Genomic DNA, 261,853 nt, shown 5'->3' on the forward strand with positions numbered 1-261,853 from the left:
GTTCCCCCCCCTCTCATGTTTCTTAGCAGTGAGGTTCAAATACTCAACAAACTTTTGTTTTGTACTTGTCCCCTATAGCCTAGTGGTCTAAGCTTTGACTTTTAACATTTTTTGAATTTTGACGACCAGAGTTTCAAGTCCCGGTCATCGTTTTTTTTTTTTTTTTTTTTTTTCATACTGTCCTATCATGTTTAAAAGGAAAACAATATTCTTTAAACTGATGGCAGTTAAGCTCCATCCACACAAAAATTGAAACAGCCTTTTTTTAAGCCACTTCATCAAAACCTCTCATAATGAGGGTGGGGGAACGGATTCCGACAGCTGGTTTTTTGCCGTCGGATTCCGTTCCCCCCCCCCACACGTTTCTTAGCAGTGAGGTTCAAATACTCAACAAACTGTTGATTTTTACTTGTCCCCTATAGCCTAGTGGTCTAAGCTTTGACTTTTTAACATTTTTTGAATTTTGACGACCAGAGTTCAAGTCCCGGGTCATCGTTTTTTTTTTTTTTTTTTTTTTTTTCATACTCTCCTATCATGATTAAAAGGCAAAAAATATTCTTTAAACTGATGGCGGTTAAGCTCCATCCACACTGTAAGAGTGGAAATCTTTCAGGGGTTCAGACTGCAAGACTGCCGAGCGACTAAAGAAACGTTATTAGCAAGATGGTTTAAAGCATGTACATTTCTTGTCTGTTCCACTCACTGCCACTTATACCAATGACGGAAAATAAGTACAGTTACAATAGCTTCATACGTGGGAGAGCGTTGCTATAGACTAAAGAGAGTGATAGTATTGTATTGCACTATGTAGCAAAAAAGTTAAGACCAAATCAAACTAGCACACTAGCTGTAATCGAAAGATTTAATGACAAAATATGGTGATGGTTACACTTAAAATAGTTACAAGTAGATTAATGAATTGCTGATAACTTAAACCAAATAATCTTAACCAGCATGTAAATGTTACCTTAGAGATAGAATAGAGAGATAAAGAGAGAGAGAGAGAGAGAGAGAGAGAGAGAGAGAGAGAGAGAGAGAGAGAGAGAGAGAGAGAGATGAAGGAAGAGAGCCCACGAGAAGGTGAGAGCCAGAGCTCCAGAAAAGGAAGAAGGGCGGAACAGCAGTTTCAACCTAATTTATCCTTCTTGACCATGTGACTAAAACCCAAATAGTGAGACATTCCAAACTGACCTATCAGGTATTTACACTTCCCCCGTGCATACACAAACATCTTGGCCTACAGGTCTTGATCGTTATCAGAAACAGCAGGGAACCCCACTGTGTCTTTGGGCAAATGGTCATTGGAGGAGAAGGGGTCAAAAACAGTATTTCAATTTCTCAGTTCATTTGAAATGTCTTGAATTATTTTCAGTCTTACAACACAAAAATTGAATCAGCCTTTTTTAAGCCACTTCATCAAAACCTCTCATAATGAGGGTGGGGGAACGGATTCCGACAGCTGTTTTTTTGCCGTCGGATTCCGTTCCCCCCCCCCCCCCCCCCCCCTCTCATGTTTCTTAGCAGTGAGGTTCAAATACTCAACAAACTGTTATTTAGTACTTGTCCCCTATAGCCTAGTTGTCTAAGCTTTGACTTTTAACATTTTTTGAATTTTGACGACCAGAGTTTCTAGTCCCGGGTCATCGTTTTTTTTTTTTTGTTTTTTTTTTCATACTGTCCTATCATGATTAAAAGGCAAAAAATATTCTTTAAACTGATGGCAGTTAAGCTCCATCCACACAAAAATGAATCAGCCTTTTTTTAAGCCACTTCATCAAAACCTCTCATAATGAGGGAGGGGGAACGGATTCCGACAGCTGGTTTTTTGCCGTCGGATTCCGTTCCCCCCCCTCTCATGTTTCTTAGCAGTGAGGTTCAAATACTCAACAAACTTTTGTTTTGTACTTGTCCCCTATAGCCTAGTGGTCTAAGCTTTGACTTTTAACATTTTTTGAATTTTGACGACCAGAGTTCAAGTCCCGGGTCATCGTTTTTTTTTTTTTTTTTTCATACTGTCCTATCATGATTAAAAGGCAAAAAATATTCTTTAAACTGATGGCAGTTAAGCTCCATCCACACAAAAATTGAATCAGCCTTTTTTTAAGCCACTTCATCAAAACCTCTCATAATGAGGGTGGGGGAACGGATTCCGACAGCTGGTTTTTTGCCGTCGGATTCCGTTCCCCCCCCCCCACATGTTTCTTAGCAGTGAGGTTCAAATACTCAACAAACTGTTGATTTTTACTTGTCCCCTATAGCCTAGTGGTCTAAGCTTTGACTTTTAACATTTTTTGAATTTTGACGACCAGAGTTCAAGTCCCGGGTCATCGTTTTTTTTTTTTTTTTTTTTTTCATACTCTCCTATCATGATTAAAAGGCAAAAAATATTCTTTAAACTGATGGCGGTTAAGCTCCATCCACACTGTAAGAGTGGAAATCTTTCAGGGGTTCAGACTGCAAGACTGCCGAGCGACTAAAGAAACGTTATTAGCAAGATGGTTTAAAGCTGTACATTTCTTGTCTGTTCCACTCACTGCCACTTATACCAATGACGGAAAATAAGTACAGTTACAATAGCTTCATACGTGGGAGAGCGTTGCTATAGACTAAAGAGAGTGATAGTATTGTATTGCACTATGTAGCAAAAAAGTTAAGACCAAATCAAAACTAGCACACTAGCTGTAATCGAAAGATTTAATGACAAAATATGGTGATGGTTACACTTAAAATAGTTACAAAGTAGATTAATGAATTGCTGATAACTTAAACCAAATAATCTTAACCAGCATGTAAATGTTACCTTAGAGATAGAATAGAGAGATAAAGAGAGAGAGAGAGAGAGAGAGAGAGAGAGAGAGAGAGAGAGAGAGAGAGAGAGAGATGAAGGAAGAGAGCCCACGAGAAGGTGAGAGCCAGAGCTCCAGAAAAGGAAGAAGGGCGGAACAGCAGTTTCAACCTAATTTATCCTTCTTGACCATGTGACTAAAACCCAAATAGTGAGACATTCCAAACTGACCTATCAGGTATTTACACTTCCCCCGTGCATACACAAACATCTTGGCCTACAGGTCTTGATCGTTATCAGAAACAGCAGGGAACCCCACTGTGTCTTTGGGCAAATGGTCATTGGAGGAGAAGGGGTCAAAAACAGTATTTCATTTCTCAGTTCATTTGAAATGTCTTGAATTATTTTCAGTCTTACAACACAAAAATTGAATCAGCCTTTTTTTAAGCCACTTCATCAAAACCTCTCATAATGAGGGTGGGGGAACGGATTCCGACAGCTGTTTTTTTGCCGTCGGATTCCGTTCCCCCCCCCCCCCCCCCCTCTCATGTTTCTTAGCAGTGAGGTTCAAATACTCAACAAACTGTTATTTAGTACTTGTCCCCTATAGCCTAGTTGTCTAAGCTTTGACTTTTAACATTTTTTGAATTTTGACGACCAGAGTTCTAGTCCCGGGTCATCGTTTTTTTTTTTTTTTTTTTTTTTTCATACTGTCCTATCATGATTAAAAGGCAAAAAATATTCTTTAAACTGATGGCAGTTAAGCTCCATCCACACAAAAATTGAATCAGCCTTTTTTTAAGCCACTTCATCAAAACCTCTCATAATGAGGGAGGGGGAACGGATTCCGACAGCTGGTTTTTTGCCGTCGGATTCCGTTCCCCCCCCTCTCATGTTTCTTAGCAGTGAGGTTCAAATACTCAACAAACTTTTGTTTTGTACTTGTCCCCTATAGCCTAGTGGTCTAAGCTTTGACTTTTAACATTTTTTGAATTTTGACGACCAGAGTTCAAGTCCCGGGTCATCGTTTTTTTTTTTTTTTTTTTTTTCATACTGTCCTATCATGTTTAAAAGGAAAACAATATTCTTTAAACTGATGGCAGTTAAGCTCCATCCACACAAAAATTGAAACAGCCTTTTTTTAAGCCACTTCATCAAAACCTCTCATAATGAGGGTGGGGGAACGGATTCCGACAGCTGGTTTTTTGCCGTCGGATTCCGTTCCCCCCCCCCCCCACACGTTTCTTAGCAGTGAGGTTCAAATACTCAACAAACTGTTGATTTTTACTTGTCCCCTATAGCCTAGTGGTCTAAGCTTTGACTTTTAACATTTTTTGAATTTTGACGACCAGAGTTCAAGTCCCGGGTCATTGTTTTTTTTTGTTTGTTTTTTTTCATACTGTCCTATCATGATTAAAAGGCAAAAAATATTCTTTAAACTGATGGCAGTTAAGCTCCATCCACACAAAAATTGAATCAGCCTTTTTTTAAGCCACTTCATCAAAACCTCTCATAATGAGGGTGGGGGAACGGATTCCGACAGCTGTTTTTTTGCCGTCGGATTCCGTTCCCCCCCCTCTCATGTTTCTTAGCAGTGAGGTTCAAATACTCAACAAACTTTTATTTTGTACTTGTCCCCTATAGCCTAGTGGTCTAAGCTTTGACTTTTAACATTTTTTGAATTTTGACGACAAGAGTTCAAGTCCCGGGTCATCGTTTTTTTTATTTTTTTTATTTTTCATACTGTCCTATCATGATTAAAAGGCAAAAAATATTCTTTAAACTGATGCCAGTTAAGCTCCATCCACACAAAAATTGAATCAGCCTTTTTTTAAGCCACTTCATCAAAACCTCTCATAATGAGGGTGGGGGAACGGATTCCGACAGCTGTTTTTTTGCCGTCGGATTCCGTTCCCCCCCCCTCTCATGTTTCTTAGCAGTGAGGTTCAAATACTCAACAAACTGCTGTTTTGTACTTGTCCCCTATAGCCTAGTGGTCTAAGCTCTGACATTTAACATTTTTTGAATTTTGACGACCAGAGTTCAAGTCCCGGGTCATCGTTTTTTTTTTTTTTTTAGTTTTTTTTTCTTCCATACTGTCCTATCATGATTAAAAGGCAAAACATATTCTTTAAACTGATGGCAGTTAAGCTCCATCCACACAAAAATTGAATCAGCCTTTTTTTAAGCCACTTCATCAAAACCTCTCATAATGAGGGTGGGGGAAGGGATTCCGACAGCTGTTTTTTTGCCGTCGGATTCCGTTCCCCCCCCTCTCATGTTTCTTAGCAGTGAGGTTCAAATACTCAACAAACTTTTGTTTTGTACTTGTCCCGTATAGCCTAGTGGTCTAAGCTTTGACTTTTAACATTTTTTGAATTTTGACGACCAGAGTTCAAGTCCCGGGTCATCGTTTTTTTTTTTTTTTTTTTTTTCATACTGTCCTATCATGATTAAAAGGCAAAAAATATTCTTTAAACTGATGGCGGTTAAGCTCCATCCACACAAAAATTGAATCAGCCTTTTTTTAAGCCACTTCATCAAAACCTCTCATAATGAGGGTGGGGGAACGGATTCCGACAGCTGTTTTTTTGCCGTCGGATTCCGTTCCCCCCCCCTCTCATGTTTCTGAGCAGTGAGGTTCAAATACTCAACAAACTGTTGTTTTGTACTTGTCCCCTATAGCCTAGTGGTCTAAGCTTTGACTTTTAACATTTTTTGAATTTTGACGACCAGAGTTCAAGTCCCGGGTCATCGTTTTTTTTTTTTTTGTTTTTTCATACTGTCCTATCATGATTAAAAGGCAAAACATATTCTTTAAACTGATGGCAGTTAAGCTCCATCCACACAAAAATTGAATCAGCCTTTTTTTAAGCCACTTCATCAAAACCTCTCATAATGAGGGTGGGGGAACGGATTCCGACAGCTGTTTTTTTGCCGTCGGATTCCGTTCCCCCCCCTCTCATGTTTCTTAGCAGTGAGGTTCAAATACTCAACAAACTTTTATTTTGTACTTGTCCCCTATAGCCTAGTGGTCTAAGCTTTGACTTTTAACATTTTTTGAATTTTGACGACAAGAGTTCAAGTCCCGGGTCATCGTTTTTTTTATTTTTTTTATTTTTCATACTGTCCTATCATGATTAAAAGGCAAAAAATATTCTTTAAACTGATGCCAGTTAAGCTCCATCCACACAAAAATTGAATCAGCCTTTTTTTAAGCCACTTCATCAAAACCTCTCATAATGAGGGTGGGGGAACGGATTCCGACAGCTGTTTTTTTGCCGTCGGATTCCGTTCCCCCCCCCTCTCATGTTTCTTAGCAGTGAGGTTCAAATACTCAACAAACTGCTGTTTTGTACTTGTCCCCTATAGCCTAGTGGTCTAAGCTCTGACATTTAACATTTTTTGAATTTTGACGACCAGAGTTCAAGTCCCGGGTCATCGTTTTTTTTTTTTTTTTAGTTTTTTTTTCTTCCATACTGTCCTATCATGATTAAAAGGCAAAACATATTCTTTAAACTGATGGCAGTTAAGCTCCATCCACACAAAAATTGAATCAGCCTTTTTTTAAGCCACTTCATCAAAACCTCTCATAATGAGGGTGGGGGAAGGGATTCCGACAGCTGTTTTTTTGCCGTCGGATTCCGTTCCCCCCCCTCTCATGTTTCTTAGCAGTGAGGTTCAAATACTCAACAAACTTTTGTTTTGTACTTGTCCCGTATAGCCTAGTGGTCTAAGCTTTGACTTTTAACATTTTTTGAATTTTGACGACCAGAGTTCAAGTCCCGGGTCATCGTTTTTTTTTTTTTTTTTTTTTTCATACTGTCCTATCATGATTAAAAGGCAAAAAATATTCTTTAAACTGATGGCGGTTAAGCTCCATCCACACAAAAATTGAATCAGCCTTTTTTTAAGCCACTTCATCAAAACCTCTCATAATGAGGGTGGGGGAACGGATTCCGACAGCTGTTTTTTTGCCGTCGGATTCCGTTCCCCCCCCCTCTCATGTTTCTGAGCAGTGAGGTTCAAATACTCAACAAACTGTTGTTTTGTACTTGTCCCCTATAGCCTAGTGGTCTAAGCTTTGACTTTTAACATTTTTTGAATTTTGACGACCAGAGTTCAAGTCCCGGGTCATCGTTTTTTTTTTGTTTGTTTTTTCATACTGTCCTATCATGATTAAAAGGCAAAACATATTCTTTAAACTGATGGCAGTTAAGCTCCATCCACACAAAAATTGAATCAGCCTTTTTTTAAGCCACTTCATCAAAACCTCTCATAATGAGGGTGGGGGAACGGATTCCGACAGCTGTTTTTTTGCCGTCGGATTCCGTTCCCCCCCCCCCTCTCATGTTTCTTAGCAGTGAGGTTCAAATACTCAACAAACTGTTATTTAGTACTTGTCCCCTATAGCCTAGTTGTCTAAGCTTTGACTTTTAACATTTTTTGAATTTTGACGACCAGAGTTCACGTCCCGGGTCATCGTTTTTTTTTTTTTTTTTTTTTTTTTTTCATACTGTCCTATCATGATTAAAAGGCAAAAAATATTCTTTAAACTGATGGCAGTTAAGCTCCATCCACACAAAAATTGAATCAGCCTTTTTTTAAGCCACTTCATCAAAACCTCTCATAATGAGGGTGGGGGAACGGATTCCGACAGCTGTTTTTTTGCCGTCGGATTCCGTTCCCCCCCCCTCTCATGTTTCTTAGCATTGAGGTTCAAATAATCAACAAACTGTTGTTTTCCATTTGTCCCCTATAGCCTAGTGGTCTAAGCTCTGACATTTAACATTTTTTTAATTTTGACGACCAGAGTTCAAGTCCCGGGTCATCGTTTTTTTTTTTTTTTAGTTTTTTTTTCTTCCATACTGTCCTATCATGATTAAAAGGCAAAAAATATTCTTTAAACTGATGGCAGTTAAGCTCCATCCACACAAAAATTGAATCAGCCTTTTTTTAAGCCACTTCATCAAAACCTCTCATAATGAGGGAGGGGGAACGGATTCCGACAGCTGTTTTTTTGCCGTCGGATTCCGTTCCCCCCCCCTCTCATGTTTCTTAGCAGTGAGGTTCAAATACTCAACAAACTTTTGTTTTGTACTTGTCCCCTATAGCCTAGTGGTCTAAGCTTTGACTTTTAACATTTTTTGAATTTTGACGACCAGAGTTCAAGTCCCGGGTCATCGTTTTTTTTTTTTTTTTTTTCATACTGTCCTATCATGATTAAAAGGAAAACAATATTCTTTAAACTGATGGCAGTTAAGCTCCATCCACACAAAAATTGAATCAGCCTTTTTTTAAGCCACTTCATCAAAACCTCTCATAATGAGGGTGGGGGAACGGATTCCGACAGCTGGTTTTTTGCCGTCGGATTCCGTTCCCCCCCCTCTCATGTTTCTTAGCAGTGAGGTTCAAATAATCAACAAACTGTTGTTTTCCATTTGTCCCCTATAGCCTAGTGGTCTAAGCTTTGACTTTTAACATTTTTTGAATTTTGACGACCAGAGTTCTAGTCCCGGGTCATCGTTTTTTTTTTTTTTTTTTTTTTTTCATACTGTCCTATCATGATTAAAAGGCAAAAAATATTCTTTAAACTGATGGCAGTTAAGCTCCATCCACACAAAAATTGAATCAGCCTTTTTTTAAGCCACTTCATCAAAACCTCTCATAATGAGGGAGGGGGAACGGATTCCGACAGCTGGTTTTTTGCCGTCGGATTCCGTTCCCCCCCCTCTCATGTTTCTTAGCAGTGAGGTTCAAATACTCAACAAACTTTTGTTTTGTACTTGTCCCCTATAGCCTAGTGGTCTAAGCTTTGACTTTTAACATTTTTTGAATTTTGACGACCAGAGTTCAAGTCCCGGGTCATCGTTTTTTTTTTTTTTTAGGTTTTTTTTTCTTCCATACTGTCCTATCATGATTAAAAGGCAAAAAAATATTCTTTAAACTGATGGCAGTTAAGCTCCATCCACACAAAAATTGAATCAGCCTTTTTTTAAGCCACTTCATCAAAACCTCTCATAATGAGGGTGGGGGAACGGATTCCGACAGCTGTTTTTTTGCCGTCGGATTCCGTTCCCCCCCCCCCTCTCATGTTTCTTAGCAGTGAGGTTCAAATACTCAACAAACTGTTGATTTTTACTTGTCCCCTATAGCCTAGTGGTCTAAGCTTTGACTTTTAACATTTTTTGAATTTTGACGACCAGAGTTCAAGTCCCGGGTCAACGTTTTTTTTTTGTTTTTTTTTCATACTGTCCTATCATGATTAAAAGGCAAAAAATATTCTTTAAACTGATGGCAGTTAAGCTCCATCCACACAAAAATTGAATCAGCCTTTTTTTAAGCCACTTCATCAAAACCTCTCATAATGAGGGTGGGGGAACGGATTCCGACAGCTGTTTTTTTGCCGTCGGATTCCGTTCCCCCCCCTCTCATGTTTCTTAGCAGTGAGGTTCAAATAATCAACAAACTGTTGTTTTCCATTTGTCCCCTATAGCCTAGTGGTCTAAGCTCTGACATTTAACATTTTTTGAATTTTGACGACCAGAGTTCAAGTCCCGGGTCATCGTTTTTTTTTTTTTTTTTTTTTTTTTCATACTGTCCTATCATGATTAAAAGGCAAAAAATATTCTTTAAACTGATGGCAGTTAAGCTCCATCCAGACAAAAATTTAATCAGCCTTTTTTTAAGCCACTTCATCAAAACCTCTCATAATGAGGGTGGGGGAACGGATTCCGACAGCTGTTTTTTTGCCGTCGGATTCCGTTCCCCCCCCCCCCCACATGTTTCTTAGCAGTGAGGTTCAAATACTCAACAAACTTTTGTTTAGCACTCGTCCCCTATAGCCTAGTGGTCTAAGGTCTGACATTTAACATTTTTTGAATTTTGACGACCAGAGTTCAAGTCCCGGGTCATCGTATTTTTTTTTTTTTTTTTTTTTTCATACTGTCCTATCATGATTAAAAGGCAAAAAATATTCTTTAAACTGATGGCAGTTAAGCTCCATCCACACAAAAATTGAATCAGCCTTTTTTTAAGCCACTTCATCAAAACCTCTCATAATGAGGGTGGGGGAACGGATTCCGACAGCTGGTTTTTTGCCGTCGGATTCCGTTCCCCCCCCCCTCTCATGTTTCTTAGCAGTGAGGTTCAAATACTCAACAAACGGTAGTTTTCCATTTGTCCCTAAGCTCTGACATTTAACATTTTTTGAAATTTGACGACCAGAGTTCAAGTCCCGGGTAATGGTAAATGTTCACTCTCCTTACTCAGCCTACAGAAGACTTTTGTTTTTGTGAATTGAAAAATTAAAAATACATAGTTGGATCAACTACATGTTATGACAAGTAATGATATGACCTACTGCAGTTTTAGGCCTATTCACCGTATGTTTTTATATGGAGACTAAGTGAAATATGTTGTTGTGAATTTATATAAAGTTACATTTAGATAACCATATTTAGACCATTAGACATACAGTAGGCTACCGTGTAATCATATGGATCCTCGATTTAATATCTGCTGTACTATTCTCTATTGGTCGTCATACAGCTACAAAACAGTGTCCTACATACGTGGTAAGATAAATTTAAGCCAGATTGTCCTGAACTTTTTGGTAAATTCTGGGCAAGTTTCATCTGCATAAAGACAGACCCATCCAATGGCAAAACCTTTAAACTCAAAGGTTTCTAAAACAAATAATATCCTCTAGTCTGTTGTAAAGAACCTTTAATTTTTTATTGACAAAATGTAATATTGTATTGATATGTGTAGCCTAATTCAATCTCTTTTGATGTCCGTATACCCCCCTTGTTTTTTTTTTTCCTCTTCTCACTGTTAATGTCTGTATCATTTCAATTGCAATACAAAATAAATAAATAAATTAATTAAAAAAAAGATTAAAACATACCTCAATTCGTGTCGCTGTACAGCCTCCCCCTACTGGACGCATCAGGAACAACAGGAGCGTAAAACTGTTTGGGTCCTGTATCTTCCGGCTTCAGGTCTGCAGCCTCCCCATACCCCATAGCGGAGTAACGGTTTGAGGGGAGTGCAAGCGATTAACCAACCCAAGCCGTCAAGCCTATGTCATCAGAAAAAGAACCATTCCAGACCCGGAAGTAACTTTTCAAACTTTGATTAAAGATAACTTCGGCAAACAATTTTTTTCCGTGTATTAACTTGCACGGATTAATTGTTCACCACGAGACTAGTAATATCCGCTAACAAAGTAAATAGGGTCAATTTTGATTTCATGCCGACTTTAAATGACATGTTCATAAGATATAAAACACGACACTATAATCTATTGCTACTATCTGGTTCCATGGTGTAATGGTTAGCACTCTGGACTCTGAATCCAGCGATCCGAGTTCAAATCTCGGTGGAACCTAGCGTTTTCCATTTTACCCACACAACAGTATATTCTCCTCTGCTAATAACAGATATGTTGAGAAAAGCCACTTTTGAATATATTAATATTGGTGAAATAAGCAGAGGTCTAAAAAAAAGACAGTGTTGCTTTATGATTAAAAACGTATCGCTGATTATTAAACTGAGGAACAAGGCGATCTCACTAACTCTCGCGAGAGAGCAGACCATTACCAAACATGGCGGCTGCGATGGATGTGGACACCCCGAGTGGAGCCAACAGTGGAGCCAGTAAGAAGCGTTTTGAAGTGAAAAAGGTAACGGATTGATAAGTAAATGTTAAGGGTTGATGTTAAGTATACATACAGTTAATTATTTTAGTCTTATTAACATTTAAATGCTTCCATAGCGACGTGTTTATAATCCCCGGTTAGCATTAGCTTCTCTGCTCATTTTTTTACATCATCTTCAACCAATGGCTGTTTTTTATGATTAACAAACAGCTTTTAATAATCAAGAGAATATGTAGAATCTGATATCAATCAAACACATGTGGGTGTTCCTTATTCGAATTCTATTAAAGTGTGCAACGTAATCCGACAGATTAACGTTATTAAACCAGGCCACTAGAAATTAAACACAGATGGGAATCACGCAGAAACTAGCGAGCTGCCTAAGTTAACGTTACCTAGATAAAAAAAAATGTGTGGAAATTATGGTCGGGTTCTGAAAGTTTCATCGGAGACTCATTTCGAACGTTCGATTTGATCTTTTTGGACTTCATAGGCGCCTTCCGAAGATTCAGTTCTTCAGATTCAGGCCTTTAGTGATTACAACACTCTCTGAACTTGTATCATAGTATCATGTTGTTTTTAAGTACAATGAAGATGGTAACCATCTAGTACCATGGTATATATGAAAGTATCATGAAATAAAATATATATACCCCACAATAACGTTTTTTTTTTTTTTTCAGAATTGTGAGATGAAAAAGTTGCATTTACCTTTTATTATTCTGTGGTGGAAACAGGCTTCCATTAAAAAAAATATATATATTTTTTAGAAATACATACATAGGTCCACATGTAAACCACTAAAGATAACTGTCACTGACTCACTGGGGCATAAGCAGATCATACGAAACCTTGTGAATGAGAACAAATTAGATTTAAAACTGACTAAATATTTACAAATTTCAACGCAATTGTGTTGAGATCTGATTGGTTGAACTGTTTCTCTTGCAGTGGAATGCGGTGGCTCTGTGGGCTTGGGACATTGTGGTGGACAACTGTGCCATTTGTAGAAATCACATTATGGACCTCTGTAAGTATCAACTCCTATTTGGTCCTTGTGTTCTTTTAATCTGATGGCATTCTTTGTTTTGTTTCTTGTTTAACGCACTGTGAACTGATCTTAAGTCAGTTGTCATGGTCATTTACGTCCAGTTCATTTTTAACACCTGTATTTCCTTCAGGTATAGAGTGTCAGGCCAATCAGGCATCAGCTACATCAGAGGAGTGTACAGTGGCCTGGGGAGTCTGCAATGTGAGACACACACACACACACACACACACACACACACACACACAAACACACTGCTTGATCTCTAGGTTCTAACTGTGTGCTTTTGGTTCTGCAGCACGCGTTTCATTTCCACTGCATCTCTCGCTGGCTGAAGACCAGACAGGTGTGTCCCCTGGACAACAGAGAGTGGGAGTTTCAGAAGTAAGTGATTTTGTTTCTTTATTAAAAGTGGCAGACCGAGGGATGTGTATTAATAGAGAATTCTACTCAACATTACTCAAGGCATAAAATGGAAGTTGCGATAGTCTTTTCTTCCCTATTGACGTATATCCGAGTGAAACGGCTTCTCCAACAAGAAAAATTGTAGGGCGAGACTCTTTTTTTTCACTCTAGAATTGATTGGATGGTTGTGGTTTGCTATTGCTGTGATGTCATGTGAGTGACAGGTTACCCCGCCCTCACGCCAGTAAACACGTCATAAGAGAAGACCTGCAAGAGGGAGGGGAAGTTATTTTGATTAAAGGTTAAAAGGGCATATATAGAAAAATAATGTGAATTTAGCACATATAGATATTAGAAACCATTTACTTATGTTTTCCTCCATTATTAGTGTTTTCTAGATCTTTATCATTGGAAAGTTGCCTTGGTGTTCCTGTCATGTCTTTTGTTATAAAATATATATATAATTCGTTACATTTATATAGTGCTTTTCTGGGTACTCAAGAAAAGTGCTTGTTGGTTATACATGTTCACACTTGTGTTATTGCTGATCTAATGTTGCTCTGTTTTCTAGGTATGGCCATTAGCAGCGTCTGTACGACCCAGTGTTTGTACTTCAGATCCTGGATTTGCTTTTCTTCAGCTGTATTTTTGTTTAGATGACATAATTCTCTCCCTGTTAGAGACCAATTGGTCCACATTGGGATTATTATGCTTGTTTTTTTTATTTCTGTGCTGTGTACAGCATTCAAAGCTGTAAATGATCAATAAAGTTGCTCTAAATACAGCTGTCAGTTGCAATTGCATCCTATTCTTCTAACACATTACTTAGAAAATTCTATGCTGATATTTACATGAGGACTTAAAGGTGCACTTGGTAACTTTTTCAACTTAATAAATCCCTTTAGAAATCATTTGGATGGTTAAATAATCTGTTCTGGTGAGAATGGTTACTTTCCCCGCTCCCCCCAGCGTTCCCAGGCGGAAAACCAGCCTTGCAACATTGGGACTAACGTACCGGTAAGTTGAAAATAGGAAGTCTCGTGAGAAGCGAGAACGAGCGAGAATAGATCGGTAGAAAGGGGGAGGAGTGCGCCGGCGAGCCCCAAGTGACTACGACAGTGATGTGAAAAATATACGCACCGCAGCTGTAGGGGGAGCTCGTTGAGAAAATCAGCAAAGCGGTGCGGTGGCTAGAGTTACCGAGTGCCGCTTTAATCTAAGAGACTTTAAAAGCTTAATTTCTTGAATAACAATGAAAGAATAATGTGATTAAAATTCTAAATATTAAGAATGAAAAATAATCTAAATATAATCTATAAGTGATGGAAGCAGATTCTAGATCAGTGCACAAGTGAAGAGACCCTGATATAATTTTGTAAATATTAATATACAGTACTACATTATATTAGAATTACATTACATCCTGATTTCTAGTACTGGATATTAAAGGCCCGTATACTATAAAGATATAGTTTATAAAAATTATCAAGCGATATTACTGAAATCACTTTCAGAGCGAGTTTTAATAGTTAAAGAAGACTTGTTTGAGCAATTGTCTACAAAAATCTACATTTTTACCATTAGTTCAGTTGTTTAAAAGCTTTATACTTCATGTGAGTGCCTTGGAATTTTTCATCCTCATAATTTGATGAGGATGAAACCTCCAGTTTATACAATAAATTAAATTAGCCACCTGTGTAGCACTCTGCTTCTGTAGTTTTGTAAGATTTTTCCATCTGATAAACGCTAAAAACATTGACCGCCAATTAAAAGCAACAGTGGGCACTTATAACAAACAGAACAATATTGTGCAGTTGGTGTGGATGCTAATAGTTATTTTATTTAACCTTATTAGGTCTTGATTGTCACAGTAGTTATATGAGAGACAATATTTGTGCATCAATCTCACTGAGCGAAAGGAAAATTCACTCAAAATGAAAAATCTGTTTTTTAATCATGTCACTTCAAACCATTGACTTCCGTCATATAAAAAATGTATCTTAAACCAACCATAATTTAACGGCAGTAAATAAACAGACATCTTACACTTGCATCAACCAAAATGTTTATTGAATTAAATCATGAAATTCCATACAAGATGCAAATGTGTCACAATAAGGAAGTTGATCACAATTTAATTAAAAACATTTTTTGGATTGATGAGACAAAGCAATGCCAGGTTACACAGGGTGAGGAGAAGTAATTAAAAAACAAAGAACAGAAACATTAATCAAAAACCTTTGAAAGGAACACCCATGAAATCTTAATAGTAAGTGATTGACTGATTGCTTTGGACAGGAAATAGGAATTTATTTGTACGAGTATAGTCTAGACCCCAAGAATGATATGAAACCAGATCTCCAGTCCGCCACATAAGACCGCAAACAAGCTATCTACCAAACTCAATGAATAAAGGTGATAAGACGACTTAAATCCCTGGAATGATTGGCTGCTGAATGGACACGTTTGTTAAATCCAGTTTGTCTATGCAGCAACTGTCAGCTAGAATAGTCTCTCAAATCCAGAATCCGGGACGATCTGGAGACCAGGATCATAAGCGCTAAATGTGTTAGCCTCAGTGAAGCGCACAAAATAGTTTGTCCCCAACAAAACATTACAAGAATAAACTCAATTCTTACAGTTCATGCTTCACTTAAGCAACCCCCCACCCCCCAAAAAAGCACCCCATCTCTCTGATCTTGTTCCGATACTCTTTCATAGTTTCTTCTGCTGTCATCAGCACAGTCCAGACATACCTAACAAATCAGTAACTTCAGTTCAACAGCTTCTAAGTTAAGTACAGTCTGTAATATATGCCAAGAAACCCAGTGAGAAAAAGCTACAGCAGAGTATTGGAACTGGACATGAACTCTTTCAGCCCTCTTTAGGGCTGTTGGCCACCAAACTTGGAGCTGAGTTTGTTGATCAGGGCCATGATCTTGGGGTTGCCCTGGTACTTGGCGATGTTGGCGGGGTTCTGCGCCACATCCTGGAACGCTGCCATCACGTCTGGGTCCTGGAAATGATGAGAATGCATTAACAATTTACCATCATGTATATATTACAGTCAGCTGAGATGCTCAGGAATGTCATAAGCAGGAGAGGTTATTATGGACACTTAATCCAATACTATATGGTTGCTAACTAGCCCAATTAATCCCAAGTATGAGCAAGTAATCGTGATTAACTACATTCAAATTCCCCAAAGTGTGTTTATATCAGATAAACAACCTAGTATCTTAATATTTACACTGAAGTAATCAATGTATTAAAAGTGACCACAATACAAATTAATAGTTTACTAAACAGTGAAAGAATCAAATTTACAACATCGTTCAAAAGTTTGAACAGTATGGTTTAAAAATAAAATGAAATTGAATGAAATTAAAACTTTAAACAAGGATGTTATTATTAAAACTAATCAAGTGACTTCTACGGTTTTTTTTAAACATGTTTTAATCAAAAACGTATCCAGGAAAGGAAAAAAAAAAACGTCTCCAGATTACCACAAAAATATTAAAGCTACACTGTGTACGAATTACTCCCATCTAGCGGTGAAATTGTATATGACTACCAACTGAATATTACTTTCTAGCCCCTCCCATTCGAGGGCGTTTTAACTCCTACGGTGGCCGTATTATTTAAAATCTGCCGGCAGTCGCGAGTAATCTCCCCCTCGCATTCGTCACGGTGCCACAAATGGCAGATTCTACGCTTACGGAATACTTGATTAGTTGGTAGAAGTAATTATACATTAATGATCACGTATAATTTTGAAAGAACAAAGTGTTTTTTGTTAAGAATCAACTTAAAATTACACAGTGTAGCTTTAAGCAGCACAGCTGTTTTTAACATTGCTAATAAGAAATGTTTTATAAGCATCATATTAGAATGATTTCTGAGGGATCAAATGACACTGAAGACTGGATTAATGCTGCTCAAAATTCAGCTTTGTCATCACAGGAATAAACAATTTTAAAGCATATTTAAATGGAAAAGTTATTTTAAATTGTAATAATATTTCAAAATTTTTCTGTATTTGTGATCTAATAAATTTAGCCTTGTTGATAAGAGACTTAAAAAAAACAAAAAAAAACAGGACAATGTCAGTAACGATTACGGGGACTTTTACCTTCTGTAAAAAGGTCCGGAAAAATTACCTCAGGTAATACTAATCCCAAGCGAATAGACCCGCTGTAAATATGTACATAAATATTTAGTCATTTCCTTTTTTCTCCCAAGTAAAAAAGGTTTTCAAGTGTGGAGACGCTTAAAAGCATTCAGCTGCGTTCTAGAAGCTGGGACAAGTCACTTGTTAGAGGCACAAAAAAAGCGTTTGGTAGGTGCCTATTACCAACATAATCCAATCTGAATTTTATTAATACATCGTTCGACCAAACCTGACTGTTATATATATATATATTGCATTTCCACACATGCTATCAGGAAGCAACGTAATACACATGACGACAGGAGGGTGACAGTGGTGTATAAATCGAGTTACCCCCCCACTTCTGCTAGTTTTACTGAGATTTCTTATCCCGTGCAAATTGGCCATTATTATTACAGACGTCCTGTGGTTAAGTTACATTACTCCATCTACTCTTGTAAAGCTAATCCCATCCAAATAGTGCTTATGCAACCTCACTGTCGTGCTGCTCAGCAATATGTGGTTTATTTTACCTGCATGGCCATGAGAACCTCAGGGTCATTAAATAGCTCATTAAGTCCAGGCATTCCAAACGGAGGAGCTCCACCTGGGAAACCAGCACCTCCTGAAGGATCAGAACAAATGTCAACATCAGAGACCGTTGTGCTCAATTCTGCTTTACATATTACCTTAATCTGTTATATCAACAGTAATCTCTTTTCATTTAGGAATAAATCATTTTAGTAGTGCGCTATTCTGAATAAAACAGGTTTATTATATACATAAATAGTTTAATGGAAGATACCTGGGAATCCTGCATGTGCCCCTCCGGCCTCTTGTCTGGCGTCCTCTTCCTGCACACACAAACACACATTAACAGGACCAACTCTGCAGGAAATGATGATTCAGTGGCCTGATGCGAATCAATTCATTTCTTACCTTCTGTGCCTTCCCATGCTCCTCCCTTGCTTTCTTCACTCGTTCTTGCCGCGTTCTGATCTCCCGTTCCTCTCGCTTGCGTTCATATTTGCGCCGGTGCTCGATGAGTTTGTTGGCCTGTGAGAGAGTGGTGGGATCAAATTAGATTTTTTTAATGAGATGCCATTTTTTTAAAGAAAACAATTACTATTACTTACAGTACATCAATGATTTAAGTAATAGTAATATGCTTTTAAATAAATGAATACTATTGTTTGTGTCTAGATCTATTAATTATTTAAATGTATATAAAAAATATAAAAAATTACAGAAAAATATATATCCAACATGTTGTTGTCATGTGACAAAAGAACATTTTAATTCTGTCATTAATCATTCACCCTCATGTCGTGCTGAACCTGTAAGATTTTTGTTCATCTTCAGAACACAAATGAAGATCTTTTTGATGAAATCTGAGATCTTTCCATTCCTCCATTGACAGCTTATGCAACTACCACTTTTAAGCCCAAGAAAGCAAGAAAAAAAAAGAAAAAAAACATCCATGTGACTCCAGAGGTTTAACCTAACTTTTATTTTGATTGCACAAAAAAAGCACAATTTATTATTCACAAAATATTAATCTCAAATGTGCAAACAAATTCAAATTGAGTTTAAACCACTCGAGTCACATGGATTACTTTCATGATGTCTTTACCACTTTCAAGCCCCAGAAAGGTGGTGGTGGTTGCGTAAGCGGTCAATGGAGGGACAAAAAGCTCTAAGATTTGATCAAAAACATCTTCATTGGTGTTTCGAAGAGTCTTACAGGTTTGGAACAACACGAGGGTCCGCAGGAGTAACTGTCGATGCAAGAGGAAGCTGTCTGAAAGGATTGTCCAGTACTAACCCAGATTGTCTCCAAAACAACATAAAACCACAGCTGCCCAACTCACTGCAGAATTAAATGTGCACCTCGACTCTCCTGTTCCCACCAAAACGGTTTGCCGGGAGCTTCACAGAGTCAATATTCATGGCCGGGCTGCAATAGCCAAACCTTTGGTCACTCGTGCCAATGCCAAACGTCGGTTTCATTGGTGCCAACAGGGCAAATCTTGGACTTGGGCTGTGGACAATGTGAAATAGGGTTGTGCCGATAGACGATAGTATCGACGATAGTCAGAGTTATCGGTGATGGTAGATGCCTTTGACGATATCAATATGATAATTGCCTCATTTTCCCATTAATGTATTAAATTATTATTATTATAAAGCTAGTATTGTTATTAAATAAATATTAGGAAATACAATTAATTTGCCTTGCCTAAATTCAAAACGACATCACCACATAGCCTAACACTTGTGACATCACCGACACGCACACGAGGACTCTTAAGAAAATGTTTTTAAAACAGACTAAAAAACTACATCCCACATCAAAATTAAATTGCAATGTGATCTATTCACAAATTGTCAGGTGCGCTTGTTTTAACAGATGTATCATTCTTATACAGATCCAAGATGAAAAAGGCATCGTTGTTCGTCAGTATTTTGTTTCCATACCACATTAACAAAACATTTAATGACACTAATAACACTAAAAACAATACAATTACAAAATATTAATAATATCACTAAAATGATATAGGCCTAATAACAGCCTTTAGTTCACAAACACAGCACAACTCGGCCGTCTTTGAAAATCAAAAGTAGATTCAAACACTTGTTTAACAAGAAATATTCTTCCAATTTTTTCACTGTCATTAAAGTAGGTCCACAAGAGAAATATTCTCTTAGCCAGTAAATTAGGATAGTTGCTATACCGTTATATGATATCCATCGTCGTCTCTGAGAGAATGTGGCGTTAATGCAACGACAGATGCTGAAAGCTCAGTCCGTTTCTGCTTTCACTTTCAGGGAATGAGCGCGTTTACATGCACGTTCTTAACCTGATTATGCGGAATAAACCGTCAATGCATGTGGTCATGTAAACGCATTAACCCGTTTTCCTTTACCGGAGTCAGATCATAAGTTTAAGCATAAACCGATCGACTCCGCTAGATTTTTGCCCCTTACTCTGATTTCTCCCGGCATTTAAAACACATCAACCCTCGTTCTTTGGGCTTATTGAAGTGCGCATATGTGAAGTGCATCCAAACAGAGAGAGCACTGGTAGGTCATACGTCGCAAACTCCAACTCTTTCTTGACTCAAGAAATTATTCAAACGTGTTCCCATCTCGTGCAGAAGTACAGTAAAAGTGCTGCATCTGTAACGGCATGAGAGGATCTCCGTAAATTTCCCACTGACATGTTGAAATACTCTGAGTCTTTGGAAAATTATGCATCTCACTATACCGGGAAATAACCTGATTTAGCCTATTAATAAACTCTCCACCTTTGCTAGAAAAAATTATCATAAAACAAAGTAATAAAACAAGCAAATTAATAAGTAAATAAGCAAGTTAATAATCAAATAAGTAAGACCCGCCCCCCTCACGATAATATAGCGTTTCGTTGATCTCACAGGCTAACGATAGGACAATATGCAAATGGAGCATAACGCCCAACACTAATGTGAAACATGTATTGTTCAACTTCACTGTCTTTCCCACAATATTGGGAGTTACGGCGTGGAGAAGCCTCACAGAAGCTTAACACCCGGACTGTTGCTGCCCAGAGTGAAGCCCGGGGTGGATCAGGGTCAGTGATGTTTGGGCTGCGATATCATGGCATTCCCTACTGTGCTTAGACACATCACTGCCAAGGACTGCCGAAACATTCTAGAGGACCGTGTGCACCTAATGCTTCAAACACTGTACCCTGAAGGAGGTGCCATGCATCAGCATGGTAATGCACCAATACACACAGCAAGACTTGTGTCAGGTTTGATGTACATGAAAGTGAAGTTGAACATCTTCCTTTCCCTGTACAGATACCAGATCTAAATATTTCTGAGCCACATTGGGGTGTTTTGGAGGAGCAAGTCAGAAAACATTTTCATCCAGCAGCATCACATAGTGAGCTGGCCACTGTCTGGAAGGCTCAAAATCTTTCTGGCCACTGTGAAGGAATTGTATCCGTCATTCTCAAAATTAATTGATGCCAATTAGCCGCAAAAGGAGGCTCTACTACACCATACTAATAAATTATTGTTGTCTAAAACCATTCTTTCTAATTATGTAAAGGTCTAAAATATTTGATCTGGTAGAAATTACGGGTTGGGGGTTAGCCTTCAAATATTGTTGTGGACAATGGGTGGGGCCTAAAAATCAAATGATAGAGGGTTTTCTGGATGGCAGTTACCATAACTTTTCCCCAACAAATAATCACACCAGCTCAGATGTTTTTGAGGAAGAGTCATAAACAAGAGTTCAGCACAGATACCTTTGGTTGGACTTCTTTCAGCATGGCACTGGCCTCGTCATCATAATCCAGTTTACAGGCCATCGCCAGGTCTCGAGCGGCTTCCTCCCAATGGCCAAGCAACCTGTGAGAACGAGCGATCTTCATCAGCAGGAAAACATTGAGCACAACACAAGTGAAGTGTCAAGCCAGAAACGACGTCTCTTCATTTAGTCTGCAGTCTGTTACCTGTGCGCCTTCCCCCTCCATTTATAAGGCTGGGCAGAGTCTGGGTTGATGTCGATGGCTCGGTCACAGTCTCTGATGGCAGCGTTGGGTTTCTGCATCTTCACATAAACACTGCAAGACACAAACAGATTCAGGCAATCAAAACCGTAGCCAATCAGAAAACAGGTCGGTAAAAACCAAAGCAGGGATTGGTTAATACCTGGCTCTTTTGGCATACAAAATGGCCAATTTTGGGTTGAGTTTGATGGCATCTGTGAAGATGTCTAGAGCTTTCTGTAGGTCACCTGAAAAATTGATATGTTTTGTTGAACCCCATGATTTTATCATGAATTATTACCACAACTAAGGAAATGTAAACTATGATTACATTGTTACAATTTTAAGTAAGAGGCAGCTCACCGTCTCCCAACGCTTCAATGGCTTCCATCTTCTTCTCATTGGCCTGGTCCATCATCTCATCTGTGATCTGAGATTAAAGAAAGTGGATCCATCATCCCATTTGTATAATTTCACTTTATACTAAGAGCATGATTTAAGCCTTTAACAAACTTTGATCACAACCAGATACAGTAAATTCTCTGTCGAGAAACTTTGCTGAATATAGAGAAGTGTGCTAGACGCACAGATGCTTGTACGTTCTTCTCATTTGTAAGTCGCTTTGGATGAAAGCGTCTGCTTAATGATTAAATGTACAATGTAACAGATTACAAATGGTTTAAATGATTATTTAATGTTTTTACATTTTGACTTTTTTTATTGTACATTTGACTGTTTGGACTACTTTTACTATCGTTTTTGCAATTTTTACACTTGCATGTCTGTATTCATTCAAAATATTAAAATTGTTTATCTAGTAATACTATTACCTCCTCCCTCAGATTAATTATTTTTTCCGAAAAAAGCAAAAAATGCAAGATGCCACAAATAATTCAGCGATTGCTTGAATTTGCATTCATTGTTGCAATTGCAAGACCGCAAAATTGTGGATTTAAAAAACTTATCTCAAGGGATAATGAAAATTTAGATTTTTCATGACGTATGCCTTTTATTGCTACAAATAAAATGCCCATTTTGCATTCACTGCATTTACCTCCAGGTTCTCGTAATCACCCATCTCCTGAGGATCATCTGTGTCAGGCTCAATCACTCCTTCATTGTCGATTTCTGGAGAAATTAATGTCAGTTCATGTTCACATAACAGCATAATGTAAATATAAGAAACAGTTGTTACAAAATAAGAGCATATCTCCACTCTGAGCAGAGTTTTTAAACATATATGATGCAAGCCCTGATGTTTTGCATGTAAATAGAGCGGTCACTGTAGTAAATTTGAGTTCTAAAACATCACTGTCCTTCCACTGACTACCTTTCGAAACGGTCTTGATAATATCTAAATGACTATAGAGTATGTAAAATCTTTGAATTGACTGCCATGAGCGCATTGGGAGTCAATGCAAACTCCCAATGCACTCATTGCAAAACATCAGGGGCCGTATTCACAAAGAATTTTAAGGCTAAAAGTAGCTCCTAACTGGCGAATTTAGGAGCAACTCCTAAAAATAATGGGCGTGTCACTCCTAACTTTAGGACTCCTCATTTTTTTCACTAAGAGTAATTCACGAAGCATTTTAGCCCTAAAAGTAGCACCTAAGTCTGGGACAGCTTAAAAGAAGTCGAGAGGACTCCTAACTCACTAAGACCTATTCACAAAGGATCTTAAAATCGGCGCGCGACACAGTGTTTTGGAGACACTCAATGACACGGAGTTATTACAAAGATACCGCCTTAACCGTGAGGGAATACTGATTGTTGTGGATCTTGGGAATACTGATTGTTGTGGATCTTGTGAGGGATGCAATAACAGCGCCAACTAATCGCAACTACCCAATCAGTGCCGAATTGAAATGTTTGATAACACTTCGCTACCTGGCAACGGGGAAAATGCAATTGTGTAATGCCGACGATCTAGCGATATCCCAGCCATCGGTAATGCAGATCCATCCACCAAACCATCAATGCACTCCGTAGACCCCATATTATTCGACAGTTCATAAGTTTTCCTTTGGACATCCGCCAACTCCAAAGAAACAGAGCCAGCTTTATGGATATTGCCAGTGTGCCCGGAGTGGTCGGTGCTAGACGGGACACATATTAAAATAATTGCACCACGTCAGGATGAGGACGTGTTTGTGAATAGAAAGAAAACCCACTCCATCAATACCCAGATTGTGTTCGATGCAAACTTCACAATTCTCGATGTTGTATCCCAGTGCCGAATTTCCCTTTTATTATGTTTTTTTTTTCCAGCACCAACTGGGCCAGCAGCAGTGACTGATCCTGCGTCCAGTTGGGCTTTCTTTTCCGTTTTGGCGAGTTCATAATCCACCGTCATTCAACTATTACATTACTTCAATAGGACAACATTTCCTTGCTTTAAGTAGTCTATTTAGGCTAATAGGATGTCAATTAACCAAGCAAGTGTTAATGCAAGTGTTGTTTTTCATTATTAGGCAAGTGGCGGTTTTCATTACGGTATTAGGCTACCTTGATTTAATTTAATTAAATTCACAACTTTTCTCTCTCTCTCGCTCTCTGCCTTTTTAGAATTACACTTCACTGGGGCCTGCACAAACATGTCATTATATTTGCATTTCGATGACATTATTATTATTATTATTATTTTGTGTAGGACACAGACATATTTAGATGTCGTAATTCCATGATTTGGTGCGTCTGCTATGGTTCGCATGATGGCCCTGTCATCTAACAACCAATCACCGTGATCATTGCGAGGAAGCTCGTGCATGAGAATTGACGTCATCCATAGCAACGAAGACTCACTCTTAGTATAGGAGTTGTCATTTTTCCTTACTAAGAGTAGGTCTGAAAGGCGTTGTGAATAACTTTTAAGAGAACACTCCTAGCTAAAATCTTTTAGTGCGATTTAGGAGTACTCCTAGTGGTAAGATAAAATTCTTTGTGAATACGGCCCCTGACCTGTATCGGATTTAGTGCCACATATGGAAGTGGCCCAAATCAGAATTGAAAAGATCAGATTCCATGTGGTTTGTGCTGTTCACACTGTCATGACAAAAACAAATCCGAGTCACATGTGAGCAAAAAAATTATAATTCGATTTTAGGGCACATTTACCTGCAGTCTGAACGTAGCCATAAAGACCGCGACCGCACACGCATTAAATCTACATCAGGTAGACAAAACTATGCACATTGTTCAAATCATACCATATGCCATTTAGACACTTCAATTACCGGTAAAAGAAATTGAAAGTACATAATAGCCAAATATGAGTCTTTACTGCCATATAATATCGGGATATTTTATCAGATTCACTCTGCATTAAAATTTGATTAGGGACTTTAAGCAACAGCTGCTGATGGAACAGCAGCCGGAATTAAACGGTTAACTGCCGTAGCTAAAGAACGCAAAAATCACTAAGCAACAGTAGCCTAAAGAGTACGGCGTAGGGGATCATTTAATCATTTGACAAAATACAAATAAAGAAACTGATTTTAAAAAGTTGAGGGTTGCTTTGGGCATTTAATGATATACATAAACAATTACAATGCCACATAGCATAAAACATAACATTAACTTTCTTAATCTTTCACGTAGAAACGACTACAGCAAATCAGCTGTTCTCCCGTAGTAGACGGTTACAGTAGAACATCGCGAAGTAGCAGTTAAAGTCGCGCATGCGCAATAGACCGCCAGAATGCCGTTCCATCAGCAGCTGTTGCTTAAAGTCCCTATTGTCTTTCCTGAAACTCTGCAGTATACGTGGCCGATGATCCTCTTAGCAGCATGAAATATAAAACTTTTATTAAAAATGCAAATAGATTATATACAGAAAGCCTTTGATGTTCTTTAGACTGCAGAGCGTTTGAAAGCCGCAGCCTATCAATGAGTACCGAATTGAGTCGAGATAGCCTCTCGGCAAGGTCACATGAGACACAGCCATCTTCTAACCGTATACATACTGGGAACTATTTTCTCAGAAGGCGAAGCACTGCTACTTCTGCGGAGTGCTTTGCTCGCAGCACCCGAGAAGCCCCGAGATGAGGAGCAGAGAGTTCGCTCAGAGTGTTGCGCTAATCACTCCGCCCAAGTAGCAGTGCTTCGCCTTCTGAGAATATAGTTCCCAGTATGTACACGGTAAAAAAAAAAAGAAAAGAAAAAAAAAAAGTATGTATACGGTTAGAAGATGGCTGTGTCTCAGTGACCTTGTTATTTGTACACGGTGTGACTATTCAAATCACAACATATAAAAAGGAAAATGTCTGCGTTATTTTGTCACTTATTGGGAGCAGTATGCTAGCTGGAGCCGTTTACCTCCAGCCTTTGTGCTAAGCTAGGCTAGCGGTGGTTGCGTCAGACAGAGTAACGGCACGCATGGAGATCAAAAGGGTATGTATGGATGGACTTATCTAACTCTGGGGGATACGGTGAATAGGGGTGGGTATTGGCAAGGACTTCACGATACGATACGCATCACGATACATGGATCACGATACGATTTCATCACGATAGATCACGATACGATAAATATTGCGATATTCCACACAGTTAACTAAAAATGTAAAACCAAAATAAAATACAAGTTACGGTGTGTGCCATCTGAGTAGTCTTACATCAGATCACATTGATAAATCAGCAGAAGAATTGAGTCAAAGCAATATATTACAAAATTTCCTTTCCAATTAATTTTTTTAGCTGCCATAACAAAATAGACTTGAACTTTTAACAATGGACACATTAAAAACGTTAAAATAAAGTGCATTAGATATTTAAAACTAAATTAAAGTGTAGTGCACAGTTACGGTAAGTTAACTCACTGAGGTTATGTGGGGCTGAGCTTGAATTAAAAAAAAAAACATGGAAATAAAGTGCAGATACTCAGGTACTGTCCATGTAAACAATGAAGTGAAATATGCAGCTTTCACTACCGAAATTGAGAGTGTGTGTGCGCTACTGAGTGAGCGTGCGTTTGTGTGTGTGAGTGAATGTGCGTTTGTGTGAGTGAGTGAGTGCGAGAGAGTGCGTGTGTGAGTGAATGTGCGTTTGTGTGAGTGAGTGAGCGCGAGAGAGTGCGTGTGTGAGTGAATGTGCGTTTGTGTGAGTGAATGTGCGTTTGTGCGAGAGAGTGTGTGTGCGCTACTGAGTGAGCGTGCGTTTGTGTGTGTGAGTGAATGTGCGTTTGTGTGAGTGAGTGAGTGCGAGAGAGTGTGTGTGTGAGTGAATGTGCGTTTGTGTGAGTGAGTGAGCGCGAGAGAGTGCGTGTGTGAGTGAATGTGCGTTTGTGTGAGTGAATGTGCGTTTGTGCGAGAGAGTGTGTGTGCTACTGAGTGAGCGTGCGTTTGTGTGTGTGAGTGAGCGCGAGAGTGTGTGTGTGTGTGCGCGCGCTGTTTGTGTGAGTGAGTGAGCGTTAGAGAGTGCGTGTGTGTGTGAGAGTGTGTGAGCGCTGTTTGTGTGTGTGTGTGTGAGTGAGCGCAAGCGAGTGTGTGTATGTGTGCGAGTGAATGTGTGTGTGTGTGAGACGGCACGCGATGACTGGTCGGAAAGCAACGTGTGTAGTCTGATATGTTTCTTGTCCACGACAACAACATAAAGCCGCCATACTGCGACATCTAACGTTGCAGGAACGGAGGTTGTAGTTCACCAGGTCACACCCCGTTTAAAACGTGATTTAAATTATTATTATTTTTATTTTTTTTAACATCGATTTTTTGAGCTGGAAATCGATGTTGTGTATCATGAATATAAAAATCGCGATGTATCGCTGTATCGATTTTTTAGCACACCCCTAACGGTGAATAAGCTAAAGTCCCAAAAAGTTGGCGTGTACCTTAAAAGGTTCATTTTAATATCAAATTCACATCAAACTCTGTTAGCATCCTTTTCATTGTCTACTAATTGCCCTAGTTTGTATATCAAAAAACGATGCTGCCATAGAGTGAGAAATCGTAAATCGTAAAAAGTTTATAGCCACTACCAAGCCATAGTAAAGGCCAGAGCGATGGCATATCAAGATGGTATATGAGAAGCAAACAAAAGATATTAAAAGGAGATATTAAAGTCAACATACCCACTTCACTCTCTTCAGTCTCAGATGCCGGGGTAGTTTCGAATCCTGGAGCTGCTTTGGGAGCCCCATCACAAGGACAGCTTCCCTACAAGCAAATGAAAACACAAACAAGACAATATTTTAGTAAAATTATTAATTTATTTGAAGGTGGGTAACAATGCCAGTGAATTTTCAATTAATTTCCTCTACCTTGCATGATGAGCTGTCATTCTTTGTTGATAATGGTACGTTTGCTCCCATTCTATAAAATAAACATATTTTCATTTTATAATCGTCATACTGGCTCCATTGAAAATGGATGAAACTGGAACTTTCTGAGAGCCACATGTCATGCATGCAATATATGGGTGTGACTGCTAGCATAAGCACTAAACTTTGGCATGGAAACATACATTATTACACAATATGTTTTCGTATTTTATCCTTAATATAACATTTGGAATCACTGCTAAAAACACACAACTATAAACACACAACTATAAACAACACAAAAACAACTGAGATCCATTATTCACTGACCCCTTCAGCCAGGTCTTAAAGAAGCCCATCTCTGGCAGATGCAGCACAGATGGATTCTCTTTGCACAGCTGCACAAAGGCCTTTAACTCCGACACTTTCTGTGAGTCCATATTCCACAACAGGAATCCAACTCAAGCAGAGAAAACAATGTGCTGGAAAACAAGAAAGCGTGCATTATTATTCCCGTCATATGACCTGACGATCAGCACCCTAGCTTAATAAATGATGCATAATACCGAAGCCAAAACCCCAAAGTAACTGTAATGCAACAGTGCGGTAACCAGAAATTAGTGGTGCACGAGATTAACGCACGCGCTGCATAGAAGCTTCTGGAAATAATGCACGAGGAAGCGCAATTTGTTAAATAAGCGTGGTATTTTGATCGTTCTTTTATTCAACTGTCTCAATACATGTTAATTTAAAAAAAAATAAAAAAAATAAACATTGATGCTGTACGGTACCTGAAAGAGCAAAGTCCCTAAAACGCTCTTCCCCGGCAGCGAATTGATGGTCGCGAGATTGAACTCGCTCTGCACGCGTCGCGCTAGTCAGTGAACGCGAGACTGTGAATTTTGCGCAGGCGCGAATTAAACAACTCGCTACTTATTGGCTTTGCGTTTATTTTGTAGTAAAATAAGAAACATTTTCAAGATTTAATTTGTATTATTATTATTATGATAATATGATGATTATTATAATAATTAAAGTTTTAATATATTTGACTAAACTTTATATACATTTTCTAATCGTAAATCCAACTTCTTTGTTTTACAGACAGTAATTGACAGTATTAGAGAATATTTTAATAAAAACCCATCAACACCCTTTAATTTTGTTTTTTAATGTTTTTCTTCTTTCTCTCTGTCGTTACTTTTATAGTTGTATAATGTTGTTCGTTGGTTAATAAAGCAAATAAAGACATATTGCTCATATGTTTGTCTTCACATCTAAAATATGTCTTTATTCAGAAAAAATACACCCCATAAATATTGAATCACAATTTAGAATTTCCATTTAATATTATAAAAAAATATTATTGTTATAATTATTATTATTATTATTTATACAACAAAATAAAGAACAAAAATGTGACATTTGTAACCATGTTATAACTGGAATGCTATAAAAAAAATATACAGAAACTAGAAGGGTCCTCTTTCATTCAGAGTCGCAGATTTTAACTGTCATAACAGAGTTGTCCAATCAGAGTGCCGTAGCCGCTCGCAATCCACCAATAGTAGCTCAGACTGAGTCTTACATGATGGCACAGTCAGTGACACTGTCACCTTCCACGCGATAATGCTTACATGTGTATATGCGTAAATGTAAAAAGGAGTTAAACTTACATGTGCACTGTTCCTTCAGTATGTTACCTTTAGGTTAAAAATCTGACATATTTTCTGTACATGTATTATTAATACACACAGTTGTGCGAACGTGTTCTACCTCATGGTGGCAGATCAGTGGAGCTGAGCAGGAATCTGTATACAATGCTGTACTCCAGCAGCGGGACTCTGAGAGCCGCCGTCCAGTGCCTTACTCGCTCTCTCTGGAGTCCAGGTAAAGCAATACACTTACACGTACTTTACTGTAGATCTGTCATTCATTACAATGGGATGTTCTAACTCTTAACTGGGTGGTGAAGTCAGCCATTCATTGTGCAGAAGTATTTTTCTGTTTTCTTTCTCCACATTTAAAACCCCGGCTTATTGTCTTAATGTTAACTGGCATAATTGTGAGCAATGTAAATCAGTGCATGTTATTCCACAGAAAACAAAGAGTTTGTAAACCTTTTATAAAAGTATAGTAACTTGCTTGACCTCTGCTATGAAACAACTTTCCTTTTTGGACTGATGTTGATGTTCCTTTGAAGGTCATGCATTTCTTTTATTTTTTTAACACATCTGCTTTCATATAGGGAAATCCCTTCACTATCAAATCTATTCCAAATGGATGAAATCAAGCCCCTCATTTCACTCACATAAATAAATCAAAAGTGACAGTTAGACTAATATGGTTACATGATTTTTATTTATTTCAAATAAATGCTGTTCATTTGAAATTTCATCCAAATCTTAAAGAAAATGTATCAAGGTTTCCACAAAAATATTAAGCAGCGCAACTGTTTTCAACATTGATGTTAATAAGAATTTTCTTTGGAGCATCATATTAGAAGGATTTCTGAAGGATCATGTGACTGAAAACTGGAGTAATGATGCTGAAAATAATACACCTTTAATTACAGGAATTAATTACATTGTAAAATATAATATAGTAAATTAGAAAAGTTATTTTAAATTTAAATAATGCTTAATGTTTTTACTGTGTTTATGATCAAATATATGCAACATTGGTATAAGAGACTTCTTTCAAAAACAAAGTAAATGTACTGACCCCAATATTTTGAACAGTAGCGTACATCAGATTACAGACGTAATGCAAACTGTGTTGTTTTGTTGTACAGGGTACGTGTGGTGTTCATGCAGGAATGTGTCTGTGAAAACAGGGGGATGGAAAACCAAGAAAGTTCCTCAGAGATACCTGGGACAGCCAAGCCCGTACACACACCCTCACCTCATCAAACACGGTGAGAGAGAAACCAAGATTGCTCTCCTTTTCATTTGAAGTCAATATAAAACTGACCCTTATGACTTTCTTAAAGGGTTAGTTCACCCAAAAATGAAAATAATGTCATTAATGACTCACCCTCATGTCGTTCTAAGCCCGTAAGACAGATATTTTAGATTTAGTCCGAGAGCCTTCTGTCCCTCCATTGAAAATGTATATACGGTATAATGTCCATGTCCAGAAATTTAATAAAAACATCATCAAAGTAGTCCATGTGACATCAGTGGGTTAGTTAGAAGTTTTTGAAGCATCGAAAACACTTTTTGGTCCAAAAATAACACAAAATAAGACTTTATTCAGCATTGTATTCTCTCCCGGGTCTGTTGTCAATCCTTCACAGTTACGCTGATGGCGTAAGACGCTGATGACGTGTTATCTGGTGCGCCCGAGCTTCATTTATAGACTGAGGGAAACGCACGCTGTAAAAGTGTCTCATCCGCGACATGCACATTTACGCACCATTAAAAAAATTATATCCACGCAAAGAATGTAGAATAGCTTGAATATAGCGTGCGTCTCCCTCAGACTGTAAACGAAGCTCGGGCGCACCAGATAACACGTCATCAGCGTCTTACGCCATCAGCGTCACTGCGGAGTCCTGAACGCAGATTGACAACAGACCCGGGAGAGAATACAATGCTGAATAAAGTCTTATTATGTGTTATTTTTGGACCAAAAAGTATTTTCGATGCTTCAAAAACTTCTAACTAACCCACTGATGTCACATGGACTACTGTGATGATGTTTTTATTAAATTTCTGGACATGGACAGTATACCGTATATACATTTTCAATGGAGGGACAGAAATCTCTCGGACTAAATCTAAAATATCTTAAACTGTGTTCTGAAGATGAACGGAGGTCTTACGGGCTTAGAACGACATGAGGGTGAGTCATTAATGACATTATTTTCATTTTTGGGTGAACTAACCCTTTAATGTGTGTTCCTGGCCTCATCATGAATGACTATCTTTACACATTATTCCAAAGAAAATGAAAAAATGTCTTTGTAATCTTGCTCCGCCTCTGAAATATTTGGCTGAATCGATTTATAGAGTCTAATAGCTATTTAGCCCTTGTTTATAGGTTGTTTTTAACCCTTTTTTTTATTGTCTAAGTAATACAGCCTTTACAAATCTTGTAATTTAATTTAACATTAATATAATGATATATGTAATGCCCATTTTCACTTTCCAATTAATTCCCAATTAATAAAATACAATTCCCATCAACACATTTTATTTTGTCATTGAATACAGGTGAAACTCGAAAAATTTGAATATCGTGCAAAAGTTAATTTATTTCAGTAATTCAACTTAAAAGGTGAAACTAATATATTCTATAGACTCATTACATGCAAAGTGAGATATTTCAAGCCTTTATTTGTTATAATTTTGATGATTATGGCTTACAGCTTATGAAAACCCCAAATAAAAAATTTGAATATTGTGAAAAGGTTTTCATAACTGCAAGCCATAATCATCAAAATGATAACAAATAAAGGCTTGAAACATCTCACTTTGCATGTAACGAGTCTATAGAATATATTAGTTTCACCTTTTAAGTTGAATTACTGAAATAAATGAACTTTTGCACGATATTCTAATTTTTTGAGTTTCACCTGTATTCTGTTTCACTTAGAAGTACAATACTGTTAAAAAGTTTAGGGTCAGTAAGATTATACTTTTGAAAGAAATCACTTGACCTCATTTGATCACAAGTACAGTAATATTGTGAAATGTTATTGCAGTTTAAAATAACTGTTTTCTGTCCAAATATATTTTAAATGTAATTTATCCCAGTGATGGCTATTATCATCATTAGATGTAAAACGGGATGCTTAATGACCCTGCAAATGTTCCTCTCACAGGTGAGGTGACGCCAGGTCTCACCCAGACGGAGTTTGAGTTCCGTCGGCAGCGCTTGGCGTCTCTGATCGAGATGCAGGCAGAACGACTAACAGGTTCTGGAGCCTCTTCAAACTCCTCCCACATTGTCATCGTCCTATCGCATCCCATTCGCTACATGACCAATGACATCCCTTACCCGTTCCACCAGAACCAGGACTTCCTGTACCTGACGGGAATTATGGAGCCGGACAGCGCACTGGTGATGTACGGATCGGGTAAGCCGGACCAGACCGTGTTGTTCGTGCCACGACGAGACCCGGGGCGAGAGCTTTGGGACGGGCCTCGCTCTGGGAAAGACGGAGCAGCTGCTTTAACAGGTCTAGAGCGGGTGCACAGCACAGAGGAACTGGGCGTAGTGCTAAAAAGCATAAAAGGTAAAAGAAAAACAGGTCTACATTTACATGGATTCAAGGTTTGCATTTGCATCAGTATCTTACTCTTTTCTCCTTCTCTTAGGAGGAACTATATGGTACGACAGCTCTCAGCCTTGCCATCCACGGTTACACCAAACCCATGTGCGCCCCCTATTGGAAGGAGGACAGCTGACGAAGTCTCTCCGACCCCTCACTCATTCCCTCAGAGCCATTAAGAGCCCAGCAGAGGTCGCTCTGATGAAGGAGGCAGGACGGATCACTGCCCAGGTCATAAATCCCTAATAACTGTACCGTATGGTGTGGCAAATTAATAAGAAAAATAAGCTGTTCATGTAAAGATTGATCATTTCAGTTATGAGGGACTTGGTGAAAGTATAAGTTGCCTGAGGAGGCCAAACATGTGCTATAATCAGCCATGCGTTTTTCTTCAGGCATTTAAGAAGACGATGGTCATGTCAAGAGGAGACATTGATGAGGCCGTTCTCTATGCAAAGGTGAGCCGAGGGACTAAATGCATGAGCACACACACAAACAGTCAATGTGGTAAAAAGGTTCTGTGGTTTGCAACCTGTACACTCAGGGTTCCAGACTGAGACCAAAATGGTCGCATATGCAACCATTTTTTGACAATGTGCGAGTTAGAATTTGATGTGGTCGCAACAGAATGTCATTTTATCTGTAACTGCTGCAGTCCTTAACTTTTTGTGTTTCAAAATGAACAGAATTTATATAACGAACGAGTACATCATGAATCCATTTTCCAAACCGTGTTTTTGTCTTATCCTGAAACTAACACTACGGTACGCACGCCTATAATAAGTGTTTATATTCGGACTATGTTAGACCGGGGTCGGCTGCGCTGCGGAGGAGCACAGTGCCTGCGTGACTTGCCATAGACATTAACAGAGAGAAGTAACTCCGGCTACTGTGTTCTTCCGCAAGACTTTATTAACTGCTAGAGAGCAAAAGTACACGCGCATTGATTGCACATTGATGATGAAACGCGTCAATGGACTTTATGCACAGAGCATTCTTTAAAACTTCCATATTAGCCAGCTGGAAAACCTCCGGTGAAATGTCACTTGCTGGTGTGTTGGTATCTTCAATGTCCTGAGGAAGATTTAACAGCATAAATATTTTAATACTTAGTTTATAATCATAATATAGTCACTTAAAGTGGGGGCCGCCAGGGGGCGCCTGGGGGGCCGCAGCAAATTGAAAAAAAAAGAAAAGAAAAACGTAAAAATTATATTATTATGAGAATTGTTATGAAATAGCATTATAATCATTTGTTGCATAGCCTATCTGAACATTATACTTTTAATGCTAATCTTTTAGAGATTAGGCGACCGGCCAATCAGTCTGACATATATGCCAATTTTATGCCAGTCAAATGCACTCGGGCGCCGCATGATTAACATCGCGCAACATCAGCATCACACGTGCACACGGAACGCACATGTAGGAAACCTCGTGAATTCCTACGTGAACATGTAGGAAACGTCCGTTTCACACCGCATGTGTGAGCAGCGCGTATTTTTTCAGCGTGGCGTGCATGTTAATCAATGAGTGCATTCACACCGCGAGCAGGAGCGTCGCGTGAGCAGCAGTGAAGCGCGGGTTTCGTTGCGCTGCTCACGCTCAATTAAAGTGAAAGCACACTGTTGATGGACAGAAATCTGATGATTTTACACAAAAAGTGCCTAAAATGCACATTATTTACATGTCTAGTGTGTTTTAACAAGAACTGAAGTAGGCTATGTCAGAAAAGAAAATGAAGACTCAAAAATATAGATATATTTATGAAATTTACCCATTTAAACTTGTTTTTATTATTCAGTTTGGGTAAAAGTATATGGTGTTTAATAAAAATAGAAAAATAAAATAAATATTTGTGTGTGCTGTAAAAAATGAATGGTTAGAAAAATGAAATCGGAATCGGCTAAAATCTGTATCGGCAGGTCAACTCAATGAAAAATCATAATCAGCCTAGAAAATTGTAATCGGTGCATCTCTATAATCTTTCTGATTGGCTGGTATCAAATGTATGGCGACATAAAAAAAAGACAGACGTGTTCCTCAGCTAAATTCGATCATCATTCACACTTTCGTTTGAAAACGATAAAGATTAGTGAGTACTTTAGTTAAATTTATTGAACAAAACTAGAGTTTTCACAAGTGTGCTGATTCTGAAATCAGTGAGCTTGTGCTGGCTGTACTGACTGACAGTTATTGTTTTTCATGAGACTTTTATGAATACCTGATACTTCACTTTGATTTTCACTTATTTTTAAACCTAGTGATTTTTTAATATTTATTGGTATATATTTATAGTTTTTGGTCGTCATATTAAAAATAACATTTGAAGTGCTGAACATTTTTTGCGTGTCCAATTACAGGCATCGCGTTTCTTATTCCAACATTCACATTAGCTTCAAGTCTTTATTGCAATCAATAAAACTGCTTTATTGGCAAATTAGGTAAGTGTGATAACGGCATTAAAATATAAATACAACATTAAAAAGTCAACCATAATTTATGGTTTTGTGTGGATGTACAGTGAACAGAATGTTCACCGGAAATGCTCGAGCTGGCTTATTGAAAACCAGGAAGTAACTGTGCATAATTCCTAAATTTCCTGAATTCCTAATGGACTATAAGTCATATTAAATTGAAAAGATTGAGACAACTATTCATCAGCATGCATTGATTAATCTATGTTGTAGCAAAAAAAAAAAAAAAGGTGCGACCAAATCATGTGCTGGTGCGAAAAACTTAGAAAGTTGGTAGCGCCAGTGCAACCAGTGAAAAGGTTAGTCTGGAGCCCTGACACTGTTATATTGGTGTTTCATCAACTTCTGGCATTTTCCTGCTCCAGGTAGGCCTGTCACGATCATGAATTTTGTGTTGACAGTTAATTGTCATACAAATAATTGTGATTAACAATTTAATGTTTTGTAACAGTTTTGTTCATGTCACTGATGGCGAAGTGCCACCTGAAAATCATTTTTATCAAGCTTGTATGTTTATGGTCAGTTATTTCACTCTAATGGCAATGAAAATTACCTATTACCTATTTAATTATCATTAAAGTGAAATTACTCAAATTAAATATACAAGCTTGATAAAAATGCTTATTTTAGAAGAAAATTTCAGATGGCACAGAGGCTTTTGCATCTGAAGAATATAATATAATATAATATAATATAATATGCAGTCTAATTAAACCCACAAATCGTTGAATCTCTTTAAACCTTTGACTATCTTTATATACTTTACAACAGTGTTTTTTAATATTCTTTGGAAAATGTGATTGAAATTTAAACTGCACAATTATTGCGGTTATCTCAAATAATTGTGATTAGATTGAATAAACATGATCAGATGATTAATCAGTAATCGTGATTACAGATTTAGTTTTTTACTTTTAAAAAAAATTGCTATTTTAAAGTTTCTTAATTTTGTTTTGGAGGTCTTCTACAACAGGTTCACTACATTGTTCATTGTTTCTAAAACGACTCGATGGATGAATCAGCCTCTCTAAATCCCTCCTTTCCGAAAGCTACTCTGATTGGCCAGACGCGTGTCGGAAGCTATCGCCCATTACATAACTGAACTTCAGCTCATGAGGCTTCCTCAGTCCTCAGCGATTGTACACTGTAAAGACGGTAACTATGACGTCTATTTTACCGTATCAATGCGAGCGCGAGTCCGATGATGAAACATTTGAAGAACTAATTATTCAACCCGAACCTCCATCGCAAGGATGATTTGAGCAGAACGTTTCTCAGTGATACTTTACTCAGTTTGAGGTACAGATGTTAATTCCTCACTATCCGCATTGACAAGTGTATGTCCATCAACAAACCCATATGTGTGTGTATTTCTAATTTATCGCGGTGCACATGCGGGAACTGTATTAATTAACGTATCAATAACGGTGCATATGTTAGCCGAGCTCTGTGAATGACTGATGTAACATTAAAGGGCTCATGGACTGCATTGTTTTATTGTTTTATAATGTTTCCTGGGGCGCACTTATAATGTTGGTATGATTTTTACTTCATAAATTTTCATAATTTAGAAATAAAAGACATTTTTCCTATAGCCTTATTTTAGCCTCTGATTTTAACGCTCTGTTTGAAGGGGCGTGTCTGTGTGAGATTCAGTGTAAACGCCCACTGCTGTGATTGGCTGACAGCTTTGCATATGAAATAACTAGTATTACATGTGGAACTCTCTCAGTCTATTACTGCTCTCAATGTTAACTACTTTTGAAAAGTGATAATTACAATTAGATATATGGCATTATATTTAGATCGTGGCATGAAAGGTTGCAGTGACGAACATAAGGGGCTTTCACACCGGAGGAACCTTTTCATAGTTCCTATAACTATTGGCGGAAGTACCCGGATGTTGGCGTGTTCGCACCGCAGGATCTAGTATTGATTTCAGTTCTAGGAACTCCTTTTGGAGGAACTAATTTAGCTCCTACTTCAGAGTAGGGTCTAAACCAACACTATAGGAACTATCCGTGACGTTAGTGTACGCCGTGAACCACCAGTACCCGCCATTTTTTAAAAAGGCTGTGTAAACACACAGAATAGCCGGCTATAACCAATATATTTACTCCACAAACTAACTCTACGAACATGGAAAACAGTGATAGATGGGCCTCTCTATGCTGAGAAGAAAATCCAATGCAACTTTTGAGGGGACCAAGAGAAACATGATTATTCTGCTCAGCTAGCAACACCGGACATCAACCACACGGCATACACTAATACATTTGCATATACTGTCTTTCTATGTATAACAGTTCTATTCAATAACGTATTAGACAGGACTGTTTACAGATCGTAAACTAATGAACACAGAGAATGCGAGCACTGTGTTTTAAGGCTCTGGCGTTTCTCAGCGCCATCAAAATAAAGGTCCGCTACGCCGTCAAAATAAGTGTCACAACAACAAGTGTGGCTTACTTCACTTCAGAGTTCCTACTGGCGGTGCGAATGCAGGAAAACGTTCCCTAGGGGAACCATTAGTTCCCAGGAAACCATCCTGGTGGCTAGTTCCTAGAATTAAGTTCCTAGAACTATCCGGTGCGAAAGCCCCTATAGCCGATCACAGACATGTAAGCAATGATCTTCATTGCAACTCTATTTCTGCACACTAATGAATGCTTTCATCATAACTAACAGTGCAAACACAATGTAAATAAGAGATTAGTTGATTATTATTTTTCATGTAATGGAGTTTAATCATGTAATGATTCATGTAATAGTTCATGTAATGGGAGTTTAATGGTGCGAGTCCAGAACTCAGTTTGATTGACAGCTACAGATATTGTAAACGGAGCATTCTTTGATCACTTTCTATGTATTACAGATTATTTACACCCTAATAAGAGAAACAATGTGAAGTTGACCGTTTTAGTCACTGGTTTGATTTACTGACAGGACAAAGAACATCGACTGTAGCTACGTGAATCATTAGATCAGAAATCACTGGTCACAGATCTGGCATTAGAATGAACACGGTTGCTTACATGTTGTGGCATTACTGTCGAGTCCATATCGTAAAAAGCCTGCACCGAGTTTGCGGACTGATTTGCCAAAGAATCCAGTGAAATGTACCGAATACGAATAAATAATGTTTCAACTGAGACATTCACATTGTTGAAAATAAATAACCACATTCCCAGCATTAGGATCCTTTGGATGGTAATGTTATTTTTCGTCCAGCGAGTGACCCTGTGCTTCTCTCTTACTCATCTCACGGATGCCAGAAAGTTGATTTTCTTCTGCAGAGGCGGTCTTTCACTACTTTATTACGTCATAAAGTACGAGTCACATTCCAGGACGAGTCGTTCGCTGGGCCTGGTAACAATACAATCTGATTTTGGACTAACAAGGACGTTTTCAGTTCTGAAACTTTCAGTATATTCTTATAGAAATGATGACCTCTTATATGTCAAAACCTCAAGGAACCTCAAATTTGATTTCTCATTTCATGACCCCTTTAAAGTTTTCAAAACAAATCTTGCTCCATCCGACAGACAATCTACATTAATAGACAGTTTTTAGATAATAGTGGCACACAGCTTATTTGCAAGTAGTATTTTAGTAAGTTAGCCGAAAACTTACACAATTTAAAACACGAAAATACGTATTTTGAACACCTGGCAGAAATATATTCTTCAATAATTATTCATACGTACAGCAGGTTGTGATTCTGAGGAGCAAGCTGGTCCAAATAAACTGGGACTGACCTGTCTTTCAAGAGCAAGCGTTTAGAGAATGCCGCGTTGAACTGCTAGATTTGAGAAGCAGTCGTCAATAAAATGGTCAAGTTGTTCGCGGGCGGACAACGTACAACATTATGCAAATGTCTTGTCTAATGAAGTAGAACCGTATAGCAGTGGGATTGGAAACAACAACGACTCGTAAAGGCGGTTCAGAGACGATTCTTTCTTTTGGGAGACAAACTTAAATACTATTAAAAATACTGTAAAAATAGTAATATTGTTTATTATTACAATTATAAAAATCAATTTTCTATTGTAATATATTTTAAAATGTAATTTATTCCTGTGTTGGTAAAGCTGTATTTTCAGCATCATTACTCCAGTCTTCAGTGTCAAGTGATCCTTTAGAAATCATTATAATATGATTTGCTGATCAAGAAACATTTCTTATTATTATCAATGTTGCAAACTATGATGCTTTTTCAGTTTTCTTTGATGAAAGAAAGTTCAAAAACAGATTATTTGAAGAAATCTTTTGGAACATAAAATTATAAAAATTGTTTCTCTCACTTTTGCTCAGTTTAATGCATCATTACTGAATAAAAGTATTCATAAAAAAAAACATCTTACTGACCACAAATTTTTGAACGGTAATCTAATTAGTACAAATTTTTACACCATTACCACCCATCATTTTCACAACACTGAACCATTTTCAATTAAATTAAATTCACATTTATTTGTATAGCGCTTTTCACAATACATATAATTTCAAAGCAGCTTTACAGAGAATACATGTCTACATTACAATTTAGAGTAATCTGTTATCAGGTGACTGTGTCTTAGTTATGCATTTCTGAAATGTACATATACATATCACGCAGTTATTTAAGAATGTATTAATTTAAACAATTTATTAATTTAAGGCAGAAATAATGAGCTCATTGAAATAAAGAATTCATGTTGTTAACAAATGATTAGGATATATAGAAAAATGTAGCATTGGTGCATGTTGATTTTTCCCAAATATATATATTTTTTCCAGAAGTTACAAGGACAGCAGTGTCAGTAAAGAGAATATCGTTTTTAGAATAGATGAACTATGTTACATAAACCAAATAATTTAAATAAATCAAGGTTAATATTTAAAGAGAAGAGAATATTGTGTTTATTTAAGATACATAAGATGCTAGCTACGAAATTAGCTGTAGCAAGACAAAAGTGTTGGGTCATTTTATTCCCAAAATTTCATGTCCACCAAAGAATACCATTAACGGGTGGAGATGCTGGAAATGAGACTGATGGGAATTTTACTTGCTTTCATAAAAAATGTAAGTGGACAACTCAACCTTTAGAGTGTGAACAGTGATCAAACCCATTCGACTACATGAGCATTTACACTACGAAAGCAATCCAGTCGAATGCGTTTTGGACTACCTCTGAAACTGAAAGTGGTCAAAAGTGGACAAGCTCAAAACATTTTAGACCCCATTTACACCTGTATTTAGTTTAGCTTACTGTGCGAAAGTCTCAGGCACATTTAGTATTTTCACCAAAAAAATGGTTTTATGCCAGTTGTTTATATATTTTGCTGTAGTGTGTCAGAAGCAAATATAAGTTTACATTTCCAAACATTAATTTAGCCATTAATTGTAATAATCCAGTGAGATTTCTTTATGCATAAAGAGTCTGATAACAGCCGGTATGATCTGATCTCACCGTCATCGAGTCAGTCTGGGATTGATGAAGAAACAGAAAAAACTGAGACAGACTAAATCCGGAAGTGCGGCAACGTCTCCAAGACGCTTGAAGAAACTGACATGCAGAGATACAGTACTGTGAAAAGTTTTAGGCACTGTAAAGTGAGGAAACTTGAAAAAATTATCTCATAAATTGATTTGATTTATAAATCAAATCAATATTTGGTGTGACCACCCTTTGTGTTTAAAACAGCTTTTGTCCAGTTGCAGATAGTTTTTCAGGGAGCTTTGCAGGTCAGTTTTTCTCAGTTTCTTCATGTAATCCCAGACTGACTCGATGACGGTGAGATCAGATTATATCGGCTGTTGTCAGACTCCTTGTGTATACAAAAACCTCACTGGGTTATTACAATTAAAGACAAAATGAATGTTTGGAAATGCAAACTTATATTTCCTACTGACACACTACAGCAAAAGATATAAATAACTGACGTAAAAACATTTTTCTACTAACATGCCAAAGATTTTGCACAGTACTATATATATATATATATATATATATATATATATGTGTGTGTGTGTGTGTGTGTGTGTGTGTTGCAGAAAGTGCCTGTTATTTATTTTTAAGCCTTTCAGAGGTTTTTGTAGCTCTGAAGTTTTGGGGTGGAATTACTTTGTGAAGTTGCCGTTGTTTGGCCTTTGGGCCGTACAGAGGTAATGGAGCGCCTGAGAACTGAAAATGTACCACAGAAACACAAATGATGTCAGCAAGCTCTTGGAGAGTCATTTTTAGTGCACTCTGTGTCCAGCCCACATGCTGACTAACATCTCTGCCGCCTTTCATCCTTTCTCTTCTGTTGTTCTTTTTGTATTTCCGTCTAGTTTGATTTCGAATGCCGTGCTCATGGCGCAAACTTCCTGGCATATCCTCCTGTGGTTGCTGGTGGAAACCGAGCCAACACACTTCATTACATCAACAACAACCAAATAGTGAAGGTGAAGTACCAAACACGCTTATAATCATTACTGGAGCCTTTTCTAAGAGGCAGAGTCTAGAACAGATTCATAAGATAAACAAGGATGAAACTTGAAGTCTCTCTTTCATGTTTCTCTTGTTCTTAAATGGCATGTGTATGTAAGCTTTGTGTGCATGTTTGGTTTTCACAAGGCAAATGTACGAAATACACAATAAAATAGTATCACAATATTGAACTGACTTTCTTTCTCAGGATGGAGAAATGGTCTTGTTGGATGGGGGCTGTGAATATTTCGGTTATGTGAGCGACATCACACGCACTTGGCCGGTGAATGGAAAGTAAGTCTGTTTTCAACAGAACTCTCATTGTCTCAGACGTAACGTAGCTTTAATTTCACGCTGTTAGCAAGTAATCAATCAGCGCTCCAGAGCTTGCTCCGTGTGCCGTCTCCAGGTTCAGTCCTGCTCAGAGAGAGCTGTATGAGGCCGTGCTGGAGGTGCAGTTGGCCTGTCTGTCTCAGTGCAATCCTGGCGTCAGTCTGGACTATATATACTCCAGCATGCTCGCGCTGTTGGCCCGGCAGCTCCGAGAGCTCGGGATCGTCCCACAAAGCACCAGTGATACAGACACACTGAAGGTACCCTGATTTGTTTTAAAAAGCTGGCTGTTTAAAGGGAAAGTTCACTAATTTTTTTTTTTTTATAATCAATATATACGTATATCAATATATATACTCAAATCAAATATCAGCAAATTCCATTTCAAATCAAATATTAGCAAAAATCACACATTAAATTATGATTAGAAAGTAAGCAGGACTACCTTAGCAACAACTTGGGGGCATGAGGGGCTTTTTTACTGAACAAAGGGTTGTTGTTTTTTGTTTTTATGTAAGTTTTGAGATTTAAAAAACAAAAATGAAATGAATTATTTTTAATAAAGAAATCAATTGACAAAAAGTGAAAAAGACATTTATTGTCTTACAAAAAGTTTTTATTTCAGATAAAGGAATCTTTGTTTTCCACGAAAATATGAATCAGCACAACGGTTTTCAACACTGATAATAATAATAATAATAATAAAGCAGCAAATCATCATATTAGAATGATTTCTGAAGGGTCATTTGACACTGAAGACTGGAGTAATGATGCTGAAAATTCAGTTTTTAAATCACAGGAATAAATTATATTTTTAAATATATTTAAATAGAAAACAGTTATTTTAATTTGTAATAATATTTCACAACTTTACTGTATTACAACATTTCAATTAAATGCAACTTTGGTGAGCATGAGAGACTTCTTTCTTTCAAAAACATTAAAAAGTCTTACTGACCCCAAACTATATTTTCAGTTGCGTGCTTAAGATACAAATTTTTCCTTGCGGAAGGTAAGTCAACATGCTAAAACTTCCAATATTTTGCGTATTTAAATTACATTTTTAAAGAACCAAAGCCATTTTACAGTCATTAAATAAGTTATTTTCTAGCAAACTCGCCCACTTTCAACTATATATTTTAAGAAAATTAATGTGATAATTTTATGCAAAAAAAGATAAGTAATATTTAGCCTGTTTATTTGTTGAATATCTGCATTGAGTCTGCGTATGTGTGATATGAATTTCATCATCAGCAAAGTATGTGCGTACTTTACGATTTTCTCTGTAAGCTCAAACTCGCAAGTGCTTGTTTTGAATGTTTTGCCACTAATTAGAAGTTGAAACACCGGAAGAACAACTATAAAAAACGACTGGAGATGGCAACAATAATAGACACACATTAAGTGCTTATGTGAAAGGATCAAGAGAAACTCGCAACTCTATTTTAAACGAGTTTTTATCTCGAAAAAACTGACATTTTTATCAGTCATAATATTTTGAGAGAAAATAGCACAGACACTGGACAAAGATTAAACTTCCTAGTGTGCATGTTGACCGCATGCGATTTGATTCACGCTTGTCTTATAATCGGTTGTGAATATATATATATTGCAAAATGTACCACAGGCCCCTTACACCAACCTGAGATTCTGGTTCACAGCGCTGACACACCAGGAATTCGTAGCCTTCTTTATTTATTTAATTGAACTTCCTTAAAGCTCTGTATTCAGGAAATGACTATAAGTCTTCCTGCCCAATTTAAATGCCCAAGCACCACTTACAGTGTCTGTAAAGCACCATACTGCTATAAAAGACACCTTTCACTTTAAAGAGTGAGGCCAGCTAACCAACATGTTGGTCAGTTTAGCCCATTGCGACTGCGAGGATGTAGGTGTGCACTTATTTCACTTTCAATCACTTTTCCAGTTCAGAGTTTTGTGATTGATCACATTACACACACTCAGTTGTTTTTCTCAATTCAGTTGTTTTTCTTTTGCCCCTTCCAGGCTGCTCGGCAGTTTTGCCCCCATCACGTGGGTCATTACCTGGGCATGGACGTTCATGACACCCCTGAGCTGTCCCGTTCACAACCGCTGAAGCCGGGCATGGTGATCACAGTAGAGCCAGGTAGAGATCACGTTCATTCAAAAATTAAAAACGTTATGTCACTGCAGCTGCACGCGCATTGTGATATTCACGGAATAAGAGAAAAAATGCCTTGTTGTGACTTTGGATGTCCAAATCGGAATGCAAAAAATATGGTCTTCATTTTTGCAGCATACGGTCGTCAAAGATGACCTTTAAAGCGAAACAGAAGTTTATGGTTGCTAGTCATTAAACGGACAGACTGGACTGATGAAACCTGTGACGATTACCCTACTATTAAAGCACGTACTACTATTAAATCTACATAATATTCACATATGCAGGTCATAGGGGACATAATGTATTTGCCCTACAGTTATGAAATAATATTTAAACCTAAAACATTTTACATAGATAACATTTAAAATATAACACATGACATTTTGATCTCACAATTCTGACTTTTTTCTTGCAATTGCTAGTTTATATGACAATTGGGAGAGAAAAAGTCAGAATTGGTATAAATGCGAAATTCTGAGAGAAAAAGGTAGAAGGCAGTTTAAATCTCGCAAATCAGATTTTTCTTCTCAGAATTGTGAGATAAAATCTGTGAGAAAAAAAAGTCAGAATTGTGAGATATACTGTACACTTGAAATTACCCTTTTATTCTTTTACTCTGTGGCTTCCATAGACTGCTATTGCCACCAGGTAGACTCCGCCCACAAAACACGTCATCGCCGTTTGAAAACACACAAATGGTCTATTATAGGCCCTGTTTACACCTGGCATTAAGATGTGTTTTGGTCGATCGGATCACAAGTGGACGACGCTAAATACAGGTGTAAACAGGGTCTAAAATGTTATGAGCTTGTCCACTTTAGTTTTGACCACTTCCAGAGGTAGTCCAAAACGCATCGCATTGGACCGGATTGCTTTCGTAGTGTCGACGCTCATGTGATCGAATGTGTTCGAACGGTCACAAAAGACGCCTACTGACCTAATGCGTAAACGTTATAGGACGTGCACTAGCCAGATGGGATTTAAACTTTGTCGGCTGGAGACCCCAATTTGGTTTGAAGAGGAAAAACGTACCAAGCACGATGTTCTACGAGTTCTAACATTTGGTCTTGAGGCTGTCAGAGTGGAAACGAAAGCTGCTGCTCTCTGTGTTTTTTTCCGTCATGTCCGGGCGCGTTCAAATGTAAATTGCGCGAGTTTATTTCGTCCATTAGATTGAAAGATCTGAAAAAGCCTATTCATTTACCCGCCTATAGACCCTCCCCTTGTATAAATCAGGACAGAAGGGGTTGAAAGTGGACAGAAGAGACAGATTAAGGCTGCGTTTACACTTGGCATTAACATGCGATCACCATGATCCGATCAAGCAGATCGGATCATTAGCCAATCAGGACACCATGCGTTTACATTTGTTCATATTAAGTAGCCTCTGTATCTGGATAACCGATCGGATTTCTGTTTCCTGCAAAATATTTAAATTAGGTCTGTAGCACGACACCAATAAGAGTAAAGATAATACAAATTAAGCAATGTCCCAATTGCTTTCACTCACGCACTTTCACTTACTTTCCTGTGCAATCTCCATCCTTAAATCAAATTATGTTTTTTGAATGAAGGAATATTTCCAGAGTTGATCATACAAAAATAACCATATAAGTCACATCATCGATCATCGGGGTTTAAGGTTATAGCATGCAATGACTATATTAACAGAAATGGGAGTTTAATAAACATGCTGAAACAATAAAAACATTCAACATTTAAAACATTTAAAAATAAAACGTTTATTGCCATTATTCCTCTGGCAAAGCAGCGCACGCTCTTCACTAAGATCTCATGACTCACATCTGTGATTGTACAGGCGATCGCCTCGTTCAGATAATGTTCAATTAAAATGAAAAATGACACATACAGTATCATGTAAGTCTAAATAAACTGTTTTAAATATTTAATGTTTATTGTAAGGTTAAAATATATATATATATTGTCTAAACTGCGTCTGGCCATTATTTTATGACAGCACGAGGGGAACTGGGCGGGGATTTAAATGACGTCCACCTGTGAATGAAGACACGATGGCTGGATTGCGTTTACATTACACTGAGATCCGATCACAATGCGTCCTCGACTACCTCCGAAACTGGACACGCTGATCGGATAACATTCCGATCAGAAGCGCGTTTACACTTGTCTTTTCAAGTGTATGTGGACAACATCCAGATACAGGTCGCATGTTAATGCCAAGTGTAAACGCAGCCTAAAACACCAGGTGTAAACGGGAATGTGTCTCCCTCGTCTACTTGATCCGATCAACCAAAACGCATCTTAAAGGGATAGTTCACCCAAAAATGAAAATTCTGTCATCATTTACTCACCCTCAAGTTGTTTCAAACCTGTATGAGTTTCTTTCTTCTGTTGAACACAAAAGAAGATATTTTGAAGAATGTTGGTGACCAAACAGTTGATGGACCCCATTGACTTCCATAGTATCTTTTTTTCCTACTATGGAAGTCAAAGGGGTCCATCAACTGTCTGGTCACCCACATTCTTCAAAATGTCTTTTTATTCTTTTCAGGTGTAAACAGGGCCATAATGTTGCATGTCTGTTTCAAATCAAACTTTCAGTTCATCAACGAATGCTTTCTGGAAGTCAGATTATTAAGATAATCGTATGAAGTTTCATCTCATGCTTTCTGTTGCACCTCTTATAGGCGTGATTTTAAGGTGCTTATCGTGGACTTTTCGATCAGATCACCACCTGAGTTCATCCATCAATTCAGCACTACATTCATCCATCCACAATAATGATTTATCATTCAATCTTTGTTCTAAGATTGACCAATTCTACCCTTTTTATTTTACTTGCCTGTGTCAGATGTGGCTTTTTCTTGCATGGAGTAACCTTCATCCCTCAAAACAACGACAGTCTGATAAGTTTCTAGAAAATGCGTTTCTTTTGCCCTTTTTTAAAACCAAAATTGGACTTGAAAGTGATTTGTAATGCAAGTCTACTCAATACTCCAGCAGCCATATTGTTCATTGAGCAGCACCATCATTTTCAACTGTGCTTTCAATAAGTCAAGTTTCAAGTAGCAAATTTAAATATATTAAAAATGATTTCTTAAGAACAAGATCGAGGTAACATTATTTTCAAATAATGGCTTTTGAAATGAGGCTTTGCCATTAAAAATAAAAATAAAATAAAAGAATAATACAAATAGAAAGTAATTCTCTCCAGTGTTGTTGTGTACTAAAACTGTTTTTTATTTAAATAAAGCTGAACTACAATATAAGTATTAGATGAAAAACTTACACTTAAAAAAATTACAAATGTGCAACACTAAATCTCTCAAACAGTAATAATAATATTGCACATTACTGTTTTCGACTGTATTTTAATCCGTTAAAAGCACATTTGTGAACAGAAGCCATTTCGTCTTAATGATTCAAAACTTTGAACATTATTGAATATAACATAAAATTCATAGTAAACAATATTTTATTTCAGCTATACACCGAAAATACAGACTAGCTGTACAGTACAACTAAAACAATCATCTAAGTGCACATTGCAACACGCTGCAAGTGCATTTGAGGTGAAGACAGAGGTGTTGATCATAATTGGAGCAATCTAGTCAATTTAGGATTGAATTGAGGGCATTCATACAGCACCCTGCTAGATAATACCGCTAACCACAGACATGTATCTTGAATGCACTATAATGACTGTTGGACTTTTGCATACTGTTCAAAGTAACACTCAACTCCTTAGCATTTGAGCTTGTGAAAAAAAAGAAAGAAAATGAATTTGTGCATCAAAACAGAAGCTCTAAACTCTCTTCTCTTGCTCCCATAACCCAGGACTGTACATCAGCGAGGACGACCGCTCATGTCCAGAGCGATTCCGGGGTCTTGGGGTGCGAATCGAGGACGACGTGGTGATTCAAGACAATGGGGGACCCCTTATTCTGTCTGCACACACCCCGAAAACCATCGCCGAGGTGGAGAGAGCTTGCGCACAAGGAGAGGACTGAAAGGAAAGAGTAACCGATAGCAAGTCCTTCCAGAACGAGTCTGTTTCTTCCGTCTTGTGTAGAGTAGTTCTTTAATTGTGAACTCATGAGGTCTGGATCTCAGAGAACTCGCTCCAGTTAAGTATTGAGGATTCTGGAAGATTAAGAGCCAGACGTGTCTGGACAGCGTGCGACGTCTCCCTGATGGCAGTTCACTCCTACGCTGGCTAGTTGGTTACGATGGGTTGTGTTCTGTATTTGCACACCTATGATCTAGGATGAGGCTTTATAGGAGACTTTAAATGAGGTCAGATGGAGAAACAAACAGGTGACTGTGATTTAATGAGCATGGTAAACTATTCCTGTTTGTGTGAGAACTGATCTCTTTCACTGTGGGATTCTTCACTTGTGATTATGACTTGAGTTTGTTTGTCTGCTGAGGTTTTTATTGTCATAAATGTGTTTTTTACTGTTGTCAAAATAAATTCCTAGGTCTTGATTGTTGCTGTAGTTTGTAAAGCCACCTTTATTTCTATAAACGGATTGTTTTAAAGCAGCTTCACAGTGATAAACAGTGAAAAAAAATGAAAACTTCATAAAATATGAGACATTTCAAATGTAGCTGTAAAGCAGCTCTAAAAAGACAGCAGTCATTGTTTAGCTTGAGTCAGTTCAATGTTTATTCAGTTCAGTTCAAAAGTAGCGATGTAACACAATTCGTCAATTGTCACACAAACTCCATTCTGCTAGATAAACACATAACTAGTCACTGATCAGATTCTTTGCAAAAATGGTACATTTTGATTCTGTTCATATTTTAAATGCAATTAAAAGTTTTAATGAATCCAAGACGTGTCTGGTGTAGCAAATAGTTTGTTATACTAACATTGCTTGGTTTTAAGGCAGAGTAGTTTAGTCAAAAAGTCAAAAAATTAAAAGTGATGACATTCATGCTGAATGAAGTCTTAAATATGTATAGTGCTTTTCACAATACATATGCATACAAAAATAGTGCCCCCTACCTCAGTAAGTTTCGGATAACAAATCAGAATTCGTTTTGGGCTGCTGTGTATTTGACACAAATATGTATCAAATTTAGTCTCAGGCAAGTGTGAATCAGAAACTAGAGTTACTAACATCACCAAAAAAATGATTGTGACCTACACAGCATATTTTAAATGTATAAGCATGTTCTGATTTAGCTGAGCTTGTTTGAGGTTAGCTCCAATGCCCAAAAGTACTGTCTGTGGGTTTGTGATGCTCTTAAGGAAGTCTATATAAGCAGCTCAATGGGTGTATAGATTTTTGAACAGAAGTGAATTGGAATGATGCTGTCTAAGGCAGGCAGCTCACTGGGTTTGGAGTATTTTTTACTCTTTTAATTTTTTTTAACTAGGCTGACTCAGAACATGTAGATGGCGCCCAAAAAGTAGGTCTATGTAGGCATCGCACTTGGTTTTGAGACACAATTTCTCCGCTAAGATGACTTACAATGCATGTATCCCTAGGTAAGCGACTTAAGGTTTTTGAGTTGAACTGACTTTCAACATGCCAATGAGGCCCAGAAATGCTGTCTCGGTAGGCCACTCAGGCTTTTGAGCTGAATTGACTCTTATAATGCCTGAAAATGCTGGCTACATTGTCAGCTCCTTGTGTTTTGAGCAGAAATGCTGTCTAGTTAAGCAATGTCCGTGAGCTAAGCTGACTATGAAGGTGTTGATGGGATCCAAAAACACGTTTTTTTATTATTTTTTTTAGCTTAGGTCAGTCAGAACGTGCAGAAAGTTCTCAAAATGTATGTCTAGATAGTCAGCTCAATGAGTTGAACTTGTGAGATACAAATCTCAGTGAAATGAGTTTATGCACCAAAATAACGGTCAGTTCCTCTGATTTTGAGACACAATCTCTCAGCTGAGATTACTCGTAATGTGGTCATGCCCAAAAATGCGGTCTTAGGTAATCAATGATTTTAAGCTAAGCTGAATGAATTTATGATATTAAAAATGCTGTCTAGGTTGGAAGCCCACAATAGGCACAACTGAAATGACTCAGGATGATGTCCAGTAACGCTGCTGTCTTGAGACACAAGGTATGTTCCAACACTTGTGCACTATTCTATGTTGTTATGTAGAATGCAGTAGTGTGTTCACACTGAAAATTCAAAAAAGAAAAAAGTGCAATACACAGATGATCCACTTTATTAACTGACAAAAAAATGAAGTGTGGAATGTTGGCCACTTCATGCACTCGACTGTTGCAGCTTTAATTATTACGTAGTGAAGGGGGAGGGGCTAGCAGACTCTAGCTGTGTCCCAAATGACAAACTATACACTATGCACTTATACAGTATGTACTCAACCGTGTAGTGTAACTTTATACGTTTTATTTTTGTCTTTCAACATCGGAGTCTGATAGCCCCTCCCCCTCCGCTACGTAATTAAAGTTGCGACAGTTGAGTGCATGAAGTGTCCGACGTTCCACACTTTTCTTTTTCTTTTTAGAATTTTCAGTGTGAACGCACTACTCGCACTATTTATACTACAAAATGGCATAGAATAGTGCACATCTGCACAAGTACCCGATTTGGGATGCACTTTCTGATGTTGAATTCCAAAATAACCTTATAAAATGCATACACTACACGGTTGAGTACAAAGTGCATACAGTAGTCAACATTTGAAGTGGATCAAAACCTTTAATCAAAGTTATACATGAACTTTGAACAATACCCGTTCTTGTCTTAAGACAACTTTGATGAAGTTTTTTAACCCACTTTAAATGTGGACTACTGTAGTAAGTGCATGCATCATTTAGGACACTACAGTCTCTCAGCTGAGATGATTTGTAATGTGGTCATGTCTAAAACACTGCCTAGTTTATCAACTTTGCATTTATGACATCAAAAACAGTCAAGCTTGAAAGCCCACTAGGCTTTGTCGAAACAGCCCCTGAACTAAGACAACTATGACGCACAGAAATGCTGTCTAGGTAGACAGCTGAATAAGTTTTTTTTTATAAGCTGAATGCACTCTGAACTCGTTTAATAGTGTCTACATAAACGGTTTTGTGTTTGAGCTGAGCTTACTCAGACCATGCCAAGGTGCATCAAATGCTGTGTGAGTAAAAGCAACTCTAAGTTTTTTTAGCTGAACTGACTCTGAACACGATGATGCCAAAAAAAAAATGCTGGCTACATAGTCAGTTCCCTTAGATTTGAGACACAATCCTTAAACTGAGATGATTCATAATGTGGTCATGCCCAAAAAAAGTGGTCTAGTTTTTGAGCTTATAGCTGCTGACTATGAATTTACTTATGATGTCCAAAAAGGTTGGAAGCTTATGCGAAACAGCCTCTGATCTGAGACCACTCAGAAGGATATGACAGCCAAAAATGTCACTGCACGTTCTTGCCTCTTTCTCCACTGCACTTTATAAGGGCACTTGACCCCTGGGCTTCACTGTCCCTCCAGGTAGAAAGCCAAATCGAGTAATATTCTGCTAAACAAGTCACACTTTGGGCATCATTTCTATGAGTGACTCCACCATCTGATGATGATGATTATGATGCTGGACGCCGTCTTGCACCCGCCCAGAACAGTCGCAACTCCGAAACAGTACGGAAACAGCACTGTCCGGGAAATCCCGATCGCCATCTCCCCCTCCACCCCCCTTTACTAATGTTACCGCACCTCCAACCTTCCCTCCCCCCAGCCAGAGGAGTAGAAACAACAAGCCGCCATTTTGTTTGTGCGGAGAGAGTGAAGGAGGCAGGAGCGACCGAAAAAAAGCCACTCGAGCGCCGACCACTGCGACTCTGAGCGCCGCCGGCTCCGTCCTCGAGGATCCAAACCGGATCAAACACACAACCGGGTGGTTAGCGGAGGAAACGGAGCAAGATTAGATTCTCCAGTGTGAAAATAAAAAAGCAGACCGGATTTTCCTTTCTTTTTCTGTTCTTTTTTTTTTTTAAACGGAGCGGAGAGGCGGAAGAGGGCAATACATTTAAACGAAGGGAAGCTCGTCAGGGGAAAAAGGAAAATAACAGCGTCACGAAGTGGGAATATCTGCGAAATCACATCGCCGGTTGCTGGCGGACGACAGCGAAAGTGGGAAAAATTGCAGGAACTGTGCAAAAGAAGGGAGAAATTAAAAAGGGATGAACGCGCAGGGGGGTTCACAGCATCACAAAGCCTATGAAAGGGGTTTGAGGACCCCCAGATTTTGGGGGGTGCAGCTGGCAATATCACCCGGATCGGCAGATGCTTCTGACCCGAAATATTACTGAAGCCCACCTCGGTTCGGTTCATTCTATTTTCGACCCACCGCTGTTCCTCTCGCTCTTTCTTTAATGCTCCGCAAGGCTCTTCGTGCAGTGACAAATTATTCTTATTTGCTCGATGTGACTGACAGTTCATTGAAATGCACGCAAATGCATTGACCAACTTCACTTGATTCCCATTCTTTAGCTCGTGCTCAGCGAACTGCACAACTGCGAGACAACATCTTCTTGCACTTCAGGCGAACGACTTATTTGCATAGCCTACATGTTCTGTCCATTAGACAGCCACTTTTGAAATTATTTTTTCTTTGCATTTTGCATGCGAGAGCTGTGCGCAGTAGTGCAGGGTGGTCTCGTGGAGAGCAATGGTCAGAGATTTTCTGCAAACACTTTTAACTCGTGCAGTGGACACATTCACACAGAGGGCGCACGAGCCATATTCAGATGTGAATGCACAATAAATCATTTGACTTGTCATCACTTTGAGGTGTTTTTGCAAAATACTAAGACATGGACACTGACATATGCAAGTTGTTTGGAATCATCTGAAGTGATATAGCTTGTGCAAGCCATTTCAGTCCTTGGATGCACATTTCTCATGTTATTTATTCTGCAAAGAGTACTGTCTTGAAATGATGAAAGTAAACTTTTACATTCACATGATGGCTTAATTATATTCCTGTTTTCCAAGTATTTATTTGTTCTCTCTACCCATCTTAATTACTTGGGAGGAAATAAAGACATTGACGAAAGAGATTCATACATCCGTGTCAATTTTAAGGAGCTTGATGGACTTTAAATCTTCTAAGTAAAGTGATGCTGGCTGGGAATTGAACATGCTACAACGCAAAGAGAGACATAATTCTAAATCGTTGTGTTTGCTTATAAGCATTGCATGAAAGTCGCACCAGAGTGAGTTCGATATCTCGTACACAACGCCTTAAAAAAAACTCAACACTTCAGCTCGCCGCCGACAATGGCGGAAAAGACGGATGCAAGCAGCGAGGATAAATCTTGGGAAAATTGCTCCGCCGCCGAGGAGGCTACGTGAGTTTGCGGCGAGCTTGCATGACCGTCTGTTCCTCCCTTCACCTCCTCCATTCGGAAACATACTTTGAGGAACTAAAGACTAGTAAATCTTAAAAGGGAGCATTAAAGGTGGACTGAACATTGAATCATTGCATTGCATTGCATTGTATGCATGTATCGTCCCATGAAAGGGAAACGGGAATACGTCCGGAGCTCGTGAACGAGGAGATTTCATTCGCACATCGGCTCGCGACTGCACAGGAAGGGCTATACTACGCGGGATATATGCATTAACACTAAATTGGAGGAAAACTATGGCCGATAATGTGCTGGACCCCGGTCCGCCTTCAGCTAAGAGGCCTAAATTGTCTTCCCCGGCTCTGTCGGTCTCCGCGAGCGATGGAAACGGTAAATAATAATGTTCACGCGCTGCGGTGTGCGGCGAGTCTCGCGCCTGCACACTGTCGCTGTTCGCGTGCATGTATGAAAAAAAAGACACGCGACGTGTGTTTTAAGAGCGTTATTTTGTTGTATTTGTTTGTTTGCATCACCCCCGCTATTTAAATAACTTAGCTGCATTGCTAGCTGGCTAATTTGCTCAATGTTTTCATGTGAAGTTGATGAGGTGCGTTACAATACTGTTGTTGTGTATAGTAGGCAGTGTTTTTCCGGGTGTGCGTTACACAAACTTTTGGCTTTGTACGTCGTTGTGCGATGTCGGGAGACTTTGTTGGTGTCAAAGGTTTATAAGGCGATGCATTTTGAGCTTGTCAGGAAAAGGAAAACTCTAACGTTACATACACGCGTTATAAATCACGTCGCTTTACTGACACACGGTTGGGAACGAAGTCGAGATCTCTTCTTATCAAGTTGGTTTGCATTTAGCGAGTAGACAAACCAGTGTTTGCAAGTTTCTGTTCAACACTGAGCATTAGATGCTACCTCATCTAACTGGTTTTTCTATGTCTTAAACTAGCTTAAGGTGTTTTGCTGGTCTTCCTGTCTGTCCAGAAGAAAAGTGCCCAAGACCCTTCTAAGGCTAGCTAACCATCCTAGACTGGTTTTAAGCAGTTTTTCTCCTTACAGTAACAGCAGAGTTTAATGTCTAGATATCAAAGTCATATTGTCTTATTTGAACTGTAGTGATCCACCATAGTTTTTTTTTTTTTTTTAAATGGATGCTCTTATGCTTTTATATATGGAATACTATCAAATTAGATTAATTTGAATCAACACTTTATTTCTTGCAATATTGATTTAATTAAAAAATAAGTTTGGGGCTTTTGGGGTAAGTTGTGCCACTGTTTATGTTGTCATTTAGGCACTGAGAAATTAGATGTATGTAAAATGAATACTTAGAATTTTATCCCAGAGCTATTTTATTGACCACTACCCACAGGTTCCTCAAGGTACCCATAAACCAGCCATAAATAGGTTATTTTAATAATCTGAATATTTAAGTGAATTGAAACACTTTTCTTTCTTTTTTTTTCTTTTTTTTTTCTTTTTTTACTTTTCTCTTATACAGAAATATAAGGTGACATGACAAATTAAGCCTTTTAGATTAAGGGGGCAACATTTTACCCTACTCTTACCTATCCTATCCTTCAAAAGGGTTGTATGTAGATTTTAAAACAAAATGATAACATTAACAGAAATGTGTTTTTTTCTTTCTACTATAATGACTAATCTCAAAATTCAAATCCAAATATTGTCTAATGTGGAGACTGTGCTCAAAAGTTAGCTTGCTTGCTTGTATTTAGAGTATGTTGCATGTATTAGTTGTTGGTGTGTTGCTGTTATCAGGACTTGCCATTATGTAGGAAAAGGCCCCCATTTTGTCCCACCGCTTGTCCATTGTTATGCCATGCCATGTGTTTTTTATTAGTATGAACCATTAGGATAGGCACACACCGGCTCTACTACATACTGCTCTCCTGAGAGTCGATAATCTCAGCCTTTCTATCTCATCACGAGAGCTGCAATAATCTGTTCCAGTTTTCTAACTATCAGCTGAGATGCGTAAATTTCACTGGTCATTTTGTGTAAATTTCTTGCTTTATAGACTGATATACCGATATATTAAGCAGTCAGACTAACGGACCGATATCTGTGTTTATTGTCATTGTGTAGTATTACTTAAGATCATCAGATTCAATTCAGTCTGCAAAGTGACAACATGGGTAAAATATGATTTCTTTCGCTGTGGCTTTTGCTGGAAACGTCTCATATTTTTGGGCATACTATAATTATTCTCTAATGAATGTAATTATGAGTGATTTTTCTGTGAGCAACAACCTGATTAAAGTCTGTTTTTCTTTGTATTTCAGATTTCGGCTCTCTGTTTGACCTGGAGCATGACCTCCCAGATGAGCTCATTAACTCCTCCGACCTGGGCCTTCCTAACGGGATGGACCCCGGCCAGTTGCACACCAGTCTGGGAGGCGGAGGGATGTCGGGGCCTCTGGGCGGCTCGGGCCAGGACACTGCGGCCAAACACAAGCACCTGTCTGAGCTCCTCCGCCCTGGCGCCCCCTCATCCACCTCCACGGCCACTGGCAACCCGGGTAATGCGTCCTCCCTGGGGATGATGGGAAGTCTGGGTGTCGCCCAGGGACTCGGTGGCCCTCAACAGCAGCAGCCTGGCATGATGCCGCAGCCTGGCATGGTGGCGGGATTGAACCGGGGCATGATGGGCACCCAGAAAGGGAACGGACAGCCGCAGAGCATGATGGGAGGGCAGATGATGAATGGTGCACCCAGAATGAGCTACGTCAATGTGAACATGAATGCAGGCATGGCTGGTAACGGGAACATGCTGCCCGATTCTCTGCAGCAGCAGAACGCAGGACAGCAGATGGCACAGGCAGTGATGAGACCGCAGCAACCAGGAACAGTGAACAAGGTAACCTGTGAACAAATCAGCACGTCGATATAATAGTGTAATAGTGAGACAAGTGATTCTGTGCGCACAAAGTGGTTTAAAACTAACCTGAACTCATTACACTTCTATATGTCATGTTTCTGAATGAAACGACTATATATTTATATATTCTACACTAGCTTTCAAAAGTTTGGGGTCGGTAGAGTTTTTTTTTGTTGTTGAAATTAATCATTTCTATTCATCAAGTATTACATTAACATCTTTTTCAAATTAATTACATTGTAATTCTTTTGAACTTTCTAATCATCAAATATTTAAGTTAAATATTAAAGGATAATTCCGGTATTTAACACCTTGAGTCTATATTGTAGTTTGTTTTGGATGAACAAGAGTGGTGGACAACATTTTTTTGACAATGGTTCCTCTCTCGAGTTTTTGACTATAATAGAATTGGCCATGGACCCATTTAACATTGGAGTCAATGGGCATGTCCGAAAATGTCATTAAAACAGCCAATAATGTTCGTTTACAAAACTGTGCAACTCACCGAGTGATTAGTGGTGTTCGTTGATGTTCCAGAAACAAAAAGTGTTGCGAAATACAGTTTCTGTCGTGTTTTATTCGTCATTTTGTAAAATCCCATTGAATTCTGTTGAAGGACTGAGTGCTCGTTAATATAAATGCGCTACCGGAAACGGAAAGGGGGCTGTTTACATTTGGTCGATGTAGTCTTTTTGCTCACTTCCGTTTCTCATAAGGCTAGCGAGCAGAGCAACTGTGCTCCGGGAGAGTAAGCGAAATAAACAAACAAAACCTTCATTAATTGTTACTTGTAACATGGATTATGAAAAGTGGATTATGGAGGACCCACTCGATTTTGAGTGTCCCGCGAGACATAAACATCGGTTATCGCCATCAAGTGGTCGGGAGTGTGCTAACGCTTCAGATTCAAATATTGAGCGGAAGTTACACGGTTGTGAAGTGTCTGAAAAAATAGTTCCACTATAGCAAAATAAACGGATTGGAATCATATATATCACGATATATTGTTTATAATCAACGAACACCACTAACCACTCTGAGTTTAACAGTTTTGTAAACGAACATTATTGGCTGTTTTAATGACATTTTCGGACATGCCCATTGACTCCAATGTTAAATGGGTCCATGGCCAATTCTATTATAGTCAAAAACTCGAGAGAGGAACCATTGTCAAAAAAAACTAACAAACTAACATCTGTATCTTTGTTACAATCTCAATTATCTGTATCTGTTTTTGGGTAAAACTGTAAGTGTTTGGGCCGGGGTCTAAACCGGAAGTTCGTAAGATTACATGAGGAGTTTGTTTTAATTCTGTTCCCTTCATAGTTTTCATTTAACAAATATGCTTTTTTTATATATTTATATTTATATATTTTTATTACAAATGTACTTTTTCTTTAAATATTTTCTAATTAAAACAATTATTCTAAATGTTATATAAAAGGGGGAAAAAAAACATCCAGATGAACGTTGTGTACAGAGGTATGTCAAGACAATCATCCACAACCTCAAATAAGAGGATTCTATATAAAGTAGCTGATTAGAGAACATGGAAGTTGAAAGAACATATTCAGTGGTTGAAAAATTGCGAATCTGAACAAATTATAAAGAATACATAAATGCTTACTGGCTCTGGGAGAAAGTGAGACGAAGAAACATATCATGTATCACATCGTACAAGATTTAAAACATTTAAATAGACATATGAAATATCAAGTAGTAGAAAATGAAATGTGTGTGATTCAGTATCTTAGTTGATGTTACTCATGTCAAGCTCTTATTTTTTGAGAGACGCACAGAGATGACGGACGTGCTGTGCTCATTTCAGTAGTTTACACTCATTTGTGTATCGTATTGTACAAGGTTCAAAACATTTCAATTAAATAGTAGTAGTATTTTAATGTGTAATATTTCTGGCAGGCTCTGATTTCAGAGAGACTCACAGAGACAGCATTGCGCCGATTTGCGGTCATTGTGCTCATTTGATTTATGTATAATATCATGCTATGATACACTGGCTAAACTGTTAATCAGCAAACACGAGAAGTGTCTGCCGAATATCTTTCCTATTATTAGGTTCAATTCGTAATTTGTTTTGAAGCCATTATCTGTGCCTTTTTGAATAAGGTATTCGTTTTTGTGCACATCCATAGTTTCCACAAATGGCTGCTGAAAATTCAGCTTTTCCATCACAGACAGAAATCACATTTTAAAATATATTACAACAAAAACCAGTGGTTTATAATATTTATATAACAGTTGTTTAATAACAGTTTTTATATTACCGGTAGTACTTTCAACATTACTATTGTATTTTTGACCACACACACACACACACACACACACACACACACACACACACACACACACACACACACACACACACACTTGTTTCTACTTAAAATGTTGATAGATACTATTATTAAATAGAATAAAAATACAATATATTATTTAACAAAAAAAAAATATATATATATTATGCTTTTTTATTATTTTTTTAAATAAAGAAAGTACATTGAGAGCAAAAATGCAATGTGCTGATTCTGTCACACACCTATCAGTTCTCTGGAACTAGACTTTATGGTTTAGTTGCTTTGGAGGTGAAGTTAATATCAAAGGTTAAACAAAAAGAAAATCAGTACTTATGACTTTTAAAGGCCAAGTCTTCTTATTTTCAAACTTTATAACTTGAAGACTCTTGTAATGTTAACTCACTTGAAGACTCAAGTTTTAAAAACTAAATTCGACAATTTCTTGGTTTAATTGTCCGAATACTCAAATCTGATTAGTTATGTTCTTGTGACAGCACTGTATTCCCCTCCATTAAAAAAAACAACCCTTTGTTGTTGTTTTTTGTCCAGTAAGACTTACAAATAAGGTAGTGAAATAGACCAGAATGAATAAAGATCTTGTGGTGTTTCTTTGGTTTGGATAAGACATTCAGTGATGTGATCCTTGAACACATCTAAAACAGACCTCAGTTTGAAAAACCTTCTCTACTCCCTCATACGAGGAACTGCGCACCATTTTGTTGATTCACAGGCGATTGCACAACCTGGACTGCAGGAAATGGGCAGAAAAAAGAGGGAATGACATTTTCTTTTTTGTTTTGCTGGGTCCTTCTAGATTTGTTTATCAACTGTTTGAGGTTTGTTTTACGGAATTGATACCACAGTGTCATTATATGTATGAAGTGAGTAGATAATGTGAACATTAAACATGCTGAATGCATCTACTGATGTTCATTTTCTTGTTTAGCTGTTAACTCCTCATTGATGGTTGACGATTCTGCTTCTTTAATATAATTGAAACCTTTGCAACTGAAATACCAGCAAATTTTCACTCTTGATAAATCTTTTCCTCTTCATCTCTCTCAGATGGGAATGATGGCTGCTCCGGGCCCCTACGGCGGTTCGTATGGTCAGTGTGGAGGACAGTCCCTTGGGCCTCAGCTCCAAAACAAAGCGGGTCAACCCAACAGCATTAACCAGTTCAGCATGGACAAGAAACCTCAGCATGGACAGAATATGAGCAGCATGGTGAGAGACCTATAAAGAAAATGTCAAAGTTGAACCACATCCACACACACTCACTGACCCTCTCTGGGATTATTTCCTGCTCTAACCGCTAAGATTCTTCTGTTATCATGTCCCCTCAGACCTCAGGCTGTGGTTCATCCCACAGAACTCGTTGATCGATTATTTATGGGTAGTTACCAAATCTGCATGGCCAGATTTCTGAAGAATTGAAAGAATGTCATTTGCGAAATTCTACACAGTGCCAACCCCATTTCATTCTATCTATCTATCTATCTATCTATCTATCTATCTATCTATCTATCTATCTATCTATCTATCTATCTATCTATCTATCTATCTATCTATCTATCTATCTATCTATCTATCTATCTATCTATCTATCTATCTATCTATCTATCTATATCAAAACAAAAGGTGTCCATGTATCCATCTATCTATCTCGATCAAAACAAAAGGTGTCCATGTATCCATCTATCTATCTCGATCAAAACAAAAGGTGTCCATGTATCCATCTATCTATCTCGATCAAAACAAAAGGTGTCCATGTAAACGTAGATATTGATGATAACAAGAAATGTTTCTTGAACAGTAAATCAGCATATTTCTAGAAGATCAAGTGACTGAAGAAAAATTCAGCTTTGCTTTGACAGAAATAAATCAAATGTACGGTATTCAAATAGAAAAGTTATTTTAAATTGTAATAATATATCACATTATAACTGTTTTACTGTATTGTTTACCAAATAAATGCAGCCTTGATTAAGACATTACAAATCTTACCTTATATGTGCTGCCATCATTGCTAACGGACACTCCAGTCTTCTTTTTAAAAAAAAGAAACTAATTCCCTGATCCTTAAATCTGTAAATCACTCTGAAGCTGCAGGAACATGAAAACCTGACCCTTGAAACACCTTGTTTCCGTCTGTTTCTAGCAGAGCTCAGGTGTGGTGGGTGGAGTCTCGGGCCCAGGTGGGGTGGTAGCGCCCCCTGCAGCGGACCCGGAGAAGCGTAAACTCATTCAGCAGCAGTTGGTGCTGTTACTACATGCTCACAAGTGCCATCGCAGAGAGCAGGCCAACGGAGAGGTCCGCCAGTGCAATCTGCCCCACTGCAGAACCATGAAGAACGTCCTTAATCACATGACCCACTGTCAGGCCGGCAAATCCTGCCAGGGTGAGCGGAGCCAGCCATTCATAATCTTTTGTTCGTTCATCTTCCCCACTCATAAAAAAGATGACAGCACCTTACTTGCATGCTTGTGTTCCCTGACAGTGGCTCACTGCGCCTCCTCTAGGCAGATCATCTCTCACTGGAAGAACTGCACGCGGCACGACTGTCCTGTCTGCCTGCCGCTAAAGAGCGCTGGGGACAAAAGAAACCAGCAATGTGAGCTAATATGCACAAATGCAACTCATCCTCAAGTCATTATAAATCTGTATGTCTTTCTTACTTTTTTCAGGGGAAGACAAAGAAAATATTTGGAAGAATGTCCATACAGTGAAAGTCAATGGGGTCCAAAACAACACTGGATTCCATTGATTTAAAATATTGTTTAAAATATCTTCTAGTACGCAACATATTTAAAGGGTTTTTCGATCTCCCATCCTTCATCTTTCTCTCTAGCTCTGCTGGTAGGTGCTGGGATGGCCATGGGTGGTCCATTAGGTGGGTCATTACCTGGCGGCCAGCCTTCAACCCCAAACTTAAACCCATCCAGTCAGATTGACCCAAGCTCAATCGAAAGGGCATATGCTGCTCTCGGACTCACCTATCAGGGCAACCAGGCATCCAATCAGAACCAGCAGACCTCTGCAACTGCTCAACCCGGCATGAGGACGCTCAACAACATAGGTTAGAGTTTCCTTAACCTTTAGTATCTGTGCCTGTCCAAATATTGCTGTCCAAATGCTGTCTTGGCCACTTAAAGTCCCTGTAAAGGCAATTCTAAAAAACATTCTATGCACATTACCGTATAAATGTTAGAAATGTATTGCTAAAGCATATTACAAAGACTGTGAACTGTGAAGTACTGAATTGTGGAGTTAGACCGTTTTCACCATTGCTGTGTTCCGGATTTTTTGGGCGGGGGTTTGATGACGCACAGAAGCCCCTCAGCTCCTGGCCCGCCCCTACTTGATGATGCACTTGAGCCACTGACGCTGGCCCCTCCCCTAACAATATAGATATTTACATATATACATTCACATCAGTTAGCCGCTCAATCGCGAGTTACTCTCAGTAATATTAGTCACTAGAGCCTAGTTTGCTAGCCAGCTGTGCCTTTGTCCTTATTTAATGTCCTTATTAATTTTGTGAAGAGCCACCTTGATGGAGAGCTGAGGATCACCGCCAAAACCCGCCTCTTTAGTGATCATTTTACACGGGATAGTTTTATAAACTTAGTCGGAGACAACTGGGATACACTGATAATCCGCTGTTACTGTAGCCTGGGAAAACCCAGACCACTTCCAGCAAATTTAGATTTGCTCTGCAAGTGGGTCTGGCAAAGAGCCCATTGAAACCCATTTCCAATCCGCCGAAATCGCGGCACCAATCAGAAACGTTTTACACGATGACGACAGAGCAGAGACGGTGACGCAGATTTTGTACATTACAGAGATGGATGCCGCCGTGGAACATCACAACATCACTCGTTCGAATCAGCTATCGCGTCTGTTTCAAGCGATTTAAAATGGTCATTTTCGTTAGCACAAACAGAGAATTGCTGAGAGTCTCGAGATGTTTCTCCGTCGCTCTGCATACGTCATGTCATTCATCGCTCTGATTGGTTTTAGATCTTTCCGACGTCCGTTGGTGACGCCCCTGTGGAAATGAATTGTCTATGGAGCTTTGCCAGACCCTTACTCAGTTACAACTGAGAGGGTCTGGGTTTTCCCAGGCTACTGTTACTGGTGAATGTGGCCGAATCGACTATCTCTCGCCTTGGCCTTCATCCTCCCGTCGTGCCGACATCGGCAGTGTGTGGCGTGCCCACCAATGAGTGTAAGTTTCAGCGCAGCCAGCGGACACGCCCCCAGCGTTTGAGAGCAGAGACTACTGCTAATTTTTTCAAGATTTTGATAGCTTATTTTATGTACTTGCCGGCTTTTTTTCTCAATCAAATTTGCCTGGGTGGCTAATAACACATTTTTTCTGTGGTGTGACAAACTCAAACACATTTTGACTTTACAGGGACCTTAAGAGCATGTGTATGCGCCAAGTAAGAGCGCAAGGCCATCCCTTGTCTGAAAACCGCCAAAGTGCACTTAATGCACTCTAAATCCACACTATCACTGATACTGCTTCGGAGCAGTCTTTGAGGCTAAAGACCCGTTCACACCAAGGATGAAATCTATAAAGATAACAATAAAGATATGGTTCTAAAAATCGTTCACAATATTAAAGAATAGCAGAGTCTACACCACAACTATAACGATAACAAGCATTTAAAGCGGCAGACAAACACTAAACACGTTGTTGTTGTTGTTATTATTATCACTAAATAAAAATATACAAATTACTGTTTAAAAACAAATAAGAAATATTACTTTATTGTAAGATTTCAATGTAAAATAAAATTATTTATGGATAGGATAATATAATAATAATTTTATTTTACGTTACATTATTTTACAATTATTACAATACTAATATTTATGGCTGTCTTAATTTCTTCATTTTCAAACCATCAAAGCTCTTAATGCTTCTCTTTTAAGCGCTTCTCATTACAAGAATTATGAGATAGTCGGGGCATGTTGCGTTGCCAAATGCATTAAGCAGATGCAGAGATGGAGTTTGTGTGGAGCAGCATTTACTGTAAACCGAGCTGCTGCAAACTCCGGCAGATAATGAGATTCTCATGCTTATAAACGCACTGAAACATGCAAGCACATACATTTCATTAAATTGAAGCGTTTGCAATTTTTATAAAATCACATTAAAGGCTGATTTACTTCTGCGTCGGACCTACGCCGGAGCCTCTACGCTGTAGACAACGCGTTGGTTTTCGTTTATACTTCTGCGTCGTTGTCCGCGTTGACGCGCAATTACACATGCAGAGGGAGCGTGTGAAACCCGAGAGGGGTTCTAGCAGACCAATCACAGCGCTTGCGTCCGCGTAGAATTGACGCGTTGTTACATTTTTGGAGAGGTGCACGTCAGGGTACGCCGAAGGGTACGCACGCTGCACACAGCCTACGACGTGAGTTCAACGCAGAAGTATAATGAGGCCTTAAGCCATATCGTGATCTTAGTGTACATCCTTACTTACTGCAAAAAAAATATTTTCATACTCATTTTTTTTGGTCTTGTTTTCTAGTACAAGTATCTGATCATTCTTAAATCAAGATGCATATACTCCAGATATTAAGTCTTGTTTGCTGAACAAATATAAAAAAATGAAGGGTACAATATGTAAGATTTTTTGTAATAAAATATCCAAAAATCACTTGCACTGTGTGATACATTTCCTGCAGTTGTGTACTTATAATATCCCAAAAGTTCCCAAAGATTTTTAATTTCAGAGAAATTCTAATTTTAGATAATGGGTTGTCCCTGATCATTGTCGCCTGTCAATGATGTAATATCCGCGTTATCCCTGGTTTCCGCTCGTGCTGCCATAGTAACCATGGCGACAGATGTGGACAACAGCGTTACGTCTAGTGGTACGTAGACGTTTTCGAGACGGCGAGAGCTCCACGTCCGCGACTAGCTTCGACTTCTGTCGACCGCTGAAATCTGTTTCTCATTAGCAATCGCGCCCTGCTTTATACCACAGTCATGATAAAAACATCAATGTATTCACTCATCCATAAACATTATTAGATCCATCAGCATGACAGCAAGTCCCATGATTCTGCTTATAACTGCGTCATCAACCTAACGCCTTTGTTATTGTAAGAGGTTAGCGACCCCTAACGGCAAAAACAAAGACATATTTTAGGTTTAATGGGTTAGTTCACTCAATTTAAATTCTGTCAGTAAGTACTCTCCCTCATGTTGTTCCTAAGACGTTCGTTCATCTTCGAAACAGTAAGATATTTGTAATGAAATCTGAGAGCTTTCTGTCCCTCCATTGACAGCTACGCAACTACCACTTTCAAACCTCAATTTAATGAACTAACCCTTTAGGAAAAAGACACTTGTTTTCACTTTGAATTAAGGTTATTTAGCATGTTTTACCTATGATGTCTTATACGGTGTTCCCCAGCAGGTGGGAACTCAATGGGAGTGAACGGTGGAGCCGGGGCTCCGATGACGAACCAGCATTCGGGAATGCTGCCTGACGGCATGTTGCACAGGAACATGACGGCTCAGAGGTACTGGACATCACTGCGGTTCAGTGAACCGGCACCTGGTTTAAATTGGTTGGTCAATGAAAGTTTAACGTTGATGTTTGATGGTTTGTCTCTCTCTCTTGCAGTCTGATGAATGACGCCTCTGGTGTTGGTAACATGGGTTCTGTAGCGACGGCCATGCCCCCCTCTGCAGCAGGAATGAGGAAGAACTGGCATGAAGACATCACGCAGGATCTCCGGAATCACCTCGTACACAAGCTGTGAGTGATACACACACACACCAACTTAGACCAACTACTGTCATTTTATGCACCCATTATTAGAAATGGACGTCGAAAATGTTTATTAAAAATGATAATATTATGGTAATATTGTGAAATATTATTTACAATTTAAAATAACAGGTTCAATTTGTACATATTTTAAAATGTAATTTATTACTGCGATGATAAAGCTGAATTTTCAGCATCATTCCTCTAGTCTTCAGTGTCACATGATCCTTCAGAATCAGAAATCATTCTAATATGATGATTTGGTGCACACTCTCCATAAAATAATTTAAATCTATTAATCGCACACAACTGGAGAGTCACACATAAGGTGATGTTTAATTGCATGAGCTCGTTCTCAGTCATGTGTGTGTGTGTGTGTGTTTGTGTGTGTGTGAGTAGTGTGCAGGCTATCTTCCCCACTCCAGACCCTGCAGCACTGAAGGATCGGCGGATGGAAAATCTTGTAGCATATGCACGCAAAGTGGAGGGTGACATGTACGAATCTGCCAACAGCAGGGTAAGAAAACGCTTGCACGGTCTCACGTCTGTGGATTATATTTGGAGAATATCTGAATGAATTGACAGAATCACTTGTTTCTTCACTTTCTACCCATGACACAGATGTCACAGTTGGACAGAACACTGAAAAAAACAGCCTAACCAGGCACAAATACGTCCATAAAATGTTTCTGTTTTTGAAAAAGCGCACGAAAAATACTTGAAATGAACTGAATCAGTGTACATGTTTTAAGCCGAATTGTAAGAATGATTGTCTTCATGAATGTTTATCTGTTCCAGGCGGAGTATTACCACTTGTTGGCGGAGAAGATTTACAAGATTCAGAAGGAGCTGGAGGAGAAGAGGAGAACCCGACTGCAGAAGCAGGGTATGATGCCAGCTCAGCCTGGCATGCCCAACAGTGCTCTACCTCAAGCACCAGCTGGCATGAACCAGGCACAGCTGCCTAGTACGTACACATACACACCTGCATACAGGCATGTATGCTACTCGTCAAAATAAAAACTTGATGCATGAAACGGAAGTTGAGATTTCAAACCATGAAATCCCTTCCCTTTTGTGACGTCTATTTGAGTGAAACGGCTTCTCAAACAACAACTAAATTTTGTCCGTAGGGATTTGATTGGATGGTTGTGGTTTGCTATTGCTGTGATGTCATGCGAGTGACAGTTTGCCCCGCCCTCACGCCAGTAAACACGTCATCAGAGAAGAGAAGAGATGACTTTGCAAGAGGAACCGGAAGTCATTTTGATGAATTTACAAGTCTTTACTTTAAAAAAAAAAAATGAATCCGCACGTATAAATCGTTTATAATAAATACGTCAGTATTCCATAAAAGAACAAGAATTGTCCATTTTGATTTCAGGGTGACTTTAACATTTGAAAATTAAGACATAAATATCCGTATTGTAATTTTACAGCAGTACTATAAAAGAAAAAGAAAAAAATAAGATTGGAGTATTACAGTATTATTTTGTTTAATATATTATTTAATAATAATCACAATAAAATCCCAATTAATATTATTTTAAAATAATAAAATAATAATACATTTAATTTTTAGGCGCCTTTCAGACCACCCAAGGTCACCTTACAACAACAAAAATTAAAAGTAATTAAAAACAACTAGCAAAAAAAATGGTTATACTGAATTGTTTAAAAACAGTGGGAATGTGCTGAATGCAATCTCAAGTGGAGAGTTTTATTTTATTTTGAACTCTGCCCACTTTATGGTTTCTGAGAGTTTTGAGTTGGTTCTTGTAAAGTTAACCCATATCTAAACACCCCAAACAATATAAATATATCGTCCAGCTCTGAAAGGATCAAAAGCTCTGGCTCAAAAAAGTCTTCAGGTGTAAAGGCCCATTCAGACCAAGAACAATAACTGTAAAGGTAACTATATTAGCATCCACACCAACGCACGATATTGTTATTTCTTTTTATTATAAGCGCGTGCTGCAGTTTTGTTGTCTGTTGTTTTAAAAATCATTCTAAATGTAAAAGAATAGCAGAGTCCACAACTATAATGGCACAGAGAAACCATATCGTTGGAATCACTTTCATAACAATTTTTTTTTTGTGGATTCTGATTGGCTGTCAATGTTTTTATCGTTCATCAGCTGGAAAAAATCTTTCCACTGTAATCGTTACTCTGTGCCATTATAGTTGCGGTGTAGACTCTGGTATTCTTTTATATATTTAGAATGATTTCTAGAGCTATATCTTAATCGTTGACTTTATAGTTATCGTCGTTGGTGTGGAGGGGCCTTAATAAATAAATTCCCAACTTTTAGATTATTTTTATTTTCCTCTCACCAATAAAATCACCCAACTCATTCTAGATTTTATTATTTAGAAATGTAGCTATTAAAGGGGTCATGACATGGGTTTTTTTATTTTATTATTATGTTCCCTTAGGTGCAAATATAGTATTACTATAGTTTTTTTTACAAAAAACTTTTAAAATGTAGTGATTTATGACCTTTTCCCACCCTGTTTCTCATCCTCTGATTCAAACAGCCTGTTTTGGGGGGGTTTCCCCTTTAAGAGTTCAGTGTTAACGCCCACTGTTATGATTGGCTAACGTCAGTGCCTATGCATCAATTATTAACGCCCCCAGCCAGAACATTTGCGTATTCAGCGTATTTAAAAAGTAGTTTAAAGTTTTAAACACATTACTTACAGTTTGCGTCGTCGTTGTTGAGCCCAGAATAGTCGGCAAGGACTTATCTTTGAGCAACAGTTTTCTGGCAAAGCCAGCATCATTTTGGGATTTGTTCTCAAAACGGTCATCCTTCAAATGTATCTACAAACGCTTAAACTAACACTGCCGTGACTGAGACGTCCGCAAAAAATAAAGTGCATCCATTTTTCCCTGACGACTGGATCTTTCGCAGCGTATTCAAAGATGTTGTTTGTCCACAGCCAGGAACAGCACATCTGTGGCATCGTCATTTCCCTGTACACAGACCCACTCGCGCTGTCCGTCGACTGAACACTTGTGAGGCGCGCGGCGCGCGGGCGCGACAACGATACGAAATGAGCGTAGTTGCCTTGCGCTTAAAGCGTAACTGTCTTGTGCCTGGAGGCGGTCATATGCAAACGCTGGTACGTCACTTCGTACCGTGACGTCACTTCTTACCGTGGATCCAGAACGAGCTGTATTTAGAGCTTGATTAAATAAATGATTCGTTTATAATGGGGAGGACGTCTTAAGCTATGAAACTTGCAGGACGTTTTAATGTTACAAAGACCTCTTATATACCAAAAGATCAAGGGAAATTTGGTTTCTCATGTCATGACCCCTTTAAAGTCATCTAGTGAACATTCCTGTATTATTTCGCAGAAAAAGTAAATATCACATTGTTGCCGCCCGAGCACAATCGGATACTGATTTTTGTTATTTATTGCATTGAATGGTTGTAATGGATGTTCTGATCTCTCCTAGATGGTCCCCATTCAGATCCACCCTTAGTTCAAGCCACTGGACCCAATCCGATGGCCAACCGCATGCAGAATCCTGCTGGTATGGCGCACTCACTAAATGGTCTGTAGTTGAACAGTTCTTTTGAACATCCTTAAATAAATCCATATGTTTGTGTTTGTCTTTTTTTGTGACTTTCATTCTCGCTCACCCATGCAGGTATGAATCAGTTTGCCCAGGTGGGGATGCAGCAGCCAATGGGTCAAAGGGTAACGCCGCCCCTGCCGATGGGAACAAACCTCAATCAGGTAAACTCACTTGTGACCTGAAGGGGGATGACTGATTTAACTTTAAAGGAGAACTCCGGTCAATTTTAACATTGAGCTCAATTTTTTGTAAATTTCGAGTTCTGTCAATACAGAGAACAACGACAAAAATCGGTGTTGCCTACACCGTGTTATCCTATTTTTAAAATTTGCACCCTATTGACTTGAATGGGGCAAATTTTAAACCTGCTTTTATTTCTCTTATCATCCTTGATGTGTCATTACAAGTGCCCAGCCATGTTGAGCGATTCCTTCAGAGTGAACACGGTGAATCTGACTGCAGTAGATGTGAAAGATATTCATAAAAAGCACACAGACCTGTATTTAGTTCCTGTTTTTGGTCGAAGTCCACAGTAGTCGATTGTCGAGTTCACTTGCGTGATCATAGGTAACTAAACCTATGCGCGTGAACTCGACAATCGACTACTTTGGACTTCGACCGAAAACAGGATGTAAATACAGGTATTTGCGCTGGCTGAAATAACATCATTTTTATTCATATCTTTCACATCTACTGCAGTCAGATTCACCGTGTTCACTCTGAAGGAATCGCTCAACATGGCTGGGCACTTGTAATGACACATCAAGGATGATAAGAGAAATAAAAGCAGGTTTAAAATTTGCCCCATTCAAGTCAATAGGGTGCAAATTTTAAAAATAGGATAACACTGTGTAGGCAACACCGATTTTTGTCATTGTTCTCTGTATTGACAGAACTCCAAATTTACAAAAAATTGAGCTCAATGTTAAAATTGACCGGAGGGTTTATTTGGTGTCTTTATTGTGTATTTTTAGATGAGTATGCAGGCAACACCTCGAATGGCTCAACCCAATGTACCCCAGTTACAAAACCAGTACATGCAGAACCAGTTTCCAAGCACGGGTGCCGGACTGGGCCAGGGTGTGGGTGGCCTGAACCAACCTGCAGGGCAGGGAGCCATGCCACAGGTCAGCTATTAAAGCACATTCATATCATATTACTCAGGACAGTTTGATGTCTCTAATGCATATAATACTTTAATATTAATTAAAGTTTAATTTAATGTTACAAAAGATTTCTATTTCAAATAAATTATGTTCTTTTCAACTTTCTATTCATCAAAGAATGCTGAAAATCACAGTTTGCAAAAAAATTAAAGTTAAGCAGCTGTTTTCAATATTAAGAATATTTCACAATATTGCTTTTTTAATTTATTTTTACTGTATTTTTAATTAAATAAATGCAGCCTTGGTGAGCATAAGATAATTTTAGCAACTTCAGGCTGTTTATATAACATATTCAACATATTCGCTAAATTGATTGAAAATATTTAATGCAAAAACTGAAAAAATACTTTAAAAAAAATCTAGTTTAGAATTACAGCATGTTTTTTTTTTACTGATAGGTCTTCATGGCAGAAACTCAGTAATTTGTCCCTATTTATGTTTGTCCAGCTCAGCTCAGCTCAGAGCTGGACGATGACATCACTGTTTTCTCCAGAGCAGCTTTATATATATATATATATATATATATATATATATATCAATTAACTAAATTAATAACTTTTTTACAAAAAAAATTAATCATCAGTAGATCTGCTGTAAATCATAAACAAACTCTGTTGCATTTATTTTCCTGTTATCACTGTAAAGCTGCTTTTAAATCTGAATTGTAAAAAGCGCTTTATAAATAAAGGTGACCTATATTTATTTATATGTTACAATATACATGGTTATACACAAATACACAAACATTTTAATCTAAACAGTCTGTTACAGTAATTTCTATTATCACTGTAAAGCTGCTTTGAAACAATCCATACTGTTAAAAGCACTTTATAAATGAAGGTGACTTGACAATACATGAGGTGACCAAGTGAATTACTGAATCAGTTATTGAACAGATTCATTGTAACTGACAGTTTGAAAGAACTGATTAGAGATTGGTGAAATCAATCTGTGATCACTGCAGTGTTGATGATGTTATATCACCAAAAAACTGTCAGGAATATGTCGTAAATAATAAATGGATCGCCCAGCTCTTGATGTGTATTAACTCTGAATTTTGTTTGTTATCTTTTTCCTCTCTCAGAATCAGATGCCCACTCCTCCATCGCAGGCAGTCAGAAGTCCAGTAGCTCAAACTCAGTCTGCAGTCTCTGGCTCTGGAGCCGCTGTTGGCCCTCAGGGGCCTCCGTCCAACCTCCCCCCACCTGCTCCACAGCCTGGATTGCATGCGCACTGTCCTCCCTTACGCCAAAACTCCCCTTCTCCCGCACGCAGCCGCACCCCTACCCCTGCCCCGCACCAAACGCCCCCGCAGTTGCCGGGTAACCAGACCCCCCAGCCCCACACGCCCACGCCCCACACCCCCACTTCTTCAACCACTATGGCCCCACCTGCAATGCAGCTGCCCTCGATGACACAAGGGGTGGGCTCAGAAAAAGCCAGTCAGCTACAGCAGCAATCACATGGGGGCGGAGCCGCTGGAGGCCCCCAAAAAGGGCTAGCGTCATCTGTGCCTTCCCAGAACACCCAAGGGCTTTGTGCACACCCACGCACTCCTGTGAGTATCAATCGAGAATGTGTTTGTTTAGGGTGTTTTTGCTTGTATCTTCCCATCTTCTCACTTGTATGTCACTGAAGAGCCTCCATTTATCATTTTTGTTTGTATCTGCTATTAATTTAGGGCCCTATGATTTCCGCGATGCGGAAAATGCGGACAAAATTGTGCACCTGGAATTTGGCCAAATTTGGATGAATAGATCAAATATAGGGCTTTACAAAAATCGAATTGCGATATGGGTAGTGTTTGTGAATGTATAACCCTAAAAAGACTGCTATTGAAATATTTATTCTGTGTGTCTGTGTGAATGAATGGCGCAGTTTTGTCTGCTACACACTTACTCAAGCACTCGTGCCGCTCGTGGTGTTTTCAGCGTCTTGTCGTCTCGCTATATGTGGACAGTCCACTTAAACTTCATCTTCAGATACACAAAGAAACTCAAGTCTTCACTACAACTCCGCAAAACAAAGGTTCTTAAAATGTATTACTATTGTACAGTAGAATGTACTTCTCAAAGTAATAACAACAGTAATAAAACAGTTTATTGAAACATTAACTTTTAAATATCACAGAAATATCATGTCCATTATTTTATTTCAACTGTAAACCGTTGTTGTGCAAGATGTTGTTTGCAAAAATAAGAGGAATCGTTCAAATTTCATTTTATTACATTTTAAAAGATTAAGGCCTGTTCCTGTAAGCACAACTATAAAGTAGGGCTGTCAAGCGATTACATTTTTAATCGTATTAAGTACACAATGTGCCAATTAAATAATCCAATTAATCGCACATCAAATTTGGCTAAGAAATTACCCCCAAAAGATCATTTTAAAGTCATTATTGTGTTAAATGAGAAAAGGATCAAAGTTTACAAAAAGTGGTTTTAGAAAGAAATATTTTATTTTATTCAACAGAATTTATTACACAAATTTATAAGCTACAACAACCATGAGCGTGAGTAAATGTAAATAAACAGAATAAAACATTTTTGGCAAACTATCCCCAAAATATGAAATAATTTTTTTAAAGAAATGAATGACCGCAAACCCATTGGAGTTGTGAAGTGTGAAACCAGACCAACACTGCTGGAAGCTGTGGAACAATTGCTCTTAGATTAGATTTTGTTTGCTATTGGCTGTTCTCTTTTACTCGACTGATTTCTATTTGTTATAACATTTGTTTCTCTATTAGCTTCTAAGCTATTGTTGTTGTGTGTTTTTTTGTGTGTTTTTTTTGGGCTGTTCCTACTGACTTTTGTTTGCCATTGACTGTTCTCGGTTTCCTCCTGACTCGCTTCTTATTTTGGCTATTTGCTCTTACTCCTCCTTTGTTTTGTTCACACCCTCAGCTGTCTCAGAAGTCGTCTCTGACTGCAGACGGTCAGGCCTCAACTCCTGCATCGGTCAGCAGCGCTGACCCTAGCTCACAACTGACATCATCCGAGCCCACCGCCCCACTTGACCCCAAAACTGAGGTCAAGCAGGAAGAAGAGGATGAGAATGAGATGGAGGATAAGGCCTCAGGGAAAATGGCCGCCATGCAGACTGAGATTAAGATGGAGAAACCAGAGGTGAGCAGGAAAACACAATTACATCTAAAACAAAAATACACTTTTCATCTGTTAAATCCGAGACATTCGGATGAATGATTAATTCCCTAACCTTATTTCGATTGGTCTGCTAGATAAAGAAGGAGGAACCTGCAGGTGATGAATGCAAGACAGAACCAATGGAAACATCGAACGGGTCGACAGCTGAGGACAAGAAGCCGGAGGTCAAAACCGAACCCAAAGAGGAAGAGCCTGCGGGAACGAACAGCACTCCCACAAACACACAAAGCAAGAAGAAAGGTAAAACAAACTCGTCCACACATTCATAGATACTTTTGTTTTAGGGTCAATCTTTCATCCTTAAAGGTGATGTGGCTTTTCTATGTTAAAATACCTTTGGAAGTGTAATGTTCTGAGAAAACTATATGCAAGCCTTAGGTAGGCTGTAAACGTGGTGCTTTCGAAACATTGTCATTTATATATACCGCTATATATGTGGATGTAATTTTTAAATGAATAGTTCGATTGTCATTCACGGTGCTTCATGGGATTGTAGTTCTTTCCCTCATTAAAACTATCAAATACACTGTGTTGTACCTTTGTCTTTTTGTCTAATTTCCTAATAATTTTACTTTAAATCAAAGTGTGTAATGTTGTGATAGCTGGTTTATTTGATTCATTGCTTGTATCTCTTGAACAATGACTTTTAAAAAGTACATATGGGAAAATACGTCTGGATACAAGGCCTCACTCTATGGTGTGAGTTTTGACTGGGACTTTCTGTTTCTTGACAGAAATCTCATCTGTTATACAGGGGGCTGTTTGGGAAATATATTTGGGAAATGTTTTTTTTATTATTCTGTTTGGTGAAACTAGTGGCACAGGAATCATATGCTTCACTTTTAAGGATCCTAAAGACTTTCTTATATAATTTTCATAAATTCATTAACCAAAGCATCTTACAAAAAGGGAAAACACCACACAAGAATTACTATTGTAATTCATTTTATATGGGGTTAAAACTATGGAAAAACATCAGGTCTCATTGCATGAAATCTACTAATTCTGATCTAGAATCAGCAGGTACTTGTTCATATTCCTTTTTCGCTGTTTAATATGAAGGACAAACACTGCTTTGAAATCAGTACTTATGATTTTCATATGAATATGTACCTGATTCCTGACTCTGCTGCTTCCTTCATTTCCTTCCTCTCCATCAGTCTTTAAGCCCGACGAGCTCCGCCAGGCTTTAATGCCCACTCTGGAAGCTCTGTACAGACAGGACCCAGAGTCGCTGCCCTTCCGGCAGCCGGTGGACCCCCAGTTACTGGGAATACCCGTACGTATTCGAACTAGTAACAAAACTAACCTGGTAAGGGCCTGCGCTGGCACGCATTATGCTACAAACAACCTAGCACTTTTCAGTTCTAGTCTCATTACTTTTTTCTTTTTTTTTTACCTCTACCCCTCTCTTCCTCTTCTGCCTGCTGTTGTGTCTTGTGTGTGTGGATGTGGATGTGAGGGAGACGTTGCAAGCTTGTTTTTGTAGCGTTTCTGTCAGAAAAGAAGAGTGAAAATAAGGCAGCACAGACTATGAACATCTGTCCTTGCGGTCGATGTGTCTTTATCCCGTGAGAAAGACACATCGGGAGGATTTAAAACCTTAAAGCTGATGTTTGTAATTCTTTTCACATTCAAATTTGAGATTAATGTGCTGATGTGACTTAGGCATTTTTTGACCAGTCCAACAGCACAACTTCGATTGAACCAATGGTGTGAGGTTGGGCTGGGACTTAATCCAGTGGTGATGTTAATGCTGCAAATATTACAGACTTAAGCTTTTAATTTTGTTTTATTTAAGCAATTTACTTAAACTGAGGAATGTTATGTAGATATACTGTGAAATGTTACTGTGATATACAGTTCATTCTCACATAAACAGTGAAAATGAACTGCCACTTTGAACTAGTTTGATTTGAATCGTATTGCTCAAATTGGCAATAACAAGTCTTGCTGGTTGTTTGACATCTACGAAATGAAACCGCTCTGAATGATCTCATAACCTGTGCTGCCTTATTGTCTTTGTTCGTTTAGTATAGTTTTTGCTGTCATCTGCTTAAACTCCATGTAGCTCATTATTTTAACCTGAGCTTTAATCCATCACATTTGTTTATTTTGCCACATAAAAGTCTACCATCAGTCCCCCCAGAGTTATGGCCAAATTTTTATTTATTTTTTGGCTATAACCAGTATAGCAGATTAAAAGGTATACACTGATCAAGTACAATTGGCTTTCATTTGTGTTAAATAGCCACAAATGTTTAGTGTCATGTGTTGCATGATGGGATCAGTTGACTGAAAATGAGTTTCCTGCTATTCTGGTTATTTTGCTGCTTTAGCAGTGATTTGATGAAATGATGTACTGGCTCCATTTAAGGTATGACAAGCAAACATTACAGACAAAGAGAGTGATTTAACTTTTTTATTTAAAAATTTAACTTTCGGCACCACCTTGCAGTTAGCCATCCCACCGCTGCCACCAAATACCACCAAAATACAAAGTAAATTTGAACAAAATGTCTATAAAAATCCTCATCCAATTATCACAGACAACTAAAAAAAGTCAGACATTTCTTGGTCAAAAGGTGTGGGAGCCCTGAAGATAAAATAACTCAATAATTTTCATGTGTAACTTCAAAGTGCTTAATGATCCTGGGTTTATTCACTCTCTTCACTGGTATCAGATCAGTGTTTGTTCATGTTTGTTTGAAACACCTGTTTGTCCTGGCATTGGTGTCGCCCCCGTCGCGTCAGTTTGAAGGACTCGTATGGTTGTGTGGGCATAGATCAGGGGCCTCATTTATAAAACTGTGCATAGGATCCTTACTAAAAGTGTACGTGCTCCCGAAAGCCAAAAATGTTGTGCGCCAAAAAAAAATTCAGACTCGTAAAACCGTGCGTACGCCAGAACCTGCGCAGAATTCACTTTATAAATCCCAATCAGCGGAAGATTGTGCGCACATGCGTCTCCTCCCCGAAATAACCATATATGGAGCTTACAACGCCTAGTTTTATCTGCATGTCATTTGCATATGATTATTCATCCACACCACGTGATAACATGTTTAACGGTACAAGACATTAGGAAAATATGAAATACGGATGTGCCGTCACATTACATTAATAAAAATAATTTTGTAGCCTATCCTTGCCTTGTTTTTGAATAAATAAATCAAATTGTGTAAAATACATTTCAGAGAAAGTTTTTCTCAATCTTTTCCACTGACCAAATAGTATTTTTTATTGATTTATATTTTTAATGGAAACAGATAGACTTTGTTGTGCATTATATTTGCACAATCTGCTATTGATAAGCTCATGATAAGCAATTATCTCTGTAGTTAAAACATTAAAACACAGCATGCCAAATGAAAAGTGTTCAAAAGCATTGCATCCACAACAATTATTTATAGGCTATTTATTGAATATATATTAACTCCATTAATGAGAATGGCATATTTAATCTAAATGTTTATATCAGAAGTTAAACAGTTTAAATCATTATTTTATTTAAACTGTTATTGTGAACACGCACTGTATGATTAGGACTCATAATGAAGATTTACGGTATTACTTCATCTGCCGTTAGATATGCGTCAGTTTCACTAAACGGCCCAACGCGTTCGCTGGCGTGGATATTTGCTTAAAGTGATAGGCTTGGTGAGTGAAATTATATTTGTATTATCTTTCTGTACATGTATAATTTTCTTTCGATTTTCGGTCTAAAAGTGACCAAAAAGACATTTAACTCCAGCTCACCACCGGTGTCGACAAACTGCTCCGTCTCCAAAACGTTCGTACGCATGGGTCCGAGTTTGCGTGCAGGAAGCAAATTTTCCCGTCAAGTTTGTTTTTATAAATCATAACTTATGCGTCGGAAGTGGCGTATGCATCTTTCAGGGCCGGTTTTGTGCGTACGCAACGATTATAAATGAGGCCCCAAGTGACTATTGTAAACACTGTAATTTTAATAGATGTTGTCAGATGCTGCTGGTGGTTACAGGAACCCTGCAGAGATCTTTTGATATGAACCAAAACCTCAAAGTAAACTGCTGTAAAACAAGTTTTTATTTGCATCATAAGTATAAAAAAAAAAAATTCCTCTTTGTGGCACACAACCTGAATACTGTGGGGTCGACACCTTGAAGGAATGTATTTTTACTGTGTCTTTGATTTGTGCTGTTGGACTGTAAAGAAGGGAGTCCTGCTGTGCTTTGTCGTGTAAACACTCATAGCTGTGCTAATGTAATTTAATGTGTCTGTGACGATATCACCTCGCTTGTACTCACCTCAGCTTACTGTACCCTAAACGCTAACCCTGCCAACATCACCCCATAGAAAGCCTGTTTGTTTAGCGAAATGGATTCATTTTTCATCCAGGCTGTCCTCCAGATGTGAAATGAATACACCAATCTTGGATTTAAAATTAATAAACTTTTGCTTAAAACTAAAAATGATGACGGAGCAATGAATTACTTTCCTAATGGTTACAGGGTTAATCTCATGAAGAAATGCCCGGATCATATTTCACCCCAAAATCAAAAGAAAAACAATAAGTTATTTAGCATAAAGTAAATAAAGTTTACTTTTGGGACCTATATATATATATTTAGATATATTTAGATTTAGATTTATTTATTTATACTTATAACTTAATTTATTGTGACAATTAAGCACATCTGTCTTCAATTTTTTAAAATCTATATTAATACAAATAATATTTATTGTTATCATAATAATTATTATTTCAAATCATATATGTTTTACTGCAAATTCTTCTATGGTGTATACTTACAATTTAAGTAATATATCATTACCGCTGGGGGAGGTTAATTGTCATTTAATACAATATTAAATTAAATTGTAATGAAAATAAAGAAGTCTTAAAAAATTAGCTTAATTTTATTTACGCAAAATATAATTTTCCAGGCATTTCTTGACATTTTTAATGCGATTCAAACTACTATCTGACCATATTATGTTCAAATATCTTTGCCCACATCAGTTCGTCTGCTATCGCTGGCGCTGGCCCAGATTTGTGTGTGTTTTTCTGTGTGTGTGGGAGAACGGGAGATAAATAGGGTACAGATTTGAGTGAGGCAGTGGGAGTCTGTTACGTTTTTCTCTGTTTGTGCATGTGAACCTCTTCTACAGCGCTCAACATTGTCCCCCTGCACCCTCTTCTCTCCCCCCGATTCTCAACCCGCCGGGCCACCTTCCATCGCTCCGTCTGACTGGAACTTGATCTCATCTTATGATGACAATGATGGCCTTCATTCTTCATGCTGCTTACTGTGGTCTGGACTCCATCCTCCAGGACTACTTTGACATAGTAAAAAACCCGATGGACTTGTCCACTATCAAGCGTAAGCTGGACACGGGTCAGTACCAGGAGCCCTGGCAGTACGTGGACGACGTGTGGCTGATGTTCAATAACGCCTGGCTGTATAACAGGAAGACGTCACGGGTGTATAAATACTGCTCCAAACTGGCCGAGGTGTTTGAACAGGAAATAGACCCCGTTATGCAGGAAATGGGGTACTGCTGTGGAAGGAAGGTGAGCCGTGTGTGTGTGTGTGTGTGTGTGTGTGTGTGTGTGTGTGTGTGTGTGTGCATCACAGTTTTTGTCATTAATGCTAATAATAATAATAAAAAAATATGATTAAAGTAATAATAAGAATACTATACAAACATTATTATATATGTTTGGTACTATACAACTATCAGTAGTAGTATCATTGTTTTATTATTATTATTATTAACAGTAATTCTTCCAGCAAGCAAAATTGCAATGCATTAAATGTATGTTAAATGCTTATTATTATCATTAATAATGTAAGTATATAACAATTACAACAACAATTAAGTATATTGTAATATACTACCATTTAATACAGAAATGTCATAATGAACTTATTACTATGAAATATATGATTCTTCCAGCAAGCAGTAGTTAATATTTGTCTTGAATGTATGTTATATGCATTATTGTGATATATATTTGTGTAAATATGCATTATTATATTATTAAAAATACTTTAATAAAAATGTATTTATATGAATTATAATATACTACCATATTATACCAAACGTATTTAAACAGATAACTAACATTAGTATTATTGTTTTATTATTATTAACAGTAATTCTTCCAGCAAGCAAAATTGCAATGCATTAAATGTATGTTAAATGCTTATTATCATTAACAATGTAATATACTACTATTTAATAATATAACTTATATATATATATATATATATATATATACATACATATACATACATATACATACACACAGTAATTCTTTCAGCAAGCAGTTTAGTTAATACTTACCATAAATGTATGTTAAAAATGCATTATTATATGATTAGAAATATTTACTATTCTTATTAATTAATAAGATTATAATACACATTATAATCATATAATACCAAACTTATTTAATAATAGACCTATTATTATTATTGTTAATTAATATACAATGATTCTTCCAGCAAGAAATTTATGAAATTGGTAAAAAATTTATTATTAAACATTTTTGTTTTTAATATTTGTGTTAAATAGAAATGTGATAAAAGATGACATTTGTTATGTACAAAAGCATTATGCCACTTATTACAGTGTTTTGACCACGGTTAAGTTGTGGTGTTTGGCGCAGCGTGAGGTGGATTGTGGTTTATTGCTTTAATATCATTAGCTGACCTCTCTTTCTCTTTCTTTGAACCCCTTCATCGCTCTTTTTCCATCTCTCAGTTGGAGTTTTCTCCTCAAACTCTATGCTGCTATGGCAAACAGCTGTGCACCATCCCCCGAGACGCTGCGTACTTCAGTTACCAGAACAGGTCAGTTTTATACACTCAATATTCACATTACACGCATACTCACTCACACCCTTTTCTTAATACTATGCAGTATAGCCATTCAAATATTGAGTTATCAATTATATTAGAGTAAGAATAACCACTTGAAAGTTCAAAGTGACTTTAATTGGGTCTATAATTGTACATACAAACTGAAGCAAGTTATTATATTCATAAGAATAGTTATATCATAGTGAATGTGGCCTGATGGGTAATTTACTGACCTCATCAGGCATATCATCACACATTTGCATTTCAGCCTAAAATCTATTTAATGTGAAGCAGCCCAGTGGTAGAAGGAAGTGTTATGAAACCTGTTGGTTTTCTGAACACTTTAATAAACACTTAAAGACACACATATTCAGATTTGATTTGTATGTTAAAAGATTCAGGTGAGTATTTTTAAAGTGGTGTGCTTTGTGAAAATGTAAATGCTGTTCTGCTGTGAGCACATATTTCCCACATCAGGGTGTTGTTGAATTTCAGGCCTCTTGATTTGACTTTCGGTGGCAAAATAGACCACATTTCACATCTCTGCTCTTTTTCTGATTTTAAATGGCCATTTTAAAGAGGGTCTGCATTTGTTCAAGTATTTGTGTTGATAACCTCAGTTGGTAGCTACGAACACAAAAAACAAAGGGCTAATAAGAAGGATGCACTTCCTCTAATGCGTCAGTGAAAATCATTGCCAATTTTCTGACTTGCATCATCTTAGTCTTTGCCAGGCGATTTTGCAGTTAGTATCTTTCACCAGAATTACAGGTTTCGGCGTAAACAAATATTTTACACTTTTGGATTAATTTGGCTACTTTAGAGTTAATATGAAGCTCACTTTCGTTGTATAAAAATGATACTAATGTATGCTAATACTACTATAGTATTTATTTTATTTAAATCAGCATCAAATCAATAATAATTAATAATATTATTTTTGGCTGTATGCAGGTTTTCATGAAATATTTGTTATTTAAAATCCACAAAACAGAACAATGATGATAATAAAATTATTATTAATATTGAAACATTGAAAATAAAAGTTTATATTATAACATTTTTAATGTTGTAGTCTTGATAATAATAATCAAAATAATATCATGTAACATAGCATTAATTTGTTATATATTTTTAGTAAAACATTGAACATTTTATATTATAACCAATTACATTGTGTTATGTTAAACTTTTACTTTTTTATATTTTATAAATAATAAAAATGATGTAATATAACAACATTAATTGTTGTATTATTTTGATAATTAAAATCCTATTAAAAATAAAAGGTTATAACATAAACGGGATAGTGTTATATAATTGTTATTGTATAAAATGTTACTTAATATCAATTACATTGTTATAAGCTTATATTTTTTATATTTTAATAATAATAAAAAAGCTAAATTAACATTAAATTATTACATTTGGATTTGTTATTAAAATGGTGCACAATATTGTTACATTAAAATGAAAAGGCTGTAATGTAACAACACTGTAATTATGTAATTGCATTGTCTTTTATGCTGCATTTAAATAAATACGTTTGTATGATGATCATGTCAAATCTCAACGGTCTTAATGTGAAATATCCTTCTTTATATATATATATATATTATATACACTCGGTAGTGATTTTTAGGGTGTCATGTGACCTGGATTTTTTTTTTAGATTGACAAAGTATAATGTTTCAATTCCTGAAAATTGGCTAGGAGTTCTTTCACGAGTTCATGCTGCCAACTTCAGGGTGTACTAACTGTTCATCTGTCACACATTTTGTTTTGGTAATGAATCTCGGGACCCTCTTTAAAATGCACTGGAAGGATGATGGGTCTCTAATGCTCCTGTTCTCATTCACTCTGTCCATTGTTGTCCCTCACTCCTCTGGGCAACACGGTTGTTTTGGAGCTCAGTGGACGTGAGGGAAGACCGTCTATGCTTTGCCTCGGCTTCCTGCTCTCTCTCTTTTGGTTTCATTTACTTCTTCTACATCTGACCCACCCCTCCACCTGTCCAACACTTAGCTCTTTGTCCCTCATAACGGTTTTGTTTCTCACACTTTTTTAAAATATTCATTCTGCCCCCCTCCTCCCCCCTTTCTCTCCCTCCTTTTTTAACGCTTGTGATGTCTGCATTGGCCTGCTTTGATGTGACCAATCATCCGCTCCGAAATTTACACGCAACCAATCAATCAATCTGCCCACACAAAATCCCTGCTTCATGATTGGCTGCTCCTGGCGACGAACCTGCCTTCTCCTGTGTGTGCCTGTCTCCTGGCCTGCCCTGCCCTGATTGGTGCCTGCTTCCACGTGCCCTCACTGTGATTGGCTGTGCTCTTGGCGAACGGTCTAGTTCACCCAAATATGGGCTTCTTGCTGACAGGTACCACTTCTGTGAGAAGTGTTTCAACGAAATCCAGGGGGAGAATGTATCCCTGGGGGACGATCCAACCCAGCCTCAAACGTGAGTAACCCAACTACAAGTTTGTGTTTTTTCGATCTTCTGCTTCATTGTTATTGCCATGATGCTATTCCTCAGAATCTCATACCGTTGAGCGTTTTTTCAGTGATTCTCATGACCCACTCGATTGGGCGGCCTCCTCTTCTGTCTCTCGTTTTCTCTTCTCAGGTCCATCAATAAAGATCAGTTTCAAAGGAAAAAGAATGACACCCTCGACCCCGAACTGTATGTTTGCTTTTTTACATATTTGCTCGCTCCGAATGCCTCAACTCAAGTTTGTTTGTGGTCACGGCGTGGATTTGTTGTCGTCTTCGTCTGACCTTTGTTTCCGCTCCTCTTCCTCAGACTGATGGAATGTGCCGACTGTGGTCGAAAAATGCATCAGATATGCGTTCTGCACAATGATACAATTTGGCCAGCAGGGTGAGCTACTTTTATTTGACACTTTCTACTTCAAAATAGGGCTAAAAAAAACTCTTAATAAATGGAGTCAACAAATTTCAAAAAAAAAAATTTTTTAACCTTAATATAAAGTCAGCCTTTTTAATTTATGTATAGAGCAAAACATATCAGCATAACAAGAGATCTGACACAGTTTTCTATGTTTTCAAATGTCCCTCTCTCCCTAATCCCATTCATTCAGGTTTGTTTGTGGAGGCTGTCTGAAAAAAGCCAATGCAACAAGGAAGGAGAATAAATACTGTGCAAAGAGTAAGTGGGAGCTTTAGAAATCTGCAATCCCCAAAATTGTTTTTGCTTATGGAATGCAAATCTTGACCAATCAAGTATAGCAAGGAGCCATGTAATAAAAATAATATATTGGCAGATCTTGAGTGTGACTATGCAGTGTTGCACTGTTTTATACCAGATTTTCATGATGTACTATTAGGGCTGGGACGGTATGGATTTTTTCTTACAACAGTTGAAAAGCAAGAAATTCCCGCGGTGTAGCGGTAAACCGCTTTAAATATTTAGCCGTTAAATATCTTTGCTGCATTGGATCAGTCTCCTGTCTAGAAGCCAGGAGCTTTCTAGCCTCGCTGCTCGCGGCGCCTTGCATCGCCCATAGACATTAAAACAATCAGCGGATGGCGGGCGGGTGCGGTTTTGAAAATTGGTCAAAAAACGTTGGTGCGGCTGGATGGTGAACGGATGATGAGTTTTGTGATGCGCTTGCGGATGAAATAATAGCCCATCCGCGCATCTCTACAATGGAATCTATATTATGCGTCATGAAACATTGCGTTCCCCAACCCGCGAAAGGTCGGATTTTCTCCATCGTTTGATAAGTTGTGTTTAGAAAACCTTGACAATGTCATTAGACATAATCCATGTCATTAGAATCAATGAATCCATGTCATTAGACACAACGTGCACACATGTGCAGGCCAATGTTTTTTTTTGCGGTGATGACGGTGACGAGCTCAGACGTAGGCGTCACGTGACTGCGGTAACCGTCCCAGCCCTATGTACTATAAAATGCTATATTTGTATTATTTTAAACTCCCTGCTCTACTTTTTCTTTATCCCAGGGCTTCCTCAGACAAAGCTTGGTAACTACCTGGAGACACGAGTGAACGACTATCTGAAGCGTCATACTCATCCAGAATCTGGTGATGTCACCATCCGTGTGGTCCACGTCTCTGATAAAGTAGTGGAGGTCAAACCTGGCATGAAGTCCAGGTAAGGGACAGTGCAGAGTTTTAAGTTGTTTCTTTTAAGGTTTTGGCATTTTGAATTTGGAACTGTTTGCTTTATTTCATGTGATTTATATTATACTTGTGATTTATTATGAAACCAGACAATGTTCCATAACCTTACATGCAGTAATACACTTGTTCACACAATGATTTTGTCATTGAAGGTCATCAAGTTGCTGTATTGTTGGTTGTAGTAGGTATTTATACTACTGAATGCCCTAACCAGTGTTATTTTAGTATCATTTATGTACTATTATTGTATTTATTAATATTTTGAATTTGCTTTTAGTTTTTCAATTTTAGTTGAGGTTTTAGTCATTTTATTCTTTGCTTTTGTTTTCAGATTATGTAATATTTCTTATTTATTCTTTATTTATTTTCATTTGTTTATTTCAGGCAACATTTATTTTAAGTTGAATTTTTTTTCATTCAATATTTGTTTTATTTCAGCTTTATTTTAATTAACAAAAGTTGTTTTTTAGTGAACAATAACAACTCTTCATCTTTGAACGTTATTGGACTGCAATATCTTTAGAAAATCTAGTCATAGGTGGGGATGCATTGCCTGTAAAAACAAACATACAAAAAAAAATTTGACTGGCAATCAGTTTGAGGGGAAAGTGCTTGTAAAAAAAAAAAAAAAAACACTGCAGCATGGCATCATGAAAAAAAATGAGACTATCAATGCATGAATCAAACTCTTGTAATGCCCACGATTTTCCATACTAAAGCTTAACATCTTTGCTTGCACTCAAATGTCTCAGGAGGCAGGTCACTGTTACACTCTTTTTCTTTTTTTTACTGATTTTAACTTGGACACAACTACCTTGCATTGCCATCATTAAAATTGAATGACTTCAGAATGCTTTGACTTCTTCAAATCACTTCTAAACTAAAGGCCTTTAGGCAGATGAAAAAACATTGCAATACCCAAGTTGTAATAGTATATTAATATAAATAGTATATTGATAGAAAGTGGATTAATGCATGGATCTTTGATTCAGTAACTGTAAAAAGTTATAAATATTCATGTTTGCTTAATTAAAAATTCCAGAGATGGAAATATAGATGGATATTCCTTTATGGTAGTGTCTTTTTCAGAAATTATCTTTTTAATGGTCACCATGAAAAGATCTAATACATGTACTGTCTTTCTATTACAGGTTTGTTGATAGTGGCGAGATGTCAGAGTCGTTCCCGTACAGGACAAAAGCTCTGTTTGCATTTGAGGATATTGACGGAACAGATGTCTGCTTCTTTGGAATGCACGTGCAAGAGTACGGCTCCGACTGCCCTCAGCCCAATCAAAGGTTAATAAAACAGACGCACAGGCACACACCGAATCTTCTCTCATGTGCACATGGATGGCATTACAAAGGGGTCTGAGAAACTCAAGTAACTTTGCGATCGATATCCTCTGTCTTTCTCTCTCTCCATGCAGACGTGTGTACATCTCCTATCTAGACAGTGTGCACTTTTTCCAACCCCGTCACCTGAGAACAGGAGTCTATCATGAGATCCTCATTGGATACTTGGAGTATGTTAAAAAAATGGGGTTTGTCACTGGCCACATCTGGGCTTGCCCACCAAGCGAGGGTGATGACTACATCTTCCACTGCCACCCATCGGATCAGAAGATTCCCAAACCTAAACGCTTACAAGAGTGGTACAAGAAAATGCTTGACAAAGCAGTATCTGAGAGAATTGTACACGACTACAAGGTACTGTAACACCTGTACTTCTGATTGACAATAAAATAAGTTTATACTTGAGTCAGCATACTGGCAGTCTTTTCCTTGGTACTTCTAGTCATTTACTACTTTATTGCATGCTTCTCCTCACCTAGGACATTTTCAAGCAGGCAACAGAGGATCGTCTGACCAGTGCGAAGGAGCTCCCATATTTTGAAGGTGATTTTTGGCCTAATGTGTTGGAGGAAAGTATTAAAGAGCTGGAACAGGAGGAGGAAGAACGGAAGAGAGAGGAGAACAACACCTCTAGTGAAAGCATTGATGTAAGTGATTGACCAAATTTGTAACCTGTACTCAAGTGCCAAAGGAAAATATTTGTTGGGCATAACATTTCTACAATCAACAAACTAAGTAACTTTTAAAGTACAACTGGAGAAACTGAGCAACTGAGCAAATCCTTTGGGGTTTTTAGCCAGCTACTGTCCTCACTTGTTTTTGACAAGATGGTTCATTCTGGTGCAGCTGCTATAACACTTAATATTTATTCTTTAAACTTAACTGTTATAACTTAATGCTTAATATTAATGTCTTTTGACCATCTAGGCAACCAATGGAGACAGCAAGAATGCCAAAAAAAAGAACAGCAAGAAGACTAGCAAAAACAAAGGCAGCTTGAGCCGATCCAATAAAAAGAAACCAGGCATGCCAAATGTCTCTAATGATCTATCCCAAAAACTCTATGCCACAATGGAGAAACACAAAGAGGTATGTAGCTCCCACAAACATTTGAAGCATTTGTCATTACATGTTTGGGCCAAACTCACAAATGTCAACACTCTGCTTAATTTCAAGGTTTTCTTTGTTATTCGTCTCATTGCTGGCCCTTCTGCCAATTCCCTTCCGCCCATTTCGGACCCTGACCCCCTGATGGCCTGTGATCTGATGGACGGACGAGACGCTTTCCTAACAATTGCACGAGACAAGCACCTTGAATTCAGCTCGTTGAGGCGGGGCAAATGGAGCACTATGTGTATGCTAGTAGAACTGCACAATCAGAGCCAGGACCGCTTTGTCTACACGTGCAATGAATGCAAGCACCACGTTGAGACACGCTTCCACTGCACTGTTTGTGAGGTAAGAAATGTCAGATGGGATTGCACTTTGATTGTCAAGTGAAGAGGTTTCAAAAAATACTGCATTAAGGGACTTTGATGTAACTGATAAAACACTGCACATTTTTCAACTATCCTTTTTTCCCCCTTTTATAGGATTATGATCTTTGCATCACTTGCTACAACACCAAGGGCCATGAACATAAGATGGAGAAACTTGGACTGGGTCTTGATGATGAGAGCAACAACCAAGCTGCAGCTTCCACTCAGAACCCTGGTGACTCGCGTCGTCTCAGCATCCAGCGCTGCATCCAGTCACTGGTGCATGCGTGCCAGTGTCGCAATGCTAATTGCTGTCTGCCATCTTGCCAGAAGATGAAGAGAGTGGTGCAACACACTAAGGGCTGCAAGCGCAAGACCAATGGTGGCTGTCCCATCTGTAAGCAACTCATTGCACTATGTTGCTATCATGCCAAGCACTGCCAGGAAAACAAGTGTCCTGTGCCCTTCTGTCTCAACATCAAGCACAAGCTTCGTCAGCAGCAGCTGCAACACAGACTGCAGCAAGCGCAAATGCTGCGTAGGCGTATGGCCACCATGCAGCGAGTAGGGCAGCCACCACCATGTGGAGGTGGGCCGCCTGGAGGTCTTCCATCACCCGGCAACAACGGGGCCACAGGTCCTAGCACACCGACATCGGTCGGTACACAGCCTGCAACGCCTCAGACACCCACACAGCTAACACCGAACCTTACGTCTCTGCCCCAGCCTGGTGTAGGTGGAGTCCCAGCTGGAGCTCCCCAGCATCCTCCTCAGCACCCCATCCACCACCAGTATCAGCAGATGCCAGGTCCAGGCGGAATGATGACCTCACCACAGCACCAAATGGTTCCTCAGCAAACTTTGGGGCAAGTCCCGCATCCACACAATCAATATGGTCCCCATTCCACTGGTCCCTCTCCAAATCCACAGTCCCAGGGTAAACCAGGCCTTGGCCATGCGACTCCTCCACAACTCCCTAGCAACCCAGGCACAGCACCTATGTCCCAGCAACAGCAACCTTCAGGTCCTCCGCCTGCAGCTGTGGAGATAGCCATGAAGATTCAGCAAGTGGCAGATGCACAGCGAAAGATGGCACAGGTTCAGTTGCTACAGAGACAGGCTGCGCAAGCTGGCATGATGCCACAGCACCAACAGCCACAGGGACAAATGGGAGTATCCCACCCTGGTATTGGCATGGTAGGGCCACAAGGGTTAGCCCCGCAGGCACAAACATCAGTAAACAGGGTGCAGATGGAGCAGCAGCCAGGACCTCAGGGAATGATGGTGGGATCTGGGCCCATGCAGCAGCAGCCTCAACAGGCAGGTGTGCAAGGTCAGATGCCCCCACAAATGCATCTACAGCAGCCGAGAATTAACCCACCACTTCAGCCTCAGCAGCAACAGTGGCCAGGGCAGGGTATGCCAACCCAGCAGAGACCTTCCATGATGGCTCAGCCTGGAATGGTTACAATGCAGCCCCAACCACAGCAGCAACAACCACAACAAATGCAACAACAGCAAGCATCCCAAATGCCAAATCGAAATGCCTTGATGAGTATGGTGCAGGCTGGTCTGCAGAGTGGCGTAGCAAGCGGGGCAGCAGCTGGCAATCTACCCCAGGGAGCCCTGCAGGAACTTTTGCGGACCCTGCGATCTCCAAGCTCTCCCCTACAGCAGCAGCAAGTTCTCAACATTCTTCGTTCTAGCCCACAACTAATGGCAGCATTTATCAAGCAACGGGTTCACAAGTATAAAGGAGGTACAGGTGGCCCTGCTGGACCACAGGGAGGACCAGGACCTATGGGAGGTCAACCAGTGGGTGTCCAGGCTGGGGTGGCCCAGCCTGGCATGCACCTTGGACAGGGTGTTAACATGCAGACTCAACTTTCTCAGATCCAACAGCAGCAGCAAATGCAACAGCGCCCGCTATTGCAACAACAGCAGCAGCAGCAAATGCAACAGCGCCCGCTATTGCAACAGCAGCAGCAGCAAATGCAACAACGGCCGCTATTGCAACAGCAGCAGCAAATGCAACAGCGCCCGCTATTGCAACAGCAGCAGCAAGTCACTGCCTTGCAGCAGCAGCAGCAACAACAGCAACAACAACAGCAGCAGCAACAGCAAGGTATGCAGGGTCAGGGGGCTCCAAACATGGCCAACATAAATCCACAGTTCAGAGATCTGGTCATGAGAAGGCAACAGCAACTACAGTTTCAGCAGCAGCAACAACAACAGCAGCAGCAGCAACAACAACAACATCAACAACAACAACAGCAGCAGCATCAAATGAGCAATCATGCCACATTTCAACAGCAGCAAGGGTACATGGGTCAGCAGGGTAACATGCAAGTCCCACCAGGAGGCCAACCACTACAAGGGGTGCAACCTGGCCAGCCACAGAGTTTTCCAGGAAACCCTGCACAACAGCAAGCTGCAGCTGCCTTGCAACAGAGACTTGCACAGCAACACCAGCTACAGATGCAACAGCAGCAGAATGCGGCATCACAGGGTGCCGACATGGGGCCCGGAGGAGGTCCACAGCCCACACAAGGAGGTCCCGGTCTTCAGACATCACAGGTATTATTGCAACAGGCCTTGCATCAGCGTCTGCTTCAGGCGCAGCAACATCATCTCAGTGGCACCTCACCGGCACAACAGAACAACCCCATGAGCCCGCAGCAACAGATGTCTCAGTCGCCCCATTTGCAGGGCCAACAGCTCTCATCCTCCCTCAGCAATCAGGTTTGTTCCCCTCAGCCCTCCCCACGACCCCAGTCCCAGCCACCTCACTCAAGTCCGTCCCCGCGCCTGCAACCACAGCCATCGCCCCACCACATCTCACCTCAGACCCAAACGGGTTCACCGCATCCCAGCCACCTTCAGCAGCATCACTCAGGCATGGTTCCACCTCCCCAACAGCCTCAGCACAACTCTAAAGACCCAGGTGGGTTTGGTGCAGATCAGAATGCCATGCTGTCTCAGCTCAGTGGCATGGCAGGACTCCATGGACCTGGAGCTAATGATATGCTTCCACCTAGTAGCCAGGACCTTGGCATTAACATGAATCTAACCCTTTAGACATCATATAGTTATTATGAAATTTACAAAACCTCACCAGAGACAGTGTTAGCTTTTTTTATACTGCAAAGATACTTGCTTTGAAGATGGACCCTCCTATGAGAGATAGCAAATATTCGACAAATAAGTATGGGGTGTTTTTTTCCTTTGCCGGTTGTGTACAAAGAGAGGATTGTTTCTCAGCCTCAGAGAACAAACCACAAGTAATATTTTCAATGTCACGTCCAGGGGAGTACTTTTCCTTTTTCAAGAGATATTTTTTAAGATTTTAAAAGTGGTATAAAATTAAAGTGCAAATGACTAAGGACTTTTTTTTATATATATATATTTGACCATGTACCAGTCTCTGTTATGTGTTTTACAGTCATATGGAACATTTCAAATGTTGTGATGCCTAAATTGTTATTATAATTATCTCAACATCATGCATATCTTCCTTGTAAATTGAGTTTTGCATTTAATTTATTCTAGCTTTTTCATTTGTTGTCATTATGGATTTTGTTCATGTGTGTTCCCAGAGACTGCTACAGTTCACATAGAATATATTTTTGTTAATACCTATTAAGATGGGGAGCTATTCCTTTACTTTAGCTGGAGATTTAGGTTATTGAGTATAATATAAATTACAGTGTTGGGGGATCGGGTTTGGTGTGCGCTCTGCTGCCCAATGGATCTTATTTCATGCCATATTGGAAATTCCATTGGACATCACTGCTTTGCAACTGGACAAATTCTTGGACGCACAACACCCACCCTCAGAATGTGTGCGCACTCCTTAAAAGACTTACTGGATAATGGAGATGTCTGTACAGGTTGGATGAAAGTTTGTGTGTGTATGTATGTATGTATGAATGTGTGTGTCTGTGTGTATTGGATGTGGTGCTGGAATTCATCTGCTCGCGCCAATGTCAGATTGAGCAGCGTTTCACAAATGAACTGTATGGTGCAGTGAAACGATGACCATGAGCGACAGGCCACTGATTTCACAAATTTCATCCTTCAGTACCACTCCTAATTTTTCTCCACTTCCAGAATTTTCTTTGCTCTGAACTTTGGGAGTTTAATTTGAATATTTTGTACTGTACAAAGGAAACACAAACTGTGGACTTCTTACTTTTTTTTAATAAAATGAAGATACATTTAATTTATTGGTCATTATTTGAAGATTACCATTTTTAACCACTTGCGTTTCTGCTCAAATCTTTCTCTTTATATGGCTCAAACAGATAGCCTGGCAGTGCTCTTGGATTTGGTTTTGTTTTGATAAGCGCTGTTAGCCTGGTCATAGTTGACTCATCAGCCAGCTGTCATTGCTAGTTGGCGTTCAGACCGATGCTAAAGAACCTGTTGCTCCTGCAAATGATGATAAAGGTGATAAAGGATCTAAAGAGATTGCCTGGCAAAACTGTGGCATTAGTGGCTTTCTCTGAGTATTTAATATTAAATAGATTTTATGAAAGCTGCCTCACCATTTAAAAAAAGCAGATTTATGTCTCATTTTTGGGACTATTTCTCGTAATTGTGGACTTTTGCAATTGTAACTTATTTTACCGTAATTGCAATTTTGTTTCTGGACTTGACTGCATATTCTGCAACTGTTTATATATCTCACAATGTGACAATGTTTTACTCAGAAGCAGAAATGGGCTTAAAACACCAACAAGTTTTACACGCAAATGAAATAAAATCACCCACAACTTTTTTTTTTCCATTTATTTGCTGTAAATACAAGCAAAAAACAGTGTAGTTGTCATACGTGAGAGCAACAACAGAGCTGACAAGCCATGTTCAACTATCACGACCAAAACATGTCATTTAGGCTAGGCTTTGATTTCTGCCATGCTAAAAGCACACCTAAAGCACATGTGTTCAAATGAACAGGATCTACCCCTACAAAAGCGCCCACTGTAGCAGTTGTGGATGTAAACCAATACTGTCTCTTTAAAAATGCACAAAGGCCTCTGAACAGAGTGAAGAGAGCTCAGGCGCAGATATGGAAACAAAGCCAAGTGGCCTTTCCTTTTCCCACCTGGTTGGTTACAGGACAAAAGAGGCGATGTAACAGTAGTTATGTCTTCGATTCGGAACTTAAAAACAGTTTCTTCTCATAGTAAGTGCAATGACTGCTGCTGATGGGAAAGTAGTGGTACAGATATAAAGATTTGCTTTACATGCTTAAAGTCTTCGGATACAGCATAACTGAATATAATCAGAAATGTCGTCCATCAACGATTATTTTACCACAACGACACAAGGACAAACTGAAGAGAAAAATGCCTTGTAGGTGTTCTTACCTTGCTTAGACAATATCTGCTTCACTACTGTGAACTGTTATTCACTTGGTCCTGACTACATGTACGGTACATCTATGTAATGTTGTTCTTGGGTTCCATTATCAGTTTAGACCTCGAGCCGACAGCTGCTGAAGAAGCCTTCTGCAGTCACGGCCTCTTTAAAGGTCACGGTCAAGGAATTTATCGTCACCTGAGTCACAGTGACTTTCTCAGGATACACTGTGGTGGTGGAGGAAGCATGCGATTGGTCAACTGGAACCTGTAATGTTGTTGTGCATTCTGCTGTGACGTCAGCATCTATTAATTCCTTTTCTTTGGCCTCTAAAAGATCTACCTCACCTGTTTCTCTTACCTCTTCCTGTCCACATCTAGCGCTCAAATGTACCTCGATAACCGAGGGTCTGTTCTGTACTTTGTCAAACACAACTTTCTCGACTTCTGACTTGGTACTGTTGTGTAGTGATTGGTCAGTGTTTGTTGTGTCATGTGATACCCATACAGAGTCCTCACCCCCTGCAGTGTTTGTGCCTGGCTCGTTCTTTTGTGTGTCGGAGATTGTACTGTCGTCTGTTGCTTCGAAAACTGGAAAGGTGTCCTCGCTTGGCTTCTCAGCATAGTCAAAAATGGAAGAGCAGTTCTCAGTTTCTTGGATGGTAATGACAGAGTCCTGTTCTGTGGAAGAGTTGTACACCTCAGACATCTCTTTACCTGGCAGAAAAACGACAGAAACTCAAGTCGTTAGACATGTCGAAGACATTTGACTCTTTTGGTGTTGCCTCAAGATAAGTCATTCTAGGTTTGATGTCAATGATCTCCACAGACCTGCATATTTAACAGCATGTTTGAATGCTATTGCAGTGGGGAAGATTTTCTATGAATAACAATTAAATTCTACAGTATAACTTCAGATGAATTGGAATATAGTGCACGAGTTGAATGGATTACCTCGTGAAATTTGTTATTTTGTCAAATAAGGGGCAAACTATTTCCGAAAAGCATCGTAAAGCCAAATAGATGTAAGAAACTATTGGCACCAATGGTCTCTACAATCTACTTAGGCGTATGATGTTTTTGGCTCACATATAGACTTGCTGCTTCAAGACGACGCATCCTGTTTTCACATCGATGATTGATCACAAGACACGTTCAACGTGACTGTCAACAAACCTGACGCAACTTTGTGTCTTAAGGTGGCAAGTTGAAATTTACTTGAATGAGTTATGAGGGCTATGATTTTAATAGATGTTCAGCTATTTAAATGAGACGAAAGGTGAAAAGGCTTCAGGAGGTTTTAAATTCACTCCACCACACTGCTTTTACTATACGTTTATGGTTTAACGGCTTATTTATATCTTGCAGGTTTGGAATAGGGATTATACTTTGTCATTTTTGGGTGAACTACTTCACAGTTGAGCATATTCAAGAATATTTCTCAAAATCACATCAAACATGTGTTAGCTAGTTGTCACTGTGATTCAGAAATTCTGGCAATATTTTTCAGAATGGCCCTCATGACCCCTGAATATGTTGCATGCAGAGTATCTTAGCAACAGTTGCTGTATCGATGCCACACAACACCTACCACTTGGAATGTCCTGGTGCACTTCTGTTGTGTTTTCTTCATGTTTCTGCTCATCTTTCTCGTCTCCATTCCACTCTTTCTCCGCAGAGTCTTTTGGAGGAAGTGGATGTCTGATTGGGATAGTTTGCTGGGATAGTTTGAAGTCATCCATGAGTTTGGATCTGCACTGCCTGTTCTTGCGTATTTCTATACGCCGGTAGCCAACACCTTCTCTATAGCGCCGTCCATTCTGGTCTATTTCTGTCCCCATGGAACGGGTGAGTGACAGGCGGATTCTCGGGCTGGGTTTATCTGGAAGCTTGTGCGCACTTCGTAGGTCCATTGGGTAGATGTTCTGTTTGGAGGGTTTGATTATGCACACAAACACAAAATACATATACTCCAGCCGTTCTGGGACACTTAAGCACGTCAGATTTATTTTATTATATGTATCAGATATTGTGCATTATGGTTAAAAAAGATCATAATCACTTAAATTTCATATTAACTGCAACTGAACTTAATAATGAAGCTTACTCGTACCCGCAGGATAACTCGACGTGGTCTCAGGCCTTTCCTCTTATAAGCCAGAGCTCTATCCTTCTCCTCTCTGTTAGAAAGAGAGATATAAGGAATGGGGAGATGGAAAGGAAAGGAAATCCCGTTGCTTCTAGCCTATGCCTTTCCACATCAGTAACTGAAGGTTAGAGTGTGACTTACTTTTCTTCGTAGGCGAGGACCAGACGAGGGTCCAATATGTTGTCCTCTGGTTCCCAGGTGCTGTACCTGACATTCACACAAACAGTTCCAAACAAATCATTGGAGCAGAACATGACTGAGCAGTTTCAAGATGATTTATTTATGATTATTCACAGATTATTTATTTAAAGTTTAAAATCTACAGTAATTTTCGTCTGAAATGTTAATTTGAATAGTTCGGGGGCTACTTTTTAATTGAAAAATGTTCTTGGAAATTAAATTAATTTATTATCATTACTTTAAACACAGCATCCCATTGTCTTCTCTTGTGTGATATCCTCCTGAGAACCAGAAAAAAAAGTTTTGGTGAATTTAGTTTTGTTACACTGTTTAGAGCATAACAAACAAATGGAATAAAAACTTTTTAGAATAAAAAAAAAAATAAAAAAAAAATATATATATATATATATATATATATATATATATATATATATATATATATATATATATTCCTATGTTATGCTGTGTCCTCTGTAGAGGACACCAGGACCCATTTGTTAAAAAAACAAATTAAAAGATATGAATAGGATAAAACTTTTTTTTTTCATTCACCAATCAACTTTTTATCCAAACTTTGTATAAAGATGATTTTCAACTATGTTATGAAAGATGTAACAGAATTATTTGAAATACCATTTTACTTTATGCAATATGCGTGTAAACATGGCCACACATGCCATTCCCATTCTATGCAATGCATCTGTACACTGTATCTAATTTGCATATTAATAGGGTCTTGGGGCAACATGTATTGAAAAAAAGTGGTGTAATAATGGGAATGATAATAAGAATATCTCATAAGAATATTGATACATAATATCTTTCTCTATTCACTTGTTGTGTCTCCTTAAATGCCTGATATGTCATGATGTATGAAATGATAATTACAAAATATAATATATTTCCTAAATATAGACTTTATTATATTTAAATAAAATCCAGTTATTTATTTTTGTTGAAATGATCAGGACATGTTCTTGACAAGTTTCGAGAGATTCAGCCATAAAATATGTCACATGAGAGAAAACAATGTGATGCTGTGTTTTATCCAAAATCTAATTTTCTAATTTTTAATTTAATAACATATAAAGTCAGAATTGCGCGATATAAACTATATTCTGCACACGTTTTTTAATTACGTCGCAATTCCTACATTATAACTCCAAGAAAAAGTCAGAATTGTGAGATACAAAGTTGCAATTATCTATTTTTATTTATTTATTCCATAGTGAAAACAAGCTTCCGTAGAAATGTGACCTTGACATGGTGTTGTGGGATTCACCCACATATTGTGACAGTTCTAGGTAATATGGTGTTTGATAAAATTACTAATATGAGAACTTACTTAGGCGACCATCCCTGCCACTTTAGGAGATATTCCACATTTCCCTGAAATAAGAGAAAGAACGAAAAGGAGTCACTTTCACTTTAAAAGTTCTGAGGGAGACAGACATACGTCACCATTCTATTCTCAACAAATCCATGATACAAACATCCCACAGATTTTGAAAAAGCATGCCTGCTGTGTCTTTAAGATGTCAACACTCAGACTCAGTAGTATTCTGACGTGGAAGATTATGCAGGATGAGAACGGCACTGCACCCGCTACTGTTACGGCGCGGTGATGTCACAGAGGGGTGAGTGAGTTCCATTTAAAAAGAACAGCGAGTTTAGGGAACATTCATGGGATGGAAATAGGTGGGGCCATGGAAACGCGTAAACAACTCGTTCCATGCAACGTGTGGAGCGACGAAGGTCTTTTCCCCGTCATGCTCGCGAGTATAAACTACGAAACGAAACCCGCGTGCACATAGAGCGTTAGTCATCATCCCCATCACTAGCTATTACTGTACATTACAACATCTGGTTGTATACTACACACACATAATAATAAATAAATAACATAAACACCTACCAAATAGATACTTGCTCGTGCGTGCTCTATTATTAATAAACATGACCTATTTTATCACTGTATTTAAATATCTTTAATCTTGTTTATTCTGCATTTGGTCTTAACTGGTCCGATTATTTTGACAACTGCGCGGATGTTACACGTATCATCCTTGACCCTGCACCCGTATAAAAATAAACTGCGTAGCTACAAAACGCGGCGATTTTCCTAGCGAAACGCGCGTTGATGGCGATAATGATGATGATGACACGCGCGCTGTTCTCACACACCCCCTCCATCTATAGCGCTCGCAATTCAAGCGCGAGACGTTATACAAATCCACAAACTTTGGAGAATAATATACAAGTTACCGCACTGTTTTGCACACCAGAAAGTCATGCAACGTAAAAGTTCCGAAATGTTACGCAAGCTTAGGTGTTATTCACTCATGAGTCAATCCAGAACTGGCAATAGAAGAAAACTGTGCGGACTTTGGGGGGTATTAATCATTTCAAAACAGAAAGTAAATCGTGCCTGCAGAAAAAAAATGCATTAAAGCAACTGCACATACATGTATTTTCCCACGCACAGCAACGTCCCTTACCTTTCGTATCCTCTTCTTCGTTATTGACTCCACAGCAAACACTTGCTCTCCTATTGATGACAGCTCCATGTTAATGAGATCATCCAGTGCAGCAAATATAGTTTCTGATCTCTCCCGTTTTTCCTCCTCAGGGGATAAATGTCGCTTAACTCTACTGTTCTGAGAGTCTGAGACTCTGGGAGTGCTTTCTTTAGGATTTAAACCCAGTGGTACTCTTGGTGCACCATCAGGTCTGCCGCTGTTCCAGCTCTTTCTGAGTTTTAAAATCTGCGACACATGTACGCACTGGCTTGGCTTGGCGCGTGCACGCTCTACGCGCTCGCGCCCACCCACTTCTCCGTCTATGGCAAGCAGTGTTAACATTTATTCTTCTAACATGTAACTATTCATTCATTCATTCAAAAATGTACTATAAAGATTAAAAATGTTTTACTGATATACATAATAGTGTCTAATAAAGGTACTAATTCATTTAACTGGGAAACTATCTAAATATGTAGGCTAGATCTACTAATAATAAAGAATACATTTACAGACCCTATAACTAGTTACTAATTCAACAGCACGAGGTACCATCAACAATCGGTATACAAAGTAAATAGTCTGAACCAGATCCCTATAGCATGGATGTGATTGAGCGAGTGAAAAAAAAAACAGGATTTTTGAAGAAGACCCAGTGTGAAGCACTTCTTGTTTTTTAAACACCTGAATCAGCCATTTACTGCATGAACTGTAAAGAGTGACATGAAAATATATTCAACAGCTATATCATTTATTTCTAGTAATACAAAACAGGACGTAACATCTTTGGGGGAAATGTAAGGGCGATAAGTGCTATTCTTCTGTAAATAAAACAACTGTGCTTCCAATACTGATCAATCTCGTTCAGTAAATAAAATTCCACTAAAGCTATAATAGGCTACATAAAAATGTTTTTGTGTTTGGGGAAACTGCACATCATATTCATGGCAACACAGATAAAACATCCTAAGAACCATATGAGTTAATGGTTTTCTGCATTAGAAAATGAAGACTACACATAATATTATCAGCATGATGAATAAATTATATTAACTGAATAAACTGTATACAGAAAGGGAGCAGAGAATGTGATCGATCGAGTTTTGCTTTGCGTTCTCTTTATATGCATGACCTTTTACGTGCATCCATTAAGCACTTTTTAGCGTACATATTATATGCAAGTTTTGCGTGCATATGATACGAAATATACACACTTATACACGCCAATTCTACACAGCGGGGCAGTAGGCTATATTCCAGATGCACGTTTGCATATAAAGAGCATGCCAAATAAAAGCACTGGTGCTATAGATACGCAGTGCCAGGAGGATGCAGGATTTGACAGCTGCAACTCCTTTGTTGCTTCATTAGTTCATCAAGAGATTGTAAAAGTAATCCATATGAATTGAACGATTTAGTCAACATTTTCTGAAGAGACTTGATCACTTTATATGATGAACAGATGAATTTAGGCTTTTATATGTATATAAACATTGATCAGTAAATATGATCAGAAGCTCAATCGTATTTCATTGACGCGTGAGAACAAACCTCACTTGTTCTTTTTGCAGCTCAAACGTGGCCATTTTGGAGGGACTGAACGTAAACAACGCCACTGGACTGAACGGACTGCAAATTTGGCTGATTATAGTTGCTGAAAAATGGTCGAGTTTTGGTCTGTACTAATCGGGAAAAACATTTCAAGTTCTATAGACTGTCAAAAGTTAAAGAGAAGAGTGCAAACTTATGAAAGAAGGCGTTTGTGGTTGAGAGAGGTACAGCATCATTGTAAGTGAAGCGTTGGGCTAAAATGTTGACGTAATTAACTATGGCTACATTCACACTGTCAGTTCAAATCCAATTATACACGCCGTGTATCGCAACTGTTCAGATTTGATTTGTGTGTTCATGCAGCTCTTTGGCAATGACGTTGCGTTGATGGAGGGGTTTGCATTTACAATAGAGATGTTGTCTTATTTAAATTTTACAACATGGAAATGTGTAACGTTAGCCGCCGCGCTGGACTACTGTGTCTTGAGCCTGCGGCAGAACTGTAGGAGGCTGGGATGGACAGCTTTTTTTCCGTGCTCTCTTGTCTGCGCCGGTTCCAAAATAATAATTTTCTGCTCGTCCGGCACTTTGCAACAACACAGCATTGTTTCGGCAGGAACTTTTAGCATGTTCCCTATAACAGAGTCTGACGTTTACATTTTACGTGGTGTGAGTTACATACTGTACCACGCGAAATCCGATCAGACTGAAGCTGATGTCCTGATATGTGATTTGAATAGGATTTCAAACCACATATGGATGTAGCTTGAAACAGATTTCATGTGCTTTTTTGGACTGACAATCTGAACGTAGCCTATGTCAAGATAAGAAGTAGAAGGAAGAATTGCAGTAAGGGCTAGAGAAGCTAGCTCGTTCGGATCTTTACCACATATTAACTTTAGTTTGTCAAAATTTTGCGCTCTTTCCTGCTCACCAAGTCCTTATATGATTTCGCAGCTTCCACGTGTTTTTTTCTGTGGTTTATTAGTGTAACAATGTGTTCAGTCGAACATACACAGTGCAATCCATGCTGTTGTTTACATCCGAGTACCTCCATAATGGCCGCGCATCCGGGTTACCGCCCAGAACGTGACGTTGGTGAAAACCCTCTATAGCGCGAAATGCGGTATTGTCAGCATTTACTTACTTAATTCATTTATTTATATATAAATAAGTGTTACGTTGTGGTCAGTAGTCAAAACGAGGACATAAGTAACCAATAAAACCGAAACTAATCAGAGCGTTGAAACAGGAAGTGAAGTAAACAGAGAATGTCAAAATAATTCTGCTTTTATTTCACCAGTATCAGCATTGCTTGTCTTTGCGGCAGGTTGTCACTCAGCGCAGTTACATTATTACGCCACAAGGTGACGGCAAGGGACTGTCTTTGAGGTGTTAATTATTTTAACTTTGAGCTCCACTTAACAAGGCTCAGCTGACCAGCAATGCGTCGTATGGGCAACACGGAAGCGCTTCACATAGAGATTTGATTGCTGATTGATTCAATGCATTGACGAGCGCTAATAGAAAATGACCTTTAACGTTAAAAAAGGATGACTTGACCTCAAAGACGGGTGGTGATCCACACGCTCAGTCGATCTTTCTCTTTCACTGTCTGTTTAGGCTTTATTAAGTGCAAATCTACGGAGGCTCTGTACAAATCATCATAGTCTTATTATGATTTTCAACTTATTTAACATTCAATAGCCTGCACCTGCATGAAGTGCAAAACAAGAAGGACGACTTATGAAAAAAGAAAACATGAATATCGCGGTTGCTGCGGTTGGCTTTGCGGTATCGCGGTAATACAATATTGCGGTTATTTACCACATCTGATGTGTGTGTGTGTGTGTGTGTTGATGAATGTTTATATGTGAATAAAAGCTTAAATTCAATCTGTTCATCATATAAAGTGATAGTGTCTCTTCAGAGAATTTGCACTAAACCACTCAATTCATATGGATTAGTTTTAAAATCTCTTTATAAAGCGTAAGAGTGGTAACAGTGGACTGTCAATGGAGTGACATGCAGAAATATCTCAGGTTTAATTAAAATATCTTCATTTGTGTTTCGGAAATTAACGAAATGAAGCCTTATAATTTGAAACGACAGGAGGGTCTGTAAATTATGACAGAATTTTCATTTTTGGGTGGACTAACCCTTTAAAGAATATATGTTAACATGGCTTGCCAAACTCCATTCGTCCCTTTAAGCGCTGCACCGAGCGCGAGTCGCCACGAGAGTTCGCGCGCGCTAGGGAGCGCGACTGTTTTTGCCAAGAAATGGAAATGAAAGACGGGAAAAGGTGGTCTCTCTCTGAGCGATAAAGATGTATTAGTACGATGAGTCACTTTTGAGCTATACGAGAATATTGAGTCATTGCAGAGGCTGATGTAAAGCCCTGTAAATGGTAACGTGATCTACACATAGCCTACACCTAGACCAGAACGAAAGTTAAATAATGTTTTCCGAGAAACACGCTGAATAACACTGATAATTAGTCCTTCCCGGAATCTGCGCCAACAGGATTCCACAGAAAGTTCCGCAAATTTCCAGAGAATTCCTGCGCCCCTCATTTACAGTTCTACACACCCCACCCCTTGTGTGCTGCTATCTGTTCTGGTTTATTCGATGTAGCTATTTACCTAATTTAAACCAAAATCGACAGAATTCCGCCGATATTCCCCAAAACCCCAACAATGAAAAATGTGATAAAATGTGATAAAGTGAAACGGTGAAAGTTTAATGATAAATTCAGTATTTAACTTATTGATGTATATGTATGCTATAGACAGGCAAGCAGATGAGCCCAGAATAAAAACGCATCGCCGAAAGTTAAGCATTTTGCCCACAGAAAACCGTTATTAAGACAACGCTATTGAGACATGTGATAACCAAATTCAGTAGCCTATGGCAGAATATTTTGTTGTCGATGAAGCTAATACTGTGTACAGGCAAGCAGATGAGCACATGCAGAATACGAACGTATTGCTCCCTCATATCGTTTCACTGTCTTGGTATATTAAGCATGGCGTGTAACTTTTTTGTGTTGCGTTATTGTATAGCTACCTGCTTGCCCGATTTACAACTAAGTTGTGCACTGAATTTAGTATTGAATTCGAGTAGCACTACCATCGTCTTTTTTTAAAGCCACTAAGCCTTTAAAAAAATATATATATATATATATACACGGTAAAGTAGGCCTAAGCATTTTACAATGTCCCAAACCGAGCGCAAAAATGAGCATCACAATTAAAAATGCTAAATTTACCGTTTGGTTCACACAGGATTTAATTTCAAAAACAAAATTTTATTCTTATTATCTGATAGTTCAACTTTTTAAATTTAAAGATGCTCAGTCAATAAGATGCATCTCCTTCATAAATGGATAGATAGATGGATGGATGGATGGATGGATGGATGGATAGATAGATAGATAGATAGATAGATAGATAGATAGATAGATAGATAGATAGATAGATAGATAGATAGATAGATAGATAGATAGATGGATAGATGGATGGATGGATGGATGGATGGATGGATGGATAGATAGATAAACATATCCTTCTCAATGGCATTTCTATATTTCAAATTAACCATACATTTTTTTTATTTTTTTTTTATCTTTCGTTCTGAGTTCTTTCTGCAGAAAGAAAAGAAAAGAAATCCTCGATGGAGGCTTTGGCTCATCTAATCGATCAGAGAGTAATAGTAGTCAGGAAGAATACGTATAACGAAGCAGTAGCCTATAATTTGTACAAAACTCGACCTATACAAACAATAAGAAGTTGACTGACTTGTCTTCATGAGTCTCATTTTGTAACTCATATGGATGAAGAAATACAGTAGGCTAAGGAAAGAAATGATTTTGATAGAAGTGCCAGTCAATTGACTTTTATAATGGTAAAACCAACACACACACACACACAGAGAAAGAGAGAGAGAGAGAGAGAGAGAGAGAGAGAGAGAGAGAGAGAGAGAGAGAGGGGGGGGGAGGGAGAAATTGCAGTTGATTTTAGTAGTCAGGGGCATGTGGTTATAATGCCGTGAGGTAATCGCTTGCATATACGATAGATGGCGCTGTCGTGCCGTTGAATTAATGCGCTTCATTGGCGACTTGGAAGGACATAGCCTATTTATCTTGGTAGCTATCCCCTTGAATGTATTTTCTACTCAAACCCTCCTAATGCCATCGATTCTCAATAAGTCCGATATAGCTAGAGTATTTCAGAAATTTAAAAACTCAGATATCAGGCTGTCGTGATCATTTGAGAGTCTTAAGGCCGTTATAACGCAGGAGCTGCAGCCAGGATACCGCAGACAGGCTAACAGTTAGTCAGCCGCTTTTAGCCAGCAACATCACGATAAACATGGATCAGCACAACTCGACGTTTGGAGTACAGCTTTTCATTTATGATCTATCGCGGGGAATGGCCAGACAGCTCAGTCCGATAATGTTGGGTGAGTGATGCAGAATATCTTTACCGCTAACGTTACATTGGTGAGGGCCGAGACATTTCCAATCCTACCATGAAGAAGGTTTCACTCATACATATTACTTATATCTCGCTTCGTTGCCTGGTCATCTTCAAATGAGAAATCTTGGCTAATGAATATTAACTTGCTATTATGCTGCTAACATCACTTGTCCGTCCACCGGTGAAGATTTAGTCCCTGATTATTAATGAGGTAATACTGACGTTGCCTTTTTCCCATCCAATGGCGAAGCCTTTGCTTATGAATATTTAAGAGACACCTTCACTGTTCTAGAATGTATAAATGCGCCTTACAACTGATCGATGAAAACACACTTTTTTTAACAAAATCTCTTATTCACATAACCTTACAAACTATTTTCACAGCGAGACCCGTCTATCCGCTTATCTCAGTTATCTTGCATTTTTTTACAAATAACAAAAAGAACAAACTGTTTTAGAACACGATGTTCCTTATGGTAATTAATCGTGTCACATGCTCTAGGTTTTCAATCTTTTAGATGCCAGCCACGGACCCCCAAATATGATCATCCCTGTGTGAGGGTCGGGACCACCATCCTAAAATTTATAAGGCATCTGTCTTTTATAAACACATATTAATATTATTAAGCTACAATTTGTTTCAGTTACATCATTATATTATACTCACTGTAGTAATGTATTGTTATATGTATTATTTATTTATTGTTTATTCATTTAATTTAAATCTAATCTAACATATTTAATAGATTATCAATTAACTAATTATTTTATATTTTAATCACATTATTTTTTTAGTCTGAAAACCCCTTCTAGTTTGTTAAGGTTCATCAGATTGAAAATGATTATTTAAATGGGTCAAACCATAACAGTACAACTATTGTATTTTAATAATATAAATATAATAAAATCTTAACATATCTAATATAACTAATATCTATCATAAAGTATATGATTTCTAAAACATATTCTTTCTTACAGGAAAACAGCTTGATGGGATTTGGTATGTGAATTACCTTTAATTAATATTCTACTTATAACAGATTATGGTTAAAATCCTTTATTTATAAAGTTAAATACATATTTATATAATATCTGTATATATGTTTAAAATGTTTCATGCTTGTGAAGCACTTTGAACTGGATTTCATGTATGAAAAGTTTTATACAAATAAATGTTTATTATTATTATCTGATATGTTTTATAACATGTTTTAACTATATGCATTTTCTGTTACGTTATGTCAACACAGGCACACATCTATAGTGGTCTACGGAGAGGAATTTTTCTATGGTGGTGCTGGGATCTCTAGTTGCCCACCGGTAAAATCACAACCCATTGCAACGCTTCCCGTACTCAAGATAGGACAAGCGCTTAAACATCGCCCCGAAAATACACTCGATCAATGTACTCAATATATTGTGCTGTTTGTGAGCCCTCACTTTACATGTTCATGGTCCATGTGGAGCTTTGAACAGCACATCTTCGCACATTGTTTTTGTCCATTTATTTTTGGGTTGTTGAGATTAAATGGCCTTGGCACATAATATTTCTTAAGAGGTGCATTTGTTCTGGGGCGGCTGCAGTATGTGCCATAGTGTGTGCGTGTGTTTACAGGGCGGGACGATGCTCGGACCTCCAGACACAGTGGTGGAACTGGGAAATTCAGAGGTGACAGAGGAGATCTTTATGGATTATCTGTCCTCACTTGGAGAGACAACATATAGGTGAGTGTGTGAAAACGAGAAATTCCTTTCTTCCAGTTTAAAGTCCTTATAAAGTCTTTTGTGCTGTACAAACGTGCTTTACATGCATTTATATGCCTGTTTTTCTGCTTTGGTGTCTCTCTGCAGTGGTGACAGGTACCGATTGTTTGAACACAACTGTAACACGTTCACTAATGAGGTGGCCCAGTTTCTCACTGGAAATAAAATCCCCTCCTATATCACAGATCTGCCCTCTGAAGTGCTCTCCACGTGAGTATGCTAAACATAAACTCGCTCAGACGTGATTTTCAGGGTTGTTTTTATTTCCACTTGATTGGAAAGTATTTAGTACTACATACAGGGAATAAATAAACATGCTTGAGATCTGTCTTTATTGTCAAAAGGGAAATCAATCAAAAAAGTATCAAAGACACCCTCATGTTGTTCCAAAGATGTATGATTTTTATTCTGTGAAACACAAACAATATTTTGAATAATGTTTTTGTCCATACAATTAAGTCAAAAGAGTCCAAAGCGACAAATCAACACATAATATATATATATATATATATATATATATATATATATATATATATATATATATATATATATATTTACTTACACACATATTACACAGAAGTAAGTTTTGAATCGTGAATGATCAAATGTTTCGGTTTTGGTGTAGTATCCATTTAATGGTCCTATAAATAGGCGTAATTTTCTTCATGCATTTTTTTTCTTTTGATTTTGTAGTGAAATGTGACCTTGACCATGTTTTTGTGAGATTCTCCTATTTGTGATTGTATAACTGTAAAGTTCTCTCATTTTCAACTGTCACATTTCCGATGTTGAAAATTGATGCAAGAAGATCCGTGTTATTTTCACAGTTTTCACAGAACTTCCTGCTCTCTCTTTCTCTCTCAGGCCATTTGGTCAAGTGTTGCGGCCAATCCTGGACTCGATACATATCGCCCCTCCAGGCGGAAACGTGATCAGCAGCCAAAATAATCATAGCTAGATCACATACACACACATGCAATAATTGTCACATAGGCTTGTTTATACACACACATTTGCCCTGTTATAAATGAAGTTGGCTCAAAAATCAACAATTTCTCATCCACATTCACAGTTGCCCACATATTTTGAGAGAGTTTTCCTTAAAGTGTTTTAAGCATAAGGTCTTGGGTCATCCTTCCAGATCACCAATGGTTCATATTTTTCTTGGTTTCTATGGTTTTTATTTCATTATCTATCTTTATGTTTTATTTCTACAACCCACCACATGCAAAGGTCATTTGTTATTTGATGGCAATCCAACTTTTTCCCCTCTTGCTAGTTTTGATTAATTTCACATAATTGCATGCTCTTTCCCGCACTAATATGTCTGTTTATACATATTAATATGGGATAGCCAAAAAGTAAAAAGACGCTTTAATTTTATTTATTTATTTTTGTGTGTAAATTTGTGGCAAAGAAGCACATGTGCTATAATATGCTTGCATTAGTTTTTGCTCTGAACTGAAGATCTTATTGAATGTGACCGAATAGACCATGATGCTTGTGGCTCAGATTCAGAGAAATATATATGTATATGTATCTGTGCCTTTGTCATGGCAGCTCGGGCACAAGTACTGTAATATTTTTAACGTAACTATGTAAAGTACAAATGATTTCTACATGTTTTGTTTAAGGTAGATGTTTGTCCCCTCCATTTATTTACCCAGCTAAATGCTTTTATATGCTTTACGCTTGTTTTATTTCCAAAGTTTGCTGCTGTTGTCAGTGTTATATAGCTAAATGTGTGTCTTTATTGTTGGTATTTATTAACATGTTTCTTTTTTGAAGCGGTTTATTTATTCGGCACAAGTGACGTATGTAACATTCAGAGATGTTTGATGGAAGACTGTACCCATTTTATTTTGTTGTTTTCACGCTGTTCTCATTGTCAAAATGTTGCTGCAAACCCTAAACTGCACTGATAGTTTTGAGCTTTATCCTCATGTTTTAATGGAAGTCATCTCATTAAAGAACCAGCAATGAGTCTACATAAAGTGCCCTTATGTGTGTTCTTATCATATATATATATTTTGCAATCCAAAAATAGACATTGTACAGTACATGAAAAAATGCATATTTTTCCACACATACATTTTAAGCACTACTTAGAAATCAACACATTCACAGTTCTGAATTCATTAAAAGACAGAACTGGAGGTTCACTGACAGATGTTTTGAATATTTGTTTCATTAAAGATGCAGTATGTAAGATACAGCGCACAACCAGCTCATGTTTTTATGGACTTTACTATTGTCTGGAGGAGGACACATCTTTGGATCAGCCCCCGTGTTTGTCCTCTCAGCCAGGATAGCTGAAGTTATTAATGCAAGCTGCCCACACGTCTGCACTCTTTAGCAGGCTGCCCGCCTTGCTCTCTTCGCTATTTTCCCCTGTTCTACGGCTGCCCGCATGTCAGATTATTCGTTTATTTCTTCGATGGCTCTCTCTAAACCCACAATGGCTACCCCCGGAGACAACCAGTCGCGTGCGGCGCCCAAATAGCGGGTAGGGATTCCCATCCTTACTGTGTGGTGTGAATGGGCCTTAGACACGCCAAAGAGTTTCATGGTCCATGGTGACTGACCAGTGGCGGCAAATTAGCACTAGGAACACATGTGACTACCGTAAACAAACAGAAGGTCCATCCATGAAAACTAAAACAAACAGAACATATTGGTGACAACACTGCAACATAAATTTGAACATAGATTCCAGCACAGCTTTACAACATCCATAATGAAATGACCCTTCACAATAGATAATGCCCTACAATGAACTCTGTTATAGAGCTACATATGGAAAATTATCTGTTCAATAAAATACCTCACCTGTTGAGTAATAAAAACACTATCTCTGTGTCGCTTTTACAACATTTCAAGTCCCTCAGTACTCTCATAACCGAAAAACCAAGCCGACGTTTATTCTTGTTTTATAACGAGCTGTCACGTATTCTTTTTGCCAGCAGACTCTCCTCTTTTTTACAGTTTTTCTCGATTGCTTAAACACATTTCTTGAAACTATGCCTCGTATTCTCAAAACATTAAACACAAATCCATTATGTCTCAACCAATTCTCCAAACTTCCTATTTTCAGGTCAAAATGAAGATTTACACTCAAAACCATTCACTCTTGCTGAAAAACCAAACTTTGCCCTCAGACAGGACACACAAGCCATCAAAATCACACACACAACAACATAGTCTTACACACTGGTACAATGAATTCAAAACAACATTTTCAAAACTGGTATATGTTGCTTGTGGTTGCTTGTCTAATAATGTTCCACGTATGGTTGAAATACCATCATTGGCCTAGAAAGATAACATTCTGGGAGTCAAGACTGTAAAGGAGAAAGGATGCTCTCCCTTCACAGTCACACTCTGCAGCCACTCTGTGTGACTGTATGACTGCTGGCCTTTTCTTGCAAGAAAATAAACCTCATCAAAGACAATTGGAAATGTTTGTCTCTTATTCAGTGATAGAATTTTGTTTGCCAGCACACCCTGAAGCTTCTGATGATGGAGGCGACAGTGAAGCGACTCAACTTTGGCCTTACTCGTAGCCCAGACTCCTTCATAGTCATACCATGGACAAGGACATGGTCAACTAAAGTGGCTTGAATTTCATCAGAGACCACTTGTCTTCTTGCCCTTCCCTTTGCCCCTCCTCTTCCTCTCCCTCCTCGACCTCTTTCTTCATGTCTTTCTGGATCCATTGTTCCAAAACTCAATAAACTGATTCTGGCCCTTTTATCTATCTATTGAAGGATCTGATTGATGTGTGTTAAATTTTGACTCTTAGTGTTTTCACCTGGGCAATTGTGTGCTAACTGAGCTGAAGCTGTGCTGACTTGAGTGAACAATATTGAATACTAGTGCTTTCTAAATGACCACATTGTGTAGGCAATGAGAAATGAAGGGATTTGTGTTTAAAGTTTAGTGAAATGGGTGTGCTTTTTGATAAATGGCATTATGGTTTTGAAATTTTAGTTCAAAAGCCTGGTTATAGTGTTTAAGCAATCGAGAAAAACTGTAATTCTTTTTATTCGTTTTTTTCCCCGATTAATAAACCGCATAAACAGTAATGAATAAGTGGAGCATTAACAATAACCAGTTTTTAAAAAAATTATTAAAAGTGAAGAAGAAGAAGAAGAAAAAGGACAGCGTGGTCAAATTCAGAATTACAATATCATCATGGAAGCATTTAAAGATACATGGTGGACTTATAATCAATGCCAAGACATTTCAAAGGAATTGTCCACAACTTCTGAAATTATTTAGATTTACCTTTTAACATATATCCAATCTTTTCCACCAGTATAGTTTATTTAATCAGGATTACCCAGTCCTTAATAAAGGGTGTCTCTTCTTCTTTTTTCTTTCTTTCTCTTTTTTGGTGTGATTTGCTGCAGGTTAGAGATTTAGCAGCTCCAACTAACCTACCGCTGGTTACGAACATAACTGTGGTTCTATGACTAAGTGGAAGACCGCCAGAGGCAGGGCTGAAAGCACTAGTGGAAAACCACTCGCGCCTGACCAAGAATCGAATAACAAAGTTGTCACCAAGTGACTTATGACGTGTCTTCAGCTATAATAACCTCCTAACATGTCAAATCGATCTCTAGATCATTCTCGCGTTTCACGAGAATGATCTAGACATCGATTTTTCGCGATGCTGAGTGACCAGAGACTGGCGGTCCACAGTTACGTTCGTAATAGGAGTGGAACGGTACACAGAAGTCACGGTTTGGTTCAGACATCACGGTTCGGTACGAGTTCGGTACTATGGAGGGAAAAGTGCACGTGCATTTTTTTTATTGTGCATGTCTCAGGCTGTATCACCTAGTGTCATACAGTCTACCATGAGCTAGCTGCAACAGCCTGAAGTGTGTAAAGTAAGATGTAAACAGTAAACAATAAGTCCCTCACATCATCTCCAGACTCCATGTAACTTGTAAACAAAATGTGGATTAAAAAGTGGATTCTTTTATAGTTTGACTGTTATGCTTTGTTAAATGTATCAACATGTATTCTTGCAAACTGTTAAAATTCAATAAATACATGTTTATAAAAAAATACAGCATCTCTTATTTATGAAAGTGCAAATTACATTGTTATTAAATTAAACTGTTTGTGTATCTAAAGGCTGGTTAAGCACTGTAGGGAGGCGAGGTTGGACAGTTTTTTTTTGTCCCGTTCCAGTGATTGGCACATTTTGGTGATGGCGTCGGATATATGTTATCATGTTAGATGTATTTCCACTCACACCCAACAACTGCTGAACAACGCAGACACAGTCCTCGTCGTATCCACCACTCTCTCGCCTGTACTACTGATGCGAAACCCAAGGTTTCCCAAACTTGCGATCTTAAAGAGGCCGGCGGGTACTCTAACTCTAGTGGGTCGCCACCACTCGCCATACTCGTCCTTAGTGCTGCTATCTCTGACTCACTCACTGGACCGTCGACCTGACAAAAAACTGCATACATAGGCGGAGCTCGGCTTAACGTCCATGTTGAGGACAAAGACAATTTGCCCCTTTCAAGAAAGCAACAATCAGCCGGTCAGAAACAAGTGAAGAGTCACTAAACTCTGATCGGTGAGCTGCTAAAGCCGCCACATACACCTTTAATGTAGATGTAGATCGCCCAAGTTCCAAAATATGTTGCAGAAAATCCAAAATGCATCCTACTGAGCAGTGTAATGGGTCAAGATCACGGCTAGAACACCAGTCAGAGAACACCTTCCACTTACAAGCATACAACTTTCACGTTGATGCCGCATGTGCATTCAAAACAATGTCCCTGGCCCTCTCTGAACACTCCAAGAGAGGCCTGGTGGGCCCAATGGCCACACCCACAGTTTCAATCGATCTGGATGTGGGTGCCAAACTCTTCCTTCTAACTGACTCAGGAGGTCTGGTCTGCTGGGCAGATGAAAAGGTGGTCCTATTATCAGTGAAAACAGAGTCTGAAACCATGGCCTCACAGGCCAATAAGGATCCACTAACAGCAGACGGTGGCCGCAGGCGCACACTCGACACAGAGTCCTCCAAATCAGAGGTAACGGGGGGAAAGCATATAGTGTCATGTCTGGCCAGTCGTAGGCTAATGCATCCAGACCCAGAGATCCTGGTTCGTCCATCAGGCAAAACCAACGAGGGCAGTGAGATGTCTGACTGTCCGCGAACACATCTACCGCTTGTCTTCCCGTACATCCTCCATTTCTGGAGTGTAGAGTCCAGTCTCGCTGCAACACCCTGCCACGTGACAGAGCGTCCACGGTCTGTTTGAGTCGGCGTGGTAGATATACTGCTTGGATGGACAGCAGATTAACATGGGCCCGAACAAGCAGGTTGTGAGCTACCTGAAGCGCACTCTGTGACCTTGCGGCTCCCTGATGGTTGATATAAAAAACAGTTACCTTGTTGTCTTTGCGCACCAAAACATGCTTTCCCCTGAGAACAGTTTGAAAGTGAAGAAGGGTAAGAAACACTGCTGTCAACTCTAGGACATTGATGTGAGCTGTGCACAGAGCCCCTCTCCAAGTGCCATTTACTCCCCTCTTGTGCCAGACCCCGACCTTTTGTTGTATTTGTGTCGTATTGGACCATGGATGAGCCATCATGTAAAGGTCTGAGCCACAACAGTCCCAGTGGTACTACTCTTGACACTGCTGTGAGCTTCCCCAAGAGTCTCAGGAGAGTAATGTAGTTCTGAATGCGGCCAACCTGAAGATGCCTTACAGCCCTCATAATTTACCTTATTTTCTCGGGAGTTGGAACAGCCAACATTGAGAACAAGAGTTGAGAACAAGACCTATGACACTGGTCGACTGCATTGGGACAATTCACTGTAATCCCTAAAGCCACAATATGGTGCAACAGATGACGCGCTTGATCCACTGCTTGCTGGGGTGATGCTGCACAGACAAGCCAGTCGTCCAGGTATGGCAACACTCTCATGCCAGACCTCTGGAGTGGTTCCAATGCCGCGTGAACTAACTTTGAGAACACCCTTGGTGCCAGAGCCAGGCCAAACGGAAGAACCCTGAATTGTCAAATCGAAGGAATCGTCTGTGTTTTGCAACATGAAAATAGGCGTTCTTCAAATCTATTGTCACAAACCAATCTTGTGGCATAACGGCCTGTAACACATCGGTTGTGCGTAGCATTCGGAACGGCAAAAACTTTAGAAACCGATTCAGATTTCGTAGATCTAATATCGGTCGAAACCCGCCGTCTTTCGAGGCACAGCGAGCGGCATTATAGAGCATTCTGGGAATGGGTCAGACAATGCCTCCTTAAGATGATCCATACCAAGACACGCAGGGCACTGGTGATGGTCATCCATGATACCCATTATGTTAGGGCACAACAAAATAATAATAACATGAAAATCTAAAAACAAATAATTTAAATGTGTAATGCTATCAAGTAATAAATAAATCCATACTACATGGTAATTGTATTTACTCTTACATTTTTTTTATTTTCTTTACTTTGCACAATCTAAATGACTTTTATCAGAGAACATCTCTTATCACAGGCAGAAAGACAGGTATTTTATTCAGATTATGCAGATGAAACGGATTATCCCTGTCATGTGACAACATCTGAGAACATGAGAAGGGAGGCATTTTTTAAAAGTGTACTACCCTAGAAAAACACAAGATGGAGACATTACACAAAGCAACACTGCTTTCATGCAGCTCTCTGGTACTTTCCTCCAGAATGGAAAAAACAACAACAGAGTGCTGCAGCAGCATGGGACACGTTTCCTCATTTGCTTGTGATCAATAGTGCAATATCCTTTGTGAGACAAGATAAGACCAAGATTTTTTTCCCCATCATATTAGAACTCACTGCGTTTATTTTTAGTTTCATATAACACGTTGCCGTGCTACATTTAAAGAAAGATAGTGAGATTATTCCAGCTTTAAGTCATTTGAGTAGTTGAATGGAGCCCATTTTTAATATATTTTTCTCATAAATTAAGACAAATCACTTCAAGATTTGCTTTTCCTTTCAATAGAGTGACATTAAAAGCCAATCATTTGATTGTTCAAACAACATACATTATAAACACATTTTCTCAAAGAGAATACATGTGATTTTAGAAAGGGAGTCCCTCACAAGAGGGATCATCATATTTGAGGGTCCCTGAGCTGATCACAAAAACACATGTACACTTCCTCAAATGACAGCTTTCTTGTCCATTTCTGTAGCATGTCCATTTGTAGCATTGCGACTGAATGCTTCACTGGAGAAGGGGCGCCTGAAGTCAACCCGGTAACACTCATTCACTGACTCATTCTCTCCAGCTAACACTGTCACTGCGGGAGGTGTGACCTCTGCGGAGACGTCGCCAATACTCTCACAGACTTGCGGTCGCAAGAGTGTGTGTGTGTGTTTGTGTTATGACTGTGACAGACCCTCGATCTGACAACCCAACGTCTTGGTGCACACGTAAACATGACCCAGAAAGGTTCTGAAAGTACATCTCAGAATAGAAATAAGCAGTTTAACAAAAACTTAATCTCCACATAGAGACCTATGATGGATTCTCTTGGTACTCCATCCTGTTCTGTTAAATGCTTTGTCATTTATGTGATATGTCAATGGTGGGGCATTATAATTGAGGAAACACTTCCAGCAAACAGCAACATTAATATATATCAATTCTAATATCATTAGCTATGTTTCCATCCAGAGTTCAGAATTTAACCTTTTTAACTAATTAAACAAAATTGGATTATAGTATAAAACATTTGCAAATAAAGAGGCGTTTTCATCCCATGTGTTCAAGAGAAGAAAATCATCACTTCCTCAGAAATGAGCGCCAGATATCTGCAATAAAAATGAAAGTTGCTGCAATCGGGGAAGAAACTGTGGCTCTTTTTGCCTTGATCATAAATGACTTGTGCCTCAGAGCGAGCAGACAAAGTGCAACAAACGCTGTCATGTTATCTTGCATTCGGAGGCCTGGTGCTTGTGAACGCAATCATGCGAGATGTTTCTGGGAGGGAATTAAACCAAATCATTCTGATCTCAGACTTTGACTCAGGCATTTCAGAATGATCAAACCAACAATTGAGATGCTGTGCAAGGAAATTGGTTGCTGGTTAGATTAGTTATCATATCAAGTCCACTGTTAAGGTAAAGCATGTGAGTTTTTTTGTTGTGCATCGACGGATTTATTCGGTACATGTATTTCCATTGTAGTTTATGCGCATGTATTCTTATTGGATAAAACAATCATATCCACCTCAATTGACCCCTTATGTTTTTATGCGCATTTTCAGAATTTATTAGCATCTTGCCCAGACAGCAACATAGCGTCGGCCCAGATCCGGCCCACATCTGGTACGGCTGAAACTATGTTGCTGCCTGGGTGGCGTTTCCATCCAGCATTTTTTGTGCAATATCCCAAAATTTGCATAAAATAGGTGGATGGAAACAATGCTAGTATAAAAATAAATAAATAAGATCACCTTTTAAAGGAAAAGTTTACCCACAAATTTGAATTATTTCATCATTTACTCACCCTCGTGTTGTTTTATACTTGTATTATAACTTTAAAAAAGTGCAAATGAGATTTGAGAGCTATACTGAAAAATATATATATTTTCAAAGTTGTAAATAAAACAAAGATTATTGGATTTAACGTTTAATTCAATGTTACTTGCCGTTTCTTTTCGCTTTACATTTTCACTCAGAAATGGCTATTTAATTTTACAAATTAAAAAGTAAATCCTACACCAAATTTTGTTCAGAGTACAGCAGAAGGGAATCGTTTTAATGTGCTTTTTTTTGCAGGCTTTTTTGTCTCAAAGGGGTGGTAAAATGCCCTTTTCACAAGATGTAAAATAAGTCTCTGATGTCCCCAGAGTGTGTATGTGAAGTTTTAGCTCAAAATACCCCACAGATATGTTTATATAGCATGTTAAATTGTCCCTTTTTGAAGGTGAGCAAAACCGCACTGTTTTTGTGGCTGTTCCTTTAAATTCAAATGAGCTGCTGCTCCCAGCCCAGGGGGCGGAGCTTCAACAGCTTGTGTCCTTTTACCTCACACACACATGCACTGAAAGTGTCAAAAACATTAAGCCTTTTATGTTCAAATCGGAGTCAGAAAAAGATGGAGAGACTCTAGAAGAAGTGACAACATGTAGAAGCAACAGGACATTTCTGAATGGTTAGTTGATGAATTTATGTAGCTTATGTGTAGTTATCTTCTAGTCATTGATTAGCATATTCTGTCATGATAATCTATAAATCGTGTTCCCGGGGGCGGGGTTTATGTATATTTTAGGGTTGGTGATGTCACTAAGCCACGAGGAATGTCGTAGACCAGCCGTTGGTTGTGGTCCTTAAAAAACGATTTCTTTAAAAGCTAATATCTCCCTTTGCTTTGAACTGTGAGCGTCGTAACTTTGCAGATGTTGTTTATACTCAAACAGCAACATTACACACTAACTAAGGTTAGAAAAGTGAAATCATAATAAACCACCCCTTTAATTGTATGGGAACATGTAGCATGCACATTGTTTGAAAACATCTCATTTTGTGCGCCACAGTAGAAAGTTCACAATCATAGAGGTTTGAATGACATAAGTAAACAAGTGACTTTTCAAATTAGAACTGTCCCTTTAATTTGAGATGGCGATGATGTCATAGAGCCAGTTTTAGCTCCCGCTCAGCCGTTCCCGGAGACTCTTTTGGTGTTTCATCATAATGTCCAGACATGATGTCTCACACTCGCTCTGACTGCATGTGATGTCCCATCTTAAGTGGGTCGACTCACAGACAAAAGCAGAACTAAGCTTCTCCAAGGGTTTAATTCCAGCCTTATCTGGAGATCTCATGTCTGACTGTCGGTTAAAGTATTTCTGAGAACGTTCAAACTCTCTCTGTCTTTCTGCCACTGTCAGAAATGAAGTGAATAAATTGAAACGAGAGCGAGAGTCTCATGCTTGAGTGCATGTACTCGTGTCTCTTCCACTTTGGCTTCTAATATCTCTCCGTCCATTTTTCTCATCTCTTGTCCCTCACAACAATCTCTCATGACTTTTCAGAATCCTAAGTTCTCTGACATACATTTTCACACCATAACAAGCATCTTTTTCAATATATCCTTTCCTTTTTCATTTAAGCCTCTCGCTCTTATCATTTTCTCCCCAGTACAAGAGCATAACTTTTTTAGACAACAACAACAACAAAACAAAACAAAACAAAACACTAACGAGATTGGAATTAGATACACCAAATAAAAATGTGCTGCCTCTCTGAACAAAGCTGTGTATAGTCAACATTTGAAGTGGATCAAAACCTTTCATCAAGTTATACATGAATTCTGAACAAAACCCGTTCTTGTCTTAAGACAACTTTGAAGAACTTTTTTGATCCACTTCAAATGTTGACTGTACAAGCACATTAGTTTAGTATTTCCTGGAATTGACCATGATTTGTCTTGATTTCTAAAAACAGGTGATTACCGAAACTGTTTTATCTGCAGTAAAAAAAAAAAAAAACCCTGCATTTTCTACTAAAAATATTTGTTCAATAACTTTAAAATTAAAATTAGCTCAATTAAATAAAAAAACGCAATTTAAACGCAAATAAAAAAAATTCCACACAATTAATTTAAGATCATAAATCAAACAAGTTCATGCAATCAAACAAAGTGTTTTGTTGCAGAAAGTTAATTGAAGTTAACAACTAACTGGTTAGAACGCATAAAAATTACCCATTTTTCAACTGAACGAAGTATGGTATTATAAAAAGTGATTTGCCACTGACCTACTACAACGTTTGATGGGAAAAACTCGACACCATCTTTTTCAAGTATAGCTGCCCTCAACCTAAACTCAAGCTACATTCTTCTGCTCAATGCTAACCACAAAATCTTCATCATAACTGAAAACTAAACACATTCCCATTACTCAAAAACACATAAAATAAGACTTATTTTCAACATTTACTCTCCCAATCCAGTCTTGTGCACAGCATGCCGGGAACTACAAATCTAACATCGTCAACAAAAAGTATTCATGTAGTCCCAACACAGGATTAATTTAAGTATGAAAAGAATTGTGTTGCTTCAGTTCATTTTAATTACATTTTTGGGAGTTGCAAGTGAATTTAGTATTAGATATAGTTGTAAAAAATTATTGCTATTGAACTAAACTAATTAAACTAATCAAATCTCTTTCGGGTCCAGCAAGCTTTCATTTGTCCTTCTGTCCACTACTTTGTCTTTTAGAAAGTTTTGTGACATTGACCCGAGGGGGACCACTGCAGGGCAGGAACCATATGGGTTTCTCCTGAGATTGGCATGACCCACCACAGTCACGGCCAGCGAGATAAACACACATATGCACACAGAGGACAGAGTTTGTTCACGCATGCGTGACTTTAGTTGAAAAAGTACTGCATGTATATTTGCCTGAAACAGCAGGAACACCGTGACCAATGTTACTTTGATGTCTTCATGAATACAAAATGCATGCACACGTACAATGCATACAAATACACACGGGCTCATTCTCACACATGCAAACATAAAAGTCATACAACACGTGATTTATATGGACATAACAAAAAAACATTAAATGTTTAATTTGATTTTAGCTGTTTTGTGGACAAATGTTCCATACATTTGCATTGAGTTATCATAACACAAAATTATCTTGTCAGCTAAACTCACATACTCTGAAAAAATATTTTAAAAATAAAACAAACATTATAGGAGCAGGTTTTACAAGAACATACTATTTCAATTATTCAACTTCAAAAAATGTATTCAATGTTATTTGCCATTTCTTTGTATTTAAATTTACTAGACATTTCTAAGTGAAAATTGTTTCTACCATTTTCTTGCAGTGTATACATACCTTGTGTTGTGGAAAATAAACTCAGTAACTCCCATTAAAGTTAGAAGTGTTAAATACAAATACACTGTACACTGACTGAACAAACCAATCAACTAAACAATCTACAGGTGATGATGAAAATCAAACAATGAGTAACCAAGTCAAACAAACTACAAACACGGAAACAGAACCAAGCAAAACCCACCCACAATAGAAACTAACACAGATGCCCGTAAAACTATCATTTACGTTTTGTGTACTTTGTAAGAAACATAATAATAAATAAAAAAAGTAGTAACATTTATTTTTCAAAACCCATTTAACCCTGTTACAATCAAAATATGTTTTGTTGTTGAAGGTCAGAGAAAAAAGCATCCTAAGAATCATCTTTTGAAAAAACTCATATTAGTTAACTAATAATATGAATATATTGAATATACCCAATGTCACAGTCTACATAAACAAGTAAACCCCCCCCCCCCCACACCACCTGCAATCAGTGAGTTTTGATTCTGCAAATTGTGAGTAGCGTTTTTCCTACATCTAAGAGCAGATCAATATAAATGCTTTTCACTACAGATGCAGCTGTTATATTCAAATTGTTTTAGATGGCATTCAAAAGTACACACACACACGCACGCACGCACAAACACACACACACACACAAAAAGGTTCTATTATCAGCAATCAAAGCTCTCCAGGTACAGTGCATTTCAAGCGCTCCTCATAACTTACATTCAGTACTGACGTTGCTGATTCCATTTGACTTTAAACAGTGATTCAGAATATGAGGCTTGATATCACAGCGACATACATTGACAGTGAATATTGACTCATCTAAGCAGTTTTTTTCCTGAGGGCAGGACAGACAGTTACTTAGTCCGACACATGGATGCCATGATGTAACTGGACCGAGAAATGCTGGGGTTGTACATTTTACTAGCACGCAGCATCTGGACAACAATACAGAAAAACAAAGTGTTGTGTTTAACTAATGCAGCAGGCACAATAAACACTTTGAAAAATTAACTTTATTGCAGAAAGTGTGATTCATGGACCATTTGGACTTATAGTAAGCCTATGGCTCTAAAGATCATTTCTCACTCACCCATCAATTATTATTTTTTTCTTCTCACAATTTGTATAAATGATAAAGAATCACTGTCATTTATAACAAGAAAAACAAGTTATGAGTATGTAGACAGAGGTAATTACAGTTTTTTCCAACTGCTTACACACAAAATCTTTTCATATCACACGATTTTTGAAATCTCTCACTCAAAGTGCAAAACTACACACCAAATATCTTAAACCATAAGCTATTTTTCAGCCTTTGACTCCGGCTTCAATTGCATTAAACACTGTTCTCTACCTAAAACACAAATCTAACAGGAAGTGACTTGCTTTCCTTTTCTAAACACAACCAATCAAAATGCTACACTTATTCACTAGTGCATGCGTTCCAGTCCAAAATTGTCATGCCCTTCACTCGCTAACTTCCCTCCGTCTCGTTCGCTCGGATGTAAACTCGATCAAAATCGAGGGAACGAGTCCATATAAACTTCCCTCGTCCACTTCCCGAAGTGGAACACACTTCAAAATGGCGGCAGGATTTCCCTGAGGGGAAGTGCTTAGGGAAGTTCGCAAGTGCGTTTCTAAAAGTGGACTGGAACGCAGCATGTCCCACACACACTCCTCACATGTGCAAACACTAATTGCTTTACTGCTCACTAACCAATCACTGCTTTACTGTAGTATAGGCCTATAAATAGGTCAAAGGTCAGATTACCTGTTTTAATCAATGGATGCCATCAATGGACAGAGACCCCACACACACAATTGTGTTCTTTACTGTGTTCTAAGAATATACTTTTGGTTTACATGTGTTTATGGTTTTGTTGTATGCTACTGTACACAACAGTAATGTTTGGCCTAATAAATATTTTCTGTTTCTACATTGCATTGGTGTTTACAGTGTACTTGTTACCCCTCTCAGCAGATTACTTTCACTATAGAACATTGTATTGAAATAGATATAAGCCTATGAAAGACCAAAGAGCTTTAGATTTAGAACAACAGTGTTTACATGGTATATCCAAAAATGTACTATTATGAAAGAAGTGTTTGCCATTTGATGCAAATGCTTCATTCTGACATGATGCGTTTATGGCATTTTGAATGCAGTGTTACATTTTGAAGGAGATGTGAGGCATTTTGCATTTTGTGTGTGCAGTTTTGGGTAATTGTGTGTAAAGTTTTGAAAAAAGGTGACATAGTTTTGAAAACGTGTGTAAGTAAGCAGTTGTAAAAAACTGTAATAATTCTCAGAAAAAGCATTCAACTTTGCTTCTCTGACTTTGAAATTGACTTTGTTTTAAAGTGCATGTTTGATTCCCAATCCCACTTGGTTATGAACTCTATTTAGTGACGTAAAAGAGGAAGCAATATTCCCTCTCCAATATTTGCACGGATGATCAATGTGGGTTTTGTCAATGACTGATTCTTAAAATTTGACCCTCCCTTCAGTATTGATTATTTGGTGTCATACTTGCATCAAGCCACCTGTGGGTCACAGTCACCGACTCCCCTTCAGTGAAGTGATGATCTCTAATCAATAAGCTACATAATGCATGAAACATTTGTTTGCTTCAATATCATGTTGAAATCCTTTTTTTTTTGTTGGTGTCCCAATCCTGTTTCTCATGCTTCTCCCCATAATTTCCTGTATTGTCTTTAATTTTATTATATCGATAAAATGCCAGTATATCTTCCCCCAAATGTAAAGTTTTTTTTTATAGTTTAAAGCTAACAGTAACTCAGTAACTACACCCAATAAAAAGTCTAGCTTAGCAACCCAAAGACAACTCACAACCCCTCAAAACATCTTAGCAACTGCAAAGCAGGATTCCTGCCTCCACCCAAACACTTTAGCAAAGTGATATTGAGTTTTAATCAAACATTAATTTATTTATTTGCAGTTCCGTTTGGTGCCACAAGGGGCACAGAGTAGCCACATGTTCTCCCTTTCTCTCTCACTCTCTGATTCTCCATGTCATTTGTGCATCTCCTTGATTGCACCTTACTTAGCATGCACACACACAAGCATGCATGTCTTCTCAAGCTGAACAATTATCTGGCCTTCAGGTGAAATGTTCACTCAAGTGTGAACTATAAATACTTTGTTTACATCAACCTAAATTAAATATGGGCCTAAGGATGTTTCCTCAACTTCAGGAACTTTTATGTCATATGGGGGATGTAAAAAAAACCAAAAACATCTACAGTTGCAGCGACTTATCTTCAAAGCGACTTCTATAATACAATTAACGTCAAGCAAACGAAACATGCGCAAAGTGCAGACATTTGGATTAGAATAGTATTCTAGTCCTTTAGAACATTTATTTGTATAGCGCATTTCCCACACACTGGTATTTTTTAGTTGTGCTTTAAATTCATTTGTTTAGGCTTGGTGCTTTTGATAAATGTTGTTTGTAATAATGACACTATAATTTGTTTGTTTTATATGTTTCATGTTCTGTTCTGATTCTGAATACCCTTAAATTTAAAGGATTTGTTATGGAGTGAGGGGAACTAAAATACTGTTTACATAATATTTGTAAACATTTCATTTTATTCACCACTATTTTACATTATTTCTGAATATAATAATAAAATGACTTATACACCGGCTTATCTTTTTTGTTTTCTTTTTACTCTTAACAATGCAATTTTGACATGGTGCAACTTGTAGTCATGTGCGAATTGTTCTTGAGTTTATCAAATAAACTAATTAAGGAGTTTGCACAATGTCACAAGGGCTAAAAGTACCCATAAAAATAAAGGTCCCAAAAGGGGGTTTTCACAGCAATATCCCCCAAAGAACCTTTAAGTTAACAGTTCTTCAAAGAACCATTTTGTCTTAGTGTAAAGAACATCAAAATCTAAAAAACCTTTTCCTTTTCTGGAATGTTAAAGGTTCTTCATCATGGAACCATCGATGCCAATAAAGAACCTTTATTTTTAAACACCCATAAAACACTGCGTCAATGCACATGTAGATTTTGGAACCGCGGGACATATCCATAATCAGCATAATTCTCTCTGCCTTCTCTGCTGTTTTCTCCTTTGCTGTTCCCTCCAGATCTACGATAAACTGATGTTTCTTTGCTGATATGCACATTTCCCCAATCACCCCATCTCTAGTCCTTCACACATGCACACGTACACACACACACAATCTGTATCTGGATCCCCCAGAAATTCTCTTGCTTCACGCCGGATGCCGTGTTGCCTCAGTGAATTCTTTGATGTTATAGGCCGTCACGGCGGGGGAGCCGGCTCAGGCTTTGTATGGCGAGGTGGTGACGTCACAGCATGTACACTCAAAACCCAAACATAAACAGGGCTCACTGCAGTGCAGCGCTGCAGGATTATAACACTCCAGTCACGCAGGCCTCTGATGGATATATCAGTGCGAAGATTAAAAGAATGTTCCGGGCTCAATACAAGTTAACATTCCGCATGCGTGGCATCCTGCTGGAAATTTGACTCAGTTTGTAAAATCTTGTATACAGTAGTGTACTTATGCACAGCTGAGCTGCTCGCATGCCCCATAGTAAGTGTCCAAGTGTAAACATGTTTTCTCTTCATTTTTACCAATTGAGGGATTCATCTGAATTATTGTCTGTGGTAACAACACAGATTTTGTCAAGTATAGCTTATATATTATAAAAATATATTATTATAAATACAATTATTTAATGATAAATATAAAACAATTATATGCATTTATAAAATAAATAATTTTTTTATATATTATACTTATATTTACTATAAATATCATTATAAATATACATTTGGATCCGAATGCTAGGGCGGCCCCTTACAGGCGAAAAGTGGACGAGGGCTACCTGCTCAAGGACGGGGCGGGCTGAAGAGGCTAGTCCAAAATCTACGATTTGCAACCCTCAACATTGGCACGCTTACTGGAAGAACCCGCGAATTGGGTGACTCATTGAGAACCCGGCGCGTCGATATCGCCTGCATACAAGAAACAAAATGAAAGGTGAGAGACATTGGAGAAGGGTACAAGCTCTACTACTATGGAGTGACAAATATCCGAAATGGAGTGGCGACCATCGTTAGTGAGAAGCTGCGCAACAATGTCGTTGAGGTCAACCGCATCTCGGATCGCCTCATGTCAATCATGATCGACACTGGGTCGGTGATCCTGAGGGTGGTCTCCTGCTATGCCCCACAGACCGGGAGCACTGAAGCCGAGAAAGAGGAATTCTGCTGTCAGTTCGACGATCACCTTCGATCAATCAACATCGATGAGCATCTCCTGATCGGCGGCGACCTCAATGGCCATGTTGGGGCTGCGCGAGACGGGTACAAGCAGGCACACAGCGAACAAGGCTATGTGACCCGAAATGAAGGATGCGGTCAAATTCTCAATTGCGCAGAGGCCCACAATCTGGTCATTGCCAACACGCTTTTCAAGAAAAGAAAGACGTTGTCGGAGATTGAGCTTTAGGCCGTTAAGCGCTCATGTACTCGCAGAGAAAATCTTCATTTCGGCCAGACCTTCGGGAATTTGCCGCTGGCTCTTATGTAGATATTGGTTAAGCATGAGGTATAATTAATTTTGAGTATATAAAACAGACAATCTTTGGTCTTATTCATCTATTACTTGTTCCAGAGCAAATCGATTTGGCTAGGGGCATAGTTTCATAACTATATATTTTAATTTTTATTGAAATCATCTAGGCTAGGCTCTGACTATAACTAGCTCTGCTTTTGTACTTTTGACTGAACTGTTTGCTTGTTTATTTCCTATTGTACAAACTTCTTATACTTTTATAATGGCTAATATTGTTTATTTAAATGAAATTGATCAATAAGTAATATTTTATTTAAATAACATGCCGTATTTGGTGTTGAGAAAGGGTCCATTTGTGATTGTTATTTTGACTTTAGTGAAAGTTAGCTACATTATTACACCATTAGATGGCAACAAAGACTGTCTTTATGAGCGAGTGGGTAGCAAATACTTTTATATTGAAATGGGCTGATAGAAGCAACTGTTAAACTGTCACTCTGAGATTTTAATCCAAGGAAAGGAAGTAGTTCTACACAAAAGAGGGGTTTTAAAGGGTTTGTTTTAATATATTTAAATATTTTAATATTTAAATGACAGTATGAATTTTTTAATATATAACAATTATTTTTAATCAGCAGCATCAGGCATTGTAAAAGATTTAATTGACCTCGTTAACTGGATCTCTTGAATACTTTCTTTTGGATAACATCATTGACAGCAGACATGCCAGCAGTAAACACAGAAACACATGATGCAATTCCACCTAGGTTATCACTCAGTCTTACAAAAAATAATGTATTCTATCAGGACTTGACTGTGCCAGCACCTCTCTCTCTCTGTGTGTGTGTGTGTGTGTGTGTGTGTGTGTCTGTGTTACCAGAGCAGCCAGGCAGGAACTGAATGAGCTGAAAATAGCTGTGCTCCTGTTAGTGTTAAGAATACCTGCCTGTCTCGCAGATGAGTGTGTGTGTGTGTGTGTGTGTGCATGTTTAAGTAGTGAATTTTCTCTGCTTTCTAATTATCAGTGTACCAAAATTAATTAACAACAAGTAATATATGCAGGAAGGAGCACGTAGCTCAGAAAAGAAGACCTGAGAATTGCAGAATTCTCAGGATGCTGAAATAATGAAGCAAAGACTGAATTTGTGTCAGGAATGTGTGTTCAGTGTGTAAGTGTGGGTGATGTAAACCAGGCCCTTCTGTTCTGGGGTTTAATGGGCGGGAGAGTTTGGGAATTTTCAGAAATCACTGTAGCCAAACCTTCAATGAAATCCAGTGTGTTGTAAACAGTCGCAGTGTTTGTAATGTGGGTCAGTAGCTTTGGAAGGGGTGGCACTTTTGTGGCAACCGCCTGAGAGTCCGCAGTCAAATAATGGCTAATACACACAACTGAATTTATCTGGGTCAGCCCAGTGGTGGAGACAGTGACCTTTAGACAAAGAAATAAAATGAGTTTGACTGCTGTTTAGTTCGTCGAATGTGTGTAAGTTGGTTCCAACTGAGGAAAAAGTGTTTTCCGCATGATTTCACCCATCTACAGGTATTTATTGGTTGACATCCTCTGGTAAAGACTCTGAACACTGTGATAAAAACACAAAATAACAAATATGAGGTAACTAAGAGGAAAGGAAGTCAAATACTAATGTCAAATGCAAGTCACAGAGAGAACTGTATATTTAAATTTTCTAATGTAAGAGGTACTTGCAAACCTTGGGATGGATGGAATGTGGGATGGCTGGATGGACGGATACCTGAAGTCTGAAACAGAATACCTGCTACTGCCAGTATTTTGATTGAGACAAAGGATTCAGATAGAGCTCAGACACAAAGACCATGTCTCTGTCCATCCGTCCGTCGGATGGATGGATGGATGGATGGACGGACGGACGGACGGAAGGATGTGTGGCAGGATGGATGGATAAATGGATGGATGGATGGATGGATGGTTGGACATTCAGACAAAGTGTTGGATGGACAGTCAGACGGATGGATGGATGGATGGAAGGACAGTCAGACAGACGGATGGATGGACGGACAGTCAGAGGGATGGTTGGTTGGATGGATGGATGGACGGACAGTCAGGTGGATGTATGGACAGATGGATGGAGATACAAACGGATAGATGGACGGACGAATGGATGGACGGACAGACAGACGGATGGTTAGATGGATGGACAGTCAGACGGATGGTTAGATGGATGGACAGTCAGACGGATTATTAGATGGATGGACAGTCAGACGGATGATTAGATGGATGGACAGTCAGACGGATGGTTAGATGGACGGACAGTCAGACGGATTATTAGATGGATGGACAGTCAGACGGATGATTAGATGGATGGACAGTCAGACGGATGGTTAGATGGATGGACAGTCAGACGGATGGTTAGATGGACGGACAGTCAGACGGATGGTTAGATGGACGGACAGTCAGACGGATTATTAGATGGATGGACAGTCAGACGGATGATTAGATGGATGGACAGTCAGACGGATGGTTAGATGGATGGATGGACAGTCAGATGGATGGTTGGACGGACAGTCAGATGGATGGTTGGACGGACAGTCAGATGGACGAATGGATGGATGGATGGATGATTGGATGGACGGATAGACAGTCAGACGGTTGGTTAGATGGATGGATGGACAGTCAGACAGATGGTTAGATGGATGGATGGACAGTCAGATGGATGGTTGGATGGATGGACGGACAGTCAGACGGACGGATGGATGATTGGATGGACGGACAGTCAGACAGAGAGATGGATGGTTGGATGGATGGACGACAGACAATCAGACGGATGGATGGATGTACAGAGAGATGGTCTTTGTGTCTGAGCTCTATCTGAATCCTTTGACTCAATCAAAATACTGGCAGTAGCAGGTTTAAACGTCAAACTTAATCTCAAACGACACATTTAACAGGCCTAAAAGAAAGTATGTGCAAGAGAAAGAGACAGAGAGACTGCAAGCAGGCTGAGGTGTATGCTTGTGCGTGTGTAGGCAGGACACAGGGAGCTAGAAGAGAAAATAACAGGATCTGAATGGACACTAAAGAGATCATAGTGAAACCGAATCTTAAATGTGGGGTGTTCGCTCCTCTGCTCGCTTTTGGCAAGTTTTCTGCAGACAGATCCAGCCTAAACCAGACAGACAAGTGAGACTCAAACTGGGCACAAAAATCAGACACTCTTTTCAGCATCGACAAGAAGATTCCAGCTAGAAATCCTTTGTTTGTCCACAATGAAAGTGAAAAAAAAAATATGCAACGTGTAATTTTGGACCCTTAATAATAATAATAATAATATGTTTATTTTCTATAGCGCCTTTCAAGAACCCAAGGTCGCTTCACAATGCAATACAAATAACAAATAAACAGTAAGCAAACAGATACAAAGGCCATCTGCTTATAACAGACAAACAACTGAAATGAATCAAAGTAAGTAGTAAATAGGGCTGAGAAAGTGGAGAACAGAGAAAACAGTGCCGAGGATACTTATTTATTGGGCAAACTTGAAGATATGAGTTTTAAGTTGTTTTTTGAAAGACCGGATGTAGTCGGTCGCACGAAGATTCGGGGGCAGCTTATTCCAAAGCTTAGGGCCAACAACACTAAAAGCCCTACCGCCCACCGTAGAGAGTATGACCCGGGGTACCACGAGTAGGTTTTCAGTGCTGGACCTAAGGACCCGAGTTGGAACATATGGCTGTACCAAATCAACAAGGTATTTGGGTGCCGGGCCATGTAAGGCTTTATACACTAGGACCAACAGTTTGAATTGGATGCGGTTTATGACAGGAAGCCAGTGCAGTTGGTGAAGGATAGTTTTTATTATATGTGAGAGCTCGTGCAGCAGAGTTTTGTACCATTTGAAGGTGGTGTATTGCTTTGGCGGGTAGTCCGCTGTATAATGAATTACAGAAGTCCAATCTGGAAGTGATTAAAGCGTGAATGACAGTTTCCGCATCAATAAAGTTAATAGAGGGGCGAATACGAACAATATTCCGCAGGTGAAAGAAGCATGATTTGACAGTCTGACTAATGTGTGAGTGAAAGCAGAGCGTGGGGTCGAACAAAACTCCCAGATTCCATAGTTTTTTAAACCTAATAGCCTAATCTCAATACCATCTATATCGATAAAAATGTCATGTCTGGGTGAGCTCTGTGATCTAGGGTTAATCAACAGGATTTCTGTTTTATCAGCATTAAGCTGTAGAAAGTTAGAGGACATCGATGTTTTAAGTTCATGGAGGCAGGAGATAACTGAAGGGGGTGAAAAAAATTAGTTGGGATAGATCGTGAAGTAAATTTGAATGTCATCAGCGTAGCTATGAAAATTGAGGCCATGCTGTCTGATGATCTGGCCTAACGGTAGCAAGTAGATTAGAAATAGAAGCGGACCAAGTACAGAGCCTTGGGGCACACCGTGAGAAACAGACACAGAGCGTGAACGATACTTACCTATCTTAACAAATTGTTGTCTATCACATAGATACGAGGTCAACCACTGAAGTGCCGCACCCGTGATGCCTATTGCAGACAATCGTGAGATAAGTGTAGAGTGGCCCACAGTGTCAAATGCTGCACTGAGGTCAAGGAGAACCAGGATACTATGTGCACCAGAATCAGAAGCCAGCAGGAGATCATTTAGTACTTTTAGAAGAGCTGTTTCTGTGCTGTGGTATGTACGGAAACCAGATTGAAGAGGTTCAAAGAGATTATGTCTCTCTAAGTGTGATTGAAGTTGTGCCACAACTACCTTCTCAAGTAGCTTGCCAACGAAAGCGAGGTTTGATATTGGTCTATAATTGCTTTGAATGGCGTTGTCGAGGCCGGGCTTCTTGAGGATTGGAGTAATGGCCGCTACTCTCAGATTATGCGGAACAGTGGCAGTGGCAAGAGACCTGTTAATAAGGTGGGTAATAGGTTGAATGAGTAAAGACAAATGAGTTTTTAGAAGGTATGTTGGAATAGGATCGAGTGTACAGGAGGTAGAATTTGATTTGTTAATCAATTTTTCAACCACAGATGTATTAGTGAGTGAAAAATTGTCTAGCGGACAACCAATGGAGTTGAAGGGGTAGCGGCAGTAGAAGAAAACGACTGATAAATTTTGTACATTTTTTGTAGGAAAAAACACTGAAAACTTTCACTAAGATCAGCAGAACCAGTAAGAGCTACGGTGGACGGTTTGACCAGTTTATTTATTTCTGTGAAAAGAGCTTTAGGTTTGCATTTAGCTTTGTTAATAACAGTAGAAAGATAATTAGGGCATGCAATGTTAAGTGCTTCTTTGTATTTCACTACTGAATCAGAAAAGGCTATGGAATGGACAAGAAGGGAGGATTTGTTGTCTTTCAAGACGCCTACATTGAGTTTTCAGAACTCTATTGAGTTCATTCTGAACCCTTTGAGTTTTCTGAACCCTTAGTGCAATGCAGCAGAAACAGAAACCTAAATTATCAATAAAAAGTCTTTAGTAACATCCTTGGTTTAGGTCACTGTCTTAGACATTCTTAGACACTGTCTAGGTGGTTACCAGGGCATTGCTGTATGGATTGATAGAGAAATGAATAAGCAATCAACATGTCTGTACTAGTAACTTCCGTGTTTAGTTAATGTTTCTTGTTTCATGACCTAAATAAATCGGCTGTAATTCAAGGTTTTATCTTGACGGTTTAAATTGCTCATATGAAATGTCAAATTAAGAAAATAAGCTCTAAGATTCAGTTTTAGACTTTCTAAACTGTAGCTGTCTCTCAGCTGTTCTTGTTCTCACTTGCGTATGACCTCTGCTGAGGTTCAATCACTGAGGTTTTCACAACCACCGGCGTGAAATTATGCTTTAGGAAAGTGAGCTTTGAGCATATTAACACTGGCTAACACGCCTGCAGATAAAAACTGTGCCTCTGTAGGAGCCGGCTGCGTATCGCTTATGACATGCTGCGTAATAGAATTTATGAGGCTGTGAAACTGTTGCAACCCTCTGCTCCAATGTGGTGTTAGGATGCTGCTAGCCACAGAAATAGAGAATTATGCATAACGCAATTTAAAGGGTAGAAGTTGGGTTATTCACAATTAAGGGTTTCATCACATCAATACTATTATGCATATTTGCAAATGTATATTGACAGTAAAAACAAAATGAAACAGTAACCGTAACAGAGTGTGTAGTTAGAATGGGTGTTTGCAGTGTAAGCTAAAATTGTTAAAGGAGAACTCCGGTCAATTTTAACATTGAGCTCAATTTTTAGTAAATTTGGAGTGCTGTCAATACAGAGAACAACGACAAAAATCGGTGTTGCCTACACCGTGTTATCCTATTTTTAAAATTTGCTCCCTGTTGACTTGAATGGGGCAAGTTTCAAACCTGCTTTTATCCTCTTATCATCCTTGATGTGTCATACAAGTGCCCAGCCATGTTGAGTGATACCTTCAGAGTGAACACGAGTGAATCTGACTGCAGTAGATGTGAAAGATATGAATAAAAATGATGTTATATCAGCCAGCGCAAATACCTGTATTTAGTTCCTGTTTTCGGTGGAAGTCCAAAGTAGTCGATTGTCGAGTTCACGCGCGTGATCATAGTAACTAAACCTATGCGCGTGAACTCGACAATTGACTACTTTGGACTTCGACCGAAAACAGGAACTAAATACAGGTCTGTGCGCTGGCTGATATAACATCATTTTTATTCATATCTTTCACATCTACTGAAGTCAGATTCACTCGTGTTCACTCTGAAGGAATCCAGCAACATGACTGGGCATTTGTAATGACACCTCAAGGATGGTAAGACTAAGAACTGGTTAAGTTTAAAACTTGCCCCATTCAAGTCAATAGGGTGTAAATTTTAAAAAGAAGATAACACGGTGTAGGCAACACCGATTTTTGTCGTTGTTCTCTGTATTGACAGCACTCCAAATGTACTAAAAATTTAGCTCAATGTTAAAATTGACCGGAGTTCTCCTTTAACAAACTATTAAGAGCTGACTAAAGCAATATGGTGAATCCTCAAAATACACACAAATATTTCCTAATCATAACGTCACAACAAAGAAAATGCATTTTGCAAAAAGAAAAATTAAGCTTATATTTCGGACCATTAAAACATTTTGCATTGTAACATTATTTTCATAACGATTAGGCATATTTAATGTAATAAAAAAAGCTTATTTTCATTATTTTTAATTATATAAATATAGGAGTTTATATGTAAATTAATCAAGGCAAAATACTTTGAGTTTTTTTTGTGCTGTTTATTTATTAATTTCTATAATATATTATTTAATTAAGTCCAGTAATGAGAATTTGTGGGGGAACATGTGCTTAATTGCCATAAATAATATTACAATGAAAAAATTCCTAATGGTCCTAAAAATAGGCCTTTTCGGCGGTGTGCAAATGTTTTCTGTTATTCTTGAGGTGAAATGTGACCTCAACAAATTTTTATGAGATTCACACAATCAGCTACTAATTAATATAGAATAATTTAGTACATTATATTTAGATTTCAACAAATGTAATCAGCTATTTTACAACTTATCCAATCAATTTTATAATTTCATATTTTTCCACACTTTTGACTGCACTTTGTGCACTGCATGTATAATATACCCCCCACTACATTATGCACACTGAATTGTCAGCACTGGTTTATAAAGGAAGTTTATAAAGGACATCTTTAGTTTCTGTTTTAGCATCATATATTAAAGGTGTTTTTCATTGCTGGCGAAATGGGCTTTCAATAAAACTTGGCTACAGAGTAGAAAGGCAAAAACATTTTTGAAATCTGTGCTACCTGACTAGAGAAAACAGAGGAAAAAAAGGCTGTTGTCCCCTTTTACAAAATAGGAAAACTTCAACGCCCATAATGCACTGAGCATGTTGCTGTCCAAAACCACTCCCACCAGTCTGCTATGGATACGCTTACCAGAGTCAAATATTGCCTTGCTTTAGTAGTAAATACTTCTTAGTAAACTTTGAGCCATATGATGTTGACTTTTTCCTGGGAAGAATTCAAAGAGTAAACGTTTAGCAGGAGTGAGTTACTTTCGGTTTCCAGTGAAGGATCCGGCGGGTTTTTGGCAGTGGCTAAAGGCTAAAAGAATCGTAAATACTGAGAGAAGCCGCAACAGAAAATCTGAAAAACACAGTGCTTGTAGCCAACATTTTAAACTGGATGATCACGAACAGTGTTTTAGGCCAAACGGAGGGGGAAACTGAAAGAAACTGTTGTTCTGTCAGTTCCAGATGAAGCAAACCGCCGTCGCGTACAGGTAACAGATGTTGTCAAAGTATTTTTTACCGTAATGTCAAAGTATTTTCTCAAAGAATTTTCTCCAGGTTACAAGGAGAAAGAGTAAACATTGTTCATTTACATATACTACCGACATTGTAACAATACAAACAATACACTTTAAATAAGACTACCTTTGGCAACAACATTTCTTTTCCCCAGTGTCACTTTTTTCTCTGCTTTACTTTCACTCGAGTCTGTAATTCCAGTACTAACAGTCTTACTTGCCTAACATCAAACCTCAAGGATCTTTTTTTGTTTCTTTCAATCTTCATCAGTCTTCCTCCCTCTCATCCTCTTCTCTCTAATATCTGTGTCTCACACATCTTAGATTGACTGTGGATTTAAATGATCGGATCTAAATATTTAGTCTTGTAAATAAAGCCATGATTGACATTTTTAAATAAGCTTGTGAAAGTCTCTCGAAGCCCATCTTCCTTGCGAGATAAAACATTTAAATCCTAATTCAACATTAAAGACGTGTTGCCATTCCTCAGGCTATGATAAGGTCTCAGCAATTCCCACTGAGATGAGCTGAAAAAAGCTGGGCAACCTCAGTGAAGGCTAAAAACAGATCTTTTGCGAGACGGTAGCTGATCTTCACGCCGAACAGGAAACAGCTATTGTTAACAATTGTGATGATGCAGTGCTCATCTGAAACAAATCCAAAATGGTTTGGCATAATGGATATTTACTTGGGCTGCCATTTAACTGCCAAATCCAATTAATTATAAATAAATAAAAACATGTTTAAATAAAAATAAAGCAATTAATAATGCAAACAATATATTGACTTCTAAAGCCACTTTTTGTAGTATCTTTCAGATGTCTGCGATCGGTCAATGAGCGACGGCTCGAGGTACCATCACAGGGAGCCACAAAATCACTCTCCAGAACATTCTCATTCACGACTCCATGCTGGTGGAATGATCTCCCTACCCTCGTCCGGATTGCAGATTCCCTGACTACATTCAAAAGACAACTGAAAACGTATCTCTTCCGTGAGCACTTGACATAAAAAAAAAAAGATTTTTTTCCTTTAATGCTCCCTTGTTTGGCTTATGCTACTCTGAGCAATGCCTGAACTTTGTATTTTGAGCATTTCTTGTGTTGTTTTTGCCTCTTCACGATGACTCGCTTGCTGTAGTCCTCAGTTGTAAGTCGCTTTGGATAAAAGCGTCTGCTAAATTACTAAATGAAAATGTAAATCTTTCAAAGATTCACTCATCTGCCAATGTGTTGGTATTTGCAAACATCAACAACTGCGCTTGGCAACTACCCAGGTAACAATTTATGGTTCCCAGAACGTTCTGGGAACGTTCGTTTTTGGTTGCGGGAACGTTCGTTTTTGGTTGCGGAACGTTCCCTTAAGGTTAGGTTTTGGTTCCCATGGAAAGTTTTCTTAACGTTCCGGGAACGTTCGTTTTTGGTTACATTGCAACCTTTAAGGAACGTTCCTAGAACGTTCCCCTAACGTTGCAACCTTTAGGGAATGTTCCTAGAACGTTCCCCTAACGTTGCAACCTTTAGGTAACGTTCCTAGAACGTTCCCCTAACATTGCAACCTTTAGGTAACGTTCCTAGAACGTTCCCCTAAGGTTATTTTTTACATTCCACTAACCTTTAAAAATCTAACAATGGTACCAATTTTATTATTACTTTAAACTGTCTGTGCATAAGCAGGAATTAATTATTATACAAGCAGAAATTAATTTATATGTTAGCAGGAATGAATGAACAGGCAAACTTGATGGGATTTAAAACTTTAATATAGACAATATAAAATTACAAAGTACCAAAAATATAAAAGGCCTAAAAAAATACAAGAATAGAATCAGTTTTACAACTATACAAATAAAACAGAAATTTAAGTACAAAGAGTGTGATGAAGAGTGCAAATGTAGTGTGCAAGATGCATATTGGAATGATAATGTAATGTGCATTTGTTGTTGTGCATATGTTGTTGTGTGTATGTATATATGTTGTGTATAAATGCAGCTTTGAGTCCAAGACAAATTTCACATTGAAAAGGGACAATAAAGTGAATGGCCAAAGTGGCAAAAATACAATTGTTTAATAAAAAATAAATAAAAAAAGAGCTCCATTGTCTTGACCGATCAGCACTTCTCAGTCCTTCTCAGCTGGCCTAAAAAATAAACAAAAGTTTGATATGTCATACTGAGAATGAACACGTTGACAAACGCAAGACAAATTGCCTTACTAACAACCCTGTTTTTTTTATTATGACAAATATTGATAGTTTTCCCATTCCTTTGATAATTATGAACATCACATAGAAGTATTCTAATTTACCGTCTGTGTGGGGCAAACTTCAGCACTTGCCCAATCAAGTCCTCTGTCTCTGCTGCAGTCACCGCCGGGAAGTTTTTCTGGAAGGCCGCTAGAGTAAAGTCAAAATGAAGTAAAGTTACAAGTCAAATTAAAACCTCCAAGCTAAGCATAATACTGATGTGAACAATAAAATAACACCTGCCTGTTATAACCCTGCAGATTGTCAGGTCCTGGAAGGCCTTCTTTGCCTTTCTGCCCCGCAGACTAAACTGTTTGATGGACGTCAATAGTTGCCACTCGCCGTAGCATGCGACGGATGGCAGTACCTCTGGTCGAACCTCCAAGAGTTGTCAGGAAAAGTTGCTGTAAAACATAGAAATACAAATTATACATGTAGAACAAAGTGGAGAGCTTGTACAATCTCATTTTGTAAGAGCCGTCAGTTCAGTTATAATGATATTTGAAGTTATGCAATTATATAGTGTTAATCTTAGGGCAGGACTATGGCAACTTAATTACCATTTTTTCCCCTCCTCTCCTGTTGACCGAGACTCCTGTCAAACTCCTCCAGCTCTGTGACTGTCAAGCAGGGCGACAGCAACATATCATCGACAGGAGCAGAGGGATGTGACTGGGACTGGGAGCTCCTTAAGAGCATGAGCACCTCATCCAGCCTCTGCTCCATCTTTTCCATTCGCTGTGCCATACGGGTAATGGATGTCCACATGGCTATGGAAAAATTAATTATGTTAGTTTTAGTTGTTATACATTACTTGAATATGTGAACAACTTAAGGAACACGCCGACTTTTTGGGACTTTAGCTTATTCACCGTATCCCCCAGAGTTAGATAAGTCTATATTCTATATTCTCAGAAGGCGAAGCACTGCTACTTCTGGGGAGTGATTTGCTTGTAGCCCCTGAGAACCCCCGTGGTGAGGAGCAGAGAGTTCGCTCAGAGTTGGAGTAAATCACTCCGCAGAAGTAGCAGTGCTTCGGCCTTCTGAGAATATAGTTCAGAGTATGTATATGATTAGAAGATGGCTGTCTCACATGTGACCTTGTTATTTGTACACGCTGTGACTATACAAATCACAACATGTAAATAGGAAAATGTTGCCATTATTTGTCACTTATAGGGAGCAGTATGCTAGCTGGAACTATTTACTTCCAGTATTTGTGCTAAGCTAGGCTAGTGGTGGGTGCGTCAGACAGAGTTACGGCACGCACAGAGATGAAGAGGGTATGTATGGACTTATCTAACTCTGGGGGATACTGTGAATAAGCTAAAGTCCCAAAAAGTCGGTGTGTTCCTTTAAGTGAGTCTTCTTACCTCTCATTTCCGTCTCCATGGCTGAGCCACCTCCCTCTGTGTGATGAGTTCTGCTGTTTACAACAACAAAAAAGTCAAGTTACTCTCAAGTTCCTTGTCATGAAATAGTATTTAATTGGAAATGGAAAATGCAAAGCCACTGTACCCCCAGCTTGCGTCATAATAGACCCATCCAATTCTGGGCGACCGGCTGGTTTTCTGTGTGGTGTTGACTCATCTAAAAAGAAAGTAGATATGAATTTTGGTCACTTCATTTATGGTAGGTTTCTTGCAAATGGAGGAGGAAGAAAAAAAAACTTACATGCAGGTGGTGGAGGCAGCTGCGGACCTGGAAACAGGCAGGAAGAGACAAACACATCAGAATAGTCACATGATATGCACTAGGTTGAATGTCAGTAGTTCCATGGTAGGAAATATGACTCAGGTTTCTTAAATGTTAACTTACGGACAGGGCTTCCAGACACACACTCCGTTCTCACACTCTCTCATTTGTGGAACAGATTCATCTGAAATAAAAGACCAAAAAATTTGTACAGATTGCTAAAAGAAAATGTTAATTTTGTAAATAATGTCTGTACTTAAGGTTTTACCATCACTTGAAGAATCCGTCATGAACCTCCTTGGGCGTTTACACTGCCTTTTGTGGACACTCGCATCGTCTTCCGTCTCAATGCTGGAAGTGTCCATCAGTCGCCGACATTTTTTCATGGCTTTGTCATAGGAATCTACATTAAGAGAACAAAGTTTTTGTGAGACAGTAGCCGAACAAAGCAGTATTTCCATACAGAGAAAACGTATTTATTTATATATAGTATAGCACCAATAAGTCACCTGTACACAGCCAGATTTTCTAGACGGCTTAAAGTTAAACCCCAAACCCTTGCATTACAACCATGAAACTGTAACGTATTTCACTTACTTTTTGAGAATGTGAAGCTCAATGGTTGCTGTTGTTGGTCGTTGTTGGTTGTTTTTCCAAGACTTCCTGATAGTGAACGGTCTACTGAGTTCTCCATAGACTTATCCATTTCCTCCAGCCAATCAGGAACGTTCGTGTTGCGTCACATGCCTTGACGTCAGCAAACCTGGCCAATCAGCATTTTAGAGGGTAATTTTAAACTAAAATGGAGTGTTGCTATCCCCGACCACGAATATTTGTTATTTCTTTCTTAAACATTAGATATGGAGTTTGTTTTTTTAATGCACTGTTTAAATGTAAAAGTATGCTACAGTGTGTGACATTACACATCCGTATGTGCTCGAGTAAGCAGACAGATACTGCATCATGGTTCGAGCATTACGGACGGACATTACATCCACTATACAGATTATTTTATAATATATACACACAAATTGTGCTACGTTTAGTTGTACAAACATGGTTCAGGCAAACATACGTAAAAACATACACGTACCACAATGATGCTCTAGTCTACATGCATAGAAACACAGAAATGCGAACGGACGGATCCACACATTTCCCAAAATGCGCTTTCTGATGGCGTCGTACGTCGTTGTTTGGTGTGAGAAAAGGTGGAAAAAAGGAGAAAATTATATTGCTCAAGATTAGCATGTAGTGAAATGGCTTTTTTAATTTCACTGTAGGATTATGTAGACTATAGTTGTTATTGTCTGACCAGTTTCTAAAACTGATAGAGGAGCGATCAGACACACAATGCTATAACGTTAGCACATTTAACACGGCATTGGAATGTTTGAAAATTACTGGATAGAGACGCATTGACGCCATTGCCACCTAATCAGAGGCCTTGCTTTGCATACATGCAAATAAGTGAGTGTAAAATGCCAACGGTACAGGAATAAATTAAACATGTTCTGAATGTATTCTAACAGTGATAGCAGAAAAGTATTCTAAAAATATTTTACCGAACTATTATTATTCTACGTGAAAATCACAAACAGTGGGTGCAACGTGTGTATTTCTAAAGAGACGAAAAAACGAACTAGCACTATAACGTTAAGGGCTCCATACCTGTACTCAAACAATTTATCTTGAGCGTCCATTTACACGAAAGCCACTGAAAGAAGACGGATTCCCATGCAAGTTGTGTATCCAGAAGGACTTTGGTGTAAATCGCAGAACACGGAAGTCAGGACACAGGACAGGATTTCAATCGGTCACCTGAAAACAGAGCACTTGCCCCTACTGGCGTGGGGGTGTAACGGTTGAATTTGTACACTGAAAAAAAAACCCTACTTTGTTGGAAGTGAATTTTCTTATTTGTGAAAATCGTTCGATTGATAGATTCTTGTTTTAAGTATTTTCAACTAATACAGTTAAAAAAACGAAATCAGGCACAAAAGTATTGTTTGCTAAATTGATCAGTCTAAAATTAAATATATTCTTTTGATAATCTGTTTATTTTACTTGGATTTCATAAGACCAATCATTTTTGAGTGAATTAAATCAACTGACTGCAAACCTTTTATATGCTACGTCAAAAACTTAAATGGAGCTTGTTTAAATAAACATGACCAAAAACAACCAAAAACAACCAAACGGGAACGTTGTGTGGAGGTACAGTGCAACCACAGGAGAACGTTTTAGTTGGTTGGTTCCCTTAACGTTTAGGGAACGTTATAACCCTGAGGGAACGTTCCCTAAACGTTCGTTTTTGGTTTGGTTCAAACTAACCTTTAGAGAACCATAAACTAACGTTCCCTAACGTTCCCTAAACGTTCTGTGTTAGTGGGGTAGTGTCCATGTGCTACAACACAACCACACCTGGATAAAGCAGCTATACAACAATTAGTAAACCTTTTTACACCTGGTCACTTCATGTCGCAAATTAAGCTGAAAGTTAGTCGTAGACGCACAACACACAGTCATCTGATCTAGCCAGCGCTGATGCCGCTCTCTCTCTCCTTTTGATCTTGAAATTAGCTGATGATAAATAAAATGCAGCTCATATATCAGTTGCTTTCGTTGACGTGAACGCCGTTAAATTTGCATATTGAGCGGGAATTGAAGATTTATATTAGTTTTGCGGAGACACATTTGTGGCCAAGCGTAAATGGAACTGTTTAAACAATCAAGATTGCTAAGAGATCAGTGAAAACACATGAAGAGACCAGGTGTAAAAAGGCCCTCAGACAAAATCAAAGAACTGCACTATGTGTGCAGTCCAAGCAACGTATATTATCAGTGCTGACTGTCCACATTACTCTCTTCCAGAGTATAGTGCTACACTTGATTGACTGCTCTAGGTAGTTTTCTGTTCCTGTGCTGTACTTTTCTCTGTTTCAGCTAATCTTCTAGCTAGTAGTCACTATAAATTATTTTTCTATTACAGGCGAGGTTGGATTTATAAAACCAAGACAACAGTGTTCAAACACCTCAACAGTATGAATGTTCCAAGATATAGTGGTGCAAATAGCACAAATGTGTCCAGTAATCAGCCAACATGACAGCCAACAACATTGCTTATACTCTTTCTGCCTATATAAGTACTGCATGACCTTCTCCTGCCAAACGGACCAGATGCATGACCCACAACAGCCAAGATATGTTGTCATCTGGGACAATGTTCTCCACCAAGCTGCTCTGCTCTTGAACTTGTTCATCGACCACAATTTATGGATTTTTATGTCTATTTTTAATCACGTACAATACATATTTCTATATCTTGACTTGCAGTATTGTATTTGGTTGACAGTTTTTCCTGATTGCTAACACACTTTAACAGATTCATTCAGTTTTTAATACAAGTTTTTGTCTCAATACAACCTAATTTTTGATGTTCTCATTCAGAAGGCACAAGTACAGATTATAAATTACTCAAGCAGTCACAATATAAACTCAAATAACACATTAACACTAAATGAGGCCACAGGTAATTACCGGTACATCTCAACACTGGTGGGAGAGCTGAAAAGTTAAAAGGTGGGAGATAGAGGAAGAGGAAAATAAAATAAATAAATAAATAAAAGGGGAGTGACTCAAAGAACATTTGTTCCTGATGAAATATGAAGCACTATAGTTGATCGTGATCTTGTGCATGAAATGACCATGAGGGAAGGGTTTTATATACTACTTACACAAACAGTATATTTACAGCACAGTACTTTATATGAGAAAACTTTCACTGTAGCACGTTCTACACCCTCAAACTCGTAACTAAACTGTCAAATTGATTTGTGGCAAGTACTACTTGTACTGTATTTTTCGCAAAACAGAGAGGCGACTGCCTTTGGGAAAAAAACATTTTGGTGGACCAATGAACTGCTGTGTGGTCAGTCGTCAATATTGCAATGCATTTCGGCTGAGGGTGCCAAGGATGCTGTGGATGGTGATTTAATACATTTTTTACAGTGTAGTAAATGCAGTATATAGTGTTTTGTGTATTTGTTAGGTTTGTGTATGTCTTCTGAGGCCAGAGTTTGATTTTGACAAAAGAGAATATGTTTTTGACAAAAATATATTAGAGTTCGACGTGGAAGTTTGAGGTTTGCGCAAATGGGTGTGTAGTTACGAGAATGTGATTAGTTGTGAGAAAATGGTGAATTTTTTCATGAATTGTGTGTTAGTCACCAAGAAAATCTGTAAGCCATTTGGAAAATCTGTGATTTAGATAAAACTAATACACCAGGGGGAGCATCCATCCATCCATCTATCTATCTATCTATCTATCTATCTATCTATCTATCTATCTATCTATCTATCTATCTATCTATCTATCTATCTATCTATCTATCTATCTATCTATCTATCTATCTATCTATCTATCTATCTATCTATCTATCGATCTATCTATCTATCTATCGATCTATATATCTATATAAATTTAAATATTTTTCACAACTTAAAACAAGAATTGGTCAAGCCAGCATTCAAGTTTGTCCACTTCTAATTTTTTTCACAAATTTGCTCTTCTAATTAAAAAAAATAAATACTAGAAAGTTATACAGTATATGATTTAATGCACCAGTATACTGATATACAATGACTCAATTATTTTTTTTACTTTCAAATGTAATACTTTTCAATATGTTTATTCTACTTTATAGTATTCAATTCTGCATCCTGTTTGCAACCTCAAATTACAAAATTGAACAGGAATTAAAAAGCATACTCAATTAAAAAATGTTTACTCATGCTTGATAAAGAAAGGTTGACCTTGGTGATTAGCTAGTTAAAAAGCCCAGTGAGGACAAAAGCATCCGATGCGGATTGACTCATGCAATCCAAAGTCCTCATGATCCAGCTTTAAAGTGATGTGACTTAAACCAAACATGTCCAATAATGCACTGGCACTAAAACAAATAACAGCAAGCAACCAGGCACTAAAACAAATCAAAGCCCGCAAATTACAGAGCCCAATCAGAAAGAACAGATCCAGAGGAGAAACACACAGCGTGACACAAGTAGAAAAGAAATAAAAGCTATATTTTGGGAGCTATGTTATTTATATTATAATGAGCAGGAGAGAAAGAGAGAGACGGTCTAATTGCACAATAACAGAAGCTGAAACAGTAAATCTTTGGGGACGTTACCATGACTGTCAAGTCTCTTTGCCGCTTTTCAACCATAATTAATTCAAGCTTCTGTTACTAATTAATTTGGCTCAGCTAATTAAACAAAAGAGGCACCTTGGGTTCCTATCTTTCTTTCCCTCTTTCCCTTTCTCCTCGGTCCTTTTTCGTTGTTCTGCGTTTTTCCTGCAAATTGTCAGAGGGACAATTCAAGCAACAAAGCCTTAAAATTTGCTCTCTTCGTCATACTGATGTTATCATTTCTTGTATTATTTAGTCTAACTTTAATATAAGTAAAATATAAAGTGTAAGTATAATAAATATTTTTAGTTTTTATAGTGCAACATAAAAATGATCAGATATTATTTAAAGGGCAAGCTATATACAGTTGTAATCACAATTATTCAAACCCCATTGCAAAATGTGGACGTTTAGCTGTTCGCAATTAACAAATAAAACCAAAGTAATTGAAATAGCTCAACACAACAAATGTTTCAAGTGGTTTCTACAAATTCAACTGAAAAATGCAACTTTAAATGACTTCTCCAGTCTCAAAATGATTTAACCCCTTCATGGCAAGCATCTTTAGTACTTAGTAGAACACCCTTTTGCTGTTATGACCTGCTGCAAATAAGACGTATAACCAGACACCAGCTTCTGACAGTGTTTCTGATGAATCTTAGCCTATTCCTCATGAGCAATGGCCTCCAGTTCAGTAATATTCTTGGGTTTGTGTGCTTCAACAGTCTTCTTCAAATCCCACCAGAGATTTTCTATGGGGTTCGAGTCAGGTGACTGTGATGGCCACTGTAGAATATTCCAGGACTTCTTCTGCAACCAAGCCTTGGGGAAATTTGAGGTATGCTTGGGATCCTTGTCATGTTGGAAGGTCCAATGTCACCCGAGTTTCAGCTTCCTCACTGACGGCATGAAGTTTTCTCCTAGGACTTCCTGATACTTCAATGAATCCATCTTACCTTCCACCCCCAGAGCATCACCGAGCCCCACCATGCTTAACTGTAGGCAGAGCCAGTTCAGATATTTCATGTGTTCTAGCTCAAGCACACCTGGTGCAACTAATGAAGCCCCTTGATTAGCTCCATCAGGTGTGCTTGAGACAATAACTGTTTGCAGATTTGTGCTGTTATGAGGGATTCTATTTGGGGGGTTGAATAATTTTGAGATTGCAGAAGTCATTCAAAGTTGCATTTTCAGTTGAATTTGGGGAAACCACTTGAGACTTTAGTTTTGTTGAGCTATTCAAATGACTTTTGTTTGATTTGTTTATTGCAAACAGCTGAAAGTCTGTAAATGTTGCCTGATTTACAATGGGGGTTGAATACTTTTGAATACAACTGTATGTATATTCAGTATCATCTTTGGTAATTGCACAACAACAATGATGGTGCATCATGGTAGAAAACACCTTGACCTCAGCTTCAATTATCAGTGGATGATACAAAAGGAGGTTGGCATCCCAATAAGGTGAGCAATGACTCCGGTGACACTTACACGTCTTTCCAGTTGTAACAGGAAGCAAACGAACAGCATCACCCAACCTCCTTCTGCTTGTTAACAGAGAAAGAAGCACTTTTCTGCTCTGAAGCACCACCTAGACAAGCACCAGATCACCAACACTTAGTATGCACATTTAGTATGCACTAAAAAAAACCCCTCTAGGTTTAATATTCATGTACTTTACCTGTTATTTTTCTTGCTGCAGTGATGTAGAATGAGGTTGTGTATGTGTCACCAACATACTCTTTGCCAGCAGCATGTCACGAAACAACAACAGGTACAGAAAAGCATAGCAGGATAATGTGGACTTCCTTCATACACACTGAGGTCATCGCCTAGTGCAGGGGTTTTAAAACTGGGGTCCAGGGACCCTTGGGGGCAGCAAGGGATAATAAGTAAGAAAATAAGTAATTCAAAAATATATATAGAGATTTTATTTAAATAAATGTTAACACTTTACAATAGGTTTTCATTAGTTAACATTAGCTAACTACGTTAAGATGAACTAACAATGAACAATACTTCTAAAGTATTTATTAATCTTAGTTCATTTTAATTATTTAATTTTAACATCAACTAATACATTATTAAAATCAAAAGTTGTATTTGTTAACATTAGTTAATGCACTGGGTACTAACAAACAATGAATGACTGTATTTTGTATTAACTAACATGAATAAAGATGAATAAATACTGTAACACATGTATTGCTCATTGTTAGTTCATGTTAGTTAATAATACATTAACTAATGCTAGCAAATAAAACATTGTAAAGTGTCAGCAAATAAATAAATAATAACAGTACAATAGTACTATAGTGAGAAGAAAAAATATAATAATAATAATAGAAATGGACTACAGCATGTTCTCCTATCCCACCTTGGTATGCACAGTCAACTATAAACAATTTGGTTCCCTTTATTTTGATGGTCCCTTTGACACATTCTGTTGTTGACTATAAGTAACATTGCAGCTACATGTCTATCTCTCATTAGAGTGATAGTAGAGTATCAGTAGACTGGTAGAGTTAGGGTTAGAATAAGTTGACATCTACGAAATATCTGCTGGGGGACCATCACAATATAGAGTTAGCAGATATTAAGCATACGGTCTACTAATACTCTAATGAGAGTTAGTTGACATGTAGTTGCAAAGTTACTTAGTCCACAGAATATTTTTAAAGGGACCATCAAAATAAAGTGTCACCAAAAATTCAAATAAAAATATAAAAATGTATACTCACTTGCATTTTACCCACAAAACAAATCTATAGGCTATATAATATAATATGCTATTCTTTATTTGTCCATACGTTTATATTAACAAATGTTTTGTCCATAGTGCAAAAAGGCACAAATGTTTCAGGAGTACCAAGTCTATGTTAACTACTAATCTACTGTACATACATATATTTTCAAAGTACACAAGCATTTGCCTGTCCAAATATATGTTTTTATCAGTGGTTATGTCCATAGTATGCCAACAATTAGCATGGCAATGTCAGGTGCAGAAAAAGACATTGGGATTGTAAAGGAATTGGCTTCCTGTAAGTTTGACTGGTCTACTAGAAAGCACCAACATTTTGACAGCTACCATTTCCAAATCAAGGTTCACTTCTACTCTGGATAAAACACTGGGATGCTGGCAAGGTCACTTCTCGCCCACAGTGAGGGAAAGACCTTATGGCCTTTATGGGCCATCTGCCACATTCCAGAGATTAATGCATAAATTGCAGCCTCACTAATGCTAAGCATCTGCTTACCTAGATGACGTCGTTGTTCACCTTGACAGCTGTGGTGCTGAACATCTACAGCGAGTCTGAGGACCTTTGCAGGGCTAGAGAGAAGTGCTGGCAATAAACTGAGTCTTGGGGCTGTTTTATAACCTTCCGGGCAGCACTTTTTCCTCATCACAAAACAATGCAGCTAGTGGATGGCAAAGGAAACTAGCATCGAGTAGCCTAGTACAAAGGCTAAATATTTACAAAAATAAAAAAATTCGACAATAATATTACGTCTAGTCGACATTGGTGACAGTTAACTTACTGTGACTTAAGTTCCTGTAGATAATACCCGGCGGGCCGGCGGTGAGGGGACGTTAGTGAGGTCTTCAGCGCGCGCCGGTGTTTACCGCAAGCAGCAACAAAAGAACTCCACAATGGAAGTGCAAAAACTCCAAATCGTGATGTCGGATTCGCGAACTAATTACTCAATGAATCGGCTATGTCCTTTTTAACAGTGATTATGTGAATCATTGTTAGATTATGTACAATTAAAATAAAAAACTATCGTTTTCAGCAATTGAAATTAAAAAAACATGATAAAGTAATATAAAGCCTATATTAACATGAAAAACTTAAGGAAATAAAACGACAATTATAAATGCTACCTTGGTTGAAGTAGGCTATTAAATGACACTGAAAATAAAATAAATATAAAATATATATATATATATATATATATATATATATATATATATATATATATATATATGTAACGGAGTTTAAATGTTGTTAAATTCATGCATTAATTGGAAAACTCGACATTGGCTGTTACGTCCCTTGCATTTGTGTGCGTGATATTGTGGGCGGAGAGCTACGTCACCACCAGCAGATTTTCACATCAATAACCGCTGCGTCATAAGTTTAGATTGTTTCGAAGTGTAAGGTTGGACTTTTATACTACACACAAGTTTACTTTATGTGTCTGTCAGTTCTTAGTTCTGTCAGTGGAGTCATGTGATATTTGCGATGATAAAATGATGTGTGTAACCTGCTTGTAAACTCAGTATCTCTGTTTATTTCTTTCAAGACATTGAGCGACATTGATGCATTGATGAACATTTAACCAGCTTTTGGTCGTGTTTATCCCAGGTATGTGCTATATTTGGATTTGTCATGTTCTGTGTGGAGATGTGTTGGCCGAGTTGAGTATTAGCATTAACAGGTGTGTTATGCTCGCACGTGCTGAATTGTGTAGCTGCGCCATTTTAGGTTGCCGTTTTTCTTCTTTCTGTATTTCAATTATACAAAATATGTAAAATATGGTTACTTAAGTTTATAGTTATTCTGCATTTATGTGAATAGATGAGAAATGAGAACAGAGAAAGTGATTTATATTTTATTTCTTTAATGTATGTTTTATTTTGAGTTTTAGTCCACTTTCACGATCACTTTGTAGAAATGTATTCAGCAGAGTTTCACATCTCTCACTGCTGACATTGAGCGTCATTGATGCGTTGATGTACATTTTACCAGCTTTTGGTCGTGTTTATCCCAGGGCCCAGTAAAGTGATCTGATATGAGTGACCATCCACCTGCTCTCAGTGTGATTCCATCCACACAAACACACACAGTCACATATATACTGTATATATATTGGCCTATAGCCTATATACAAAAATCTAATATAATTGACAAAACATAAAACGTCTAAAACGTTTTACTGAAGGTCATTCAAATTATTATTCCATTATTATGTAAATAATGCTACAATAATACTGTGTGGGCGACATGGTGGAATTTTCAGGATAACTCTTAGTGTTATCCATGGTAATAGATGACAATGTTGATTTGTTTGGTTTTGGTGGAATATATCTGCTATGCTGCTGCGGCAGAGCAAGTACAGGACTTGCTACTGTCAATACATTCACAGACACGCTGCTGAGAGCATGTAAGACATTCTGCTGCTGCACAATATAGTGTCCATTACCCGTGGCAGATCTATACAGGTGGAGCTGGGGAAGGTGAAGAGTTTCTGAAAGTGCACTGCAACTGCTAGAGCAAATGCTGCCAAGTATTTGAAGGTTGAGCAGCAATCTAATTGGCTACTGATACAGCAATAACCAATCAGCTGTGCCCTAAAGAGAATGATGTGATTGCAAGCATAGTGAGATGAGTAGCCTGCGACATCTAGAGTTTCATGACAGAACTTTGTATTTGATCTTTTTTTTTTTAACAGGAGGAAATATAAACTATATAGAGTGATAGCCTAATTACAGCATGTAATGGGAACTAAACTATTATTGAATAATCATCTTTATCGAGCAATTTTGTAATTTGTCAACACCAAATTTTAGTCTCTTAGATGTTTAATCTCTCTGGCATAAATATTCAGCTAGCCTATAGTATTTATTTTAGTTTGTTTCTGCATTTTTAAACTGACATTTACATTTTCAAACAAATTTTGTAACAGTGTGAATCACAATAGCTGACGCACTGTCCCAGAAAAATTGACAGCAGCAAACATATCCATGATCCTCACAGTTATATTACTGCTGTCACAATGACAGATGTCTAAGAGCTCAGCGATTGATTTAGCCACAAAGTGGGTTCAATGATTTCTATAGTTTGTTTAGAGATTTTGATACTCTATTGTTAAACATCACTAAGGGGGATCAAGCAAGGTTGTTCTGGCCCCTGGGGCCTCTGGTATCTATGGTGATGTACTTAATTGATCAATTGATTGCCTTGATTAATGGGGAGCAAGAGCAAAGGCAGATGCTCAATGCTGTTGACCAAACCGACGGCCTCACACGCCGCTCGGGATCATGTGGGATGATCCTTCCTGAATGTGAAGTGATGTATGCCTGCTTAATAGCACTCTTGTTGTGTCAACTTGTGTTAGCCTCGCAATTCATTTTAAAGACATATAGCTGATTGCATTTTAGGTTCTGTTTTAAATTCCTGTGTACCCGGTAGTCATAGTAAAAAAGCTAGGCTGTGATTTAATAGCTGTTTCTTTCTCACTTCAAAAAATATGGTTTTATTTTTTTTATTTTTGTAACAATTGCACAGTAACACTTTACAATGACGTCGCAGTTGTTAACATTAACTGCATAATTTAACATGAACTAAAAATGAACAATACGTCTTCAGCATTTATTAATCTCAGTTAATGTTAATGTTATCAAATCAAAATGTTATTGATTAATGTTAGTATCATGTAATGTTAGTTGATGCACTGTGAAATAACAAACAATGAACAATTTAATTTTTATTAACTACAATAAAAGTTAAAAATCCTGAAAAAAGAATTGCTCATTGTCATGTTAGCCGATGTTAGCCGATGCATTAAAATTATAACAGATGAGATGAGACATTATTGTGAAGTCTTAGTAGTTACACTTAAAAGGGTTAGAACACATTTGACAATGCCAAAAACTAATTTATATTAGTATTCGACAAGCAACAGTTTAGCTGTGGTGGTAACAGACCCTAATTTACAATTTAAGCATGGAATTAAAGGTACAATGTAAAAAAAATAAAAATAATCTAAATGAACTAAATTTAAATAATGAGTCTGTTGTAAGTAAGCAATAGGAGGATCTTTGTTGACATCTTTCTACGCATGCGCGAGTGGTTGTGTGGCAACAAAACAAACAGTATTGCGGGCTGTAAAGACGCGATGAGCACTTTCAAGAGAGTTCTCTGAAGACCGGAGGATGTTTGGAGAGAAGCTCAAAATTTGTGTTGGTGACAAAATCGAAGTTATTCAAAGCCCATATGAGATGAGAATATATTGAGGATTTAGCACAACAGGCAGAAGAAGCAGCAGGAAAAAACAACCTGAAAGACCTATACCTAACTACAAGAAAGCTCACAGGTAAATTCAGACACGCACAGGCACACATTAAAAACTCACAAGGGGTACTCCTCACAACCAAAGAAGACCAGGTGAAGAGATGGACTGAACACTTCAGAGACCTGCTCAACAGGCAGCCTCCTCAATTGACAGCAGATATCCCAATAGCCCCAAACCCATTGGAGGTTAATTGTAACCCCCCCACCAAGATGGAAATCAGAAAAGCCATTAAAGCTTTGAAAGGAGGAAAAGCAGAGGGACCAGACGGGATACCAGCTGAAGCTCTAAAGGCCGACACTGAAACCTCCACCAACATGCTCCACCACCTCATGAAAACCATCTGGGAGGAAGAAAATGTCCCATCTGACTGGAGAGATGGCCACATCGTAAAAATCCCCAAGAAAGGAGACCTCCGGCAGTGCAAAAACTACAGAGGAATAATGCTCCTTTCAACACCTGGGAAGGTGCTCAACCATATCCTGCTCGAGAGGCTCCAAAAAGGGGTCGATGAGAAACTGAGGGAAAACCAGGCTGGCTTTAGGAACAACAGATCCTGTGGAGACCAAATTGCCACCCTCAGGATTATTATTGAACAGTCCATCGAATGGAACTCGCCTGTCTATGTGAATTTCATAGATTTCGAAAAAGCCTTTGACAGTGTGGATAGGGAAAGGCTGTGGAAACTTATGGCTCATTATGGGATCCCAGCAAAGATTATCAACTTCATAAGGAGCACTTACCAAGGGACGAGATGCCAAGTCCTCCATGAAGGATGTATATCGGAGGCTTTTGAGGTCCGGACTGGGGTGCGGCAAGGGTGCCTACTCTCACCCTTTCTTTTCCTCCTTTGCATAGACTGGGTGATGAAAGAAACGATCAACAATAGACGAACCGGCATACAGTGGAGCCTGACCGAACAGCTAGAAGATCTCGATTTCGCTGATGATCTGGCACTACTGGCTCACACACAACAACAGATGCAGGAAAAATCTGGAAAACTGGAGGAAACAGCTGCTTTGCTCGGCCTCAAAATAAACTCATCAAAAACTAAAGTATTGCGTATCAATAGCAAGAACAACACACCCATAATCATGGAACAAAATGCATTAGAGGATGTAAACAGCTTCACATACCTTGGTAGCATCATTTCAAAGGAAGGTGGCACGGAGGACGATGTCCAAGCTAGGATCGGAAAAGCAAGGACAACATTCAACATGCTAAACAATATTTGGAAGGCAAAAAACCTGTCACTCAAGACCAAACTGCAAATCTTCAACTCAAACGTAAAGACCACTCTACTGTATGGCTCGGAATCCTGGAGAATGACCACCACCATACTCAATAAGCTGCAGACCTTCACCAACCGGTGCCTCAGACGCCTACTAGGAATATATTGGCCCAACATCATCTCTAACGCCAAACTGTGGGAACTCACCAAACAAGACCCAATAGAAATGCAAATCCGGAGGAGGAAATGGAAGTGGATAGGGCACACACTCAGGAGAAATAATTCAATCACTAAACAGGCGCTGGCGTGGAACCCACAGGGCAGGAGGAAGAGAGGCAGACCGAGAACCACCTGGAGAAGAACCACAGAAAAGGAGATGAAGGAAGAAGGGTTGACGTGGCAACATCTGGAGCGGAGGGCCCAAGACCAGAGAGGATGGAAGAGATTAGTCGATGGCCTATGTTCCTATGGGAATTTAAAGGCCTAAGTAAGTAAGTAAGTATATGAGATGAGATGACAAAAAACGTTGGTCCGACTCGCCCGTGTCTTGGCCATCAATCTGCTGGGGAGACATTTATTCTTATTTAATAGAAACCCCTGGACCCTTCACTCATGAAAGATTAAAGGCTTTCAAAAGTCTGGAGGCCTATGATTATTTTGTTTCTCGAAAAGTTGGGCCGATCTTTTCTGCCAAACAGAAAGCAATGATCGTGCTAAGACACCTGAATCAGAACGCGAAAACATATGACTCGTTTGATTTGACTCAGTTTTATTTTTATTTTTTATTTTAAAAATGAGCCTCACAAACTCGATCAGAAGCTGCAGGAATACAGGCTTTCTTCGGAGCGTCCAGGTTCAATCGCCTAATTGCACACAACCGTTTAATTTCTTTCGTTTTTCGCGATTCTTTTCGGAGGGAATTCGAAAAAACTTTTTATCAGGCCCCCAACGAGCCGTACAATCGACCACACAGCAAGAGTGAACCATCCTCTTCTCTAAATCCTCCTCCAAACGTGCAAAACAATCAAATTACAGGTATCTAGCGGTGTTTCCTACCACACGATTCCCATGATGCAACGCGACAAACATAAACAATGACGTCATAAAAGATCCGGGGATTACGTTCTCCTCCAGCGGGCGTACGTTAAGAAAAAAGACATGCTTTGAAACTCTTTAGAAACGTATTTTTCCAAAAGTCAATGGGAGAAATGAATGGGAAATTTACTTCCGGCACCAAAGCTCTCTTGGGCTGTGGGCGGGACTGTGATGCTCTATGGGGACGGTTGGATTGTTTTCCCCCTGGGTGTGGGCGTGGCCTAAATACGCTCTGTCTCTATAGCTTTGCTGCTCATTTGCATAAAGTTGCATAAAAAAAAGCTATTTGAATAATGCTATTCATAATGTCCATTGTTTCAGAGCAGCTTAGGAAAAGATTGCTGTAATATGATATCCATTTATTTTCAGTGCTTTAAAAAAAAAAAAAAAAACTCAAATAATGCATTTATAGTTCAGCTTCCTTAATTGTTCATTTGCATCATTGGAGGCCATTTACTCTGTGCAGCTGCGTTCCAGATGTGCGTCATTATGTCTGCAGCAGCTGTTGACACCCAAATTACTGCAGAAAGAAGGTGCTACAAATTTATTCCGTTTTTTTAAGCGTGTAAATATGACTTAATCAGTCGCCCTCCACATGTTCTCCTCCTTTCTCTCTTTCCTGCTGTCTCCCTGTTCTCCAGGTAATCTAGGCACAAAAATAGAGCTCATAATTTCAGAATAAGACAGACTTAAACAGCCTCTGACAGCCATTTCCAGCATCTTTTCCCAAGATGCTTTGCTTCACAAGTAAATGGCCTCTATCTGACATTTACTGCCATTTGCTCGCCTGTATGAAATGCGAATGGGTCGATCTCTCTTTGTGGACCAGTGACAACCGCAGCAAGAAGTAAACCTTGTTTTGGAAACCAAAGACAGAAAATAGGTCTCTCTCAGACAGACAGTCCATACATTCAACCTAGTTTTAATGAGGCTACACCCAGAACAAAAATGTGTTTTATTTACAGATATTTCGACAAATATTACAGTGCTACATGGGAAATGTGTCATATTCATACTTAAATGTGATCAAATAAATGTGTTTTTGTCTGTGTATTTGTTTGTAGGCAGTACAGAATTATTATCTCTTGTAATTCAAGAGCATTGCCGTCTTTATGACCAAGCTACAGCGCCGTAAGATGTTTTTCTTCTTGTCTTCTTGTTTCTAGGTCACTGTCTCATTGGTTGTTGCTATTCCAGCTATTAGGAGGTAGGAATATCATAAAGGGTTTGTTACTTCCTGCTGACATAGAAATCTCTCTCTCCACGAGTTAAGTCCTCCTTTTCCCCTTCCCCTCTATCTCCTCCACCTCGGTGACGTCTGAAACGTGTGCTGTAATTTCATCCGTGAGTGTGAGCAGATCTCGAGGATGAGGAGAACCTTCTGTGGTTTATTCTGTTTATCTTTTTCTTTTCTCCCCCAGTGAGTTAAAGATAGAGTCATTTTACCATCCAAAGGTTTGGGGTCAGTAAGATTTGTATTTATTTATTGTTGATTAAAACTTTTTTTTTTTAAATACTTTAATAAATTGATCAAAAGTGACAGTAAATACATTTATATTGTCATAAAAGATTTCGACATCAGATAAATCAGTTCTATTCATCAAACAATGTGTCCATTGAAATATTAAGCAGTTGAAATGTTTTCAACAATGTATATAATATCATATTAAATAGATTTATTCATTAGATCATATTAGAATGATTTCTGAAGGATCATGTGGCACTGAAGACGTGAATCACATGTATAAAAACTTATTTTAAACAGAAAACGTTATTATTTAAAATAATATTTCACAATATTAATGTTTTTACAGTATTTCAAATAAATGCAGCATAAGATGTTATTTTCCCCAAAAAACATTGTAAAAAATCTCACCAACCAAATACTGTAAACACACACACACACACACACACACACACACACACACACACACACACACACACACACACACACAGAGAGAGAGAGAGAGAGACAGGTGATAGAAAGATGTCTTTACATTCAAAATGAGTAAAAGAGCCTTGCTGTGCTAAAAAGTAAATAAAGTAAATTTTTAATTATAAAAGTGACTTAGTAAAAAGGGTTAGTTCAAAGTTGACTTTAAGGACAGAGCTTCAGCCATGTGATGCTGCCCTGGAAACATCCAAGAGTAAAATACCTCACAACCATGACCTTCTCCTTCAAAGGGCAAAAATTCAGTCTACACTCTCAGAAAATTGCACCTTTAGGGGCACAACAGCTTGTTACTGGGTCAGTACCCTTAAAAGGACAAATCTGTACCTTATCTAAAGGAGTATTTTACCTTAGAGTACCCTAGAGTAAAGTTGTTTCTTTACCTCAAACTTTGATACTTGCTGAACATTGACAAATACAAAAACTATCAGCTTTGTGTACATCAGCAACGATAAAACACCTAAATTCATGTTTTTTGTTTTGTTTTGTTTCAAAGGTTTTATGAAACAGAAGTTGTCAAAGCAACAGCTTCATGACTCTCTTTAAACCCAAACACATTGTAAGTTATTCAGGCTACATCATCTTCTACCATGAAAACGCAATACCAAAACAATCCAATTGAAGAATTACACACATTTCTGGCTGCCTTACTGGCTTTTAAAACGCTAAATTTGCTTTTTTAATAATGAATAAGTCGGTCTTAAGATAAATATTTTAATGCTCTTAATAAAATATCAGGCTGATCAAAGAGCCAAGGAATGCTCAAGTTTCCCAAAATGTCCGTTCGTCCCTGTATCTCAGATGATGAAGGTGAGGAGAGAGAGAGTAGAAGTAAGTGAGAGAAAAATAGCAAGAGTACATCAAGCCAGAAAGAAAGAGTGATGAGAAATAGAGGTATAAAGTAATTGGGGAGTTGAGCTGATGGGGAGGGAGGGATCAGGAGAGAGACATGAGCTCGTTTGGCAGAGAGAGAGAGAGAGAGAGAGAGAGAGAGCCATCTCACGCACTCACTCTGCCAAGGGAGCTGAACAGACGTATCTGGGAAAAACAAACATGAGGGATTATATGTCACAGAAACAAACACAAATCAAAACAAACAAACCGAAAAGAGTTCTCTTGATGGAGAAGAAACAGGAAATGGATGGAGAAATTATGCATGATGGGGAAAGACTGAAATATAGATGCAAAGCTGCCAAGGACAACAGGTGGACAGACACGCTTACAGCACCCTTGGTTCAGAGTTAAAGAGTTAGAAAGTTTCAAATGATCAGAATCGCACTTCATTGTGATCAGCTTTTCTCTCTCTTTGCACCATTTTCCATCTCTTCTTTTAGTCTTGTAAAACAACACTAACATCCCCTCCCCCCTTTTCGCCTTCTTTCCTTCTGGACCTGGAGTCAAAAGTAATTTATACTGACTGACAGCTCCTGACAAACAGAGTGAGAGAGAATGATAGAGAGAAAAACAAAAGAGGGGTGAGAGAGGAAGAGGGGGAGGCTTGGTGGAGGCGAGAAGATGAAGTATCGGTGTTGTTTGGTCACAATAAGAGATAAGGAAATATATTAGAGAGAGCTGACTAAATTCTAATTGGTCATGTTTAAAGCAGTGTTGCTATTGGCAACTAAAAATTAATTGAAGTAAGGCTGAAATAAAATAGAGATATTAGATGGAAACCTTGAATTATTTTTGATGAAAAACATAAATGTCGCCTTGGAAACAAAGTAAAGTTGAAGTCATTCTGTCATCATTTTCTTAATCTGCCCTTATGTTGTTTTAAACATGGAAAAAAAAATTCTGCTGAAAATGAAAAGAGAAGTGTAGAATAACTTATTTAGCATAATAATGACATTTTTGTAAGTTATATGACTTCAGAAGGTTTAAATGACACGAGGAAGAGTAAATGAGGACTATTTAATAATAATAATGGCTTGTTTAGATTATTATGTTTAAAAAAAAGAAAAAAAGAATTGCTTTATAAAAGTTGTGCATTAGTGATTTTCATCACAGTTAACCATGCTCCACGTCATGCCCAATAACTCTTCTAAATTGTGATAAAATCACTATAGAGAATGTGAAGCTATGTCAAGTTGCATGCTGGGAAGGCGCCTCAATCTTAAAGGATCGCCCACTGCTACTGATACTCAGAATTGGGGAGTAACTAGTTATGTGTAATGGTGTTACGTTAATTCATTACAGAATGAAATTCTGAAATTAAGAATTTAATTTCAGAAAGAAATGCGTAATTAAATTACAGTTAGTATACTTGTGGAAATGTTACTGTTTACAAACGGGGTTACATCTGAATACTTTCTGTAAAAAGCTAGGACATGTTGAATAAATTCTCCATGGCATAGTTTGCAGGGAGGAGAAGCTATTTTATTTCATAGCATGATCATCAGAATTCATGTAGCCTATCTAGTGAAAACAGTGTCACACACTGGACGCTCGCTGCTGTGTCAGCGGACACACGGTAGAAATGTCCGAATGTGTTCAACAAGCTGAAAGAAGTCAAAACTGACATTTCTTTGTTGGAAAAGTTTAAATGCAACTGAAGTTTTATTGGTGTCTTTGTAAATATTCACTTTGCCATATACAAGTATACGTTCCTATAAGTACCTTGGTATCTACGTGGATAACACACTTAGTTGGGGGATTCACGTTGATACAATTTGTTCTCCTGTGCAGCAAAGACTGTATTTTTTACGTAGACTCAGACTTTATGGAGTTGACCAGAAAATAATGTGGTTGTTTTATTCGGCAGTTATAGAGAGCATAGTTAGTTAGATATGGCATTACGGTTTGGTTTGGTAACCTTACAATTCTGGTAAAGTCGAAGCTTGCACGTTTGGTTAGAATAGCGATGAAGACCATTGGGAGAAAATAATTTTTGTCTCTTGAGTCATATGAACAATCGGTTCTGAGAGAAGCATATAAAATCGTGGTTGATCCATTGCATGTTCTGTACACTGAGTATGAATTGTTACCTTCTGGAAGACGATACAGATTTCCGATGTGTAGATATAACCGTATTAAGAAATCTTTTATCCCTTTTTCAATTAAATTGTTAAATGATGAATGATGTGTATGTGTATGTATATGTATGTATGTATGTGTGTATAGGAATTGTTATTTATCATAATATTAGTGATTGTAATGTATGCATTTCAATGTTTCAATGTCAATGTAAACACCTTGAGTCCAACAAAAATTTCCCCTTTGGGGACAATAAAGTGTATTTCATTCATTCATTCATTCATTCATATGGCCACGGAGAGGAATCAGAGATTGTGGGTCACATTCAGTTGACAGACAAAAACACTGTTTATTTGTGTTACTGTATAACACACGACAACCAAAATCAGATTCCTAGAAGCTAGTGAACAGTTTTGAAGTGGCTGCATGCAAGCCGAGTGAGAGCAATGGTTAAACCAAACTAAATACAAAAATGTGACTATTTTATTGAGTGATAGGCAGTGTGGCTTTAAGACATAACTGATATACTGTATATCCCTCTATCCAACGTCTTCTCTTCACCCCCTCAACCTCCTTCCCACAGTGTTTTTACACATAAGGTGAAAAATATGAATGGTATATAATGGAAAAAGAATTGGTTCTAGAAACATTTTTTAGACAAAAAACAAAACAAAAAAGTAATACTGAATTAAACATGAAATATTGAAGTAGAAAAACTGTATTAACTGTAGTAAAAATATTTTCTTGTAAAACGCACTCCATTAATCTTTTATGTACAGCTTCAAAAAAAAAAAAAAAAAAGTTGGTTGTGTGATGCACTGCCCCTCATGGTTTATATGCTAAATGCCAGTAAAACCTCTTACATGGTAAAATCACAGACCCGCAGAATTCAGATCCTGGAAGAGATGAACCGAACAGACAGATAAACACAAAGCAAATGAGTACATGGGTTTATCCAAGGCTACTTGCCTCCATTTAGAAGAGAAATGGCATGATCAGGCCAGAGAGAGAGAGAGAGAGAGAGAGAGAGTATCTGAAATGATTAAAGATAAGTTACCCCCGGCCTGAACGCTCATTGCCCTTTATTTTTCCCACAAGACCTCTGGACTCATCCGTTCCTTCCCTGTGGTGCCAAGAGCCGCTGCTGCACCACAAGCAATAATTCAAAAACACAGACCCGGAGACTGATTTTGAATACAAAGATGCTACAGGAGGAGAAAGAAACACAGAAATGCAGGGAAACAAATGATGAAATTACCAAGGTCATGGGTTCAGTTTGCAGAGAACAACCTTGAGTGCCCTGTAAAAGTGATTGACTGTAAATGTGGATATGTAAGTAATCAAAAGCAGAAAGACAATAGATCACGTGTGCGTGAGACGATTCCCCGTGGCCAGAGGAAGGCTAAAATTCCCCCAGTCTCCGTTGGCAGCGGCCCGTTTTCTGAAACGACACTGCTGTAGATCAGGCCGTTTAAATGAGTCAGAAATATTTAACAGCAATCAGAGCTCACAGAGCCACCGGCAACCAAAACACGCAACCAAAACATTATCATATATGCAAATTATTCTCTCTTTCTCTCTCTGTTCCTGTTGTTCTTTCCTTGACCTCATTTATTTTCTTGTCTCTGCTGCTTTTTATCCAACTCTCAGTGGGTGAATCTCATGAAAGCTGCCAGGAAAGAATTGTAATGACCTTTACGATTTGTTGCGTTGTGACAATATTTTCATGATAATTAAAGAGCTACTTCATCGCTGGAAAAATGGGCTTTCTATACAGCAGAACAATGTTTTTTTAAATCTGTGCTACCTGACTAGAGGTACCACGTGTTCCTGGATCAACATCTTTGTTGATCCTGGAACAACTTTCCAATCAACCGATCAGATTTGAGTGACAAGTTTACAGTTTATGTCAAGTTTAGGCTTAGAACCAGGGTGAGGTGCTTCAACATCAGTGTTATTCACCTATCATGTCCCTCTGATTTTAGGGAAAAGTTATAGGTAGGGTTATGTTTAGGGGTAGGGATAGGGTAAGGACTACATTTTGGGATGTTATTCCAGGATCAACAAAATATGTTGATCCAGGAACATGTATTACTTGGCAAAATCACCGTGACCCTGACGAGAGAAAAGAGAGAAAAAAGGTTGTAATCTTCACTTTCGCCAAATAGGTAGGACAACTTCAACACCCATAATGCACTGGGCATGTTGCCATTTAAGGCCACTCCTACCAGTCTGCTATGGATACGCTTACCAGAGTCAAATACTGCCTTGCATTAGTAGGAAATACTTCTTAGCAAACTTTTAGTCATAATGGCGTCGTATTATTCCCGGGAAGAATTCAAAGAGTAAACGTTTAGCAGGAGTGAGTTACTTTTGGTTTCCAGTGAAAAATCCGGCGTGAATGGTAAATACAGAGAGAAGCCTCGACAAAAAATCTGAAAAACATTTGCGGTCAACATTTCAAACTGAATGACCACGAACAGTGTTTTAGGCCAAACGGAGTGGAAAACTGACGTTCTGTCAGTTTCAGATTAAGCAAAACGCCATCGCATACAGGTAATAAATCTGTTGTCATATTATTTTTACCATTTTACTGTTTAAAGAGTAGGCAAAGTATGATCCAATTTTCATAGATAAACCTACCCTTATATTAACTGTTCTGTTAATAATCCTCTGTCAATCCGACTGTCTGTGGGTGGGGATACACAAATGCGGAAGTACAATCTGTATTTTCCACGAAGGCCATGGAGCTGTCAAAAGTCAGATTTTGACACGTATTGCATCTTCCGGTAGACTTGTGATGACAAATAAACAGGTATTTCTTGGTCCAGGTAACACGGAGAAAGAGTAAACAATGGCTTTGTTTCAATCCAAAGTTGCGGATATAATTTATGCGCAAAATGGGAATATTGCATAAAACGAAAAAGGCAGCGTTTCTATCCAAGAGGAAGAAAAAAATTCATCACTTCTTGATAAACTGGTGCTAATTAGCACTAAGAATAGTGGGAGAAGCCACTGTGTATAATAATTTTCGTGTATAATAAATTACTTGCGCAGATTTCAGAGGAAGATGCCTGCTGTTTGGGAACGCAGTCGTGTAAGACAGTTCTGGCAGGTAATTATACCGAACCACTTTGACGACAGACTTTTCTAAGGCACTTCAGAATGACCAAAACATGATTTCAGATGCTTTGCAACGAGATCTGCCCACTGGTTAGTCCAGTTATGCCATCCCATCGTGCAGTCACATGATTGTTATGATGCGCATCGAGGAATTTATTCGGTAAATGTGTTTCCATCATTGTTTATGGGCATATTTTCTTATCGGATAAAAAATGTTTTTTTTTATGCACATTTTTTGAATTTATGCGCATCTTGGCATTTCCATCCAGCAGTTTTTTATGCAATATCCCAAAATGCAGATAAAATAGTTGGATTAAAACATAACTACTGTTCATTTACATATAGGCTACTACTACCAACTACAACACATTTAAACCCCGCCTCTCCAACTGTCAGTTGCAACACAGGCTCATTGGAAATACAGTTCTGTAAAACTTGAAATACGTTACATTTTGGTCTATAGAGACCTAAAGACCTTTAGGTGCATTTTTTTGGATAATTTTTCTCCTGTACTTCAAAATAAAAGTGTCTACAATTTGAAAATATATATTTTTTGTTGCTTTTTTAGATTAAAATATTCTACATGAGATTCACACAAATTTTGCTTTTACAAGCAAAATAAAACCCAACGTTCCTTTTAAACCTTCAAATTGACTCTCCTCAGTCCATATTTCTTGTTCATCTCTTCCGTCATTCCTTCCTCTCCATGATCCCTCTGTTCCGTTAATCTCCTGCTGCTTCCTGCCCATCATCTCAGCCAAACCCCAAAAGAGTGCCACACACACACACACACACACACACACACACACACACACACACACACACACACACACACACACACACACACACACACACACACACACACACACACACACACACACACACACACACACACACACACACACACACACACAGTGACCTGCTGTCTCAGTAAAAACTGCTGCAGTCATCTGTTGAACCACAAGATTTTGAGAGCGAGACAGACAGAAAGTAAAAGAAGCAATGGATAATTGACACCAAGGGCATAAAATTGAGTAGGTACTCATTTTCCTACCAATTTCCAGTGACTACTGAATTGTCCCTAGAAATTTTGGCCAAACATATATAAAATACACATGTTGTTGTAATTTTGGCCGCATATGCAAAGATTCATACCACTGACATTACCTGAAAAGTTAAATCGGCATGAAACAGAAGTTGCGATAGTATTTTCTTCCCTATTGATGTATATCCGAGTGAAACTTTATTGAAAAAATTATTGAAAAATTATTTTGACTAAAGATTATGAGGACACATGATGTTTGTTTAAAACAATTATGTCCACAGATAGGTTTTAATAAATACTGGAATATTCATTCATCATCATTGGTCCAATTAATTTTAAATATTAAAAATAAAGTGATGAACAGCGCCATTATGAAGCCCCTTAAAGACAAGAGTGTGTTGGCATAAAGTATCCATGGATACTTTTTGTTTTTTATGGACAATTCTTGTTTTTTATGGAATATTGCAGTATTTATTATAAATGATTTATTGGTGCTTATCAATATTTCTTTAAAAATATATGTGTCCTCATAACCTTTAATCAAAGTAACTTCCAATTCTATTCTTACTGGCACGAAGGCGGGACAACCTGTCACTCACATGACATCACAGCAATAGAAAACCACAACCATCCAACCAATTCCCATTGGACAAAATCAAGTCCCGCCACACATATTTTATTGTTCGAGAAGCCGTTTCACTTAGAAAGAAGATATTTCACAATAAGGTAGTCACAACTTCCATTTCATGGCGACTTTAAAGGCTATAGTTGACGTGAAATTGTGGTCAAAAGTCTATCATAAATACAAAAAAACGTTGGTATGAACTGCTTTTATGTCCCCATCCATGTCAAAATCAAACCTACGCCATTGATTGACGCACAAAAAACGCATAGCAGGTTGTGGAGACAGTGAGAGCAGGTAAACATATGGCAAACAGGAGGCAGGAACAGACAGAAACATGGGGAAATGACAGGAATATTTTTAAATAGTGAGAACAAAACATGGGACAAAGGAGGGAGAAGGTGTCAATGACAGAGAGAAAAAGGGAGAGGGGGGCGAGTCAGCAAACGAGATACGCTCATTCGCTCACGAGACAAACTGAGTGAGAGAGAGAGAGTGAGAGAGGGAGGGGGAGAGAGAGGGAGAGAGAGGGAGCAAGCCACTATCATTCGTTCCTGACTCCACACGGGAACACACCATCCCTGGAACACGGAATCTGGCAGGCTGGGAGCGGAGAAACGGGAATGCACTGGGACGAAAAAACTGAGGAGAATAAAGATCACCTGCCATCTGTTGGTCTTCCTCACTCATCTGTCATCCACTGTCACTTTTTCTTTTTCTGAGGAGAACTTCTCCAGAGCATCCAGTGAAAACACATACATATAGAGATATATCTATAACAATCCTATACATATATCAATATACAGTATGCCTGTTTTCATAAACAGCGTATGGGTAAGCCGATGGATTCAGATTCTACGCTTCAGAAGCATTTCTTCCGTTGTAGGAAGCTGATCTGTTGCACTCTGAGACGTGTGCATCTGCACCGTGCATTTTGCCTCATCCACATGGAGAAAGACAGACATAGAGAGGGAGCTTAGAGCAGGTGCTTTGGGAGCTGGATTAGGTGTGCTGTTGTGACTTTTAGCGTGTGTGTGTGTGTGTGTGAGAGAGAGCGTTTTGTGTTTTTGTGTGTGGTTTCTAAGTGAAGAAACCGAGGAGCTGTAATGCTGAGACCCTCTTTTTCATTCTCTCTCTCTCTCTCTGTGTGTGTGTGGTAGATTCAGAAGAAGAGCAAAGGAAAGAGAGCAGCGAAATGATAGAAAAAAAAGAAGAGGCCCCCAAAGAAGCCACACAGACCCAGAGGAAAATGTGTTGATGTTGCTCAGTGGTTGCTCTTTTATAGATCAGGAGACCTCTCACTTATGTTTGCTTGAGAAGCAACTTTGTCTCAGATGTTTCTGTTAAAATTTCTATGCAGATTTAGTGTAGCTCAGATCATTTTGATCTGGATTAGAAATGAGTTTGAGCTCATGTTGAAATTGCAGACTTTGGTTTCTTGGTCGAATCAGAGCACAGTTTTAGACAATGTTGCGATTTCTCTTGAAAGTCTCCATTTAAAGGAGACTGTGGTCTATAGGAGGGAGGAAGAAAGATGTTAAAGAGATCTCATGGTGTCTCTGTCCTACTGTGGGGACTGCAAGTATGTTTGTGAGCAAGAGAGACGCAGAGAGAGTGTGTGAACGAGAGAGAATATCTGATCAAAAGTGTCCAATGTGAGATACAGCTGCATGTTCACACACAGAATAGAGCCCTCTTAGTTTGAGATATTCAAAAAGAAGAACTGTGTTTTAGCTCCAAATTTATATAAAAAAAATGTATATCTATTTTATTATCATTTAGATTTATGTGTAATATACATTTATATTGATATATTTGTTTCTATATATTTAGACCTATGACTATATATTCTGATGAACATTCACGTATTCAGACTTATAACTATAAGCACAAGCTAAAACATTTGGGATGGAATATATTTTTACCCAAAAGTTATGTATAAATTACTGTATATATATGTATTTGACCATATATATAAAACAAAAATATCTAATATATATAACCATATTATATATATAGAACTTTTAGAACTTGTGTAAATTATACATAGTACATCTTAGGAGACATTATACATACCTAGTACATATTTTACTAGTCTAAAAACTAAAACTAGAGTGTTTGACAATATGTTTGGTGTTTTGTCACAGGGGAAAGAAGTGAGCAGAAGGAAGACACCTTGATTGTGAAAACAAAAGCGTCAGGGGGACTAAAGAACAACAGATATTCCTTTGAGAGAACAGAAGAGTGGAAAACACTGAGAATGACTTGTAGATTGCCTACGAACTGTAGAGTGACGCATCTCTTCATCGCTGGCATCACGCAATGTTCAATAGGACAAAGATCACGGATAGGGCTTGAGTCCAACGCTGTGATTCCTTCAGCCTTCTGAATTGGAAGTTTACCAAGTGCTGTTTTCTCTCTCTCTCGGACCACGAACAGTTTGTCTCAGGGTGAGATCTTTGAATCTGGAGTCTCTCCAAAGGGGAGGAATCTTGCTCGCTCTCGCTCTCTCCCTGTAGTGATGACAACAGCGAGCATGTTGTGTGCTGAAGTGCCGTGGAAAGCTCTCCGTCTCGTTCACTGATGAGGGCAGCTTTCCCTGTATCAGCTTGCCGGACAACAAGTCAGCAATAAACCTGCTCTAAACTCGGAGACAACTCTTTGCTCAGCAAACTTGCTTTCTTGGTTCACATTATCTAAACTCCATTGGTTTAATTGTCCCCAGTGGCGCTGTTGCATTCTGGGATACGCATTGTGGGATTACTCGAAGAAGATTATGGCTGCTTCACACCTGTTTTTGAATGCGTTAACTGCTATTTTACTGTTGAGCTACGTCTCTTTCTGTCAAAAATCCAACACTGCCAGCACAGATGAGCAGGACACCAATCGGACGGCAGCTCCGTCTAGTGCTCCGGAGGTCACTCTTGCGACCCCGGGGTCAGAACCAGAAGAAATCCCGTCATCCGGGAGCCGTTGTTGGGGTTACTACGACGTGATGGGCCAATGGGATCCTCCGTTTAACTGTAACGCGGGAATCTACCTGTTCTGCTGCGGCTCCTGTTTCTATCGATTTTGCTGCCAGTTTAAGGTCCACAGCCTGGACCAGACGTCTTGTTCCAACTACGACACGCCGGTGTGGGCCAACACGGGCAAGCCGGCGGCTCCCGTGACCGATGTCCAGGAGGAACCGGATAGAGACCGCACTCACATGATCGTGTACATAATATGTGGAGTGGTGGCCATCATGGTGCTGGTTGGGATCTTCACCAAATTGGGCCTGGAAAAAAGTCAAGGAGGACAGACGGAAATGACAAACTCCAGGTGAGTGTGTGTAAGGATGACTTCATTTCTCAGAGGTTTGCTCATTAATTAAGTTCTCGGACAGATCTAATTTAACTTGCAACTTTGCATTAGATGTTGCATCTTTATTACTCACAAGCTTTAAAATGAGACAACTGTTGACATGCATTATAAGTACAGAGCTGTAAAAATCAAACATTTTGATCTTTGTACGTTGAAATCTCAGACTTTCGATTGTATCTAATTGCAGACGAGCTCTGTACATATAGGAGAACCATTTTGAGTTCCACAAAGAACTTTATCATCTTCACTCTTAAAAATAAAGGTTCTTTACTTCCATCTATCGTTCCATGAAGAGCCATAGAACAGCAATTTTGTGTTGGCACGTATAGGAGGTTCTTAAGATTATTAAAATGTTCTTCACACAAAGAAAGAAATGGTTATTTTTAGAACTATTCACTGAAATGAGGCGTTCTGAGGGGAGCTGAAAATGGCATCACTGTGTAAAACCCCATCTGGAACATTTTTTTTTTGTTCTTGAGAATGAGTCTAATACTCATGCCAACACACCTGAAGAATCTGTAATGTAACATCAATAACTTGTTTTAACCTCAAAGAACCATTAAGCCAGTTCAAGAACTATAGCTTTTAGTATCTTATATTATTATTGATAAGACCAGAGATCTTTCCTGAATATTAAGATTCTGCAAAGAACCAATTAACAACTAAGGAGAGGACCAAACTTCTGAGATCACTAGTGAAAAAGCTTCTACTTTGGAAATACAATATTCTTTGTTTCAAAATATATTGTTAGCATAACAATTTAAGGTAAAACTTGTGGGGGGAAAAACATCTTAATATTTTGAAAATTTTCTTTTTATGACAGCAGCTCTCGAGTAGCATGAACTCTGCAAGTTCTTATAAAACCTGATAACCATATTCTCCTGCATGATTTAGGATGATTCAAAGTGCATATTTGTGCTTCAGTGGAAGCAAGAACATCTGACCGTCTGTACAAACAGTCACATGATCAATGTCACAAATTTGATTAGTAACCTAGAAATAGTGATGAATCTGAAATCTTACTTCCTTTTACATCATAACTTTTCATTGCCTTACACATTTCAAAATGGAAAAACATTTCCATATTTAAAATCCCAGTTTTTCAATATGACCTCAGACATTTGCATCCCACTGTATTTCTGACATATATACGTTCATGTTTATTTCTCAGAGCTCAGCTTTTGTTTGAGTGGAACAGGACAGCACTAGATGAAATCAGTTTAAAAGAAGGAGCACAATGAAAAAAATCCTCTGTTATGTGTTCTTAACATATATTTCAACTATATCACGTCGGTTAAAAAAAAAAGAAAAAACAATTTTAAAGCACTCAACACCGTCACAATGTAAATAAAGTTGACACTTTGGTCTTTTCGGCGTGAGGGAAAGCGGAGCGCTGTCCTCCGGGTGTGGGAAGAGTGGGATGTCAGTCCAGCTATCTGTCTCTCATCCGTAATGTGCTATGGCAGACAGACACCACCATGATTTAATGAGGGCTATTGATAAGGGCTGGAAGCATGCCAAGCCTGAGATAGAAAGTGCGCGCGAGAGAGAACGGATGATAGATTATCCGCTGTTTGACTATTTTAGGTGATGGGGTGGGTAAAAACTAATCTTTTACGATTTGAGACGGAATAAAAGAGACATATTTCTGAGTGTATTAAAGTTTATGAGAGTTTCTCTTGGTAAGGACATACTTCTGTACACACAGGAATAATGTGTGTGTGTGAGATGTGCCCAATGACACAGGCAGTGTTGGAAGGGCAAGCTAGCAAAGTGTGTAGCCAGCTTGTAATTTAACACGATTTATCATAGGAAAGCTTAATGAGGCTCGATAAATGGGTGCCAAAAGTAGCATATAAAGTGTGTGTCATAACGACACAACTATAGTGTGTGTTGGGACGAAATACAGAGGCACATCAAGGAGAGTGAGAGTGATTCTATTGACCAGCTCTGAAAATCCAATGAGGCCAACATGACTGGATTCATCCAACACAAACATCAGCCAGGGTAGAGCCCAACGTGCTCACACACACACACACACACACACACACACACACACACACACACACACACACACACACACACACACACACACACACACACACACACACACACACACACACACACACAAAACCCATCCTATGCCACTGACCTTATAAAATCGCAGGGTCAGAACAGTGACTAATGACTGGTGAAATGTCTAGAAACCGAAATGATGTGCTTCATTTGGGTGTGCGAATGCACGTGCGCTCTGAGCAAACAAACCGTGCTGGCTTGAGTCCTTCAGGCTTTACGTTTTTATGCATAATCTGACCTTTGATAATTACCTTCAGTGTATTTGAAGGGCGAATCATATGCGAGTACGTTTGCAAACTGTGTGTGTGCTGCTAGTGCTATGGGTTGTTTTTCATCTGTAAAATCTATCCAATTCAGCATGAAATGATGAGTGATGGTTGGACTGTACAAACGCGCTGCTTTCTACTTGTATTATTTTTAAGTGCATGCTTGACAAGTCTCTTGGTCGGACATGCCAAGTTTTACCAAGACAGAGCTAGTAAACAGAGACAGAGAGTGTTTGAGAGAGTATTTGTGTGCTTACAAAGTAAACATGGTACGTCCGTGCTGAGTGCTTCCCTATTACATGATCATCCCGGCAATAATGGAAGTGGCTTCTTAATGTTTTTTTAATGTCTAAAATGTGTGAACATGTATAAAAAATGTATTTAAAAAAACAGGCTGGGGGAAAAGAAAGAACATAAGAAAGGACACAATTAAGAAACTCGTAACTAAGTGTGTCCTTAGGAAACACACATACTGTACCAAGATGCCTGCTTTCTATTTTAAAGTCGGCATCATATTGGAACTTATTTATTTTCTTAATACTTGGTACACTATTTTGATTTATTTAGAACTCTAAATAACTTTGCGACTACATGCCAATTAACTACTGTACACTGTTAGGTACAGGTTAGTAGAATAAGTTGACATGTACTTGGAAAGTTACTTATTACAAAGTCTGTAACCCATCAAGTTACCAGGAGTTAGCCATAATAGCAAATATTGGTAAACTTGTAAAATAGTTACCACCGGCTATGTTGGGATGCTCTCGAGGATGAACTTCACCTTCAGCCTCCATATCCTGGTCCAAATGTCTGTTTTCAGCAGGCGGCGGTGAATGGGTCAATGTTTGTCTGGTTAGCATGATCCAGTTCTCCCCTGGTGGTTGATGTTGTAACTACACCATCTGGTTAAAAAGGGCATTTTTTCACCTTTGATGTCCATTCAAAAGCATAGCTGTGTATTCTGACAAAATTAAAATGTTGCAAGCAACATATCACAAATATTTCATTATATTACTGTAGATGTTTTTTCCCCCAAGTGGTCAGTTTTTTGGAGGGCTCCTAAAAGTTTAAAATGAATTGTCAGGACCCAATCAATTCCTGAATGCTGCAAATGGTGAATGTCATCGTAAGCTCTTAAAACTGGCACATTTGAGCTGTGTAGTGCATATGAACAACACATTAAAGATCTTCCAGATGGAAATACACACTGAATGTCTTATGTACCTGTACATTGGAGGACCTTGTGGTTTATTTTATGGATAAATCTCACCATAGATTTCATAGTTTTTTTTTTTTTTTGCTATACTATATATTTAGCTTTACTGACCAACACACTTGGGCCACAGAATACAGTTGTGTCCCATTAAAAATGCATTACGACTTCTAATAGAGATGATTCCCAAAGCTGGCCCTGGAACTATTCATGCGCTAGGCAAACAAACTGAACTCCACAGTGAGGCAGAAACCAGCGGGAGACGTCTCACGGGCCCTTCCATACAAACCTCATGAATACACTGAAACCTGCTGCACTTCACTTACCCATAGGTCAAAGACTCCCGGGTGTTTTTCACAGCTTTTCTGAAGGGAAGAAAGGAAAAAGATGATGAGAACTGATGCAGAATGACTCTTGACACATTTGGTAGTGTAATGAGGAAGAGATGAATCTTGAATTGCAAAAATAAAACAAAAAGCAATTTAAGTTGGCCTAGAAAGAAAAAAGAATTTCAAATATAAAATTGTTACATCGGTACTTCCTCACAGAACCGAAAATAGTCCAAATGGTAATTACCCTGTAAATTTCCATTAATAACAAATCATGCTACTACGTCTTGTTTACCCAATTGTGTTTGTAGGCCAACGATAAACCTTCAAGCCCTCCTTAACATACTAATGCATGTCGCTTTAACTGCGTTAATTGTTGGTATAAATTAAAACTTAGTAGCCTATCACGATAAAGGCAGGTTAATAGTTAGCATAAAATGCTAAGTTGTGTAAAACTCTTAGATGAACTTCATTGTTAGCATGTTAACGCTAACAAGTGGACTATTGTAATGGTGTGTTTGGCTTTGAAATCTTGCTCACTGAAAACATTTCATTGGGAACAATATTGTCCTTACCAGTAATTAGCTTCCCAATTAACTGTGGCGTAGCCCTTATCAGTGTCATTGTGATATTGTTTCCTGGCTCAGGCCATGAGAATACAGTCTGATTAGTCATTGTCTTTGAAAGCATCTCTAGAGAGAGAAAAAAATTGAATTGTATGTAGAGGAGATTGGGGGCTTGTTGTCACACAGTAGGCTGTCAAATACTCTCTCATGGAGGATTTTAGTCAAAAGCCCAATTACAAAAATACATGTTTTCTTCAGCAGTGGCTGTGTTTGCTGGATTCGAATATCTACTGTAAAACCATTTTAAATTAAATTTCAATATCATAAGTTTTTTATGATTTTTTTTAAATGATTTTTATTTAAAAATTTTAAATAAAAATGTTATTTAATTAAAATTAATAAAACCACACTGACATAATCACACTGTAAAATGTTTTTTATTTTATTTACAAGTGTTTGTTCTGCCTTAACATTTTAAGTTTAGTCAACTTAAATTAAGCCTTAAATCACTTAGTTGACTAAACTTAAAATTGAAAGGCAGCACAAATACTTTAAGAATCTTTTTTTTTACACTGCAGGTTTATTATCATTACATAAAACCAAAATTTGTGTTAGCTGAAGTAAAGCTGAAATAAAATAAAACATAAATAATAGATGAAAAACTTAAACTAATCTAGAAATTAGAAACATTGCCTTTCCCAGGCACCTACCCAATTAGTTGAAGCAATAAAGTCACTAACTGGAATAAATAAATAAAACTGTATTAAAAATAAACCCAACATATTTAAAACATTTAAAACAAAAAAGACAAACTAGTAAAAAAGACTAAAAGATAAACTAAAATATCCCAAAAAATTTAAAACTGAAAATATCAAAATAAAAGCTAATTTAAATTATTAATACTAAATGTAATAATATATAAATAATACTATATACTAAAATACTACATTGTCATCTCAGGGTAATTTTTTTGTAAATGTAAGGTCGGGGCAGGTTGTCATGTTTTTTTTGCATTTTGTAATTTTATCGATTCCAATATCTCCTAAAACAATATTTGCATGTAATATTTACATTTTGGTAAGTAAATATTAAATAGCCTATAATCCGTTCCCCAAGATACCCCATATAGAGTGACAATTGCTAGTGTGTTCATTGATCTGTATCTTTTTTTTCCTGATGGGCAATAATAGTGGAAATGTTCAATAGCTTTCTTGTAGCCAAGACTTTAAAGTGTCTGTACAGAAAGTGACTGTCTAATAAAAAACTATCTTCTGAAATATTCAGTGAAGTGTGACAACTATCCCTGGTCGCCTTTACTGTTCCTCTACAGAATGTCCTGTTGGTTGAAGACGAGACCTGTCAGTTTCTATGCATGCTTGGACACATTAAGTTGTGGTGCCCATGCGGGTGACAGAAAATGGCCAAATCTCATCTCCTCGTAATTTCCTGTAAATTTTATTGACTATCTATCATTAACAACTGCACCCCATAACCGCACTTCAGCACCTCTGACACACCAATACCCTATCACACGGACAGATGCGCACGTTCACACACACACATGTCCTGTTCTGCTTCACTGAAGATTGAGAGGGTACAGAGGGCTCTTTGGCAGCCCGAGGCTTGAGCTATCAGAGCCCTTTGAGATTTGCAGTTTCACTGCATGTACCTGTCTATCAATGCCTCGGTGAGGAAGCTGAACTGCACGTTACACACGGACGGACATCACTACAGCTATAAAGGTGACCATCTTGTAAAGCTACTAAATGGACCATTGCGCCCATGATTGTTGCAATTCCTCTAGGAAACTGCCACCCTGAGCTCAAGAGCAAAGATGTCATTGACGGATGCTGCCACTACGGATGGATTAGACACCGATTACAGAGCTTCACCGCAGGATACTGCTCTGCCCCAGATTTCATTTTGACTCAAATACCACGAGGAGTAAAAGGCTAAAAGCAAAAAAAATGATGTATTTTGCTGGGGCGACATAAAAAAATTAAGTCAGAAGGAAAACTAGTCTAACGGCAGAAAGACATTACTAAAAGGGACAACAATTATGTAATTTCATACTGTCATGACTTTGATTTTCAAAAAAAAAAAAAAAAAAAAAGCACAACATCCTGGCCCCTCTTTTTGATGTAAAGAAAGTGAATGAAGACCGGGCAACCCCGGCTCATTGAGAAAAACATATACCAGCGATGACATTTCTGCAAAATTATATTATTGCTTCGCGGCATTTTTAAAGTAAAATGTCCAGTGAGTGGTGCTAAAAGCACGTAAAATTTTCTCTGAAACAAATTAATTTGAATGATGAATTTGAATATGGCAGCAATTTTCCGCTGTTTTTTTGTGAGTATCGTGGCAGTTCGGAAATGAAATATCCGGCGAGTTGCAAAAAAAGGTTAACGTTCTATTGCGTTTGAAAATAACGAACCACCTACATTGAACACGACCCTAAACCAAACTGATAGTTTTAAGAAAAGCAAACATGAGATAAAAACGCATTTTCTGAAGTCTTTGAGCTCTTTTATCGTGACGTTATCGTTCACGGGACTTGTTCTCGAGCGCTCCGAGTCTCAAGTGCAACGCTGTACCAGATGAGCTACCAAGCAAGTTTATTAAGTCAGAAAAGCTGTACATACGGAACTGGTTATGTGATGCAAATGTCAAATTGTATTAGTTTATAATTCATGCAACGAACTACAAGAAAACAAGTATTTATGAATTGATAATCTGCCCCTGTAATCATAATTTGTGTAAAAAATAATAAAAAAGTTGTTGGTGACTTAAATCCATGTTCATTTCAGCTGGAAACTGCAGTGAATTGTGTATAGGTATGTTTTTAGAGTTTTTTTTTTTTAAAGGATCCTACAGTATGTCGGGACTGGGTCTCATCCAGTCTACAAAAAAAAGTATCATAAAAGTATTTTTAAATCATATGCAGAGTCTTCTAAAGCCACAGTAGATCTGTGTATGGAATAGACCACACATCATTATTTACTATTAATATTAGCCTCCAAAGCTTTTAAAATGGTCTGTATGGACAACAATTTCTTTTTTTTATGTCATTGGGTGCCACTGCAGAACGACTGGTTCTTATACTGTATGTCTTATGAACATGGAAAATTGTGCACAAATCATATGGATCACTTTTATGATGGTTTATTCTGATATTTTTAACAAAACAAACAAAAACAAACACATTTTCTGATGAAAGTAATTGTGGTTTGGAATGACAGGGTGAGTAAATGAGGAAGAATTTTAATCCTACAATATTAATTTTCACTCAATCACGTTATCTGAATAATAATAATAATGAAAAAACATATATGCTGATTCAGGAGGCTTTTTGGCTTCTAAATCTAAAACTATTTGGCTTCAAAATCTAAATCTCCTTTTTACGCATAACCATAAAATGGACACACTGAACCGTGTCGACTTCAGTTTAAAAAGCCGTAGCTGCCTGTGGTGCGTGTGTTCTGTTTTTGGCTTCCACCGCATGCCGAGCATATTTGTGGTCCCCAACTGTTTAACAGTAACACACACACAACACATACAGCCATTTTGCAGCATTACATAACGTGGGGTGATATTGAATACACCCCGGGCACAGTGTGTGACATCACTTAAACGCATCTCATTTCCCACCCTTGTAATATAGCTAATGAACAGCAAACTGAACACACAGTATTCATACAAGCTCTGTTCGAAAACATATTCAACTGCCTTGCTGTCTACACAATGAGCACTAAAATGGAACTTAACAACAGTGCTCTAGCTAGGCTAGCATTCATGTGCCACACTAAGCAAAGTGCACAGGAGATCCAAACATTAGTAAGATAAACATTAGCATCCTAGCTAACAGGGAACATTCTCAGAACTTTGGCTAACATTCTGGAAAAGGTTCTCTTAACGTTATGAACAAACGTTCTTCCAGGAACATTAATAGAATGTTTCGTTCAAAGTTATCTGGTCTTTTATAATGTTCTCAAAATGTTGTAGGCTACATTGTTCATGACACGTTTTTTTCTCTGAAATGTTTTAGCTGGACATTCATCAAAAATTGATGTATGTTACTAGTTTGTTGTAAAAAACAAAAACAAAAACGTAGCTAATGCTGCTACAGTATAATCAAATTAAATTAAATCAAATTATAAACAAAAATTGGTCCTTTTTTGCTATGCATTCTGGGATTGCCTTCTGTGTGAGGAAAACATGCATTTTGAAATGAGGTATCTTAAAGGGTATCTTTGAACAGCCTTCGTGTCAGGAGCACGCAATGAATCTGGGAAATGCTTGAAAAAGTAGGGAGAGAAAGTTTTGAGAGATTATAGCTACACATGTCGTTTCAAGTTTGTATTTAAGTGGATGTATAGAAAAACATATTGAACCGCTAGTGTGTGAGGGAGGTATTCATCTGTGTGCATGATACATTACCTCATAAATATTTATGTTTGGTGGTCACAGAGTAACTTCCTCGGGCCAATCTTGAACTTCAATACCTCAACCGTCTGCAGACAGAGAAACAAGACAGAAGGATCAAAATCTGAAGCGGTTCTTGGTTTGCTCTACACCATGTTTTTAATGAGATAACATAGTTTTTCTTTAGAGTAAAACTAGCTGTATTTGTGAATAAAGAGCCAATATAGGTACACGTCATAATCCGGTGCGACAAGCTATTTTCTGTGAGTTGATCTCCAAAACAGCCATGACTGGAACATGACATTTTGTTTTCTATGCCTGTGGCGTTGGGCCACACAGTAAAAAAAGTTTTGTCTGGTTTTGTCTTGCATAATTCTGTTTTACATAACTGGATAAAAGTGTTTCTTTTTCTACCCTAAAACCAGTTTATTTGAGTTTTTTGACTGGTAAAAATCTGCATTACCAGCTTAGAAAAGACCCATGAATATTAATAATCACAAAAGGAAGAATATATTGATCAAAAATGTTTTTAACCATTTTATCTGCACAAAAATGTTATGGTTAATGACGAAAGAATAAAACTGATCAAAATTCAGTTCTAATACTCTGAAGTTAGCTTCCAATACTTTCAATGTTAGCTCAGCATGCAACTGGTTCTAAGTACAAATATTTTCCAGCACGAGTAACTCCGCCCCCAGTGAAATCAGCCAAAAATTTGTCTACAATTTGTCTCCATTTAACTTTTGAACATCAAATATGTTGATTTGTTGTGTCGTGCAGTCATTTTGATTGAAAACAACTTGTTGCTGGAGATTTTTCGCGTCACACTTAATTGGATAAAAGACAACATTTGTGGTGCTCACGAGAAATTCTTGATTTGCAGGTGAAAATGATCCAAACAAAGGTAGAATGTAAAACAAGTCTTTGGCCTTCACAGTGAGTTGTGTGTTTGTACATGTGCTTTGTGCCTTAATCACATTGATGGAAAGTCGATGGCTAATTTGCAATTTGTTACAACAATTGAGTACTTTACCTCTCTCTCTCTCTCTCTCTCTCTCTCTCTCTCTCTCTCTCTCTCTCTCACCTTGATCCTGAATTACTGCTGCACAGTTTCCTGGTAATTCCCCATAAAATAAAGAGTGTGAAAACACAAAGCAGCGCAGCGATAAGTATCACCAATGAGCTGCTCAGAGCTGTAGCCCTGCGGGAGGACCGATTCTTTCCCTCTCCGCGTCTCATCCCTCATTTTAGAAGCTCAGCGCTGCTCAGTCATCCTGAACAGACTTGTTCCAGGAAGGGATGGCAGGGGGCTTTGTCAAGGCCGAGTGTAGAAAGAGAGGACCTGATTGAGACCAGGGGGTGTGAGGTAGGGATTATACAGATATTTATCTTGATCTCTGTCCTGTCAATCAAGCGACACACACTGGAGACAGTCGATGGGAAAATGAGGGAGATGGAGTAAGCGAGTGAGCGAGGAAGGACAGAGTGTGAGAAGTGGAGGAAAGAGGGAAATGTGTTAGTTCATTTGACTGGTGAATCAAGTACAATCAAAGAATGACGGCTCATTCTATAACAAACAAAATGGGGTATTGAGAGCATCTATTTTAACTTGATACATCACCTCAAAAACTAAACGTTTATGGTGCGAGATGCTGAAAAGAAAAATCCTTCTGATGCATAAAGTATATTTACAAATACCATCAATTAATAAGAATAAGAATAACCCACTCCATTGTCCGTCTTTTTCACACTGACTACTTAGCGGAGTTGCTGTATGTGTAGCTTACTTTTTTTAGCTGACAAAATTGCCAAATAACAGTGTTGTTATTGTTAACTAAAATTATTAGAATTAAAAAAAAGCTGAAATAAAATAAAATATTAGATGGAAAACTTTTAAGTTGAAGTACTAAAATGAAACTAAAACTGAAATAAAAATAAATTAAGCTATAGTATAGAGAAATGAAAAAAGACAAATGCACATAACAAAATGACTAAAACATGAACTAAAATAAATTATAATAATAAAGGCCAATTCACAATATTAATAAATACTATAATAGTATAATTAACTCAATGGATCACTCAAGTATATTAACAAAATGTTAATATTTTGTTTTGAACAGCCACTTTTAACAGCAAAACCCCCCTGCAGACGGGCTTCATATCTGCTCTATAAAGCATGCAGGTGCAGTCTGACCTTTACAGGAGGAGGTGCAGGTCCACATGGAGGTTCAGGTCATTCATCTTGGAGGAGGAGAGCGGTTTTCCTTCTTTCCAGAGAGGAGGGCGGTTGGTGCGCCAGTCGGTGCAGTGGTGCAGGATTGATGTTTTTATAAACCTTCACTCAGCAAAGGTCCTGGTGGTTCATCATTTCTCTCTAATTGCGCCGTCTTGGACTGTGGTGTGTGCACCAGTTCAGTCAGTCGATGTTTGTGTGAAAGAGAGGGACTGGGTTTTTTTTTTTCCCCCAAGTGGATTAAATACCTACGTGAAGTATTCATCCTCATAAGGGAGTGATAAATGTGTGGATTTATTTTCTCTCTTTAAACCCCTCATCACATTCAGCCACTCAGTTCACTGAACCTGGTCTAACAACATTCTGGCCCCTCAATACCCAGAGCGAAAACCCTTCGGTGTTTCTTCCACAAGCACATTAGCTCGAGAACAGCTGACCCAAATTGAAGTGCTTGGCTCAAACCACATGTCCATTGTGGATGTGCTTGGAATTCTCTGTGCGGCCGTACACCAAATGGCTGTTGGTTTTCAGACAGTATATCCGATTAACTTCATTTGGGATTAAATTGCTTGCACAACATTTCATTTACTAGGTACCTCTGGCCCACATCACAAGCAAACACACAGTTTCAATGTTCTGTTTAATGTGCAGTGTTATCTATGTTTATCAGGAAAAAGTGAACATTTTCAACATCGATAATAATCAAAAATGTTTCTTGAGCAGCAAATCATCATATTAGAATGATTTCTGAAGGATCATGGGACACTGAGTAGTGACTTGAGTAATAATGCCTGAATAATTGTAGTTATAATACATTATAACACTATATATATTAACATATATTTATTCAGCACACATAAATATGACAAACATTCAATTTTATACGTAACAAGGAATTTGCTAATATTATAATGCATTTTAACTTGGTTAAAATTATTTACGAAAAATATATAATGATTATAATGTATTTTATGAGTACCTTTATAATGCACTATACATAAAGGCTTTAAGTAAAGCGTTAACAAATACAGTATTTTTGTAGCATATTTTATACATATACATATATTGTGTATAATACATATACAAACTAAAATGCCCCCCACGCCACAGCAGTAAAATCTCCGTCGAATAAAATATTATATTATGTAGGCTACATAAAACATCAAATATATCTTGATTGGCTGTGACTGTGTAGCGTTGCACTGTTTTTTTTGTAATTATTTAAACAGGTCAAATAAACAGAAATGCCTCTTTTACTGAATATCAAGTGGTTAAAATTTGAATCAAGTGCACCACTTATATGAATCAAGTGCAAGTTAGGAGAACATTATTTAAAAAAAAAAAGTCTGGCTTGGTCATAAGCTTTGAAATGTATCAAAAGAGCCGGAGTCACTTAAAGGGAAGTTTGTTGAGACGTGAATTTCGAAAGGAATTTAACCATTTCCAAACTAATGCATGGTTATTTTTTTAATTATATCAGCTTCACCCATTAATATGTCCAAAATGAGTTCCAGTATCAGTATGACCACATGTTGTAGAAGGACAAACCTTTTCACATTGGGTACTTGAATTGAATTCTTTATTGAAACTGCTCACAGTCTATCAGTTCTCACTTTTTAAAAAATGTTATTCCTCTTCTGGCTCTCTCTTTCAAAAATATCCCAGAATTCTCCCTCTACCCCTTTACCTAACTCTTTAATTTCAATTCACGCACACACATTCTCAAATCTCTTGTGCGTTAAGACTAAAAGCTCTGTCTCCCCTCAGAAAATACTCTCAAATCGCTCACGGATTTTATCTGAATCTAGCGTTTTACTTCTCACCTCCCTCTGACATCTTGTAGGAATGTGTGTGTGTGTGTGTGTGTGTGTTAGACATCAGTGCTCGGTTTAGCCCAGTCAGCTCTACAGATAATAACACAATTTACAGTTATAGCAATGCAACCACTAGGATCAAAGTGACGCAACCATAGAAGGACACAAAGTCACACACACATTCATAAAAAGCGAGAGCATGTGCCCTTGAGTGAAGTGCAGTATATAAACCCAATATTCCCACTGGCCCAGTTTAAAAACAGGCAATCAATGAAAACTGACCTGTTCATTTGAAAGCGAGGAGGTATGACCCAGCATTTCGCCCTCTGAGTGTGTGAATCTCTCTCTCCATCTCCTTCTTGATAAGGCCATAATGAAAAGTGCCGTTATAAAACAAAACGAGTTGGTCCGGAGGAGAGAGAATGAGTTCTTTGATGGAGTTCCACAGGGGACGAGATCACAGGACGTCTATATGAGAAAGATCAGAAAACAACCTCAGCAAAAGCACAGAAAGAGACATGAGAAGGAGAAATGAAGCTCTTTAATGTGTTGTCTCTCGACCCAAAAATGAACATTCTTCATGTCATTCCAAGAAAGAGTTTCTTTTCGCAGAATCGTACTGGTTGCACTTTTCCACAACAACTGAAACTTATAAGCAGGATAACTGAGGAAGGAAACAAGAGACAGGTGGTGCTAATCAAACAAACAATGAGTAACTATGACAACAAATGCAAACATACTTAGAAACCATGACAACCACGGAAACAGAAAAAAAAACAAAAAAACAGGAAACAATGAAAAACAAGCTAACACCGTCACTGCGTCCGAAATCGAATACTTCCCTACTATATAGTGCGAAAAACAGTGCGCCATAGTATGTCTAATCGCATAGTATGCTACTAATTCCAGTGTTTGACGTGTGCATTTGATGGAAACTTTACTGTTTTAATTGTATAAGGTACATCCTTGCCATGAGATGTTTCAAAAAGTGGTGGGGACAATATCGACCCTGGCAGAAAGTGGTGGGGACATGTCCCACACCCACAAATTACGCCTATGAGAACGTCCGAATTTTATTCATACTACCTTTCATATACTAGAGCTTACTTTTTTTTAATGGTTGCGAAGTAAATTCGAATTAAAATGTAGTACTTACTCAACACGTGATTTCGGACACACTGTGCCGTAACAACTTGAGGCTGTTTACGAACGCGACCATCACAAATTAATTTGCTCTTTGCGATCAGAAGTAGCACGAGAGCTTGGAGTACGTCAGGAATAAAATGGGGCATCACTTTACTGTCTGGAAGAATTTGATGTGTCATGTCTCATGTCGCATCCAGTGCAGACAGCATCACTGACTTTTTACGTGGCGCCTCGTCCGCTTGCTTATGATGCAGACACTGTGTAAGGAGCCAGAACAAAAGAGAAAACTTTTTATGCAGTTTGGCGGTTCATTTACGCGACAACAGTGTTTTGGGGTCTGAAAAAGCAAACTTTTGAAAACAGGTTCAACAGATAACAGGTTATCATCAAACACGTGAATTTGTAAAAGCGCTGACTTCATATGCATTACGTGTTTAGTCTACAGGCCTGGCATGAATAATACAGCGTTTTTAATTGTTTTCACAGATCAGTGTGAACGGGGATCATTTTGAAAATGTTGTCTACGGGAAAACCTTTCTGATTTTTAGTACATTGTTGTTTAAACATATCCTAAAACAATAACTGAACGTGACATTAATATTGTGAAATAATACAATTTAAAATAACTGTTTTCAATTTGAATATATTTTAAAATGTAATTAATTCATGTGATGGAAAAGCTGAATTTTCACATGATCCTTCAGAAAATCATTCTGATATGCTGATTTGCTGCTCAAGAATCATTTCTTATTATTATCAGTGTTGAAAACAGTGAAAATAGACCAAAAAAGATTGCACTCTTTGTTTGACCCGGTCCCCTTTAAGTAGACTCAACCCTTAAATTTTCAGGAGAGGATTTAGCAAATAGCTTTTAAGGATGGCAATAATTAGGAAACCTTTGCACTACTTAATAAAGTGTGTGTGTGTGTGTTAATGACTCATATTACTGAGCCCAAAATATGTCTCATGGTGTATTTGTTTAATTTAAATGGTCCCATTTTCTCAATTTCACGAAGGGTGCCAATACGTTTTGAGTTGCCTTTAGACTTCATTAATCTGCATTAATCTGATGGCAGACTGTTGAAAAGAGAGAGTGAGAGAGCAAGAGAGAGAGAATTGCCTTAGGGATTGACGTCTTGCTAGTACAGCTTCAATCTGTTCTTTATTCTGATTGCTACATGAATTTGCATGTGCGTGTACGTGTAATATGAGGCGTTTCAGGGTGAGATACAGGATGTTTATAACTCTTTATTGTCTCGGCCGATTCGTACAGTCACTTACAGCTTTTCAAAGTGCTTTTGATTTACAGGTGTCTTAGATCTAAAACATACTCCGCGCAAGTATTTGTACACAAACAGATACACAAGCTTGATTTCACTAATACAAACATGTCACTGCAAGAGGGAGGGGAATCTGTTTTGATTAAAGATTGAGAGGGTACATGAATAAAAAAAAATATGTGCATGGATAAATCATTTATAATAAATACTGCAATATTCCATAAAAACAAGAATGGTCCATTTTAATATCATGGTGACTAAGTAAATGTGTTGCGAACAGTGTTAACGGATACCTCTGGTCAAGCATTTGTGTCTACATTTGCATAATGACGTAGTATCTTTTTGGTCTTAGTTTGTCTGTGCGTGCGCAATTTTGTGCAAGACTTTGAAGGCTTAAAGCGTCAGTCAAAGAATGTAAATTCGCAGCCAAAAAAGCATCTTTATCTGTGCATGTGTGTGTGCATGTGTGAATCACAGGGCATTTTGGGATATTACAGCTTTACAGACCTGATATGTGCTGACAGGTGTAGCTAAGTGCAGCTAAATGGCCCGCTATAACACAGGGAGCGAGAAAGAGAATCGCATCAACACGCACACAATTTTATGCAGCGCGCATGGTCCTTTGAGTTATGTAGGGTATGTGCGCGAGTCATTATTCAGTAGCGGCATGTTAGTGACGGGGTCATGTGATCACAGGAGGTCATTACGATGCTGGGATGTAGATTTAGATATTCTTAATTCAACAGCCGAGATCCAATCAATAGCCATGAACTGTTAGTAGGTCGCCACCAATCTGCTTAGCATTCAGTACAGATGCAGCTGCAATGAGAGACAGGGTGCATCTCACAGAAGCGGTCAAAAACATGTCCTGGTCATATTCTACCTCTAAACAAATGAATAAATAAAAGTTATTTTGACAACAAAACGTAATTTCCATTGGCCCATTATATACATAACATTTGCCTCCTAAATTCTTATTACAGCAATGCCCCCAGATGTTGTATTTCAATCCACCAAACTTGGCACAGTCCTTGACACAACAGTATTTTCAAGTTGACTTATTCAATGTATTGTTTACATATATTACAACAAATTATTATAAATAACTTTTTACATTACAGCCTTTGCAAGCAAGCCATAATTATATCAACAGTCCTACATAAATTTGTGACCATTTAGATTGCAAAATAAAAATATAAAAGGCTCACATTATTAATAATAATACTTCATTGAAATATTTAGCATTTAAATATTTATAAAGCACATTATATTATTATTGCTGTAGTGTAGTGACTATTTATTTATAATGGTATTAAAGGTAGGGTAGGCAATGAGGCACTTTTTTGTTATGTTGGTTGAAACTCTTCACATCCTGATAGCAATCAATAATAAAAGTGTTCTAAATATAATAATAAAAATTCTGTGGAAGACTCAGGGCCAAAAAATGCAATGTTCGGTTCGAATGCAATGATACAATGTCCTACCTGCCTGTCAACATACTAATATGTTTTTCCATACCACCGCACACCCTGCTAGTGTGAGCCGCCTTTTACAGTTCATCCTGAACCAAAACAATGTACATATATATATATATATATATATATATATATATATATATATATATATATATATATATATATATATATATATATATATATATATATACATATATATATATATATATATATATATATATATATATATATATATATATATATATATATATATATATATATATAGTTTTGGTTCAGGATGAACTGTAAAAGGTGGCTCACACTAAAATGTATATATAAATATCTAATGTAAAATATGTATATATTGCTCTCTAAATTCTTTTAAAATATAGATAAAAAAAATTCCAAATATTGGAAAATCCACATCTATGATTTAAATTTTCATGCCTTGAAACCATTTTAAACTTTCAGGCTTCATTACACCAACATCAAAGTTTGTCTAGTTCTGTCATACCACACCAGAGAACATTCGAACGACAACATGTCTTGCGCATACATCAAATACAGTTATATTTATAGTACGCCACATCTTCTGAAAACTCTACTGTATTTGGCTAAGAGCACTTCATCTCTGACCACATGTGCCTGCCTTCCAGCAGTGTGTGATGGGGTGTCTGGAGTGTAATCACGTCAAAAAACAAACACACTCGATCTGTTCCCTGGGGTCTGGGTGTTTTGATATTACACGCTGTGTTCTATGGTGTGAATCGTCCTATTTTGGTTTTGTGTTTCTGTGTGTGATAACTTATCCATGTTTACTTTTTTAAGTGTGATTATATACACACAAGCTCTACTTCACAGCATATGTGTGCTTGCTGTGTGTGTGTGTTTGATGAATCACAGTGACGTCAGTCATTTAGTTTTGTCCTGAAGCCTTATCTGTTCTGGAAAGTGCTGTGTTTGTGTGTGTTTGCAGCCCCGGTGACATTTGCTGTGTGTGTGGCAGAATGGGGGAAGCCTTTTGTGATGTTTTCATTCGGATAATGACGAGAGGTGAAATACAGGAATCTGATATCAGGGATAGATTTACAAGTCTGACCGCACTGAAGGCAGCACTCTTAATAAGAAACTAGCATGTAAGAAGCACTATACTTGAATATAAAAGTAATATTTGAATTAAGCATAACTGAATTTAAAGGGTTAGTTTACACAATTTTAATTTTGTCATCATTTACTCTCCCTCATGTCGTTCCAAACATGTACGACTTCTGTTCATCTTCGGAACACAAACGAAGATATTTTTGATGAAATCTGAGAGCTTTTTGTCCCTCCATTGCCAAGTACGCAACTGAAACTTTGACACTTCAAAAAGTTCATTAAGGGATCATAAAAATAATCCATTTGAATTCAGTGGGTTAGTCCAAAAGGTTCTGAAGAGACTTGATCTCTTTATATGATGAACAGATTGAATTCAGGCTTTTATTCAGTTGTAAACATTCATAAACTCACACATCAGTTGTGGTAAACGGAAGCTCAAGCATGTTCACTTGACGTCCGAGAGCCAATGAGGCTCATTCTCGTGTTACGTCGCACGTTTGAGCTTCAGCGAGAGCCAATGAGGTTCATTCTCGTGTTGCGCAGCACATTTGAGCTTCAGCGAGAGCCAATGAGGTTCATTCTCATGTTACGCAGCACGTTTGAGCTTCAGCGAGAGCCAATGAGGCTCATTCTCGTGTTACGTCGCACGTTTGAGCTTCAGCGAGAGCCAATGAGGTTCATTCTCGTGTTACGCAGCACATTTGAGCTTCAGCGAGAGCCAATGAGGTTCATTCTCGTGTTACGCAGCACGTTTGAGCTTCAGCGCGTCTTCAGAAGTCTTACGGGTTCGGAACGACATGGTGGACACGGCATCTTTGTTTCCAGGCGGACCGTTAAAGAACGCAACACACGTAGAAATCCAGTAGAATTCAACCAATCAAATGACGACTTCGAAACAATTTTGTGTGCCATATGCATCAGGCAGCCAGCCAGCGGTCTGTGGGTGTGATGTCTGAGGTTGAGACTAACATGTTTATAACCAGCTAGCAAGAAAGCCTGCCAAACGTATAGTAGACTTAACAGCAGTACTACGGGCTTACAATAATTGTGTTATCTTCTACGTATTAATGTGGAATATGTTTCCAGTCTTTTGCATCACATACAGCAAACTCAAGATGATTACAATTAAAATAATAACAAAAACACTTTCTTGCAAAACTATTGTTCCCCCGAGAAACTTTGCGCTCACAAATAGTTTCCCCTCCCACCTCATATTATTTCCATCACAAAAGTATTGAATTTTTTTCTCCCATCTCCGTAAATTTCATATCATGCAAATATGAATATAAACGGAACAGATCTTTAACCTGTGTAAACAACTAAGAAGGAATATTGTTTTGTTTATAATAAGATCAATAGTGTTTGCAGTGCTTATAATCCCAGGTTACACACACACACGCGCGCGCGCACGTACACCTTCTGCGTTTCGGGACTGTACTTGGCAGCTGTCAGGTTCATTAGAATTCAAGAGAGGTATCATAAATATAAAGGGAACCATTTTTTAGAAGAAGAATGAGACAATTGACTGCATTCATGTGCAGATAACAGCAGAAAGACAGACAGAGAGACGAGGACGGCTGCTGGAAAACAGACCTATGATCATGACATTTGAGTGACTTTTGCTGTTTTCTGAACTGTGAGAGTTTGCATGTGTGTTTGATATGTCTGTGTCAAGAGGTGATCAATATCAGTTCATGCATCAAAATATCCACAAAAACATCCCCAGGGACAAAACGTTGTGTGTGCAAGTTTTATTACCTCTTGGTTTGGAGTGGCGCTCGTGAATAGTCTGACCACGTGCTTTTAAGGTGTTTCTCAGCTGGGCAACTTGAAAAGACAGAAAAGACAAACTCAAATTGCGATTGTGTCTCCATGTAAAGAATATCAAGGACAAAATCACAAATGTAGTTGCTTGCGTTAAGTCAAGCCAACCGTTAATGTATGGTTAGGTGGTTTTCAAAATCCTTTGTATTCAACTTCAACATGTAACTTAGCCCGAGTTTAAGCTAAAGATTTAAATGATACCACAGCTTGTTGAGGAGAGGTGTATTAGATATTTTATAAGCAAGCAGATAAAACAATTGGGTGAAAACACCTTGTACACTTACATTAAAGAAGTCATTAGACTTGATATATACACACACGGTATATATATATATATATATATATATATATATATATATATATATAACATTTCCCCACAATGCTCTTGTATCAGGTTGAGTTAATAAGCAGATAGTCTATAAATTCCAGGAGTCAGCAGAGAGAATCTGTCAAATGTCAAATGTCAAACTTCATTGCTTTTCCGTTACCCAGCCAATCTTCCCTTCCCGCCCATAGATTGCTAAAACAGATACATGCACTGACATCTGAATGATTTTATACCCCAGCAGACAAACTTGAGCAAGATCACATGATCTCTCCTTTAATGATGAGGGTGGGGGGTGGGACTAAAAGGTCTCTATTACGCAGATTAGTGCGCAAATACACATACACACAATCTCTAGTTTGCTGCTAGCCACATCTGAGGCTCTTTGTATTGTGTCAGGCACATCAGGGCCAAATATTTCCCCTACTGTGATATCGCTAATGGCTAATGCACCAGAAACACAGGCACACATATTTCCACACATACAAACATACACATACAGTCTTTCCCACTGGAGCAGCATTAGCCCTGCGGCTAACCGGGCCACTAAGAACCATCTGCCTCACCAGCTCAAAGTTTGAACTAACTGATTCACAATGCATGACGAGATTTTTTTATTTATTTTTCAAACCTCTCTGCTGAAACATATTTTGATATTATTTAGTGCTCCAAACTTCAGTGAAACAGTGGTTGTATGTTGGTTTAATCAAAGCTTAAATGACCAAGATAAATGACCAGCTGCAACCATATTATTGCATAATAATGTAAAAAGATTGTTTTGGCCACTTTCAAGCCTCGTTTTTGCATGGCTGCACTAGTCAAGCTGGTACAATAAGCTGTTTAAGCTGGTGCCAGTAACAGATCTACTTCTGAATCAAGGTCATTACTGGCAAAAATGCTTATTGTTTTGCCAAAAGACCAAAAAGATGCGTCATGATGATAACCTAATTATTATAATTATCAATGAAAACAGTCAGTCCCACTTTATATTAAGTGGCTTTAAGTACTATGTACTTACATAGAAAAATAAGTACAATGTACTTATTGTGTTCATGTTGTATTGTAAAATACTTTTTCTGCTATTGAGGTGTGATACAGGTAAGGTCCAAAATGGTCTGAATGTTTTCCCCGCCCCATTATGGCAGTGACTATATTGATCAGGAGGGAATCTAGTTTAGGCCTACATGAGTTCTTCTCCAAAAGCCCCCAAACGAGTCTTTAAGGGAGTTTAGAAGCCAGTTGGGGGCACTTAAGACTGATTTGGGACGCCTGCAGTTAGTCTATCCACCTGTGATTACCACCGCAGCGCTTAATAAGAATTTAGCTGAAAAGTAACAGTGTAATTAAAGACCCCATGTTTCTGTAATGAAAAGGGAACATGCTGAGAGAACAACAGCAAGATTGGAAATGGCTCACATAATTTCACCTAATACACACTCACGCAATCCCATCCAATCCAGCATATGTACGGCCAATCAGAAGTTCATTCATCACGCACAGTAACAACCCTGAAAGTTAAGACCATCACTGTGATTAACGATCATTTTCTATCAATAAACGACTGAATGGCGGTTGATTGCTGCTGCGTTCTGAAGTACGGCCGTAAGGTGATACAGATTGAGCCATTTAAAATATTGAATTGCTGCACAGGAAAGCAGGGGTAAACGGAGATATTCTTGGTGAACACAGCTGGGAGCAGATGAATGGAGGTGTGTGTAGACGTTTCTCAGATTCCATGTTTACATGTTCTGTGCATGAGAACATGACATAGGAAACACTGTCCTGAGAGCAACGGTGAAAGTGAGACCTGAACACGAGCTCTGAGGTGCATTTAAAGATCATTCCTACAACCTTGATCCACCAGAGATCAATCCAAGTGTTTAGTTTTGGTTTAGCACAGTGCAGATTTAAGATCAATATAATTGGCTTGTCAGCTCAATTATCACGTCAGGTTTTGTTTTAAATACATTCTATTTACATATTTCTACCTACATTTCCCAATGGAAATCTGCATTCAATTTTACACCAAGAACAAACTGATTACTGTGAAAAAAATTACCCGACTGCCTCTGTTCTGGCTCACAGCCCATTTTTCATTATTAAAAATCAGTTATGTAGAAAATACATTTTAGTTGACCACTTTGGTAGTTGAAAGAGAATTTTTTAAACTGACATTAATGTTTAATTACTTTGCAGTTTGTGAAATGTCTCATAAATATGTGGAACCGGTTAAATAAAACCACTGTTGCTCTAGGTCTTAAAGTATCTGTCTGCAAATTTGAGTTGGGGAATACATTTAAATTTGATTATTTTAATTTAGCTTTTAATTTAATTTCAGAGCCATATTCTCAAGAAGTATTTTTGCCTTATTTTCCAGTTAAAATATCTCTAAATTATAAATTTACTTGAGAAGCAACGCTAAATAAAATATTACGATTTTTTTTTTTAATCTTAAATAAGTGTATTTTGTCTTACAGCACTGGCAGATTTCATGTTTTAATCATAAATAAGTTTAACAAGTAGAAAAAAAAATCTGCCAGTGCAGTAAGACAATGAAAACAGGTCTTATATTAAAGTTTCACTTTTCAAAAAGTAAACGTATCTTATTTTTAGGATTTCAAAAAAGATATTAGGAGTAATATTTAGTTGTGGTGTTGCTACCCAGCAAAAAAAACACGTCTGGATTCTTTTTATTATTATAATAGTATAGATTTATTTTCTATATTTTTCGATATTTTTGTGGAAACCATGATACCTATTTTCAGGCTTCTTTGATGATTTCCTAGAATAAAAATTAAAAGAGTAGAAATCTTTTGTAAAAGTCTTTACTGTCACTTTTCCTTATTGAATTGAACTACTAATTTATTCGTTTTTTTCTTTCAAAAAAAAAAGAAAGAAAAAGAAAGAAAATCTTTCTGAAAACTGACCCCAAACTTTTAGTGCCCCTAACCGTTTTCCTATACCTTACCTTCACAATCCCCTGTCTGAGTGTAAAATAAGCCACCAGGACGGAATATTATACGGCTCACCAGAGGGGCAGGAGGTTTATGGACAGCCATCTTCCTGTGTGGCCAACACTGGCTTTGAGGAGACGGTAGCAGTGATTCACAGGGCAGCACATCAGTCGAGCATTCAGCGGAGTGGAGTGCCTCATTCTCCTGGTCCTTATCATGAAACACACAGACCCTTCTCGTATTCCTCAGCCCAGCGCTCCTGGCAACTGTTGCGTTAGAAACGTCCCACGGTTCTATCCTGCCCTGAATGTTGAGACAATGATGTCACAAGGGAAATAACGGAACCTTGAAGAGCAGCCGACCAGAAGTATTTTCAATTGCACTGGAATCAGGTCACGCTCGCACTTCCTGCGCACCTACACAAGTTTAATGCAACCACTGAAGCACTTGCCAGTAGGGACGGGTGAATGGAGAGGGTTGGTTGATAGTTAAGTGTTTATGGCAGCACTGAGAGTTCAAAGATGGCTCAGTGGACGATCGGTGAAGGTTACGGTCACTGATGCTCCAAGTGAGGGATTTGGTTGGATTCTGAAAGTGCAAACAGGAGTTAGTGAACAAAGGGACGGGTGAGATTCAAGGACAGGCAGTGATTGAAACATTCTTTGAAAGCATAAAGGCAGAATGACTGAAGTGGTATGGGAATAAAAGAAAGAATTGAATTGAAATATAGAATAAATACTGAGTGAGACTACATGCGAATAAATGGAAATGCACAAAAAGAGGGTAGATTCATAAGAAGCAGTACATCAAATATTAAAGTCTAATATAAAAATAGGCCAGTAGATGGTGTGAGGTGACACTCAATTCTGTTTTTCATTTTAGAGTCCTTATACTATTGGAATGATTCCTGTTTAACAATGGAATATAATATGCAGGGATAATGGACATCCAGCCGTTTGTTATCGCAAAGTAAACCCCAACAGGGAGATAAGTAAATAATAAGACACAAAATATTGATTTGAGTTGAAATATTTTACTAGCTAATTAAATGATTCCTCCAACAGTTCTTTGCAAGCAGCTTGGAGCCTACGAATGAACAAGTTCAAACAAGACAGACATTTAAGGGATAATGTACAGTCCTATCAGTTATTACAAGGCTTTTTACCACATAAATGAAAGACAGGGAAATTAAACCATTTTAAAATCCTACCTGTTTATTATTTTGTAAAACATTACGGTATACATAACAATGGTTCTAGCAACATGACGAACACTTCAACAATATTACGGTATAGGCCTAGTATTAATATCATTAAGTGATGGTTAAGTCATAATTTCAATATTACCATACTTTTCATGGTTTTCTCACCAACCTCAAATGCCCCAATGAGCAGACATTATACATTTTTGCCATTTGATGACAATCATCATAATTGACCACAGAATCTCATGACTGACCAATCAGAATCAAACATTTCAGAGAGCAAATATGTAATAAAATGGAATATGGGGCATGCAAATACTATTTAAATTTAATTTTGAAAAAACATTTTGAATTAGAAATCTTCATATTAACTGGCTTTTTTATTATTAATTCAATACAGTGAATGCCAATCGTCTGTGGTCTCCCAGAGCTTACATTATTGGCAGTTTAGTGTGAAGTGATTCATTTACACCAAAACAAAAGATAACACGTATGCCTTAATCTCCGAAAACATTATTTTGTCTTACATTTCAGAATTAACTTAGACAAGCTAGAGGTCTGCACAGGCTTTAAACTTAAGCCCGAACCCGGCCCGTAACCGAAATCATTTAACCTGACCTGACCCGACCTGAACATTACGGTTATATTTTAAGCCCGAGCCTGACCCGAACCCGAGGTCCGTTTCTCACAGTAAATACCTTCTTTTTATTTTTTGCAATATGATGTATTTGATATATTTTAAACTATAATAATAATGATAAAAATAGGCTACATGTAGGCTACAAACACTGTTTCACCAAGGCACAGCGGCCCCCTCATCAGTCAGCACACAAGAAAAAAAAAAAGAGAAAAAGCACCGACATACTAATTACGAAACTTTGCTGTGGTTGAACAGATGAAACGCAGTAAATATTTACACAAATATATCCTTCTCCGTATGAGTTGTGAAGGAAGAGAACAGCATCGAGAGTTGATGGTTGCAAACAGTTTTGTAAAATGATAAAATACAAATGTTTTTACAAAACTGTTTTGGCAATCAGAAGAGGACTGAAACTGCGCATGCATGCACTTTCTCTCTCGCGTGCTCATATTGCAGTAAAAACACGGCAACCACACGGCACGCAAACTTAATGTATAGCCTATACAGTTTTTCCCAGTTACAAACCCGGGTAGGGTAGCAGACCTCTAAGACAAGCTCGGTGCTGAGTCATTTTCAGTCAGTTCTCTTTCGTGAATTGAAATGTGTGCAAAATATTGTGGGTGATTGAAGGACATGAAGGATACACTTGATGCATCTTTCAAAATAAGCTGAATGAAAGGCACGAAACAAAGGCTGCCTTCCAAGGATCCTTTAAATTGAGACGGCCTTCAGCTGCGCTTAGTGACGTGTGCCAGCCGAGATATGCAGCCTTACTAGGACACAGGCTTCCATTTTATAAGACAACCCCTGATCTCTTTGCTAAGTCCTTTTTAAAGCGGCTATATGTAGAGTTCAGAAGCCCTTGTAATTAGTGACACCGGTGGCCATTAAATGAACTGCAGACAGCAACGTATTACTTATGCTTGCCCTCATGTACATGTAACGTACAGGAGATTAATTTTCACTCAATGCTAAATTCTTTTTAGCTCTTTGCTTAAATTTTTTTTTTTGAAAATACCCTTACAGCGATATACCGTTAACGAACATCCAGACACCGTCCGCACTGCTGAGAGTGACATTTAGATGAAAATGTAAATGTGCTGCATACTTTTCTCTTAATAGCAGAATAAACACACAACAAAAATGACAGCGGTGAATAAACAGCGGTTAAGAAAGCATCTGATCATAGCGATATATGTAGATATGCTTGCATTAGCTCTGCAATTTACAAGCATCATGTCGACAGATGAGGTCATTTAAATTACATATTTATATTCATCTGGGAGCAGATGAATGGAGGTGTGTGTAGACGTTTCTCAGATTCCATGTTTACATGCTCTGATCTATGATAGTTGGCAATGTGAGACTATAGTTTGAATGAATCCCTTTTCTTTGCATGAAACATTGACATTACAGAACAGAATAGCTCTTTCGGCATTATCCTGAACATTGTTTAAAGGTGCATTGCGCAAGATTCTGAGTTTTTGCAGAACTATGCCACCTCTGGCGGCAAGCGAAACTGCAGCCAGAGATGTGCACACGCATGGACATGGATGTGCATGGACCACACGCACACGCACGCTTGCATGAGCACGAGCTGTTCATAACCAAAGGAGCATCAGCCGCAAATCTTTTGTTTACAATCATAATGTCTTCAGAGGTAATAAAGTTAGAAATCCCGTTTGAGCCCTAGAGCAGACCGGAGATCTCTCCATTTGTTGAAAGCCTTCCCTATGTTTACTCTCGTCTTATTCCGACGCCTGTCTGAGTCCAATTTGGCCCTTTTGGTTGCACTAGACAAAAGTTTTATTTTTTTTATCTTACATGGAGTTTGCGTTGGTGTTTGAAATGAACTACAAGCAGGTCTCTTACAATCCATCTTCTACGGAGAATGCCGGCGAATACACAAACCTGCCAGACAAAGCTATGTGAGCGTGCCGTGAACGTGCATGACGTCTCGCCCAGTCTAAAATTCCGGCCCGAATCCCTCTTATTTATTTTACTTTACAGGATTATAGAGACAACCTCAGTGATCAGAGAAGGGCTCATTCAGCCCATCAGGAAATTGTTTAAGCATGTATGGGTTAGAAAACGGGTATTTTTAACATGAAAAGTTGCTTAATGCACCTTTAAGCATTTGTTTCTTGTGTCACTGAACTGAAGAGAGGCTCTCGGGGGGCGCACATAAATGTCACATCCTTTTTATTTTTTACCGGTAAAAACGTCCCGAGTCCTTAACATAAAAATCAGTCTACCTAGCAGACAACCTAGGAAGTTGAGAAAAGTCTCGTCTCTTAAGTTTACAAGCTGTTTACACATTGGCAATAAAAAAGTGATTCGTTCATGAACATTCTTACATATAGCCTCTTTAAAAAGTTACAGACCAATCTAACTTTAGCAACTGTTGCGTTCTGCCATTTTTCTGGACAAGCATTTGCTCTTTTTAATGAAGGATCTGTATGTTTGGATTTAAAATTCCAAAATGATTCATTTACAGTGTTTCATGTACATTTCCGTATTGATTCAAGTCATTGCAGTGTTAAAAGTGAATGTGTTGCAGAAACGTTAGCAACAGTTCTGTTCACTTACACTAATGTGATCAGCTGTAATCACTTTCAAATGAGGTTTTTCCTCATTTTAATTGAATGAGAAGTATTTTCCTCAACTTCAATTTGCACTTTGTAATCACATTACGGCATAATTTCAACATTTATTTACAGAAAACGGATAAAAATACTTTGCAATGCCATAATTCTTTCCTAAAATTAATCTTCAGCACTTTATTAGCACGGTTTACAAATCGCACCGCTCAGGAAAATCTCATGTTCATTCCTCACATCAAGACACGTCTCGCCAGGTTTCTAAGACTTGAAGACAAATGACTTGAATAAGTGAGACGTGACTTGGATCGAATGCAAAACTGGTGTGGGATCATGTCTGGTTTATATCGCTCACCCTTGTTTGCCAAGTGCCCTGCTGAGAAACTGATGGTGTACAAACCCGTCTCTTTTTAGGGCCCTGACAGAACTGCTGAAACAGCCAGGCGAGGCCGGGGGCGTGGACAGAGGAGGAGGTCACCACCCCATCGGATCTAATGGCATCTCTGGCAGGTCAATGCGCACCAACAACGGTAAGTCACAGCTCCAGACGTACAGCTACTGTGGAGTTTCTGCTGAGCTCAATCACAGGGACTCACAGACAAGATGAATGTTAAATGAAATATAATGAACATCAAACATTCAATGCTGGGGTAAAGCGGGACCTTGACAGGTTGCTTGCATTTCTGCTTCCGTGGCCAATTCTCAAGATATGAGCCTTACAGATTTTGGCTGGTGAATGTGAATTATTGATCATGTAACCATTTAAATCATGTGTGTGTTAAAATACTTTCTCTATCCCTATATAACTAAAAACAAATAACAAAAGCTTGTAACAAAATTACTAAAACAAACTAAAAATTTGATGAAAATTCAAAATATGAATAAATACTATGATATATCAATAATACTAAAATAACAGTGCCGCAAACTGTGTAAGTGTACACTGTGGTATGCAACTCATTGCATAAACGTGCCAAATGTGAGGCACAATTCATGCCCATAGCACATTTTTATATGTTTTATGTTTTTTTTTATGTTTTTCATAAAGACTAAAGAAAAGAATGAGAGAACTGAGCCGCTCAAATACCAAGGAATGGTTATATTACTTTTTTCGGGTTGAATGGTGGTCGTTTCGCACCCCCCTATCGCATGTGAGCGGAAAAAAACACACTTGCAACTTTGAGCCGGCGGGCCGCCGGACGCGGCGTCAGGAAGTATCGCGTGATATAAGGTCTCGCGATGTAAAGAATTGCTTTACGGCAAAAAGAAATCTGCTAAAATTCTATCATTATTGCGCTCCCTCACACTGTTCGAAGCCGAATGAAGACGACGTTTTTAAGAATGTCCCGTCTGCTTTGATGTCGTTGATCTACTAGCCTCTGGTATCTGAGAGTCGCCAACAAGTTTTTCGACAATGTTGTCAAATATCTATTCCGAAGCTGTAGGGGGAGCTCTATAGAGAAACCTGCGAGCAAAAAGCGAGAATACAGCGACGAAATTCCCAAAAATGCATAGCTCTGCTTTAAGGCAAGTCATTTCACTTGGCGGCCAACCTTGAAATGGGCGACTATTTCAGGCATGCAAGTGCAGCTCATATGTCTTTAAATGGGGAAACATCAAATTATTCAAAGATGTTGACCAAGCTTACGATTAACTTTCATATTTGAAATAACAAATCAAATCTGACAAAAACTGTCTCATAAATTTAGTTTCTAAACGCTCAAATCATGACAAAAAACCCTGAATTCAAGGTGGACCAGCCAATGCGCATGTACAGTCATAAGCACGCGTCTCAGAACACTGACTTTTTCTGTAGTAGCTGGAGCTTCTGCAGTGACGCAATGACTTAACCAATTGGCGATTGGCTCTTTTATTTAGAAGGCGGGACTTATTCTACAATATTGTATGTTGCAATTTCTCCCACTCATAGTAATACGAGTGCACCGTCTTCTGAAGTCTTTGCTTGTATTAAGAAACAACCTAGCATTTCCCCCAGAACTCCTGTGGTCATGATTTTTATTTTTGTAATTCCGTTTGATGCCACTAGAGATAGAGGACACACGACAGCTTGAAATCAAAATTGTTGCAAAAAAAAAAAAAAAAAAAAAAGTTTAAAATGTAGCTGTCATGAGTTCACATAATTCTTGCACAATCACAATCCATTAAATTATTCTCAGATACACATTGGCCGACAACATTATTGATGAAACCTCAGCAAAAACACTGAGGCTTTAAAGGCTATCACCTTTTGACCCAGTGAGGGTAATGAACTTGAAAGAGGGAGTAATTAAATTTGCGGATATGAGAGATCCCACTGCTGCTCCCTCTCAGCCTTGGTAGAGGAAGGGGCTTAACGAAGCAACTGTGCTAATTAAGGCATAATTAAGAAACTTCAGCCAAGGCCTGCTGATCAAGAACACACTGTCCTTCTGTCTGAGAATTAGGGACCCATTTATCTCTCTATCTCACACACGCACTTCATCACAGGTGTGATTATTTCTTGGGAGTGTGAGAATTTCCACTGTGTCAGTGTTTCTACTCGTACTTCTTTTATCTTCTTCCTTTTCTAAATCCATCTCTTCATTGAGTGTTTAATTAAGTGCTCATTAAGCCAGCTTGATCACACAAAGGGTCACAAGGGTCTAAGAACGATCCATCTGCACGCAACGCGCACACACACACACACACACACACACACACACACACACACACACACACACACACACACACACACACACACACACACACACACACACACACACACACTCTACTCTACACACACAATAGAGTCGTGACAGGTAAACTCATGTGGACACAGGGAGTCAGGAAGGATGGATGGATGGATGGAAATTAGAGAAGGAGAAATGCAGTGATGAAGATGGAGTAGGATGATGAGCTCCTAAAGAAGTAGTTCTCAAATAGATCTGTGAAGGTATCCAAGGTTGGTTGATAAAAAAATAGACCTAAATAAACAAATTAAATAATTATAATTGACAAAGAGCACCAGCATAGAATTAATATCTTGATTGATATAATCATAATGCATTGAATAATTATGTTGACATTTTGTGTCATATTGTGTGATAAAGTTTCATTAGCTTAAAATAGAAATTAATTTCAACAAAACAGCAGTCTGGAAACATTATGCATAGAAAAGCATATAATAAAAATGTATAGATAAAACAAGAAATACTACGGGGCTGTATTGATTGGTTGACGTATGTTAAAGTATGCAATTGTTTTCAGGGAAACGCACGGCTAAAGTAGCTCCAGGCAAGTCTAGCGCATTACAGTTCCATATCACTTCGCCACATGATTTCAGTTATTTCAAACAAAGGGTCTTTATAGACTACAACAGCAAAAGAACCAAAACCCACAACGACACTGACCAAGCAAATAATTATAATAAACAATAGGATAAAAAGAACGACAAATTGTTCCCATGTTTTTTGCCACAAAATTACGTTTTACTGTGTATGGAAAGCACATACTCTCTTTCTCAAAGAGCGTTTTAAGGACAAAACACTGACATGTGTCTTGAAATACACCATCTGAACAATATCTTGAGGTGTGGTAACAGTAGTATAAAGTGAAATAATTGACTCCGGGCCATTGAATTATTGAAAAAAAGAATGCACACCCAAGGTGTAATGGCCACCTGCATTACCACCTCCTGCATAAAACAGTAATTTCAAAATGAACTGTACTTTTCAGACTAAACTGCAACGTAATTCTTCAGGTAGTTGGTGGTTTCCCCCAGTTTTTGAGTTAAAAGTGGTCCGCAATCTCTGTGAAACGAGTCCACCACCTGAAAAAGTTTGAGAACCACTTTCCTTGAGGGAAGAAAATGAGATTTGAAGAATCAAGAAAACCAATAGGTGAGGGAACCTGGCAGAGAAAAATAGAAGGAAAATGAGACAGTTTGAATGAATAAATAGTGAGAGAGAGAGAGAGAGAGAGAGAGAGAGAGAGAGAGAGAGAGAGGGAGGAAAGGGGAAGGAAAAAGACCTGAGGGGAGGAATAAAGAAAGAGAGAATGAGACAAGAGGAAAGATGAATGAGTGTGGGAGAGGAATGGTGTGGGTGTGATAGGCTGTCGAATGAAACGAGAATTAGAGTGATGTTTAGAAAGGAGAATGAGAACTGAATGAAAGAACGGTCTCTCCCTCTTTCATCATCCTTCCATCCCAGCTCATCAACTCTTTGAAATCCTGGGGTCATGACCTTCTGCAAAAGCGTATGCTTTCAATCAGTATCATTATGATTGTGTTAGTTCCAATTATGATTGTTGTTAGTGATGTATGCGGTGGCTAGAATCACAATTTAATAATATCTAAGGTTAGTATAACACAATGCATTAAACTGTAGCTCAACCCACAGTGTTCGTGTTCGTTCAGTGGACATGGATAATATCAATGCAGCTTGTTGAGGAGAGGTGTATTGCATTTTCAATTAAAATGTGGAGGAAAACCACCCATAGAATTACATTCAAAGAGTGCTTGATCCATATCTAGAGATTTAGGTTGGATCTTTTGACATGGCCCATAAATAAGGGACCCAGAACACCCTAGCAATCACATAGCAACACCCTAATAATCACATAGCAACACCCTAGCAATCACATGGCAACACTCTAGCAATCACATAGAAACACCCTAGCAATCACATGGCAACACTCTAGCAATCAAATAGCAACACCCTAGCAATCACATGGCAACACTCTAGCAATCACATAGCAACACTCTAGCAATCACATAGAAACACCCTAGCAATCACATGGCAACACTCTAGCAATCAAATAGCAACACCCTAGCAATCACATGGCAACACTCTAGCAATCAAATAGCAACACCCTAGCAATCACATGGCAACACTCTAGCAATCACATAGCAACACTCTAGCAATCACATAGAAACACCCTAGCAATCACATAGCAACACTCTAGCAATCACATAGCAACACTCTAGCAATCACATAGCAACACCCTAATAATCACATAGCAACACCCTAGCAATCACATGGCAACACCCTAGCAATCACATAGAAACACCCTAGCAATCACATAGAAACACCCTAGCAATCACATAGCAACACTCTAGCAATCACATAGCAACACTCTAGCAATCACATAGAAACACCCTAGCAATCACATAGCAACACTCTAGCAATCACATAGCAACACTCTAGCAATCACATAGCAACACCCTAATAATCACATAGCAACACCCTAGCAATCACATGGCAACACTCTAGCAATCACATAGCAACACTCTAGCAATCACATAGAAACACCCTAGCAATCACATAGCAACACTCTAGCAATCACATAGCAACACTCTAGCAATCACATAGCAACACCCTAATAATCACATAGCAACACCCTAGCAATCACATGGCAACACTCTAGCAATCACATGGCAACACTCGAGCAATCACATAGAAACACCCTAGCAATCACATAGCAACACTCTAGCAATCACATAGCAACACCCTAGCAATCACATAGCAACACCCTAGCAATCACATAGCAACACTCTAGCAATCACATAGCAACACTCTAGTAATCACATAGCAACACCCTAGCAATCACCCACAAATACCCTAGCACCATGGTGGCAAGTTTTGCACGGGCAAGAACATTTTCATGAGAAAAATGCATCCAAACAATCTGGTTACATTACGTCAAACTACTTTAATTTGAACTACACGTCACAAAAAATGTGAGTATGTGTGATTGTCAGCTGTGACAGGTGGAGAGATGTTCATGCCCATCTTACAGTTCATACTTGCTGTCTGACCGAGCAGTCAGGCGCCTGTAGGCAAAAACACTTCTGGTTTTTTTTCACCTGCTCTGGAGAGATGCATCTCTTAAGCAGACGATTTTACTGCTGATACAAGCATGTTTTCACTGCATTTCTAAAGATGGAGATCTTACGGGTCTGGCTGAGTGCAAAATGCTTCATATGTGCAGCTAATGAGTGCAACAGCATGAGTTGTCACACTGTTTGCATTTGATGATGAGACATTGCGTTGTTTGTGTGCGTGTAAGAGAGAAAGACTCTGTGCCATATGTGCCAATCATGTTCTTGGCAGACAGCATGTGTGTGTCAGTTGTGTGTGTGTGTGTGTGGGCTGAGGCTGGTTGTACTACAGACCACCCATGAAAAACCCATCCATCAAATCAAAAATGTGAGTGTGTTGAGGGCGACGTGTTTTGTTACTGAAAAAGCAGTCTAGCACTGGTTGTATGAATAACGTTTCATAAATATGAAACATCTGAACAAGAATGGCAGCAGATTGAAGAAAAATACATGATTTTTTCAAATTCAAAATTTATGCAAAAATTACTATAATACTACACACACACACACACACACACACACACATTATATATTTATCTATATATAAGCATTTACTGTACAAAACAATGGTTCTAAGCCAGTTATGTATATCTTTTGCTGTAGTTTGTCACTAGGTAATATCAGTTTGCATTTCCAATTTGTTTTTCTTTAGCTATTAATTGTAATAATCCTGTGAGATTTTTCTATGCACAAGGAGTCTGACAACAGCCGATATAATCTGATCTCACCATCATCGAGTCTGTCTGTGATGATTACATGAAGAAACAGAAAAAACGGGACAGAGTAAATCCAGAAGAAGTGTCACTTTTGCCCTTGAGAATCTACACCAGTGTGACTGGCTAGACATTTGCTGTGCCTCCATTGTGTGTGTGTGTGTGCGTGTGTGTGCGTGTGTGTGTGTGTATGTAAAGTGTAATGGAGTGGAAGTTCACACCCTATCTTACCAACCGGATCCAGCGGCCTTCCGCTGACCCCAACAGCTGTGGGCACCACACACACACACACACACACACACACACACACACACACACACACACACACACACACACACACACACACACACACACACACACACACACACACACACACACACACACACACACACACACACACACACACTCACACACACTCACACACACACTCACACACACTCACACACACACACACACACACACACACACAGATCTACACAGTGGACAAACAGCTAGACATTATCCCAATCTTCCGAAGCCGCAGCAGGACAGAGCATTCATTTCATCGCTGCACGTCTTCATAACAGGGTTAAACAGATCTGAGACCTGTTCTAATGCTCACTGATCTGAGCTCTTTTGATGTTTCCACAGAGCAGAGGTGATTTCTGCAGTGAGCCTCAAGCTAAACTGGCTGCAGAACCAGTAATCAGGATCCGGTAGCAGCCATGATGCTCTCTTTTGGAGAATCACTGCACAAGCATTCTTAACAGCAATTTTTGTCAAAATATCTAAAAAATATATATTTTAAATTGTATACATAAATGTACTCGAGTATTTTGTCTTGCTTCTTTCATGTTTTTTAAAGTCAAAACAAGTGAAAAAAAAATCTGAATCTGAAAAATCTGAAAAAAAAAGACATAATACACTTATTTTCAAGATGCAAACTATGAAAACAAGTCTTAATATATCAGCTTCTCCAGTACATGTATCTTGTTTAAAATAGTTTTTGATATTTTGACTAAAATATAAGTAAAAAATAACCACATTTATAAGATATTTTTACTGGAAACTAAGACAAAAAGACTCATATATACATGAATGTCAAATCTTGTTGAAAAAAAGCACACATACTTTCTAAGCAATCTAATATATATATAAATAAATATAAATATATAAACGTATATAGCCTACATATTATGTGATTGGTATGGTAAGCAATTACTCAGAACACCATAAAAACTAGATACCAATGTGTTAAAAAACCCTTTAAACACTTTAGCATCATTCTTACAACATGGCGACTTTTTCGCAGAAAAACACCCCCCACATTTTCTTCAAAACATGCAAACTTCGACTGTAACCATGGTAGGATGTTAATTCTTTCCTGTGATGTTCTGCTCTAGCAGGATCTCAAAGCCCTTTGTATTTCTCAATTAAGAAGATTATTACAGCGTGACCTTCTGCATACAGTCTGTTACCGCTGAAAGGTCATCTTAGAAAAGGTGGAATCTCAAGAGGGACGAAAATCACGAGTGCTTCATAAAGAAAAAGATCAAATGAAATGTTTGAAGATCTCTTTAAGGTCAGAAAGGAAGGGGAATATTTGGAATGAGCTGTTTGCGTGTTGTAACAGGACAATATTTGAAATCAATGCTTTAAATAAAGGCCAATGCACACCAGAAATAGTTAGGGTTAGTCGTGGAAGTTCCCTCTTCTCGATACATTCTTTGCCAAAAAAAAAAACAATTAAACGAATAAAAGTTGTCCAATAGACCGTATATAATAGGGATACATAATTTAAAGGGATATATATATATATATATATATATATATATATATATATATATATATATATATATATATATATATATATATATATCCGGTGCTCTTTGCCTGTGCAAAAGTTTGTAGTGTTTTGTAACATGATAGTTTACAGGGAAATTGTAAGGTAATATATATATATATATATAAAAATTTCATTAATTTTTTTTTTACATAATTTATTTTATAATGTATATTACAAATATTAAAATTCATTTAAAATAATTAAAAAATGAGGTTATATCTGTTAAGTATAATGATGCAATTTGTAAATAATAATTAAAAACTAAAATTGAAAAACAAAAATCTGTAAAAAACAACAACAAACGAACTCAAAATAATGTAGTGTACCGTACTGTGGTCAAACCCATGATCATCTACAACCGTGCAAGTTTCTTCACTGCACTTTGGAGGGATCGAAGTCCGCATGTCAATTAAACAACAGGACGCTTTTTTTCCTGCAAATGCACCAATCAAAAAGCTGTTGTAGAATATGTCAATCAAACATGCATTGATGTCTGTGTGAAAGGAGTATGATTAAAAGGGAAAGAGAAAAAGTACAATGGTGAGAGAGAGTGAAAGGGAGAAAGAGTGAGACATCAAGTTGAGAGGAAATGGAGTGGAAAGGCTGAAAATACGAAAAAACTCAGAACAGTGGAAAACATTGCCCTTTCAACCCCTCTTCCTTCCATCTGAAAGAGGTTTAAATGCCACAAGCAGTAGTACATGTGGTCTGAGCAGAGACAACGAAATGTCAAGCATAGCAGGATGACGTATTAATGCATGCTTCTGTTAATACATGACTTTAACCCTAGAATGCACTTGTGGCGAGTTATTTAAGTTTTTTTGCTGTATTTCTTACATGAAGTGGTCTTTTCATCCAAAATTTTGTCAGGATTAATTTTACTCAGAAATTCTAATTCTGTTGTTATTGAACTCACACTCATGTCCTTCCAAACCATCTGTGGAACACAAAAGGCTGTCACTCTTTTCCATGCAATCACTATGAATGAGGAACTGAGATTTTAAAGCATCAAAAAGAACACAAATGCATCATACAAGTGTTCTTGAAATCATACAATATCCCTTAGAGTGCTTTTTTACTCAGAAAAAAAGTAAAACTTTTTTTACTTTTTCTAAAACAGAAAAATAGTGATGCCTGACCTGATTTACAAATGAACAATTCATGGAATGAAAAGTTGGTTTCAATTCACAGAACGGGTCTGATCGATTTGAATCACAATGGCTGGAAGGGAAGATTTTCAGCAAATAACTTAACCCTTTATGGTACGGCGTTGCCACAATTGATTTCTACTCACTTCCTTGTTACTCAGAAAAAAATACAATGTATTGCATTATGGGAATAAAAAGGGCAGGCCTTAAAGTAGCCAATGATGTGTTGTTTTTAAGTCACATGACATTTAAATGTCCCTCCAAAACTCTCTTTCCCACTATCACCCTCACACGGAAAATACCTGTTGAAGTGCTCCAGAAATTGCTCCTCATTTCTAATCATCTCTTCTCAAGGGGCATCTTTGATAAGTAAATTTGATATTTTTATTCACAAATCAACTTGGTCTAACATAGTTTTACTGTAAATTGAGAAAATATCATTGTTTCCATATGGCAACGCACGCTGAACCACTATGGAAAAATAGGTATGTTGCCGTATGGCAACGCTGTACCACAGTGGAATTGCAGTAATGCATTTTCCCATTGGGATTTTTTATAGATAGCAGCATCAACAATATAATTGCAGTTATTTATTTATTTGAAGTGTTTATTTTAGTATAGTTGTATTTATGTACAAATAACAAATTGATTTCCTCTTTTCAGAAAATGAACAGAGCAATATTTTACGGAAAGGTCAATAGGAAGAGTGTAGAGTTAGCTGATAGAGATCTACAGTACATATTTTTGGTTTGCATTAGTTTCAATGATATAAAATCTACCAATTTCTAAAAGAAATGTGGAATTAAATAGAATAGAAAATCATACTTTTATAGAAAAACTACTTTTTTCCATTTTCCATTGTGGTACAGAATTTCCCTAAGTACCCCCTAATTTTTTCTTTGATTTGTATGATTGCAGTTATTTCAATAATGCAAATTATTTGAAAAAAAAAATTCATGGTTAGAACATAATGCATACCATAGAGGGATAAATGTTAGTTGGATTCTTGCACAAAATTATTGTATGACTTTAAGAGACTTAAAATATATTGCACGAGTCGTGGATTTCCTTTTTTATGCTTTTTGAAGCTTGAAGGCATTTTAACGATATGTGGGTGAGCAAATGATGACAACATTTTGGGGTGAACTATCCCTTTGTGTCCTTGATCATTTCCTTTCTTATTTAGTTTGCTATTTTACATTTAAAGGACGCTTGTATTAATACCCCTAGTTTATAAATGTGCTTCCTATGGAATTCAATGCAATGGATTGAAAAGTGTGTGCATGAGTGAGTTGAGTTAGAATTTAATCTGGTATGTGACTTTCCAAGAATTTTATGTATTGAGATAGACAAGCTGTAGGCGGGATGTGTGTGTGTGTGAGACTCATCTAGTTTGACCTTCGTATATGTGACAGATGTTTTCAGATGTCCTCAAATCCAGCTGTTATTCATCGCTCTGTGGAAAACGGATGGTCAAATCCTGTCAGAAGAAATGCTCTGCTTTAGATTTATGTGCATGAAAAAGAGCATGACCAGATTATTTCTAAACCTTACCAGAAGTATTTCTAAACTTTTCTAAATATCAAAGAGAAAAAAATAAAATGTATAATTTAAAAAGCCTCATGTTGTCACGATATGTCAGTTGTGTTTGTTGGTTTAGTTTTCATGGACTTTTAGTTTGTTTTCATTCAACACTCCTCCTTTGTTTGAGTTTTCCCGCCATTCATCAGTTTCCATGGACACTAATCATCACAGCTGTTCATCATCTTAGTGTTTGTGAAGTCTCATTTGTGTTAGCATCTTTATCTGTAGTAACTGTTGGATGTATTATTAAACTCTGCAATTGAACTTTATCCTAATCTTTGTGCTGCCTTTATCTGTCTGACGGAACCTGGCTAACAGAAGACAACAATGGAATACGCTGCAAAATTTGATGCGGTGGCTCAGACGAGCCACAATTTCTTTAGTTACATGGAATAATTCTGTTGTCTTGCCGTCACCTGCCCCTACGATGACGAGACACTCAAAATCGCTGTTCTGGATCAGGGCCAACTACCACTACCCTAAAGACCTCCCGGAGAGCGCCTGTCCCCGATCCAGGACCCAGCCAGACCCAGAGCCCAGCACCTCAACACCTTCAACCGCAGAGACTTCGTGTGAGCCCCCCGCAGACGGAGAGCGACCACTCGCCATGGTGAGTGAGCCAGATCCCGAAGAGTAAGGGACAGCGCTGACCATCGCCCCGGAGCCGGTGCCCCAGAGTGCGTCTGGCCAGTGGTGTGAGCCAGCGATATCTGTGGCTGAGGGAATTCTGGTGGATTTTAACACCGAGGTACTGCCTCCCACCCTATCCCACCTGGTATCATCTGTCTGTTCTGAATCATAACTGTTTCAAGACAGTACTGAGACTATTTCGTTGGCTTGTTGGGAATTGGAGTTAACGTTATTGATCACGTCAAGCTTACCAAGACCACACCATCACCCTGACCACAAAGCTCAACCAGTCCTCTAGCTTCGTCTTCCGGCTCCACCAGGTTCCCTCGTCCCACCTGCTCCCCCTTGATCAGTCGTCCCTCTGCCTACACCACGGACTTGCAAGCCTTACGCTACGCTCAGTTCCTCCACCCCTACGGTAACACCGGGTTCCTCCTTTCCTCCGGCTCCGCCTCAGTCCTCGGACACTCTTGCTCCACCTCAGACGCCTCTCGCCACAACTCCGCCTAGGTCTCCAGTGCCAGCGGTGTCGCTCAAGTCCATTGTCTCTCCATCAGCACGCCCTGGGATCCATCGGTTCGGCCCGTCACCAGGATATCGCCAGCCACCTTGGCACCTCCCTCTCTCGACTCCACCGCGGACTGTCGTCATCGAGTTCTGGGTCCGTTGCACCGCCGACTCTCCATCATCGCCACCGGGGTTTCGTCGTCTTGCTGTCACCATCCCTTTGCCATCTCCTCTCAGCATCCCTTCATCCACATCCTAAGCCTCCTCCTCTTGAACTTTATCCTCATCTTCGTGCCTTCTTTATCTGTCTGTCTAAACATGGCTAACACATGTTATTCTAAACTATAAAACTGTACCATTAAAGTGGTCCGCGTGTGGTCCCTAAGGGGACGTGTTAAAAAAAATAGATTGAAGGTAAAATTATATTTCAATGCTTATGCGTTCTCTCTATTTGGTTCCTTGCATTAATTTGCAAAACATTTGCGTTCTCTCGCAAAACTAGCTCTAGCAAACTCAAAGACTCTCAAGGGAACTCAAATGTTTTGCAAGAAAACACAAATTTCCCATCACCATGTCCCCTTATGGGTCTGTAGAATATAGAGCTACATGGACTTCTTTGTTATTTGTGTCCTTTTTGAAGCTTGAAAGCTACATTACTTGCTCTTACTTCATTGCAATTGCATGGAAAAATACATTGTCCTGCAGAAGAAAGAAAGTCACAAAGTTTGGCATGACATGAGGGTGAGCAAACGATGACAGAATTGTAATTTTGGCTGAACAATCCCTTTAACGCACAGTCTCTTGTTGCTTATGCATTACTAACCACCTACATCCTTGAAACTAAATGCATACTCACCAATCAGTTTATCTCTAAATAACCACAACGAACAACACTTTGACATACACGCACTTCTTTTGAAATATGCATTGGCAGTGACAGCATCAGCACATCAAAAGAGAGAGGCATAAGAAAAGAGGGAAAAAGAGTGAGGGTTATTTAGTGTGACAGTAGAGCAGCTGGTCTCTGTGTTAGACATCATACATGCCTTATTCTCTCCCTCTGTCCTGTCTTTCCTCATCCCTGTCTGTTTTTCCCCTTTTATTTTTCGCCCTTCTCCCCAAACACAAGTAACTGCATGAATAACTCAAATGTGACTCAAAAGGCCTTAAAATCTTCCCTTTGTCTTCTGCCATTTTCAACAATATTTGCTGCTTCCCTCCCCTCCCCTCCTTTTCTGGTTCTTTTATGCAGTCCAATTAGAGAGCTGCATGAGCGTTGGTGAACACCCCTTCTCTACAGGTACAATGACCCATTCCTACTGTGCTCTGATAGGGACAGAACAGGGTCGTACCATCTGAAGAGCAGGGAGAAGGGGGACAGGGATTGGAGGTGGTTTGAAGGTCAGAAAGCTCCCGGTGTGTGTAAGAGCATCAATCAGGTTTAACTGAGCGCGTTCAGCCAAACACACAATTGCTTCGCAAGCACTTTGTAGAGATTGGGTCAGGCTGTGCTGCTGAGTGAATGAATTGCATTGTACTGCATGCACACCGATCTCTTTAACACACACACACACACACACACACACACACACACACAGACTGTACGTATGAATCGTGTTGGTCCATCAACGTTATAAATGGCTGGGCTGTACTTACCACTGATTGCTGTATCTCCTATATGGATCTGATGACACGTACAAATTAAGTCTGGGGAGACTTGCTAACTTCATGCCCTGATCATTGTGTGTGTGTGTGTGTGTGTGTGTGTGTGTGTGTGTGTGTGTGTTAGTATTCTGTATGTGGCTAGTGGATATAGTGGAATATGTGTCATTAAATTAGTTCCAGTCCATTGAGAAGCGGAAAAATAAAACCTTAGTGGCTCTGGGAGAGAACTCGCATGTAGCCTGTGTGTGTGTGTACATAAAAGATGGCAATATCCCAAATCCTTGACCTTGTGGGGAAAATTTTGGTCCCCATGAGGAAAACAGCTTATAAATCATACAGAATGAGTTTTTTTTTTTTTAAATGTAAAAATGCTGAAAGTTTTCTGTGATGGGTAGGGTTAGTGTAACAGGAGAGAATATACAGTTTGTACAGTATAAAAACCATTACGTCTATGAAGAGTCCCCACAAAGATAGTGAACCAGACGTGTGTGTGTGGGTGAGTTTGACAAACTACTAAATTTAACCTTGGGGAATCTATTTATTCAGCACTGATACAAAAGTATCATGGTTTTAGACGGACAGTTGGCAATAACCTGTTTTCTAGGTATTACATAGGCTAATTATATAGATGTAAATTTACAGCAATCCGTGTTTTACTGTTACAAGGTAGGGGGCACTATTACACATTTCCTGAAAGTGTACTGAATCTCCTGATCAAAACACATGCGAGGAAGTAGAAACAAGCTATAGAAGCATTGCTTACGCACATGTAAAATAATGCGATCATCAGACATTAAACAGCATATATCAAAACTGCCTAATGTTACTGAATGAAATGTTGACCTAGGACGAGTGAAGCTTTGGGGGTGTTGATGGACTCAAACTGTGTTTTGTTCATTGTTTTAAAATGGACGTAGTTTTTAAATAAAACGTGATGTATGGTACATACTTTTTGCTTTATGGATGCTTATATTTTTATTAATAAAAATATTTTATGCTTAAATATTTTTAGGCCATGTCTATGATTTTTGGGACATGTACTATAGTAATCTTTTAAGTACCTTAAAATAAATACATGTAACACTATACACATATAATATAATATAAATAATATACGTAAATACCAGTCAAATGTTTGAAGTCAGTAAGATTTTTTCTTTTTTTTAATATGTGACCCTGGATCACAAAACCAGTCATAAGTCGCACAGGTATATTTGTGGCAATAGCCAACAATACATTGTATGGGTCAAAATTATTGATTTTTATTTTATGCCAAAAGGAATAGAAGATCATGTTCCATGAATATATTTTGTAAATTTCCTAACATAAATATATAAAACATTTATTTTTGTGAGTGAATGCAGCACAATCGCGAACATAAATGGACAACTTTATAGGCGATTTTCTCAATGCTTCGATTTTTTTTGCATCTTCTGATTCCAGATTTTGTCCTATCCTAACAAACCATACATCAATGGAAAGCTTATTTATTCAACTTTCAGGTGATGCATGAATTTCAATTTTAAAAAAATTGAGCTGTGACTGGTTTTGTGGTCCAGGGTCACATATAAATAAATACTTTTATTCAGTAAGAAGGACACATTAAATTGATCAAAAGTTAAAGACTTTTATATTGTTACAAAATATTTATATTTCAAATAATTCTGAAAAAAGTATCATGGTTTCCACAAAAATATTAAACAGCCAAAGCTTGCACCAAATCATCATATTAGAATGATTTCTGAAGGATCATGTGACACTAAACACCGGAGTTAATGATGCTGAAAATCAGATTTGCAACACAGAGATAAATTACATTTGAAAATATATTAAAATATAAAACAGTTATTTTAAATTGTAATAATATTTCACAACATTACTGTTTTTACTGTATACTTGGTCAAATAAATGCAGCCTTGGTGAGCATAAGAGACTTCTTTCAAAAACTTGACTTACCTGTACTAAAAAAAAAATCTTACTAACCCTAGACTTTTGAACAGTAGTCTACATTCATCCAACCAATTCTTTGAGCAACTTAGATCAAGAGACCACATACTGATACACACACATACTTGCGCTGTCATTTACGTACTTCAGTCTGTGTTGTAAATCCCCAGATGTGAATTACAGCATCTCACTGAAGCCCTGATGCTCAAGAATATGGAAATTATCAGCTAGAAATATGCTAATAAATGCAAACATCTGCATACAACCTTGTCCCAATCGATCTGTCCTGCTTGATTTTGTTCAAGATTGTTCAAGCACATTTTCCTCTTACTCTCCCACACGTTGTTCATGATTAATTACTAATGATAAGACAAGATAAATTTAACACAGACCTAGATGTTTAGATTTTATGAAGAAAATGTGAGTAGTGTCCATGCAAAACTCATGACCATGGTGCTAGAGTGTTCTGGCTGGTTTCCAGGGTGTTGCTATGCAGATGCTAAAGTGGCCGGGTGGTTTGCAGGGTGGTATTGCTACAGTAGGGTGTTATCAGGGTGGTATCCATGGTGTTGCTATAGGGTGTTCTAGGTGGTTTCTAGGGTGTTGCTGTGCAGCTGCTGGGGTGATGGGGTGGTTGCTTAATGGCCCAAATTCAAAAGACCCCACCCTCAAGTCTCCATGCAGGACAAGTGACACACAAAAGTTTAACACTTAGGCCCCATCCACACTACTGCGTTTTCATTTAGAAACAGAGACCTTTTGCAACGTTTGCACCTCCCTTCCAGACTACAACGGCAAAAACGAAGACCTAAAACGGAGAAGTTTAAAAACGATCCGACCCCGTTTTGCGTTTTGAATCTCCAGAGGGCGTTTTAGTGAAGACGGTCAAAATGGAGGACTTGACAAACGATGACGCAGAGGCTCACGTTCGGCTCTATGATTGGGTGTCATCAGTCATGGTGTATCCTTCCCTGATTCGTCAGACACCCATCACATGACCCGTCCCCGGGAAGAAAACATACAAAAAACAGCCTGGACTACGTAACGTTAGTGACTGCAACATGGATAACGAATTACAAGCGTTACTGATGTTGATGTCTTTGCTAGCAGCTGTTGTGCAAGTAAATTCTGCATTTTACAATGCTACAACTGCCTACATGCGCCTGTTTACACCGGCACGCACATGCCCAGTGTTGGTGAATGGTCACGTGACACGCGTTTTCAGTCGTTTTAATGTGGACGGAGATCAATTCTAATACGCAGCTAAAACGCTGGTGTGGACGGAGATCATATTCGTTTTAATTCTCCGTTTCTAAACTAAAACGCAGTAGTGTGGATGAGGCCTTAGGGATGGGGATTTGAACAAAGTATGAGCAACAGTAACAAGGAGCAATATTTAGGAAAAGACATCAATTTAAAAGTAAAGGCACAAATGATTACAAAGAAACGACAAGTAACACATTGAATTGAACATTACATTTTGAAGAAGTATTAAATTGTATTTTTCTTGTGAAACATATTCAAATAATCTTTGTTTTATGTACAAATTCGATTTTTTTTTTTTTACAGTGTACAGTACCTAATAAAAAATAATTGCATATTCTCAACATTCTTCGCGCCACTTTTTCTTAGATTTCTTTCTCTCATAATGATTTGATGCTATACTCTTGTGTGATGGTGTTCAGTACTCTATAAGGATTTTAAAATACTTAAAAAAAGCACATTGTGTGCTTGGCAGTATGCAAGATGCAACACACAGAAGTCTCACATAAAGGGGGCGACAAATTCAGATTTTTTAAAACGCATGTCCTATAAACCCTTCATGATTTCCGCATTATAATACGCACTCACACACACACATACGAATATGTGGTTTACCATAGGTGTAATGTTTTTATACTGTACAAACTGTATATTCTATCTCCTAACCCTAAACCTATCCATCACAGAAAACTTTTGCCATTTTTTTGATATAAAAAAAGAAACATTGTTTAATGTGTTTTTTTTAAGCCATTTGGTTTACGAGGACACAGAAAGTGTCGTCATAAACCATGTTTACATTGTAATACCAATGTCATTACAATACACATTTGTGTCTTCATAAAGCATAAAGAACACACACACACACGCACGCACACACACACACACTATACAGCATTTGCTAAACTCTTTAATTATGCCAAAATGTCATGTTCAAAAATGTTCCTATATCACTAACATATAGACCAATTTAAAAACACCCAACAAGCATACAATATTCTGTTTCTATTTCATTTTTTTTTTCATATTCAGTATAATTTAGTAATGTTCAAAGGCCACGTGCCACTATGCCTATGCATTTTTGGCTATGTGATTGCATTGTGTCTGCGTGGGTTGGGAAGGCACCAAAGTTCATGTTGCATTCACCCTTTAACAAATGGAAAGTTATGTCCCTCAGTGTGTGTGTGTGTGCGTGTGTGTGCCTGCGTGTGTGTGTGAAGTAACTAAATACATGTTGACAGCAGTAAACTGTGTCAGGTTGTGTGTTGTGCCTCAGATCTGGGGCCAAATGTAGTTGTTTGACAGAAAAAGGTTTGTTTGTGTGTGTGTGTGTGTGTGTGTGTGTGTGTGTGTGCGTGTGCGTGTATGAACCAGTACAGTCCCGCAAGCCATCACTGTCACTACTGATTATTCGTCAAAATTATATCAGAGCCAATTCAAGTAAAATCTAAGTGTGTATGTGGAGAGGTGTGACAAAAAAAACAAATCTTACACACACAACCGCACAAACTCAATTCCACTTCTGAAGCGATAAAGCAAGGCAACGTGGCCTTGTCTTACTCTCTCTTTCCCTTGTGGCAGTCAATATTCCTTTTGCATATTAGGTTATTTTACCCTTTCTTTATCTTTTTTTTCTCTGTCTTGTTCTCGCTTTCTCTCTCATCCTTTCCGTAAAATGCTCTTCAAAGCCTTAAAGGGCTGGACAGTAATATTTAAAAAGCTAAATGAATATGCATGTTGATTGCTCTTTCTTCCTGAGCGGGATGATGCATTATTAATGAGAAGTACTGCATTTTTTTGTGGCGAGCCGTGCGTGTTTGATTGAATTTGATCCCGAGGGACTGCCTGCCCTCAGAGAACAGAAATCTCCAACTCCAATGGTGCGGATCCATGGATGGATATCAAACACTTTTTCTGCCGCACACATTGTTCTTCAGTGAGAAATCGACTCTACAAAGTTTTGCGAAGTCTGACTCTAAAAGTTAAGCTGTACCTCCTGTGGACGCTCAAAAACAGCTGGAAACCTCCTTCTACATACAGTCAAATGGAGATGATTTAATCTGCAAAGTTCAACCTACTTCTCTCTGTCTCTTCAGAGTGATTCTCCATTGATACCTGATCTTTACTTTAAGAAAACACTACAGGTTTGAGCTACCACACGCTCAACTGTGATTTCTTTTGCGATTCTAATGTTTTAAACAGGTTTTACCCTTTGACAAGCTCCACTGTGGCTCTTTTTGTGACTATATTGCGATATCAATCTATTGTAAATCCACTGGAACTCTATTGGAATATCATTGTTTCCATTTTGACTCTGTTTTACTTCCATGATTGAACTCATTCATTATCTAAGCATAATGCGATTCCCTCATGTATGAAGGATGAATGAAAAAGAAGTGCAATGAATGAGGTGAGCTTAGTCATTGAAGAACAATGCATGAACTTATTTATACCAATCAACCCTGACTGATATCGACCAATGGCTCTCAAATAAAACCGCAACCAACGTGACTATTTCAACAATCGCTGAGCAGCAAAATCTGATTAATAATCTAAAACACACAAGTTATTCTCCTCCGTTTGTCCTCCTCACTAGGTCAGTGTAGGCACCTCACCAGGGTACCAGATTGCTGCAGTTATCGTCATGCAGTTATTATTAATTATGATGCTTACGTCAGACTCCCATTGGGAAAAGGGGCCGTGACAGGGAGCAACAGTTCGATAGCCATTTAGCAGTTCATTAAGTTACGCAACTCCAGACTGAGAAGAGCGCAGGTTGCCCATCCATCACTCTATCAACAATGAGGAGCGAGCGATGGAAAAAAATAAATAATGGAGTGCAGAGAATCGGGGCAAGCAATATATTTGTAACCTTTGACATGTCACATGATGTCATTCATAAAATGTGTTCCCATCCCCCAAAAGTTTCTATTATCAGATGGTTTGAGTTGTGTACTTTAGTTATTAATTTCTTGCCGATTAATTAATTTCACAGGAATCAGTGGAATTAATGAAAGAATAATATCCAAACGAATCAAGACAAATAAGAGAGCGGGAGGTTGGGGTGAGGGGCAGATACAGTGTGAGACACTATAATGCATGTCTGATTTCATCAGAGTCTGATGCGTGTAATGGAGTTTAGATTATTAGATTACAACTTCAGCCTGACCGCAGAAAAATCGCTCAGAGCCTCGTGCGCGAAATGTCAATCCACCAGTGCAAGAACTCGGAACAGCGTGGACTTCCAGGCATTGTGCACAGGCAGACCAAGAGTTCTCTCTTCAGGCAGAAAATTCACCCTCACAGCCGATTTCAGACCAGTCTGTAATAGCAGCCTCTCAACAAACGTCATCAACAGCTACTGCACATGGACTGAAAGGTAAAATATATGCTGAGTGAAGTTCAAAGTTTAATAACAGCTTTCAGATGAAGTTTTAGCAGATATATACATTTAAAACAGTCTTTTTCTTCTCGGAAAAAAGGACCAGAAATATTGATGACTCATCCTGCACTCATTTTTTGTCCAATCAAATACTCTAGAATGAAAATGTCTCTTAATCTGCAACTAACTAGCAGGAAGCTAATCATAGTTCATGGTTCTGATGTAACTAAAGCATAATGTCAATAAAATGTTTTTATTATTATGCTTTATAAAACGGTTAGTTCCAACCCTTGATTCTGATTCACGATAAAACACGGCTATGACTGCTTCACCCAACGGTTCTATGAATCACTACACAACACCCCTAGCAACCACTCTTAGCAACTTAAACACATGTTTGATCTTATTGATATTGTTCATTGAAGCTGTAGTAGAGTATTGTGAGAGATAGGGTAAGCGAGTGTACCTGCATTTACAGTAGACGTAGCACTATCCTTCAGGTCAGTCCTTTATTCATAATAAATAAATCCGTTTGAATGTCCGCTGTGATATCTTGTCCTTAGTTAACGTTAAGGGGTTTTCCCGTGCCTATAGTCATCTGTCAGTTGCGTCCTCCTTCTCCGTGATCACAAGTTTGAGTCGTTTCAATAGTCTTCTCTGCTGACTGACTCAACTCACTCATAAAGACAGTCTTTGCTGCCATCTATTGGCAAAATAATGTATGTAACTTCTGTAGCTGTTCACGTTTAGGGACTATTTTTTCCAGCGAAAGGAAGGCTTTTAGTGATTTTACTTCATGAAAGTTGCATAGATACATATTTTTTGGCTTTAATATTTGTATTGTGTGGCTTCGGGTCGTGCCTAACAACGCCCTTCAGCCGTGACTTATTCACGATACAGCACAGCCTCTCGTACCTTATTGCTTACTTAAAGGTGGGGTATGAACATGGACATGGATGGGGGGAGCGGGGATGGTACGACCGTTTGATTGACGCACTTACTGTCCAATGATTCTAGGTGGTCTTGGAAATGATTGGCTGGAGTTTTTCGAGTCCTGCCTGTTCCACAGATGATTCAATTGCTTAATTTTTATTTCAGTGCTTCTAACTCAGTGGCTGTAAGTGGGTTAGGAATAGGATTTTAAGTGATTTTGAAAAAAATGGCCAAAAAAGAGAATTACATACCCCACCTTTAAACAACAAAACTTTCCAACAATAATGCCAGGGGAGCAATTCGGTAAAATTCAGAAACTTTGATAAGCAAATTGTGAACAGAATAACAAAGAACCTTCAACAATCTAGAACTATCCATTATAGCAGAGATGAAGGCCCAGCATTCAGAGTTTAGCTCCAACCCTTATTATAAACATCCGGACCAGGCGATCAAAGTCTTCATGATCATTAGACCTTTACAGGCAGATTTTTTGGAGCAGGATTGGACACTCCTGCACTGGAGCATCACTTCACATGCAAGAGGGAGGACGACTCTTTGACCAATCTCAATTACAAACTGACACTCTTAATTCATCCATTGAACAGAAGAGTGCCAATTTGTGCTGTTAATTAAAGAATCTCTCTGCTTGATTGACATATTATCAGTTTTCCCCAAACAATAGTCATCACAGTCTGTTTTTACCCATTCTCTTACATAGCCTAGCGAACAGAGAAAATAACAAGAATCGGAAGAAACAGAAAAAGGATGCCGTTGTAATTATTTGGAGTCTCACACTTCTACTCTACAACAAGCCTCTAGAAAAAAATACTAGATCTGTGTGAAGCGTTAGAGTTCTCTTATACAGTATGTCCTTAAAGAACATGGTCTGTCCAGAGAAGAATGATGAAACAATGTGTGTAGTTACAGCTAATATTACGATCCAGAAAGAGACAAAGAGAGAAATGCATGTCTATTAAATGTATATGTTTTGAAATATAGCGTGGTATTAGTTAAACTGGGCCAAATTCTACCCTTTTATAGCAGTTTAAAAAATGTTACCATACCATAGTTTTAAATGCTCGGCTGTGATGATAAATGGTGTTTTTGTGTTGGGCTAGAGTATGAGGTTTGTTAAAAAAAGTAATTCCAGGTGGGTAAGCATGACCAAATTACATCTGAGAATTTAGTTTGAAACTTCTGCTTATGAGTGAATGAAGGAATGAGAGGGATCGAGAGAGAGAGATATATGAAAGAGAATTAAAGTAGAGGCATAGACCGAGATCTCCTGTTGTGAATGAGATTGGGTTGGCCTGGAGTTTGACAGAACATGGGTGTAAATCAGAACATTTTTTACTGCAAAGACTGGAACTGTTTGAAGAGCCAATGAGAAATGTGTCTTTTAGTTGCATAAAACATGATATATATATATATATAAATATATATAAAGTATTTTACATATTTAAAACAAATAACTCTAGTGCTGAATGCTTATTGGTCAATAGAATGCTGCAGCTGCATACACAATAAAGAAACAGCTCTTTAGCTGTGACTAGATTCACAACAAATAAAAGCATTAGTCAGGTCCATAGAGACTAAAAAAATATTTAATCAATGGTATATGCTTCTGGAGAAGTCAGACGACAACACTGTCAAAACGATCGGATCAGTGAAAATGATTAAAATCGCTGTGTTATTCATGCCAGGCCAGTAGTTGGCAATGTCACTTCGTGATGTTTTCATGGAGACGATAGCGGTATAATTTTATACGTTTTCTGTTTTTAGTTGAAAAAGTTTGAAAATGGCGCCATAGAATAACTGTTTTCTATTTTAATATATTTTAAAATGTAATTTATTTTGATGGCAAAGCTAAAAAATAAAAATAAAAATAAAAGTTCAAAAGAACAGCGTATGAAATAAGAAACTCTATGAAATAGCAATATTTCATAACAATATAGAAGTGTTTACTGCCACCTTTGATCAATTTCATGCATCCTTGCTAAAGAAAAGTATTAAAAAAAAAAAAAAGTCTTAACGACCCAAAACTTTAGTGTTCACACACACACACACGCACGCGCACACACACACACACACACACACACACACACACACACACACACACACACACACACACACACACGCACGCGCACACACACACACACACAAACACGATAGTTTTATATTGAACCATTATTTTTTTTATTCCATCCTTAATAATGCCTCATGGTGTTGTTGTTTAATCAATACAAAATACTTATTTTTTCTGATTTTAATATACTCTTTAGCTTCAAATCAAAGTTTGTAATGTTATGATTTATCTTTGTTGGTTTGATCCCTTGCTGTGAACTTCTAATTGAAGAATGGTTTGTAATCCCAGAGGAGAAAATGAATGGGAAAAGCACTTCCAGAACCAAAACAAGTTGGAAGTCAGTGTTGTACTTTACACCAGCCTTTAGTGTTGCGATATTTAATTGTAATTTTCAAAATTATCAGAATTCATCAAGCTGTAGAAAGTAAACAGACAAACAAACAAAACAAATATATGCATAAATCACATTTGACAGTAATTTGAAAGCATATCTGGACTGCAAAGTAGAAACTTTTTACAACACTGTGTGAGATTGCGTGCGCACAATTACCCCTTTTAAAATGTGTCAGACAGTGTCGATAAACACAATGCCTATATGTCATGTGCACATAAACCATCGTCCGTGACCTGAGTCCATTTGCTGTGATATAACCTGGGGATTTAATTGTAACTGGACTGCATGTATGTGAGCGTTAGTGTATGTGGAGTAACGATCCGTCCTGCCACACTAAAACCGCACATATGCACTTACACTAACATGCATACGTTAAGTGCATATACACACACAAGCACGTAGTGGTCTGACAGAATCGGGTCAGTATCCACACACCCCAGCCAAAAGGGGAGGACACAGGATGTGTGTCCCAAATAACCTTTAGTGACCTCAGCACAGCATATAGACCGCAGATAATCGTGTATATTACAGTCTAACAAACATCCGCATCAGAAATGGACATAAATTGCATGCATGCACAAACATGCCCATAGGAAAGAGAAAATGTGATCTCTCTCTCTCTCAGTTGTTTCTACAAGACCTTACATTTTCTCATGAGAAAAAGATGCCAGTAATCTCACATCTCCTTCAGTTTCAGGAGAGATCCCAACAATGCCTTAAAACTGTACTCAGATTTACACTACCCACAATCTGATGAAAGAAATCAATTTTACTATGGAAGCGGAAATCAACAGAGCTCAACAGTGATGCTCGCTCACATGAAGCATTGCAAATGACTTAATCAAAATGGTCTCTCTACACTCTCAATAAACATTTATATTTTGTATTTTCTGCTCTGATTGGCCAGATGGCCCAGTCTGTTGTGATTGGTCCACTCTGATCTGATTGGCCAGATGGCCCAGTCTGTTGTGATTGGTCCACTCTGATCTGATTGGTCAGATGGCCCAGTCTGTTGTGATTGGTCCACTCTGATCTGATTGGCCAGATGGCCCAGTCTGTTGTGATTGGTCTACCGCATACAGCACGTGTCGGAAGCTAAACACCCATTCCCATAACTGAACTTCGGCTCCATCCGGCTTCTTTAGTCCTCAGTGATTGTACACACTGTAAAGACAGTAACGATGACGTTGATTTTACCATAGAAATCCAAGTGCGAATCCAATGATGAAACATTGGAAGAACTTGAGCAGGACGTTTCTCAGTGATGCGCTGCTCAGTTTGACGTACATTATGAGATGTTGCAACTATAATTCCACACCATTAGCAATTTAGCATTACTGTTTATGTCCATCAATCAACCGATGTGTATATTTCTAATTCATTGCGGTGCACATGCGTGGGCACTAACGTGAATCAAAAGTTTGCAAAACAAAACTTGCTCCATCCTTCAACCGACGAGACGAGGAGCTGGAGATGGAGGAGGGCAAGTAGCTCTTGAGAAACGCGATAGCTGCTGATAATACTAAAGGAGCATATATATGTACACAGTGATAGGCGTCGCATTCCTATAGGTAGACGTGTATCAGCTGATGCGAGCTTGACTACGCGACCAGCCAGAACTGATGCTACGCTTAATAATAATGTGAGTTAGCAGGTTAGCCGGAAACTTACACAAAATAAAACACAAAACTATTTTGAACTCCCGGTAGAATTATTATTCATACTCACAGGTTGTGATTCTGAGGAGCAAGCTGGTCCAAATAAACTGGGTACTGACCCATCTTGACCCTCCAAGAGCAAGTATTTAACGAATGCCGTGTTGAACTGAGATTTGAGAAGCAGTCGTCAGTAAAAAAACGTGTTTTTTGGCTAGTCAAGTTGTTCGCGGGCGGACAACGTACAACATAGGCGGGCATTCTGTAAATGTATCTTCTAATGACGTAGAACCAGAAATCAGTAGGATTCCAATGAAAAAAGACGGTTTTATTGTCTTTTAGAAGACAATAACTTTATTTATCGTGCACTTTTGACTTTATAACTTTGCAGTGTGTTTACATTCACAAACAGCTATATTACACACTGCATGAAAGGGAATATTCGAAAAACCATAATAGGGGCACTTTAAGTACATAGTCACATTGGAACTTTTGAAATGCTTAAGAAGAAAATAAATGGGGGAGAAACATTCGGTACTGCTAAAAAAAAACTGCTAAAAAAGTGGGTGGATGTTCACTGTTGTCCTTCATATGAACTCAAGCACTTCTCATCAAATTCCTCCAAGACTTACTGATCGGAGCTTTGCTGTCCACCTTTATTTTACAGTTCTACACTTGTATTATGTTTCAACAATTGTCCATTTTATTTATTTAAAGGAATTTTAAAATAAACATCAAAGACAGTGTTTAATACACCGGACAAGACTAAATGCTTTTTTGTGCAGTTTAACATATCTAGAAGAACCTTTAAGGAAGGTTTATTTATTTGAGAACTGACATTGCATAAGATAGACTTGTTTTGAATATATGTGTATTTTGTTTTATTGTACTGTACTGTTTTATTGTATGTTTTTCACTTATTAACTTGTTTACTTAAAACAGGAATAAATGCCAGTGCAATAAGACAAAATACAATATAACTAAGTATGTAAAGCCTGACATATGAAATAATTTTTGAAATGGAACAGTTTATTGAATTTAGACAAAATCTAAAAAAGTTTGCATGTCATCATATTTGATACATCAGGCTTTTATGGCTCATTTATCATGCTATACATAAGATATATAGCATTATATATGAGAATATGGAGTTTTAGGAGGATTTTGTTTTACTTTGAGCAAAAATATGCAATTTGGTGCAGTTGCTGATATTTATATGGCAGACATTCTAATAGCTTTATGAAATTATAATAAATTGTAAAACTCATTCAGCAAAGCTTTGATCATGTTGATAACTAGGCCTTAGAAATTTGCACATCAAATATGATAAGTAGGCTTTATAGGGTAAAATACACTGTATTTTCTCTGAAAATTGTCTTGATATCTTATGCTTTGCCACTTCTCAGTTAAATTGGTCTTATTTTAAGGATTTAAGGATTATTAGATTGGGATCACAAGTCAAAATTGGGAAATTTGTCACAAAGAATTGAAAAAGTCTTTTTGCAGTATACTATAAAACAAATTAAGATTGTGTTATGCAAGAGCAGCCTACATTTACATTTATACAACAGACACTTCTTATTTAAAGTGACTTACAGTCCATCCATGGCATTAGTTCACATGTTCCAAGAGAACTGAAACCCATGACTGGTGTTGCTAGCACTGTGCTCTACAGGAACCTCTGAGCTTTAAGGTCTTCCTCTGGCTATGCATGCATGTCCTTCATTTCCCTTTACTCGCTTTAATGGCAGAGTTTATCCTAATCACATGCACTTGTCGCCATAAATGTGCTGACTTCCCATTTACTAACACACCCCTCCTTCTTGTGTCCTCTTCTCTCCTCTTTGCCCCCTTTCCTTCCGCTCCGTGCTCCTTTGTGCTTTCTCTCTTCCTTCAGAGCATAACCACCTGAATAACGTCACGCTTCCTCCTTTGAGTTCCGCAATGACTCTGTCCCAGCCACACAACAACCTGGGCTTCAACAAATACTCCTCTCTCAAGACTATGGGTAAGACACACACACACACATGCGCGCACACGCGCACACGCACACAATATCCACACAAACAGCTGTCACATCTTGTAATGTACACCATAAACGCCACGCATGTTCATCAAGGTCACTTTACCCACAACCACTGATTACCATTGCAAATCATTCTCAGTGTCATTGACTGCAGGGAGAACACAACCGCGCATATATTAGGATGATAATCACAGAAGCAAATATCACCTCTCAGATCAAGAGAAAAAAACCCTCTGACATGTTATTAATATAACAGCACTATTAATGTCTCGTGGTGGATGATCTCGGGAGAGTGTACAGTACACATACCAATATGCTAATGGGAACAAACACACACTAAGTAGTGTGACCTTATCAATCAAAGAAGAGTCAAATTCACTAAAACAGTGAATATTAAACATAGACCTAACATTTGTTTTTAGCACATTCCCCTCCGAGACGCATTTAAATACACACTTGCTGAGGCTGATGGCAAATCTGTTGAAATGTACTAATGTGCTTTATAGATGGTTTTAAGAGAAAATATACATCACATGCTGCAGGAACAACACAAAAACAGACTCAAGGACATTAAAGCTTGTTAACAGCTTGGATCTTCACACAAGCGTGTATACACGCATATACATTAATAACCTGGTTGCACCAAATAAAATTCTATATACTCTGTTCAAATGTGTTTTGAAAGAAGTCTCTAGTACTAAGGAAACAATCTCTAGTAATAACAAGGAATTAAGTCTCTAACACTGGCCAGGATCAAGGGTAACTCCCAGGTTTTTTTTTACTTTATTACGAATGTTATCTTGAAGGGGGCCCAGGGTGTGACTTAAATTATTTAAAAGGTGTGAAGGGCCAAACAACATGACTTCAGTCTTCAGATTTAGTTGAAGGAAATTGTTGTCCATTCAGTCTTAATGTCCTCTAAACAAGCTAGCAAAGAGGATGAATCAGTATCTGATTTTAGAGGAAAATAAAGCTGAGTATCATCGACACTCTCGGAATAGTTTTAGCATGTTATTGAATATAGAAAAGTGTTTAGCATGTTATTGAATACGGCAACGTTAATGTATTTGGTCTTGGAGGACTATCTGCTACACTGCTGCAAGTATGGACTTACAATTGCTAATAGATACACAGACTCGTGCTGTAAGCATGTAAGATATGCGTCTGCTGCATAAATAGACATACATAAATCCTGTAGCAGATCTATACAGGTGGAGCTGGGGGAGGTGGAGGATTTCAGAGGAACTCTGCAGGACTAGCCAAGCATCGGATCACAAGTGTATGACGCTAAACACAGGTGTAAACGGGGTCTACAATGTTGAGCTTGTCCACTTTTGACCACTTTCAGAGGTAGTCGAAAACGCATTTGACTGGATTGCTTTCGTAGTGTAAACGCTCATGTGGTCGAATGTGTTTGAACAGACACAAAATACCGCTTTCTCTCTGCCTACTGACCTAATGCGTAAACATGGGAAGTGCACTAACAAGAATGGATTTAAACTTTGCCGGCATTTGTTTTTAAGACGAAAACCTTAACAAGCACAATGTTCTCTCACAGTCCTGATTTCTTGTAGCTATCAAAGGAGAAACAAAAGCTACTGCTTTCAGTATGTTTTTCCGTCGTCTTCGGACGGGTTCATATGTAAATTGCTTATTTGACCATTACATTGAAAGATATGAAAAAGCCCATTCATTTACTCGCCCATTAGATCCTACCCTCAAATAAACTAGGACATAAATGGTTAAAAGTGGACAAAAGATATGGATTAAAAGACCAGGTGTAAACGGGAACTAAAGGACCTAACAGCCTGCGCCCTATAGTTTCATGACTGAACTAGATATTTATTTGAAATAGACATTTTTGTAAAAATATGATGTGTTTACGGTCACTGGCGGTAGGAAGAATACAATCAATGGTTGACCAATTTAATGCATCCTTGCTGAATAAAATAATTAATTTCCTTTAAAAAAAAAAGTCTTACTGACCCCAAACATTTGAAAGTTATATATAGCAAACTCTGTGATCACAAACAGTCTTAAAACACTCGCAGCCCACAAAACTGCTTTGAAACTATGGCTACAACATATGCATAATTTAAAGTGTTAAAAACTGAATCATTTGCTCACCCTCATGTTCTTCCACACCCTTTTTGACTTTTATTTTTAAAAGTGTTTCTGAAATGAAGTTTATAAGTGTATTTAATTTGCTATCTATGCATGATTATATATGCAAAAAAAGAAAGTAAAATTGCTTTTCAGCTTGTCACTGTGCCAGTCCCCTGAAGCAATGTTCCCTCTAATATTTTTTTTTTCTTGCTGAGCAAAACTTTTCTCTATTGGGCGGACATTTTTCGCCACCTGAGCAAAAATATTCTTTATACCTGACCTGTACAGCATACGTAAAAACAAAATGGTTTCAACATGCATGTATTGTATGTGTCATTTCTATTTTATTTGACCCTTGATGTAACTTATTGGTATTAAATCATATTTTTTTTAAACAAGCAGTTAATTAAGAAGTCACTAAATTAAGCACATTTTAGATTTTTTTTACATTGCTGTTTACTGTACCAGTCTTTACCAAGAAATCCCATGACAAATAATCTTCAGTAGGACAGTTCAATTATTTACAATAATATAATATAATGTGAAAAAATTAAGATATTTTTAGATATAACAGATTTTTAATAAAGATTTTTTATTTATTATATATAATATAATAAAATATAGGCCTAATATAATATAACATGATATAATATAATATAAAAAAAACAATTAAAGTATTTAAATATTTCAAATTGTTTTCATATTATATTATCATAGTATGAAAACAAACTGAAGCATTTTAATAGGTCTAATAGCTAAATATTTTCAAGAAAAGTGAATGTGAACTCTTTTATAGTAATCTAACCATCCCTGAACCCCCCCCCCCCCCCCCCCCCCACACACACACACACACACACACACACACACAAAACATCTACCGGTATTTAAACTAATGTTTATGATGCATTTTGAGTTTGCACGCGGGTGGGAGTGTAATTGTTACCATTGTGTGTCCATCATCTGTTATTTCCACCACTTAATCAAACCTCTCTTCTTTAAAACATGATGTCTTTGCGTTTCTCGTTGCCTCTCGTATTGAGCTATTTGGTCTGCACACGCAGTATTCTTACTCACTGCCAATCACACGCGCTCACATCATTCTCTTTCTATGAAACCTGTACACTGCTTTCACCAGTTTTCACCCTACAGCGGTTGACCAGAGCACTGCAATTGTTTCTAACTTAAATTACAATCAAATGGATTTCCCCACACATTTCACGTATGTCCTCTGCGTGGCATTTTATTCTTTCATCAGAAGTGCACGGCCGCGCACGCGCAGCTTGGAGGGAACATTGCCCTTAAGGGGACTACTTTGTTCCTCATTTTCCCTGAAAATATTCACAGGAGTACCTTAAAAGTACATATTACTAGTCAAATCAAGTCACATTTATTTATAAAGCCCTTTATAAAATACAGATTGTTTCAAAGCACAATCAAAGGAAAAGTATGATTTTCGGCTGTTGTTCAGCTGAAGTCAGTTCAGTGTTGATTCAGTTCCATTGTAAAGATCATCGATTATTAAATTAGTTCATTTTATCTATAAAGCAGTTCTGTTCTATAAACAAGTGTCATTGTCCAGCTCAGTTCAGTTCTCATACAACAGGGTCAGTACAGTCAAATCAATAATATTGTTGAATATTAAGTATCCCCAACTAAGCAAGCCAGAGGCGAGAGTGGCAAGGAACCCAAACTCCATCAGGTGACAAAATGGAGAAGAAAAACCTTGGGAGAAACCAGCCTCAGCCTGAATATTACATATTCAGTAATTGTTTACTGAATATGTAAACAATGAGCATTAAAATACTTAAGAATGAGCATGATCCCCTTATGATCTGCTCAACATCTGAGCTAATTTGGCCCTTCTGACAGTCAAATTATTTTCAGCTCACAACAATTATTCACTCAATACACAACACAGGTTGAGAGGGCGGATTCTTAAAGCACCTGCTGCTAGGACAGTGTTGATAAGGACACATTTACAATTCAATGCATTCCAAACTACATATGTGACACATACACACAAGCACACACTCACTGGATGTCAGAATGCAAGTCACTTGGCACAGCAGGCTGGCACACATGACCTGCAATGGCATGACAAGGTTGATGACAGCAGTGCACATGCCTTAGCGCATGGTTTAAACAGGCTTAAAAATTTTTTAAATAAAATATGAATAAAATATTTATTAACACGCATGACAGACAGACACACACACACACACACACACACACACACACACACACACACACACACACACACAATATATATATATATATATATATAAAATTGTATAATAAAAAAAAAATTAACCTATTATTTTAGAAATTATAATAGTTTTAGTAGTCTTAAAAATAACGATGCATTACTACTACTACTACTAATAGTAATATATATATATAAAATATACAGTGCTATGCATAAGTTTAGACACCCATGCTAAAGTTGACTAAAAAGAGGAATAAAAAATCATCTTTTGGAAATTGAACTTAATGCCTTAATTTAAAAAAATAGGAAAAATCCAACCTTTAAGGACACCAATTTTCTTTGTGAATGAATAATGTATCGTAAATAAATAAATGTTCTTCCTTAAAATACAGGGTGCATAAGTTTGGACACCCCTATGTTAAATTCCCATAGAGGCAGGCAGATTTTTATTTTTAAAGGCCAGTTACTATATGGATCCAGGATACTCTGCATCCTGATAAAGTTCCCTTGGCCTTTGGAATTAAAATAGCCGCACATCCTCACACACCCTTCACCATACCTAGAGATTGGCATGGTTTTATTTCAGTTAGCCTAACAGCTGGTTTGATTTGCATTGAGAGATGATCTTATGGAAAGTAGCCCATGCCAATCTCCAGGTATGGTGAAGGGTGTGTGATGATGTGCGGCTATTTTAATTCCAGAGGCCAAGGGAACTTTATCAGGATGCAGAGTATCCTGGATCCATTAAGTAACTGGCCTTTAAAAATAAAAATCTGCCTGCCTCAATGGGAATTTAACATAGGGGTGTCCAAACTTATGCACTTGATTTAAGGAAGAATATTTATTTATTTACGATACATTATTCATTCACAAAGAAAATTGGTGTCCTTAAAGGTTGGATTTTTCCTATTTTTTTAAATTAAGGCATTAAGTTCAATTTCCAAAAGATGATTTTTTATTCCTCTTTTTAGTCAACTTTAGCATGGGTGTCTAAACTTATGCATAGCACTGTACATATGCTATACAAAATGTCATGAATCAATAAGAAATTATATTTAATTTATTTAATGATTGTAGAATTAAGATTTTTATATAAAAAAAATTAAACCTATTTGTAAGACCATTACTATTTTTTATTCATATTTTTAGGTTCTGTACAGTTTTCTCATAATTTGCACATTTGATTTTATTTCTGTAAAGCTATTGTGGGATTTTACTAATGTAAACATATTGCGGGCTAAATATGTGAAACAAGAACATCAAAGAGATACGAGATGATAAAACACAAAGATGGAGAGGGATTTATTTTTCCCCTCTTCAAACGCTGTGTAGTGTAGTCATACAGTTCATCCGCACACATGCGCATGCAGTCCCTGGCACAGAGTCTTCTGTTGGATTATTGCATTTGGAAAGCTTGCGGTGGATCAGCCCTGACTGCGCTGGCAAAGAGAGCGGATGGGGAGAGTTCAGCAGGGCAAGTGGAGGGAAAGATGAGAGGATGACGGGAGAAAAGGAGGAGGAACATGCGCATGGGGAGGGGGTGTAATGAATAGGGTTGGAGCCAACTTGTGGCAGGTGCCTAAGAAAGCTTCCCAGCACCATCTTAATTAAAGAATAACGATTGGAAAGAGACAGACAGATATAGAGGGAGTTGTGAAGAAGGAAACAAAGAGAGATGCAGAGAAAGGGATATAAGAGAGATGGTATACCAGGTAAAGAGAGGAAGAGACAGCAAAAAAAGAGAGAAAAAATGGACAGAGAGGCCGTCGGTACATTTACCGTCTGTTCATTAGTTTGATGCATATGCTCACTCTCTGAGCACTTCCTGCGTCTGACATCATCAGGCAGTTATGTCACATTCTCTCCTGTTGCAGTGCCCAAATACCCCCGAGGACCACACACACACGCGGACACACGCGCACACACACACGCGGACACACGCGCACACACACACACACACACACACACGCACACGCGTTTTCTATCATAGTGCTGAATTTCGATTGACTATTTATACTGAGCTAATGATGTGTTCAATATCTTAAACGAAACCCTCCCATAAACCTTTTTAAAAAATTTACATTTTATTACAACATTATTTAGAAGGCCTATAGGCTATGTCTAGTATAAAGTAGAGCTGCATGCTGATTAATTGTTAAATGATTCCAATCGCGATTCAAACACCCACGTGATCTTATTCCTAAATTACAACGATCCGGCTATAGCCCTATTCGGACGGCAATTGTTTCTCAGGGGGTCGTAAGGTATTTTCACCATTTACGCGAGTTAGTCTGAGATTTTATTGCCACCCGAATCCAGAATGTCAGTGTTTTTCTCCTACCACCCGCGTAAAAAATCCCTGGCCGAATTACCTACTGTTTTTTAACAAACTTTTACAAGAAGAGATCACTTCAAAATTCACAGTTTAAATCCTTTTTGTATATATTCTGTATTTGTGTTGTGAACTTTTGCAGTGCGTTTCTGTATTTGGTTGTGTTGTGAGTATTTGGAGCACACGTGTTGTAAAACACACAGTAATGTTTTCTTAATTTGAGAATGTTTTTCTATTTGCATGAGTTTTCTTCAGTTGCAGCGCGTTGACCTCTCTCGGCCACAGTATTTTTGGCCACTGTGCACGCATTTTGACAGCAATAGGTGTGCAATACCATTTTTAAATATTATGTAGCCTATTATATACAATTACATTAAAAAAATATAAACCAAGCAGCTTCGTGCTTACCTCATGTGCTGTAAATAAGAAGCTGCATTAACTTTTAACTTTTTTAACTGCATTGCATTAACTATTAATTTCCCATTTTTTAAATGACATAATTTTGAGATAAATTGCAAGACAGAAAACCATTTCAACTATAGCGCATATATCTTCCTATTTTAAACAGGATATTTAAATAATCAAATAATAAATAGGATATTATTATTACATTAAATATGAATTTATTTAAAATGTGTGTGTTGGCGCTGCTGCTGACCCAGAGTTGTCATGTAGGTTTGAAACAGCTTCACAATAGCCTTTTCAACCAAAAAGTATCATAATCTATGGTCTTGATTCAAATAATCATAGTACTAGGATAAATGTTTAGACATTTAGAAGCAAAGACTTCTATTGTTTAAAGGTATCTTAAGGTAATTACAAAATACTAACCATAACCCAATCCATAACCTTAGGACTAAAATAACACTTCTTGCAGTGATCAAGTTATTACTCTTTTTCCAATTCAGGACGTCCCCAGAGGTTCACAAAAGGAAGTGGTCAGATGTATTAAACCTTACAATTATGCAAAAGCTGCAAAAATAAAATGTATTAAATGAATGAAATGTACTGTATTAATATTCAAAATTCTGTATTTTTCCAGTTCAGCCTATAATTTAAAGCGAGTGTGCAGTTGTTTAGCTGTGCAGTTCTCTTCTTCAGGCTAGTTGTGTATATGGCATAAGTGTGTGTTTGTGAGTGTTAAATCTGTTCATCTTTTGCTCATTATCAGTGTAATACATCTCAGTGTCCTTCTCTTTAAACACACTTCCTAAATAATTCATGCCTACTCAACGCACACTGCCCACATTACCTAAGCACTGGTCCTTCGCTGTAAGATGACTGAGTTGTGATTCTTTAGCTCCTCTCTTCTCCTTCAAGTTTAAATCAAAACAGTCCTGAATTAAAATGCACATGAATGTGCTAATTGATGTGCACAAAATAATATGAGCTAATCTGCATGTCTAACTGCATTAGCAAATTACTGCTTGATTTACTATCCACAGGAACAAATTAACATCCCCATTTGGGTAATTTTTCTAGAAACCGATTTTGTCACTTCTTTAAACACTTAAGATGTGCATGTGCACATGGCTTTGGCCCTCAGCATGCGGCATTGTCTCTAAAACCCCTTCAGGTTTCATTTTGACCTTCTAAGCTGATTGTAATACTAACCGACATTCACTCATGCACAACTACAAACAGTGAGCTCGTCCATACTGATGCGGTCAAAACTAATCATAACAGTTGTGGCTAATGCCAAGTTACCAGTTTACTTTAGTGACTACAGTATTTTGGCAGAAACAATGATTACCACCGGGCTAGGATATACGTTTGAGAGCACACGTACACAAACATTGAAATGAAGCTCCATGCTTGTGCGGCTTGCCACTAGCTATTTGCCTCATGCATAAGCCGTGACTCAATCGATAGAGAGAAGGGACAGTATAGGAAGTCAGGATGGAAAACGAGAAAAAGGAGAGAAAAATGACAAAACAGTGAAGCAAGGTTGTTTATGTCTGAGGGCTGTGAAGCGAGAGGCCCTGTCTATAGCTTGCAGCGCTCAACGGAGATGGGCTAATTTGACGAGACAGGCTAAAAGGCTAACTCTCTGCTGTCAACTGTTGCTAACATGCTAACCCACTTCAACTTGAAAAAGAATAAAATAACCAGCGATTACAATACTGTTCCTAACCCTAACTTGAGTCCATTTCATAAGCAGCTAGTTTTTACCAAGCTGCGGAAAATATTACTAATTCAAATTTTACACACAACAGTGCATAATAATTATAGCTCGACTGCAGTTTTTGAAGTGAGACGATAAACACCAGGTAAAACCATAGATGGTTCCTCCCAGCAAGTACAACACATTTCACAATGTTGCCTTTTGGTTGCAGTTAGGAAATGTTGCAATACAACATTTTAAAAACGTTCTTAAAAACCTGCATCATAAAGGTTGCCTTTGTTGCACAAAATGTCAGTATAACACATTTTTACAATACAAACAAAACCAGACCAAACTGTCTGTTTTAAACTATATTTACATTTACATTTAGTCATTTAGCAGACGCTTTTATCCAAAGCGACTTACAACTGAGGACTACAGCAAGCGAGTCATCGGGAAGAGGCAAAAATAACGCAAGAAGTGCTCAAAATACAAAGTTCTGGCATTGCTCAGAGTAGCATAAGCCAAAACAAGGGAGGGTAAAGGAGAGGGTTGTTTTTTTTATTTTTTATTTTTTTATGTCAAGTGCTCACGGAAGAGATGAGTTTTCTCTATATGCATCAGTACCTCTTCACTTGAATTTTCTTGTATTGATTCTTTCAAACAGTATCTGGCCTTAGGACACATTTTATTTTTCATCATCACCATGATGTGTACAGCCCTATATAGCTCCCTCAAATCAATGCATGTATGTGCGTGCCTGCATGTGTGTGTCGTGATGAAAAAGTGTTGAGGGCATCCTCATGTCACACTTGATGACCCTCTGCTCCAGGTGTTTTACTCATTAAATCCTCTCAACTCTAAATATAGCAACTATAGTCTGTGACAAATACGTTAAGTTTGTAGAGTAGTACACTGTAGGGTATGTGAGAAATTGTTTGCTTATTTGTCACAATGCTATGTTGTATTTTAGCCTCTATGTCTCTAACTGTTTGTTTTTCCCGGACCTTTTTCCCCTGCAGATACTACATCAAGGGATTACTACCCCAAGAGCTACCCTATGATGGATTACGCACACCGCCAGACCTCGCCTGCAACCTTCCAGCCCATTGCTTTCCACCCAAAAGATAAACCCTTCCTTCCGCCTCCAGACATCCATACTCCTTTGGCCATCACCATTACATCGGCCCAAGTCCCCAAGCACAAAATCTCCAAGACCAACACCCACCCACTCACCTCGAGCTCGGCCTTCAAAGTCTGGGACCCCAACAAGAGCCATGTCCAACATCAGGTCCCTCTCATGGCCCAGCCACCACTGTCCCAACCAAACAGTCGTCGCCAGGCCTTCACCAACAAGCGGCAGTTTAGCATTGAGACTCTTCCAGAGTTGTTCAACCAGCCTCTGGGGTACGGACAGTCTCCACACCTTCACCCGAAACACAAGGGACTGACCACGAACAGCAAAACGGAAGTGACAGTCTGAGGGGAAAGCCTAGAAAAGACGCAAACACAAGAAAGCATGATTTTGATTAGACATTGCAACTGGATGGACGTGAAAGCTTCTGCACATGTGCTTCAGTTATATTTATAGTATATTCCCTCCTTGTACATATTTTGGACTAGATTTATATGCACTGTACTATACTACAGAGAACCGAAGGGGAAAAGGTTGCATGGTCTTGATTCCGATTCTCGATGGGCCTTGAATCCCTGGTGATCCTACTTCCCCCTAAAATTCTGGACTTGTACTGCTGGCCTTCAGATGTCTCTTGTGGCCCAGACCCATGTGTCCGATAGCAAAGGGCAGGAGCCCTACACCTCAGGAGCCTTCACACCCTTTCAGACAAGGCCATTGTGCTGTCAACTTCAGTCAACCAAGAGCTGCCACACAGTGAGTTATTATTCAGACAATTCTAGACCACTGAGGACAAAGAACAGCGAGGAAGCATAAGGAAGAGGACAGTGAAGAAACCAAGGTGTCCTGTGAGAGAGTAGGAGAGAGAAAGAGAGTTGCAACTGTTATGATGGCCAAGGGTTTGTTATTTTAGTCAATGGATAAGGGTCTAGGTGAAATTGGCAATGTCCAATGTCCAATGACTTTGCATCTCAACACTTTCATCGAAGGATGCATTCCAGCACTTGTCTAGGGAGCGGAACGCCAACATCACTTCAAGTCATAGCTATTCTGGCTGCTTCCATTTCAATCTCTTTTTCAAGAGGTAAAGACAAGGTCAATGAGCAAGTCTCTTATTACCGAAAGACCTCAGGAGAGACATTTCAGGGGACAAAAGTCGCCCGCAGATATAAGGTGCCATAGTGACGGAGGAGCACACACCTAGGTTAACAAGTCCGGCAATGTCATAAGTAGCACTGCCAACTTTGCTAAAATGACCAATGTGTATTCTTTCCAATACCTGTCAAACAGCCTGTTTCCTTAGAACACTTCTGAATATAAATAATTACGCTTTTGGTTAAAGCAAGAACCTATTTCACAGATTGTTTGATGGCCAAATCTAGCATGTAGCGGGCAATACCTAAACCCTATTATAGCATCCTAATGCACATGGCATGGAAAACCACTAAATCTGGAGGTGGGCATCGGTTTCAGAGTGAAGAGTTTAGGTGTCTCTGGAATTGTTCAAGAGACCAGGGAAAGCGGTAGCAATACTAGGCCTATCCGTCCTCTCCCGCCTGGGGCCAAATGACTGATGGACACAGCTGACAAACTCACTCACTCTCTGCTGTTCCAAGCTGTTCCCAGCCAGGCGTTTGGCTGCCACACTGCCACAGAACAGCAGGGGGCGCTGTAATTGATGATGGCCTGCTTCTAATACAGCAGATCCAAAAATACGTTCTCTAATACTGTCTGTAGACTCGTTTCTGTCCTGTCTTTTTCATCCACACTGGATCCGAATGGAGATTTAGCACTCTTGCTCGAAGATAAGCGCGAGGCGACAAAACTAAATTTATGTTTCATGCACCAATTTAAAGGAGACATGCAGAGATGTCTGATGGTTACCTCTTGCTTCTTCACATGACAATAAAATATAAGTGTACTGAGCAAACACCTGTGTCTAAAAAGTAGCACACTTTGTTTGAACAGCCTTGTGAGATTTTACGGGCCAATGACAGCTAATGTACAAGCCACCTAGGGACTATTTAAGTGTGTGAAATGTTCAGAGTTCAACGAAACTGTTGCTTGCAAATAAAACGGCAGTACTGTGAGAAGCAGAGATGGATTATTGAACTCGGAACGAGAACACTAGATTGATAAAAAAGGACAAAAAAAGAAAGAAATTCTCTCTATATCTCTCTCTCTATTCTCACCAGATTCATTTTGGAGATAATTTCTACTTCTGGACAAACTCCAGGGACAGCAGCTCCATAAATATGTCAGCAAGTACAGTTTGAGCATGTTCCTGGATGGCTATTTTCAACCGTTGAATTGATGCAAGGATGAATCAACATGCTCTCATGGGTCAGCATCGAGTCAAACTATCCTAAGCTACAGTGATGCTCTATTCTGTCTCGGTGGCAATGGCTCCAGAGTGTCATTGGGTTTCAGGGGCAAACCCTGGAGGACAGACAGCTGTCAGACTCTCCTGGCACAGAGATGTCAAGCGATGCCAAGGTGAGCCAGCTACACAACCCTCTGCCTGAAACGGAGCCACTTTGTTGGCCAGGAGGTCATGAAGTCTGTCTTTGAGGAATGCTTGAATAGAGCAAAGTAGATTTAGCTGTCAATAAAACCACAGCGACAATGTCTCTGGCTAGATCAGCTTAAACCCTGAATCAAAGGAGGATAACTTCCAGGAATAATCTTCATACAAAACAATAAAGCACTGGATTGGTCAGGTTACTTCTTAATTCTGCAGGTTAAGGACTAAAAAGTGAAATCAAGTTGAGGTCTGTTACAAAGAAACACAAGGTGTAAATATCGGCTTCCGAATACCTTCGGTGTGAAGACTTGTTTCCAGTGGGTTTTTTAAACCACACAAATAAGCTGAATGACAGTTGTTTCTGATTTCTTCTCAACAAAAAAGTGTTCTACCTGTGATGTGAATGCCACCGGGTAGCATTTTATCTTTAGCAATACATTATGTACTTTTTACTGTTTATGTACTATTTGCAATGTCGTTTTTTTTGTACCGTAAGCGTAAATGGAATCAGAGTCAAGTCTGCCACAGTTGACAACCATTTGACGGAGATGAAGTGCTTCCGAATTTTAACACCCTTCTCACTTTCCTTACTAACTTAAATGATGTCTTGCCATATTTGAAGCTTGCGCTATATGTATAAAGCATTTGCTTTATTTAATCATTTTTAAAAGATGTATTATAACCAATGCTTGAATGACATCTTAGTTGCCAGTCCAGAGACATGTAATATGTATATTAGAGAATCATTGTTCCCATTTGTTTGATGGCTCTATTCGTTTGGTGGTATGTTTGACCAATCTAATCTTATGCACTATTCTAATTTGTACCGTTTGTCTATGTATAATTAGGATGAATTTTACAAAGGGCTTTTAAAGAGGTATGTGCTCATAACAGGAGTTGCCCGTGTTGAAAATGGAAAGGGTTCGTTTTCCCCAATGCAATGAGAGGGAGTACAGTTGGTTGTGTCGGAGTGGACAGAGTTTACTATGGTAAATTCTAGCAGATTTCAGACGCAAGGCTTTGCGAAAGTTATGCTCTGTTCAGCGATCAAAAGTTGAGGAAGTTTCTAGCTATAACACACTCATGGGTTGTGTAATACCATCCATCGCAAAGCAAAAAATGTTCTCTCCTTATGAAAACAGATATTTTCTTGTTTGAACCCAGGAAAGATATATGCAAAAACGTATTAAGGAAATATGAGAGCTTATTACAGGCATTAAAAAAAAACTGCTCTAAGATTGAACTTACCAGCATTAAAGGAAATCCAAAGCCAGCTACAGCACTGCAGGTTGATCCTAATTAAAAGTCACTGGTTACATCATCGATAAAAAGAACGACATGAAGACTAATTAGGCTTGTCTGTTGACTTAAACAAGGTCGTTTTTTTTTTACCGCAACACTAGCTTTGAGAAATATCTCCTGTCACATTTGTTTTACATGTTTACTGATTACCGGTATATACGCCCGTTTATTCATACATCAGGGTTAAAAGAGCAAAAGTTTAATATATAAATATTATGTAAAAATGTATGTATATGATGTGAATATAATGCAGCATTTACAGCCTTTCACAAATACACACACACTCTAAATCTGAGGATTTTACATTGTAAACAGTGTTTTGTGCGCGTAAACTTTTCAAATGCTTTTCTGGGTGCAGCCAGGTGGCGTTACAACGTGTCCTAACTAGGTGTGAAGCGACACGTTTCCAAGTAATATATTTGTCCAAAATGCCATGCAAACCCTGCAACAGGGACAGCCTGGTTTCTGGAAGTACGGTATTATTTTCAAATGATATTTCAAAAAAAGCATTGAAGCAAACAAACGGCTTGGAGATAAATCATTCAATCAACATTTAAGCAAAAAAGTTTATGAAGAATTTTAAAATGAGAAAGAGAGACAAACGTATAAGACTATACCTCACATTTTTTGAAGCAATGAAGTTCTCAAACCAAAAAGCACTGCAAATGACGTAACAACATCAGCAATAATGGTACAATGTAAAATTATTCATTATCAAAGTCATTGATTATCAAATAGAGTATTGAGTATTAAGTTAGAATATTCAAACATAAAACTTTAATTATGCCATTGGCAGTGCTTTATGGGACCAATGGGGATTTTACTTACTCTAGCAAGCTGTATTTTGGACCAATACGATTTTACCGTGGGTGGGGCTACCCAGCACAATGCTATAACAGAAGTCATGCCTGGTTAGGGCAAAGTTTCCCTTGCTGAGATAAATAGCTTATCGTTCCATTAGCTCTATGTCATCAGCATTCACGCTCTCTTTTCCACTCATCCTAGCCTCCTCTTCTGACTCCTCAAGGCTTAATGGACGTTGACACCGACTGTGATTAAATTGTTGGAGGTCACAGTCTATCCTGTCTGTATTCTTAATGGTAGTCACCATATTACATGGTAGTTTATTTGCATAAAATTGCATACCTAAACTTGGTTGCATTAGGGGTTCTTGTCGTTGTGTCACCCAGAAATTGTCAGCCCTCAATAAAAATGGCAAATCACTGTCAGTGTGAACGTCCAGTCACCATTCATCTTCAAAATGATGTAAATGTAGAGTACACACAGGACCTGTAGACAGGGGTGTAAGAAGTACTGAGAACATATACTTTTGTGTGGGTACTGTGACAACATTTTACATTGGCCTAAAATATACTTGAGTGAAAGAGAAATATTCTACATTCACATTACTGTTAAAAAGTTTGGTCAGTAAGATTTGTTTTTGTTCATTAAAAAATAATAATACTTTTTTTCCATCAAGCACTGATTAAATTGAAAAGTGACAGTATGTTACAAAAGAATTCTGTTCTTTTGAACTTTTTATTACTCAGTTTACTGAGACTGCATTTAACATTGAATATAATGTTTTACAATATTACGTTTTTTAATCAAATAGATGCGGCTCGGTGAGCATAAGAGACTTCTTTTAAAAAATAAATAAAAAACTTACCGACATTATACCTTTGACCTGTAGTGTAATTGTACATAAAAGGGTTGTTTCTTAGCTTTTGAAATCAATGAAATCATTTAGACATTTCAGACATTGCAACCTATTTAACCGTAGTTGTCTTCAATGTCCCGAATATATAAGACTCTATAGGACACTGAACTGCATTTAGTGCTAAACTGAAATCAATATGTTGATACGTAAACTGCATTGTGCAGATCGAACATGTTTAAGTCAAATTCCTCTTCAACAATGGTTACAATATATAGGCATATGTTGTGGTGATTGATGAGATGTTTTTTAACAAGGATGAATGACCATAGTTTGACCAATTACAGTACATTTTACATTGATTTTACTGTTTGTTTCTTGGGATTTCGAGACCTTGATATGCCTTTTTTGCACTTTAGAAACACACACATTTTTAAGTACCTTATACCCTTGCCTACAGGAACCTGTGCAGAAACTGATCTTCAAACTTCAACTACTGCACCATCTCACACTTGGACAGTTTCATTGATTATAATCTAGTTTTGTCGCATCACTCACTTGCAGTACAGACCTGACATTACAGTAGTCTCTCTCTCCTTCCTGTTCTCTCTGTCACTGTCTCATTTGTGTTTGTTCCCCCGTCTCTCATCGGAACAGTGGGAGGCGTAAGTCTCAGCTGTCGGTGATATCCAAGTTAATATGGGTCTCCTGAGGATGGAGAGAGAGAGAAATGGAGGATAATACAGTACATGATGATGAAGAACTGTGGGTGAAGAGAGGAGATCTGTCATCCTATCCTCTTGTTTCCATGTACTCCATCTCTTTTGCTCGTCTAATGCCCCATTTCCATATCTGCCATGCCTTTTTTTTTCCTTAAGTCTGGTTGCACTTTGAGGAGATGTTGAATAATTCAGAGAAATAAAATTTACAGGATGGTGAAAGAGAGAGAGACAGTCAGAGAAACACTGCTGTAGAAAGCACATGAAAAACTGTGGCAATTCAAAAGTGAAGCTGAAATGCACCTATTTGAGTAGAACACAATTTATAGTCGTATAAGTGTGTAAGTTGTATGTTTTAAAAGACATTTATGGACTGTTATAATGTCTGGGAAGGTTTGGCTTGACTATTAAGGAATATCCAAGGTTCAAAACAAGCTTAAGACCCCATGAATTCGCTTCATTAGCAATATTTTGTGCCCCGTGTTGACATTTTCTATTGAAACAGGAAGTTTGAGTTGGACACATTAAAATCTTACCCTTTTTTTAAGGTAACCAACAGGAATGAAGGTATTAGAGGGCGGGACATTCTCATCCTACATGTCTGATTTGACGAAAATCTGTTTAGTGCAGAATGAGTCATTAACATTTCTGTCAGTCTAATAAACTCTTAGATTTGTAGGAAACATTGAAAGTGTTTGTTTTTTTCAATTGAAAGTTTGAATGTGCAATATTTGCTAGATATTTGTATAAACTTTTAGGGATACATTAGCCTATAGACTCTTTCAAAAGCTAAATGACATGGGCTAAAAAATGCAACAAAAACTTTTTTTCATGGGGTCTTGAAGATATCATCAAAAACATCTGTTAGCTGCTGTCGATAACCATTGAAAATACTGTAATTACAACCCAAAACAATTGAATGCACTTACAACGGAAGTCTATGGCATAAACATCACAATACACACCATCTCAAAAGTATAAATGCTAAAGATAAAGATTATGTGTGTTAAAATGTTTGATAATATTGCTTACTAACCTTGTCTGTAAAGTTATATCCAAATGAGCTGCCGACAGACTTGTTTTGAGCTGGTATATTCCTTTAAAGATTTACAGAACATTGACTACTGAAATTGTCTAGTGATTAAAACTACAAATCCCATGATTCAATGCAACAATTACCAGGTAGAAAGATGTCTGTAAATGCTTTCTCTTAGGTCAGCATGAGAGCAACCTTATTCAATAAATAATGATTATTATGAAACAAATTTTTACTAAGCAATGAAATAACTGAACATATGGTAGAGAGGCAATTTGATGTTCATGATACCAAGAGCAATGATGATGATGATGATAATGGCAACAGTAACCATGCTGACTCAACAGCAAAGAAAACGGCAATTGTTTCTACAACACTAGATGCAATTTATAAGGAACATACGGACATGGTCCAACTGATTTAATGGCTTTTTAAACATCTCTTTATAACAGAAACATTGTTAAGTGTTCTTTGTATAAACTTGTTTAAAAAATAAAAGGCAAAGTGAAACACTCCTCTGGGCTGAGGGTGGTTAATGAACACCGGGGGATCTATCTGCAATATCTGGGAAGATCTACTAAAAAATACCATTCAACATTTACCGAATAACAGAGAGTTTATACTGTTAGAGAATTATCTAGACAAGCACTGAGGTTTTTATGCAACAGTGTGATTTTAACCACAAGCTGCAAGTGAACCTGTAGCATTTCAATAGTCTCATTTAGCCTGACGTTCAGTTATGGACATCAAATCTGGTTCAAAATGAAGCATGTTTGGTCAAAAACTTCCCACTTAGACAGGAAAAGGGTGTATGCTTCACGTCATTTTTCCTGTTAAGTTTAAGGAAACGTAAATGGTCACACTTTACAATAAGGTTAAATTCTTTAACATTAGTTAATACATTCAGTATCATGAACTAACAAAGTTAATAAATAGTATAAATTGTTAATGTTAAAAGGTACACTATGTAACTTTTGGCCCTAGCGGTAAAAAAATAATTAAAAAACTCCATATATTTTGCAGAAGGACATAGTTTGGTTGTGCTTTGGCTCTGTGTGACTGTGCTCAAAAATGTTTTTCTCATTACTAAAAAAAAGGAGAGAAAGATATTATCCTGCTGTTCATAAAACATTGTCTGAAGACATTATTGTAGAAATATCCATAAATAGACACTGTACTTCCTTAATTCCAGCACAGCTACAACAATCATCATGAAATGACCCTTCACAAGATAATGCTTTACAATGAACTCTTAGACAGCTATACATATGGCAAATTATCGGTTTAATAAAATACCTTACTCACCTGTTGAGTAATAAAAACAACATCTCCGCTCCCCTCAGTTCTCGCCATCTCCGAAAAGTCAGGTTAATAGCCCCTTTCACACATACAGGCTAAATCCGAAATCGCCCCCTAAAACATCATTCACTATTCCCTACATTAGTCCCCTAATACTGTTCACTTGAAGGAGTGAATAAAAAGGAGAGAGCGAATTCAGACAGCCGTTGAGACACTCATTATTGCAGTGCAATGTGGGATTGAATAAGTGCGCTCAATAATGTCCACTATGGTTTCGGACACTACTACAAATGGCTTGTCCCCTCAAATAATGCCCTATTTGAGGATATAGGGGGCGATATCGGATTCAGCCACAGTCTTTACTGGTAAATTACCGGTAAGAGATCATGTGAACAGGACCTTTTCAAAAATACCTGTAAATATGGGTCCCGGCAATTTACCAGTAAGGAAAGTTTTAATATTACCAGTAAATTATTTACCGGTAATGTTGTGCTCTGTTTTATTACAAGCACCGTCACGTTTGATTTTGCCAGTAGACTCTCCTCTGTTGTTCAGCGTTTTTTTTTTTAAATGGGTGATTCACCGGTTCGAGATTTAACGCCTCCATGTCAACCATTCTTGCTTGTTGTGACAACTAACCTATGCCATTCCCACACCAATGTGACCCTGGATCACAAAACCAGTCAGAAGTAGCACAGGTATATTTGTGGCAATAGCCAACAATACACTGTATGGGTCAAAATGATCGCTAAAAATCATTAGGATATTAAGTAAAGATCATGTTCCATGAAGATATTTTGTCAATTTCCTATCGTAAATATATAAAATATTTATTTTTGTGAGTGAATGCAGCACAATCGCCAACATTAATGGACAACTTTAAAAGTGATTTTCTCAATGTTTAGATTTTTTTACACCCTCAGATTCCAGATTTTCAAGTAGTTGTATCCTAACAAACCATACATCTATACATCTCAATTTAAAAAAATGTACCCATGTGACTGGTTTTGTGGTTCAGGGTCACAAGTAGCTGGAGCAACATTTCTCAGATATGACAAGACACATAAGGCCTGGTGAAGTACGCAATTTCCTATGCAACCCATCCTGCATGGCCAAACATATAAACATTAATGTTGCGTTCCAGACAGCTCAGAATTTGGATTTTTCTCACCTCATTCTTGGAAATAATGTCTGGAACTCCACTCAAAGTCAGACATTCGGCCTGCGAATACGGGGTATATCGAACGATCAACCCCAACAGCAGCGAGACACGTCATTTGAAGTCACTTCCAAGATGTCGGCAAGTCCTGCTTCCAATGAGCATAAACGTAAAAACAAACTTTAACATTAGCCATCAAGTTTAAGCAACCATACTTTCGTTTTTTTCTTTTCTTTTTATGTTGTTTTCGAAAAATGTTTAATAGAGAACCTTTAATTTGTGAATATAGCCTACTATTAATAACTATTTATTCATGTTTGTTCATAACATACTGACACCTGGAATAATAAAGGGTTAGGGTTAGTTCACCCAAAAATGAAAATTTTGTCAGTAATTACTCACCCTCATGTTGTTCCAACCCCGTAAGACTTTCGCTCATCTTCGGAACACAAATTAAGATATTTTTGATGAAATCTGAAAGCCGTCTCACTCCTCCATAGACTTCTTTTGTAATTTAAACTTGCCGGCAGGAAGTTATTAAAGACATCGTTAAAATAGTCCAAGTGACTACAGTGGCTCAACTCTAAGTTTATCAAGCAACGAGAATACTTTTTGTATGCAAAAAAAAAAAAAAAACGAAAATAACGCTAATGCTAAATAACGATAGCTAAAACACATCGTTGAGGTAAGGTGAGAGTGTATCCTATATAACCCACAGACACAAATGACAACAGCATCAGTCATAAAAAATACTTCCCTTCATGTTACTTTGGCTTCCAAAAGGTTAACTAATGGAAAGCTCAAGTATAACGTAATGCTCTTAGTGCACATACTAGCGTGCTCTCTACAAAAAAAAAAACTAAAGGTGAATGTAACATTTAAAAATGTCAAAAGCTGCAGTGTCTAATGCCATTCAACAGATCTTTGGACTTCACACTCTTCTTATGATGATGATTACATGAATAATAAAAAGAATAACAGCAGGGTTAGAGTTCGTTTTTTTCTTCTGTGTGGGCCTCTGAGTGAGTTCACCTAGTGTAACAGCGCAGCGCTTCTGGATTGTACGTCAGAACGTAGGCTCACTATTGGCCAGCATCACATGCATCACACACATGACCAGCGTCGGCCAATAGTGAGCCTACATTCTGACGTACAACCTCATTCTGACGACAATGAGGGTGAGTAATTACTGACAGAATTTTCATTTTTGGGTGAACTATCCCTTTAAGAATGCATTACTAGAAAATTTTAAAGTGACATTTTGTTTTGTTATTTTTTAAAATTGTAATATTATTTCACAATATTACTGTTTTTACTATGTTTTTGATCAAATAAAGGCAGCCTTGATGAGAATACAGTAAAAGACCCCAAACTTGTGAACATTAGTGTATTTTTAGCTCCTGTTATAAATAATGTTATCAAATAGAACCTTATTTTAAAGTGTTGCCTCGGAAGCAGAATATGTGGGCTAGCTTTCAAACATTATTTGACAGCAAATACCTCATAAACTGAGCTGTGGAAATGGTGTAAATAAGGAACTGGTGAATTTAGCCAGCTCTTAGCAGTTAAATTGCAATACACAGAAGATAAGCTGACATGCCTACTTTTTTTAGTAGACTGAGAAATACATAATTTTGAAAAAAGTAACCACAAAGCCGTCTATCACAGCAGTTTAATTGGAAAGAAACTCAAGAAAGAAAGACATCTTGACTCATTCATTCACATTAGAGGTGCTGGAACCAGAGGGGGCAACGACCTCCTGCAATTTTTGTTCACATTCAGCTGGCTGATTTTAAAATACATCTTCAGTTGGATGTGCACTCCTGAAATAAACTATTTACAGTTGTTTTAGAAACCTGATATTATTTCAAACAGACAAAAGTGACCAATTTGTCAAGATATATAACCATATGTGGTCTATAAACCCACATAACTCAAGCACATGCATGAATTTACCAATTCAACAATTGAATTCAGATCTACTAACAATACAGAGTGCTGCAGTAATGATGTATTTTTGTAGGTCAGCCTAGATTTTAGAATCACCCTGGTTCACACGACAAAAACCCAATAGGATTTTTCAATAGCATTTGGATTATTGCAGAAAATAAGCTCTGTGACCAATAAAAGTTAGTTTCTTAAACATTTTGTTCATTATGATAATCTTCACAAATGAACACAACTTTTATGAAGTTTGAAGGCTAAATACAACTGCCAAGTCAAAAGCAAAGCATAGGCTATAACAAGTGAACCACACCCCGGTAACGGTCACGTGACTTCAGGTCAGCACCTTCAACCATCAAGGACCATCAAGCTTCAGACTCTTTCAGTCTTTATTTATAAACATTTCCCCTGAAGGTTCGAGGTTGAATAGTTTGCAAGAGCACGACTATAAACACAATGAGGCTGTGAAAGACTGAAATTGGACTAGTGTGTCACTGTGTGTGAGTAACTTAACGTTAACGTTAGATGATTTAACTTACCTGTTCAGCGGATGGGATGACGTTTAATCTGTCCATTTTTAGACACTTGTTAGTTTCAATAACTTGAGTTTGTGTTAACCACAGACCTTATTTCAGGTATTTAACCAAAAACCCATTAAATTCACACGTATGTTTAAAATATTCTGGTTGACCCCCTATCGTAAGTTTTTCTCATGGCGGACGACGTACTTGTTTCCATGGTGATGTCGACGCGTCATTGCTTGTCACGTGACACAGCTTTTATTTATTTTCCCTTTTATGACAAATATTCACAAATGTATTAACTACAGCATGAAATGTCTGATATTCCTATTGTCCGATTATGTGCAAGTGGATGTGTTTTGTTCTTTGTTGTCAGCGCCAGCCAAATAAAAGCGCGAAAGCACGTTTGAATTTAGCAGTTGATCACGTGATGCACTGAACGTTCCATTTCACACCAGTGTAGTCGTTAATGAAGGGAAACCGAGGCGTTCTGAAGCATTTGAGGCTTTCATCAAATTTTGCCGAAAATAGGTTGATTACTCGAAGCTTTTAACACCATTAATGATCTGGTGGTCAACACTTGTTGTCTCCGCCATATCTAACAAATCACAGCAGAGCAGAAAAAGCATAACCAAACACAGTTTGGAAATAATGTCTGGAACTCCACTCAAAGTCAGACATTCGGCCTGCGAATACGGTATATCGATCGATCAACCCCAACAGTAGCGAGACGCGTCATTTGTCACTTCCAAAATGTCGGCAAGTCCTGCTTCCAATGAGCATAAACGTAAAAACAAACTTTAACATTAGCCATCAAGTTAGTTTGGACGGAAGTCCATTAATTTGTGCAAATGAGCCCACAACTGGAACTGATGTCATCTGTAGCCATGGTCAACGAATTTATGGAGGACCAAACCTGCAGAAATTAAAAAAGAATAAATAAACAAATAAATATGTGAAGAAATGTATAAAAAATATTATGTTTAATTATATATTTTTCCACATATTTTTTTCATTTATTTATTTCCACTTTTATTTATTTTAACATTTATTTAGGTATATATGTATTTATGTCTACATTTATTTATACATTTATTGCTCTGTATGCTAATGAGGGGAGCGTGTCTCTGTCTGTTATCAGTGGATTCTGTTCATGTCAAGGGCCATCCATCCGCCGGAAACTGGCTATCAAGCCATCACCTGCTGTTTTTCAGAAGCAGTTTTTGTAAAAAAAAAAAAAAAAAAAGGCTAACGATTGCGTCATAACCACTCGACTCTCTGTCGCAGAGACGAGAAATTACCATAGACAGTATATAAGATGGACACAGCGACCCCATAGATTTCAATGGAGAAAAGTGAAGCCCATTTGAAGCACTCACTTCCTGATCACAAGGTGAACTGCGCAGGCTCAAACTGAGCTTGATGACGTGGATGTGACGTGTGAGCAACGTGTCTGACATCTGTCAGTCTTCTAGTAGCTGTGCCGAGAGAAATCTGAATCATTCCCTTTCGAATCTCGCAGAGACGGAGAGTGTGAGTATTAGCTAACCATAAGCTATCATCAGGAGCAACTTTATCACTCTCTATGGGCTACTCCCTTGACTTTATCGGACTTTATGCCTCCACGTCCCCCCGATTGCCTGCAAGCTTCTCCTCCGGTCTATATGGTAATTTCTCTACGGTGCGACAGAGTCGCGTGGTTATGGCGCAATCGTTAGCCTATTTTTACAAAAACGGCTTCTACGAAGTCATAACGTAAGATACAAGGTAATGGAGCCTTTTATACATTGGTGTGTTTCTTTAGAAATAAATAATGGACAAATGGAGTCTTTGGACGCCTCAGATGTAAAGTTATTCGCTGTCAAAGTGACGCCAAAATGAATGGGAGTCAATGGAATGCTAGCAGGTGATGTTCTGCTACGATGGCGGCGCCCGTCGAGGCTTCAGTTTCCGACGAATGGATTACCACCTTGGAAATTACCGTATAGACAGGCGGAGAAGCTCGCAAGCAATCGGGGGGACGTGGAGGCATAGAGTCCGATAAAGTCAAGGGAGAAGCCAGTAGAGACTCATAAAGAATACTCATATAAGACAGTTGCACACACACAAACTCTCCACACACATAGGCCTACTCATATGAGAGGCGAGCACACACACACACACACACACACACACACACACACATACACATGAGACGCGCGCACAGTGTAGGCTACATGATTCTCAGTAGGGAGTTTGTGTGTGCTATAACAACAACAACAACAATTTCACGAGTTCGGCCCGAAGTCAGAGTACTCCCCCCGTAAGTAAGTGGTTAGAACTAGAAGTGTGGAGAGGGGTGGTGGAGGGATGCTGCTAAACTGTCAATGGATTGAGACTGGTGAGTCTATATACCCTCTTATTGTTGATTGCTGAGTGCTCTCCCCTCGTGTTAATTATCTGAACGTGCTCCTCCTGAACTTTGTTCTATTAGAGAATGGGCAACTACGTCATGACGCAGTGCATTCTGGGTAGCGGCGGCCATCTTTTAGGACACGGCTGTTGTAACACCAAGAGGCAGTTGGTGGCGGTAATTCTTTGTTTGCCAAACGAGGTTGTAAAGGAGAAGAAGAAAAAAGGTAAACAAACACAAATGGGCCGTGCGAAGATCAAGCTCAAGGTTATCTACCGAGAGAAGCTGAACAAGGAAGCAAAGGAGCGCTACTTAGAGAAAATAAAGGCAATTAACGGGCTCGATCCGTACGAACACAAAGAGTGGTCGACTGATCTGAACAAGCTACCGCAAACAACATTTCCTGACGTTTTTTCTTACCATGTTTTGTGGTGTAAGCGCATACACATTTGAGCAGTTCCGAAATCATAAATCTCTTGAGGCCCATCACCACTTTACTAATGGTTAGTAAAGTGGTTAGTACTAATGGTTGGGTTCAGGGCCTGGAGATTTACAAACTCAACGACCAGAAAATCGTCGTTAACACAAAGGTAGGTAATCACCACCAGAGACAATTTATATAAGAGACATGCCACTTCCTCAATCCTCAACACAATTATATAAGGAAAACCCGTAACGGCAAAGATGGCGGTTGTATGCACATGTCCCACCCCTCCTGCTGGAAAGCCAATCATCTGCTTTTAACATCAAGCCGGGAAACATTTAAGCCTATCGTCTGGGTTCACTGACGCATGGGCACAGTTGAGGTTTTGCGACAGCGGAGACGATTTGGCGACAGCGAGTTGTGGTGTGTGCAAGATCAGATGGAATCCACATGGAAGAGGGTGATGACAACGCGATAATCCTGTGTTGATTAATATTTTAATAAAATACATAATCAGAATGCTGTGTCAGGCTTATTCTTCATGTGGTATTTTTTATAGTGGGACCAAATGTATTTTGTTTTTATATTACTTGACATTTCATTGCCCAATATTAAGGCTAAAATGAGAGGTGCTTTATGCAAAGTAACTAACTCGTTCATGAACAAATCCATGTTAAATGCTTAAACCTGAGTAAAGCGTTTTAAATGTCTTCTCTGATAAGTGTATCTGAACTGTGTTTTTAGCTAACGTTATACGGTCTAGCTATGTGGCACGTTAGCCTAGGCTAGCAAGATATACAATGACAAGCAAGCTAACGTTACCGGGAGTCTAACGGTAATGGTTAAAATATTTAAAACGTTACCTTTATTCTCCTTTGAGAAGGCGAAAAAAGGATCGCCCACATCCCACTCTGTTATTGCACGCATAGAAGGCACATAAACGTGGCATATGTACTTATATTTTACTTTAAAGTTATGAAGTAACTTTAGAAATATACAAATCTCTGTCTTGATGCTAACGTTATTTTTGTCCACCAAAATACGTTACTGTTTGAAAAGGCGGCAGATTTGATATGCAGTGTATGTGTGCGTTGTGTAAATATAGATGGTAACGTTATACAAATTGTCTCTGGTTATATGCTGACTGTATCCCTAACGTCAATAAGCACAGCATTTCTTCAAGGGTTTTTAAAAAATAATTTTATTTTACAGAACACATAACGTTATACAATGAGATTACAAAAAATTCTGTCCATATCAGGGGTAGACAAAGCAAAGAAAAAGTGAGACACAAGAAGAACAAGACAATAAAATAATGATTCAAAATATTGTACTGTACACTGAGAAAAAAAAGATATTGAGCATTTGTTTAAGTGCTTGACACAACACCGGCATTCTGGATAGAGACGTAAATGAAGTTGGTGTCGTGAATCCTTGCGCATGCATGCGTAGTAAAAGTGGGGGGAAAATGTGGGGAAAAAGGCATTTTAAACCTTATTTTGGGGCAAAGTCATCAAACCTTTTCAGCAATTTTTATCATATTTTACTGCTGTTTCTATACATGCAGTTTTTATGTCCCGGTGACCAGTGAAAGTGCAGTTCTGACTCTCTGCCCATTCATTTAGATAGGAGCCTGATCTTGTTAGTCCGAAATAGCTGCCCGGAGGCGTTGCCAAAATGGCGGCAGAGTGGCGCGACTTGCCTAAAAGGACTTTGTCACCACGCACCAGACACACCTCTCTGTCACCATACTAAACTCAACAACAACACTGCAAGTTATACTCTGTGTCGTATATATATTTTTTTTTACTTACGAAACATATTGGTTAAGTTGATTACTTTTATTAAATGTAAACAGGCAAAACACTGTTGTTGTTGTTGTTGTTTCTGCACTGTTCTCAGGGGCGGACTGGCCATCGGGAGCACCGGGACATTTCCCGGTGGCCTGACGGTCGTTCTGGCCTGCCGGCTGCCAAAAAAAAAAAAAAAAAAAAAAAAAAGGCCTGCCGGCTGCCGCTGTGCAGACGATCAGCCCGATCTCATCCCAAGGCGTCATATACTGACGCTTTGACAAATCGTTTACATCCAACGCACATGGCACCCTTTAGCGTCAATATGAGACGCAGATATTTGTCAAAAGTGTCAGTATATGACGCCCTAGGATGAGAATGCGTTGGATAGGCTGGTGTGCAACTACGAATTAATTGACGGATCTCTCAATCGACGAATCATAATGGCGGAGTGAAAATGACAATCCCACCCAACGTCACGAAGCACTGCCTAATATCTGACTAAATAGTTCAAAAAATGGAGCGTAAACGCAAAGGAGGAGCAGAGAGGGAGCGTTTAAAAAGGAAAAAAGCCCTGGCCACAGACGCAGCAAGCTGCAAAATCTCAGCCATGTTCGCCAGTAAGGGAACAGACGTCGGTCAAGATTACATTTACATTATATTTGTAATAATTTGGCAGACGAACGCTTTCATCCAAATAGTGTTAATTTCGTCAGACGAGACGAGACTAAAAATGTTCGTCAACGACCTTTTTTTCCATGACTAAGACGAGACGATGACGAGACTGCACCAATGTCCAAAAACGCTGACTAAGACTAAATTAACATGCATTATTGTTGACGAAAAAAGACGAGAATGTTTTGCATAAAATAAAAACTAAGATAAAATCTCTCTTCATTTTCGTCTCCAATCGTCTCTACTTGCCATCATCAGGAGATAGGATATTCATCTGTTATGAACAGATTTGTTAAAAACTAGTTGCATTAAAAAAATCTATTACATTTTTTTCAGGTAATTATGACATTTAACCAATATTTGAGACGTGTGAAACACTATTTGACTGAAATGGTTATCAGAAATAATCTCAGAAATAATTTGTTATTTAAAAAAAAGACTAAAATGTTTTAACTAAAACTTAGAAATATTGAGTTTCTTTTGACTAAAATTAGACGACTAATTAAAATTTGACTAAAATAACGAGACTTTTAGTCGACTAAAACTTGACTAAGATACCTTGAGTTTCTTTTGACTAAAACTAGACTAAAATGACGAGACTTTTAGTTGACTAAAACTAAGACTAACTAAGACATTTGGCACAAGACTAAGACTAAATTAAAAATAGGTGAAAAAATTAACACTACATACAAATCACTTAGATAATCACAATAGATAAAATTAAACCAACAAACGAGCAACAATATGTAAGTGGTGCTGTGTCAAGTCTCGTTTCGTCTACATATTTTTAATATAATAAATAAAAATGTATAAAAAGTACACAGAATAGTGTTAGTGGGTCAAATTGTTTAAATAATAAATAAATCAAGTAGATGGTATGGAAAAGAATACAGTGTTAGTTATTTAGATTTTTCATTTCTAGTCTACAATATGTAGCCTACAATGTTTGTTTGTTTATTTATTTATTTAGCCAATTTAAGGCAATTTTCTATTTGTCATTGGTTTGGTAGTATAAATGGTGTATTCCTAGTGAGTTTGTAAGGGTTATTTTTTATATATTATTGCATCTGGTAGTCTACCTGTTACATTAATAGGGTTAGCCTACAAGTTTATCAGTCCAGTAGATTACATGAATAGGGTGGTGGTGACTGCAGCAGCAGAGGTGGCCTGGCAGTGGAGTCAAATTCCCGGCCTGAATTATTGTCCCAGTCCGCCACTGACTGTTCTAGACTAGTTTCTGTACTAAATCAGAATCCGGTTTATTTCCAGGTAACGTACATTTTCACAAACGAGGAATTTACCTTGGTGCTTAACCGTACACATAAACATAAAGAAAGAACTAGTAAAGAGATCAAAAGTACATGTCTGCAAAAAATATACTGGAGATTTGACTATGAATTTACAACTATTTTCACTGTGTAAATTTGAAGTGAAGGCTATTTGAATATACAGTATATACATATATATTTCATTTTATGCTTATCAGTGTTATTTATGTCTTAGGTTTTGCACTCTCAACGCCTCAATGAACCTCCACTCAAGCCATGGGTGATCCTCAATACCAGTGGGCAAGTGGAGTGTGTACACTGCACATGCATGGCTGGCATAGCAGAATCTTGCACACATGTCGGGCCCTCCTATTTAAAATTGAAGTAGCAGTGTGGATACGGGGTCCCAGGACAGTCACTGAAGTTCCAGCCTACTGGATGATGCCGAGTAGTGTGGACAAGGTCCAAGTAGAGGTGGGCTACAAGATTGACTTCTCCTCTGGCGCAGCTAAGAAGAGGGTGCTCGACAAGTGCATCAGTGGAGAGAGCACAATGTCATGGATACGGACTCGTGTTGGCTGCACAAGTCCGTGTGGACACACAACGACACTTTCGAACTTATCACCCCTACTTGAAATGTTGCATAATCACAGCAAGGCTGTTTGCCTTTCTGGAATGGAGGGCTACTACCAAAATTATGCAGACCCTGTTAAGCCACCCCAAAGTCCCTACAGCACCTTCGTGACCTGGGGAAGGATGGATGTGAACTGCCTGTCCTGCAGCAGCATTGTGAGGGCCTCACACACATGGTAGCGGTAACAGAGGCACAGGTGGTTGAGGTGGAAGCTCAGACAAGACAGCAGCATCGATCCCCTGCCTGGTACACATCAAGAGCAGGAAGAATAACAGCTTCCAACATCCATGCCGTTGTGTCCACCAGTGTTGCCAGACCAGCTTTGTCAACTGTGAGGAGGGTGCTGCCCCCAAAACTGCCACCAGATGGGGGATAAACCAAATCATAAAAAAGGGTGTGTAAAATTTACATATGTGGTTTCAACAACCAAATGCATTTAGACGTGTTCAGTTTTGATTGGAATGCGTCTCAGACCACCTCCTGGTTTTAGTGATTGGATTTAAATCCATCTCGAATGCGTTTCGGGGGGGGGGGGGGGGGGGAGATTTACCTACAGTATGTTGTCAAATGTCAAAAATAACCATTCCATGAAATTCCTCGGGACAGAATTGTATGGGAAAATTTGTTAATTTGTCTCTGTATGTTGTTTAGGCCTAGGCTACTTCAATTGTTATTAAGCTTCTGAGATTCTGCTTTGAATTGGAAAGTGTAAGTTTCAGCACAACTCACCGTCATGTTTATGCAATAAATTATCAATGGCAATATGTTCACACTGTACAGCCAGAAGAGAACTTTCCTTGCAACAGTTGCCTTTGGCTTGTTTTAAACTTTAAAAGGAACTTCCAAATGATCACATATGGGATTGAAGATATTATTTATGTAACGTTACAGTAGCACTTTAGCTGCTACATTGTTTCAAAGCTTGACTTGATAAATGCGTAAAAATAAAGGCTCAAATAAAAACGCTGTCATATTAAAAGTTATGCAAAGGACTTGCTATTCTCTAGTTTTTCAGAAACCCATCTATTAAAGGGGTAAGTTAGTTCACCCAAAACTGAAAACTTTGTCACAATTTACTCACCCTCAAGTTGTTCCAACCCTGTAACGGTATGAGTTTCTCTTTTCTGTTGAACAGAAAAGAAGATATTTACTGTTGGTAACTAGACAGTTGGCAGTTCCTGACTTCCTTAGTATTTTTGTTCCTACCATGGAAGTCAATGGGTGCCACTACTGTCAAAATATAATCTTTTGTGTTATCAAAATAATATAGCAACTCAAGAACCCCAAACAGCCTAAAATAGTATTTAATAATAAGATTTAAAAAAGAAAAATATGTTAAAAAAAATAAGATGAAAGGATTTTTGAGATAATTTTTGTAGTAGGCTAGCTAGCTACTTCCTCACATTTTTCCTCATCTATCATAACACGATAAACCAGCAAGCAACAGGACATTTTTGGTTGTATTTTATACACCCTTATTGTTCTATGGAGACTTTATATTATATTATCTGTCATTTTAGGTGTCTGATGTACAGCTTGAAGAAGTCAAGAAGTTATTCAGGGTTGTTTTCGTTTTCCTGTTGATAGTCCTCATTTGGCACTGGGACACTTGTGTTCAGTACTTCATCTCTGTAATGGAAGAGTTTCCCCAAGACTGCTGGGTTGTAGAAGAGAGAATTGAGGTATGTCTAAATTTTTATTGCTTATGCAGGCATTTATTTGACATGATTGATGTGTTGTTCAACATCTCTTCCTTTTTTTCTGTTACATTTTGCAGAATACCTCGATCGGAGAAAAATACTCCTATGCTTCCTTTAGATCTTTCTCTCAAATGGTCTGGAGATCAATTGACTCACCAACACGTACGCCGCACAACATTCTTTCAACATTAATAATTTTTTGAGAAATGATAATCAATCTGATAATCAGTCTTTGGGGCAGAAAAATGTCTCCTGAAATCACTTTAATCGGTGGCGTTTGCTAAGACCAGCATCACTTTTACGATCATGATTTGGGATTTTGTTGAACCTGTGACACAAAGTTAATTAATCTATGATGTGCTGTTACTTTTAAGTGATCAGACATGATTTCCATCTGCCAGATGAAAACAAAAAAGGCAATGGCTTAGCTAGCATTGTGGCATAAGGTTTTGCATGAGCAAACACCACTAAAGAACTGTAAAAGAAAAAAAAAGTTTACATTGAACTAAAGTGGTTCCCTTTTTCTTTTCTTTTTTTTTTAAATGTGGATAAACGGTAGCTATTGTAAGTATGGTGATTGGATTTATAATGTGTTATGCATTTATTTCTTGCCTGATCACAGCATTTGCGAGCATGTCTGCGACTGGCAATGCATACAAGGTAAAGGTGAATTTTAAGAGTTAAAATTAAAGCTTATACAGCAAATAAATACAAGGCGGGTCTGATGATACTATGCCATGATATATAAATATTTCAGATAAACCATCTACAATCCTCCACAATGTTCCAAAGGCTGCCCAGAGTGTTACGCCAACGTACCACTGCCCAGTACAAGTGGCACTGGGATAAGGAGAACATCCTCAACATCGTGTCAAAACAGCTCAGAAAGGTTTCTAATTGATTCATAAATATAAACTTATATAACACACAATAAGTTTTTCTGCTTTTCAAACAATCATTTGGCTCAAACAGTATTTTTTTATAGAAATAATTTCTAATAGTGCTATGTTTTCTGTTTCAAAGGATATTATGGCAGAAATATGCTCCAACCTGTTGAACAAAGGCATCTTGTTGCTTAAAGGGCACCTATTATGACATTTAAAATGTTCCTAATGTTGTTTAGAGAGTCCCCAACAACAGTTTTACATGCATGCAATGACAAAAAACACTTTTGTTGTCGTATAATATGCATTTATTTTTACCTGATTTGCTCACCGACTCCCAAATGAATCGTTCAACGACTCATTTTTCAAACCCCTCCTTTGCGCGACGCTAATCTGCGTTGATTGATTGGTCAGATGACCCAGCAGTGTTTACATAGGTTTAACACGGAGTACAATGATGCTTTTATCAATTAAATTGTGTTATAATAATTATTATAGTCCACTGCTTTGTAGTTTGTAGTAAAAAACTAAAAATAAGATAAAGAATGTAATGTTATGTTAGCGAGCATAGCCCAGAGTTCATATTGTAAAAGCACAATCAGTCTTTGTTTGCATTAGCCCGATGCATAAACATAACGTTTTTACAAAAAAAAAATGTAGTTACGTTACTACGAGGTATTACTCTATTCTTTAAGACAACTCCGAAAACAACGACAAACACTTCACATATCTCAATACAATTGTCATTGAAGACCTAGAAGCTAAACGGTGATTACACAACAAACAAAATAATTATTAAGCATGCTACATAAAATATAAAAGCAAAAAATTATTAATAACACTTACAGGTTGTGATACGGAGGAGGAAGCTGATGCAAATACACTTGGAACTGAACCTTCCTTCAATATCAGCCGGCTCGCGAATCCAAGTTTGATTGCATTTAAGTTGGTAAAGCAATCGTCTTGAAAATGGCGCGAGCAAAGCACAAGGTTCGGACTATACTTCTGTGGTATAGTTGTATATATGAATTGTAGCCACTTAGTCTACAAATGCTCCTCCTTGGGCAGATGAAAAAAGTTGGCTTTTGAGTCGCACTTCAGAACACAGCGTCTCGTCGCCATGATGTTTCCCTGCTGGCCTTGGAGCGCAATAAGTGGGCGTATCGTATTCAAATAACTTGACAAGTTGACGTCATCTAGTCAGAGAAAAAGCTTCGGTCTTCTAACGATTCATAAAAATGACTCAGAGTCGACTCTTACTTTTGAAAGACAATAACTTTATATACGGTGTACTTTCATATTTCAAACTTTGCAGGATGTTTTTGTTCACTTAGATCTATGTTACACACTACATGAAAGGTAAATTTCAAAATTCCATAATAGGTGCCCTTTAACAAATAATTCACTGAAGCCATCTTGATGAAGTTGGACAATGAGTTCTTCAATGCAGGTCATCATTCATCAGAATGCTCAACCTGACAATATGCTCTTCATTGACTATGGACGGGTGCTTGTGAAGAACGAGGCTTCCCAAATGGAGCTGTGTGATGGAGATCACATTGGAGGTGATGTATGAGAAACTTACTGTTGTGTGATTCAGTTGAGAAGTAGTCTCGTGTAGAGTAACGGCATAAAGTCTGGACCACATTGCAGTGCTAGTCAAGTCAAATTTAGCGCTTTTCAAATACACGTTGTTTCAAAGCAGCTTTACAGAAAATCATGTTAATGTTTATAATATCTGAATTTCTCATGCCTCTGATAGTCACATTTATCAGATTAGAGCTGGGCGATAATATATATTTTGCAACAATACAAGCAATCAAGCAGTTGAGATCTGCTAAAGAGCTGGGCAAATATTTTATAACATTTTGCTTTAAATGCAATTTGTTTCATATCAAAAGGAACCTCTTGTCTGTCTGTCGCCACGTTGTCAGTGTCCTCTTTACTCCGCAATGTTTATCACTGCATGAGAAAACAGACGTGTGGTGTGAGAGCGTGAGAACAGTGTCATTTACATGAGTTTCACACTCAAAAATGCTCAAAATTAGATCACAGAGCTTGCCAGATCAAGAAAATGTTTTCCCCGTTTTGTGTGTATTGATCAGATGGTCAGTCAGATAATCTTTGCTGTGAAACTCCAATGTGTTTTAAATAACCAGCCTCATACCCATTTTAAGAAGTGTTGTGTTTCTGCAGAGATCAGCTTCCTGTTTGGTGGAAGGCAGTTGGCCACAGTTTCTGCTCTGACCACCTGCAGCCTTTTCACCCTGTCATTACAAGACTTTCAGGAGATTGAGGACGAGTTCCCACGTGTTGTGAACGAACTGAGGGGAGCAGCTCAACAGCTTGAAAATGATCTAGAAAGTAAGTCTTGCATTATGATTAGCTTTGTACGGTCATCGGGAGGGGACATGTTCGGTTTACTTAGTTTTGTCGTGGCCATGACACATTAACTTGTGGGAACGTGATAATAAGTTGTGGCCACGAGATAATTTTGTCGAGGTAACGCATCCTTATTGTCGTGCCCACACAATGTAAAGTTGTGGCCTCGAGATCCTACAGTGCTATGCATAAGTTTAGGCACCCATGCTAAAGTTGACTAAAAAGAGGAATAAAAAATCATCTTTTGGAAATTGAACTTAATGCCTTAATTTAAAAAAATAGGAAAAATCCAACCTTTAAGGACACCAATTTTCTTTGTGAATGAATAATGTATCGTAAATGAATAAATGTTCTTCCTTAAAATACAGGGTGCATAAGTTTGGACACCCCTATGTTAAATTCCCATAGAGGCAGGCAGATTTTTATTTTTAAAGGCCAGTTACTATATGGATCCAGGATACTCTGCATCCTGATAAAGTTCCCTTGGCCTTTGGAATTAAAATATCCCCACATCATCACACACCCTTCACCATACCTGGAGATTGGCATGGAGTACTTTCCATAAGATCATCTCTCAATGCAAATCAAACCAGCTGTTAGGCTAACTGAAATAAAACCATGCCAATCTCCAGGTATAGTGAAGGCTATGTGATGATGTGGGGCTATTTTAATTCCAGAGGCCAAGGGAACTTTATCAGGATGCAGAGTATCCTGGATCCATATAGTAACTGGCCTTTAAAAATAAAAATCTGACTGCCTCTATGGGAATTTAACATAGGGGTGTCCAAACTTATGCACCCTGTATTTTAAGGAAGAACATTTATTTATTTACGATACATTATTCATTCACAAAGAAAATTGGTGTCCTTAAAGGTTGGATTTTTCCTATTTTTTTAAATTAAGGCATTAAGTTCAATTTCCAAAAGATGATTTTTTATTCCTCTTTTTAGTCAACTTTAGCATGGGTGCCTAAACTTATGCATAGCACTGTATGTTGAGGGAACAATATATTTTTCTCGTTTAACAACCTGTGTGACCATAGCAACCTGGAATTATGCTATGGTCATATTATGCTATGCCATGCAATGGATAGGCCTATAATAATATTTATTTTTAATTAAGAATGACAAAATAAGGGCGGAATTAAGAAATTATTATATTAACCTATATTATAGCGCATTGCATTACACTTGACTCACAGCCTTTTAAATCCATTCACTGATCATGTCTTTATTTATTTATTTATTATTATGGTTGCACAGGTTGTTTACGCATTTAACTCGTGGTCTTGAGAAAAATGTTGTTCTTTCAACATAGGATCTCAAGGCCACGACATAAGGATGTCGTTAACTCTTCAAAATGATTTTGTGGTACGACTTACCACATTCCCACGAGTTAATATGACGTTCCCACAAATTAATATCTCGTGGCCACGACAAAACTAATGGCACTTTTCCATTGCATGGCACGGCTTGGTAAGGTTCGCTTAAATAGTATCACGTCGGTTGAGGATCCAAGTGAGTCGTACCGATACTAAAATGTGACGTGTAAAACACTGATTGGTCAGAGAGAATCGTCACTACCTAAGTAGGATGTGACGAAATTACGAAGACTACTAACATGCACTGATGAATCTTTCACAAGAAGGCCAGGCATACAGATTACTGAAGCCAATCTAGAACATTTCGATGTCATAATGATTTTAAGACTTATGTTTGTTTATTATAAGGCGATGAGCTGTGTCTTCAAGCAGGGGTCTCTCTTTGCTGAGGGGTATGTATGCAAGATAAGTGTTGGCGCCAACCCCTCCACCCACCCCCACTCATTACAGCCGTGTATATTTTAATAATAAAATGAGTTTAATGTTTTTGTTTGTCCCATTATTCAAATAAATAAGCTACACAATTTTAGACAAGGCCTACCAGTGACCACAGCAAAACTACTATAATCAAAGACTTTACTATAGTCAACTATAAAGTTCAAGTGTTATAAAAAATAATAATAAAAAAATAATTAAAAAAAACGAACATATAAACTTAATTACAAGCAATGGCCAAAACAAAATGAATAGAATAAAGATGAAACAGATTAAATGAAACCGATTAAATAAACACGTACGATTTACAGGTGGGTCTAACAGTATTCACATACAGATATTGAATAATCAAATGTAAAATAACTATTTTATTCCGGGATGATTTTTGGGTATAAATATAATTTTATATTTTATTTATATTTATGTTTTAATTTATTCTGATCTGAAGCAATATTCTCAGTGTATCAGCTTTTACATACTTAAATCTGTATATTTGTGATATTTACCGCAGGGCGTTATTTACCTTTATAAAGGCCGATCTTTATTTTTAACTTATTAAATGTATGCATCATGTGTCATGTCAAATTCTTACGTTTGATTCCCATCAGTGATCGTACGTGTCAAAAGCTTCAGGGTTAAGGGTTAACGTTTCCGGAGTTTGGCTTACAAAAATACATAATTCCTCCAGCTCTCTGTGTCAGCATGAGGTAGGCCTAATATTCATGAACCAGGCCTAATATTCATGAGCCAAGTCAGTGACATTTATTATGGTTACTTGAAATGCATTACCCGCAACTCTGCCATTAAAATACAACATTTGAGAAGTTTGGGCCAGCTGACATCTCTGAGAGGGTGCCTTTGTTCAGTAGCCTATTTCCTGAAGTAAAGCAATTAAAAACCAATGAAATATCATTATGTGCAGTGTGCTGAGAAAATAAAAATAAAAAACATTATCTGAGGGATTAACAGCCTAAATAAATGATTTACCCTTCCATTAATGATTTCACACCAGCTTCAGCACAACAAGACATGGGATCAAACCTCAGTGTGTTTCCACTGACAAGAGTTCTACCTCCAGATCCTAAAAGATAAGTGGCGCCAGACGTCTCTCATCCTTGCTTGATGTTTGACGTACTGTACTATTGAACATCTGTCGCTCACTCTTGGCTTGTAAATGGAGAAATACACATGCAACATATCTGCAAGCAGAACAAAACCAAAAGCAGAAATAAACAGACACGAAAGCTGTTCCTTAAGCTTCTTCTTTTGGCCAAATGCTAAGCCATCATCGCATGCATCTTTTGCTGAGAAGACAATCCCAGAATGCATTGCAAATAACTCAACAAAGATGGCAGACGAATTGGGAGAACAGAAGTCCGGTATATATTTTATTTAGTACCGATAATTATGCATAGTTAATAAAATAATAATAATCATTTTAATTTACCCAATATTTGCTTGCTGTGTGCAATATGTATTTGCTTATTGGAGTAGAATAACTATTACTGTTGCTTTTTTATTTTATGGAATGAATTAATAGGCTACTTTTAGTTCGCAAGGATGGATTTAATTGATCAAAAGTGATAAAAAATGTATATGATTTATTTAAAATAACACTGCTCTTTTGAACTTTCTATTAACCAAAGAAGCCTAAAAAATTCAGTTTTCTTAAAAATATTAATCCGCACAACGGTTTTCAAAATCGATAATATGGATAAATGCTTTTTGAAAAACAAATCAGCATATTAGAATGATTTCATAAGGATCACTTATAATAAAAAATAAAAAAATGAAAAATTAAACTTTGCCATCAATACATTTTATAATATATTGCAGTTATTTTAATTGTATGCGTATATATATATATATATATATATATATATATATATATATATATATATATATATATATATATATATATAACCACACTTGTCCTCAATGTCCCGAATAACATTTTCAAAAACCAACCCAAAACTTTTCAACAGTAGTGTAAAAGTATGTTACAGGTAAGTGTGTTTATGTGATAAATAAACGTCTAAAAATGGGTCATGCTTCTCTCACACTGCAGGAAGACGGGTCTTAAAAACACAGAGAGATGATGAAATAATCGGGAAGGATTGCCGAAAGAAAAAGATGAAAACTGTGCAAAAGAAATAGAAGCTTTCTAGAGCAAACTTTTTTTTTTTTTAAATCAATAGAAAAGGAAACAACAGAGACACTATAAAGAGAGTGAGCACACACTTTTGTATATATATATGTCTGTGGAGAATGCAGGCCATTTCACAATTACACTCCTCCTAGTCAGTCAGTCAGTCAGACAGACACACACACACACACACACACACACACACACACACACACACACACACACACATGCTCCAGCAAACCCCCAATCCTTTTTGTTACACACACAATTAAAACACAGAGTCAGCTCCAGCTCCAGCTCCATCAATCACTTGTGTGAGAACGAGAAGAGGGTGGACACATGACACTAGTCACACGGAAGATAAATGTTGGACTCTACAGAGCACGGTCATGGCAAGCACGTGTTCCAAGCACTATATCTGCATGTAGAACTTCGACCTGTCAATCACAGCGTTACTGTCACTAAAGGACACCACAAGGAGGGTTGTAACACCTTGGCAGGGTTGCACTAGCCATAAATTCTTTCCTAAATTGGGACGTAAAGATCACACTAGGAGATTAGTGACTCATTTTAAGTTGGTTGCGCCATTTGTTCAAAGTTTTGATGAAACGGAAGTCGCAACAGATCATTTCTTCTGTATTGTGACGTGCATCTGAGTGAAACATGATAGAAGAAAAAGGGACTTGGTTCTACGCATCAGTTTATGAACGGATGGAGGCCGATCTGAATGTGAGCTTGTAATTGAAGGAAGGGGCAGAGTTTAAGCAGAATAAATATTAGGAGATTAACTTAAAAAAATGTAATATGCATGGATGAATCGTGCACAACAATAACACGCTTTTAGAAAATAGCTCTTTTTTTCATGCTAAATTAAGGCAGATTTTTACTGGTATGATCATAAATCTCACCATAAAGGAACAGGTAACACTTAATTTGGTTACACTTTATTTTAAGGTGTCATTGTTACAATGCAATTATACATTTAAGTCCTGACTAATAGTAAGCAACTACATGTACTTACTATAGGTTTAGGATAGGATTAGGATTTGTCTGAAAGTGAAAATCAGTCACGCAACGGAAACTTTTGATGAAACACACATTGGCCAACTAGAGTTTCAGACAAATTGGTCCTGATTTGCAGTATTCCCACTTCGTTTTAAACTCAAAACATTCATATGCGTCAAAAGCTTTCTTTAAGCACCCTTAATAAATGACCTTAGGTCTAAAAGTAATGAGAAAGCACCACTAAAATGGGTCCCCAGATGGTCCGTAAAGAGAAACCTGCACTACCGATAACGATGAGATGCAAGACACCCGTAGTTTCTTTCATCCATCAGGTTTTGACCTGCTCAGCTCAATCCCCTTATTGTGTTGACTAAATTACATATGATGTTCTCAATTGAGCAATACAATGACAAGCCCTTCCGTCCGCACGAGCCGTTATTTAATTAATTCGGGTCGTTAAGAGAGCTAGGGGCTGTCTGGGAAAGGGGTTGGGTCAGCAGTCCATTACAGCTGATAGATTTCTGCATCTCGGTAAATTGATTAAACAACGTGATGAATGGACACTGAAACACTCAGCCAGGAGGAGAACACACGGACAGGGGCGATGATGTCATCGAGGAGGGCGTGGAGCATGGGAACAGACTGTTCTGTTACAATTTGAGAAGCCTGGCAGGATGCAGTTGAACGTTATGCAACAGACGCGCAGTGATTTATTCTCTAGAATCGCTCCTAAGGTCAAGATACTCTCTAATGGGTTCATCAGAGGTGCATACGACGCCAGGGTGTGAATTAGTAATTTACGGGCAGGGGAGGCGCTCATACACTGATCTCACCAGAGGACAGTTATGAATTTATAATCATGCCCGCATTATCTAATCCAACAAGCTGCCTGGAAACACAAGGTTCACTGAACATGGATGAAATAGAGTAAATGTTCTGCTTGAGAGTCTGCTTTAACGCAAACGGGGAAAAAAACACACACAAACAAAATAATGAATGAATGAATGAATGAAAAATGTCACTCAGAAGTTCAGCAAGGCATCATGAGTGCGCCAAACCTCCACAGCAAGAATAAAATACAAAATATATTCTGTTGCGTTATTTTAAGTGCCAAAAGTTCACATTTTAAACTACATTGAGGTTTAAATTCAAATGCATTGAACTCTGGGATATTTCAAATTCTGATGAACATCAGATCTTTCAGGAATAATATGTAGGCCTATAGAAAATATACAAAATATGGACGTACAAAAGAACAAAACTTAGCCTAGTTGATGGGTTGTCTGAACAACCAGCAAACCAAGACAATCTTAAAGGAATGGTTCACCAAAAAGAATAACTTCTGTCATCATTTACTCACCAACATGTCATTCCAAATCTGATGACCTTGTCTTCCACATGTGACCCTAATGGAGAAATGTTAAGGTTAAGCCAATAGTATTGAAAGTCAAGGGGGGATCAGGGCTGTCAAGCTCCAAAAAGACAATGTCTACGCAACTTATGCAGTATATTTCAAGTCTTCTGTACAATAGCTTTGTGATCAGATGTAGTCATTGTTCACTTACTTGCTCATATTTGGGTGAACTGTCTCTTTAAGGAAGCCCGGTTTACGGTTGCGGTCACCAAACATGTTTGTAAGGAATATATAGATGTCACGTGCTAATTGACCATTCTGACCCAACCCTACTGCATACTTTTTACCCCAACCACAATAATAACAATATTTTATTTTTTTACCAAGACTGCCCTTTCCACCCTGGAAAGCACAAAATACATTTATTTTTATTTGTAACATTTAATTTTCACAAAAAAAAAAGTCTTAAAAGATATTAAGCCCTGAGAGGCTCCAAAGCCCCACAAAATGAACACATTCAGCCAGTGAAGCATTGAGGAGTTTGATTCTCCAGCATACAGCAGGGGACGGTGGACTGGGGACCATGTGGACATGAAGTTCAATTTGGGCTCAACCACAGGAAGCACCAGCCAAAACTCTGTAAGTGCAATTTCAAACAGATGGAGAGCGTGAATACTGCGGACAGTGATGCTGTTCACACAAACGACGTCACGCACACGCACCACAATCAATTCCTGAGCTCATGTACAATATGCAGAAACGCTGAAAGATTGCACATTCAAGCAATGCATAAAGAGAATAACAGTAATAATATACGTGTGTTTAAGGGTCCTTGAAATTTGAATGTTGCTTATTGATAAAATGTGGTTACGCCTTGTTTATATGCAATTAGAATCCTCTTTACACAAAAATATATACATTCAAATCATCTCAGAAACATTCATTATCTCTTAGGCTCATATTCATTTATCAAAACTTCAGCCTATAGACAGAAGTATTGATAAAATACAGTGCAGTGCAGTACGCTGTGTACTGTGATAGGCATATACAGTTCATATACAATGCAGAATATTTACAGTAAGACATTTAAAAATTCTCATTCAGAGCTATAAGTTGGACGTAATGTTTTTGAAAGGTACAGGCATGTTAGACTTTTAAGAATGTTAACATTAAATTAAAATGCAACTTCATGTAATAAAGTAATTTCCCAGCACACACCGAGTCTTGTATATACTGTAACATGCACAGAATTATTTACTGGGTCTAAAACGTATGAAGCAGTAATACCTCTTTCAAGCTTGCTAAAATGTAATGATGAATTTGTTTTGAACTGTATTTAGGTGATTATTGATAATGTAAATAATAAAGGAATTGAAAAGGAATAATAAAGGCTAATATTTTTTAAGAATTGTACTCTCAACTTCAGAACGCAATATGTTAAGCACTCTGAGAATTATTTTGTACTAATAACTTAAGAAATCAAAACTTCGTCTGGCAGCTCTCATCGGGTAGCAATGCTAGCTTATAGGCTAGCAAAACAAGGTATGAATGGCTTGTCTTTCCATATTGTAAAATATAATTAAAGTAGAATAGTCCCTTTGTATTATAATTCAATAAAAATGTGAATAGCTTACTGGCTATCTATATAGCCATAAAATTATATTTTTGGCACCTGTACAAATTGTTTAACAGTAGTACAGTAACAGTGTTGTGAATAGTAGCTACAGAGATACACGCATGTTGAGTCTCTTGTCCTATTGAATAATAATAATATATAATACTAATACATAATATTAATAATAGTTAATAATAATAATAATAATACCACCGTTAAAAAAAATATGTTATGGCAACATGTGTTTTCCCCATTAATTTAACTCATTTTTTAAGTCAGTTTGACAATTTAAATGAGTTGAAATGACTTGTAATGCCAACTTGATTATGTTTAAAAATAAGGCGGTAGACATTTTTACGGAGTAATAATAATAGTAATAATACTAATAACAATTATTATAAGTAGTAATTATTGAAGTATTACTAAAATGTTTATGCTAACATACAAATGTAAATGCTATCAAAATATTACGAAATCTGTTGGCTTATAGGGTTATAGCATATGCTATAATTTGTTTTAGCAACATTAGTTTAATACTATAAATAGTAATATCCAGGTGCATATTCTGTAGCTATTGAGTTTTCAATAACCAGTATGCATAAGTTGACCAGTTATATTTGGTAAAG

The 261,853-nt window shown here is 38.2% G+C and overlaps 9 protein-coding genes and 1 long non-coding RNA gene across 42 annotated transcripts; 6 read left to right on the forward strand and 4 right to left on the reverse strand.

Moving 5' to 3' along the window:
- Nucleotides 1-11,333: 11,333 nt before the first annotated feature.
- Nucleotides 11,334-13,685, forward strand: rbx1 (ring-box 1, E3 ubiquitin protein ligase; the record flags this gene model as incomplete). Of its 2 annotated transcripts, XM_079626294.1 has the most annotated exons (5): nucleotides 11,334-11,472; nucleotides 12,400-12,478; nucleotides 12,630-12,700; nucleotides 12,795-12,880; nucleotides 13,473-13,685. In XM_079626294.1, exons 1-5 carry the CDS (start codon nucleotides 11,395-11,397, stop codon nucleotides 13,483-13,485), a joined length of 327 nt encoding a protein of 108 aa, XP_079482420.1. In that variant the 5' UTR covers nucleotides 11,334-11,394. The 2 variants fall into 2 exon arrangements, with proteins under 2 accessions (XP_079482420.1, XP_079482421.1); XM_079626295.1 differs by lacking the exon at nucleotides 13,473-13,685 and having other exon boundaries at nucleotides 12,795-12,884.
- A 1,258-nt stretch (nucleotides 13,686-14,943) lies between these two features.
- Nucleotides 14,944-28,786, reverse strand: st13 (ST13 Hsp70 interacting protein). Its single transcript, XM_079635904.1, has 13 exons — nucleotides 28,645-28,786; nucleotides 28,184-28,335; nucleotides 27,854-27,905; nucleotides 27,665-27,749; nucleotides 22,649-22,722; nucleotides 21,958-22,024; nucleotides 21,758-21,842; nucleotides 21,559-21,669; nucleotides 21,352-21,454; nucleotides 17,991-18,107; nucleotides 17,857-17,905; nucleotides 17,585-17,676; nucleotides 14,944-15,917 (listed from the first exon to the last, which is right to left on the reverse strand). The coding sequence occupies exons 2-13, from the start codon at nucleotides 28,291-28,293 to the stop codon at nucleotides 15,786-15,788; spliced, it is 1,077 nt and encodes a 358-aa protein (XP_079492030.1). The 5' UTR covers nucleotides 28,294-28,335; nucleotides 28,645-28,786; the 3' UTR covers nucleotides 14,944-15,785.
- Nucleotides 28,787-29,423: 637 nt separating this feature from the next.
- On the forward strand, nucleotides 29,424-49,360 carry xpnpep3 (X-prolyl aminopeptidase 3, mitochondrial). 2 transcript variants are annotated; one of them, XM_079635916.1, is made up of 10 exons: nucleotides 29,424-29,743; nucleotides 30,648-30,770; nucleotides 32,682-33,095; nucleotides 33,178-33,362; nucleotides 33,527-33,589; nucleotides 41,925-42,038; nucleotides 42,272-42,357; nucleotides 42,473-42,656; nucleotides 44,404-44,524; nucleotides 48,362-49,360. In XM_079635916.1, the coding sequence occupies exons 1-10, from the start codon at nucleotides 29,674-29,676 to the stop codon at nucleotides 48,532-48,534; spliced, it is 1,533 nt and encodes a 510-aa protein (XP_079492042.1). In that variant the 5' UTR covers nucleotides 29,424-29,673; the 3' UTR covers nucleotides 48,535-49,360. The 2 variants fall into 2 exon arrangements, with proteins under 2 accessions (XP_079492042.1, XP_079492043.1); XM_079635917.1 differs by having other exon boundaries at nucleotides 29,444-29,743; nucleotides 30,690-30,770.
- A 2,874-nt stretch (nucleotides 49,361-52,234) lies between these two features.
- ep300b (EP300 lysine acetyltransferase b) lies at nucleotides 52,235-91,858 on the forward strand. Of its 20 annotated transcripts, none has more exons than XM_079605665.1 (30): nucleotides 52,235-54,229; nucleotides 56,152-56,726; nucleotides 60,125-60,286; nucleotides 61,221-61,461; nucleotides 61,561-61,674; nucleotides 61,912-62,139; nucleotides 65,501-65,606; nucleotides 65,711-65,845; nucleotides 66,257-66,374; nucleotides 66,656-66,824; nucleotides 69,324-69,422; nucleotides 69,519-69,607; nucleotides 70,421-70,573; nucleotides 71,697-72,170; nucleotides 73,519-73,740; nucleotides 73,854-74,019; nucleotides 74,940-75,091; nucleotides 79,097-79,336; nucleotides 80,533-80,621; nucleotides 82,984-83,094; nucleotides 83,260-83,316; nucleotides 83,437-83,514; nucleotides 83,735-83,802; nucleotides 84,624-84,774; nucleotides 85,955-86,101; nucleotides 86,233-86,512; nucleotides 86,638-86,805; nucleotides 87,086-87,247; nucleotides 87,335-87,616; nucleotides 87,751-91,858. In XM_079605665.1, the coding sequence occupies exons 1-30, from the start codon at nucleotides 54,136-54,138 to the stop codon at nucleotides 90,712-90,714; spliced, it is 8,094 nt and encodes a 2,697-aa protein (XP_079461791.1). In that variant the 5' UTR covers nucleotides 52,235-54,135; the 3' UTR covers nucleotides 90,715-91,858. The 20 variants fall into 20 exon arrangements, with proteins under 20 accessions (XP_079461791.1, XP_079461788.1, XP_079461794.1 ...); XM_079605662.1 differs by having other exon boundaries at nucleotides 66,656-66,743; nucleotides 74,940-75,058; nucleotides 83,014-83,094; XM_079605668.1 differs by having other exon boundaries at nucleotides 61,224-61,461.
- Nucleotides 91,859-91,870: 12 nt separating this feature from the next.
- On the reverse strand, nucleotides 91,871-98,165 carry cbx7a (chromobox homolog 7a). Of its 4 annotated transcripts, none has more exons than XM_079607391.1 (7): nucleotides 97,827-98,165; nucleotides 96,674-96,717; nucleotides 95,567-95,609; nucleotides 95,290-95,355; nucleotides 95,113-95,179; nucleotides 94,591-94,924; nucleotides 91,871-93,716 (listed from the first exon to the last, which is right to left on the reverse strand). In XM_079607391.1, exons 3-7 carry the CDS (start codon nucleotides 95,578-95,580, stop codon nucleotides 93,115-93,117), a joined length of 1,083 nt encoding a protein of 360 aa, XP_079463517.1. In that variant the 5' UTR covers nucleotides 95,581-95,609; nucleotides 96,674-96,717; nucleotides 97,827-98,165; the 3' UTR covers nucleotides 91,871-93,114. The 4 variants fall into 4 exon arrangements, with proteins under 4 accessions (XP_079463517.1, XP_079463516.1, XP_079463515.1 ...); XM_079607390.1 differs by having other exon boundaries at nucleotides 95,107-95,179; nucleotides 97,827-98,113; XM_079607389.1 differs by lacking the exon at nucleotides 95,567-95,609 and having other exon boundaries at nucleotides 97,827-98,151.
- Nucleotides 98,166-103,491: 5,326 nt separating this feature from the next.
- desi1a (desumoylating isopeptidase 1a) lies at nucleotides 103,492-107,632 on the forward strand. The gene is made up of 6 exons (XM_079607765.1): nucleotides 103,492-103,862; nucleotides 104,858-104,879; nucleotides 105,130-105,199; nucleotides 105,495-105,604; nucleotides 105,731-105,853; nucleotides 106,508-107,632. The coding sequence occupies exons 1-6, from the start codon at nucleotides 103,772-103,774 to the stop codon at nucleotides 106,599-106,601; spliced, it is 510 nt and encodes a 169-aa protein (XP_079463891.1). The 5' UTR covers nucleotides 103,492-103,771; the 3' UTR covers nucleotides 106,602-107,632.
- Nucleotides 107,633-134,545: 26,913 nt separating this feature from the next.
- On the reverse strand, nucleotides 134,546-137,048 carry LOC307009665 (uncharacterized protein). Of its 3 annotated transcripts, none has more exons than XR_013800092.1 (9): nucleotides 136,959-137,048; nucleotides 136,630-136,764; nucleotides 136,485-136,545; nucleotides 136,341-136,367; nucleotides 136,185-136,256; nucleotides 136,040-136,089; nucleotides 135,227-135,436; nucleotides 134,910-135,070; nucleotides 134,546-134,816 (listed from the first exon to the last, which is right to left on the reverse strand). XR_013800092.1 is itself a non-coding variant. In XM_079633590.1 (8 exons), exons 6-8 carry the CDS (start codon nucleotides 136,056-136,058, stop codon nucleotides 134,991-134,993), a joined length of 309 nt encoding a protein of 102 aa, XP_079489716.1. In that variant the 5' UTR covers nucleotides 136,059-136,092; nucleotides 136,185-136,256; nucleotides 136,341-136,367; nucleotides 136,485-136,545; nucleotides 136,630-136,764; nucleotides 136,959-137,048; the 3' UTR covers nucleotides 134,828-134,990. The 3 variants fall into 3 exon arrangements, 1 of the variants encoding a protein (XP_079489716.1); XR_013800093.1 differs by having other exon boundaries at nucleotides 136,040-136,092; XM_079633590.1 differs by lacking the exon at nucleotides 134,546-134,816 and having other exon boundaries at nucleotides 134,828-135,070; nucleotides 136,040-136,092.
- A 24,162-nt stretch (nucleotides 137,049-161,210) lies between these two features.
- Nucleotides 161,211-231,117, forward strand: LOC306995914 (protein shisa-9). 2 transcript variants are annotated; one of them, XM_079607890.1, is made up of 5 exons: nucleotides 161,241-161,504; nucleotides 162,818-163,991; nucleotides 191,898-192,013; nucleotides 218,970-219,080; nucleotides 228,869-229,345. In XM_079607890.1, exons 2-5 carry the CDS (start codon nucleotides 163,447-163,449, stop codon nucleotides 229,327-229,329), a joined length of 1,233 nt encoding a protein of 410 aa, XP_079464016.1. In that variant the 5' UTR covers nucleotides 161,241-161,504; nucleotides 162,818-163,446; the 3' UTR covers nucleotides 229,330-229,345. The 2 variants fall into 2 exon arrangements, with proteins under 2 accessions (XP_079464017.1, XP_079464016.1); XM_079607891.1 differs by lacking the exon at nucleotides 218,970-219,080 and having other exon boundaries at nucleotides 161,211-161,504; nucleotides 228,869-231,117.
- LOC306996013 lies at nucleotides 176,622-241,346 on the reverse strand. 6 transcript variants are annotated; one of them, XR_013796966.1, is made up of 7 exons: nucleotides 241,161-241,346; nucleotides 238,690-238,825; nucleotides 235,023-235,172; nucleotides 229,083-229,338; nucleotides 187,115-187,627; nucleotides 183,695-183,763; nucleotides 176,622-177,426 (listed from the first exon to the last, which is right to left on the reverse strand). It is a non-coding gene; the product is annotated as an uncharacterized lncRNA (long non-coding RNA). The 6 variants fall into 6 exon arrangements; XR_013796967.1 differs by lacking the exon at nucleotides 176,622-177,426 and adding an exon at nucleotides 180,256-180,269; XR_013796965.1 differs by lacking the exon at nucleotides 183,695-183,763.
- A 7,295-nt stretch (nucleotides 241,347-248,641) lies between these two features.
- LOC307009987 (uncharacterized protein) lies at nucleotides 248,642-250,926 on the forward strand (the record flags this gene model as incomplete). Its single annotated transcript, XM_079634282.1, has 6 exons — nucleotides 248,642-248,719; nucleotides 248,977-249,033; nucleotides 249,846-250,007; nucleotides 250,103-250,187; nucleotides 250,648-250,685; nucleotides 250,783-250,926. Exons 3-6 carry the CDS (start codon nucleotides 249,960-249,962, stop codon nucleotides 250,924-250,926), a joined length of 315 nt encoding a protein of 104 aa, XP_079490408.1. The 5' UTR covers nucleotides 248,642-248,719; nucleotides 248,977-249,033; nucleotides 249,846-249,959.
- Between the last annotated feature and the right edge of the window lie 10,927 nt (nucleotides 250,927-261,853).

The sequence above is a fragment of the Phoxinus phoxinus genome, assembly GCF_949152265.1.
Source record: "Phoxinus phoxinus genome assembly, chromosome: 1".
NCBI classification, from domain to species: Eukaryota; Metazoa; Chordata; class Actinopteri; order Cypriniformes; family Leuciscidae; genus Phoxinus; species Phoxinus phoxinus.

Bases quoted from the DNA above. Each gene is read 5' to 3' on its own strand.
- ep300b (XM_079605654.1), top strand. From the start codon at position 54,136: ATGGCCGATAATGTGCTGGACCCCGGTCCGCCTTCAGCTAAGAGGCCT. The intron at 69,608-70,420 runs GTAAACTCACTT...GTGTATTTTTAG, and splicing joins TGGGAACAAACCTCAATCAG to ATGAGTATGCAGGCAACACC. The intron at 75,092-79,096 runs GTAAGGGCCTGC...TCCATCCTCCAG, and splicing joins CTAGTAACAAAACTAACCTG to GACTACTTTGACATAGTAAA.
- LOC307009665 (XM_079633590.1), bottom strand. The intron at 135,071-135,226 runs GTAATTAAGTTG...TATGTTTTACAG, and splicing joins GGAGAGGAGGGGAAAAAATG to CAACTTTTCCTGACAACTCT.
- st13 (XM_079635904.1), bottom strand. From the start codon at position 28,293: ATGGACTCACAGAAAGTGTCGGAGTTAAAGGCCTTTGTGCAGCTGTGC. The intron at 27,750-27,853 runs GTAGAGGAAATT...ATTTGCTTGTAG, and splicing joins ATGACAGCTCATCATGCAAG to GGAAGCTGTCCTTGTGATGG. The intron at 15,918-17,584 runs GTAAAATAAACC...CATCATTTCCAG, and splicing joins AGGTTCTCATGGCCATGCAG to GACCCAGACGTGATGGCAGC.
- LOC306995914 (XM_079607890.1), top strand. From the start codon at position 163,447: ATGGCTGCTTCACACCTGTTTTTGAATGCGTTAACTGCTATTTTACTG. The intron at 163,992-191,897 runs GTGAGTGTGTGT...GTCTCTTTTTAG, and splicing joins ACGGAAATGACAAACTCCAG to GGCCCTGACAGAACTGCTGA. The intron at 192,014-218,969 runs GTAAGTCACAGC...CTCTTCCTTCAG, and splicing joins GTCAATGCGCACCAACAACG to AGCATAACCACCTGAATAAC.
- cbx7a (XM_079607388.1), bottom strand. From the start codon at position 97,895: ATGGAGCTGTCATCAATAGGAGAGCAAGTGTTTGCTGTGGAGTCAATA. The intron at 96,718-97,826 runs GTAAGGGACGTT...CTCTTATTTCAG, and splicing joins CGAAGAAGAGGATACGAAAG to GGAAATGTGGAATATCTCCT. The intron at 95,180-95,289 runs GTAAGTCACACT...TCTTTCTAACAG, and splicing joins GTCCTCGCCTACGAAGAAAA to AGAGGAGAAGGATAGAGCTC.
- desi1a (XM_079607765.1), top strand. From the start codon at position 103,772: ATGGATCAGCACAACTCGACGTTTGGAGTACAGCTTTTCATTTATGAT. The intron at 105,200-105,494 runs GTAAAATCACAA...GTGTGTTTACAG, and splicing joins GGATCTCTAGTTGCCCACCG to GGCGGGACGATGCTCGGACC. The intron at 105,854-106,507 runs GTGAGTATGCTA...TTTCTCTCTCAG, and splicing joins CCCTCTGAAGTGCTCTCCAC to GCCATTTGGTCAAGTGTTGC.
- xpnpep3 (XM_079635916.1), top strand. From the start codon at position 29,674: ATGCTGTACTCCAGCAGCGGGACTCTGAGAGCCGCCGTCCAGTGCCTT. The intron at 29,744-30,647 runs GTAAAGCAATAC...TTTGTTGTACAG, and splicing joins TCGCTCTCTCTGGAGTCCAG to GGTACGTGTGGTGTTCATGC. The intron at 33,363-33,526 runs GTCATAAATCCC...GTTTTTCTTCAG, and splicing joins CAGGACGGATCACTGCCCAG to GCATTTAAGAAGACGATGGT.